This window comes from Bos indicus x Bos taurus, chromosome 11 (genome assembly GCF_003369695.1).
Source record: "Bos indicus x Bos taurus breed Angus x Brahman F1 hybrid chromosome 11, Bos_hybrid_MaternalHap_v2.0, whole genome shotgun sequence".
Classification (NCBI taxonomy): domain Eukaryota; kingdom Metazoa; phylum Chordata; class Mammalia; order Artiodactyla; family Bovidae; genus Bos; species Bos indicus x Bos taurus.
In genome coordinates this window covers 66,139,439-66,427,796 of record NC_040086.1, presented here as the reverse complement: position 1 = coordinate 66,427,796, position 288,358 = coordinate 66,139,439, and the positions used below count along the sequence as shown (strand labels likewise).

The 288,358-nt window shown below is 39.5% G+C and overlaps 5 protein-coding genes and 1 long non-coding RNA gene across 9 annotated transcripts; 4 read left to right on the top strand and 2 right to left on the bottom strand.

The window, feature by feature from the left end:
- The first annotated feature begins 33,372 nt into the window (after positions 1-33,372).
- Positions 33,373-61,499, top strand: CNRIP1 (cannabinoid receptor interacting protein 1). Its single transcript, XM_027555663.1, has 3 exons — positions 33,373-33,909; positions 35,998-36,148; positions 60,504-61,499. The coding sequence occupies exons 1-3, from the start codon at positions 33,731-33,733 to the stop codon at positions 60,666-60,668; spliced, it is 495 nt and encodes a 164-aa protein (XP_027411464.1). The 5' UTR covers positions 33,373-33,730; the 3' UTR covers positions 60,669-61,499.
- A 37,417-nt stretch (positions 61,500-98,916) lies between these two features.
- Positions 98,917-162,809, top strand: PPP3R1 (protein phosphatase 3 regulatory subunit B, alpha). The gene is made up of 6 exons (XM_027555662.1): positions 98,917-99,430; positions 136,908-136,947; positions 153,163-153,339; positions 154,394-154,453; positions 155,810-155,994; positions 160,673-162,809. Exons 1-6 carry the CDS (start codon positions 99,428-99,430, stop codon positions 160,718-160,720), a joined length of 513 nt encoding a protein of 170 aa, XP_027411463.1. The 5' UTR covers positions 98,917-99,427; the 3' UTR covers positions 160,721-162,809.
- Positions 162,810-167,872: 5,063 nt separating this feature from the next.
- Positions 167,873-177,359, bottom strand: PNO1 (partner of NOB1 homolog). Its single transcript, XM_027555661.1, has 7 exons — positions 177,004-177,359; positions 176,630-176,779; positions 174,397-174,480; positions 174,149-174,209; positions 173,792-173,909; positions 169,326-169,396; positions 167,873-168,431 (listed from the first exon to the last, which is right to left on the bottom strand). The coding sequence occupies exons 1-7, from the start codon at positions 177,208-177,210 to the stop codon at positions 168,364-168,366; spliced, it is 759 nt and encodes a 252-aa protein (XP_027411462.1). The 5' UTR covers positions 177,211-177,359; the 3' UTR covers positions 167,873-168,363.
- A 264-nt stretch (positions 177,360-177,623) lies between these two features.
- On the top strand, positions 177,624-206,770 carry WDR92 (WD repeat domain 92). Its single transcript, XM_027555660.1, has 8 exons — positions 177,624-177,913; positions 191,186-191,286; positions 193,637-193,767; positions 196,271-196,372; positions 198,512-198,627; positions 199,334-199,468; positions 202,627-202,724; positions 205,772-206,770. The coding sequence occupies exons 1-8, from the start codon at positions 177,731-177,733 to the stop codon at positions 205,977-205,979; spliced, it is 1,074 nt and encodes a 357-aa protein (XP_027411461.1). The 5' UTR covers positions 177,624-177,730; the 3' UTR covers positions 205,980-206,770.
- On the bottom strand, positions 184,216-213,801 carry LOC113901384. Its single transcript, XR_003513405.1, has 3 exons — positions 213,720-213,801; positions 185,685-185,763; positions 184,216-184,338 (listed from the first exon to the last, which is right to left on the bottom strand). It is a non-coding gene; the product is annotated as an uncharacterized LOC113901384 (long non-coding RNA).
- A 39,302-nt stretch (positions 213,802-253,103) lies between these two features.
- Positions 253,104-276,098, top strand: C1D (C1D nuclear receptor corepressor). Of its 4 annotated transcripts, none has more exons than XM_027555657.1 (5): positions 253,104-253,211; positions 267,441-267,587; positions 268,342-268,408; positions 268,717-268,772; positions 271,624-276,096. In XM_027555657.1, the coding sequence occupies exons 2-5, from the start codon at positions 267,450-267,452 to the stop codon at positions 271,786-271,788; spliced, it is 426 nt and encodes a 141-aa protein (XP_027411458.1). In that variant the 5' UTR covers positions 253,104-253,211; positions 267,441-267,449; the 3' UTR covers positions 271,789-276,096. The 4 variants fall into 4 exon arrangements, with proteins under 4 accessions (XP_027411458.1, XP_027411460.1, XP_027411459.1 ...); XM_027555659.1 differs by lacking the exon at positions 253,104-253,211 and adding an exon at positions 254,872-255,417 and having other exon boundaries at positions 271,624-272,011; XM_027555658.1 differs by lacking the exon at positions 253,104-253,211 and adding an exon at positions 259,167-259,775 and having other exon boundaries at positions 271,624-272,011.
- The last annotated feature ends 12,260 nt before the right edge of the window (positions 276,099-288,358 follow it).

The following is a 288,358-nucleotide window of genomic DNA, read 5'->3' as shown; positions in this document are numbered from 1 at the left end:
AATCAACTATGCTAAGTGCTAAGTCGCTTCAGTCGTGTCCGACTCTTTGCAACGCCATGGACTGTAGCCCGCTAGGCTCTGCTGTCCATGGGATTTTCTAGGCAAGAATACTGGAGTGGATTGCCATTTCCTCCTCCAGATCTTCCCCACCCAGGGATCGAATGTGTGTCTCCTGCATTAACAGGCGGGTTCTTTACCACTAGCACCATCTGGGAAGCCCCCAAATCAACTATACTTCAATTAAAATACAAAATGCAACTTAAAACAATTAGAATGTGCCATTTTTTGCCCACCAGACTTAAATTTTTTTTCATATTGGTGAAATCATGAGTGCACTTTTATATACTGTTAAGTGAAAATATAAATTAGTAGAAATTTCCTTGAAGAACAATGTGGTTGGTATCTCTCAAAATTTAAACACATGCTGTGAGGGTAACTAACTGTTTACCCCAACTTGTGTATCCCATAAAGGACCTCTGCTCCTTCTAAGAAAAGTGTCCTCTACTTGCCAAGATTTCATTTGTGGTCTGCACTGAAGATTCTCTGATTTCTTTCTAAAATCACTTGTATTTAATTTTTTTTAATATTTATACATTTTATTCTTTGAATCCTTCCTTTTTAAATTGAAATACTGTTTATCATTCATCTCTAAATTAATAAACAGCTTTGTTCTCTTCAGTTCAGTTCAGTTCAGTCACTCAGTCGTGTCTGACTCTTTGCAACCCCATGAATGGCAGCACGTCAGGCCTCCCTGTCCATCACCAACTCCCGGAGTCTACCCAAACCCATGTCTATTGAGTTGGTGATGCCATCCAACCATCTCATCTTCTGTCCTCCCTTTCTCCTCCCACCCTCAGTCTTTCCCAGCATCAGAGTCTTTTCCAATGAGTCCACTCTTCGCATCAGGTGGCCAAAGTATTGGAGTTTCAGCTTCAACATCAGTCCTTCCAATGAACACCCAGGACTGATCTCCTTTAGGATGGACTGGTTGGATCTCCTTGCAGTCAAGGGACTCGCAAGAGTCTTCTCCAACACCACAGTTCAAACGCATCAATTCTTTGGCGCTCAGCTTTCTTTATAGTTCAACTCTCACATCCATACATGACTACTAGAAAAACCATAGCCTTGACTAGACAGACCTTTGTTGGCAAAGTAATGTCTCTGCTTTTTAATATGCTCTCTAGGTTGCTCGTAACTTTCCTTCCAAGGAGTAAGCATCTTCTAATTTCATGGCTGCAATCACCATCTGCAGTGATTTTTGAGCCCAGAAAAATAAAGTCAGCCACACTTTCCACTGTTTCCCCATCTATTTGCCATGAAGTGAGGGAACCAGATGCCATGATCTTAGTTTTCTGAATGTTGAGCTTTAAGCCAACTCTTTCACTCTCCTCTTTCACTTTCATCAAGAGGCTCTTTAGTTCTTCTTCGCTTTCTGCCATAAGGGTTGTGTCATCTGCATATCTCTCCCGGCAATCTTGATTTCAGCTTGTGTTTCATTCAGCCCAGCGTTTGTCATGATGTACTCTGCACATAAGTTAAATAAGCAGGGTGACAATATACAGCCTTGACATTGTCTTAGTAGTGAAATATCATTGATTTTCACATTTGAAAATGTAAATCAGGGCTTGATACACTTTTTCTGTAGAAGGCCAGATAGTAAATATTGGATTCACCAAAAATTTCATTCAAATTTTTCCGTAAGATTTTAGTAAAAAAAAAAAAAAAAAACAGAATGAACTTTTTGGGCAGCCCAGTATTTCAGGTGATAAGAGCCATATGGTCTCTGTCACAACTACTCAACTCTCCTTCATAGTACAAAAGCCACCACTGACAATACATGAATGAATGTGTGTAGCTGTGTGCCAATAAAATTTTCTTTTAAAAACAAATTTTATTTGTTTATTTATTTTTGGCTGTTCTGGGTCTTCCTTGCTGTGAGGGCTTTCTCTAGTTGCAGTGACTGGGATCACTCTCTAGTCTCAGTGCAAGGGCTACAGCTACTGAGCACATGCCATAACTACTGAAGCCCATGTGCCCCAGAGCCTGTGCTCCACAAGAGAAGCCACCACAATGAGAAGCCCTCGCATCACACTGCAACTCCCTGGATCTAGGGCACAGGCTCATTAATGGTGGCTCAGGGGCTTAGTTGATCTGCAGCATGTAGGATCTTTCCAGATCAGGGATCAAACCCATGTTTCCTGCATTGGCAGGTGGATTCTTTACCACTGAGTCACCAGGAAAGTCCTGTGCCAATACAATTTTCTATGTGAACTCTGAAATTGTATTTCACATCTTGTTCTTGTCTCACTAAATATTACCAGCGTGCTAAGTTGCTTCCGTCATGTCCGACTTTTTGCAACCCCATGTACTGTAGCCTGCCAGGCTCCTCTGACCATAGGATTCTCCAAGCAAGAATACTGGAGTGGGTTGACATGCCCTCCTCCAGGGGATTGTCCTGACCCAGGGATCCAACCCGTGTCTCAGGTATCTCCTGCATTGACAGGCAGGTTGTTTTACCACCAGCGCCACCAGAGAAGCCATTAATCTTTTTTATTTTACTATAAAAAATGTAAAAGACATTATTAGCTCACAGTCCATTTAAAACCAGATGACAATTTAGACCATGTGCCATTTGTCCACCCCTAATCTTAGGGATGGAACTCTTTTTGCACATGAGAGAAACAAGCTACAATATGGTCTTTTGTCCTTAACTCTAGATAGTAACAGAAAAATTCTCAACTAAATTTCTAACAGTTTTCTCAGCACTCTGTAATATGCATACATTACAGAAATATAATAAATTTCTTTTTTATAGTTTTGGGTGGCATCCCTTAACAGTCATGCTGTTTCTAACATATGTGTGAATAAACTCAGGGATTGATTGGATTATCAAATAGTACAAACCAGGGACTTCACTGGTGGTCCAGTGGTTAAGAATCCACTTTGCAGTGCTTGGGACATGGGTTCAGTCCTTGGTGGGGGAACTAATATCCCACATGCCTTAGAGAAAACAAGCCCATGAGCCACAACTAGAGAACCTGAGCACTGCATGGAAGACACTGCATGCTGCTACTAAGACCTGATCTGCTGTATGCTTAGTTGCTCAATCGTGTCCAACTTTTTGCGAGCCATAGACTGTAGCCTGCCAGGCTCCTCTGTCCTTGGGAATCTCCAGGCAAAAACACTAGAGTGGGTTGCCATTTCCTTCTCCAGGGGATCTTCCTGACCATCGATTGAACCCAGGTCTCCTGCATTGCAGTCAGACTATCAACTGAGCTACAAGGGAAGCCCTAAATAAATAATTTTTTAAAAATTATACAAACCAGTAGACATTTCAGACAGTACATAAAGGAATGAGATAAATATAGAATGAAAGAGGGTGAATTAATGTTTTAAGTGTTTTCCATTAAAAGCAGGGATTTTATATTAATATTTCAACAGAGTTGTTTTCATCACATCAGAGAAGGTAGATGCTAAAATCTCAGAACTGTCTTCTTGCAGGTGCACTGGTCAGGAAAGCAGAAGGAAACACACAAAACTGTTAAAACATTGGGAATTGTTTGGTGGTCCAGTGGTTAGTACCTCTCACTTTCACAGCAAAGAGCCTGGTTAACATAATCCCAAGTGTTTCAGGAAATCAGAGAAATTGGAAACCTTTCACTTTACACTTTAATCACTGCTTTATCATTTGAACTTGTTATGAAGTGCATGTATTCCTGCTTATGCATTAATCCAATAAACATTTATTTTAATGATCTTTAAGGTGTTGTCAAGAGCATGGTAGGAGTGTAAATCAGTCCCACCATTGGAGAGGGAAACTAGATCACATGTTGCAGAAGCCTGAAAAAAACAAACTCCTTTGACTCAGGGCTTCCCAGGTGGCACTAGTGGTAAAGAATCTGCCTGCAAATGCATGAGATGTAAGAGATTCAGGTTTGATCCCTTGGTCAGGAAGATGCCCTGGAAGAAGGTATGGCAACCCATGCACAGAAGAGCCTGGCAGGCTACAATCCATAGGGTCACAAAGAATCAGACATGACTGAAGCAACTTAGCATGCATTAGCATGTGGGGGGAAATATAACCATGAGGATGTTCTTTGCAGCATGGTTTATAATATGGCCCTCTATATCCACAGGTTCCAAATTTAAGGATTCAATCAACTGCAGATAAAAAAAAATACTCAGAAAAAAAAATTCCAGGAAGTTCTAAAAAGTAAAACTTGAATTTGCTAAGCACTGGCAACTATTTACATAGCATTTACAATGTATTAGGCATTATAAGTAATCTTCAGTTCAGTTCAGTTCAGTTCAGTCGCTCAGTTGTGTCCGACTCTTTGAGACCCCATGAATCGCAGCACGCCAGGCCTCCCTGTGTCCATCACCAACTCCCGGAGTTCACTCAGACTCACGTCCATCGAGTCAGTGATGCCATCCAGCCATCTCATCCTCTGTCATCCCCTTCTCCTCCTGCCCCCAATCCCTCCCAGCATCAGAGTCTTTTCCAATGAGTCAACTCTTCACATGAGGTGGCCAAAGTACTGGAGTTTCAGCTTTAGCATCATTCCTTCCAAAGAAATCCCAGGGCTGATCTCCTTCAGAATGGACTGGTTGGATCTCTTTGCAGTCCAAGGGACTCTCAGGAGTCTTCTCCAACACCACAGTTCAGAGATGATTAAAGCAATGGCACCCCACTCCAGTACTCTTGCCTGGAAAATCCCATGGACGGAGGAGCCTGGTAGGCTTCAGTCCATGGGGTCGCGAAGAGTCGGACACAACTGAGCGACTTCACTTTTACTTTTCACTTTCCTGCATTGGAGAAGGAAATGGCAACCCACTCCAGTGTTCTTGCCTGGAAGATCCCAGGGACGGGGGAGCCTGGTGGGATGCCGTCCATTGGGTCGCACAGAGTCGGACACAACTGAAGCGACTTAGCAGCAGCAGCAGCAGAGATGATTAAAGTATTCAGGAAGATATGCATAGGCTGTATGCAAATACTGCTGCTGCTAAGTCGCTTCAGTCGTGTCCGACTCTGTGCGACCCCATAGACGGCAGCCCACCAGGCTCCCCCCTCCCTGAGCTCCTCCAGGCAAGAACATTGGACTGGGTTGCCATTTCCTTCTCCAATGCATGAAAGTGAAAAGTGAAAGTGGAGTCATTCAGTCGTGTCCGACCCTCAGCGACCCCATGGACTGCAGCCCTCCAGGCTCCTCCATCCACGGGATTTTCCAGGCAAGAGTACTGGAGTGGGGTGCCATTGCCTTCTCCGATGCAAATACTATGCCATTTTATATAAGGAACTTGAGCTTCTGCCAGTTTGAATATCTGAAGTGTGGTCCTGGAAGCAATCCCCATGGATACCAGGGGACGACTGGAATGAAAAATTAGGGCAAAATCTAAATTTGCAAGAATAAAAGGTTGGTTGAATGAATTATGAAGCCCAGACAGACTGAATAAAGGTATTCAACAGAAATAAGTGGAAAAAAACAGGATATAAACCAGTTCAAAACTTTATGTGATAATTTTTGCACAACAAACTTGGAACTTTAATTAGGCTGAAAAGTGTTGAGTTCTGTGATGATCTGGGTGCTATGGAATCAACTGTTTCATTTTTAATAAAAGCACATTTAATAACGGTCCATAAGAATTTCATTAGTAACAGGTACAGAGTGCTGGAGATCTGGGGGTATAGCTTTGGTGTCCAATTAACAGATGAATAGGATTAACAAATGTCAAAATGCCCTCTGCTTTGGGGTTGCTTCAGCTACACCAAAGGCTCCAGAAGACCAAGCACAGCTTTTAAGGGACTGGCAGCAGCAGCCTCTGCAAGTGGGGAACGTGCTCTCAGTGCAGATGTCAGCATCCTTGGCATTACACATCCCTGGCCTGGATGGATGCGGCAGACCTAGGCAGGCATCACCTGCTGCAGTGGCAGCATGAACTGCAGGAGACAATGGTAAGAAGGGCCAACAGGGGAAACCCATGGTAACTGATAGGGCTGTCCATGAGTCCATGTGAGTCAACTGCACAATTTCCAAAATACACAAGGGACCCACGGAAGGGAGCCAGAGCTCACATCACTGAAAGTATGTGCAGAGCTCGAGAAATACTATGTACAACTGTTGTTGGGTAGCTTCATTTTCCCCAGGCTTGCAGGGCTGGAGCTATACAAGTTCTGTATCTGCATCACAGCCACTGGACACCAAGGGTATCTTCCATCTTCAACTTGTTCAGGCAAGTTCTTTCCTAAAACGGGCTTCTGAAGACACAGCTGCTTGGAATTGCAGTTGTCGCCCATCCTTCTTACATTTCTTGCCTGTGTCCAGATGAGCTAAGAGGCGCTAAGTGTAGCTGAGGTCACTGAAAAGACTTTTAAATAAGCTATTTTAAAAGTTACTGACATCATCAGCTCAGAGCTGTTATTCCTGGGTCAGCAAAATGTCTTCACTGCAGCAATGCTGATCACTGCCTGACTGCACAGGACCACAGTAGGTACCTGATCTCAGTGGGTGCCAAGAACACAGGGGGATCACAGGCCTTCTAGAAGTTAACCTTCCATAAAAGACAGAGGAAACTATTTCCCAACAAAATTTAAACCAAGTGTTATATCAGATTATGGCTTGGTCCTGAAAATATTTGACACTTTAGAAATAGTAAGTATATATTTCATTCTGATTCAAACTGACTTCTCATTTCTTTAAAAGATGCCTTAGTCTCACAGGGAAAAAAGTTAAAATTGAGGTTTATTTAAATATTTAGTGAATAACTCTGGGAAGGAAAACTGGATCAGGTAACATCCAAATTATTTTTTGACACCTAGATTCTGTAATTCTATGAAATGGATAGGATTCACTCACATTTGCTTTGTTTAACTTTTTCAAGTCCCCATTTTCTGATGTTAAGGATGATAGCAAAAGAGAAATAATTCATCTCTTCCTGGGAAGGACAGAGGTCAACACATCTAAGACTTGTATTAACCTTCCAAATGCTATAAACCATTTTTTAAATGGCAAACTTCTAAACATTTGATCAACTTGAATCAATAACAATAATAATAAGCTAAGTTTTATAGAATGCTTACTATGTTTTGGCATTGTGCTAAAGCCTTCATTTATTTTAATCTCGTCTAATCCTCCCAATCTAACAAAGGCAAATGTGATTATTATACCCCGCTTACAGATGAGGCAGCCAGCACAGAGATGTTAAATGACTTGCCCAAGGACCTACAGATTGTCATATTAAGTGAAGTAAATCAGACAAAGACAAATATAATATGATATTACTTATATGTAGAATCTTATCTGGAGTAGGAAATGGCAATCTACTCCAGTATTCTTGCCATGGACAGAGGAGCCCTATCACTTCATGGCAAATAGACAGGGAAACAGTGGAAATAGTGTCAGACTTTATTTTGGGGGGCTCCAAAATCACTGCAGATGGTGATTACAGCCATGAAATTAAAAGACGCTTACTCCTTGGAAGAAAAGTTATGACCAACCTAGGTGGCATATTAAAAAGCAGAGACATTATTTTGCCAACAAAGGTCCGTTTAGTCAAGGCTATGGTTTCTCCAGTGGTCATGTATGGATGTGAGAGTTGGACTATAAAGAAAGCTGAGCGCCAAAGAATTGATGCTTTTGAACTGTGGTGTTGGAGGAGACTCTTGAGAGTCCCTTGGACTGCAAGGAGATCCAACCAGTCCATCCTAAAGGAGATCAGTCCTGGGTGTTCATTGGAAGGACTAATGTTGAAGCTAAAACTCCAATACTTTGGCCACCTGATGCGAAGAGCGGACTCATTGGAAAAGACCCTGATGCTGGGAAAGATTGAGGGTGGGAGAAGGGGATGACAGAGGATGAGATGGTTAGATGGCATCACCAACTCAATGGACATGGGTTTGGGTAGACTCCGGGAGTTGGTGATGGACAGGGAGGCCTGGCATGCTGCCATTCATGGGGTCGCAAAGAGTCAGACACGACTGAGCAACTGAACTGAAATGAACTGAATGGGCTACAGTCCATGGGGTCACAAAGAGTCAGACACAACTGAGTGACTAACACACACACTAACATATATATAGAATATAAAAAAAGATACAAATGACTATTTACAAAACAGGAATAGACATACAGACACAGAAAACAACGTACAGTTACCAAAGGGGAAAGAAGGGAGAGGGATAAATTAGAAATTCAGGATTAACAGATACATACAATTATATGTAAAATACGTAAGCAACAAGGTCTGACTGTAGACTATAGGGAACTATATTCAATATCTAGTATTAGCTTATAATGGAAAAAAATGCATATATAACTGAATCACTTTGCTGTACACCTGAAGCATTGTAAGTCAAATATACTTCAATAAAAATACTTAAAGGACAAACATTATTCATAAAAATAAATGAGAAAATACATACATACATACATACACAAATACATGGCTTGCCCAAGGCAGCTCAGCTCATGAGAATGATGGGCTGAGATTTGATCCAGGTCTACCTCTTTCTAGAGCCTAAAGCTCCATACAACACCTGGCATACAGTCACCTTAAGCTCTGGTGCTTGGCAGCCAAGAGAAATCAAGCATTAAATTCACATCAGCCTCCAAAAAGAGCCACCATTTCCACAGAAGGAAAAAAACTTCACTGATTCTTTATTTTTAAAAAATGCTTACTGTGTATTTTTCTATCAGTTCAGTTCAGTCACTCACATGAATCCAACTCTTCGTGACCCCGTGGACTGCAGCACGCCAGGCCTCCCTGTCCATCACCAACTCCCGGAGTCCACCCAAACCCATGTCCATAAAGTCGCTGACGCCATCCAACCATCTCATCCTCTGTCATCCCCTTCTCCTTCTGCCTTCCATCTTTCCCAGCATCAGGGTCTTTTCCAATGAGTCTGTTCTTCGCATCAGGTGGCCAAAGTATTGGAGTTTCAGCTTCAGCATCAGTCCTTCCGATGAATATTCAGGACTGTTTTCCTTTAGGATGGACTGGTTGGATCTCCTTGCTGTCCAAGGGACTCTCAAGAGAATTGGAGAACCAGTACCACAGTTCAAAAGCATCAATTCTTTGGCACTCACCTTTCTTTATATAGAAGTCCCTGAATAAAATATCCCTACAATAAATGCAATCTTATGTTCTGGATAGCAATTTCTTAAAATTTCTCAACAAATCTGAGGTACAGAAATACTCACCTTCAAAAAGGTGTTAAAACAGTAGGAGTTATATATAAAGCTCTCTGCCATAATCGAGAAATAACACTTGAAAACACACACATGCACACACACACATATATAATCTGAAAGGAATATCTTTTAAGCAATTGTGCATGTAAATCATCTTTCATTAAAGTGCTTAAGATAAAAATTTGAGATTTTAGTCTTTGGCAAAGGACTTAGTGTATATATTCTAGTTGGTCAATTAGGAGCAGATGTATAAGCAGAAATAAGTCATTATTCAATAAATCAAAGTGGTGATAGCCATATAGAAAAAAACAGATACATTTAGATTCTACATTTCACACCTTATATCCCAATGACTTCCAGATGGATCAAAAATATAAATATTAAAAATGATATCAATAAAGTCTGATCAGAAAACACAAGATAAATTTATTTTTATCATCCTAGAGTGGTGATGCCATAAGAGATTGATGGATTTAATTACATAAAAGTTTTTAAAAATTATGTGTGAGAAAAGCATCACATACAAAGCAAAAAGATGTGTCAAGTCAAAAAACATTGTGCTACACATCCCAGACAAAAGACATTTCCTTCACACAAAGAAATAAAATATAGAGACCACAGAAAATGGGCAGAGAACATAAAGAGGAAAGGGAGTTCAAATGATTTCCTAAACTTATGAAAAATATGTGAAGCCATAAAAGGAATCATAAAAAGAGATGAGATGCTATTCTTTACCTATCAGATGGCTCAGAGTCGAAACTTAGATAGCAGCTTGTGTTGATAGAGGTGTGGGGAAATAGGCACGTGGCTGGTAGGAGTGTAAAGGAGAGCGAGCTCCACAGAAGGAAATTCGGCTACATTTATGAAAATTCCCCAAAGCATATACTCTTTGACCCAGCAAATCTGTTTCTGAGCAAAAATCCTATGGATATATTTCAGTTCAGTTCAGTCACTCAGTCGTGTCCGACTCTTTGCGACCCCATGAACCGTAGCACACCAGGCCTCCCTGTCCATCACCAGCTCCCGGAGTACACCCAAATCCATGTACATTGAGTTGGTGATGCCATCCAGCCATCTCATCCTCTGTCGTCCCCTTCTCTTCCTGCCCCCAATCCCTCCCAGCATCAGGGTCTTTTCCAATGAGTCAACTCTTCACATGAGGTGGCCAAAGTATTGGAGTTTCAGCCTCAGCATCAGTCCTTCCAATGAACACCCAGGACTGGTCTCCTTTAGGATGGACTGGTTGGATCTCCTTGAAGTCCAAGGGACTCTCAAGAGTCTTCTCCAACACCACAGTTCAAAAGCATCAATTCTTCGGTGCTCAGCTTTCTTCACAGTCCAACTCTCACATCCATACATGACCACCAGAAAAAACATAGCCTTGACTAGACAGACCTTTGTTGGCAAAGTAATCTCTCTGCTTTTCAATATGCTATCTAGGTTGGTCATAACTTTCCTTCCAAGGAGTAAGTGTCTTTTAATTTCATGGTTGCAATTACCATCTGCAGTGATTCTGGAGTCCCAAAAAATAGAAGTCTGACACTGTTTCCACTCTTTCCCCATCTATTTGCCATGAAGTGATGGGACCAGATGCCATGATCTTCGTTTTCTGAATGTTGAGCTTTAAGCCAACTTTTTCACTCTCCTCTTTCACTTTCATCAAGAGGCTCTTTAGTTCTTTTTCGCTTTCTGCCATAAGGGTGGTGTCATCTGCATATCTGAGATTATTGATATTTCTCCCAGCAATCTTGATTCCAGCTTGTGTTTCTTCCAGCCCAGCATTTCTCATGATGTACTCTGCATATAAGTTAAATAAGCAGGGTGACAATATACAGCCTTGACGTACTCCTTTTCCTATTTGGAACCAGTCTGTTGTTCCATGTCCAGTTGTAATTGTTGCTTCCTGACCTGCGTACAGATTTCTCAAGAGGCAGGTCAGGTGGTCTGGTATTCCCATTTCTTTCAGAATTTTCCACAGTTTATTGTGATCCACACAGTCAAAGGCTTTGGCATAGTCAATAAAGCAGAAATAGATGTTTTTCCAGAACTATCTTGCCTGTATGCAAATAAGAAGTATGCAAGGCCTCTGCTCATTGAAGTATAAAGTAGCACCTTGCATCATTCTCTCTTTCTCCTTCTTGGTCATCATAACACTTAGTAACACTGTTCTTACAATACTCTAATCTGTTTTGTGTGTCTCCCCCTTAAGTGTGTGCATGTGAAGAAAATGTGACCAGCAGGCTTGCTTGCAGAACTGATTCTGGGTTTGCTTTCTCACAGGGCTACTTCCTTTCATAAACATGGACTATTACATACTATGTTTTTGTTTTCTGTCTTGTTTACTGAGAGAGAAGCAGGCACTCAAGCCTTGGACTGACATATCCAGAATCATATAGAGAGACAAGAAGGGAACTAGAGCAGAAAAGTTTCTGTTTCAGGATGAATCACACATCTCCTGACCTTGTTCATGGAAACTGTTTGCACTCCCTGCTGGATCACTGATCAACCCAAAGATGCTTTGCGTGTTGCTTTCCATGACCTGTCTCTATGGACAGAGTAAGCTTAACACTAGACTCAGTCCCATTGAGTCCAGCCAGTTGGATTGCCAGTCTGAACCTGGAACTTCTCCTGGTAGAAGGACAAAGCACCAAAAAGCAGGCTGTGTGCCCAGCATCTAGAACAGCACCTGGCACATATTAAAGTTTTATAAATAGTACGTAAAGAATAAATGAATAGATGAATGAATATACTGGTAAGTGAAAAAGTGCAGGGTACACAATGGGGACACTGCATGCTGTCCTTTGTGCAAAAAAAATTATATTGGTCCCATCTGCACAAGGTAGCTTCTGCATTTGGTGGTTGCAGAATGTTTTAATGTCAGGACAGAGATTCTTCTTGGAAAACAGTTGTTGGTCTATTATTCTTCCAAATATACAAATATGTAAATGACTAATCGAGGTTGTGTATCAGAAGCAATAATGATTTTGAACTAGAAAAGTCTCAAAGCGGATATTACTAGGATAGCTCTGTGATTTGCTTTCAGGAGTATAGTGTTCTAGTTCTCTGAGGGCATGAACATGCCACAGAAAGAAAGATTTTAAAAGGCTCTGAACAAAGCTGGGAGTGGGATGCAGTAGATAGGCAGATATGTAACAACATAAAGTCAAAGTGATCCCACCAAGACAGCAGGTTGGAAAGTAATATACCAAAAGTGACTAATCATATTGGTATTCTCTAAGAAATTGTTGAATGTCAGTCAATAAGTTTTGAGGGAAGGGACGCTGACAAAAAGTAATTGCTTTTAAGGAGCTTGTATTAAGCTTTCTGATCATAGAGAACAAAAATCACTGCTATTTCTAACAACTAAAAGTATATCTATTGAAGCAGAGAAAGATTTTTTTTCTATTTCCTACATAACAAATGGGACAGATGAGGAGAAACTTACAGATGATCCAAGAGTTGTGAGAAAATCATTCAGAAATAAACTTAAAAGATAGGGTTAGAGCATTGCCTATCTTTATATCACTCAGAAAGATCATGTGATTTGATAGGTTCCTACTAACTGGTTATCATAGGATGAGCTCTTTAATCAGGCTCTAGGAATCAGCGAGCTGAAATGGACTGGAATGGGTGAATTTAACTCAGATGACCATTATATCTACTACTGCGGGCAGGAATTCCTCAGAGGAAATGGAGTGGCCATCATGGTCAACAAAAGAGTCCAAAATGCAGTACTTGGATGCAATCTCAAAAACAACAGAATGATCTCTATTCATTTCCAAGGCAAACCATTCAATATCACAGTAATCCAAGTCTATGCCCCAACCAGTAATGCTGAAGAAGCTGAAGTTGAACAGTTCTATGAAGACCTACAAGACCTTTTAGAACTAACACCCAAAAAAGATGTCCTTTTCATTATAGGGGACTGGAATGCAAAAGTAGGAAGTCAAGAAACACCTGGAGTAACAGGCAAATTTGGCCTTGGAATACAGAATGAAGCAGGGCAAAGACTAATAGAGTTTTGCCAAGAAAATGCACTGGTCATAACAAACACCCTCTTCCAACAACACAAGAGAAAACTCTATACATGGACATCACCAGATGGTCAACACTGAAATCAGATTGATTATATTCTTTGCAGCCAAAGATGGAGAAGCTCTATACAGTCAGCAAAAACAAGACCAGGGGCTGACTGTGGCTCAGACCATGAACTCCTTATTGCCAAATTCAAACTCAAATTGAAGAAAGTAGGGAAAACCACTAGACCATTCAGGTATGACCTAAATCAAATCCCTTATGATTATACAGTGGAAGTGAGAAACAGATTTAAGGGCCTAGATCTGATAGATAGAGTGCCTGATGAACTATGGAATGAGGTTCGTGACACTGTACAGGAGACAGGGATCAAGACCATTTCCATAGAAAAGAAATGCAAAAAAGCAAAATGGCTGTTTGGGAAAGCCTTACAAATAGCTGTGAAAAGAAGAGAAGCAAAAAGCAAAGGAGAAAAGGAAAGATATAAACATCTGAATGCAGAGTTCCAAAGAATAGCAAGAAGAGATAAGAAAGCCTTCTTCAGTGATCAATGCAAAGAAATAGAGGAAAACAACAGAATGGGAAAGACTAGGGATCTCTTCAAGAAAATCAGCGATGCCAAAGGAACATTTCATGCAAAGATGAGCTCGATAAAGGACAGAAATGGTATGGACCTAACAGAAGCAGAAGATACTAAGAAGAGATGGCAAGAATACACCAAAGAACTGTACAAAAAAGATCTTCACGGCCCAGATAATCACGATGGTGTGATCACTGACCTAGAGCCAGACATCCTGGAATGTGAAGTCAAGTGGGCCTTAAAAAGCATCACTACAAACAAAGCTAGTGGAGGTGATGGAATTCCAGTTAAGCTATTCCAAATCCTGAAAGACGATGCTGTGAAAGTGCTGCACTCAATATGCCAGCAAATTTGGAAAACTCAGCAGTGGCCACAGGACTGGAAAAGGTCAGTTTTCATTCCAATCCCAAAGAAAGGCAATGCCAAAGAATGCTCAAACTACCGCACAATTGCACTCATCTCACATGCTAGTAAAGTAATGCTCAAAATTCTCCAAGCCAGGCTTCAGCAATATGTGAACCGTGAACTTCCTGATGTTCAAGCTGGTTTTAGAAAAGGCAGAGGAACCAGAGATCAAATTGCCAACATCTGCTGGATCATGGAAAAAGCAAGAGAGTTCCAGAAAAACATCTATTTCTGCTTTATTGACTATGCCAAAGCCTTTGACTGTGTGGATCACAATAAACTGTGGAAAATTCTGAAAGAGATGGGAATACCAGAACACCTGATCTGCCTCTTAAGAAATTTGTATGCAGGTCAGGAAGCAACAGTTAGAACTGGACATGGAACAACAGACTGGTTCCAAATAGGAAAAGGAGTATGTCAAGGCTGTATATTGTCACCCTGCTTATTTAACTTATATGCAGAGTACATCATGAGAAACGCTGGACTGGAAGAAACACAAGCTGGAATCAAGATTGCCGGGAGAAATATCAATAACCTCAGATATGCAGATGACATCACCCTTATGGCAGAAAGTGAAGAGGAACTCAAAAGCCTCTTGATGAAAGTGAAAGAGGAGAGTGAAAAAGTTGGCTTAAAGCTCAACATTCAGAAAACGAAGATCATGGCATCCGGTCCCATCACTTCATGGGAAATAGATGGGGAAAGAGTGGAAACAGTGTCAGACTTTATTTTTATGGGCTCCAAAATCACTACAGATGGTGACTGCAGCCATGAAATTAAAAGACGCTTACTCCTTGGAAGGAAAGTTATGACCAACCTAGACAGCATATTGAAAAGCAGAGACATTACTTTGCCAACAAAAGTTCATCTAGTCAAGGCTATGGTTTTTCCTGTGGTCATGTATGGATGTGAGAGTTAGACTGTGAAGAAAGCTGAGCACCAAAGAATTGATGCTTTTGAACTGTAGTGTTGGAGAAGACTCTTGCGAGTCCCTTGGACTGCAAGGGGATCCAACCAGTCCATTCTGAAGGAGATCAGCCCTGGGATTTCTTTGGAAGGAATGATGCTAAAGCTGAAACTCCAATACTTTGGCCACCTCATGTGAAGAGTTGACTCATTGGAAAAGACTCTGATGCTGGGAGGGATTGGGGGCAAGAGGAGAAGGGGACAACAGAGGATGAGATGGCTGGATGGCATCACTGACTCAATGGACGTGAGTCTGAGTGAACTCTGGGAGTTGGTGATGGACAGGGAGGCCTGGTGTGCTGTGATTCATGGGGTCGCAAAGAGTTGGACACGATTGAGTGACTGATCTGATCTGATCTGAAATCAGACAATGCTTGTCTATACAAGTTTTCTATAGACTTTGGCCCATTAACTGCTTGCTTCCACAAAGTCAAAGGTAAAGTCCAACCAAAAAAAAGCAGCAAATATTACAAGGTTCTTCCAATCTGGCTGGTAGCAGTGCAAACCACTCCTGCACCCCCGCACCCCCACCCCAACCACCGCCCTTGAGCTCCAGGAATTATTCAGCCTTCTGCTTTCTGGTGGTTCTGTCCTAGTCTCATGGGATTTCACTCCACACAGATTCAATCCATCAGCCAAAGATTCTTGAGGACTGCCCTGCAGATATCCAGAGTATTCTCTCTCACTCTCTCCCCAAACCTTTCCTCACTGATATTCTGTACTGTAAATTCTAGCCAGTTTCCACTAATTCTGATCTCTGCTCCTCAGTCCCACTGGAGGCCACTAAGCACTCTTTCCATTCTCCTTCCAGCTCCATGGCCTGGAAGTGGCTGTAGACAGCAAGCTGGGACAGCCGTTGAGCTTACCTTGTGTGTATTTCACAGTCCTATGCTCCCTGCCAATCCACTGTCTGGAAACAGTGTCATATATTTTGTTTAATTTTCTACCTTTTTTTCATTACAGGAGGAAAATTCTTGTTGCAGTTAAATCTCCTTGAGAGGAAGTACATGTCAATTTTATGCTTCATAATTTCTCCAAGAGTATCTACTAGATCAACTTAAATGATATAATGATATTGTGGTCATGTTTTATACACATAGACACACCAATTCTTATCTTTTAGGGCTTCTGACTAAGTGATATAATTTCTGGGATTCGTTTCAAAAATATGGGTGAACGTGAAGTTGCAATGGGGTGAACACTGACTATGAATGGATAATTATTGAAGTTGGGTGATAAGTATGTAGTGTCTACTTTTTAATGTTTAAAATTTTCCATAATAAAAAGTTTTCTGAGATCAATTATAAGAACCTCTATGTTTAAGGCCCACTACACAACTTCTACTATGTCAGCTGAGTAAGAACAAAGGAGCTGAGAGCAAGCCTTTATGGTCAAAATGGGCAGAACACAAAGGAACATGGGGTGAATAAAAAAGAAACTGAAGGAAAAAGAAACAAGCTAATGGCAATCTTCAACTGCTGTATCTTATCAGTTCAGAAGAAACCCCTCCTGAAAGGGTATAAATGAACTTATCTACAGAAAAGAAGTGGAGTTACAGATGTAGAGAAGAAATTTATGATAACCAGGGGATAACGGAGTAGGGAGGGATAAATTGAGAACTGGCATATACACCCTACTATACATAAAATGTGGGCTTCCCTTTTGGCTCAGACAATAAAGCGCCTGCCTACAATGTGGGAGACCCAGGTTCGATCCCTGGGTCGGGAAGTTCCCCTGGAGAAGGAAATGGCTACCCACTCCAGTATTCTTGCCTGGAAAATCCCATGGACAGAGGAGTCCGGTAGGCTACAGTCCATGAGGTCGTAAAGAGTCGGACACAACTGAGCGACTTCACTTCACTTCATATAAACAATGGGCTTCCCTGGGAGCTCAGCTGGTAAAGAATCCGCCTGCAATGTAGGAGATCTTGGTTCAATTCCTGGGTCAGGAAGATCTCCTGGAGAAGAGATAGGCTGCCCACTCCAGTATTCTAGGGCTTCCCTGGTGACTTAGCTGGCAAAGAATCTGCCTGTAATGCAGAAGATCTGGGCTCGACCCCTGGGTTGGGAAGATCCCCTGGAGGAGGGGACAGCTACCCACTCCAGTATTCTTGCCTGGAAAGGAGCTTGGCAGGCTACATATATCTACACATATCTATATATGTATATATCTATATATGCTGCTGCTGCTGCTAAGTCACTTCAGTCGTGTCTGACTCTGTGTGACCCCATAGGCAGCCCACCAGGCTCCTCTGTCCACGGGATTCTCTAAGCTAGGGAGTGGGTTGCCATTTCCTTCTCCATATATCTATACATATCTATATATAAATTATATATATATATATAAAAGATAATTAGTAAGAACCTACTAATACTCTGTAATGGCCTGTAAGGGAAAAAAATATCTAAAAAAAGAGTGGACATTTGCATAACTAAATCACTTTGCTTTGTAGCAGAAACTACCACAACATTGTAAATCAACTGTACTCCAATAAAAACTTAAAAAACAAACAGAAGACAGCCCCTCCTGATCAACCCACACGTCCAGGACCTGGCACTAAGCCAGGCTGACAATAGCTTCCCCACTTTATGTGTGACTGGGAGGTCGCAGAAGCTCTACCCAACACCTTGTTGTTACTGCTGCCACCACTGCCTGTTCCTTAATTTAGAGAGTGAGATTTCACAAATCACAAAACCAATCTGTCCTGTTACAAACTCTGGCTAAATAGAACCTGGATCACCATGGTAACAGCAAAAGCAGGCGAGGGGGTGGAGAAGGGATACTACTTCATTACAGAGACAAAAAGGCTGGTGAAAAGCAAAAGTCAGAGAAAGCATCCTGAGGATCCATCCCAGAATTCTGCCCCTCTTTCAACCCTCCATGGCCTCCCTTATATAACTAGGTTTATAAAGAGCCTAGTCCGTGCACCGGGAAGCTATCATTATCTCCATTTTGCAGAAGGGAAAACTGAGGCTCAGTAAGGCCAAGAAATTCTCTAAAGGCTATTAGGTGCCAAAGCTAGGACTGAAGCCCAGATCTATCTAGTGCCAGGACTTATGTTATCCCATCCTGACCCTGTAGCATTTAGCACTTGAGACTGTCCATTTTGAAATTATCCATATAAACCTATAAGTCATCCCTTATTAAAAAAATACACAATGGAAAACAAAAAAAGGCAAAAAGTAGACATAAAAATAATTCTTAAGCATTTAAAGGTCCAGAGTGTTTTCAGAACTCATATTTCATTTCCTTGCTCTCCCAAATTTCAACCATATAAGAATGAAATATTAGAGTATAATAATAAGAGGAAAGTCTCTTTCCATCATAGAAACCTGAAAAGAGACACAGAAACAAAGAGCTGAATTAAGGGTTGGCCAAACAAGCAATATTCTAAGACATTGAACTGTATTTAAAAATCATTGGGATAAATAAAAATTCAGGTTCAGGTCTTCTCATATAACTCCTCAAAGAGTACAATGTAAGTTAGTCTTATTCTTGTTCAGGGTCTATAATAAATCCTTTATTTAAACATTTGAAAAAGTGGTAGAGAAAAGAATATTTATCATCACAAACTGGTTTCTACAGAAGGTATTTGTATTTGTTGTTGATGTTATTTTGGGGAATTGTTTGCTTGTGGATTTTTTATGTTTTGTTGAGCACAAATACAATTTTTATCTTCAGTATAGTTGCCTTGTCATACATGAAGAGAGAAATCTAGGTGTTCCAGCAGGAATTCCATGGCCAAGAGGCTGCTAATATAGAACATCCAACACCAACCACTCGTACAGCTGATGAATTCTCATCATGTTTTAGTCTTTGCATCATCCATTCTAGATTTAAATCTAGAAAAGTTTTATTTTTTTAAGTTTATTTTACTGAAGTGTAGTTGCTTCACAATGTTGTGTTAATTTCTGTACAGCAAAATGATTCAGTTATACATATATATATATTCTTTTTCATATTCTTTTCCATTATGGCTTCTCACAGGATATTGAATATAGTTCCCTGTACTATACAGTACGGCCTTGTCCTTCCATCCTGTATGTAATAGTGTGCATCTGATAACCCCAAACTCCCACTCCATCCCTTCCGCATCCCTGCTCCCTTCGTAACCACAAGTCTGTGGTCTCTGTGTCTGTGACTCTGTTTGTTTCCTAGATAAGTTCATCTGTGTCATATTTTAGATTCCACATATAAGTGATACCATATGGTTAAATCTTGAAAAAAATTAAGACCTATCCCTCACACTTTTCATAAAAAGTAACTGAAAATAGATAACAGCTCTAAACGTGAAGCCTATGGACAGGGAAGCCTGGCATGCTGCAGTCCATGGAGTCACAGTCAGACACGACTGAGCGACTGAACTGAACTGAAAACTAAAAAACTTGCAGAAGAAAAATAGGAAAAAACATTTTGAGACCTTAGATTAGGCAAAGATTTCTTAAATATGGCAGCAAATCATGATCTGTAAGAAAAACAGATTGGAATTCTTCTAAATTAGCAACTCTCCTTCTCAAAAAACACCGTTAAGAAAATGAAAAGACAAAGCTCATAACAGAAGAAAATATTTGCAGAGCACATTTCTGTATTAAGTCTAAAACATACGAAGAACTCTCAAAACTTAATAACAAATGCAAAAATTGTCCCAAAAAATTTAATCACTTTGCAGTAGGCTAAACAATGGCTTCCCAAAGATGCCCACATTCTAATCCCTAGAGTTTGTGAATATGATACTGTTATCTTGCATGGCAAAAGACACCCTGCAAGAATATTTAAATTAAGGATCTTGAGATGGGAGATTATCCTGGATTATTCAGCTGGGCCCAGTGTAACTACAGGAGTCCTTGTAAAAGGGAGGCAAGAAAAAGCGATGTGACAACAAAAGCAGAGACATTGGAAGATGCTAGGCTGCTGGTTGGGAAGATAGATATTGTGTCCACAAGCCAAGAGTGCAGGCAGCCTCTAGAAGGTGGAAAAGGCAGGGAAATGGATCACTCAGAGCCATCAGAAGAAACACAATCCTGCCAACACCTTATTTCAGACTTTTGACCTCTAAAGTGAAAGGCCATAAATTTATATTGTTTAAAGCCACTAACTTTGCTGTAATTGGCTACAGCAGGAAAAGGCAGTAAACACATATGTATACATATATATACGTACACGCATATACATGTATACACACATTCATTTCATAATTTTTCTTTAAACTGTTTATATGTATTATTCACCATTCTTTGTGGTAATATACACATATATATGTATATATGTATACACACATTTTAAAGAAAAACATTAAAACGTTTGTATATGTATGAGTAAAATATATAAACAGTTTAGAGAAAAGTTACAAAGTGAATATGTATGTAATCATCACTCACGTCTAGAAATAGAAGATCACCAGCAGCCTAGAAATTGCATACACTCCTCCCTATGGTGCTCTTCTCCTCCTCCCAGAGATTATCATTATCTTGACTGCTTGATAATAATTGTGTTTTCCTTTGTATTTCCTTATATGTACATAGAAATTCACATAGAAGTGCATCTCTAACTAGTACAGTAATTTTGCTTGTCTTCTAAAATTTTTTAAAATATAGGTAAAATACACTGTTACATTGTAAAATACATGTAACATAAAATGTTCCATCTTAACCATTTCTAAGTGTACATCACTGTACAACAGAGCTCCTGAATGTTTCATCTTGCTAAATGGAAACTTTATACCTGTTAAACAAGGACTCTCATTCTCCCTTTCCCTTAGTCTTGGTAAACCACTGTACTTTGTTTCTGTGATTTTGACCACTTTAAATACTTCATATAAGTGAAATGACACAGTATTTGTTTTTTTGTGGCTAGCTTATTTCACAAATCGTAACACCCTCAAGTTTCATCCATGTTCAATATGTCAGAATTTTCTACCTTTATAAGGCTAAACAATATTCCATTGTATGTCTACACCACATTTTGTTTATCTGATCATCTGTCAACAGGGCATTTGAGTTGCTTTCACCTTATGGTTATCATGAATAATGTTACTATGAACATGGTTGTACAATTATCCCTTCAATACCCTGCTTTTAGTTCCTTTGGATACATACCCGTATTGTGGGGCTACCTGGTAATTCCAATTTTTTGAGAAACACCATGTAAGATATATGATTTACAAATATTTTCTCCCATTCTATGGGTTGCCCTTTCACTTTATTGTCCTTTGACACAGGGAAGTTTTTAATTTTGATGTAGTCAAATTAATCTATTTTTCTTTAACTGTCCATGCTTTTGGTATTATAGTCAAGAAATCATTGTCAAATCCAGTGTCATAGAAATTTTCCCTTATGCTTTGTTCTACCAGTTCTATAGTTTTAAGCCTTACACTTAAATCTTTGACCCATTTTTGGTTAATTTTTTATGGCTTTAGTTAAGAGCCCAGCTTCTTTCTTTTGGATGTAGAAAGCCAGTTTTCCCAACACCATTTGTTGAAAAGACTATTCTTTGCCCCACTGAAAATCATTTGAGCGTGTATGCAAAGGTTTATTTCTGGGCTCACTATTCTATTCCATCTGTCTGTATGTTTGTCTTTATGCCAGTACCACATGGTTTTGATTACTGTAGTTTAATTTTGCTTGTTTTGGAACTATATGGAATCTTATTATTTGTATTCTTGAGGAGCTTGTTTCTTTGATTTGGCATTGAGAGATGGATTTGTATTACTGCTACAGTTCTAGTTTTTATTGAAGTATGGTATTCTATTCTCTGAAATGTATCCATTCTATTGCTGGTGAATATTTGATTCTTTCCCCCCAATTTTTATTTATTTATTTATTTATTTAGGCAATGGATTGCTGCTGCTTGGTCTCAGTGAGTTTTAAATTCTTTTTCATTGCCACCTGAGTCTATTTTGTAGCAGTCTCTTTTGACCTACCACATCAATGTGATTTTATCTTTTTGTTTCTTTAAGCATTTCATCCATAGCTATTTTATAGTTCCTGTCTGGTATTCTAAAATCTGCAGTTCTTGGTGGTCTAAACTTGTTTATTGTTTATGTGGAATCTCGTTATTTTTTCATTTATCTATGTGGCTTTGGTGATGTTTGATTGTAAGCTGACATTTGGTTGATACTTATCTGCTTGAAATCTGTGGCTCAAATTGAGGATGCTTCCTCCAGATATGGTTTTTATTCATTCTTTCAGGAGGCTGGGACTGCTGCAAACCTGCAAGCATTTCTAACCCGTATTTGGAGCATCAGGAGTCGTAGACATCCCTGCCTTTCCATCCCTCCTCCATTGTGTCGCTGACCCAACAGCTTGGTTTCTGGATTGTAGGACAGATCCTGTCCTTTCATTTGCCTTCTCAGAGGCATGAGATTCATTGAGCTGTTGTTTTTTCCTTTGGAAAGTTCTCTATTTGCTGTGACACAAGCAATATAACAAAACTGTGTTTTCTGTACATTCTAGGTGTTTTGTAAGAGATTATCTGGTCCATTGCCACGTCAAAAGCAGAAGGCTTCCAGGTCTCATTTCTTGATAGGTTGGTAAGGCACTAGGGTTGTGCTTGAGAACAGTAAATGGAAATCATTAGACTAACCAAACAAGGCTAATTTTTTTTTTAATAAAATAGACAAGAGCTGGCTTGTTCTCAGCTGAGGAAAAAAGCTAAACCTGGAAAACAGAGAGGATTTATAGTAATTTGGGGAAGAGAAGAAGAAAAAGCGGTAACTGGAAAGAGAAACAAACTCTATGGGATGAGTCTGATTTAAGCTTTTGCTGTTTGGTGAGAGATGTGACTCATAAACCAACTGCAAATACGTCTATGTTTTACAATAATGTGAATTCGTATCAACTTTGGAAAAAGCAATGAAATTCTGAATTTGGCTCTGAGGTAGGTGAGAGTGAGAGTCACGGTCCACTACCTACCGTTGATCATATCTGGAGAATGAAACTTACCTTAATCTTCTTATTTTGGTCTCTTGCAGAAATGTCTTCACTATATTAAGATGTAATATAAGTCTCATAGTTTTTACAGAATACTAATATAAAAGTTCATTTGAAGAATATTCTGTCTTTTACAAAAACACATTTTAAGATATCTATTAAATTACTCAGTGTACCTTAAACAGGAACCCACACATACAAAATTTCCCCTCAAATTCAGTGCCAGGAAAAATTTTGCCTTGTTAGAAAAATATGTTTGCTTCTTTTTATCAGACTAAATAACCCATATGTTTCCTGTCTCAATTCATTTTCCTTAACTCCCAAAAAAGTCAGATCTAAGCTAAGCTCACTTGGGTGCCTGGCCCATCTCTGTCTCTGATCCTGCTTGTGTTAAAAGTAGCTTGATTCATATTAAATCATAAGAGTAACACATATTCATTATTCACTGTAGAGAATATAGACACAGAAAATGAAAAACAAAAAACAATTGCTACTTTTGAGACCTTACTGTAGATTCTCTGGTTATACCATCCCCGCCCCCACCATCCCTGCCCCCACTCCAACTTTATTATTATTATTTGATGTCCAGAAGGAAAAACTGACTTGCACTATGCGGGGGAAGGAATTTTTCTTTTTCTTCTACCCACTTAGGTTCACTGACTGGGACCCTGCAAATTAGACTGACAAAAGATAAGTTAACAAGGGAAAACAAACAACGGCATATTAACAAGTACATCACAGACTTGGGAGAACCCGGTGAGATTATAAAATATCTTAGCAAAGAACAATAATTTTGTAGAGAAGTGACAAGATAAAACGACTTTTAGTTTCTGGTGGAAACAGATTACAGGAAGGCAAACAGATGGGGAAATGAATGGTGGATAAGAGTTCATTTCAGCCAGGTTCAGTATAGAGGTAACTCTAGTGCCTTCTCTGGGCTGATAAGGGTCTACAATGGCCTCAGTGATTAACTTCTGACCTTTCTGATAGAGAGGAGTGGGGGTACATATTTATGAATTTACATCCTGCATTTAGGCAAATAGGGGAGGACAGAGAGCTTTTCTTGTATCTGCTCTTTTCAGATGCCTTCAGCTCAATGCCAAAGTGGCATATTTGAGGGTGGCAAATCCTGCTACCATTCAGTTATTTAAACAATAAAAGGTATTTATTAGAAAGATCTGGTAAGCACCCAGAGTTCAACTGGAACACTCAGGCCTCAGAATGTACAGGAACCATGGTAGTCTTCAGAAAATGGAAATCACAGACAATCTCCCTGGGACTCATCTCCAGACTGCCTGTCAGCCAGCACGGAGCACTGTGTTTGCAATCCCACCAAGACTGCAGGGAATCAGGCAGGGACTAAGAGCCGGTGCAAGTGAGTGTGGGATGCTTCTGTTACCACCAAAGTGAACTGGATAAAAAGGAGTGCTTTCGAACCACCTGTTTTTCCTCCTTTCTGTGGGGTCACAGCCAAGTGTTCATGAATTTATGTTGCCCCACACCTACCACCACTGCTTGTGAGAAAGAAACCCTGGGCTCTCTCTCACTCTGGTGGGTTTCTGAACAGATATCAGTGACTGAGGACTGTGGTTTTCTGCTCCCTCCAGGCTCCTCCTACCCTTTATCCTGCCAAAGACAACTGGGTGATGAGAGGAGTGAGAAGAGAAAGTCCACACTGGACTGGAGGGTGTAGTCCCCGTAAGTACATTACACATATGCATGCTAAGTCGCTTCAGTTGTGTCCAACTCTTTATGACCTCATGGACTGGTCCTCTGTCTGTGGGATTCTCCAGGCAAGAATTCTGGAGTGGGTTGCCATGCCCTCCTCCAGGGGATCTTTCCGACCCCGGGATCGAACCCACATCTGTTATGTCTCCTGCATTGGCAGGCAGGTTCTTTACCACTAGCACCACCTGGGAAGCCCATATTACACATAATTAAAGCAAAATAAAAGTTGATTCTATTTATTTTAAAAATTATTAGGTGATCGGAGTCTATTCTACACTCTCAACAAATGAGAAATGAAAGGCAATATCCTCAGATGTGCATCTAAAGCAGTACTTTGCAATACTTATGGGCACATTCATTTATAGAATGCTAGTGCACTTGGTGATATTAATATTAATTTTGAGGAAGGAGTTTTGGCAGTCAACTACATTTGGGAAACATTGTATACTATGTTATATTTTTGGATATGCAAAGTGCCCTGTATCAAACTAAAAGCTCTAGGAAATTCTAGAATTTCTTTGCTGTCTCTCTAATATATAAATATATACACTAAAATTATACAGTGATTATATTCCACAGGGTAAGTAAAACTGCAGACATTTTTCTTTGTTTTGCTTTTCCTTTTATTCTGATTTTGATATTATATTCCAATTTTGATATTACATTCTGATTTTTATGTAACACATACATTTTAAAAGTTAACAATTTATACAAAATATATGACAATTTAAAGATTATTTTAAAACTAAAGATTAAATAGCTGTTAAATACAACAAATAAGGAGAATTTATTCTCATCAAACACCAAAAGTGTTTGATAATGTCTCCCATTATCTATTAAAATATAGCACACTGTCCATTAAATATCTGAATTGGATATGTGCTGAATGAGCATAGCAATATCATAATGTCTATAAGATTAATGTAGTATCCCTATATCGTTACACAAATACTCATCCATAAGATATACTGCATTATCAATTTAAAAGGTCTTCATATTCTTTTACCATTATGAGTAACAAGGACATTATTTTAAATATCCTTTGAAACCAGCGATTGGCAAGTTTTTTATATAAAGAGTCATATGGTAAATCTTTTAGAATTTGCAGGCTAGAGAGTTGGACTGTAAAGAAGGCTGAGCGCCAAAGAATTGATACTTTTGAACTGTGGTGTTGGAGAAGACTCTTGAGAGTCCCTTGGACTGTAAGGAGATCCAACCAGTCCATTCTGAAGGAGATCAGCCCTGAGATTTCTTTGGAAGGAATGATGCTAAAGCTGAAACTCCAGTACTTTGGCCACCTCATGTGAAGAGTTGACTCATTGGAAAAGACTCTGATGCTGGGAGGGATTGGGGGCAGGAGAAGAAGGGGACAACAGAGGATGAGATGGCTGGATGGCATCGCTGACTCGATGGATGTGAGTCTCAGTGAACTCCAGGAGTTGGTGCTGGACAGGGAGGCCTTGCGTGCTGTGATTCATGGTGTCACAAAGAGTCAGACATGACTGAGCAACTGATCTGATCTGATCTGAACTGATAGTCTCAGTTGCAGAGCTTCCCAGGTGGTTCAGTGGTTAAGAATCTGTCTGCTAAAGTAGGAGACACAGGAGATGTGAGTTCCCATTCCTGGGTCAGGAAGATCCCCTGGAGCAGGAAATGGCAACCCACTCCAGTATTCTTGCCTGGGAAATCCCATGGACAGAGGAGCCTGGTGAGCTACAGTCCATGGGGTCACAGAGAGTCGGACACGACTGAGCATGCATGCACTACCACAATCTCAGTTGCAATTACCCAACTCTGCTGTCTCAGTTAAGTGCAGTCACAGACAATACCTAAACAAGTGTGTACAGGTGTGTTCCAGGAAAGCATATTGATGGACACTAAAATCTGAATCATTTTCTTCTTGTATGTTATTAAGTATAATGACATTTTAATTTTTTTCCAATCATTTGAAAATGTAAAACCATTCTTACTTCACGGGCCATGTGTAGTCCCCACCCATATCACAGTAGCACATGGGAGAAGTGATGCTACATAATGTCTAAGATGCAGTTTTAAGGACCATACGTTTCTGTCTTGGATGCATGCTCTCTCTCAGGTCTCTGCCATGTTGTGTGGTGAGGCCCACAAGGCAAGGAGCCAAAGCCACTACCCAATGTTCACAGATGAACCGAGGCCTCCTGAAAACACACATGAGGGTAAGTTTGGAGGCAGATCTTCCTCTTCCAGTCGAGCCTTTAGATGACTGCAGCCTTGGCTAACAGCTTGCACACAACCTCATGGGAGATTCTGCAATAAAGTCACCCCACTAACTCTCCTAGAATTCTAACATCACAGAAACTGTAAAACTGTGTATTGGGCTTCCCTGGTGGCTCAGTGGTAAAGAATCCACCTGCCAAAGCAGGAGACACGGGTTTGATCTCTGGTCTGGGAAGACCCCATCTGTCACAGAGCAACTAAGCCAGTGCACTACAACTACTAAGCCTGTGTTCCAGAGCCCGGAAGCCCTGACCACTAGAGCCCATGCACTCTAGAGCCTGTGGTCTGCAACAAGAGGAGCCACTGTAATGAGAAGCCCCTGTGCCACAACATAAGTAGCCCCCGCTTGCCGCAACTAGAGAAAAGCCCGCACAGCAATGAAGATCCCGCACAGCCGAAAAAACAAACAAACAAAAAGTGTGTATTCTTTGTAGCTGCTAAGCTTGGGGGTAATTTTTTATGATTCATAAATTAGTACAGTACGTATATTCGACCAAGGTCTGTTGGGCTCCTAACACTAACCCTTCACATATCGCTGCTCTCAAGAACACTCTGCTCTGACTCAAACCCAACAGCTTGTGCGGGTGCCCAGTCTACGAACCTTGCTGTACTAAGACACTCGCTGAAACCAAGCCTTAACTCCAGTCTTTGGAATGTCTGTGTGTTACATGTGGAAGTAGTAAAAGAAGAGGAGGGGAATGTTCCTACACATTATTTTCCATAAAACACTGGTCAGATTTTCTGAATCTTGTGGTTTAAAGTATCCTTCCCTCTCAAGAAAAAACAAGAAATTTAGTCACTGCTTCTTAACCTGCTATATAAATCTCCAGCTCTCCTCAATCACCCTTTTCAGTATCTTTCCACACAATACATTTTGTCTTTGAGAATTGTGCTTTATTTTTTGATCAGTCACCTGATTTTCCTTTAAAACGCACAATCGATTCCACTGTTTATTGCTTCTTACTTGTCAGTATTAAAGGTCCTGTGATTGTTCAAGATGACATTTTGTAAAACATAAGGCAGGAAAAGCAAGAAAATAATACTCTGCCAAGTCAATCACATGATCCTGACAGAAGCTTGGAGCCAGGCCTGTCGTCATTAGCAGGAAATCATCTTATTGTATTTTGTGGTTTCAGCGCAGTGGAATGTTCATAAACCCCTTCTATACATTCAGAACGTGACTGGGATTGTGCATTCTGTTTCATTGTGAAGGGGTTTGTTAGTCCTGAGCATGTGGGCACGTGTATGCAGGAGGCAACAAGAGACAAGGAGTGGGAAGTGGGAAATACCCAGTTGTTCTAACTTCCCTTGTTCAACGTGTTTCTTAATTAATCAGAGAACTCTAAATTCAGAACAAACATCAAGAGGTCTTTAAGAGGGCTTCCCTGGAGGTTCAATGGTTAAGAATCCACCTGCCAATGCAGGGGACATGGTTCGATCCCTGGTCTGGGAAGATCTCGCATCGCAGGGGGTGGGGGATGGCTGAGGCAACTAAGCCCATGCACGGCAACTACTGAGCCCTCACACCCTAGAGCCTGTGCTCCGCAACAGAAGGCACTACAGTGATAAGTCTGTGCAGTACCTTCACTGGTCCTTCTTTGGGAAACAGCACCCTTTATTGGGGGAAATGGTTCTCTCTCCAAGCATTCAATTTTAAAAATTCTAGTTCCAATGATTCCTGAGGTTCAGCTGAGCCTCTCCCTTTGCTACATATGGCTTCATTCACTCTTCATTTTGTTACATAATATATCCAGCTTTCCCTAAACTAGTTAGAACAGAGTTACTTTGCTAATGAATCCCAACTAATTCAGGTGTTGTGTTGTGATATAAATAAAAGAATAAGAAACACAAGGCATATTAAAAAGAAAAAAGTAGCGAATTGTGTAAGAGAGTGTATAAATATAATTACCTGCTGGTGCATCATGTGGTTTTCAGCTAAAGTGAATTTGAAAAAACAGTATTATATTTATGACAAAAATTATTAAAATTGCCATAACACCTGCATGCTAAAAGACATCTATTAGTAAGTAAAATATGCCCAGAATTAAACCTCTTACCAATCAGATACAACCTATAATACTGTGTTACAGCCAGACATTTTCCATTGTTCTGTGCATTCACAGAGTAAGAAAGTTTGAACTGGGGATGATGAAAACATTCTGGAGATGGATGTGGGTGATGGTTGCACGAACAATGAATGTGTTTAATGCCACAGAACTATATTTGTTATTGTTAGTTTAGTTATTGTTGTTGTTTAGTTGCTAAGTAGTGTTCGACTCTTTGCGACCCCATGGACCATAGCCCAACAGGCTCCTGTTTATCAGTTTCCAAAAAAAACGGTAATAATGGTTGCCTTGTTGATTAACAACATTTAAGGTCATCAGTTCGAGGTAATAATACCAGACAACTTAAAACTATAGTTTTGTTTCAGACAAAAAAAAAATAGCTACAATGTATTGAGTTTCTATACATGACGGATACTCTTGTGGGTTTTATATATTCTCACTTGATTCTATCATTGAACAAATGATTTTAAAAAATAAGGGGGTTCTGATAGGCTAAATACCTTAGTTTGTTCAAGGTCAGCCAGCTTGTAATCAGCAGAACTGAGATACAAACACATCCATTAAACTCCATTCCCACTTTCTTTGCAAATTTATATCAATGACAAGAAATTTTCCTATTACTTTGACATTTATTAATTCTATCTTAAGAAGTTGCATTTTATTGTTCCACAAATGTTATTCCTAATGCAAGCTGCCCAGCATTTGTAAAACTTCATATTTGGAAAGTAATTTATTTTTTCAAATGCTTTCCCTTTTCTCATTTAATTTTCATGACATTGGGAAGGAAGTGTTTTAATTCCCATCTTGCAAAAAATGAAAAATGAAATGCAAAGATTGAAGTGCTTGTGTAAAAGAAACCAATAGTGACTGAGCCAGGATTCAAACTGAAATACTCTTACTCCATGTTCAACACCATCTTCAATATCTAGGTGGAAACTGGCTAGAGACTGTGGAGCTATTGAACAAAAAGTTAAGAAAAAAAGTGAAATTTTAAAAAGACTTTCAAACAATTCCAAAAAGTTATCTTCTTCTTCCCAGCCCCATCCACCAAAGTAACTAACATTAAGTTTGCTGTACACCCTCTAATTCTTTAATATGCTAATAAAAGCATATATAAATTTATTTGTGGTTTTATTCGTGTTTTTAAATACTATCATACTATAGATGTTATTTGAAATTATATATTTTTTCTCTTTATTATTCTACATAAATCATATGGATATAACTACTTTTCAAGATATGGAAAAAACATATAAGGACATGTTTAAAATTAGACAGAAATTCAATTCAACAAATACTTACAGAGTACCTACAATGAGCCAGGCACTGTTCTGTGCATTCTGGGGATACAACAAAGAACTTAGCTTAGTCACTCAGTTGTGTCCAACTCTTTGCAAGCCCATGGACTGTAGCCCACCAGGCTCCTCTGTCCATGGAATTTTCCAGGCAAGAATACTGGAATGGGTTGCCATTTCCTTCTCCAGGGGATCTTCCTGACCCAGGGATCGAACCTACATCTCCTCTGTCTCCTGTGTCTTCTGCAGGAGGATTCTTTACCACTAGTGCCACCTGGGAAGCCCTAGATAAAAATGCATGCCGGCAGGCTTCCACAGTTTGCCACTGTGTAGCTGTCCCATCTTTATCATTAATAGTTTAAAACACATGTTTGCCAATACAACAAGCAATTTATTATTTTAACAGTGGTATAAATTCTATAGTATGGATATATGAGAAGCTTTTTCAGTCATTTACTCATTGGTTAACATTCAATTTATGCTTGGTTTTGATTTTCACAATCAGAACTGCAATAAACACCCATAACACAACAACAACAACAACTACATATATCCAATTATATACAATGATGCCTTTATTTCTTCTGAAGGATAGGTTTTTTAAAGTAGGATTTCTAACTCTATATATACATATATATGGTTTAATAAAGTTGGAATAAATTCATCAGATTACTACTAGGAGGCCTGATTTCCCCACATCTTTACCAACACTGAATTTAAAAGCCTTTTAAAATTTTTCCTACTGATAGGCCAAATAGTTTGATATTACTGATTCAATCTGCATTTTTCTGACTCTTCTACTAGAGATGGTGAGCATCCTTGTGTGTGTGTTAGTTCCTCAGTCGTGTCTGACTCTTTGCGACCCCAAGGACTGTAGCCCACCAGGCTCATCTGTCCATGGAATTCTCCAAGCAAGAATACTGGAGTGGTTTGCCATACCCTTCTTCAGGGGATCTTCCCGAACCAGGGATTGAACCAGGATGTCCAGCACTGCAGACAGATTCTTTACTGTTTGAGCTACCCAGGAAGCCCAAATAGTGCCTATTTGCATTTCCACCTAATAATAGTTGTTAATATTAGATTCAGCACTGGAATGTGCATTATCTCATTTGATCCTCACAACACCCATATCAAAGAGATAGCATCTACTTCCCCCTCCCTTATTTTACAGATGAGAAAACCATTTCCAAGAGGCAGTGAAACTTACACAAGGTTACACAACTAGCCAAGTGGTCGAGCATGGATTTTATGAAGTCTGATTGTAGTGATTCTGGGCTTAATCACTGCACCACCTGCTTCTGCTGCCAGGAACATTTTCAAGCCATTTCCTCCAGCATTACTCACTCCCTTCTAGTGAAGTCTGAACAAGTTGGTTAAATTAGCAAAAACTTGAAGAGTCCTTTTGCCGAAGACACTATGGTAGACGCTATTGGGAAATCTGAAGAGGCAAAGATCCTGTGCCAAAATCTTCTTAGGGAACCAAAATACACTACATATAAGAAGCATATGGGTTCCCCGGTTCCTCAGACGGTAAAGAATCTGCCTGCAATGCAGCAGATCCTGGTTCAATCGCTGGGAGGGGAAGATCCCCTAGAGAAGGGAATGGCTACTCACTCCAGTATTCTTGCCTTCCAGGCTCCTCTGGGCATGGGGTCACAGTCAGAGAGGGACTAACACTTTCATTTTCACTTTTTAAAACAAATTAATATATATATATGGATATATATCAGTATTTTTAGAAGGAAACTAACAGTAATGTTAGTAACTGTGGTGTGGTGGGCAAATCTATCCAATGTCAGGGAAACAAATGGCCATACCCAATTCTGCAGCTCTACAGAATTTAATACCCTTTAAAGAGTAGTGTGGGGAATATTGCAGACCATCCTGAAATGAGAATTAAAGCTGATTTATTTTTTTTTAGATGACCAGGTTTTGTTCCTTTTAAAAAACAAAACAAAACAAAAAAGCTGATTTATATTTGTAGAATGTAGGAAACAAATCACCTTCGAGATGGAGCTATTTCTAAAGAAAATATTACTACCGTGAGTGAGCAAAAACCACCGAACGGACTCATCCCGCCCCTTCGTCCTCACTAACCTGCTTCTCCATTACCCAGGTGTGCTCTGCGGCCCTGGTACTATCCACGAAGCGGTGCTGAAGCAGGTGATCATTCCTGGCTATCTGAAGCCATTCCCAGTGGACCATAACACCCTTGGTCTCCCCTTGCCTCCAAAATCTCGAGCTGTCAACCGACTTATGCATGCTTAATATGCAAATCTGAACTCTGCGGGTGTCGCACCAGATGCCCTGCCAACAATTTTTTTACTGATCCCTCCTCTTGGCCACTGTCACCATGCCTTAGACCCATGCCAATTCCTTTGACAGGGTTATAATAGCTCATCCTACAAGATCAGTGAAAATGTATGTGATTCATTATACGCTTTCATTCTTGAGACAAGGATATGCATAATGGAAATACACACCCAAGAGAAGATGTAGCTCCTTGAATATGTATTGGTTATTTTTTTTTCTTTTTCTTTTCTTTTTTTTTTTTTTTTTGCGCGCATTACTAATCCAGGATGGTTTGCAATCCACATTACATGGAATTGCGAGTATCCTCAGCCTTGTCCCCTAAGCTTTGGAAAAACATGTCTCCTGAGATTAAAATCACTAGCTAACGGTTTCCTGCCCCGCTTTGGCCCCTCAGCTTCCTCCTGCCTGGCTGGGGCCAGATCCGCGAGCAACGGTGTCCACAGCTCTTCGCTGTGCGAGGGGATATCCAGATCCCGGAGTCTTGCGGCTGCCTCTTAAACCCAGGATCTACCCTGTCCCTCCCCATCCTCCCCTCCGCCCGCCCCGCGCTGCCCTAGGAGGAGCCTAAATGTCCGCTTCCCCCGCTGAAGGGGATTGTAATGCGTAAACAGGATTAACTCTCTCTCCTCCAGTTGCGCAGATCTGCCCGCGGCCTGCGGGCCGGAGTGAGCCCCATGGGTCCGCGGAGCGCGCGGCTCGAGGAGTGGGGGATGTGGGAGCATCGGACCTCGGAGCTGTCCCTGGGGCCCGCTTCTTCGCCGAGAGGGGCTGGGGACTACAGCCTGCGGAGCTGCTCCTGGGAAGCCGGGGCTGACGGCCGCGACGGCTCGGGCTCCTAGCGGCAGCCTCCGCTCCGCCACCTCCCTCTCCCTCCCCGCGCTTCCTCTCCGCCCACCGCGCTCCAGCCTCCCGGTCGCCGCTGGCTCAGTCCTCCGCCCCCCTGGAGCCGCCGCGCCCGCCCGCCCCAGCCATGGGAGACCTGCCGGGCCTCGTGCGCCTCTCCATCGCCCTGCGCATCCAGCCGAACGACGGCCCGGTTTTCTACAAGGTGGACGGGCAGCGCTTCGGCCAGAACCGCACCATCAAGCTGCTCACGGGTTCCTCCTACAAGGTGGAGGTGAAGATTAAGCCCACCACGCTGCAGGTCGAGTGAGTGCGGGCGCGCGCCGCGGCTAACCGGCCCGTCTCGGGATACGCTGGGTGGAACGAGGTCCCCGGGACAGCCAGAGCCTCTCCCGGGCACCTCTTGCCTCTCACCTCGCCCGGAGGGCCCAGGAGGTTTTGTTGGGGGGAGGTATGAGGTCAGCTGTCTGCTCCCTAGGTCATCTCCTTCGCTATTCTCGCTTCCCTCCACGCCTTAAGGGTGAGGTGTTTAAAACTGCAACTGGAAGCCAGGGGATTGGGGGTTTTTTCTTGTAAATTTCTCATCCCTTCTGTCCAGCCATTGATGTGGACCCTCAGGCGGCCGGGGTGGGGCGGAGGGGAGAAGCTCGCCCTGGGCTTCACCTACCGCAATTCCGGTTCATCTCCGCCGAGTTCTGCGAGACTGAAGGAGGGAAAGAGGCTGAGTTATGAGGTATAAAATTGGGGGTGGCTGATTACTGGGGCTTCTTAAGGATGCTCGCCACTCATCCATCAGCCATTATGAGCCTGGAATCCCGGGGCTGGAAGAGCAAGCCTGAGGGCAGCCTTCCCCACTTAGGCCTAGTTTTCTTTGCCTGGTGTGTTTCTTTTTCTCCTGAATTGTCTGTTTCAGCCTGATGATGGGATTAGCAGCATCCTTACAACAAAAGGATGGTGGTGTGTGTGTGTGTGTGTGTGTGTGTGTGTGGCAGAAACTATCTCGTCTCTGCTATCAGAGGTTGATGTATCCAGTAAACCTCGGGCTAGAAAGTCAGTGTAGAAGAGTGCAGGAACGGGGAAGTATCCTTTACCATAAGAGGTGGAGTCCTTTACCTCTCAGCTTCTGCCTAAGCATGGTGGAAAGAGGAAAGAAACCACCCCGTATTGTATCTACTACCATTTGCTGAGCTCAAAAGGTGGGGTGCAGAGAAAGGGCTGATAGGTTAAGTCTCCCCCAGTACACCTTAATTCAACAAAGTTGTATCGGCCAATAGACTTTAATTCAACAAAGTTGTATCCACCTTCTAGGTGCCAGGCTCCAGTTGAAAGACCTAGAATCAAACCTGGGTTGATTCTGATGCTCTTGGTCTATTTACTTGTCAGCATCCCCAGCAGCTCCAAGCATCCATTATCCTCACATTTCCCAGTGTTCTATGCATCTAGATATGATCTAGACTTTTCCTTTCCCTTTTTTCCTGGCAAACTCTTCTACCAAGTTACCTGGTCTAGTTCCCTCAGGATAGTTCTCTATTTTTCAAGTTAATCTAAAAACAAATTTGTGTTAATGATAAAACTTTTTTTTTTTCCTGTTATACTTTAATTTTTTCAAAGCGCTTCAATGCCCTAACTAGAGGTTCTCAAACCTGAGTGTACATGAGAATCACCTAGAGGGCTCTTTAAAACACAGATGACTAAAAAAAAAAAAAAACACAGATGACTGAACCTCACCTTAAGTAGATGTAGTAAACTCTAGCACTAGAGTGGAGCTTAAGAATTTGCTTTCTGATAGGTTGGCAGGTGATACTGACATTGCTGGTCCAGGGATGAGACTTCAAGAACCATTACCCTAACATGAGGAATGATGCAGTGAGAATTTTTGGTATATGCCTGGCTTGAGGAAGTGTACCCCCCAAATCATGGACCCCTAATGTTCTATTGTTGCAACAGAAAAAAAAAATTATTAGAGAACTTGTTCAGTGGTTCTGAATTCTACCTGTGCATTAGAATCACCTCTGCAATGTTAAAATAAATTTACAAATGCCCAAACCACACCCCAAGCCAAGTGTTTGAAATAGGCTGGGTATAGCTAGATTTTTAAAAGTTCCATGGATGAGAAACTAAAGAGGAAGACCATTGACAGAATCTGACTTAGCCTTGTACAAGTATTCTGGATGAGAATACTCATGTCAATCCAGAGAGATTAAGCATTGATCTAGGTTCACATGACTGGTTAGTTGGGAAAGACAAGCTCCCTAAAGTTTCAGAACTTTCTATCACACCACAGTGTCTCTGTTAGCCAACCCTGTATGGTTTCTGCCCAGGGTTATGGTCCAGACCAGGACAGGGTGCCTAAGCTAATATCTACCATATATGATCAACTCAAGTCCGTTGCAGGAACATTTCCATTGGTGGTGTGGTTGTCCCACTGGAACTGAAGTCTAAAGAGCCCGATGGGGACAGAATCGTATATACAGGAACATATGACACAGAAGGTGTGGCCCCAACCAAGAGTGGAGAACGGCAGCCCATCCAGATCACCATGCCGGTAAGGTCTACTTGGGAGTGTTGGGGTATGATGCCAAAGCAAATGGAAACCATGTAAAGGAAAATAATCACTATTTTCCCTTAAGAAAGGATATAAAATCAAATATTATGAAATGTTATATCAGCTCATAGTTTCATATATTTGTTCATAATGTCCCAGTTGTTGTTCTAGTCTCTAAGTCATGTCCAATTTTTTGTGACCCCATGGACTCTAGCCTGCCAGGTTCCTCTGTCTATGGGATTTCCCAGACAAGAATACTTCCCAACCCAAGGATCGAACCCACATCTCCTGCATTGGCAGGCAGATTCTTTACCACTGAGCCACCTGGGAAGCCCAGTGTCTCAGTACAGTTAATTAAATAATCCATGCTTCTCCAGTGATCAGTTTTATAGTAATTTCTTTGTGGCAAAAAATGAATTCTCTCGCTACATTTTTGTTATCTGTTCCATTGATCTGCCTATACTTAATGCCACTGCTGCACTGTTTTTACAGTACATGTTTGTGTATTTTATAATTGGCCACCTTACTGAACTTGCTTACTAAAATTCTTCATTCATTTATCTTGGATTTTTCAGGTAGATAGTCACAATCTATTAATTCATATCATAGTGTCATTTTCTGGGTTTTTTTTCCTGCCCTTATTGCACTGGCTAATGTTTCTAGAATAATGTTTTCTACTAATAGTGGTAATCCTTATCTCCAACATTTCACTATTAGATATACTGTTGGTTTCAAATATTTGTCTTGTTAAAACATCCTTTTTCTGGTTCATTAAGAGATAATTGGGAGATGTGTTGAATTTCATTTCATTCCTTTACCCATCTATGGAAATAATATAGAATACTAAACTTCTCATTTCTTCAAAGAAACCCTACTTAATGTCACTTATCATTTTTAATATGTTGTTACATTGAAAATGCTAATATTTAAGGGTTTTAGTTTTTAATTTTATATTTTTTTTGTTTGGCTGATTTATCAGCAAATATGTAAAGACTTCCTCTATATATCAGGCATTGGGGGAAGAGTGGTGAACAGAATAGATTTCCCTGGCTTCATAGGGCTTCTAATCTAGAGGAGGAAAACATACTTTATACAAGATTATCAATAATAAAGTAAATAATTATTATTGTACAAAATGTACTAAAAAAGTAGTGGTACCCTTGGGACATATACCAGGGGTCTTAGTCTAGCCCAAGATTTAAGGGATGGCTTTCTTAAGAGCTGACAGAAGAGGGAACACTTGAGGAAAAAGGAGCTACAACGATCAACAGCTGGAGGACAGCAAAATGTGTTTCAAGGAATGAGTAGCCCAGCATAGCTTGAGCAGACAGTGAGGTACAGACTGACTTAAGATTAAGATGGATTTAACACAACATTGTCGGAGAAGGCGATGACAACCCACTCCAGTACTCCTGTCTGGCAAATCCCTTGGACGGAGGAGCCTGGTAGGCTGCAGTCCATGGGGTCGCTAGGAGTTGGATACGACTTAGCGACTTCACTTTCACTTTTCCCTTTCATGCACTGGAGAAGGAAATGGCAACCCACTCCAGTGTTCTTGCCTGGAGAATCCCAGGGATGGGGGAGCTTGGTGGGCTGCAGTCTCTGGGGTCGCACAGAGTCAGACATGACTGAAGCGACTTAGCAGCAGCAGCAGCAGCAGCAACCCAAGATTGTAAATCAACTATATTCCAATAAAAAATTTTTTTAAAAAAAGATTAAACTGGAGAGGTAAATAGAGCTTAGATGTTATAGGGCCTGCTTATTGAATTTACCTTCATGCCTCTGGGAATCCATTGAAAGTTTGTTAGTCAACTTTGGTATACAATTTACATAAAAATTTTATGTAAATATATTCACCAGGCTAGATTACTGGAGTGGGTAGCCTTTGCCTTGTCCAGGGGATCTTCCCAACCCAGGGATCAAACCCAGGTCTCCCACATTGCAGGCAGATTCTTTACCAGCTGAGCCACAAGGGAAGCGTAAATATATTAATACACCAATTTAAACTGTACAGTAACATAGATTTTGACTAGTGTATAATCACCACCCCAATAAAAATATAGAACATTTCTGGTCATCCTGAAAATTTCCTCCATGCCTATCTGTAGTCAGTGCCCCCAGTCTTAGCCACTCTGAGCTTTTTGTCTCAATAACAGTTCTAATGGTTCTAGAATTTCATGTAAATAGAATCATGGCATTGTGGCTGATTTCTTTCACTTAGCATTATGTTGTAGTATAATGTTTTTGTTTAAATAGTTGGTTCCTTTTGTTATGAGTAGTATTTCATGGTAAGGATATATAAGAGTTTATTTATCCCTTTACCAATAAATGAACAGCTGGGTTGTTTGCAGCCTTTGGAGTTATAAATAAAATTGCTATGAATATTTGAGTATGAGTCTTAAAGTGAACATGTTTTCATTTCTCTTGAGTAAACACCTAAGAGGAGATTTAACAAATCACATGGTAAGTATACATTTAACCATATAAGAAATATCCTGATTGTTGTACCATTTCATATTTTTACCAGCAATGTATAAGAATTCTAGTTACTTTACATAGTTAATTATATCAGTCTTTTAAGTTTCGAAATGCAAAAGACCTACAAGAGCTAAAACATTTTATTTCATGATCTATATTTTAGTCTTTAAATTGGATAGCCTAAATCTTTCAGCTTTGTTTATTCAAAGTCATTTTGACTATTCTAGGCCCTTGGCATTATTATATAGATTTTAGCATGAACTTGTCAGTTCATTCTCCAATTCTCCAAGAACTGGAATATTAATTGGGTTTGCAAATTGGGCAGTTTGGGAAGATTTGACACTTAAATATTGAGTCTTCGGATACATAAATACATCTGTTTATTTAGGTCTTAAAGCTTTAATTTCTCTATATAATGCATTACAGTGTTTCCTGTACAGATTTTATATATATGTTGTTAAATTTTTCATTAAGTATTTCATATTTAAATACTATTATATATGGTGATTTACTATTTATAGAAATAAAATTGATTTTTTTCTATATTCATCTTGAATTCTGAGGCCTTGCTAATCTCACTTGTTAATCCTAATAGTTGTTTGGGATTTTTTTTTTATAGAACACTTAAGCTTTTCCATGTTTGATATAATGTCTTCTGCAAAGAAAAAGTTTTTCTTCTTCTTTTTCAATTCATATTCCTTTTATTTCTGTCTTGATGGCAATGCCTAGGACCTCCAGTTTGATGCTAAGCAGAACTGATGAGAGTGGACATCTTTGTTCCTTAATCTCAGAAAGAAAGCATTCAGTTTTTCAACACTAAGTACAATGTTAGCTGTAGGGTTTTTTATTAAATGCCTGTTATCAGGTTAATGAAGTTCCCTTCTATCACTAATTTATTGAAATTTTACTGAGAGGTTTAAAAAATATGAATGTGTAATGTTTTCAAATATTCTTTCTTTACCTACTGGGATGATCATATAATGTCTTCTTTATTCTCTAGTAGATTTTATTGTTTATTCAATGTTGAAACAACTTTGAGTTATTGAATACTAGGATAAATACCAATTGGTCAATGGTATGTTCCGTGTATATTTGACTGGATTTGATTCATTAACATTTTATTGAGGATTTTACATCTGTGTTCCTGAGAAATATTGGTCTGTGGTTTTCTTTTTTGTATTGTCATTGTCTAGTTTTGGTATCAGAATAATAATAAAATTATTTGAAAGTTGTTCACTCTTCTGTTTTCTGGAAGAGTTTATATTATTATTATTAAAATATTATTTTTATTTAATGTTGGATAGAATTCACCAATGAAGGCACGCATTTCATTTTGTTTAAAGGCTTTTAGTTACAAATTCAACTTCCTTCTTTGATAACGGGCTATTCAGGTTTTATTTCTTGAGTTAATTTGTATAATTTGTCATTGATATCATTGATTTATTTCAACTAAATTGTCAAATTTGTTGGCACAAAGGTGTTGGTAATAATCCTCCACCATCCTTTGATGTGTTAGGATCTCTAATAATGTCCACTCATTCTTTATGTTTACGAATTGCCATTCCTCCCTTATCCCCAACCAGTCTAGCTAGAGATTTACCAATTTTATTGGCTTTTTCAAAAACCCAGTTTTGTTTTCATATGCTTCACTGACCCATTTTTCTGTTTCATTGATTTTCAATCCTATCTGAATTATCTCTTTCTTTTGCGTGCATTAAAATATTTTAATTTAGGTTATACACACAGAGATAGAATTTGAGTCTATAATGTTCTTACCAAATTTGAGTTATTTTTAATTTTTATTTTGCCTCAAATTCTTTCCAACTTTACTCTCTCCTTTTCTTGTAGTGCTTCAATTACACATTGGACAGTTTGGTATTATCCTATAGGTCTTTAAGATCTTGTCCAATTGCTTTTATGGATCTCCAAATTATATACTTTCTATGGAGAAGGTAATGGCACCCCACTTCAGTACTCTTGCGTGGAAGATCCCATGGACAGAGGAGCCTGGTGGACTGCCGTCTATGGGGTCCCGAAGAGTCGGACGACTAAGCGCCTTCACTTTCACTTTTCACTCTCATGCACTGGAGAAGGAAATGGCAACCCACTCCAGTGTTCTTGCCTGGAGAATCCCAGGGACGGGGGAGCCTGGTGGGCTGCCGTCTATGGGGTCGTACAGAGTTGGACACGACTGAAGCGACTTAGCAGTAGCAGTATTGATATATACGCAAGTTCACTGTTTTTTTCATCTGCCCCAATTTACTCATGCTTGTTTTCTGATTTTTTTTCTATCATTATATTTTTCAGCTCTAGAATTTTTATCTGTATTTTCTATAGTTTCCATTTCTCAAGGTTCCTGATCTGTTTGCCCATTTTGACCATATACCCCTTTACCTCTTTGAGCATATTTATAATTGCTGGTCTGAAATATTTATTTGGTAAATCTGGTATCTAATCCCATTTAGAGCAGGAATGACTTTTTTCCTGAATATGGGTCATGCTTTCCTCTTTTGTTACTTGTTTGATAATATTTGATTAGAAACTAAACATTATAGATGGTATATTATTGATTTTAGTTTATTTTATTCTTCTGAGGATTATTCTCTTTTTGAGTTACATTCCTGGACTGAAGCAGCAAATTCTGTCTTTCCAGTAGGATAGCAGCTGAAGTCTCTGCTTACTTTTTTTCAACTTCCAGTTGCTGCTCTAGCCTAGTCCCCTTTGTCCCAGTGGAGTTTAGCAGTCAGCTAAGGAATTGGACAGTTTATACTAAGATTTTGGTATCATCCACCCTCAGGTTCCTCTAAATTTCCAGTTTCTCTGCCAGTCCTGAGCCCTTTGCTTTGGTACTTTCAAGCCATTAAGGCTTCAACTTCTCAGGTTTGGGAATGCATTCAATTAAAAAAAAAAAAAAAGGCAGCAAACTTCCAAATCTTATTCAGCATAACTTTCTCTTTCAAAAAGAGACGCTTCACTTAGATGAAATCAACCATGCTAACACCCTGATCTGGGGACATCTGAGGAGCCTGACGTCCTATAGTCCATGGGGTCGCAGAAGAGTCAGAAACGACTTAGCGACTAAACCACCACCAATCTCTTGAACTATGAAACAATAAACTTATGTTGTTTGGTGGGGGGAAATAGACTCTTTACTGGTTTGTCTGCTTTTTCAAGCAGGAAAAACCCCCTCCCAGCAGCCTATACGTGCGATTAGCCTGTAGAATTATGGCGTAGTCATAGTCAAGATTTTGGGTCTCACCTCTTCTGTAGCTCTCTTGCTTCCAGGATTTTCTCCCTAAATTTCCAGCTGCTCTTCCAGCCCAGGACACTCTTCTCCCTTTTCCAGTAGATAAAACTGCTGTTTCCTTCTGCGAGAACTGCCTGGGATTGGGGAGCACCCTCAGGCAAAAAACCACAGGGACAGTTCTTAATTGTTAGAATTGAGATCCTTCAAGAGGAACTGATTTCTGTCTTGCTTTCAGTTGCTTTTTAAAGGCATCAAATAGCTTTTGTTTGCGTTTTGTCAGTTTCTTACAAACTTACATCTTTGTAAGTTTCATCTAACAGTTCCACTCCACTATTATCATCATTTTAAAAAAACATTTCAATGTAGGACTTCCATTTCCTGGTAACGGTGATAAGATTTGCCAGTTGTTAAAAATCAGTCTAGTAGCAATGTGTAGATTAGAAAGGGAAATGGGCAAAGGACAGAAGGTCTTCACAGTTTCAGATGGGTTGTTAGAGTTAATCGCTTTATAAAATGAATTGGGCACATTTTCATAGTTTGTGCTCTGAAACTGTTTACATGGTGTATGATTTAGCTGTTATTTGAAAGTCTGACAGAATTTCCCCATGAAAGTCAGGATCCAAAGTAAAGATATTTGGAAAGAATATCCATAACTTTCAACTTAGTCCATTAAGTTTGCCTTTGGAGAGGCTTTGAAGATTTTATTGAGTCCATTTTAGTTGGTTTTCTGAGAAAACTATCCATTTCTACAGAAACACATTTTAAAAGGTATTTTTAGACTTCTAAAAAAATATTTGAAGATCACATATCCAGTAAAGGGCTGGTGGATCAAAATAGATTTCTTTTGTATCAAACAAGTATGCTTCTATTCTAGTGTATCAAGAATAGCATATGTATCAATAATTAGAGTTAAAGGAATGATTAACTGGAAGCAGAATTGCAAATGCTTATCAGAATTTTATTTTTGTTAATTTTTTTTTAATTTTATTGAAGTTTAGTATATTTACAGTGTTGTGTTAATTTCTTCTGTATAGCTAAGTTACTCGGTCATATATGTTTATATTTTCCAGAAAATCCTGGAAGACTATATATATATATATATATATATATATAGTGTTTTTCATAGTCTTTTCCATTATGGTTTGTCATAAAATATTGAACATAGTTCCCTGTGCTATACAGTATGACCTTGTTGGTTTTCTATCTTATATATAATAGTTTGCCTCTGCTAATCCCAAACTTCCTTTCCTTCCCTCCCCTACCCTCTCTCCCCCTTGGCAACTACAAGTGTGTTGTCTATCTCTGTGACTCTGTTTTTCTTTCATAGATATGTTGATTTGTATAGTATTTTAGATTCCACATGTAAGTGCTATCATATGGTATTTGTCTTTTTCTTTCTGACTTACTTTGCTTAGTATGATAATCTCTAGGTCTATCCAAGTTGCTGCAAATGGCATTATTTCATTCTTTTTGATAGCTGAGTAATATTCATTGTATGTGTGCACCACATCTTATTTATCCATTCATCTGTCAAAGGACATTTAGGTTGTTTCCATGTCTTGGCTAAATGGTGCTGCTTGAACATAGTGATGCATGTATCTTTTAAAACTTTTATTTTTGTCTGGGCATATGCCCAGGAGTGGGATTGCTGAATCATATGGCAACTCTCTTTTCAGTTTTTTTGGGGAAACTCCATACTGTTTTCCATAGTGTCTGCACCAATTTACATTCCCACCAATGGTGTAGAGATCTCCGCCCCCTGTCCAGAATTTGTTATTTGTAGACCTTTTAATGATAGCCATTCTGACTGGTGTGAGGTGGTACCTCATTGCAGTTTTGATTTGCATTTCTCTAATAGTGATGTTGAACATCTTTTCATGTGCCTATTGGCCATCTATCAGAATTCTAATGAGAGCTCAAAAGGCCATAGAGCTGACTTTAAGTTGTTCATTCTTTCACTGAACTGGTACTGAGCCCTGGATTAGGTACAGAGGCAGTCACAGTAGATGAGACTGTATCCCGTTCCAGGTGGTCACCGGACAGGAGAGGAGACCTCCCCTCCCCACCTTCTCCCTGGAGCCAGTATGGGCAGAGCTATAACTTCCTGGGGTTTTAAAAGGGTGTGGAGTCACACTTCTTTTGCTGCAAGTGTAAAAACAACACTAGGGAGAACAATTAATAAACAATTTAGAACTTGGTTAAAAACTTAATTGGATTTGTAAACTAAGAACATCTACATTTTTTTTTTTTTTCCTTCCAATTTTATTTTATTTTTAAACTTTACATAATTGTATTAGTTTTGCCAAATATCAAAATGAATCCGCCACAGGTATACATGTGTTCCCCATCCCGAACCCTCCACCCTCCTCCCTCCCCATACCATCCCTCTGGGCCGTCCCAGTGCACCAGCCCCAAGCATCCAGCATCATGCATCGAACCTGGACTGGCAACTCGTTTCCTACATGATATTGTACATGTTTCACTGCCATTCTCTCACATCTTCCCACCCTCTCCCTCTCCCACAGAGTCCATAAGACTGTTCTATACATCAGTGTCTCTTTTGCTGTCTCGTACACCGGGTTATTGTTACCATCTTTCTAAATTCCATATATATGCGTTAGTATACTGTATTTATGTTTTTCCTTCTGGCTTACTTCACTCTGTATAATAGGCTCCAGTTTCATCCACCTCATTAGAACTGATTCAAATGTATTCTTTTTAATGGCTGAGTAATACTCCATTGTGTATATGTACCACAGCTTTCTTATCCATTCATCTGCTGATGGACATCTAGGTTGCTTCCACGTCTTGGCTATTATAAACAGTGCTGCGATGAACATTGGGGTACACGTGTCTCTTTCCCTTCTGGTTTCCTCAGTGTGTATGCCCAGCAGTGGGATTGCTGGATCATAAGGCAGTTCTATTTCCAGTTTTTTAAGGAATCTCCACACTGTTCTCCATAGTGGCTGTACTAGTTTGCATTCCCACCAACAGTGTAAGAGGGTTCCCTTTTCTCCACACCCTCTCCAGCATTTATTATTTGTAGACTTTTGGATCGCAGCCATTCTGACTGGTGTGAAATGGTACCTCATAGTGGTTTTGATTTGCATTTCTCTGATAATGAGTGATGTTGAGCATCTTTTCATGTGTTTGTTAGCCATCTGTATGTCTTTTTTGGAGAAATGTCTATTTAGTTCTTTGGCCCATTTTTTGATTGGGTCGTTTATTTTTCTGGAGTTGAGCTGTAGGAGTTGCTTGTATATTTTTGAGATTAGTTGTTTGTCGGTTGCTTCATTTGCTATTATTTTCTCCCATTCTGAAGACTGTCTTTTCACCTTGCTAATAGTTTCCTTTGATGTGCAGAAGCTTTTAAGGTTAATTAGGTCCCATTTGTTTATTTTTGCTTTTATTTCCAATATTCTGGGAGGTGGGTCATAGAGGATCCTGCTGTGATGTATGTCGGAGAGTGTTTTGCCTATGTTCTCCTCTAGGAGTTTTATAGTTTCTGGTCTTACGTTTAGATCTTTAATCCATTTTGAGTTTATTTTTGTGTATGGTGTTAGAAAGTGGTCCAGTTTCATTCTTTTACAAGTGGTTGACCAGATTTCCCAGCACCACTTGTTAAAGAGATTGTCTTTAATCCATTGTATATTCTTGCCTCCTTTGTCGAAGATAAGGTGTCCATATGTGCGTGGATTTATCTCTGGGCTTTCTATTTTATTCCATTGATCAATATTTCTGTCTTTGTGCCAGTACCATACTGTCTTGATAACTGTGGCTTTGTAGTAGAGCCTGAAGTCAGGTAAGTTGATTCCTCCAGTTCCATTCTTCTTTCTCAAGATCGCTTTGGCTATTCGAGGTTTTTTGTATTTCCATACAAATTGTGAAATTATTTGTTCTAGCTCTGTGAAGAATACTGTTGGTAGCTTGATAGGGATTGCGTTGAATCTATAAATTGCTTTGGGTAGTATACTCATTTTCACTATATTGATTCTTCCAATCCATGAACATGGTATATTTCTCCATCTATTAGTGTCCTCTTTGATTTCTTTCACCAGTGTTTTATAGTTTTCTATATATAGGTCTTTAGTTTCTTTAGGTAGATATATTCCTAAGTATTTTATTCTTTCCGTTGCAATGGTGAATGGAATTGTTTCCTTAATTTCTCTTTCTGTTTTCTCATTATTAGTGTATAGGAATGCAAGGGATTTCCGTGTGTTGATTTTATATCCTGCAACTTTACTGTAGTCATTGATTATTTCTAGTAATTTTCTGGTGGACTCTTTAGGGTTTTCTATGTAGAGGATCATGTCATCTGCAAATAGTGAGAGTTTTACTTCTTCTTTTCCAATTTGGATTCCTTTTATTTCTTTTTCTGCTCTGATTGCTGTGGCCAAAACTTCCAAAACTATGTTGAATAGTAATGGTGAAAGTGGGCACCCTTGTCTTGTTCCTGACTTTAGAGGAAATGCTTTCAATTTTTCACCATTGAGGATAATGTTTGCAGTGGGTTTGTCATATATAGCTTTTATTATGTTGAGGTATGTTCCTTCTATTCCTGCTTTCTGGAGAGTTTTTATCATAAATGGATGTTGAATTTTGTCAAAGGCTTTCTCTGCATCTATTGAGATAATCATATGGTTTTTATTTTTCAATTTGTTAATGTGGTGTATTACATTGATTGATTTGCGGATATTGAAGAATCCTTGCATCCCTGGGATAAAGCCCACTTGATCATGGTGTATGATCTTTTTAATGTGTTGTTGGATTCTGATTGCTAGAATTTTGTTAAGGATTTTTGCATCTATGTTCATCAGTGATATTGGCCTGTAGTTTTCTTTTTTTGTGGGATCTTTGTCAGGTTTTGGTATTAGGGTGATGGTGGCCTCATAGAATGAGTTTGGAAGTTTACCTTCCTCTGCAATTTTCTGGAAGAGTTTGAGCAGGATAGGTGTTAGCTCTTCTCTAAATTTTTGGTAGAATTCAGCTGTGAAGCCGTCTGGACCGGGGCTTTTGTTTGCTGGAAGATTTTTGATTACAGTTTCAATTTCCATGCTTGTGATGGGTCTGTTAAGATTTTCTATTTCTTCCTGGTCGAGTTTTGGAAAGTTGTACTTTTCTAAGAATTTGTCCATTTCTTCCACGTTGTCCATTTTATTGGCATATAATTGTTGATAGTAGTCTCTTATGATCCTTTGTATTTCTGTGTTGTCTGTTGTGATCTCTCCATTTTCGTTTCTAATTTTGTTGATTTGATTTTTCTCCCTTTGTTTCTTGATGAGTCTGGCTAATGGTTTGTCAATTTTATTTATCCGTTCAAAGAACCAGCTTTTGGTTTTGTTGATTTTTGCTATGGTCTCTTTTGTTTCTTTTGCATTTATTTCTGCTCTAATTTTTAAGATTTCTTTCCTTCTACTAACCCTGGGGTTCTTCATTTCTTCCTTTTCTAGTTGCTTTAGGTGTAGAGTTAGGTTATTTATTTGACTTTTTTCTTGTTTCTTGAGGTGTGCCTGTATTGCTATGAACTTTCCCCTTAGGACTGCTTTTACCGTGTCCCACAGGTTTTGGGTTGTTGTGTTTTCATTTTCATTCGTTTCTATGCAAATTTTGATTTCTTTTTTGATTTCTTCTGTGATTTGTTGGTTATTCAGCAGCGTGTTGTTCAGCCTCCATATGTTGGAATTTTTAATAGTTTTTCTCCTGTAATTGAGATCTAATCTTACTGCATTGTGGTCAGAAAAAATGCTTGGAATGATTTCTATTTTTTTGAATTTACCAAGGCTAGCTTTATGGCCCAGGATGTGATCTATCCTGGAGAAGGTTCCATGTGCGCTTGAGAAAAAGGTGAAATTCATTGTTTTGGGATGAAATGTCCTATAGATATCAATTAGGTCTAACTGGTCTATTGTATCGTTTAAAGTTTGTGTTTCCTTGTTAATTTTCTGTTTAGTTGATCTATCCATAGGTGTAAGTGGGGTATTAAAGTCTCCCACTATTATTGTGTTATTGTTAATTTCTCCTTTCATACTTGTTAGCATTTGTCTTACGTACTGTGGTGCTCCCATGTTGGGTGCATATATGTTTATAATTGTTATATCTTCTTCTTGGATTGATCCTTTGATCATTATCATCTACATTATTTTGAATGAGACTGAAACACAGTATTTTTTTTAATGTGAGTATAATTTAAACACATCCATAAAAAGAAAGATTTTATTATTCACAGTAAGTCTGGATTGCCTGTCCAGGTACCTGCTAAAAGGCTGGAGAGCTTTTAAGTTACTCAGTGCCTTTGGGGTGTGTTTTGGGGAAAAGAATCTCTACGCTCTAACTCAAGAATCCTGAGTTCCATCTGTAAAGCCTAGATTCTTCCATATAATTTCCACTCTAGAAGAAGCAGGTGATTGATAGTTGAATGTTCCAGCAGTGATCACATAGCGTTAGGTTTGAGCATTGGCCATGCATTTGTGTTTTATTTGTAGTAGGCTGATTCTCAGGAAAACAATGGAAATTAGAGGTTTTCTGTATGTTAGCAGCTCTGGTATTGAATTCAAATGTTCATTCTAGTGGTGAAGCTTTCAGCTAGTTTCATCATTATCCTGTGACATTTTTAAGTTACCATTATTATGACTCAAATTTTAAAAAGTGTAGACATACCATATTCTCACAGGCAACACCAAAACCGTGAACTATCCAGGTAAATACAGTCAGTTAAGCAGCAAGTTCCTGGATTATTAAAATTACATACTTTATCAAGGGAAACATCAGTGGTGTGGGTGCCTGAGGAAACCTCTAGAATGTGAGAATTAAAACTGGAAGTTATGAAGGTATTAGGAGGCCATCTTCTTCTATAATTAACTGTGTTAGTCCCTCAGTTGTGTCCGACTCTTTGAAACCCCATGGACTGTAGTCTGCCAGGTTCCTCTGTCCATGGGATTCTCCAGGCAAGAATACTGGAGTGGGTTGCCATTCCCTTCTCCAGGAGATATTCTTGACCCAGGTCTTCTGCTTTACAGATGATTCTCTGTCATCTGAGCCATGAGGGAAGCCCCATAATTAACTGTGATTCCAGGCATTGGGATCCCAGGCTTAACTCAGTGGGCCTGTTTCTTTAATACAAATAGGTGGATTCTACTCTTTGATCACTAAGACCACTGTCAGCCCTAACAGGGTATAAAAATTATAAACTTACCCATAGGGTATGATACTAGTTATTTGCTGAAGAAGTCAGATTCTCAAATACTGTCATTTAGGATGACACCAACTAGGACTGAAACCCAACAAACCCATATAGGATTCCTTCCTGGTTGGGTACAGGCATGCCGAGAAGTGTGGCAATGCATCCCAGCGTCTCAGGGGATTTGCATGTTTCTTTAACAAACTGTGAAATATCAAGACAAGATTCAGAAATGTGAGCAAACTTTTAAAGCACCAGGTAATCCCTACATTTTTATTTGGTTCATTTTCAGATTAACTTCCACATAAATACATTCTATAGTTGTAATCATTTTTAATATATATTGTCCAACTTTCTACATATTTTTAAAATTTTAATGGTAATATAAGACTCTATCACAATGTATCACGATTAGATTTACCCAGATATTAGATATATTGATTGTCCCATCATAAAAAGTGCTATAGTGTAAAATTTTATATATGTATATACATATATATCTACCTCAATCTGAGTAAAAATATTTGGTCAAAAGAACTGAATCTTTAAGGCTGTTCTCCAATATGGCATTTTGGTGTTTGTTTTTTTTTTAAGTTGTACGTACTATTTTACAATGTTGCTAGCAATGAAGAAGCCTACTGACTTTGTTATAATTATGACATCACCAAGAATCACTTCAAATGTAATAGATTTTCCAGTTTACTTTTCACTATCACAAGAATGAACATTTCTACATGTCAATTTAATTTTGTTTCTTCTGTAGATTGTTCTTTCATGTTTTGTCAATGCTTCTGTTGAAAATTATTTTTTTAAATCACAGACTCCTAATAAAGAAAAAAATCTGTCATACCTATCCTATTTCTCTTACTTTTGCTCTGTTTTATTTTCCATTGTATAGGAATACAATTACACTAAAATTTTTCATTTTTTATTATGATTTCTTCTTTTAAAATGAAGATGGTTATTTTTTCATAGTCAACAGTCTATTTTGGCTTTCCCATAATTTTAGATTTTATGTGATTTAACTTTCCTCTAATTCAAACTTGATTTATGTTTATATTGTACATCATTTCCAAAAGATTTAAAATGGTATTTCACATTTTATGGGTCCAAGCAGTAAAGCCTAGGTCCTTAAATATAATTTCTACTCTAGAAGAAGCAGGTGATTGATTGTTCCAACAATGATCATACAGCTTTTGGTTTGTGCATTAGCCATGCATCTGTATTTTATCAGTGATAGGCTGATTCAATTACAGTTGAAATTAGAATTATTAACTGAAATTAGAAGTTTTCTTGATTAAGTAAGCAGCTGAAATGTTAAGTGAAAATTTCATTTTAGTGATGAAAGCCTTGCATATGCTTTAACACTATCCTATGACAAAACTTTTGTCAAGCTTAAGTATTACACATTGCTGACACAACCAATTACACAAGTAATAATGAAGTCTTGAGATGTCCAGGTAAAGTCAATTAATCAAGTAGGTGAAGCTACCAAGGAAAGCTGAATTAAAGGGACACCAAAACAACTTCTTATAAGTCTAAGGTTACCTCAAAATAGTTTCTCAGATTTTTAAACGTTGGATAAATGATGCTAGGATAAATTGGCTATTTGGGAGGCTCTGTTCTTCTTTCCTGATGCCTTTCCTTCTTTCGTGATCAAAAAATATTTCAGATGGATTATGAGATTATCTCTAAAGCATCAACTTTGTAAAAAAAAATCAAAATGAAAAGAATCTATCTAAACCTAAAAGAAATGGAAGAAATTCAAAGGTAAAAATGGAAGAAATCCAAAGATTAAAAATGGAAAACTCTGATTACATAAATGTAGGTTTCCTATTAAACATTGTAAGCAAAGTTAAATTAAATTTTCCTTAAAAGGCAATTTAAACCAAAAGGCAAATGATACTTGGTGACACGTGAAAAGCTTATTTATAACATGGATGGTTAAGCAGTGTTGCCTCGATTTACCACTGCCTGTGCAGACAATGCTGCAGCCCTGAAGCTGAACTCAGGATGTTATCAAATGCCATCTGACTTAGATTAGTGGCAGTGATCTCTTTATTCACATAATTCCAGAGGCCCTGGTACAAGGAATTAATGAATGATACCCAACTCTAAGTCCTTCGCTGACAGCTCAGTGGTAAAGAACCTGCCTGCCAGTACAGGAGACAGAGGGGATGTGGGTTCCATCCCTGGGTGGGGAAGATCCCCTAGAGAAGGAAATGGCAACCCACTCCAGTATTATTGCCTGGGAAATCCCACAGACAGAGGAGCCTGGTGGAGGGCTACAGTCCATGGAGTCACAAAAGAGTTGGGCACGGCTTAGTGACTAAACAACAACACCCAACTCTAAAAGCTCTCCACCCCCATTTCAAAGAGTATTGCTGACTTGTACTTTAATGGGACTAATTCTCCACTTAGTCCCTTCAAGGAGAGAGCTCAAAGGGAGATTCTGTCTGCGTTATGATAGTCATCACATTATTCCCCTTTTGTCTGGCCCTCTTAGACAGGAGACTGGGGGGAGTTTGGAGGAATGAGGCAAGCAGTACATGAGCCTGTTGTGAACCTGTGTTGTGCCGCTTACACATACGTTCCCAAACGTAAAATGTGTTCCTCATGTCAACTCTTTCTAATATTTTGGCACAATCTGTTACTTCATATATAAAGAATTCTTAGAAACCAGTAAGAAAGAGAACCTTACTGGACATAGGAAATTGAAAGAGAAGGACATGGGAAATTGAAAAATAAGCAAAAAGTAAAGAGGCTAAAGGAATGCAAATCATCAATAAATATTAAAGAATGATAATTTCACTATTGATAAATATATATATATAAATAACACAAGGCCAATGTTCACCCACAAAATTTGCAAATAGTAAAAATAATACTACTAATTCAGTGCTAGTGTATTTCTTTATGAAATATGATTTACTCTAAATTGATTTTGGGTCCTGCAAACTTGCTGAATTTGCTTGTTAATTGCTTCATAGTTTTTGCACACATATTTTTATTGTGAATTGAAAGTTTTGTTTCCCTTTTTCCCCCTCTTGCCTTAAGATACTGACTTAGGGCCACTAATACAATGCTGAACAGGAATAGAAGCAACTGCTCTCCTTGCCTTATTTCCATCTTATAGGGAAAGGACTCAGTTCACTTAACGTTGAAGGTGATGTTAGCTATTTTTTTTTATTGATGGCCCTTAATCAGACTGAAGAACTTTTCTTCTATTCCTAGTTTGGTGAGAGTTTTTATTATATATATGATAATAAAGTATAAGGATGGTAAAAGGTATAAATAAGGATGGTATAAGTATAAATAAGGTATAAGGCAGTTGAATTACCACATGTTCTTTCTGCATTTATTGATATGATTACATAGTGTTTCTCCTTTATTTTGTTAATATGGCAAATTACATGGATTTTCAAATATTGAACCATCCTTAAGTTCTGAAGATAAACCTCCCAGTGTAATATCCTTTATTATGTATTGGTGGATTTGATTTACTAATATTTCAAGCAAATAAAATTATATGTAAATTTTATGCATAAATCCATGAGGAATTTTTGTCTGCAACTTTCCTTTACCCGTAATATCCTGGTCAGGTTTTGGTATCAGGGTAACAGTGGCTTCACAAAATGAATTGAGACGTATTCCTTCCTTTGTTACGTAGAATCAGTATTTTCCCTTTAAGTGTATGAATTTATCAATGAAGGCACTGAGCCTGAAATTGTCTTCCTGGGAAGAATTTTAATTACAAATTCAATTTCTTTAGTAGTTAGAGATTTAGTGATAGTTTGTGTCTTTCAAAGAATTTGTACATTTGTACACCAAATGTATTGGTATATGTTGTTGTTTAGTCTCTAGGTTGTGGCCAACACTTTTGCAACCCAATGGACTGCACCCTGCCAGATTCCTCGGTCCTGGAGATTTCCTAAACAAGGATACTGGAGTGGGTTACCATTGCTTCTCCCAGGGATCTTCCCAATGCAGGGATTGAACCCATGTCTCCTGCATCGGCAGGCAGATGTTTTTACCACTGAGCCACCAGGGAAGCCCATTATTGGTATACCATTGTTCCTAATCTAAGGATCCCATGTTGTTACCAATATAGGATCAATAGTGATAGCATCTTTCATTCCTAATATTGGTAATTTGCCTTCTTTTTCCTGCTCAGTTTTATCAATTTTAAAGAGTTTTTAAAGAAGATTTTAGTTTCATCAGTTTTTCTTTACTGTTTTCCTTTTTCTGTTTCATTCGTTTCTGCTCTTTATTGCTTTTCTTCTTCTTACTACTATACAGTTAAAATTAAAAGAACTGGCAATGTCAGCTTTTGGAGAGAATGTATCAATAGAACAACTGAAATTCATATTGCTGGTGGGAAAGTAAAATGGCACAATCACTTTGGGAAAGTTTAGCAATTTCTTATGAAGTTAGGTATACTTATAAGACTTAGAACTTTTAACCCTATCTATTCAGCTAAGAGAAATGGAAAATAAGGATTTACTAATAAAACTTCAAACGATACAGGAATAGAGATGTTCAGAATCCAGTAGGAATTGGTAGGTCATACCACAGTAAAAGTTATAGATGCTTATTTACACTGAATTAGTTTACTAATGAAGTAACATCTATCAATACAGTAAGTTCATTCTGTGCTCCTAAGTCAATGAATTTCTGAGTCGCTTTATTCTTGATGAATTTCACAAGTCACTGGTGAAATTGAGTAGAATGGTGAATAGAGAGAAGTACTCTGGGGATTCTAGGTCATATGGTTGTAAGACCACCACAGAAATTGTTTAAAACAAATTCTTCAGGACTTCCTTGGTGGTACAGTGATTAAATATCTGCCTTCCAATTTAGGAGACATGAGTTCAATCCACAAATCGGGAAGATTCCATATGCCATGGGGCAACTAAGCCCATGTGCTACAATTACTAAACCCACACTCTAGAGCCCATGAGCCACAACTACTGAACCCATACAACAACTACCGAGCCCAAGTGCTGCAACCCAGAGCCTTTGTGCCGAGAGCCTTTTCTCTTCAACAGGAAAAGCCACCACAGTGAGAAGCCCATGTACCGCAACTAGAGAGTAGCCCCTGCTCTCCTTAGGGAAAGCCTGCACAGAGTAACAAAGACCCAGCACAACAGAAAAAAAAAATTAATAAAATATTTACTGTTTATTAACAAGTCAAGATTCCTCACTTAGTACTGAGGACAACAAATGATTCTCCTCTCCTTAGAATCTGATGGGTTCCCCTTCACATTGGTTGTGAAATTAAAGTGTACCAAGGCTTGTAACTTGTAAGAACACTAAAGTAAACAAAATGTCCAGATGTATAGTAGAGTGTCAGTTTCAGAATACGATAAACTGGGTGGTTTAAACACCAGATATTTATTTCTCACAGTTCTGGAGGCCGGAAATCCAAGATCAAGGTGCCAGCAGACCTGGTGTCTAATGAGAACACTGTTCTGATTCATAGACAGCTTCTTTCTTAGCATGGGAGAAACAGATAAGGAACAGAGAAACAGATCATCCCTCTCATGTCTACTTTTATAAGGGCACTAATTCTATTCATGAGGGCTCCATCTTCCCGCTGTAATTACTTCTGGAGGATCCCACTTCCAATACCGTCACTGGGGATTTAGGCTTCACCATATGAGTTTTGGGGAGATACAGTCAGTCTGTAGTGGCGTCCTAAAACATTCTACACATGACGATTCATAGATGTTCTTCTCATTCAGGGAGGAAAAAGAAACACTGTTCAGTAGCTTATAGCTCATTTGCTTGTACACTGGTTATCAGTTTCTAGATGAAAATGAGGAAACCTAGCTTCTTGACTTGCTCCTACCACTAGCTGGCTGCACAGTACTAGAGCAACTCACGTAACCTCTCTGAATTAGTTCTTTCATCCACAAAATGGAGATGTTAAAACCAGTCACAAGACTGAATGAGATTAAATGATAGTAATTGTGTATTTTAAAAAAGAGAGCTATTAAATGCACAGAATTATACTGTGTCTAATTGCATCACTGGGGAGCTTGCCTGGGTAGATTTTCCTTGGAAGGCACAGATGGGTTGGGAGCGGGTAGAGAGCTGTGTAGTTGTTTCTGTTCTTCAAAAACAATGTCAGCTTTGAAGACCCCATCTGTTCTTAGCCAGAACAGAAGAAATCCTGAGTTAGGTAGAGATGGCCAGGAAATAGAGCTTCAGAAGGAAGACTACAAAGAGCGCTTATGAGAAGTTAAAACAATTAAGATGTGGGAGAGAGGAAAATAATGCCTAGTCACCAGCAGTTAAGTTTACTATAACATGACCTTGAATCCAACATTAATAAAAGAGAAACAGAGTAGAATTTTTTTTTCAGGGCAAAATTTTAAAAATCATTTATTCATGAATCTGGAATGGATTCCCTCTCCCCCAACCCGCACACACATGATGACAGGAAAAGAAGGCAAACAGTGGTGTCCAGTCTCATTACACAGTGATGATACGACTCTCAAATCAGTCTGCTGATCACAGCAAAGAGGACGCTAACACCAATGAACTCGACACGATCACGTTAAAGAAGTTCATCAAAATCAGGTCTTTCTTATGAAAGAGGATTTGGAGTACGACCTCAGACAGGAATAACAGCACAGTTCTCTCTTACAGTCTCTATTTCACCGCACTCTGCCTACAGAGAGGAGCTAGCTAGTGAAGTTCAGAGTTCACCTGGGGGGTTGCCTTACAAGTTTCAACCTCAGGCTCTTAGTCTCCTGCAGGTCAGATCAGCTAATGTCCAGAAGTTGTGTGTGTGTGTGTGTGTGTGCGTGCGTGCGTGTGTGTGCACGCGCACTCAGTCACTCAGTCCTGATTCTTTGTGACTCCATGGACTGCAGCCCACCAGGCTCCTTTGTCCATGGGATTTTCCAGGCAAGAATACTGGAGTGGGTTGCCATTTCCTTCTCCACAGAGTAGAATTTTTAGCTGTGACTTGCTGTCAACATATTTCTGTTTTGGTGTACTGTGTTACTGAGAATTCTTGGATGGAGACTTTCTTAGTTGTAAGGTTACTCAGATGTAAGTGTAGTGCCTTAAGGGCTTTCATTTTTGTTCATTGCCTGTGGTCATAATCATCTTTATTTGTTTTTGTGACTAACTTTTATTTATATCTAGTTCCAAAAAGGCTGCAGTATTGTTTCTCCCACTTACCTAACCTTGTTTCAAGCTGCTCCTGAGAAAGTTTAGTTGGTGTTTATAAAATATTTTTATAACTTAATTCAGTTGCACTTAAAATGTACAGTATCCTACGTTGGTCAAAAGTAATAGTAAGTTATCTCGGTGATTTGTAAAATGAGATACCAGTTTATTATTACCACTTAAGGGTGGTATTATAAACAAAGTTGTAATGTTTTCATTAGGATATATGTATCCTTAATAGGTTTTATTAAATCCCTAGGGTTTGAGGGATATTTATGTTAATTTTTCAGGGGTGATAGATCCATTTCACCATTTAAAATATTCTTTCTGCTTATAAGAGTAACATTTATTGCAGAAAATCTAAGTAGAAAGATAGAGAAAGTTTACTTTGGGAACTATTGTTAATATTTTTCCTTTTTCTTTTCTCTATACATCCTAGTGTATTTGAGCTCATTTTCAGCCATCTCTTTTCTGTTAACATTGTTTTAATCATCTTCTGTCATCATTAAAACTAAATTCCTGGGCTTCCCTGGGGGCTCAGTGGTAAAGAACCCATCTGCCAATGCAGAAGACACAGTTTCAATCCCTGATGAGGAAGGATTCGACATGCCCCTGGGCAACTAAGCCTGTGTGCCACAGCTACTGCGCCTGCTCTCTAGAGTCCACCGACCACAGCTACTGAGCCCATGTGCTGCAACTACTGAAGCGCACATGCCTCAGAGCACATGCGCCCAACAAGGAGCCACCGCAGTAAGAAGTTCGGGCACCACAACCAAAGCATAGCCCCCACTCGCCACAACTAGAGAAAAGCCTGCACAACAGCGAAGACCCAGCAGAGGCAAAACTAAATAAATAATACATTTAAAAAAAACACCTAAATTTCTGTGTGGAGGTTATACATATTCAGGGTACAGATATACCACCATTTCTCATAATAACTTTCCTAAGGTTTTAGGCTTAAATTGCTTCTGGTATTTGAAAATATTTGCTAAGTTGATAGGTGAGCAAGTTACAAAACTCTGAAAGTTTGTATCTCTTTAATTACTAATAATACTACATTTGAATATTTTTCAGAGTTAGCCAATTGTTTTAATGAACTGTTCAGTTTTATCCAAATGTTCTTAGTAGTTCTTCACATATTTTATGTTAAGGATATTAGCTATTTGGTAAAACTTGTAAATACAATTTGGCTTAACATTTTTTCTGATTATAAAAGTAAAATTTGATCATTAAATCTTTAAAGTACCAATAAGTACATAGAAGAAAATTAAACTTATTCCATCAGCAGTAACATGTATAATTTTTTAAATGTAATTTATTTATTGGCTGCACTGGGTCTGCGTTGCATGCAGGCTTTCTCTAGTTGCGGAGAGTGGGGGCTCCTCTCTAGTTGTGGTGCACGGGCTTCTCGTTGCTGTGACTTCTCTTGTTGCAGAGCCTAGGTTCTAGGGCATGGGGTTCAGTAGTTGTAGCCCCTGGCTCAGTAGTCGCTTCTCATAGTCTCTAGAGCACAGGCTCATTAGTTGTGGCATGTGGGCTTAGTTGCTGCACGGCATGTGGGATCTTCCTGGACCAGGGACTGATCTCATGTCCCTACACTGGCAGGCAGATTCTTAACCACTGGACCACCAGGAAAGTCTGTAACATGTATAATTTTAATGAAATTAATGCTAGACAGTCTTGTTGGTACTCTGCTTAGTTCAGGTGACAATACAGAATAATAGAAATTTTTTATTTAAATATTTACATTTAGAATTGTTACATAGTATCCCACTATATAGATATGCCATAATTAATTAAGGATGGAAATTTAGTATTTAGTTTTTCACTATTCTGAACCCTGTGATGTCAAGATAAATTATAAGTGAAATTGCTATACCCAAGTTATGTTCACAGCTTTACTTGATACAAATTACCCTTCCAAAAGGCTGTGTAATTCAGTTCCCACTGGCAGGGTTAAGAATACCTGTCTCCTTGTTGCTCATTAAAAATCAATATTTTTAATTTTTAATCAACTTTGTTGTATAGTTTACATTTAATAAATATACCCATTTTAAGTATACTGATCAATGAGTTTTAACAAACACATACATGTGCTCTTGTAACCACCACCCCAATCAAGATGTAAAATGTGTCCGTCACCTGCAAAAAGTTGCCTGTGGCACATTTTCATCAATCATCTATCCCCTCCTCCTACCTCAGGTAGCCTATGTAACCACAGATATTTCCTCTCAGCATAGATTATATTCTGGGGCTTCCCTGATGGCTCAGCAGGTAAAGAATCCACCTGCAGTGCAGGACACACAAGAGATGCAGTTTCAATCCCTGAGTCAGGGAGATCCCCTGGAGTAGGAACTGGCAACCCACTCCAGTATTCTGGCCTGGAAAACTCCATGACAGAGGAGCCTGGCATTCTATCACTATAAACTATATAGATACACATATATATGTACAAACATATATGGAATCATATAGTACATATATTCTTTGGGGTCTGGATTCTTTTGCTCAGCATGACTTTGAAATCCAACCTTATTGCTGCCTGAATCAGTATGTTCTATTTTATTGTTAAGTAAAAAGCCTTTTTATATTAATAGATATACCAAAATGTGTCTATCAGCAGGTAAATGATGGAACATTTGGGTTGATTCCAGTCTAGGGCTTTTGTGAATAAAGCTGCATATTTGTGCACAGGTCTTTAAGTCATTCCTTTCTAAAAAGAGAGACTTCATTTTCTTAGCTGAGAGAAGATTTGTGGACTCGAGGTACATCATCCACTGTTACAAGTCAAGCAAATTTTCCAAAGGCAAGCCAAACCTTGTTTTGGGATCAGATTAACAAGATGAGGCAATGGTGCAGGATATAATTTTGAAAGCATCTTGGAAAGCTATCTGGGAAGCACCTGATCACCCTCCCCCTGTGGCAGCCGCAAGCAGAAGGCTCCTATTGCTCCCTGCCCTCCCCCCTCCACGTCTTCTGGCTCCTGACAAGTCTAAGAACCCTACTAAGTCAGTGCCTGTCTCCTCCCATGACAAGGGAGGGTCAGAGGAGAAAATAACAACAGGCATCATGCTATTTAATGCCAGGTCCCCTAAATAGCTCCAGGAGATGGTGGCAGGGTCAGGCTACCCTGCAGGCCACTTGAGCCCCTGCCCAGTGGCCTCTAGGGTATTCTGTACCCTCTTCTCAGCTACATGAGAATTGTGTGCTCATGACTCTGGAGGATTCTGTGCAGTGTTTTCAGGGCCTGTCTTCTGGAAGAAGAAGGCAAATTTCTTGGGAACAAGGAGCATCCCTTATACAAATTTTTCTATGTGCAAGGCACACAGTAGGTACTCAACTGTGGCTTTGGATAATGTATAATCAAAACCTGAGGCATGGGCATGGCTTATAAACAATAGTACTTGAAAGTTAGCGTCTTTAACAAGGAAATGCTTTCAATAAAATAGGTTTTCCTGGAGTTGAAATTAATGATGGGAGGGCAGTTGTATGTTATGTTTAGTCATGTTATACACACGTTATTTTGTACAACTGTTTTTTGAAATAGAAACCAAAAACAATCAGTAAACACCATTCCCTCTCTTCTCTTCCCAATCTCCCTTCTGTGGCAAGCTCTGAAATTCTGAGATTCTAAGAGTCATTTCCAGAACTTAAATTTGGGAAACATATACATTTGGGGAGTTATTTTTATTAAAGGCAATATCATAGCAAATGCAATAAGTGCAATGGGAATATGATTTTATAGAGAAATAAATGACTTACAGATAGCTTTTCAGGAAAATCTCTCTTGTAACAGAGGAAGATCCTTCGTTAGAGTAAAAGGCCTAAGCTTTTATCACAGGAGCCTGGAGTAATTATACTGGTTACTAAAACGCAAGGGGGCAGAGTGTAGGGAGGAGAGTTAGTCGTTGCAAACCTCTTGGCGCAGGCTTCCTTTGTTCTTGCAGCAGTCCACATCGGTCAGGTCACAACGTTACCGGAAACCTCCAACAAGATGAATGTTACTCTCTGTTCTGCAACATTTTACCTCCATATGAGTAGAAAAGTGTACTCTTAAAAGTCAGAACCTTGAAAATTGGCTATCCTGTGTATTTCAGGTAACATTCTTACCTCGAAGCAAAAACAATAGAATGTGAAGGTTAAAGTAAAAGAAACAGCTCTAAAATGGAGTCAGATTTGTTCTTCCCTATTAACACCTCTCCCACGAACATCAGCTGTCTACTGCTAGTGGCAGAATGAGTTTTTGATGGGGTGTGCTTCTCTTCCCTCAGTTCACTGACATTGGGACCTTCGAGACGATGTGGCAGGTCAAGTTCTACAATTACCACAAGCGAGATCACTGCCAGTGGGGAAGTCCCTTCTCTGTCATTGAGTATGAGTGCAAGCCCAACGAGACCCGCAGTCTCATGTGGGTGAATAAGGAGTCCTTCCTCTGAAGACAGCACTTTCTGATGCTGCTGGACAGTCTCTTCAGAGATCCACTTTAGACAACCCAGCACAAGCCTTCACCGAGGCACACCACACCACTGCTGTGTCCTGTCGGGTGCCAAGGACCCATTAGCCCCGATTATTTTTGAAAGTGTAATTCCCTTTGATTCAGTATCCCTGACACAAAAGATTGTGATGTTCCCTCCCTAAGGGGCTCTCTTTCTGTATTCTGTATTGATATCCCTGCCTCCAGTTGTTCCTGGTCACCCTGGTGACCTCTTGGAGGAGCTTCCTGGAATCTTCAGGCCCTGTCCGGCACTTAACTTCTCCAATGATGACTGTGCTGTTTTGTTTCCAAGTTGAGTGCTTCCCTCTTTTTTGTTAAATGTTAAATAAAAAATAACAATGTGTGTGGGTTCCATCCCAAGTGTGCTGTGGTAACATGTAACTTGCAATGTTTTCCAACTCTCAAAGCAGGCTTTGTGAAAATGTGATGCAAACAGCAGTCAATGGGACTCAAGTGTTGTGCTTTCTACAAACAGCTTGGCTTTTTCAGGGAAGGATAATGACAGAAGAAAAGGACAAATGTTTAAGGATTTATAACTTAGTAAAACCCAAGTAATGTATTGTGCTGTGGCCTAGTGAAAGTGGGAGAGAGCTTGTGTGGACCACTGTTAAGATGACCAAAAGTGACAAGGTCACCTTTTTGGTAAGTGATTGTAGTGTCCAAACAGGCATACTGATGGCCTCCCTACATTCCCCTCCACTTGAACTTTGTAAAACTGTGTATGGAAATGTAATCAACTTTTGATATTTCTTAATAAAGATATTGAAAATCATCCTTGACTTACCTTCTTAGTTTGGGCAATGTTCAGCAGGTAGACCTCTGCTTCAGGTCAGCTCTACTAAGACTGTTCCCGAGTCCAAACTGGTACTGCTAACTGCATGACAGGTCAATAAATCAAGAGATGACGTGTCGGGTCAAAGAATAGAACTTCATTTGGAAAGCCAGCAACCCAAGAAGATGGTGGACTAGTGTCCCAAAGAACCATCTTACCTGAGTTGAATTCAGGCATCCTTCAGAATACTAAAAAGGGAGGAAACGTGGCTGATTGTTGCAAACTTCTTTATGTCGGAGTCATTTTACTTGCAGCTGTCTGCATAGGTCAGGTCATGGTGTTCTGCAAACCTCCAACAAAACAAATGTTATTCTCTATGTTCTGCAACCTTTTAATCTCTCTCTGATTAGAAAACTGGTACACTTTGATCTCTCTCTGATTAGAAAACTGGTACACTTTGAAAGGTCAGAGCCTTGAGAATGGGCTTTCCTGTGTATTTCAGACTGTAGGCCACATTCTTTTACAAAAGTACAGAGCCAGCATGACAAAGCACAGGCAACAGAACACAAAGATTGGAGCTAAAGGAACAGATCCCATATGAAGCCAAGTTTATTTTTCTCTGTTACAAGATCTCCACATATGTTGCAAGGCCAGGGGGATATACCTGGAGTAGAATTAGCACACTTACTCATTGATCAATTCTGACCCTTACACAGGGAATACTCCAGCTGGCTCCAACAAAGCAAACGCAGGCTTGAGTTCTTGGTGAACAGTCAAAAAATGTCCCTCTCCTTGTCTCCATTCCTTCTTCCAGGGTGACCAGTCCCCCATCAGCCAGCCATGTAGCTGAGCTGTTTGAGGATGTGGCTCTGTAACTGTGCGTGTCCAATAAGGTAGAGGCCTCCTTGCCTGCTCCCAGATACTGCAAGACACCTGGCACAAAGCCAATATCCATGCAGGTTGAGGATAAATCTCTAAAAGGCAAAGAACCATTCTCTTGAAAAGTGACTTAATGGAAATTCCCTGACTGTCCAGTGGTTAAGACTCTGTGCTTCTAATGCAGGAGGGCTTGGGTTTGATCCCTGGTCAGGGAACTAGGATCCCACATGCCATGCAGTGTGGCCAAAAAATTTTTTTTAATATATATAAATATATTTGCACATAGATGAGGGAGAAAAGAAAAGTAACTTACCACTTGGTAACAATATGTAATGTTCACTTGGGAAGCACAAATCCTACTGGGTTGGAAAAAGTTAGTTGGGGATTTGTTTCTTGCTGCCTGTGAACCTTCCATGTAAGAATGAAAAGTGAAAGTGAAATTCACTCAGTTGTGTCCGACTCTATGCAGTCCATGGAATCCTCCAGGCCAGAATACTGGAGTGGGGAGCCTTTCCCATCTCCAGGGGATCTTCCCAACCCAGTGACTGAACCCAGGTCTCTTACATTGCAGGCGGATTCTTTACCAGCTGAGCCACAAAGGAAGCCCAAGAATACTGGAATGGGTAGCCTATGCCTTCTCCAGGAGATCTTCCCAACCCAGGAATTGAACCGGGGTCTCCTGCATTGCAGGTAGATTCTTTACCAACTGAGCTTTCAGGGAAGCCTGGGACTGTTGTAGAAATGAATTTGGAAGACTGGCCGCGGAACTTCTGCACCTGTATGTTACTTACCTGCAATGAGGCTGGACTGCCAGCAGGGCCCAGCAATGCCTTGGATTTGGGCTAATCGTGAGTGGTATTAAAAGAGAAGAGTATGCTTCTCAATTCTCTTGTTTTTCAAAAATGGCAGTGTCTGTTACAACTGCTGCTACATGTTAGCATTAATCCATTCCTAATTACTGTGTTTTAAAAGTTAACACTTGACTTCAAACATTGAGATATTTAAAGTAATAGATTTACTACAGGCAGAGGCTTAAGTTTTCTTCCAGAATATTCAGGGGAAATGCAGAGTTATTAGAAGGTGGAGTAAATGTGAAAACCACATATCTTAGCCTGTTGAAACATTTGCTGAGTCAGTATTCTCATTTGGGAAACAAGCTAGTGACTCATTCATCAGAGCCTTAGTATTTGTTTTGAGAGGTAGAAGCAGTATCGTGACTTTGGTCATTTTCCATGTTTTTGTTTTTTTTCTAACTAGAGGCTTCCAGTTTTGAGTTTGGAATGACTTAAGGTAGGGCTGGGGGAAATATGGCCCATATCACTGGACACACCCTCCCACCAAAGAGAGAGAAGATGAACTCCGACCCAGAAGCTGGGGGGTCCGAGTCCTAGAGACATGCTGGGTGGGTTTCAGTGTTCCCCATTATTCTGCTTGTGACTAAAATGAGCTGGCTAGTGGAATTCTAACACACATTAAGATTCATGGTTTATACCACTACTTTGTACCCCTTATTTCGTTTAAGTGTGTGTGTGTGTGTGTGTTTCCCTTGAGGCTAGGAGGTAAGGTTGAATCAAGGGAGGTGAGGAGAGGATGAAGATGAAGTAAACAGGAAATCTTAACAGCTAATCTGCCACGTTAAGTGATCTCTCCTGGCATCTCCTGTTCTACTTATGATTGGACTCAAGCCCAGTCTCTCTGGCTACTTCTCGGCATAGCTCGCCTCCTACTCCTAAATTCAAGTGCTCAGCTATATCAAGCTGCTGAGTTGTAACTTTGCCCCTCGACCATCTGGAAGGGCTATTTTTATACAAGTTGTAGCCACGTCTCTCTACTTCCAAGCATCGGATGGCTACCCAGAAGCTTGAGGAACTAGGCCATCCTTCCAATTACCATGATGACTGAAACACTTTGGAACAGGTGGAAGAGTAGAAATGCCTTGAATTTCTATTTTGTGACACCTTGCTTATTGAGAAGTCACTTATCCAGCCATCTAAACCATCCAGAATCCCAGTTGAGGACAGAAAACATGCCCAAAAGTGAAGATCTCCATCACAGGTGTCACAAAGTCCAATCACTAAAGGCTTAGGTCTTCTCTCAAGACCTCATGACTCATATTTTAAAGACAGTTCTAGCTTAAAGGGTGACCTGGTCTCTGGCTCTTAGAAAATTGGGAGCAGAATAACTAGAGGAAAGATGGCAATTTGTAGGTTTATATACTGAAAATAATTTTTTCACAGAGAGAGGACAAAGAGAAAAAATATTGAAAGAAGGTAAGTCAAAAAGCATAATAGATAGGGACATAGTTCTGAATTAAACAATAGTTTCTGTGGACATCAATAAAAATTGATATACATAATCATGACTCTGATTTATTTAGGATGGTGATCCATTATCTTCAGAAATGTTACATCGTGACCCAGTGTTTTTTAAGAGTTCAGTCTGGAGCCAAGATCCCTCGATTCATAACCTGACTCAGCCTCTTATTAACTGTGTGATCTTAGGCAAGTCACTTACTATCTCTTTGCTTCCATTTTCTCAGTTGGAAAATGGAGATAATAACAGTATTTACCTTAAAGAAAGAGTTGTTGTGAAGATTAAGTAAGTTAATGCATATAAAATTAACTGTGACGGACACATAACATTATTACTTGGTGTGTTTGGGCCCAGTCATGTTCAACTCTTTGCGACCCATGGACTGTAGCCTGCGAGACTCCTCTGTCCATGAGATGTTATTTTAAAAGACAGGGGAAAAAATACATTTTCCACTAAAACCATTAAAATGCAAAGAGAAAAACTGAAGGTGTTTAAAAAGATGCTCCATAGATGGGTAATGGTCAAAGTTTGTGCTTTGATTTTATATAAAACATGAAGAAGGAGAAGGAGAGAAGAAGGAGAAGAAGAGGAAGAAAGAGAAGGGGAAGAGGAAGAAGAGGAGGAAGAAGAAGAAGGAGAAGGGGAAGAGGAGGGAAAGGAGGAGAGGAGGAAAAGGAGAAGTAGAAGAAGGAAAAGGAGAAGAATGCATGTAAAGACAATATTTTTAATTACTTAAAAACAAATAGTTTGAATCAGTATATTTTCAGATATATTAGGGAAAGACTTTCTCCACCAACAGGCTTCATAGAATCTCTTTTACAAAGAGCCAGTTCTTAATAATATGTAAACATCAGGACCGAATCAGAAAACTTAAAACCAGAGAAAGGTTGAGATTGATGTCAAAAGTTCTGTTTGTTATTTCTTTTAATCCTCCCAACAGCTCTATGAGGTAGGCAGCACATGTCAAATCTCTGTTTTATAGGGAAAAAACAATGTCTCAGATGTTGAAAAATAACGCTCAAGCTTAAACAGATGATTTTATAAGAAACTATTTGTTCCTCAGTTTTCTCATTTGCAAACTGGTGATATTACTATCCACTTTCCAAAGTGTGTTAGGATTAAATAATATGTCCCATGCAAAAACCTTCCTCCTGACACATTGTATTTAAAATGACTTCATCATGTGCCCACATTCCTGCAGTGTTTACTTTTTTTAACTGGTGGTTTTGCCTTCCTTTATTTGCAGTCTACTAGGTCAATGCTTTTCCCTCAAAAAATTACTGTGGATTGATGAAATCTAGATAGCATATTCAAAAGCAGAGACATTACTTTGCCAACAAAGGTTCATCTAGTCAAGGCTATGGTTTTTCCTGTGGTCATGTATGGATGTGAGAGTTGGACTGTGAAGAAAGCTGAGCGCCGAAGAATTGACGCTTTTGAACTGTGGTGTTGGAGCAGACTCTTGAGAGTCCCTTGGACTGCAAGGAGATCCAACCAGTCCATTCTGAAGGAGATCAGCCCTGGGATTTCTTTGGAAGGAATGATGCTAAAGCTGAAACTCTAGTACTTTGGCCACCTGATGTGAAGAGTTGACTCATTGGAAAAGACTCTGATGCTGGGAGGGATTGGGGGCAGGAGGAGAAGGGGACGACAGAGGATGAGATGGCTGGATGGCATCACTGACTCTATGGACGTGAGTCTCAGTGAACTCTGGGAGTTGGTGATGGACAGGGAGGCCTGGCGTGCTGGGATTCATGGGGTCACAAAGAGTCGGACATGACTGAGCGGCTGATCTGATCTGATCTGATCTGATATAGATGACTCTAAATTATTGTCAATAAATAGAAGTATTCCATTCCTAGAAACTCTGTATTTAGTTAGAAACCTACAGTTCTCTAGAAACAGATTACTTGGAGAGAAACTTTACTCTTAAAAGTCATAGGAACTACTGTTAGAGCATTCAGTTCAGTTCAGTTCAGTTCAGTCGCTCAGTCGTGTCCGACTCTTTGCGACCCCATGAATCGCAGCAAGCCAGGCCTCCCTGTCCATCACCAACTCCCAGAATTCACCCAGACTCACATCCATCGAGTCAGTGATGCCATCCAGCCATCTCACCCTCTGTCGTCCCCTTCTCCTCTTGCCCCCAATCCCTCCCAGCATCAGAGTCTTTTCCAATGAGTCAACTCTTCGCATCAGGTGGCCAAAGTACTGGAGTTTCAGCGTTAGCATCATTCCTTCCAAAGAAATCCCAGGGCTGATCTCCTTCAGAATGGACTGGTTGGATCTCCTTGCAGTCCAAGGGACTCTCAAGAGTCTGCTCCAACACCACAGTTCAAATATTTTCTTAGCAAGTATGGTATTTATTTGGTATTAATACCAAATAAAAGCATGGTATTTTATTTACTGACAAGTGAAAAATATGACAATATTTTTGGCCCCAGTCTCGTTCTAGAACAGTAATCCTGACAGGCACTCCAGCCTCTGGCCATGTGGATCTCTGATTCTCCTTCAGATAGTCAGAGCTGGTTCAGTTTCCTTGGCATCACACAGCCTGTACCCTCTGCTTGGAATGCCCTGCTCCATTTTCTACCTAGCAGATGCCTTCGAGTGCCAACTTAAATGTCATCTCAGCAATGAAGTCTTTCCTGACTCCTTTAAAATGTTGAGTCCAGAATTTTTCTGAAATCATCTTTATTCAAATGCTTTATTTGATGACCCCATTTCTGAAAACTGTCACCAGCTCCCATCTAACTCCTGATTTTCTGAAGTTCCCTGGATGACTTCCATGTATTCTGACTAACTTGGTGAAAATGAGCTGACTCAATAAAAAAGCAATGAGATTCTAGAAAGAGCTAGCTGGCTGGCTGACTAGCTGAAAAAAAAAAAAGCAGGAAGTTTGGGATTTACTAGCCTTTAACAGATTAGTTCTGCTCCCTTTAAAGGAGACTGAAAGTAGGCAAGTGGATGAGAAAGGAAAAGCATCTGAGTTTTCTGTCCGACATTTCTTAAAGTGAATATGTCTTTTCATGTTAGTATCATTAATGATGACAGGATTAAGGTGCGTGGTTCTTGGAAAGAGTCTATTTATGTCAGGGTCGTCATTTTGTGCTGCCCACAACGTGTTTATAGCTCTTTGCTCTCTAGGCACGTGACAGGATTGCACTCTCATGACGGGGGTAGGGGCATGTGAGAGGAGTTCAGGTCAATGAGCAGAAATGACATGAGTCACCTCCAGGCTGAAATAGCCAACTGTCTGCACAATATCCAGCAGAGCTCTCTTTCCTTCGCCATGGCAACTGGCCACTTTCAAGATGATACATCATCCTGCATCCTGATGTGAGAAGACACAGAGCAGAGCCCTAGCCAACCTTTATTGGACGTGGAGCATAAATGAGAAATAAACTGTTCTCCCTAAATTTTAATTGTGAAAAAGTTGAAACAGAAAATGGAAAGACCTGGACAACAAAGACAGCAAAAATCCACATACCCATCACCTGGACTTTGTAATTAACATTTTGCTATGATTACTTTATCACTCATCTATCTATCCATTCTATCTATCCACCATGCATCTTTCTATGCTGTATCAATCTCTCTTTTTGGAGGGGGAAGAATGAGAAACTATTGCAAAACACTACTGAGATTAACTGCTTGTTTATTATCACAACATAGTCCAGGCTTTCTTTGGCTACAACATCTGCAGAGCCCTGGCCAGCTACTCTCTCTTTCTGTTGAAGATGCTGTTAGTGGCAACCTCACTCCTTGCTTGAAGAAGAATTTAAAATGTTAAAATTACTTGACAAGAATATTGTTGAATGTTCAGAAAAATTGCAAAGAAGCATTGTGAATTTCTCAAAGCTGAAATAGCTGGGTTTTTTCCTTTGGCTTTATCAGTCACTTTCTCTTACCAAAAGATATATATATATATATATATATATATACACACACACACACACACACACACACAGATTCTATAATACCAAAATTTTTTTCTTAAGCTCAAAGCCTGGTTGGAATCTTGACTTTCTGACAGTTTGTTCTTTGTGCTTGTATTTTGTCATGGAGCAAGAGTGTATTGGTATATAACTGTGCTGGATATCCCCCCAAATCTAGAGGATTACACCTTGAAATTGAATAAATATGATCACACTGACAGCTCATTTTCAGAAGTCTCATGACTCTAGCCTAATGATTGCAGAGTCATGTGAGTTATACTCAGAAGAACAGGTATGATGGGTGTAACTTTAAATCATCAAGTTCGCATTACAAGAATGTTTTTCCTGAGCTAAGTAGCTCTTGCTCGTCTGAGTAGGAGGGAATAACTGAGCCAACTTGCCTGAGAAGACAGCCTAAGAACCCACTTAGAATTTGAGATCGTGAGAATTTGTCCTCATCCTATAGAAGTAATCTAACCTTGGATGAAGGGATGACAATTCCGTTCAAATATTGCACACAGATTATCTTCTTTAGCTTTTCTATGGAGCTTATTATCCACTTCCTGGTTTGTTTGTTTGTTTGTTTTTTAATGTGATTAAGGCCTTAAAATAAACCTTGGATATTCAAAGGGAGTTTCTTGGGTGATGGAATTGTTCTGTATCTTGTTAGTGGTGATACTTGCATGAGTCTATAAAGGTGTTAAAACTCATAGAACTGTATGCAAGACACATGCACACAAACATAAACAGATTAGTTTTACTAAAACACATTAGTTTTACTGTATGTTTACTTTTTAAAAACCTGAACACACTGATGCAAAAAGGCCCAGGAGATTAGAAATCAAGCTGTCACAGTCAAACCGTCTCTACAAAGCATCAGGGAATAAAATTCCAGAGGGCAGTCCACTGAACAGACTTCCAATGGGTGGCTATCAGGGCAGTCCTCTCCTCTTTCCTTCATTTATATAAATCCTTACGGAAAACTGACAAGTGAAATGTTTCTCATAAACCATCAGAGAAGAGTTCAATGTTTTTCACAGATGAGCTACTGATCCTCTATGTGTCTTCATCGAGGCTGGCATCCTGAGACTAAAGATCAGGCAAGCCAAGGAGGCAATCCCTGAGAAGGCAGAATCTAGCAAATATGGGTCAGAGAAGCACCTAAATCAGAAACTGGGTTAGTTCAACTGGGTTAGCTTCAGTGAATCTGAGGAAATCAGTCTGTAGAGCTGAGAAGAGTTTCACCAGAAGGAAAGTCACAGGAATGAGAAGTCAAGGTTAGTCTAGGCAAATCCCTATGGCCGAGGTTGCAGCAACGGACTCTGGGAGAACTGGAGCTCTGCCCCCACTGAACATCTGCTGCTGAAAGACCCGCCTCCACACAGGTGCCTAATTCGTGTCCACTTCTTGTCTCTGCAAGGAGTTTGCAGTCTTGGCTTTTTGCTTTGGCCAAGGTGGTCCTTGGCAGTTCCGCATTGTCTAGAACCTGGGAATCTTTTTGGAGCTCATTTATCTCAGGAGGGAAATTGCCTGAGCAGACTTGAAGGCAGGGGTGGGAGCCACCTGCTGAAGACACCAGGGAGCATTTGGCAGGGTGGGTGGGGAAAGGAGATAGAACAGAGGGAGGGGGCTGGGAGCTCTCCCACTCTCTCCCTCCCGTCTGCATCTGGTGCCCCAGGAGTTGCTCTTGAGCAATGCCTCTCCAATGAGTTGGCGTGAACTTGTACTTGTTCCTCCCTGAGGGAATAAGGGAAGACAGGCTGAAAGCCGCTAAAATGCTTGGAGAACATCCAAAGGGAAGCTTTTCACAATTGCAACATATTAATGAAAACAGCTTGGGTCTGGCTAAATAGTGACTCTTGGAACAAAACAAACAGATGGGAGTTGAGGACAATTGTTCTGAAAGAGAAACAGTCCAGCCCTTGTGCATAGAGCCTGATGCTTCTTGAGAGTCTTCAGGGAATTCACTGCACTGTGGCTTTCTCCAGCTTATACTAATATCCATTTATTCTCAGGAGTACCAACAACCACTGCATCAAGGGAACTCCTATGGGCATAAGCACATTCTCCAGTGTATGCTATCTCCAGGAACAAAGATTCTTTGCTGTTTCTTTTTTTCAGATTATTTGCTTTGCATTCTGGGGGTTGGCCTCTCATAGGTCGTCGGAATGATCTCAGATGCTTGTTAAAATGTAGATTCCTGAGCTCTACCTTTTCACACCTGCCAAATTAGGTGGACTCTCTGGGAGGAGATCCAGAGTATCTGCATGGTGTTTACCAAGAAGGAGGGGGTTGGGGCAGGATGGAGTGGGAGGTTGAGGTTAGCAGATGTAAGCTTTTGTATATAGATTGGATAAACAACAAGGTCCTACCACATAGTACAGAGGATTATATTCAGTATCCTATGATAAACCATAGTGGAAAAGAATATTTTAAAAAGAATGCATATATATATATATACTGTAAATGAATCACCTTGCTGTATAGCAAAGTGTACAGAAATTAAACAACATTTTAAGTCAACTATACTTCAGCTTTAAAAAAGCACCTTTGTGATCCTTATCTGAAAGTTTAGAAACCATTGCCCTAAGGTCTTTTGATGGTAGTCCTTCTCTTTAATGTACAATTCTTCTTTCAACAAACATTCATGTGCCAGCTACTCTGTAGGACAGAAAATGAAAAGAGTACTACAATAGATGTTCGAGTTGCTCATTGCCAGGTAATTACAATTAAAAATGCTATGCTAGAAAGTGATATAAAACACACAAGGAGAGAGGAAGAGCCTGCAAGAGTTGGAAGGCAGCTTCATAGATGGTATTTGAGCTGCATCTTGACCAATGAGAAGAAGCCCTTCAGGAGGATGAGAGAAAGCACATTTGAGGCATAGAGAAGGTATGACAGGGTATGGGCAGGTGAAGGCATATGATCCACTCTGTAAGAAGGGATTCTGGGCGGCTGGAACACAGGGGATAGTGGAGGAGGAGAGAGACCTAGACCTGACCACGAGGAGCTTTGCATAGACGCTGAGCAGCTTTGGCTTTCCTCTAAAGAAAATGGGAGCCGGGGGGATATTTGAAGCATAAAGTAACAGGATGGTATGTGTGGTATAGAGTGAGCTCCCTGTTTGGTGCAGGGAGAGGAGTAGAGAAGCATCCACATTGGGAGAGATGAGGAGGCCAAACTGAGACAATAGCACGTGGGGGCAGAGAGGTCTCTGAAGGAGGAGTTAAGGGTCGGTGAGAATACAGAGAGAGCTTAGACCACACGGTGGAGAGGCAGAGGGGCTGTAGCTCTACCTCTAAGGAAATGAGGGGATATAGATTCGGCAGAAGAGATGTGAAAATGGCCAGCTGGAGTCTAGAACCTCATCCAAGGGAAGGCAGTTTCAATGCCCACATAACTCTTTCAGCCAACCTAACACTGGAGCTTGTGAGCAAATTGTCATGTCTGGGTCGTTTGGTGACAGTCTGCTGTGCTATGGAATAAGTTTAAAGGTATCTGTTAAGTCAAACAACAAGGTTCTACCATATAGCACAGGAAACTACATTCAATATCCTGAGCTAAAGCCTAATGGAAAAGAATGTATGTATATGTATGACTGAATCACTTTGCTGTACAGCAGAAATTAACACAGCATGGTAAATCAACTTACTCAATAAAAAGATATCTGGTAAGTGGTAAAATCACTCCATAATATTTAGTTTGATTTCATTTCTGTCTTTAAAAACTAAGGGCAGGTAGGTAGATTGGGAGAGAGAGAGAGAGAAACAAGGAGAAAGAGAGAGGTCAGAATTGGAGGAAATACATAGTAAAGACAAGTTACTATTAATAAGGATGAGCAGTGGGGTTGGGAGAGGGAGCAGAAGAACCCTTGACAATTTATTCTGAATTCTTGCACATTTTCAATTTGTTCTTAACCATGAGGTCTGTGGACGTAGGTTTTTGTCGCCTTTTTACAGCAACTTTTAGAAAGATGCTTACACATCTTCTTGGCTGCCACTAGGTGGCACTAGTGGCAGGACAGATTGAATGGCCTTGACGCTTCTTGAGCTCATCCATGACACCCGTTTGTGGATCCAACTTCTAATTTCAAAGAGTGAAACAAATTAAGGCACCAACTACTAGAGCTCAGGGCTGCAAGCCCTTAGGCTTCCTTTTTATTCCTTCTTTAGGTGTGAGAAGAGGATTTCCTATTTAATTGGTATCAAAATATTTTCAAATAAAAGAATGTTCTTTCCATATCAATCTAAGTGTACACAGTTTTGTTCACATACATTCATTTCCAGATCACCACCTTGCAATGATACCCCCAAGTCAAATCTTAATCAGCTGCATAAAAATAGTCGAACTCTTCTCTGTGTTGCAACTGCATCACCTGAGGTTCCCTCATTCCAGACCCAGGCCTCTCTTTCCATCCACTTACCCTTAATTCTCGTGGACAGTCACATCTTCCATCACCTCAGTTGATGTGGGCAGGAGACAGAAACGTTACACTTATCTTCTTTCTCCATCCCTCGATAATGCAGCATGTGCCATTTCATTTCTGGGAGATTTCCCTCTTTTCAGCAGGACTTCTTTGCTATTCTGAGTGGTCTGAACTAGCTAATGTGTTGTCCTTTGTTCTAAAGCAACGAAAAGTGAAAGTGTTAGTCGCTCAATCATGTCTGATTCCTTGCGACCCCCATCAGGCTCCTCTGTCCATGGAATTCTCCAGGCAAGAATACTGGAGTGGGTAGCCATTTCCTTCTCCAAGGCTTTTTCCTGACCCAGGGATGGAACTTGGATCACCTGCATTGCAGGCAGATTCTCTACCATCTGAGCTACCAGGGAAATATTGCATTCCAAAACCACCAATCCTGCTAGATGGCATAGTCTAGCAGGACACAATGAAAATACTCATGTGCTCTCTTTGGGATACCAATGAGGCCAGCCTGGCACACAGAAACAACTCAGTCCCAAAGGGTGCAGTGACAAGAGGTGTCTGCAGTGGCTCTGGCATGGCTAAGGCATGCTCCCCGTTGTAATCCCCACAGAATCTGGCATGATTCCTCATTGCCTTACCCCTAACCTCACCCCATCCCTCGAGCAGAGGCACCATGCTGAGTTTATCTCTGGATAAAACCCAAAAAGAAGGTCACCAAGGTTACAGAGTTGTACTTGACACTCCCTGTGTGGCTGTTTGAGCCACAGATAAATACCAGAAGGGAGAGTCAGGAACATTCCATGCAAAGGACACTGGATATTAAATGAATATTAGCCACGATCCAAATAATGGGCTTCCCAGATGGCACAGTGGTAAAGAATCCACCTACAGTGCAGGTTCTATCCCTGGGATGGGAAGACCCCCTGGAGGAGGAAATGGCAACCCACTCCAGTATTCTTGCCTGGAAAATCCCATGGACAGAGGAGCCAAGAGGGCCACAGTCCATCAGGTTGTAAACAGTCGGTCACAGCTGAGTATACACACATGCATGGTTTTCTTCTACTTTTCTTTTGAACTCTTGCTGTTTGCCAAACCTCATGCAAAGAAACGCAATGCCAAAGAACATTCAAACTACCACACAACTGCATTCATCTCACACACTAGCAAAGTAAACTCAAAATACTCCAAGCCAAGTTTCAACAGTATGTGAACTGTGAACTTCCAGATGTTGAAGATGGATTTAGAAAAGGCAGAGGAACCAGAGATCAAATCGCCAACGTGCGTTGGATCATTGAAAAAGCAAGAGAGTTCCAGAATAACATCTACTTCTGCGTTATTGACTACATCACAGCCTTTGACTGGGTAGATCACAACAAACTGTGGAAAATTCTTAAAAAGATGGGAATACCAGACCACCTGACCCACCTTCTGAAAAATCTGTATGCAGGTCAGGAAGCAACAGTTAGAACTGGACATGAAACAACAGAGTGGTTCCAAATCAGGAAAGGAGTACATCAAGCCTGTATATTGTCATCCTGCGTATTTAACTTATATGCAGAGTACATCATGTGAAATGCTGGGCCAGATGAAGCACAAGCTGAAATCACAATTGCTGGCAGAAATATCGATAATCTCAGATACGCAGATGACACCACCCTTATGGCAGAAAGTGAAGAAGAACTAAAGAGCCTGTTGATCAAAGTGAAAGAGGAGAGTGAAAAATTTGGCTTAAAACTCAACATTCAGAAAACTAAGATCATGGCATCTGGTCCCATCACTTCATGGCAAATAGACAGGGAAACAATGGAAACAGAGATAGATTTTGTTTTCTCGGGCTCCAAAATCACTGCAGATGGTGACTACGGCGATGAAATTAAAAGATGCTTGCTCCTTGGAAGAAAAGTTATGACCAACCTAGACAGCATATTAAAAAGCAGAGACATTACTTTGTGAATAAAGGTCTATCTAGTCAGAGCTATGGTTTTTCCAGTAGTCATGTATGGATGTGAGAGTTGGACGTGAGTGCAGAAGAATTGATGCTTTTGAACTGTGGTGTTGGAGAAGACTCTTGAGAGTCTCTGGGACTGCAGGGAGATCCAACCAGTCAATCCTAAAGGAAATCAGTCCTGAATATCCATTGGAAGGACTGATGCTGAAGCTGAAACTCCAAAACTTTGGCCACCTGATGTGAAGAACTGACTCATTTGAAAAGACTCTGATCCTGGGAAAGATTGAAGACGGGAGAAAAAGGGGATGACAGAGGATGAGATGGTTGGCTGGCATCACCGACTCTATGGACATGAGTTTGAGTAGGCTCCGCGAGTTGGTGATGGATAGGGAATGGACAGGGTGATGTCCTGGTGGTGATGGACAGGGATGGACAGGGATGCAGCCTGGCGTGCTGCAATCCATGAGGTTGCAAAGAGTCGGACACGATTGAGCGACTGAACTGAACAGAACTGATGCTAGGTATTTCATATATCTCGTCTCATTTGATTTCCTCAACCATCCTGTAAGTTAGCATTATTGTTCCATTTTACAGATACAGAAAGTTTCAAGTGACAAGCTCGGGTTTATCTATTTTTGAAGCTTGTCTTCTTAATCTTTATCATGTTCTGAAGCTAGTGAAGGGCTCTTGTTGTTTAAAGATCTGTTTACACCACATTTGACAGACTACTGTTTACACCACATTTGACAGACTACTGAGAACCCTTAGTCTTCCTCCTCCCAACCCTGTCCTCTCCAAGAGGGGAGGAAAGGTCAAGGCAGAAAGTGAATGTAAACATCCACATGCTTTGTAATGATATACACTTTTTATACTTTGTATACACTTTTTCATTACACATTTTTTAAAGATAAAGACTATGCTCTTCAGTTACTTCTTGTCTTTCCTTGGACCCTCCCAATATGCTCCACCCGCAACAATCTTTTTTTAAATACTGTGGTGCTTCAGGGACTGACTGGCCTCTTGTTCACATCTGGAGTCAGGAAGGTTAGGGATGGGATACAACCCAAGGCTTGTGATTTTCTGTAGGTCAAGATTATTTTTACCCTCTTTTTCCTCTGACCATGAATCCTTGAAAATGAAGTGTCATTTGGTTTCCAAACTGAAATATTTCATCCAATTTTTTAAAGATGAGCCTAATTTTATTACTTTAACAGAAACTTATCGAATGTGACTGGTTGAAAGAAGTAAACAAGAATAAATCTACCATCACCACCACAGTCTCTTCCTAGGAACTTAGAGATGGAGCTTGTTTTCATGACATAATTAGTCAGGGACTTCTGTGGCTTAATTTAAAAGCCTGGAGTGTAATCACCTTTCTTTCTTTTTTTTTTTTTTGAAAACAGTTTTCTTTGCTACCCCTGGATGAACCTGGCTCTGCTTTTCCAAATTCAATGATGTCAGGTCATCAGGGAGCAAATTTGAGATGGTACAATTCCCATCAGCTATTAGCTGGAGAGCGCTTTCCATCCCCAAGGTCTAAGCTCAGTTCTAAAGGGCATGTTTTCTTTTCAGCAAATGTGGTTATCCCTATTAACAGTAATGGGTGTTACATGTGAATGTGCAGAAGACTCTGTACCCCTAAGTTTTTCCCAAACGTGAATTTCATGAGGCCAAATTAAACACAGTTTGGCTCTTTGGCTCCGTCCTCCTCTGAGTTCAGATAAATGTTGATACTCAAATAAGACTCTCAGTGATGAAATGCCAACACATGTGGCTTCTGCATCTGTCGTCTAGAGGATGTGCCTTTAAAAATGGATTCCTTTCTTTGTTTAATTCTTGGCCTGGTAAACCACTGTAACCCTGCGAGGGAGGCGAAGCGAGGAGATATTTCTAAACAGTCTTTTTCTGCCCCGACATCAAACAACTTGTGCCAGCACCTATTCTGAAATGTTTGCACCCTAGGCTACCTCCATTGATTCAATCAGTATCAGATACTCTGACATCATGAAGTGAAAAATTGGCATTCAAAACCAATACAATATTGTAAAGTTAAAAAATAAAATTAAATTAAAAAAAAAATCAACTGAAATACGAACAACAAACTGTTCAAGAGGAGACAGCCAGTTCTGGAGGGCTGACTCCACTCTCTTAGAAGTGTGCACCAATACCAAATAAGCCTAAATAAGAGGCAGCCTTGTTTGTGTAGTCGTTAATAAGCCCCAGAGGGGAAAGGGACAGCTCAATGAAACAACCTTGCCTACTTTTTTCTTAGGTTCTTTACTCTGTTTCACCTAACTCATGATTTAGAAAGGTCTCTAAAATGTGGTGGTTATAAGAACATCAATGGGCCAAGGCTCTTAAAATATATGTTAACAACTTTGATCTTGTGGCCTATAAATCTATGTATGAAAGCAATGGCATTTCACATGTATTTAAACTCAGTAATTTCTGCAAGAGAAGGCCTTTACTGACATTTGTAAGCTCTTCGCCAGAAAAAGAGTGGGAAATAATAGGATTAATAGTGAGCATAAGACTTCTATTTCTCCTGAAATTATTTTGAAGGATGTAAACAGCTCACCCCGTTCTTTGCTGGTGTTAACCTACAAAACACAAAAAGTCAACTTGTGGTTATTTTTTCATGACTCTTGGCCTCAATTCCTGGATCAGGAGATAATACAAAGCCGTTCAACTGGTTTTGCCTTGTTTGAGAAACTAAAATTAAAATCTCAGGAGTTATTTATTTTAACCCACAAATAGGAAAGAAAGTGGTCTGTCAGAAAAAGTCATACAGACAATTTTCCAAATGTGTGGACCTTTTTAACTTTGTACCAATCTAAAAAAAAAATGAGTTTTTTTTAGAAAATATTTTTACTGTGTGTGTGTTTTATTTTTTTTTTAAATGGGTCTCTCTAGTTGCAACTGGACCCTTTAGGTTTTAATTCTCATCTTTCAGCTACTGGCATGTCATAATCTAGTCTAGGGAATGACTGCCTTAATTACTACATCCATAAATATTCTAGTGGAAAACATTTGCAAGGCTTATTTTCAGAAGTACACTGAAGTACCTTGACATTGAATCCTAGCTCATAATACCAAATTCAATTCTATTTTTCTGTATAGTCAACAATTTCTAGGTGTTATTTTAAACATAGCAACTCTAAAAGTATGACCGAAAAGAGTTAAATGCGTGCTACATAAACCAATCTCGCAGTTAATTATGGAAAAAAAAAAGATACCTAGTGACGGTGACTTCCAGTTTTCAATACCAACCAATACTGATGACCAAGCCACCTCTGGTATTTACTCTTGGCTAAGATAAGTGATATTTTTGAAAACAAAATTTGGACAAATGTATGTTTTTCTGACTCGTGACACATTCCATCTCTTTCTGTTTTTTTAAAGTCATAAATCAGACTCTAGTTGTCAGAGTTTTAGCTTTTGAAGAAGAAATAGAATGAGGTGTTTATTGATCAAAGCTAACTGAGTCGAAGCCATAATGGCTAATTTTGGATCCTTCTTAGGACTCTTCTAATCACAAATTGCTTGGTTAAACCACTAAATGTGCTTTGTTAACTGAAAGTCTGAATAAGCAGTTGTGTATATATTGTGTTATCAATTATAAAACCTTCTATTCTAGTCGAGCTTCCCTGGTGGCTCAGAGGATAAAGAATTTGCCTGCAGTGCAGGAGACCCAGGTTCAATCCCTGGGTTGGGAAGATTTCCTGGAGTAACCCACTCCAGTATTCTTGCCTAGAGAATCCCATGGACAAAGGAGCCCAGCAGGTTACAGTCTATAGGGTCGCAGAAAAGTCAGACGTGACTGAGTGACTTGACTTCACTTCTATACTAGTCACTGGTTGATCACTGAGAGGGGTATCTGTATTTCAGTCAATAAACCTTTACTGAGTTCCCTATAAACACTCACAGAAGAAGAGATTATAAAATAATCTGCGAACTACCTTACAAATTACAATGTTGAGACAAAATAGAAGTAAAAACACAATAAACATGTAAATCCCTTATCTGCTTAAGGAGAAAATCTTTTTATCTTCCTTGTTCCTTTTGATCTTTATTTTTTTTAATTAAATTCCATTTTAAAACCATCTATAGGAATAATTTGAAATTTACTAAGTAAATTTAGATCTCAGACTTGGAAGTGTTAGTACGACCAAAACATGATTTGTGATTGTAGGTCCTGGAAATAGCTAACATCTTTGAGAGTCTCAGGAGGACACCCAAACCACTCTCCCTCAACTCTATCAACCTAAATAGAAGCAGAAATGTTTGCATATGTGACGAATGAGTCTCTTCTTAAGTTGTAGACACATAAGGCTCTGATTCCAACCTCCTGGGTTCCCTTTTCTGGCTGGGTAACCTTCCACATATCCCCAGGGTAAGTTGCTTGGTCTCATGGAATCTTCGTCTCCCTGCCTGTTAAAGGGGGAGGAAGGATGATAATGCTTTTACCACAGGGTGTTGGTAAAAATTAATTACTATTTATAATATACTCCATTAACGTCCTCAGGTAATTCATAACACAGAATTTATATGGCACTTGATCACTGCTTAAAGTTTTTAAAACTGTCCTTGGTTTTTCAACTCAAGCAAAAAATGTAACAAATCTTTATACTTCAAACAGTAGGATTAAGTGTAGGAACATTTGGCTTCCCTAGGAACAATTATTTTCCTGAGGTGAAAAATATTAGCATGCTACAAAAGCTTATTTCCTCTGCTTCAGACTATGAATAGAGTAGCTTTCATTTGTAGTTGATAAAAGCCGAAGGAAGAAGGTTTGTGTTTGTTTTTTTGTTTTTTTTTTAATAAAACCCACTTTAATAGCTGCCATCTTCGGGGATATTTTCAACTCCTCACTATTGAAAGGGAATTGGTTCATCTATTTCACAGTGATTTAATTTTAGCACTTAAAGGAAACCCAAGGGGTCATTTCCTGGTTGCTGTCTCCTGCCTGCAATAATGGTATTGAACACTTACCCTGCACCTGCCTGGGGCTTCCTATAGCTCAGATGGTGAAGAATCCACCTGCAATGCAGGAGACCCCAGTTCAATCCCTGGGTGGGGAAGATCCTCTGGAGAAAAAAATGGGAACCCACTTCAGTATTCTTCTCCGGAGAATTCTATGGACAGAGGAGACTGGCAGGGTACAGTCCATGGGGTTGCAAAGAGTTAGACACAACTGAGAGACTAACACTACCCCTGCAAATCCACATTCTCATATCACAGATGAGGAAACTGAGGCTTGGTAAACTTAAATAACAAAGCAGAGATTGAAATTCATACCTCTGGACAGTCCATGCTCTTTCCACAACCCCAAACAGCGGCCTCCATGAGGTTACACCTAAAGCTCCATCCCCCAACCCATTCTGCACTACGTGCCTTTCCTCTCTTTTTCTCACCTCTCTCCAAACTTAAAAATTGAACTAAGATATTCTAACAGAACTTCAATTCCATTCCTAGAGGGTTCAAGAGCATCCTCAAATCATTTGGTAAAAGTTATTTTGAAAGACAGGTAGTTTAAAATCACTTTTAAAAGACACCTTTATAAAGTTTTATGGAAGGGGGGAAAAGCTACCTTTATCTCTTCTTGAGAATTTACTTAGTTCACTCAGTAATTTTCTTATGCCAAATCAAAATGCATGTTATATTATCAAAGCTTTTAAACTTTCTACTGAAGCATAATATACATTTAGAAGTGAAGTACATTTAATTTCTGAAAGGTTTAAAATCCATCCCATCTTCACCTTGTGAAGACAAGATGCCATTTCACATCTCCGAGAAATGTACGTAAGTAACAATGAACTCTAATAATGTATAAATTAGCTCATATTCCTAAGAGTGCTTTGAAAGGTTAAGCTCATTATTTAAATTATGGCATTACTGGTAAAGGATTATAATTATGATGATCATTTAAATGATAATATATTTTCTGATGCTTTTAGACAGCAGGTAAGACAAGATAAAGATAACAAAAAAAATTACAGATACCCTACACACTATCACTATCTTTAATGACTAACAATAAATATAGTGTATGAATATGTATGAAATCTACCTCCACAAAAATTGCCGATTATTGGAATGATAGGGCCATAAAGTCCAGAAGTACCTAAGAATTTGAATAGCAATTGAACGAAGTCAATTTGAAGTAGATATTTATCTATATCCTTTCATTTTGATTCATATTCCTATTTAACATTCACTGATAATTAAATGGATGGAGATCCCTTATCAAACTCACATCAATCACTGTTCTAAGCTGGTAAATATCAGACTCCCGATTATGGAGGCTCAATGATGCTCCTGGGCTGGGAACATACACTCATTGAAATATTACCAATAAACAGAGGTCTTCTATAGGAGTTGATTGCACTCCTCTTATCTCTAGACAATGAATCAACTCAGCCCTACCTTTAACTTAAATAGGAGGACATAGACACCAGATATCCTGCCCTATGCCAAGCTCAAATTAAACAAAAACAAAATAGCCATTCCCTCTACACCTTGAAAGATTGGCTTGGACTTACTCCCATTCTCAGTGTCTGTTGTGGCAGGTACAACAGCTGAGCAGCCCTCTGGGTACCAGTCTCAGCTGTACAGGTCCCTTCTGGTCCTGGGGCTCTGGCACCATTAGTAGAAAACCCCCCAGGAGATCCCCTGAAGGCCTGAATTCAGCTTTTGTCTGCCTGGTGAAAAAACATAATTCTTCTCTAACAATTCCCCTAAGATTTTCCCCAGGGAGTAACATATGACACTGAATCGACTCAATTTGAAGGACAAGTTAGCTAGATGAGAAAGAAAACAATGTTCCATAAATTTAGTGGCTGAAACCTCAGAGTTTAACCTACTATCAGAAGTTGATTAATTATACTCATAGCACTAAATTCTGGCTACAGTATTTCAGGGGAAAAAATCATATTTTTTAAAAGTTTTAAATGTAAATGCAGGTATTTAAAAGAAAATAAATATTTTTATTTAAGAGCTTTGCTGAGAGTAGCTTATTTATAAAATGAATAGTCCACTATAATGACATTTAAATCATTTGATTTTCTAACTTCTCTTTAGAGTTGAAATTTTTACAGTTTCAGTTCTCCCCCAAATTTATTGAGATAGAAATAAATTTAAAGGTCTTCATTTTATAGACATTATATGGTCCCAGAACTTACAAAATAAAACAAATAACCAATTTAAAAAAGAAGTTGTAGGGTGAGGGGTAGAGAGAAATTAGAATTGATCCATTGGTCTCATAATACATTCTCCTGCTAAATCAGACAGGAATTCTAGGTCAGCAGATAAAAAGCTATTCCAATTTCCCTCATAAATGCTGGCTGTCACCTTAACAAATCCCATGGTGAGAAAGTGCTTTCAGGTATCCAAAATCAATGATAAAGAACAAGGAGTCATTATCTACATAGAAACACTGTACTTGTGGTACAATTAACTCAAAAAATAAAATTCACAAAGTAACTAAAAACAGGTAAATAGAAAGTCTGTATGAATCCATTTCAGACACGAAGTCTCTTGACTAATTCAAAAAGTACTGGTCTTCTCTGTCCTTCCAACATTTACTCGATCTCTTTGACTTACCTAGTTACATAACTGATTCTGTGACTTGTAAACAAACAGCCGCATTGCTTGACAATTCTGGATCTGTGGGTTTGTACTGCTGTTTCCCTGTGGAGGTTGAGAGCTGCATAATGATTTATTCTTCCCCACCCCTGCCTTCTTTTCCTATTTTGCTCCCCCTCCCTTTTTTTTTTTTTTTTGTCAAAGTAGGTTAAAAAAAAAATCTATGTGAACTGTGTGAGAACAAACCCTGGTGCTATAAGATTGAGGCCACCAATTTAAATACCCTAGGCACAAGAAATGCAAAATGTGAGGGTCTCATACTCAGATGAGCTTCCCAGAAGGAGACTACTAGTAGTCTTTTTCAGCATCTCCTGGACTCCAAACCATGTGCATTTGTATAAGGCAGCTTTGACTCCCCTAGTTTCCCACGCATGAAGCTCTCAGAGCTTCAAAGAGAGCTCTGCATGCAAGAGATACATGGGGGTGTAGTTCAGGAGGAGAATGTGGGTGAATTACCATTCGAATCTGTTCTTTAATTCCTGTGCTATGTTCCGGTGGTGTGCCCCAGTTATAACACTGCCTGCCAGCAAAGTAGAAGCTTTCTATTTTGGTAATTAGACTTAATCAATTACCTGGAATTAAAACACACCTAATTCCACCATAAAGAAGTGAAGTTTTAGATTGGTTCTTAGGATGTGGATTCAGTTTATTTATGATAGTGTAGATTAAATATAGTTTATACTACGGTATGCGTGCCAGGCACACACTGGTACTTTGTGTCACTGATGGAATCTTCAGGAAACATTTTCATTGCATAATAATCTAATGCAGATAAAATAAATGCAGAATAATTGAGAATTTTGTTTTTAAAAAATCTAGAAATTTATGCAGGTTGAAGTGAAGGAAGACAACAGAGCCTTTAACTACCTTAAGTGAGTACATGAAATTTTAACTAATTCTCCTTTTGTGTGTGCTATTTTCAGGAGACACAAAATATTTATTTCTAAATATTTTCAAACTGTTTTCTCTCCCATTTATCACTTGCTCTTCTAGTAATATGGGCATTGTAAATTATTTCTATGCCAAAGATTCTCTTGGGACATTAGAGTCTAATCCACTAGTAGACTTTCTTCCTTAAAAAAGCTTCAGGAAGTATTTTATTAGTTGAATCAGGGCAGAGATAAACATCTTTTGAAACTGCAAAAGCCTTCTTTGAATGCTGTCTTTGGAGGTTTAGTCTTTTTCTATGAATGTACTTAGTGACCAATGGATATTTGATGAGTTCTTCATTAATTTATTTTTAATTTTTAATTTTATACCATTTTCTAAAGGTTACCTTCCAACAGTGCTCTCTTTATAAGAAATGTACCTCTACCCTTTTTAAAAATCATTTTGTCATGGTAACTTTTTTTTTCTATCAGTATATTTTCAAGCTTTAGTTTTTAACTATATTTTCACGTGTGTATCCTGAGTAAGAATGCCTGGATTCTCTCTGACTTTAATTCATGTGATCCTGGTTGGAATGAAAGTGGCAGGTCTCAATTTTGCAGCCACTGAAATGAGATTCTGAGGAGAAATAGTTTCTGAGCCCAAGAAATGAAGAGGAGCCTCTTTGTTTCTCTCAGAGGCTGCAGTTGGAGCTTGCTGGGTTTTGTTCTGGCAGGTTCACAAGGTCTGTTGGGAACAATGGAAGCATAGACCTTTAGAACTGGAAGGAAAGATGAATAGTCCTCATCTAGTCTAAACTCTTCATGTTAGAGATGTGAAAATGCATCCTAGATAGGGATTGTGATGTTGAGAGACACGTTTTCTACTTTTCTTTTTCTGAAGCCATTTTAAAAATCCAATTCATTTGAACAATAATTATACCCTGCTAAGGTGTTCATTGGAAGGACTGATGCTGAGGCTGAAACTCCAATACTTTGGCCACCTCATGTGAAGAGTTGACTCACTGGAAAAGACCCTGATGCTGGGAGGGATTGGGGGCAGGAGGAGAAGGGGATGACGGAGGATGAGATGGCTGGATGGCATCACCGACTCAATGGACATGAGTTTGGGTGAACTCCGGGAGTTGGTGATGGACAGGGAGGCCTGGTGTGCTGTGATTCATGGGGTCGCAAAGAGTTGGACACGACTGAGCGACTGAACTGAACTGAACTGAACTGAAAGCACGTGGACCCCAAAATTTCTTGTGATTACTCCATCCACATGGTGGAGGAATTGGAGGGAAGGGGAATTTTGCTTTCGTGAAAAAATTAAGTAAATACCGAGCAAAATGTAGGTCAAAACTTAAGGACCTGGATCTTATGGACACCAACTTCCATATTAATCTGATCTAATAAATAGTGAATCACTGTCTTATTTACCTCACATAATCACAAACTCCAAGGATGAAATATAAAAAAATAAATCAGTACTATGGAGGACCGAAGCAAGTAAACCATGGCTGGGTCTAAAATGAAAACAAGATAGTTTAAAAATTCACTTTCTTTCTTCATATGTCTGCTTCCTGTGTATCTTAGAAACACATTTATTCACTTTACAAACAAGGTTGTAATTTTTTAAGCTTATATATGATTATCTAATAAGTAGAAACACTAATTGAGAAGACAAAGGAGGATTATATCTCTGCCATTTCTACACAATAGCCTGAAGCATTCCAAATAAGAAAAAAGTTATGAATGTTTCCAAATGTCTCCATGATTTGACTATTTTTACAAAGTCAGAGAAATTCAGTCATTGTCTTTTCCTTCATCTCAACTTCTGGGCTTGCTCTCTGACAGACTGGTGGCTCAAGTCATTGGTAGCTTTAGTATGGCCTCTGAGATCATTTTTTATGAATTGGGAATTGACTTTGTTTAAATATGGTTCTTAGGCCTATGGTTGGGGCCCTGGAACCAATGTTATCAGAGTTCTCCAAAGCCTAGTGTGTTACATTAATATAAAGAGTCGGTGAGGCAGACTTTATGGTTGCTGGAGTTGGGGGAAGAATGGGGGAAGAGACAGGGAGTTTGGGAGGGACATATACATATTGCTATATCTAAAATGGATAACCAACAAGGTCCTAATGCATAGCACAAGGAACTCTGCTCAATATTATATGGCAGCCTGGATGGGAGGGGAGTTTGGTGGAGGATGGAAACATGTTATATGTATGACCGGGTCCCTTTGCTGCCCACTTGAAACTACTACATTGTTAACAGCTACATGTGAAAGTTGCTCTATTGTGTCTGACTCTTTGCGACCCCATGGACCACAGCCCACTACAGCCCATTGTAGTCCACCATGCTCCTCTGTCTGTGGAATTCTCCAGGCTAGAATGCTGGAGTGGGTTGCCGTTCTCTTCTCCAGGAGATCTTCCCCACCCAAGGATCAAATCTGTCTCCCACTTTGCAAGCAGATTCTTTACTGCCTGAGCCATCAGGGAAGCCCATTAACAAGCTTTACCCCAAAATACAATAAAAAGTTAAAAGAAAAGAGTTGGTGAGGGAAGTAGTTACAAAACAGCATGATTCTATTTTATATTTAATTTTTACAGTAGTATAGTTGATTTACAATGTGATATTTTCTACTGTACAGCAAAGCACATTTTATATATATATAGATATAGATATATGTATCTCACCACTAATTTTAGATTCTTTTCCCATATAGGTCATTACAGAGTACTGAATAGAGTTCCCTGTGCTATATAGTAGGTCCTTATTAGTTACCTATATTATATAAAGTAGTGTGTATGTATATATATATGTCAATCCTAATCTCCCAATTTAGCATGCCCTTTCCCCCCTGGTAACCATAAGTTGGTGGCTCAAGTGGTAAAGAAGCTGCCTGCAATGCAGGAAACCCAGGTTCAATCCCTGTGTTGGGAAGATCCCTTGAAGAAGGGAAATTTGTTTTCTACATCTTTAACTCTATTTCTGTTTTGTAAATAAGTTCATTTGCACCATTTTTTTTAGATTCCACATACAAGCAATATCATATATGTTTTTCTCAAATTTCACTAGTATGACAGCTTCTAGGTCCATCAATGTTGCTGCAAACAGCATTATTTCATTCTTTTTCATGGCTGAGTAATATTCCATTCTTTTTCTTTCTCTCTCCCCACCCCTCCCCCCACTCCATGTATGTGTGTATATAGGCTTCCCTGTTAGCTCAGTGGTAAAGAATCCACTACCAATGCAGGAGACACAGGTTTAGTTCCCATGTTGGGAAGAGTCCCTGTAAAATAGAGTTTCAACCCACTCCAGTATTCTTGCTGGAAAATGCCATGGTCAGAGGAAGCTGGTGGGCTACAGACCATGGGGTCACAAAGAGCTGGACACAACTGAGTGACTAACATACATGCACATAAATATGTATACGTGTGTGTATATATATATATATATATATATATATATATATATGTCACATCTTCTTTATTCATTGGTTGATGGATATTTAGGTTATCTCCATGTCTTGACTATTGTAAACAGTCCTGCAATGAACACTGCAGTGCATGTATCCTTTTGGATTATGGTTTTCTCCAGACATATGTCCAGGAGTGGGCTTGCTGTATCATATGGTAGTTCTATTCTCGTTTTTTCAGGAACCTCCATACTGTTTTCCATAGTGATTGTACCAATTTACATTTCCACCAACATTGGAGGGTTTTCTTTTCTTGACGACACCCTTTCTAGCATTTAGATCCTATTTTAAAAAGAAAATCAAATATATAAAAATGATGCATGTGTGCATACACACACACATACACAGTCACACAGGAATACACCATGGTTATACACCAAACAGCAGTATAACACAGTGGTGAAAAGCTTGAGTTTGGACTCACACAGATCTGAGTTCTACTTCCAGGCCCAGCACTTAATCTTTACTCTTCTTAGATGCCTGAAACAATTTTCAGTCAACTAAAAAGATTTAAAAATATATGAGTTTCAAAGTGCTTAAATTTGAATCTTTATGAATTGTTCATACCCATCCCCATGCTCTTCCAGTAATAATTCAGATCCCTCCTTGCTTCTCCAACAGCCAATACTGGAGCACTCTGTTGGGGTTCAAAGTTCTTAAACTAGTGTTTATAGTGCCTAATCCTTCCACCCACCACTGTGTAAACATCCTGCAGCCCTTGCCTATTTACTCTAGCGCAAGAACACGTGCATTTCAACCACTGGTTGATTTGGTTCTGCTGAGCCCACTCTCTTGATCTCAACCCCCTAAGTTCTTTCTCTTAAACACACATATTTGGAGTACCAGGATCACTTTGTCTTCATTCTTTTTCTCAAAGCATCTTCTAAATGCAAACAATGAATGTCAACATCTCCAGTGTCCAGGATTAACGAGGTTTTCTTCCACACTGAAAATATCCATTACTAATCAGATCTTGAACATGCACATATTTAGCTAACTTAAAGTGACTACTACTATACAAAAAGTTTTCATTTCATCCTTTATCCTATATCATTAAGAAGAGTTTCTTGTATTGCTGCAGAACTTAAAAAAGGTACAAATGAGAGATATAGTCACAGTTTAAAAGGACCATAGGGTTCCAGACTGCTGTGTTAGAAGAAAGCCTTTCTTTCACAGTGTCAAGATTGGTAGTGAATAGCAGATTAAAATATATCCTGGTAGGTTGTGCTTTTACTTTGCAGTTTATTCAACTGCATGACAGACAGAAGGAGGTTCTGTTCAGTCATAGCCAAGTATTTACCCAGCATTTAGACATTGCAATCAATTACTTTCTGTAACCTGCTTTCTGCAAATACACCATCCTTTGGCTCTTGGGTGGATACATTCTAATTGCTAATTTTAGTGTTTTATAGAATCCTATAAAAGGAAACAAGGGGCCCTAGGGACTGAGTGTGCGTTAGGCCAGAGTGTAAAATGAGGATATCAAAGCTCAGAGCTTGAGATTAGTGTAGGAGCAAGAAAAGAGGGGTGGTGATAGGAAAGAGCACAGTTAGAATGTGGATTTCTGGGTGGACCTGAGTGCAATTGTTGCGCTGGACCAGAGGCTCTACTGTTTCCTCATTGTGTCACTCTTCACTGTTCCCCATTGCTCTTTGCAGAGTCCTTTTGTTTCTAGGCAAACTGTATGTCTAAGGCTACTGATGCTGACACTGGAAAAGGATACAAGTCCTATTAATTGTAAATGCTTTGATAGTGAATGAGAGTCTTCGCTTAGAAGTAATTAATAATTATAGTGGTGCCTCCGAACTAATATGAGCAGCTATTTAAGAAAAACAATGGAAAAAGCTAGTTGAGACTACTAAACACAATCATCATTGACAAAATTTGTGTCTAAGGTAGAATGGGCCCTGAAACTCTATTGCTTCTGGGCAATGGTGCCAGGGTCCAGCCCTGGCTGATCCAGGGAGTTCTAAGTGGGGACGCCGTCGGCAGGGATCAGGATACAATAGCTTCAATTAGATATTAATTAAAGATGTAAAGAGTAATAGAATGAGGATAGCTCAGTAGGAAAATTCACTGGAAAAAAGAGGCTGGGTAGCTTGGTTTACGCAGGAGACCAATAAAACTTCAAGACAAGAAGTTTGCACCACTTACGTGGGCCGCAGGCGTCCTTCCATTCTCCCGAAGGAGAGGAGACACTGAGGCCTCCCTGGTTGGATCTTAGAAGCCCAGGCATAATTAGTAAGGATGGCAGGTTCCGCACTCCAGATGGAGACTCAGCCAGAATTTGAGAGAGACACGGGGAGACCAGTCTTTCGAGGAAGTGATCCCAATTCTTTATTTTCCATGGTCTACTTTTATACACCGAGATATTATGCAAAAGTCACGCGGGGTCAGTAGTCCTGACTTTTATCAAAGTCAGGTGCTTCATACAAACATATACAGAGGTCTTAGGGGTGTTACATCATCTTCTGGCCAGGGGGCCTGCTGACAATTTATGACCCTCTCCTTGTGACGGTGGTCAGTCAACCAGGACACTTATTTTTCCAGGGGTGATTATTCTTAAAACAGACGCCACCCAAATAGTTACATTCCTATAGGGTCAGGGTGTAGTGGGTTTTAGTTAAGGAAAGAATTTACTTAGCCTAAGGTCTAACGTGATTAATATCAAGGGTTAATACTTATTTCTTCTATATATTCATTAATGTGTATAAGGGCAGGGGATATGGAGACTTAGCAACAAACATTGGCTCAACAAATGAAAAACCCTTCATCAATACAATTTCTAATCAGCCCATTATACTTATACTAATAGTTTTCTAACTTTTCTAAGAAACCTGTTTTTAGAAGGTTTAAAGCATCTCGTGCCTCTCACAGTTGGGAGGCTGTGAGCAATCACATGTGGCCGGACAAGCCTGTCAGGCAGGCTAGAGAACCTTCAGAGGAGTTTGTAGATTAAAACACTCGTCACGCCCAGGAGTTTTTATTAACTGGAGCTCTAAGTTAACTCCTTCTCCGAAAGAGGTGGTGGGGGACAGCCCCCCGTAAAGTCAGAGGTGTAGGTGAGAGCACAAAGTAGTAAAGTAGGCAGGCTCTGGTCATGGGGGTAGATGCTCGAGGATTTCCAGGGGGACTCCTGAGGCTCGATCCACCTTTGCGTATGTCAAGCCTCCTTCCTCGTGACCTTTGCCACGGGCGGAGTGCCTCACACTGGCCCCCAACACAAAGGTTGTCTGCTAACATTTCTCTTCCCTTTGATTCGTCACGCAGAGTGGTTAGTATTTTGTGATGACCTGAAGATGCTCTTTAGAATCACAGAAAACACAGAATTCACTGGATGAAACTTATTTACCAAACACTTCAGCCTTACTCAAAAAGTACAACTTTTAATGAAAACACTTTCTTAGAAATACAATTGACTGCCCCAATCTGACAAAATGCATAAAATGCATCTACACTGCAATTTCCTGCTGTGACCTTGAGAACTTTAGCACTGGTGCAATTTGCTAATTTTATAGAACAAGTTCTATTTACAGTATTATAAATATTATGTATCTCATACATGTTTATAAATTCTTTTCAAAGGAGGAAATTACTTTTTAAAAAGCATACTTTATTTTAGTGATACAATCCTGACTATGCAGGCATGGTTCATTTACTGAATAGTTTTTTAAATATTATTAATTTACAATATTATATTGTATGTTTTATTTGCACAAGTATATTTCTTTAAAATATGCCTTTTGGTTACTCTTACATGTTCTGGAAGAACAGCAGTATAGAGAATATGCTAGTGAAAAATTCAAATTTGGTTCCAACCAGTTTGCCCTGCAAAAACAAATTTCTATGATAATTTTAATCATTACAAGAAAAACTGGTATAACTAGTCAATTCTTTTTTTTTTTTAAAGATATTTCTAATTTAAAATATTGCACAAGGAACTCATTCCAACAGAAAAACAGAATGAGAATTAACTACCCAGAATGGATCTTGGGCTTATGACTGTATTTAGTTATGATGTTACTTATTTGTTGAAGCAAATTGTTTTCACGTATTCATAGAATTGTAAATGTAGAGGAACTGTGTTGCAGTTACCTGTATGTACAAATAAAAGGCTGGTTTAATCTTCTGCCATTTATCTTACTTAGGATACCATGGAAAGAAAGAAAAATGTGATATAAATTTTTGTAAAATGTTTTGAGTAGTGTGTGTACTTGATAGAGAAAAAACATAAAGTAATGTGTATCTCGCATATACATTTTATAACCATATACACATACATTTTATAACCATATACATTGTATAGGCTACGTGTGCAACTGATACATAAGACAAAATAATACAGTTGACCCTAGATCATTGACATTTTCAGAAGATATCTTCAGTTTTCAGCCTCTGAAGATTTCAGTTTTTGGTTGTTATATAGTTCATTATGTGTCTTTGATGCAACACTTTCATATGCTACTTTCCTCTTCATTGAAGAATATGATTGAGAGATAAGTTAAGGTCAAATAAAATTTTGAATGAATTGAATTTGCTATCCAATAGAAAACAGAGTAAGTAGCTACTGACAAATCAGCATTAATTAACCTATTCTCTGTAAGTAAAGAGTGGTTGGTAATTTACTAGATAGTCTACCTTCCAATCTAACCATTGAATATATACTTTATAATGTTTTGCATGAGCAAAATAGATTAACTATATGAAAAAAGTTCTTAATTAACTAGAAAATATTTATATATTAAAGGTGTTAACTTTTAAATTATCATTCATATATTATTTCCCTCCCATATTCAGAATGGGAAAATAATCTTTAAAAATGCCACAAACCTAGTCAAAACATGATAAGGGGATTATATCCTTCATATACAAAAAGTTTTTATAAATCACTAAAAATGACCAACTTCCCCAAGAAAAGTGAGCAATCAACAGGTAAGTCACAGGAATATATTCTCAGCAGTTGAGTTAAAAGATCAAAATTTAAGAAAAATGTTCAATATTACTAGTAAACCAAGAAATACAAATTATGATGAGGTGCCAGTTTTTTTTTTTAATCTACATTTAAAAGAAATACCAATACACAGCTTATACTGCTGTTGAGAAATGTGCATTGCTGGTGGGAAATCTACAAAATTTCTTGAGAGTAATCAGAGTCTCTGTCTCTCTCTCTCTCTATATATATATATAATATAAAGCCTTTGAAATGTTTATACCCTTTGGTTCTGAAACTCCACTACTATTAATGTATCCTAAAACAAAAATCAGAAATGTGCACAAAGATTTTACAAAAGTGTTTAATATATAATGTAATAGGAAAAACTGAAAACAACCAAAATAAAAATTAAGTTATAGGAGATTCTTAGTTAAATAAATCATGGCATACATTAACATTACTGAACACATATACATTGAAAATCATATTCTTGAAGAATATGTACAGATGGGAGAAACATTTCCAAAATATTAAGTAGAAAATTATAAGACAGTAGGTCCTAATTATATACATATATATATTTTTTAATATATAATTATATATTTTATATTATATATACATAGAAAAAAGATTGGATACACATCCGAATATAAACAATGATTATCTCTTGCTGACATAATTACAGATAATTTTCCTGTTCTGTAATTTTCTGTATGTAAAACATTTTCCATAACCTTGTTACTGATCCAGTGGTTTTCCTCCAAGGGCCCTTTAGAATTAAGCCCTTCCATTTATGTCATTAAACGATTGCCCAGCGTCCAGAGTCAGACAAAAGAGAGAACCAGGCTCCCTCAAAAGTGAGACATTCAGAGTAGTTCCCTCTAGTGGAAACAATGGCATGAAGGACCGGTTACAAATGTCTAATACTGAGCTTCAGTGTTCCCCACTCTGCACACACCCATCTAGAAAATGCCAGGCTAAGCTAAGCACCAGTTTATGGCTTACCATATCATGAGGGTATGGCTTTCTCTTAACGCCACTGTAATGGCATTGCATTGCCTCTTCACTCCCTAGAGAAGTCAGGGGGACCTCTGAGATCTGCCATCTTATAAACAATTAATTCCTAGTACCTGCAGTTATAATCTACAAAATAATGTTCCCTTTTCTTGGGGTTAGTCTGATCCTGGTGTGCATACCTTTTCATATATCAGATGGGTTAAGTCAATAAATGGATATTTTATGCCAAATCAATCTTTCTTTTTTTGCTACTTTACTCATTGCCTTTCCTTTGGAAGCCAAGGTCTATCTTGAAAATTCCCTGAGAAAACCCCTGATGATTGAAAGAAGTGGATTCAGTTTGCTGCACGCTCAAACTCCTGATTCAGCACTAAGGAATGTTATTTTTAGATGGAATATAAAACTGAAACCCTGATCCCTTATTTATTAAAGATCTCTTAGGAATCTTTGTGACATGACAGGCTTAATACTTTATCTCTTACACATTCTCTTTGCATTTTAAAACTTCTCTATAGTATCCTGAGTGCTACGTGAAATCTATATTAATGCTGTGGGTAAAATACAGAAACCAGATTATAGTAAAAAATAAAACTCTTTAGTGAAAACAAAGTATATTAACTATTAGTTCTATGCAGTTGCTAAAAATATTTTTATAAATTTAAATATTTTAGTATGTTTGTTGCAATATAGTTAGATATTGAAAAAGCTATATTAAACATTTTAATAAAGAATACATGCATTTTAGTAAAAGTACTGACAATAAACTGTTTTTTTCAGTCTCTCTAATATATTCACACACACAGGCTTTTTTTTCCCCTGAGATTCGTCCATTCTCGTTTGTTCCAATATACATTTTGTTTTTTTTAGTGTCTATTACTTGTTTGTTCAAATGCCAAGGGCATCTAAACTAGTTTCAATTAACTTGTTGTATTTGAAATTTGCTTACCCTCATAACAAATAAACATGTTAGTGGTTGGTGATGCATGTTCTCAGGTAAAGGACTTGTTCAATACAGAGCTGTTCAACAGTACTTTTGTGTTGGTCAATATGGTAGCCACAAGGTAGGTACAGCTATCAACCACTTGAAATGTAGCTAATGAGACAGAAGAACTGAATTTTAATTTTACTCAATTTTAATTAATTTAAATGTAAACAGCCACAAGTGGCTGAAGGCTACCAAACGACACAGCACAAACTTAGGTTTAAACAACTATCCAAAATTCATAAATGGAAAACTCATAATTCATAGAAGTGGACTGTAGTCAGAGGTAGGATTAGAACTAGGGTCTCACTCGAGTGTTACACACGGTCTCCTGTGAAGCACACGTGGATAATGTGAGTGTGTAAGTATATATGTGAGTCAACAAGTATGACAAACAAGTCTTCTCTAGTGTTATATCTGTTTTTCATTTAAATCATGTTTTCTGATACGCTTAGTATAAATACTGTTTAGATAAATGCTGTAAGGTAAATACTCTTGTAAACTAGTAAAATGCAAATACTATAACAGCTTTTCCTTGGTTCTCATTTTTATATGCAGGAGACCAAAGAAATGAGAATTCTAACTCAGAAAGACTATTTTAAGACACACTCTAGGACATCTCAGTGCATATATATGAATGTAAGCCAGCAGCCTGTGCTGCTCCATCTGACTTGGCCCTCCCTGACAACACTGCTGGGCCACTCCTTTCTCCTGAAACCCCAACCCTTGGCTTCCTGAGCATCTGCGCTGGATCTCCTGCCCTTCTGTCTAGCTTGTTTTTGTTCCCGTCATTACTTTCTCTTTTAGCCACTTATTCTGCCCTTGGTCTGGCCCAGTTGCTTCTATGCTGATTTCTGACCTTTCTCTCATGGTTTCAAGTGTTATACTTATGCAGATAATTACTCAATTACAATGTACTTAATTAATGATAATGTACTTACCATATAGAAAAATAATCAGTTTAGAAATATAATAAAGCTCATCATGTAAAAGGTGTTAATACATTGCCTTCAAAAACACTGTGAATTTTTCCTTCAACACATGGAATTAGATGTGGATTTTAGTGGTTCAGGAGTAAATCTCAGGAAGTTCCTTCACCCCCCTTTCCTTTTTGGTCCTGTATATAATACAAAAATAATTTATATAGCCAATTTACTGAATAAGTTTTAGAAACTTTCCTAATTAAAGAATATTTCTAACCTGCGTTTCATCTGAAAAGTAAATTACAGATTTTATTTTGAACAGACTCAATATTATTAATTCTCTTACATTAATTCGAAAAGTTGTATACAATCCCATAGTTTTAAAAATAGTTATGTGTAGAATTAAAAAAAAAAAATCCACCCAGTACTTGGTACACATTTCTCCCAAATTCATTAATTCATAAAGCTATATATTTTAAGAGCATTGATTTCTATCATTGTGTTTTTAATAGCAAATACAGAGTTTCAGCTACATTATAATACAAGCAGGCTTTTGTAGGAAGGCCATTGTTTACAGAATTCTTTGTAAAATTGTTTCTATGGAGAAATGAGTTTCCAAGATAGAACTTGGAATCCTTGGTTCCTACCTTTGCTGCTTAGCAAGAAGGGGACTAGCCACTTCCCTGCCAACTCAGGTGCTAAGGAAGAGGCTAGCTCCCTCAACCACAGCATGGAGCAGGGGGCTACCTGGCATCCCTGCTTTCTTCTTGGTATAAAAGGAGATTCTAGGAAGGAAAGTGATTTTTTTCCCCATGCAACCTCGATGCTCACAGCAAAGAGAATTTTATATGAAACTGGATGGCAGAAAGGTACAAAGTATTCTTAAATCTTGGCTTCTTGAGCTGGGACATATATGGTTTTATTTAGGAGGGGAGGTAGATGTTTCCTCTGTGTTAACAGATGTGTACTAAAAAGCAACAGACGTTATTTACAAGTTGTTTTGATTCTTTTTCAATTGGCATTTTCTTCCCATGTATGAGTATAAAGTTAAATGAGTATAAAAGTTAAACCATTTAACTTTATGTTGACCACATTGTCATTCAAAATAATCATGAATGACAGTGCCTATTTGGGGGTAATACTGCACAGGAATGTCTTAAACAACTATAGAAACGGTAATTCAGTTCTTCCACCACTCTTATATATGATATATAAGGAAATGACCACAATCAGACCTTTTTTATCAGGTAGATTTCTGTATATCACAATGACCTTGATAAAATTACCTGTGACATAGCTAACTTCAGAAAGATAATTACAGAGACACTGAAGTCTAAAGCTGTTGTGCAGTCAAATATGACTGCAAACATTACTTTTTTTCTTAAAACCTCAAAAAAATTTTCTTCTTAGCTTTATGATGATCTTGGGGTCCTTTCTTTTTCTTGTGACTAAATAAGGGGACACTTGAAGATTTCAATTTCTTTTTTTGAGATGATTCCTACATCTCTCTCCCTTTCTACCCTGCAGTTCCAGCTTCTGATATCTCACCAGCAACTCAGAACTAGCATTTTAAAATCCAAACTCATCTCTTTCCACGCAGCAATCAAACTTCTCCAGACATCTCTGTTTCTCTCAATGGTATCACTATTTTCTGTCATCAAACCTCAACTATAATGGTCATCTTTTATTTCCCTTCTTCTTATTCCCTACATTGGTTAAATTGCATAGTTAGTCCATTTTTACTCCCTGTTTTTCCTATTGATCCCTTCCTTTTCTCCACTATTGATACTTCTCATGACCTCATACTAGCTGTTACCATTCCTGTAACTGGTATCTCTGTCTTAAGTGTCTCTCCCTCCGGCTTACCTCCATAATACTCCCCAACAATCATCTTTTACATGCTAAATTTTCTAGTATATAATAATCCACTTATTAGATATATCCTTTGCCTTGTGTGTTTTTGGCAGGACCACTAGGTACCTGTTCCCTTAGTAAAAAATTAGAGAAGACAGAGAAGACTGATTACCATACTTTCTATTTTGACCTCAGGGGAAAAACCTGGATGATAAAGGTGCATTTTGGATTTACCTCTCTTAATGAATTCAGAATAATCTGTTTCAGAGTCAGAGATGCTACCAGTTTGTATATTATGCAGTATATACAAAACTGAGAGAATATAAGTGGTGAATTCCCGTAAATTTGCAGCATGCCAATAAACAAGTGAACTGGCCTTGTGTTTCTTGCTTTTGTTAGTCACAAAGGCTAGCCAATCTTTCACAGCTCTGAACTCTTAAATTCCTGATATAAGTTCACAATAGATATTTGTTGAATGATTATAGTCTGCATTGGTACAAATCAATGCAAAATTATGGGTCACTTTGAACCTACTTCATTCCATATAGCTTAAATTCCTTCTCAGTATTTAATCCTCACTCAAAATGATAATTTCATTTTCACTAAATGTATCCGAAGGACACACAAATGCAGTTACAGTGATAATCTCTAAGAGGTGGAGTTGAGGGGGAGGAATTTTTAAAATACTGTTCTTTTAAAAAGTGAGCTTGTCTTAATTTTATGATGAAAAACTAATTAAAAATAATATACCTAGCAAACATAAATGACAATATACCTTAGGAATTTCCTTCTGTTTTGGAAAACATATTAGAATCTAAATAGCAACATATCTAAGTCAAGACTTAACAGATTAAACGGTGGAAGAAACAGGGTCATTTCTTGGCCTTTCTTCCATACATTCGCTATGTGATACAGCTTGTCATCAAAGTTACTTTTCCTTATTTACCCTGAAACGGAAACAAAGTAGTTTTTAAAGAACAGGCGGGGACGAAGGGTGAGTTGCACATCTCTAGGGCACATCACTGAGTTTCTATTACAAATGATGAATGTTTATCACACAGAAAAATGATTAGCGCGTAAGAAGAAAACCCACGTAAGGAGCTTTAGCAGACTGCCTTTAAAAATACTATAACTTTTAATAAAATTACTGAAAAGAATTTGTTCATTAGGAGTTTCTGACCACTCAGTAAACATCTCTCTCTCTCTCTCTCTCTCTCACACACACACACATATGCACACACGAGATTATCAAGAGCTGAAAAGGAGTAACTGGTTAAAACTGTTGCAAAATGCTTCCATCATTATCCTTAATCACACCTCTCCTGGCAGCTCTTTTTCTTTATCCCTGAACATAATTTTCCTCCTTAGGCTAAGCCTAAGGCTTTTACCACGTCCCACTGTCTTCCCAATTTTCTGAGAACAGTAATTACCACCAAAGTGAATACAGCCCTACGAAAGGGACAAGTGCGCAATCGGTCTTTCAACGTTTCACCAAAACACTGCCGCGTCAAAAAGGTAGCCTGGCGGGTTTAAGGAAAAGCTGGGTGCGAAGGGCTTCGCGGCAGCCGCTCTATCGTCTGTTCTGTAGACTCTGCAAGCCTCCTCCTGTCTTCCCAACCCGGCTCCTGACTGCCAACCTATATAGGAATGTGGGCCTGCGGGCGCTGCACCTGGGTGACAAGTGTCTAGATGCGACATGCATTCTGTAGGGCATCCAAGCCATCACACTGATGCAAAGATACCTGTCTTCAGGCGCAAACTGATTCCCTCTAGCCCCAGGGCTGGGGTTGGCCTCTTTTTGGTGAAGAGTCTGGGTGTTCCGACTCAGATAAGGCCGCTCATCTGTTTCTCCTCTCCTACGAGTTTTCACTCCCGGGCCCAAGGCTCCCTCTGCCCAGGCTCACGCACCCCTCGCACTTCCTCCCTCACAGGGAACCCTCGTATTTCCTCGTTTCCCTCTCTCGGCTCAGCCTCCCCCTCTTCAACCCTCCACCCCGCCCGCCTCCAGCCACATGACAGGAAGGGCTCCACCACGCGACGTCACTAACGTCCGCGCCCCCGCCCCCGCGCTCCCCCCGCCTTGCACGCAGCGGCGGCCGGCGCGCTCCGCGCTCCCCAACCAGAGCTCGACAGAGCGCCGCGCGGCCGCCGCCGAGCGGGTGCGCGGGTTCCCGGATGTGCGGCGCTCGCGGAAGCCCCGCCCCCGCCGCCGGCTCCGCGCGCGCCCCCGCCCTCCGCCCCGCGCGCCGCTGCGCTCCGCTTTCCCCTCCCTCTCCTGCCCTCCCCCTTTTTCGTGCCTTGAGGTTGCGGGTCAGTGCGAGCCACTGCAGTGAGTCCGTCACGGCTCTGGTGCGGGCGCGAGCACGAGTGCGAGGCTGCAGCCCCCGAGCCGCTTGGCCCCCTTCTCCCCCGCCTCCCTCCCTGCTCTGTCTCCACTTCTCGCCGAGTCTCCTCCCGCGCTCTCCGTCTCTGAATCTCGACCTTAATTTCTCTTCTCCCCGCCAGCTCCCGCGTGTCCAGTCACCCCGGCCGGCGCGCTCCCCGCGGCGCCGCTTGCCCTCCCCCAGCCTGCACCCCCCCTTCCCCCGCGGGCGTCCCGAGGGCCGCAGCCGCCCCAGCCGAGCGTAGCTGGGCCGCCGCCGCCACTGCCGCCGCCGCTGCTTCCTGCGGGAGACCGTCAGAGCGCCGACACTCTTCTCTGTGCGAGCGAGCCGCCGACCGCCAAGCAAAATGGTGAGCTCTCGGCTTCCCCACGCACCATCGCTCCCCGCCCGCCGCTTCCAGGGGCAGGGGCGGGGGCGAGCCCCGACTCCCCCGGGCGGCTTCCCCCGGTGGAAAATTCGAGAGACCCGAGAAAGCCCCAGCGGCCCGGGGGCGACGGGCGGCAGATTGACAGCCCGGTGGGGCCCCCGCGCCCGCCCCCGGGCCTCCGCGGGGCGCCCCTCCGCCCCCTCCCCCCCTTGCCCCTGGGATTCCGCCGGGGCCTCGACCCCCAGCCACCCCGGCCGTCCGCCCGGGACTGTCCCCAGATCGGCCCGCTTTCCCTCTCTCCGGACCCTCCTCCACGTGGAGCCCCCCTCTCAGCTTCAGACTCACTCTCTCAAGTTCGGGGAGATTTCGGAATCCTACGGCAATCATAGGTGGCGAATGGCTCTTTATATAAGACCCACTTTCTCTCCAGGGCCGCGCTCTCTCCCACTCCCACTCTATTTTGAAGCAGCGAGTCTTGGCAGGAATCTTGCCACTTACTTCCCCCTTCTCCCATTAGTGTTTATTTCACTGCCGTTTGCAACCTTACGAGGCTTTTTTTTTTTTTTTTTTCCTTCTTCGCTGCTGGTTTTTTCTCTGCAGTGGCGAACCGGAAAGGTCCAAGGTGTAGATTCATGAGCCCAGTGTAGCTCGGACTGTGATAAACGGGGATACTTGTTTTTAGTGCTTACTGACTGCCAAGGGTTTCTCGTTTTCTTTGTTACCTTCGTAAGTCTCTCCGGTGGTTGTTTTTGAATCATGGCGATTTAAATTTGTCTTTCCTTACCCTCACATTAATCCCTAGGTAGAACTCACTGCTGTAGTGTTTCCGACCGACGCTAGGGGTGTGTCTCCCGCCTCTGTCACTGTAGCCAAGAAATCACCGACGCCCTTTTAGCCTGTTACCCTACCGGTTCTCTAGCTCCGGCTAGCCCGTGGAGTTTTCTCTTTGTAATCAAGAATTGCATGCAGAGTAGAAAAAGTTTGCAGTGCTTTTTCATCTAGATCAGATATCCGAACAGGTGATTTGGTCGTTAGGCTATTTCTAAAAGTTTTTGAACAGTTGTCCGAAGATTATTCCGACTGATTGCTAGGCGTTGAGTAATGTCTTGCAGCTTTTAATTGTATTGTATTTCACCTTGTATGTAGAATTTAAGTATTTCAAAATAGCGTGGTGGGTGAGTGAAGAGAGAAATTCTGTGGACTGCGTGCAACTCGAGATCAGTTTAGTGTGATTGTGGGGGTAGAAAGTGACCGTAGTCAAGTAAGTCAGCTTTTATTTAAAAAATAGAACAAATTATTAAATGCACCTACTGTGTATGTGCTCAGTCGTGTCGGACTCTGCGACCTCATGGATTGTAGCCCACCAGGCTCCTCTGTTCATGGGATTTTTCAGGGCAAGGATACTGGAGTGGGGTTGCCATTCCCTTTGCCAGGAGAATCTTCCCAACCTAGGGATCGAACCCTCGTCTTCTGCATTGGCAGGCGGATTTTTTTTTTTTTTTTTTTTAAACCACTGAGCCATCTGGGAAGCCCCAAGTGCACCTATTAGTGTCCTTAAAATTCAGATTAGGAGCAGACTTAAGAAATGATTAGTGATTTTGATATGTGGAGGAGGTTTTTCCTTGCCAACTTGGGAGGCAGCTTCGAGACGATTTTGGCCTTCAAAAGTCAAAACTTAGGTTTTTCCAGAGTGCTACAAAAACAAGTTATATCAGAGCCATTCATAGTACAGTCTTTTTTTTTTTTTGGCATAATCTTTTGGAGTTATGAGTTGTGTTTTAGTGCTTTAATACAGCTTCCTTATAGACGTATTTTACCCGAGGGTCCAGATCTTGAAGATCTTTGTCCAGTGTTTTTTTAACCTGGATTTATAAAGGATACGTTTTGAGGAACAAAGACCTAGTCTTGTTTATGTAGTGTATAGGAGAATGATCTGACTTCCAAATAGTTCTTTTCCCCTCTGTGGTGCATCCTCTCCCCTCTCCCCACCCCCCCCCCCTTTTTTTTTTCTTGAACTACAGTCAGAATTTTGGAAATCCTCTTTTAGCTTTTAAATGTATCTTCTTGAAAGTTAGTGTTTCTTTATCTTTGAAAAATATTTTCAACTTCCCATAGGATATTTTTTTCTTCCAGGTCATTATTTCCCTCTTCTTTCCAGTTTCCTTTTTAGTATTTATTTTCTGGTTCGCTCTTGGCTCTTTTTTCTGCCGTCCTCTCAATACCATTTCAGGGCATAATTTGTCATGACAGTGGCGCCTCGACTTTGAGGACTGTGTTGGTCCTCTGAGTATAGCGCTGGTTCGAACGTGTCAAGCCTGTACCTCAATTGTGCCTTATGGAGTATTGATTAACAAATAAATAGGAGTTGGGAATGATCTGGTTCATTTTCTTGTTAATTGATCATGTAATTCTGAAAACTTTAACTGTCTTTGCAAAATCTTTGTAATTCCTCCTGCGTATCATGGACATCCTTAGATTTTTGTTAATAGATTTTAATTTGTGAGTTAGTGATTAATTTAAGTAAGGGGAAAGCACAGAGGCTTAGAGATTGAAATGAACCGATCAAGGCTCTTTTGACAGGTATTAATTTTAGTTGCTACCTTAAAAGTAGCCAACTTCTTTTTTGCCTGTTGTATCTTTCCCTCTCTTCATTATCTTTGTTTGAGTCTTAAAATGTTGAGCAAGTGGGCTGAAAATTATGCATGTCTCCCATATAAAATAGTGAGTACTGAGCTCCTAAGAATTTTTCTTGAATCATTAATGATCAGTTTTCTGTGATTACATAAATGAATGTTTGTTTATTGAAATAACTGAATGTCATCACAATTTTTTCTTTAGGTAGGTATGTATAGTTTTAGATAGAGTACTTCAGTGTTACTGACATGCTGAGGTAGATAGAATAAGAATAAAATAATGAAGTAGAATGCTTGTTTGAGTGAGTGAAAGTTGCTCAGTCGCGTCCGACTCTGCTTGTTTAGATGGGTGTAATTGAAAACAGTCTCTGAATATGTTTTGAAGGAGTAAACTTTGTAAGGGCACTAGTTAACTTTTCATTTATCAGAGGTGGTTTTTACTATGTTCTTAGAGTAATTCAGAAATATGACTAGGTTTTTGGTTGAGATAGGTAATACAGATTTAGTTTTGGATACATATATGAACATACTGTATAAATAATTAGCTATTCTTTTCAATTTTGTTTCTTAGGGCAACCTTAAATTTCATAAGTGACCTTTTATATTTTTGTGTTTTCTAAACTTTTTATTAAAATTATCTCCACTATCTGTGATGAGAGCCCGAAGCATATTTATTGGTGTTTGCAATACCTGCAGTTGGGGTTGTACACAGGATATTTTAGTTTGGATTCTCTGACCAAGAAAGGCCACTTTAAAAAAAAAAAAAGGCAAGCAACCTGCCTTATGACCAGCAGAATTAAAATTGAAAACAATCATAAAGAGAAAATTTCTCCACTTACTGTGTCCCATAGTTGTTTAAAAAAATAAAAAGGTTCAGAGTACAAGGTAAAGAAGCTGACTAAGGGTCAGTAAGCAATAAGAGGGACAGATAAGTGTGGGAGGATCAGGCATCTGTCATAGGTAGTCAGGCAAGCAAAAAGTACAGAGCAGTGTAAGAAGTCAGCTTGGGCCAGGAGGATTAAGCGACTCAGACTGTGGGCTCAGAGTCTGGGCAGTCAGCAGGGATTCATCACATCAACAAATGCTTGTAGATTTCATTTGCTCTTCACTGGTTACTGTGCTAGGTTGTAGAGAACATTAAAATGATTAAGGCAGGTTTCCTTCTTTCGTTTAAATGGAGAATGGAAGACAACTGCCAATAGGTATGGGAAAAAAATTAGCATTCATTACCATATGAATAATGTACGCAAGGCTGGATACAAATAAAGGAAAGAGCAAGATCAGTTTCTGTGGGATTAGGGAACATTTTATGAAGGAGATGACAGTTGGGCTGGGTCTAAAAAGATTATTCGGGTTGCAGTAGGCAGAGATGGATGCAGCTGGGGAAAGACTTTAAATTCTGGAGTGAGGAAGAGACTGCATATATTTGGAGCACTGACACTCAAGATGTGATTCCTGTATTAGCTGTGTCAGCATCATCTGGAAAGTTGTTAGGTCCCACGCTGAACCAGCTGAATCGGGAACTCCGGGGTGGGGCCAAGCAGTCTAGATTTATATTGCCTTCTGGGTAATTCTGATCTATGCTAAATTTTGAGAGCCACCATTTAGAGAATGGTTCAGTGGTAAAGAATCTGCCTGCCAATGCAGGAGATAAGGGTTCAATCCCTGGGTTGAGAAGATCCCCTGGAGAAGGAATTGGCAACCCACTCCAGTATTCTTGCCTGGGAAATCTCATGGACAGAGGAGCCTGGTGGGCTATAGTCCATGGGGTCACAGAAGAGTTGAACATGACTTAACAACAATTTAGAGAGCAGTGTTGTTGTTCAGTCTCTCAGTTGTGTCTGACTCTTTGCCACCCCATGGACTTTAGCATGCCAGGCCTCTTTGTCCCTCACCGTCTCCAGGAGTTCACCCAAGTTCATGCCCATTGAATCCATGATGCCATACAATCATCTTATCCTTTGTCATGCCCTGCTCCTGCCTTCAACCTTTCCCAGCATCAGGGTCTTATCCAGTGAGTCGGCTCTTGGCATCAAGTAGCCAAAGTATTAGAGCTTCAGCTTCAGCATCAGTCCTTCCAATGAAGGACTGGAGCTTGAAGTCAAGTGGGCCTTATGAAGCACTACTACCAATAATGCTAGTGGAAGTGATGGAATTCTAGCTGAGCTATTTAAAATATTAAAGATGATGGTGTTAAAAGTGCTGCACTCTATATCTCAGCAAATTTGGAAAACCCGCCAGTGGCCACAGGACTGGAAAAAGTCAGTTTTCATCCCAGTTCTAAAGAAGAGCAGTGCTACAGAATGTTCAGACTACCAGACAATTGCGCTCACTTCCCATGCTGGTAAGGTTATGTTCAAAATCCTTCAAGTTAGGCCTCAGCAGTACTTGAATCAAGAACTTCCAGATGTGCAAGCTGGGTTTAGAAAAGGCAGAGGAATCAGAGAACAACTTGGAATGTATTTATTTGACTTTTAGCTGAGTATCTGTTAATATTCCTAAAATTGACTATATAAACAGAAGGCATAATTGTAGTTTCAGGAACTTGATCAACTGGGTGAACAAGCCAAGACTAAACATGGGAAGAGGTGTAATCCAAACTATTGGGGATTGAGTGGAGAGATAAATGTCACTCAAAGAAAGCTTCCTAAAAGAGATGGTGCCTGAGCTGAGTCTTAAGAATGAACATTTAGCCAGTGGAAAAGGCACTCTAGGTAGAAAACTTTACGGTTAAAGACACTGAAGTATGAATATCCAGGCCTGAAGTTCAGCATGGCTGGTAGGTAAGGGGTTGGTTAGGGTGGCATGGAGAGAGAGGGTGGTCAGGTAGCTGGAGGCAGGATTATAGAAGGGTTTGCTTAACACATGCAGGAGTTAAGTTTTTTTTTTTTTTTTCTTAAAGCCTGTGGAAGCTATTGTTTTTAAGTAGGAGAATAACATTGTCTCATTCGTGTTTTTAGAAAGATGAATCTGATGGTCTGGGGGTAAAATAGGAAAGATGAAAGTGGACATGGTGACCAGTTAAAAAGTTACTGCAGTCATGTGAGAAATAAGGACCTCAAAGAATGTAGTAACAGTGCAGATGGAGGGACGAGACCAGGTGTGAGACACGTTTAGAGGATAGAAGGTATGACTTGGTGTCTTAGTTTCTGGGGAAGGACAGGGGTGAATCCTGCTGGGGCTTCTGGCTTGGGTGATTGGATAGATAATAGTGCCAGCCACTGTGTGGTGTTTATCAAGCCTCTGTGTACTTGATTAAGATTTGTTTCTAAGGATATACTAGAATGCTATTGCATACTAAAGAAACTTCCGATTTGCTATAATGACCATTGTTTCATCTCTAGTCTTCTCTTATCGTTTGGTAAATAATGCTTAGAATGCTGTGTTGCAGGATTCTAAGTTCAGTAGAATAGAGTGCTGTGAAATATTAACAGTACCTGCTGCATAGATACCATGGCGTAGGAGATAGCAGAATGAACTTGACAGCCTGGAGGCAGAAAGAGGTAGCATATGTGTGAGCAGTGATTCTCAAAATAAGGATCCTGAACTAGCAGCCTGGACATCATTTGGGACCTTGTTAGAAATGTGCATTCTCTGTCTAGGAGAAACAGAAGGAGTTTGGGAGGAATGATGATGATTTCTACTTTGGACACAGTGAATTTAAAGTAGTCATGGGTCACCTGGGTGGATATGGCTAACAGATAATTGGTTATATTGGGATGTAGAAGAGAATTGGGCTTTTATTAAAGATTTGAGTGTTGTTTGTATTTGTTTTAGGTAGCAGTTGAAGTCATGAAACTGAATGATAGCCTATAGATCTTTTTGTTTGTTTAGTCGCTAAGTTGCGTCTGACTCTTTATGACCCCATGAACTGCAGCCCGCCAGACTCCTCTGTCCATGGGATTTCCCGTGCAAGAATACTGGAGTGGATTCCCATTTTCTTCTCCAGGGGCTCTTCCCGACCCAGGGATTGAACCTGGATCTCCCACATTGGCAGGCAGATTTTTCACCACTGAGCCACCAGGGCAGCCTAATCCTACAGAGAAAGAATATAATAAACGATGAGGGCAGACCCTAAAGAACCCTGCATTTAATAGCAGGTGAACCTGTGAATGTTGTCTGAGAATAAATAAGCCAGAGAGATAGCTGGAGAATGAGAGTATTGATGTCACATTTGAAGGAGTCAGCAGTGTGTAGATTTTGCAGAGATCAGGAAAGAGGAGAACTGAGAAGGGTCTTTTGGAGGGAGCCGGCAAGTTCTGGTGACTTTGGCAATAGTACTAGAGAAGAACAACATTTTGTACTGGTGGCAGGGAAAACTAGGATGCTGTGAGTTGAGGAATAAATGAGATTGAGAATAGACTTATTTAATGCTTGATTTATGGAGAAATGATGAAAGTTAGAAACTTTAGGTTTGAGGAAGAATTTATTTTTAGGGTTAAGGGAATGAACCAGGAAAGAAGGAGCAGTTAAAGATTCAAAGGGAAAAGTTGGAATTCTTAGTATTTTGAGGGCCCCAGGGAGGTAGGAGGGAATATAAGTCTCCTTAGGCAGTAAGAGAGATTTTTCTCATCCATTAACATGGGAGAGAGGGAGCTAAAAATGAAAACTATTATAGAAGTTATAATCTTTAAGACAGTAAGTTCTGTTAAGCCCAGGTAATGAAAATAAGATTGCAAAGGAATGTAAACTGAGAATGCAGAGGCCTTGTCTTTGTCTTTTCATTGTTAATAGTCCAAATGCTTGATATATGATAGAGATTAAGTAGTGTTTGAAGAAGGAATATGTGGATGAATAAGTGGAATAAAGGAGTAAATCCTGATGACAGAGTTGAGGCAGTGAGTGTCAGTTCACTTTTTGAGCCATTAATGGAAAATGGACAAAGAAAGGTTACCTTGAGTGGTTTAGAGTTGGGGTAATACTTGATAGTTCCTTCGAGTTAAAAGAAAGCCAGGAGAGGGAACTGTGAGAAGAAGGATGATTAATGGAATGAGAGCCAACCAGTCCACCCTAAAGGAGATCAGTCCTGGGTGTTCATTGGAAGGACTGATGTTGAAGCTGAAACTCCAGTACTTTGGCCACCTGATGTGAAGAGCTGACTCATTGGAAAAGACCCTGATGCTGGGAAAGATTGAGGGCAGGAGGAGAAGGGGACGACAGAGGATGAGATGGTTGGATGGCATCACTGACTCAATGGACATGAGTTTGGGTGAACTCCAGGAGTTGGTGATGGACAGGGAGGCCTGGCGTGCTGCGGTTCATGGGGTTGCAAAGAGCTGGACACGACTGAGTGACTGAACTGAACTGAATGGAATGAGCCCAAGAAGTGGTAGGAAAAAAAGATGGATAAAAGGAAAAGAGGGACATGGAAAGAGAGGGAAAGAAAAGAAGATGAGGCGAGTATGTCATGACGACAGGTATGTTTTAATAATGGAGTTCAAACCAGGTGACCCCCAAATCATCTCACCAACTGGAGATAGTATGAGGCAAGATCTTCTGCTGAAGTTGAGACTGATGCTGAGGTGAATTGGGTGGATTGAGGATGAGGAGTAGGGACACAATTATAATTTCGATTTTGAAAGATTTGATAGGTGGTTAACAGGGTATTAGGTAAATATTAAATAATAGATGGATCCAAGATCTAGAAAGTTCATGTAGGAAACAGGGGCTTTATTGTCAGTTTTTGTGTTAGTAACTTCTAATCAAATTACCTGGTTCTAAGAGGAACTATTTTCTGATTTTAGATTTTGTGATAAGGGGAACATCTAGTTGTAGATTATAGTCTTAAGACATTTTTAAAGTTCTAAACACACTATTAATACATTTACTTAAAACATAAAACCATACTGAAAGTTATGAAGTGGAAAATAAATCTTTCCTGGTCATTCCTTCTTCTTGTGTTGATCATTGTTAAGTTTCTTGTATATTCTTAGAAGGTGTTTGTGTGTGTATGTCCCTTTCTTAAAGCTATGCCAGTGTGTGGATTTATTAATTTTTTTTTGTAATTTAGCTCTTACTAAGGTGAGACTTAAAGAGATTTTTAATGATGCCATGCTCTAGTTTACTCATTATAATCAGTTTTATTCCAAGGTTTTTAGTGATATTTGAGATGTAAACATTGAGCCAAAACAATTCAGCATACTTTAAGTTAGGTAGCAATTTCGTAATGGTTGAGATTGGTACTTCAGCATGAACTATGACAGTATTCTTATAAAAATTACTCTTAGGGAAAATAATATTTCACTAGAACATTTTTTGTATTTATTTTTCCCACTTAGCATCTTATTAAGTGTTAACAACATTGATAGCCATTTTCTAAATTAAAAAGAGAAAATGATCTTCAAAGTGTAGTGGAGAAAGCTTTCATTTTATTTCAGGCTTGCCAAGTTAAATGTCTTCCTCTTTTACCCTTCCAAATAAACTGTTTATTTAGCAGTCCATCTTCACTCTCTCCCTTTCTGAGTTTTCTCCTTAGAGTCCCAAACCTCCTTTGTGGTCTTGGGTTGACAGTAATTATAGCTAATGTATGGGCTTCCCTGGTGACTCAGACGGTAAAGAATCCGCCTGCGGTGTGGGAGACCTGGGTTCAATCCCTTGGTTGGGAAGATCCCCTGGAGGAGGGCATGGTAACCCACCCCAGTATTCTTGCCTGGAGAATCCACACGAACTGAGGAGCCTGGTGGTCTGCAGTCCATGGGATGGCAAAGAGTTGGACATGACCCAGCGACGAAACACACAGCACAAAGTTAATGTATAGATCTGGTGCAGGAATAAAAATTTGAAATGCAATGTGACTAATGTTTCTGGATTTGTCTTTGGTTTTTATAGTCGTGTACTGTAAAAAATGTTTAAAACTTAAGACGATTTCTATAGGAAATCCTTTAAAATTTAGCACAGGTACAACAAGTCATAGGTTCTTACAGGTTACTTTCTCAGAGTTCTGTTCTGTTCTGTTAAAGCTCTTTCTTACCAGTATCGACAGCAGGGTCATGTGGTAGCCCCACTGCCATCCTAGAAGCATTTCTGTAAAGAAGATAGCACTTGGACTTGTATTCCAGGAGCGTTAGTAAGCTCATCTGTGCGCTAGCCAGGTCTCTTGACTTTTGTGAACAATTACAGAGAATTGTTTTTTTACTTGTGTGTTTTTACTTGTATTTTAGAATTAGGTATGCAGTTTTAAACCTAGGGATGAGAGTGTGAAGCACAGCTACCTACAAAAAGAGTCCAACCGTTACCATTGGCATTATCAGAGCTGTCTGTTAGCACTTTTATGAACTTTTCCTTACTGTCTATAGTTTTCAGGGTGAGTTTTCGTTCATATCCTCCTGCGTGCAGCACCACATGCATCCTGTGTTACAGGCAGGCAGTATGCTGCAGCCTGTACTGTTATTTGCTTGTAACACAATTTTTAATAAAAACTAGAATGTTAGGTAAAACCAATGCTAATAGGTAATAAGGGAAACCTGTGGTTTAATGTGTGCTTATGTTGCATCTATTTTCCTAACAAATAGAATTTCATGAATTAGAAACTAGCTCTTAATAATCTTTCTCAAATAGTGAATTTATGAATGTACAGGTATACTTCAGGTCTGCCTTCAGTATCTAGCTGTCACTCTTGACCATCATTCTTTTGACTTACTTTATTTGCTCATTTTCTTGTTTTTTCAGTCTACTGCAGTCTAGATCTGTGATGTCCAGTTCAGTAGCTGCTAGCTACATGTGGCTATTTAAAAAATTTTTAATGAAATAAAATTGTAAATTCAGTTCTTTTGTCATAATGTCTCTAAGTGCCCAGTGGCTGCTTGTAGCTTGTGGTTACAGTATTGGTGCAGATATAGAAGATTTTCATCATTGCATAAATGCCTATTCGATAGTGCTGGTCTAGAACGATTATGCATCTACATGTCACTGAAAATTACTATGTTGCCAGTAATCTTCTAATTATCTACATGAGATTGGGGGTTGAAAAGATTTGACTGTAGACTCTGGTTCTGCCATTTTCTAGCTAAGTTGTTAAGTTGCTCAGTCGTGTCCGACTCTTTGCGACCCCATGGACTGCAGCATGCCAGGCTTCTGTGTCCTTCACCATCTCCTGGAGCTTGCTCAAACTGATGTCTGTTGAGTTGGTGATGCCATCCAACCATCTTGTCCTCTGTTGCCCTCTTCTGCCTTCAGTCTTTCACAGCATCTGGGTCTTTTCTAGTGAGTTGGATCTTGATAGCAGATGGCCAAAGTATTGCATCAGGTGGCCACATTCTAGTTGAGAATTCTAGTTGTTTGACGTTGAACAAATGCCATAAACTCTGTAGGCCTTGTTTAGTATGTGTGTAAAGTGGGAATAAACACCTGAGAGACAGGTGACCCTAGAGAGTCTGGAAATCACTGCCAGCCTAGGCTCCTACATACTATAGGAATTCAGTAAATACTTGTTGAGTGAGTAAATTGAGTGAGTTCATGAATTCTTTATTTATTCTCAGAGTTTCACCATCTTCTATGTACTGATGATTCATATTTTTGGCCCACATTATTCTCTTCTTCTCTAGTCCATAATTGCTTACTGGATATATACTAAATGAGGATGTCTGTAAAACACCTTAAACTCAATGTAACTAAAACCCCATTCATTATATTATCTTCATATTTATGCTTCATTATTCCTTAATTTTTCTTAATGGAAACAGTATCTGTCCATTTGCTCCTTTCTGGAAACCTGGTATACCTTTTATCCAGCTGGTAAAGAATCTGCCTGCAATGCAGGAGACCCTGGTTCAATTCCTGGGTCTGGAAAATCCCCTGGAAAAGGGATAGGCTACCCATTCCCATGTTCTTGGGCTTCCCTGGTGGCTCATATGGTAAAGAATCCATCTTTGATACAGGAGGCCTGGGTTCGATCCCTAGGTTGAGAAGATCCCCACCCACTCCAGTATTGTGGCCTGGAGAATTCCATGTACAGAGGAGTCTTGCAGGTTGTACAGTCTGTGGGGTCGCAGAGAGTAGGACACGACTGAGCGACTTTCATTTTCACTTTTCATTGCTACCTAAGTCTTAAGCAGTCATCTGTTACGGTCTGTACTAAGAAAGCGTGACACAGGAACATCACCTGATGTGGTTTGGGGATGGGAAACTCAGTCACTCACTTGAGGGACTTCTGGGGCATTCCAGACTGGCTCACGTACTATCCATAAAGAGGAAAATGGACTGTTTTCCCAGCATGTTAATGCTTCCTGCCATCAGTAGTGGCCCCTGAATCTAAAATACAGTAACATAGCTGAAAGCAGCATTGTGCTAAGCAAAGAGTTCTGTATACTCTGTCCATATACTGCATTCTGCCTCTGGACTGATACTTGCAGTTTATCTGTGTTGGAAGATTTTATTGCACATTTCCTTTCCCTCAGTTTTTTTTTGTTTTTTTTTGTTTTTTTAGTTCTACCAATTTTTTGCTGTCAACCTAACTCCCTCCACCCTCATGCACACGCTGCTTAGTCATGTAACCCCCATGGACCACCAGCCTGGCCGACTCCTCTGTCTGTGGACTTTGCCAGGCAGGAATACTGGAGTGGGGTTGCTGTTTTCTTCTCCATGCCCCAGTTTTTTGTGCATTGTTTTTTCTTTGCTTCTGTAACTTAGCTTCAGATACCTTTTACACTTTTTTCTATTACAGTTGACCCTTGAACAACATGGATTTGAACTTGGTATGTCTATTTACACGCAAATTTTTTTCAATAAATACAGTACTGCAAGAGCGGGGGTTGGTTGAATAGCATCTGCAGAGGGCTGAACTCCGGAACTTGAGCATATGCAGGTTTTGGTGTCTGGCAGGTTCTGGAAGCACTCCTGTACTTTGAGCCTACTTTTAGTGCCATGCTTGTTAGTTATTTAGCACATCTTTAACTGTGTTAATTTTTTTATTAGGATTCTTGTTGGTTTTGTTAGTAGTCTGGTTAGAGTTGCCCCGATTTTGAGTGTCTTGCTTCCAGCTGTTTTCCTTAAGCCATGTTATTTTTAAACTGTGATTGATTGTATCTTTGTTTTAAGGTGTAGTTTTTAGACCATGAAGATTTTTCAGGAACATAAGTATCATGTTATAGTAAATGTATCCTGTCATTTAGATCCCAAAATATCTTCTGAATCAACCTTATCCCTATGCTTCTGGCATCATTGCAGTTCCATTTATTTCTTACCTGGACTATTTCTGTAGCCTGTTTGATGCTTTCTTTGCCCTTTTTGCGTCTAGGTTCTTCATTCTGTCTTCCATACTACCACTGGAGTTTGTCTTCTGAAAAAGAAATCTAGTGTTACTACCTTATTTAAAAGTCAGTGCCACGTCTTCCAGAATTTAAACTCTTTTGCATGGCACTTATGTTCTGATCCTTGTTTCTAGCCAGGCTTATGCTGTAACCAAGTCAAACTTCTTGGTTCTTAAATGCCTCATTTTTCACCTGTTGGTGCCTTTGTATATACATTTATTCCATCTGCGGTGTTCTTTCATTTGCTTTCTCTGGCAAACTTCAGGATCCTATTCCAGTTGCATTTCCCAACTCCTCAAGGTAATTAATGGCCGTTTGTAAGTAACTTTCATTATACTACATCCCCTATTTCATTGTGTTTCATTGCCTCACTCTTAAGTGCTGTGAAATCTCTGGGGCGGGGGGATGCATTTTTATTCATCTCTGTTTAGCCAGTTGCCTTTGTGGTATGCTCCTGGAATATAAATGCTAATGCTGGGTGGGCAGGTAGGTACTTGGGAAGCCAGCAGAGGTGCAACTGAATGAGTTACATCTATCTTGGGCCGTGGGGGGGTCTTGGAAAGTCCTGTGAATAAACAGTTAGAAAACACAAGGGGTTAGGCACAGTTGGAAAGCTACCAAAGTGGAAACTGCTGTTGATTCTAAAAGTTACAGGATTATTTTATTCTTTAAGGTTCTTTTTACATATCTGAGTAAAGTGTCAGTTACATGTCATTTGTTAAATAGTAAGAACATTTTTTCACAAATAAATAACATTCAAAATTTATAAATAATGTTTAGTTTTGTTGACTTAAACTGATTTACCTTAATATTTTCTTAGAACAACTGGTAAAGAGGAACTGCGACTCTTAGGTCTTTAATTTCTTAATTTAGCAAACATCTATCTTCACCTACTACATATGTTGAAATGTCAAGTATAGTGGTAGGTGCAGAGATGACAGGAAAAAAATATATAGCCCCAAAGACTTCACAGCATAAATTGACCCAGGCGTGTAGAGGGAAGATTTTAATACAGTGTAAGTACTTCAGTAGAGCCATTAGAAAGTGCTGGACTTCTCTAGTCGCTCTGCTTGCCCAGTTTAAACAACATATAGCAGCTCTTTGGACATTCTAAAAATTCATTTTAGTCACATTACTCATCTAATAGAGTTGTATAATGTCAAGTAATTATTTAAGTGCTGAAAGAATACTGTAATCATTTTGTTGTTGACTGTATTGCTTTTTTTTTGTACGTATAGTTGATTTACAGTGTTGTACCCCTCTGTGCTGTGTGGCACAGGGACTCAGTTATACTCACAGACATTCTTTACTTTGTCCATTATGGTTTATCAGTTATGTTGTTTTTAGTGTATTTTATTTGATACTATGAGACATACTGTGATGTGGTATGTCGGCTATAGAATTGGAAGACCTATACTGGAGAAATATATATCTGTAAAGTGGCCTCAGGATTGCTTAATTTAGAGTTCTGGTGGGTATTGGGTAAGGAAGTCACCTAGGATGCTTGATACAGTGCACAGTACTGTTCACAGCTTTAAAAATCAAACTTCTGAAAACTAGTATGTAACATTCTAGGGAGGTCTAGATTTCATAATTCAGTTCAGTTGCTCAGTCGTGTCCGACTCTTTGCGACCCCATGAACCGCAGCACGCCAGGCCTCCCTGTCCATCACCACCAGCGTCCAGAGTCCACTCAAACCCGTGTGCATTGAGTCGGTGATGCCATCCAACCATCTCATCCTCTGTCGGCCCCTTCTCCTCCTGCCCTCAATCTTTACCAGCATCAGGGTCTTTTCAAATGAGTCAGCTCTTCGCATCAGGTGGCCAAAGTATTGGAGTTTCAGCTTTAGCATCAGTCCTACCAATGAACACCCAGGACTGATCTCCTTTAAGATGGACTGGTTGGATCTCCTTACAGTCCAAGGGACTGTCAAGAGTCTTCTCCAACACCACAGTTCAAAAGCATCAATTCTTCTGCGCTCACGTCCAACTCTCACATCCATACATGACCACTGGAAAAACCATAGCCTTGACTAGATGGACCTTTGTTGACAAAGTAATGTCTCTGCTTTTTAATATGCTGTTTAGATTGCTCATAACTTTCCTTCCAAGGAGTAAGTGTCTTTTAATTTCATGGCTACAGTCACCATCTGCAGTGATTTTGGAGCCCAGAAAAATAAAGTCTGACACTGTTTCCACTGTTTGCCCATCTATTTGCCATGAAGTGATGAGACCAGATGCCATGATCTTAGTTTTCTGAATGTTGAGCTTTAAGCCGACTTTTTCACTCTCCTCTTTCACTTTCATCAAGAGGCTTTTTAGTTCCTCTTCACTTTCTGCCATAAGGGTGGTGTCATCTGCATATCTGAGGTTATTGATATTTCTCCTGGCAATCTTGATTCCAGCTTGTGCTTCCTCCAGCCCAGCATTTCTCATGATGTACTCTGCATAGAAGTTAAATAAGCAGGGTGACAATTTATAGCCTTGATGTACTCCTTTTCCTATTTGGAACCAATCTATTGTTCCATATCCAGTTCTAACTGTTGCTTCCTGACCTGCATATAGGTTTCTCAAGAGGCAGGTCAGGTGGTCTGGTATTCCCATCTCTTTCAGAATTTTCCACAGTTTATTGTGATCCACACAAAGGCTTTGGCATAATCAATAAAGCAGAAATAGATGTTTTTCTGGAACTCTCTTGCTTTTTCAATGATCCATGCAAAGAAATAGAGGAAAAAAACAGAATGGGAAATACTAGAGATCTCATCAAGAATATCAGAGATACCAAGGGAACATTTCATGCAAAGATGGGCTCAATAAAGGACAGAGATGGTAGGGACCCAACAGAAGCAGAAGATATTAAGAAGAGGTGGCAAGAATACACAGAAGAACTATGCAAAAAAGATCTTCACGACGCAGATAGTCACGATGGTGTGATCACTCACCTAGAGCCAGACATCCTGGAATGTGAAGTCAGGTGGGCCTTAGCATCACTACGAACAAAGCTAGTGGAGGTGATGGAATTCCAGTTGAGCTATCTCAAATCTTGGAAGATGATGCTGTGTAAGTATTGCACTCAATATGCCAGCAAACTAGGAAATTAGCAGTTGCCACAGGACTGGCAAAGGTCAGTTTTCATTCCAATCCCAAAGAAAGGCAATGCCAAAGAATGCTCAAACTACCACACAGTTGCATTCATCTCACACACTAGTTAAAGTAATGCTCAAAAGTCTCCAAGCCAGGCTTCAGCAGTATGTGAACTGTGAACTTCCAGATGTTCAAGCTGGTTTTAGAAAAGGCAGAGGAACCAGAGATTTCATAATTACTTCATCCTTATTTTTGTAATAGCTCTGTCCAGTAATTTGCTTATGGACAAAGTAGAAAATGTATCAGAATGTTTTGAAATACAAGTAACAAGACCCTCCCAACTAATAAGGAATGTTTTATTTCACAGAATAAGAAGCCCAGAGTCAGAGTTACAGAGTAGTTCAGCAGTCTTCATCAGTTTCACCAGAGACATAGGTCCAGTGTACTTTAAAGCTCTGCATGTCAGGAGAGGGCTGTCATAATTTTAGATACTGCTATCTGACTGAAGAAGAGCAGGTAACACTTCAAGTGTCTTTCTATTAGGGAGGAAAAACTTGCACGTTTCACAGCAGGGTTCTTTCTTAGGTCTCCTTGTGTTTTTCATGTTTCTTACATACCAGAAAAAGACCAGATTCCTTACTCAGGCAGCTGAGTTTTTACTAACTGGCTAGATTACTTTACATGACCAGGGGATAGGCCTTATAGTCTTAAAAACAACCTCGTCAATATTTTATTTGCTACTTTGAACAGAAGTCACAGATTTTTGATGGGAATTTTGGTAGTGAGAATTATACCTGGCTTTTGATAGTATACTGTATCTTTTCCCTCAACGATATATAACTGTCACCCAGTATTGTCAGCCTCTTAACATAAATATTTTCTGTACCTAGTTTTCCATAACCAAAACCATAGACCCCATATTTCTACCTAGAATTTATAACAAGTTCTTAAAACTAAACAATAAAAAAACAGCCTAACTAAAAAATGGGCAAAGGATCTGAATTGACATTTCTCCAGAGAATATAAACAGATGTCCCATAAGCACATGAAAAGATGTGCAACATCATTAGTCATTCAGTTCAGTTCAGTTGCTCGGTCATGTCCGACTCTTTGCAACCCCATGAATCGCAGCACGCCAGGCCTCCCTGTCCATCACCAACTCCCAGAGTTCACTCAGATTCACGTCCATCGAGTCAGTGATGCCATCCAGCCATCTCACCCTCTATCGTCCCCTTCTCCTCCTGCCCTCAATTGCTCCTAGCATCAGAGTCTTTTCCAGTGAGTCAGCTCTTCGCATGAGGTGGCCAAAGTACTGGAGTTTCAGCTTTAGCATCATTCCTTCCAAAGAAATCCCAGGGCTGATCTCCTTCAGAATGGACTGGTTGGATCTCCTTGCAGTCCAAGGGACTCTCAAGAGTCTTCTCCAACACCACAGTTCAAAAGCATCAATTCGTCAGCACTCAGCTTTCTTCACAGTCAAACTCTCACATCCATACATGACCCCTGGAAAAACCATAGCCTTGACTAGACGGACCTTTGTTGGCAAAGTAATGTCTCTGCTTTTCAATATGCTGTCTAGGTTGGTCATAACTTTTCTTCCACGGAGTAAGCGTCTTTTAATTAGGGCAATGCAAATCAAAACCACAGAGAGATACCACTTAACACCCCACTAGCATGGCTATAATAAAAAAGACCAGGTGTGTGTTGAGGATGTGGAGAAATTGGAACCCTCATAACATTGCTGGTGGGGATATAAATGTTGTACCTGCCCTAGAAAATAGTTCTTCAGAGTGTTTAACATAGGGTTACGTGTGTGTGTGTGTATGCGCGCGCGCACACACGCACATGAGTGTCAATGTGAGTAGCTCAGTTGTGTCTGACTCTTTGCGACTCCATGGACTGTAGCTTACCAGACTGTTCTGTGCATGGAAGTCTCCAAGCAAGAATACTGGAGTGGGTAGCCATTCCTTTCTCCGGAGAGCAACTGTAAGACTTGGTAATTCCATTCCTAAGTATATACTCATAAGACATTAAATGAAAAACATTTACTAAAGTTTGTAACAGCCTTATTTATAGTAACCCCCCAAATGGGAATAATCTGCATGTCCATTAACTGAAGAATGGATAAATAAATAAAATCTGGTATATACATACAACAAAGCATTATTTGTCAGTAAAAAGAAATTTTTTCTTAACCATGAATGAATCTAGAAAATATCTGCTAAGTGGGAAAAAAAAAAAAAAAAAACAATTACAACGGAATACTTATTCTATGATTCTACTGATACGTATTCTGGATACAGAATAGGCAAGTATGTAGAAACAGAAAGTTATACATTAGTGGTTGTTTATGGCTGGGGTGAAGCTGGGAGATGGGAGGACTACCAGTGGATATAGACTTTCTTTTTAGGGTGATGAAAATGCTCCAAAGTTAATTGTGGTAATGTCTACACTGCTGTCATTGTGCTAAAAACCACTGAATTAATTGTATGCTTTAGTTGAATTATGTGATTTGTTAATTTTATCTCAATAAAGCTATTGTTAAAAAGAAATCCTTGGGACTTCCTCAGTTGCCCAGTGGTTAAGACTTTGTGCTCCCAACACAGAGGTCACAGGTTCAGTTCCTGGTCAGGAAACTGAGATCCTACATGCCACAAGGTGCGACCAAAAAAACCCCAACCAGCCAAACAAAAAACCTTCACAAAACTTTAATAATCAAAACAATGTGATGATGGCATAAAGCCAGACACAGATCAGTGGAACATAATAATGAGCCCAGAAATAAACCTATGCATCTTTGGTGAGTTAATTTATGATAGAAAAGCCAAGAATATAAAACTGGGGAAAGGATAGACTCTTCAATGGTACTGGGAAAACTGAACCACTGTTTTACACCATACACAAAAATTGACTCAGTTGTTTAAAGACTTGAACATAAGGCCTGAAACCATAACACTTCTTGAAGAAAACACAGGCAATAAGCTCCTTGACATGCATCTTGGCTTTGATTTTTTTGGATATGACACTGGAAGCAAAGGCAACAAAAATAAACAAGTTGGGACTGCTAAAAAGCTTCTGCATAGCAAAGGAAACCATCAGCAAAATGAAAAAGAGACGTACCAAACAGAAGAAAATATTTTCAAATTATGTATCTTGAGTTAATATCCAAAATATATAAAGAACTCATATAGCTCAATTGAATAAAAACAGTCTGACTGAAAATTCGACAGAGAATCTAAACAAACATTTCTCCAAAGGAGACATACAGATGGCCAGCAGGTACATGGAAAGATGTTCATCACTGATCATCAGGGAAACACATATCAAAGTGACGAGATACGGTTCTCACACCTGTTAGAATGACTAATATATGTGTATATGTATGTATATATATACACACATATATATAAACATAAACGAGACAACAGATGTTGACAGAGATACAGAGAAAAAGGAATCCTTGTGCACTGTTTGGAGGAATGTAAATTGGTATAGCCACTTTGGAAAAAAGTATGGCGGTTCCTTAAAAAATTAAAAATAAAACTAACTATATGATCCAGCAATCCCACTTTGGGTTATTTATTCAAAAGAAATGAAAAAAACTTTCTCAGAAAGATATATACATCCCCATCCATTGCAGCATTTACAGTAGTTAAGTCATGCAGCAGCCTAAGTGTCCATGGATGGATGGATGGATGGTTAAGAGAAATTGTGGTATATATATTTGCATATATGATGTAATATTAGCCATAAAAAAGAAGAATGTCTTGCCATTTGCAGCAGTATGGGCAGACTTTGAGGGCATTTTGCTAATTGAAATAAGTCAGAGCAAAACAAATTCCCTATGATCTCACTTACATGTAGAAGCCTAGAAACAGAAACAAAACCCCAAAGCCAAGCTTACACATAACAGATTAACAGTGTTTGTCAGAGGCAAGGGATGGTAGGTGGGGGAAATGGGTAAAGGTGTCAAAAGCTATAAACTTCCAGTTATAAAAGAAATTAGTCATGGAAATGTACAGCGTGGTGACTGTAGTTAATACTGTGTTGTGTATTTGAAAGTTGTTAGAGTAGCTCTTAGAAATTCCCATTATGGCATTTTTCACAGACCTAGAACAAAAAATTTCACAGTTCTTATGGAAATTCAAAAGACCCTGAATAGTCAAAGCAGTCTTGAGAAAGAAGAATGGAACTGGAGTAATCAATTTTCCTGACTTCAGACTATACTAAAATGTCATCAAGACAGTATGGTAGTGGCACAAAAACAGAAATATAAACCAGTGGAACAAGATAGAAAGCCCAGAGCTAAACTCATACACCCATGGGTACCTTCTGTTTGACAGAAGTGGCAAGAATATACAATGGGGAAAAGATAGTCTCTTCAGTAAGTGGTTCTGGGAAAACTGGACAGCTACATGTAAAAGAATGAAATCAGAACACTCCTTAACACCATACACAAAGATAAAATGGATTAAAGACCTAAATATAAGACCAGAAACTATAAAATTCTTGGAGGAAAACATAGGCAGAACACCGCATGACATGAATCACAGCAAGATCCTCTTTGACCCGCCTCTTAGAGTAATGGAAATAACGACCAAAATAAACAAGTGGGACCTAATTAAGCTTTTGCACAGCAAAGGAAACTATAAACGAGGTGAAAAGACAATGCTCAGAATGGGAAAAAATAATAGCAAATAGAATGACTGTCGAAGGATTAATATCCAAAATTCACAAGCAGCTCATGCAACTCAATACCAGAAAAACAAACAACCCAATCAGAAAATGGGCAGAAGACCTATACAAACATCTCTCCAAAGATACGGATGACTAATGCACACATGGAAAGATGCTCAACATCACTCACTATTAGAGAAATGCAAATCACAACTACAGTGAGATATCCCCTCACACACATCAAAAAATCCACAAGCAATAGATGCTGGGGAGGGTGTGTGGAGAAAAGAGAGCCCTTGTGCACTGTTGGTGGAAATGTAAATTGGTAACAGTCGCTATGGAAGACAGTATGGAGAGAGATTCCTTAAAAAAGTAGGAGTAAATCTCATAGGACCCAGCAATCCCACTACTAGGCATATACCCTGAAAGAAAGAAAAGTGAAAGTGAGGTTGCTCAGTTATGTCCGACTTTTTGCAACCCCATGGACTGTAGCCTACGAGGTTCCTCTGTCCATGGGATTTTCCAGGCAAGAGTACAGGAATAGGTTGCCATTTTCTTCTCCAGGGTATCTTCCCAACCAAGGTCTCCTCATTGCAGGCAGATGCTTTACCATCTGAGCTACCAAGGAAACCCTATACCCTGAAGGAAACCATAATTGAAAAAGACACATGTACTCCAGTTTTCATTGCAGCACTATTTACAGTAGCTAGGACATGGAAGCAACTTAGATATCCATTGAAAGATGAATGGACAAAGAAGCCGTGGTACATATATACAATGGAATATTTCTCAGTCATAAAAAGGAACAATTTGAGTCAGTTTTAATGAGGTAGAGGAACCTAGAGCCTGTTTTACAGAGTGAAGTAAGTCAGAAAGCAAAATATATATTAACATATGTTTATGGCATCTAGAAAGATGGTACTGATGAGCCTATTTGCTGGGGAGCAGTGGAGATGCAAACATAGAAAACAGAGTGGGACTTGGAGAGGTGAGGAAGGAGTGGAATGAATGGAGATAGTAGCATGGCAACATGCACCATATATAAAATAGATAGCCAGTGGGAATTTGCTACATGACTTAGCTCAAACCAGTGCTCTATGAAAACTTACAGGGAGGTGGGAGGGAGGTTGAAGAGGTAGGGGACATATGTATTCCTGTGGTGATCCATGTGGATGTATGGCAGAAACCAACACAATATTGTAGAATAATTATCCTTCAATTAAAAATAAGTAAGTTCCCATTATAAGAAAAAGAATTGTTAACTATTTAAGGTGTTGAATGTTGACTTATTGTAATTATTTTGCAGTATATACGAATATTGAATCATTGTGTTATACATCTGAAACTAATCCAATGTTGTGTGTAAATTGTATCTGAATTTAAAAAAATACCTGAGGTAGTAGACTTGATCTGGCTGCTTTACAGATTATTACTTCTGATTTCTCCTGCAAAATCATTTCCTTCTATCTGACTGAACCTTCCTTTATTTCTTCTCATTGTTATCATCTAACATTTTCCTGGATAAAACACTTTTCATTCAGAATTTAAGTACCTGTGTCCTGTTGCCTCTCTAGGTTCCACTGTTGTGTTTTCTTCATTTTCACCCTTGCTTTAGCGTTCCTTGGCTTTCTCCATAATCACCATACATTCTCTCTACTAGAGCTGTATCTTGTAGCCACTATATCCTGTGGTCTCTTATCATAGTCCATAACTCTTCCACTACTGGGACTTTATTTCCTCTGTTTAGAGATTATTTTCTCAATTATAATTATTGAACATGCTGTGACTTTAGAATTTTCTGTTTTGTTTTGGGATTGTGTATGTTTTTAAAGTAAAATATAGTACCAATTAGTACTGTTCCCTGCAAGAATTTGTTGGACGATTTGCTTTATTTTATACTTTCCATTCCTTTACTCCTCCTCTCAGCTGTCTCCACCTATATCACACCCTCTCATTGTCCTGTTTCTGCGATTGTTGCCATTGTGTTAGATATAGGAGCAACATATTTTAAATTGCTTTGTTAGTATGAGTTGTTAGCGACAAGCCTCTTTGAACTTAAGTGTTCTAAGATGTGATGAAAATGGTTTCCTGACTTCTTTCTCTTGTATAATGCAGAAAGGGTGTGGCTTTATGATATATTGGTAAGAATACTATAGAAATTATATTAGATTGGGTTCAAATTTGATCTCCACTACCACCAGCTATGTGACCTTGTGCAAACTGGTTAACCTTGACACTTCATCTACCCAGAAATTTGTTTGGAAGATAAATGAGATAAGGTACGTGAAGTTGCTAATGGAGTACACAGCACATAGTATTTCTTCTTATTTTTTTGTATTCCACAAAGTTAACTATTCTTTTTCCATCCCTGTTTATATTCACAAAACTAACTTAAAGATTATGTTCTAGATCCATCAGTTTTTGCCTTAACAAAAGTCCATTAGAACTTAACAAAGTAACAACATTTATTGTACTGCAGTCTTTTCTTTTCCCCATGAAAAGGCATTTTATTTTAAATATAGCAGTGTGTACATGTCAATCCCTATTGCGTGTTTAGTTTGAAATAAAGTAATTACTGAAATTTAGATGGGTACATTTAAAGTATCTGAAGGATTTTAGAACTTTTATATATATTGTCTTAATTTGAAGAAAAATCTTAATTTTATTGTTAGAATAAAAGCAGATGAAAATGCCACCCATTAAGATAATTTTAGTGAGAGTTTTTTAGGGGTAGTGTTAGTAATTACTCTTTGTGTAGCAGTCTGCATAACTTAAAACTTATTGATCAAATTAAAGTTATATCTTATTTTTAATAGTACAAGTTTTGAAGTCTGAACTTACCCCTGCCATGGAAATAATTGTTATTTGTCCCCTTTGTGACTCTTAACTCCCTCTTACTTGAAATTTTTCCTTGTACAATTTTTAGAACCGTATTAGAATATGATCCATAATAGAGTGAAAGTACTATATATGTTCTGTTATGGTCTAAGAAAACATCATGGAATAATATAGATTATGATAAAGCCATGATGGAATATTAAATTATTTGAATAGGACCATATTCTACCGACTCTTTCCCTGTTTTTAATAATTTCTGTTCTTAGTGAATTTCTCATCTAATTATTTAAGTGTTAATATTTTGCTATTTTTTATTTTGTTTTCCTTTTTTAATGAACTCCCCTTTGAGTGGTGAAGGTTACTATCTGTATGCTGATAATGTCCAAGATCATATCTCTAGTTATGATCTTTCCTCTGAGTGCAGGTTCTGTACTTGGTGGATATGTCTACCTTCATGTCCATAGCCCCCCTGCAGTTTCACATTGTGTGTTTAGGGGACTTGAGAACCTGCAGTGTTTATGCTTTGATCATGCCTCGCATATTGTATTGCACACGGATGGGCATTTTTCCCTCTCCTCGCTCATGGGTCTGTTAAAGGGTATAAATAGGAGGCTCTTTATGTGCGGAAAAATACTTCAGAATGTTAATAAAGCAATATAAACAGTTACAAATTCATATAGCAAAGTTATACTTAGATTCAGACAGCTCAGTGAAAAAGTAATCGAGTGTGTTATGAATTAGTCATAGTGTAAAATGAGATGAATAAGCTAGGCTGCTTTAAAATTAAGAACTTTTCTTCATGAAGTGTTACCATTAACCATTCTCCACTAAAAGGATCTTGGGCTCCTTGGAGAGCTGATTTCAGGACTGGGGCAGGCAAAGTGCAGTGTATGCTTGCAGCGTCTTGTGCCCGAAGGTAAGGAAGGCTCATAAAATGATGGGAATGTATTAAAAGAACACAGGATCTAGCCTACAGGGGAAGGTTCCCACAGGTCACATGTGGGACAATTTAAACATCGCGTTAGATATGATGACAGAAGATTATAACCCATTGAAATAAACCCATTAAGTCCATGCTGAAATATGTAAGTACATGTGGACATTGAGGAAAAAGAAATCTTTCCTACAGGAGGAAGCCAAATAAGAAATGTTGAAGGATTGATGAAATTAGAAAAATACCATATGGCAATTGTGTCAGTTACCTATTACTTCAGAACAAATTACCCAACAGTATAGTAGCCTAAAATAACATATTATTTTACAGTTTCTCTGGATTTAGCTGTGTTTTCTACTTGATGGAAACTGCAAAGACTGACATGAAGGTGTTAGTCTGTGGGTTGTGGTCTCATCTGAATGCTTGATTGGGGAAGAATCTGACTTCCACAGTGTTGTTGGCAACATTTAGTTCTTTGTGGGCTGTTGACTAGAGGTCACCTTGCTATGTGAGCTTCATTAAAGCGTGCAAAATGAGGTTATAGAAGGAGACTTGTTGGCAAGGTGGAAGTCACAGTCTTTTGTAACCTAATCACAAAAGTGGTATCACCTTAATATTGTCATACTTGGTTGGTTAAAGGCAAGTCACGCAAGGCAAGGGGATTATATAAGTCACACAAGGCAAGGGAATATCAGGAGGTGGAAATCATCTTGGAGGCTGGCTAACTCAGCAGCCATCATGATATAATTGACTCAGACTAGAATCATCAGTTGATGTTAAAATGAGTGGATGAAAAATTGAGGAGTAACTTGGATATTTACATAGACCAAAAAATATCTTCCCACAAGATGCTTATTAAGTGCAAAGGGAAAAATGTAACTTTATGAAGGAGAAATCTGTCAAAGTGATCAATCAAAGTGAAAGTCGCTCAGTCATGTCCGACTCTTTGCTACCCCATGGACTATACAGTCCATGGAATTCTCCAGGCCAGAATACTGGAGTGGGTGGCCTATCCCTTCTCTGGAGGATCTTCCTGACCCAGGAATCAAACTGGGGTTTCTCGCATTGCAGGCATTACTTCATCAACTGAGCTATCAGGAAAGCCTCTAAGTGATCAGAGTTATCAGTAATGAGAAAAACCAACATTATCTTTTCCCCACTATCTGGCACGAACATGTTACCACCTCTTTGGTATTTTACTCAAATCAAATCATGAGGAAGCATTAAGTAAACTCTTTGAAGGAGAGTCTACAGAATAACTGGCGAGTATTCTTTATAAATATCAAAGTTACGAAATACATAAACAGACTGAAGAATTGTTCCAGTTAAAGTACTCTTAATTAAGAGCGACATGCTATTAACCACAATACATGATCCAAGATTTTTTTTTTTTCCCCATAAAGAATGCTATTGGGACACATTTATGTATTGTAGAATAATATAGACTATTATTGTGGAACCATAATAGAATATTAGAAAAAGTAGAACAGATGCATCGTCTACTGGCTTTGTTGCTATGTTAGATTTTCTTTTTCACTGGTGAATCTCTCTTCAAATGCTGCTTTTCTCAATTGGCAAAATTTAAATAAGAAGATCTTTGGATCATCAGTTTTTTAGAGTGGTTCATGATAACTGGGAAATCTCCAAGACCCTTTCAGGGGGTCCACGAGCAAAAGCTGTTTTCATTATAACACAGAAATAATATTTGTTTTATTCACTCTGTTTACATTTGCACTGATGGTGCAAAAGCAGTGACTGGTAAAACTGCTGATACCTTAGCATGAATGAAAACAATGACACTGTACTGTATCAGTAAGTCATTATATTCACTGCCATGCAGTTGCAGTTTAAAAAAACACCAGTTTCTCTCAATATCATTGGTAAAGCAGTAAAAAGTATTAATTTTATTAAATCTAACCAAGAAGAAGCAAATGGCAGTTTTAGAACTGAAATACAATTGATACAGTAATGTAGTGGGTAAAATCAACAGAAGAGAACAGAGGAGTCAATAAACTGGCAGAGGAAAAGAAATTACCTAGTCTGAACAACAGAAAGAAAACATAATGATGAAAATAATCCACAGAGTTTCAGGAAACTGTGGGACTATAAAAAAGATTTAACACTTGTGTCATTGAGGCTCCCTCCTCAAGAACCGAAGAAAGAGAAAAATCTATTTCCTTACTAAAGGAAGGAAATAAAAACAGAAATCAGGGTAATTGGAAACAGAGGGACAGTAAAGGAAATCAGTGAAAGAAAGAGCTGGTTCTTCAAAAAGATTACTAAACAAACTTCTAGCCACACTGAGAGAAATTAAGAAGCAAAGTGTCAGTATCAGGAATAAAACATAATAGTATTACCATAGACCCCGAATATGTGAACAAGATAATAAATATTATGAAAAGCTCTGCACACCTAAATTTGACAACTTTGACATATGGACCAGTTTCTTGAAAAATGCAAACCACCACATTTCACCCAGTATGAAATAGATAGTTTAAATAGTCCTATTGTCTTGATACCAAAAAAAGAAGGTACAAAGAAGAAAACTATAGGTCAGTATTCCCATATCAGTGTAGGTACAAAAATCCTTAGCAAAATGTAAGCAAATAGAATTAAACATTAGATAAAAAAAATTTTTTTAATGTCATAACTGTGTATGGCTCATTGCATGGATGCAGCAGGCCTGCTTCACTATTTGAAAATCAACTAACATTAAATAGTGTCAGTCACTCAGTCGTGTCTGACTCTTTGTGACCCCGTGGACTGTAGCCAACCAGGCTCCTCTGTCCATGGATTCTCCAGTCAAGAATACTGGAGTGGGTTGTCATTTCCTTCTCCAGAGGATCTTCCTGACCCAGGGATCAAACCAGGGTCTCCTGCATTGCAGGCAGATTCTTTACCATCTATAGGGAAATCCCCCAGTTAGGTAGTATAGTAATATCAAATCGTGTTTAATAATGTAAATGTCTGTTATATTTATCCCATTCTAAATAACCATCCAGAGATTTATTCATTTGAGGTTGCTGTTCTTCAGTTGCTCGGTTGTGTCTGACTCTTTGCGACCCTGTGGAGTGCAGCATGCCAGGCTTCCCTGTCCTTCACCATCTCCTGGGGTTTGTGCAAACTCATGTCCATGAGTCTGTGATGCCGTCCAATCATCTCATCCTGTCATCCCCTTCTCCTGCCTTCAGGCTTTCTCAGCATCCGGGTCTTTTCTAATGAATCGACTCTTTGCATCAGGTGGCCAAAGTATTGGAGCTTCAGCTTCAGCATCAGTCCTTCCAATGAATATTCAGGGTTGGTTTCCTTTAGGAGTGACTGGTTTGATCTCCTTGCAGTCCAAGGGACTCTCAAGAGTCTTCTCCAGTACCACAGTTCGAAGGCATCAGTTCGTCAGGACTCAGCCTTTTTCATTGTCTAGCTCTCACATCTGTTCATGACTACTGGAAAAACCTTAGCTTTAACTATACAGACATTTGTAGGCAAAGTAATGTCTCTGCTTTTTAATATACTGTCTAGGTGTGTCATTGCTTTTCTTCCAGTGAGCAAACGTTTTTAATATCCTGGCTGCAGTCACCATCTACAGAGATTTTGAAGCCCAAGAAAATAGTCTGTCACTATTTCCATTGTTTTCCCATCTATTTGCCATGAATTGGGACTGGGACTGGATGCCATGATCTTCATTTTTTTCAGCCAGCTTTTTCATTCTCTTCTTCACTCCCTTTGAAAAGAAAAAAAATTTTTTAATATTAATATAATCTACCATATTAACATTCTGAAGAACAAAAATCACATGATCATATCAGTTGATGAAGAAAATGCATTTGATAAAATTCGAGACCCATTCATAATTTTTTTAAAAGTATTTATTAATTTATTTGGCTGCCTCAGGTCTTAAACTTGAGACTCTTGGGATGTTTGTTGCGTCATGCAGAATCTTTTGTTGCTGGCCATGGACTCTCCAGTTGTGTTACGTGGGCTCTCTAGTTGTGTCACACGGGCTCAGTAGTTGCGTTGTGTGGGCTCAGTTGCCCTGTGGCATGTGGGATCTTAGTTCCCCGACCAGGGATCAAATCCATGTCACCTGCATTTGCAAGGTGGTTTGTTAACCCACTAGGGAAGTCCCACTCATTCATAATTTGAAGGAAAAAAAAAAAAAGCAAAACTTCAGAAAAATATACTTTGGAGAAACAACTCAGTTGGATAAGGAACATTTATGAAGACCTACTTTATCCTTTTCAAAAAAAGGGAACATTTCATGCAAAGATGGGCTTGATAAAGGACAGAGATGGTATGGACCTAACAGAAGCAGAAGACATTAAGAGGAGGTGGCAAGAATACACAGAAGAACTGTACAAAAAAGATCTTCACAACCCAGATAATCACGATGGTGTGATCACTCACCTAGAGCCAGACATCCTGGAATGTGAAGTCAGGTGGGCCTTAGAAAGCATCACTACGAACAAAGCTAATGGAGGTGATGGAATTCCAGTTCAGGTATTTCAAATCCTGAAAGCTGATGCTGTGAAAGTGCTGCACTCAATATGTCAGCAAATTTGGAAAACTCAGCAGTGGCCACAGGACTGGAAAAGGTCAGTTTTCATTCCAATCTCAAAGAAAGGCAATGCCAAAGAATGCTCAAACTACTGCACAATTGCACTCATCTCACATGCTAGTAAAGTAATGCTCAAAATTCTCCAAGCAGAGGAACCAGAGATCAAATTGCCAACATCCGCTGGATCATGGAAAAAGCAAAGAGAGTTCCAGAAAAACATCTATTTCTGCTTTATTGATTATGCCAAAGCCTTTGACTGTGTGGATCACAATAAACTGTGGAAAATTCTGAAAGAGATGGGAATACCAGACCACCTGACCTGCCTCTTGAGAAACCTATATGCAGGTCAGGAAGCAACAGTTAGAACTGGACATGGAACAACAGACTGGTTCCAGATAGGAAAAGGAGTACGTCAAGGCTGTATATTGTCACCCTGCTTATTTAACTTCTATACAGAGTACATCATGAGAAACACTGGGCTGGAAGAAGCACAGGCTGGAGTCAAGATTGCTGGGAGAAATATCAGTAACCTCAGATGTGCAGATGACACCACCTTTATGGCAGAAAGTGAAGAACTAAAGAGCCTCTTGATGAAAGTGAAAGAGGAGAGTGAAAAAGTTGGCTTAAAGCTCAACATTCAGAAAACGAAGATCATGACATCTGGTCCCATCATTTCATGGGAAATACATGGGGAAACAGTGGAAAGTGTCAGACTTTATTTTTTTGGGCTCCAAAATCACTGCAGATGGTGATTACAGCCGTGAAATTAAAAGATGCTTACTCCTTGGAAGGAAAGTTATAACCAACCTAGATAGCATATTCAAAAGCAGAGACATTACTTTGCCAACAAATGTTGTCTGGTCAAGGCTATGGTTTTTCCAGTAGTCATGTATGGATGTGAGAGATGGACTGTGAGGAAAGCTGAGCGCCGAAGAATTTATGCTTTTGAACTGTGGTGTTGGAGAAGACTCTTGCGAGTCCCTTGGACTGCAAGGAGATCCAACCAGTCCATCCTAAAGGAGACCAGTCCTGGGTGTTCATTGGAAGGACTGATGCTGAGGCTGGAACTCCAATACTTTGGCCACCTGATGTGAAGAATTGACTCATTGGAAAAGACCCTGATGCTGGGAGAGATTGGGAGCAGAAGGAGAAGGGGATGACAGAGGATGAGATGGCTGAATGGCATCACCAACTCGATGGATGTGAGTTTGGGTGAACTCCGGGAGTTGGTGATGGACAGGGAGGCCTGGTGTGCTGAGATTCAAGGGGTCGCAAAGAGTCGGACACGACTGAGTGACTGAACTGAACTGAATTTTGTCCTTAATTCAATATTGGGAGAATCAAATTCCTAAAAGTTTAGTTACTAAAAAAAGTTTAGAGTTCTACTTTCCTTGATGCATACATTTCATACTGGCTATCTTTTAAGCATTTATATGTTCTTCAGATAAACAAGCATGTACTCTTAATACTGAAATAATATTTATAGTTCACAAGGAGAACCTGTAACCAAATAAGACAATGTTGTCATGACCTAAAGTCTACTAGATAAAGATGAATGTCTAAATATTCTGACAGCATGCCCTTTGAAAATATTCTAAACTTTATAGTATGTATCTATAAAATTTATTTTTGTTCTCTCACATCTTGACACTTTAAGATCAAAGTAACTCTAAACAAAATGAGATAAAAGAGATCCAAAAATATTTGCATTTCTTTGCCAGAAAATTTCTTTAGAAAATATTCTAGTGTTCTTACTGATTTTTATGTATACCAAAATTGTAATCATAATAATTTTTTTTTTAATGCTGAGTAGCATAGATTTAAGGGGAAAGTTAGAATCAGTCCAAGTGTCTATATCTGTTGAAAAACAAATTTGTTAACTTCTCACAAATCAGTTTTTTTCTAGGATAAAGTCAGACCATTTTAATAACTTCTAAAATATGCTCCTCATTCTCAGAAGTATGACAGGTATTAAACCTTTTTTATAATCCCTCAGTTTATAATTCCCCAAGGCTCTGTGGACTATTTTTTTCAGTTTGTTTTCTTCCTGTTGTTCAGACTGGATAATTTCTTTTCCTCTGTCTACCAGTTTACTGATTCTTGTCTCTGTCTGCTCTATTCTGTTGAGTTTACTCACTGTATTACTGTATCAGTTATTGTTTTTCAGTTCTAAAGTTGCTATTTGGTGGTTCTTTGTATCTTTTATTTCTTTATTGCGGTTTTCTCTTTTATGTTTCATGTATCAATTGCTTTCCTTGAAGCGACAGGCTCACTGTTCAACACACTGATGCTTAAAAGTCCACCTAAACCAAATTCCTTAAGCTATGTAGATTTTTATATGTACCTATAAAACTCTTCCTTCAATAAAGTTAGGATAATGTTAAACCTGGCAAGGGATATAAAAACATAGTAATTGTTGTCTTCATGGACTTTAAAATCTGAAAGTGAATCTGAAAGTGAAGTGAAAGTGAAAGTTGCTCAGTCGTTCCCGACTCTTTGCGACCCCGTGGACTGCAGCATGCTGGGCTTCCCTGTTCTTCACCAACTCCTGGAGCTTGCTCAAACTCATGCCCATTGACTTGGTGATGCCATCCAACCATCTTGTCCTCTGCTGCCCTTTTCTCCTTTTGCCGTCAATCTTTCCCAGCATCAGGGTTTTTTCCAAAGTCAGTTCTTCGCATCAGGTGGCCAAAGTATTGAAGTTTCAGCTTTAGTATCGGTCCTTCCAATGAATATTCAGGACTGATTTCCTTGAGGATTGACTTGTTTGATCTTTTGGCAGTCCATGGGACTCTCAAGAGTCTTCTCCAGCACCACAGTTCAAATATTGTTAAGGAGTTTTGTATCCATGGACATGAAATACTGGAGAATAGTTTTTTGTTTTTTTTTTTTTTGTAATGTAGTTGTCTCCTTTTCCTGTCAAGGCAGTGCTGGCCCCATAAAATGAGTTAGGAACTATTTCTTCTGCTTTCTAAATGAATTTGTATGTTTTTGGACTTTGAACGTATGATAGAATTGACCGGTGAAGGCATCAGGTCTTTAGTTTTTTTGTTAAAGGTATTTTTTTTTCCCCTCAAATTCAATTTAATAGCATAGATTAGATCTGTTCAACTTACCTCTTTTTTTCTCTTGAGTCAGTTTTGGTAGATTCAGTTTTTCAAGAAACTTGTCCATTTCAGCTGAGTTAAACATTTTATTTTCATATCTTTTTAATATACACTTATTTTTCTTTTAACGTCTATAGGATCTGTAGTGATTTGCTTGGGGTGTTATTTATTGACCTTTTCCAAAAAATAAAGTTTTGATTTTACTGATTTTTGTTTCTGTTTGTCTACTTCCTAGTTCATTAATTTCTGTTTTTAGTTTTCTCTTTCTCCCCTTGCCTTGGGTTTAATTTATTCTTTTTCTGGCTTTTAAAGGTGGGAACAAATTTTGCATTTTAGACTTCTCTTCTAGTAGTACTTTCCTCAAAAGACTACTTAACCTGTAGCCTTTAAATTCTGATCAGTTCAGCTTTCACTCTGTTCAAAATATTTTTATTTCTCTCATCATTTCTTCTGTGACTTTTGGGTTATTTAGAATTTTGTTGTTTATTTTCAGATATTTGAATGTTTCCAGATACCTTTGTTTAATTCCATTGTAATGAGAAAATATATTCTGTATGATTTCAGTCCTCTATTAAGACTTTTTTTTTTTTTTTTTTTTTTTTGAGGCTCAGAATAATGTCTATCTTCATGAATGTTCATGTGCACTAGAATAGAGTATTTTGTTGTTTTAGGACATCTTGGTTGATACTGTGTTATTCTGATCTTCCATAATTGTGTTTACTTTATCCTTTGGTCTGCTTGTGTTCTGTCAGTTACAGTGAGAGAAATGTTAAAATCTGCAAATATGATTGTCTGTTTCCTTTCGGTTCTCTGTGTTTCACACATTTAATTTTGAAGCTGTTATTAAGCATACAGTTGGCTCTTAAACATGTGTTTGAACTGTGTGAGTCTACTAATACAGGGATTTTTTTTTTTTTTTTTTTTCCAACAAATATTGTAGTACTCCATGATCAAAGTGAATCCATGGATTAGGGTATCTATGCAGGTCCTGGAACCAATCCCCTGTGATTACTGTGGGATCAGTATATAGGAAAGGGTTCTGGGACCCAGTTACAATGAGTTTTTCCCTACACAACTACAAAATTCTTGGATACCAGGTGTCCTACAATTCAACTCAATTCATCTAGAGATAGCATGAGATTCCACAGGTTAAGGGCTCAGACCTACAAGATTGCGTCCACTCCTCCCCCACCCTCCCGTTAGATGGGAATTCCAAGTCCAGGTTGTTCCTTGAGGTTCTGACCAACCAGTTATAGATTGGAGGTTCCAACAACCCCTGCCTTGAGTTTGGTTAGTTTACTAGTGCATCTCAGAACTCAAAACATTTTACTTACTAGACCACTGGCTAATTATAGAAGGGTGTAACTCAGGAACAGCCAGATGGAAGAGGTACATGGGAAGGCGTGTGGAGCTTCCATGCTGTTCCAGGTGCTTCCAAACCCAGAAGGGGTCTCCGGCCCCTATTTTTGTTATTTTTTCTGGAAGCTTCATTATATAGAAGCCTTATATAGAAGCATTATTTGGCATGATTGTTAAACCACTCACCAGTGGTGGTTGAGTTCAGTCTCCAGCCCAGATTAAATCATCAGCCGTTGGTGAGTGGGTTTTTTTTTTAATCGGTAATTCTGGCTGTGCTGGGTCTTCACTGCTTTGTGCGAGTTTTCTCTAGTTAGGGCGAGCAGGGGCTACTCTTTGCTGTGGTGTGCCAGCTTCCCATCAGGGTGGTTTCTCTTATTTCAGAGCATGGGCTTTAGGATGTGCGGGCTTCAGTAGTTGTGGTGCATGGGCTCAGTTGCCCTGCGGCATATGGAATCTTCCCAGACCAGGGATCGAACCCATGTCCCCTGTGTTGGCAGGCAGATTCTTACCCACTGCACCACCAGGGAAGTCCCTGGTGAGTGGTTTAACCCCCAGCCCATTTCTGTTCCCCAGAGGCTGGAGGGTGGGGCTGAAAGGTCCAGTCTCTAATCACATGATTGGTTCCCCTGGCCACCAGCCCCTGTCCTTGGTCCTTTCCCATAGTCATGTCATTAATAGAGCAAAAGAAATCTCGATAGCTCTCCTCACTTAAAACATTCTAAGGAGTTCTTATGCTAGAAATGAATGAGGACCAAGGATATTTCTCATTACATATCACAGTATATTTAAGATTGTTACATCTTTCTAAATGAATTGACTTTTTTAAGGTTATGAAATAATTCTCTTTATCACTGGTTATATTTCTTGTTCTGAGCTCTACATTGTCCATTATTGCTAGCCACTGTATCTTTCTTTTGCTTATTGCTTTTATGGTATATCTCTTTCTTTCAACCTATCTGAAAAGTAGGCTTCTTGTATATAGTTGTATATTCTTTTAATTGGAGTTATTAGGCCATTTATATCAAACATAATATAATTCTCAGAATGCTTGAATTTAAATCTAAATTGCTAGTTACTGTTTTTTTCTCATTTGATTTTTGATCCTTGCTTCCTGTTTATCTACCTTTTTTTGGATTGTTTTTATGATTCCATTTTATTTTTTTTATTATAAAGTATTGCTCTAGGGTTTACAATATGCATCTTCATCATGCTCTACCTTCAAATAATGTAATGTTTCCCTTGTAGTATAAGATCTTGACAAATATATTAATTTTTTACATTTTTCTTGGTTACACGTCTTATTTCTACACGTTATATACTCTATAGTACATTGTTATGTTTGTGTTAAATAGTGAAAGTTACATTTGAAAGACATTTAAAAATGAGGAAAATGTATATTTTTCTTAATTTTTGGGTATCTTGGAAAGACATTTTACCTTAGTATTAAATATTTAGGGAGGGTGGGATGATTTGGGAGAATGGCATTGAAACATGTATAATATCATATATGAAACAAGTCGCCAGTCCAGGTTCGATGCACGATACCGGATGCTTGGAGCTGGTGCACTGGGACGACCTAGAGGGATGGTATGAGGAGGGAGGAGGGAGGAGGGTTCAGGATGGGGAACACATGTATACCTGTGGCGGATTCATTTTGATATATGGCAAAACCAATACAATATTGTAAAGTTAAAAAATAAAATCTTAAAAAAATATTTGGAAGATACCTTTCTGGGTATGAAATTAGACAGGTTAAGGTTGAAGTAAGTTTAGGAGAGAGGTGAAGCATTCATTGTTGATGGAAAAGCCCTGAGAAACCCAGCCAGATTGATCCTTGGGTCTTGTGATTGCTTAGAAGGAAGTGATACAGGCAGAGAGGATGGATGGTACCATTTATAAAGAAGTGATAACACTGTGAAGGTCAGTGGGCTGGAGAAACAAGGACCTGGTTTCTAAGTCCTCCCTGAGACTACTACATAACCCTTTTGCCTTCACTTATGAACCAATTACATTTTAACATTTAAACAACATTTAAAAAAGTTACATCATTTTAAAAACACCTCACAGTGACAGTGTAAGGATCACTATACTTTTTTGGCATCCCACTCCAGTACTCTTGCCTGGAAAATCCCATGGATGGAGGGCCTGGTGGGCTGTAGTCCATGGGGTCGCTAAGAGTCGGACACGATTGAGCGACTTCACTTTGACTTTTCACTTTCATGCATTGGAGAAGGAAATGGCAACCCACTCCAGTGTTCTTGCCTGGAGAATCCCAGGGACGGTGGAGCCTCGTGGGCTGCCGTCTATGGGGTCGCACAGAGTCAGACATGACTGAAGCGACTTAGCAGCAGCAGCATACTTTTTTGAGAGCCTCATAAGAAACATACTTAATTGTAAGGTAGAGTGGAATTTTTAAATATGTGAGACAGTAAGAGATAAGAATCATGGTAAGAATCTTAAGGTTAATTGAATAAAATGCAAAATAAATAGAACTCTTCTCTCTGCTCATTAATAATGTCATTTTTTTAATCAATGTTTGCTACTTCTGTCTCTGTTTTAATATATATTTGATGTTTAAATTGACCTAAAATTAGACTAACCAGTTAAATAAGCTTCTATAATTTTCAAGGAAAAGATTGTTGGCAAGATAAGAATTACAGATGCTAATTTACTGATAAACTTTGCTTAGACCTTATGTTTACTCAGAATACTTTCAGACCTTACGTTTACTCAGAATACTTTGAAGAGTTTAAAAGCTAGTTTGCAAGATTAAAATGATATTTCTCATTTCAGACTGTATTCAGTAACTTCTTGGAATACTTTGGTATATTCAAATATTTAAGTGTTAATCCTGTTGTACACTGCCTGCTAGACAGGGTCACAATTAGATAGCTGGAATATAGGATGCAAGGTATACTTAGTTTTATTGCTGAACTTTAAAAATTCAATTTGTGTTAAAGTTCTGTTGACTTTTTCAAAAATTTTCTTAATCATTTTTACTTCATGTGAGCCTGTTACACTTGGAATTTTTACCATTTTAGATTCAGAGCTACTCTGAATGTGGCGCTAGTGATAAAGAACCCTGCCAGTGCAGGGGGCATAAGAGATGTGGGTTCGATACCTGGGTCAGGAAGATCCCCTGGAGTAGCAAATGGCAACCCACTCCAGTGTTCTTGCCTGGGGAATCCCATGGACAAGAGGACCCAGGAGGGCTACAGTCCACAGGGTCACAAAGAGTTGGACATGACTGAAGCAACTTAGCACTCGTGCACACACGTACCTGGTTCTATTATTAATCAAATGGCCTGATTTTCACCAACTTACTTGACCTCTGTGTACCAAGTCATCAAGAATTGTTAAATGTAGGCCTTGGATCAGGTCTGTAGTTTTTCTTCAGCACTTTTTTCCTTAAATAAAATTTTAAGTTAGGAATCCAGGTAAATTGTATTAACTTAGAGTTTATCCATGAGATAAGACTTCTCCTGAAAAAAAAAAAACTGGAGCTCAAGTGGCTGGCTGTCTTACACTGGACCTACCTTCCTATTATTTTTCCTATTTTAGTTGCATAGCATATAGAAAATTCAGTTTCAATGCAGGTATAAAAGGTAACAGATTTTTCTTAGCAACTTTGAAGTCTCAGTAAACTCTTCAGTTAAAGAGAGATGGCAGAAGAAGCTTTATTCTGAACTCTACTCAAAAATGAGTTCATCCAGCAAGACAAGTTAGAGCATTGACAGTCTGTAAAAATTTGATATACAGTATGTTTAGGGTGTTAAAAATATGTAAAATAAATTTTAATCAAATGTTTTTATGTCTTAAGTGACAGAGCTACAGCTCAGGCCTGTTTGATGCAAGAGCCCTTTCATCATATTGTATAATTTTTTAAAATAAAAAAAATATTTATAGTCTAGCCACATTTGTTTATGGCTATTGCTCAATGTTTCATGACTCAAAATACTCAAGTTCAATCTTCTAAATACATTTGTGCCAATTTTGTGACTAACTATTATTATTTCTTTTCTCCAGGGAAATGAGGCAAGTTATCCTTTGGAAATGTGCTCACACTGTAAGTGAAATATTCTTATCAAGAATTTCTTTTATTTTCACATCTTTGTATATGTACGTATATAAATCGTAAACCTCTGTGTATTTGTATGGCAAAGTTGGTTCTTAGCCATTTTAAATGGTTAATGAATTTGACTTAGAGTCTTTCTGGGTTACCAGAATAGTGAAAGATATTTTTTTTATAGATCTCTTTACTATTAGTGTCTGCACTGTGTTGTAATTACAAATTGACCCTCAAATTTCAGTGGCTTAACCCAATAGAAGTTTTCAGATTAAAAAAGCTTCAAGTAAACAATTTAGCCTGTGGCTATGTAAAATCAATGCTTATTGGAGGCACAACTCTGGTAGACAAAGCAGCTATTGCATAAGACCTTTCTGGGGAGAATGAGGAGAAGTGTGAGTGGGCTGGTTATTTCTGACTATACTGGAGAATATAAAGAACATGGTGGTCTTACAAATTCTTGATTCAAGGATCAGAGGACCAGGGAGCTTAAATAAAAATCACAAGGTCTCTTGCGTGGAAGTACGATGATTAGGGAAGAAGGGAGATCATGGGAATTGGAATGGGGGACCCTTGGTAAATTTAGATACAATCCTGAGGTTCCAGAATTCCCAAACTCTTCTGAACCTTCCTTGCCTTTTCTGCCATCCCTGTGTGATGAAGTTGGTCATGCCTTGTTTGGAGACAACTTACTTTGCAATGAGGTTTGTCTTATTAAAACTATTTTTCCATTGTTCATCATTTCTTCAGTCTCCTTTCTTTTCTCAGAACAGTTGTCAGTCCATGGGGTTGCAAAGACTTGGACACGACTGAGCGACTGACACTTCTTTTCACTTTTCCTTATCATCAGCACCTTTGCTTTCTTTTGCTTTCTGGTTAAATGCTCTTACATCACCTCTTTTCTTGACTGACTTCATTGTCTTTCAGATCTCAGCATAAATGTCCCCTCTTTGGAGATATTTTCTCTTTTTCTACTCTCTTCAGTCTCTCTAACAAGGATAGTACCCTGTTTATTTTCTTTATAGCAGTTACCATAAGCTTAAATTACTTGTTTATTAATACATTGTACTCCATTTTATTTTCTATTTTGTAACTTCTACAATTAAAAAAAATTTTTTGTGGTGACACTCTGACCAATTACCCATAATTTGGCCATCTCTACTGCTATTTACATTTTATTTCACTGTTTGCTCCCCAGCTTTCCCTTATGAAGTTCTTACATAACTTTGATCATACATAGCTGTATATTTCTCTCTTAAACATGAAGGTAAAATGTTGTATCCAGTGTATTGTTAGAATAGACCAAAACCACAACTAATCATGACTGTCTAGACCGGAGGTTGGTAAACTACACTTACCAACAGTTCTGTTGATAAAGTTTTATTGGAACACTGCCATGCCCATTCGTTCACGTATTGTCTATGGCTATTTTTGTCTGACCTGTGAAATGTGGTCAAGGTAGAGTAACTTAACAGACTAGTGCTCCAAGTGTTACCTCGATCTATAATTCTTGTCCATGCCATAGTTAATATGTCAGTTATATAGTTTCTTTAGAAATCTGCTCAAAATTGTACCTTGCTACTTCCTGTTCAGCTTGAGCCTATGGTGTAGTCATTCCTCCTGTTGCTAGTGGGCTAAGAATGGGTTATAGAAGCCTGTAATTAATTAGGATTCAGGCTGCAAATAGAGTTGGGGGTGGCTGTGGGGAGTACGACTCTGAAAGGTATGAGGGAGGTTAGTTTTTGTTTCTTGATCAGGGAGCAGAGGTTGTCCTAAGGGGACAGGACATCCCGGGTTCTAACCTTCTGCTCTCTCTGTAAATCTGGGACTGAGGGTCATTTACCTGATTGCGGAGAAAAACGTACCAGGGCAAAACGCAAGATGGTGTTCCCTTCAGTGTATCCAAGATGTTGAAAGCCAAGTTTTTTTTAAAATAGTATTTGAAATAGATTTCATACACTGTTAAAGTTGTTCCTTTCAGTTTTATCCTCAGAACTAAGTCTTCTTTCTTCTGACTTCATCTGTGCTCTGAGGAGGCTTGAACCTTGTCACTAAAGATCTGTACTTGTCAGTGATTGTTCAACTAGATGAGTCTGTCTGAATTCTTCTGTCATCCAGTAAAAATGTAGTCTTCCTCGAACTTCCTAGTTGGTTCACTAGAATATAATATATTTTATACATGATTTGGATGAATTTGAATTTATCCACATTAAAACCACAACTTTTCCCCCACCCACACACTGTAGTAAGTCTTTTTTTGCTCATTTTCAAAACTTTATTAATGAGAGAGCTTAGTGTTATTTGTAAACAGCTCTTACCATGTATAGTGTTAACACCAATCCTTGAGACACTTGACTTTACACTCTTCCCTGTTCAGCTTGTGCCTTTTTTTTCCTTTTAAGACCTAGCTCAGGTCTGTGTTCTCTGGGAGACCTTCTGTAGTCCTCTCACGTCATCAGTAGTTACTGTCTCTTTTGCTCTTTTAGTATTTAAATTGTACTGCAAAAGGTAGTAAGATTCTAAATTATATACTGTAAAGTACTGTTTATAATCTTGTGTGTGACACAAGATAAGTACCCACAGAGTGCTTACAGTCTAGCAACTAGGAGAAAGAGAAATGCATTTTTTCCCCCAGTGGAAATAAACCATTATGAGCAATAAAAGCAAAGGCTCCAAGAGGGGAAATTACCATTGATTAAGAAAATTAAGAAAAGCTTCATGGAAAGGGTAATGTTTGAAATTGTTTTTTGAAATATGCATAAGATTTGAATGCTGATTAATTCTTATATCTGTCTGGTCATTTGCCTCTTTCAGTCTGTAAATTCCGTCCAGATCTTTGACATTTTATCTAACCCCATGCATTATTCTTTCTAGCACCCTACTTTTAATCAGTGACTTAATGCTAATGCGTTAAGAAATGCTTAAGAAAACTTGAGGCCATTTCGAAGTGTTAACCTCATTACCTCCTCACTCCATCACCCGCTGCCTGCCACACACAGAAACTTTGCCATTCTCTTAGTCAGACTTAGTAGCTCTTGGCTTTCAGTGTCAAAGTTTGGGTTATCTCCCTCATTCAAGGCCAGCCTCTGCACTTGTGCTTTTGGTCTCATTCCCCTCACCTCTCGGGCCTTATTTTTTTAGTTTTCTTTCCATTTTTACCTATGTCTGCAGCTTCATTTTTCATCAGTTTACATAGTTAGCTCCCCTTTGATCCTGTTCCTGCATGTATCTCCCAGTTTTTCTCCCTTCTCTGTCATATTTGAGCTTTGCAAGAGTATATACAGTGATATCCATTTCCTTATTTCTGTTAATTCCTTTGCCTGCTCAGATCTGGCTTTCATCTCCTACTTTTATTGAAACTGTTACTGTTAAGGTCAGCTTCATTTTATTGACACAGTGCCCCATTGCTAAATCCGATGGAGTTAAAAAAACCTGTAAAATCATTTGTGGTATTTGGGGGAAATTTGAACACTGATTATTTACTGTCAGGGAAGTAATTAGTAATAATTACTGTTTTAGTTAGAAGAATATTTCAGAGATAGATGGTAAATACTGAACAGACATGGACATGGTACTACTGTGTCTGGGATTTGCTCTAAAATACTTGAAGTGGATTATAAGTAAGATTTTTAATGTGTTAATGATTGAAACTGGGTGATGGGTATGTGGGATTCATTATGAGTCTCTCAATCTTTATATTTGTCTAAAGTTCCCTTTATATGTATTTTTTTAATAAGTGAAAAAAAGTGGAAAATAACTGAGTAATATCAAGGAGAAATTATTATTTAAGTATAGATGAGTATGGCCTGCAACACAACTAGCTTTAATAATAATAAGAGGTGGTTAAGCTCATTTTCACCACTGAAAGAATTGAGGTGTTAACAATAGAAACGGAAGTGTGATGCCTGGCAAAGAGCAGATGCTGAATAAGTATCTGTTGACTGAATAAGCTAGTAGGAGCTCAGTGCTGGGTTGTATAGACAGCTAGTTGGATAATTTTAAAGACTGTATCTTTCGAAAAACCCAGTAGTTACCAGTCACTCCATTTGTTTTCATAAATAATGACGAATATTTACATGGCATTTAACACATACCAGGCACTGATCTAAGCACATCACATAGATTTATTTTGTAACCTTCACAATAGTCTCATGAAAGAAGTGTTGTTACTTTTCTCATTGTATAGATGAAAAAACAGAGACATCAGTAATTGACCTAAGATCACGCAGCAGCAGGTAAAGTAACAAAGCTGTGATTTATATCAAGCAGTCATGTTCCAGAGTTGTATCTTTAATCAATACTGTACAGCCTCTCTTATAGTAACTCTTATCAGATTAATGTTGTTTGTCTACATGAATGATTTTATGGAAAAATCGGACTTATCTAAGATATATTTAGGTATTCTGATTTTGTGTGTCTCTTAATGTCTCTTAATTCAGTATTTGATTTTTGTTGAATTAAATTATTCTTGGCCATTGTGACTTTGTTCTTTCTGTTGGCTAACCTGTCTGGAGAAGGAAATGTATACTCTATTGGGGTGATTTGGTCAAAGACTGTGGTTGTAACTTGGCATGATAACTTGGAAAAATGGCTGAGTACAAGATACTAGATTAGATAGTTTAGCAGAGGGCTAGATTGGAGCACAGGTGGAAGTGAGTGGAAAGTCAGATTCAACTAATTTTTTTTACTGTTGATAAAACGAGTATAACTCTGAATAATTTTAATAAAATTGGTAAATGTAAGGCCTGTTTTGTAGATTGAATGCAGTTGAAAGACTAAAAAAGTCTTTTATCTGAAGAGATTTCTCAGTTTTCTTTTGTTAGACGGTGACCCAAGAGGAGCTTGGCAGGCTCTGAAGGAACATTTCCCTTTGCATAATGAACTATCTGTAGAAACCTTGAAGACACCTTTAGCCACTAGGACACTGCTCTCGTTTTAAGTCAACAGTCTCATATTTAAGTGGTTTTGTTTCTGGTTTGAATATTTCTGCTCACAGTCAGATTGTCTCAGGGAGGTTTACATGTTCATATTCTTTACTTAGACTTGGATGTTTTTTTGTTTTGAAAACAAAACTTTTTCACAGAAAAAGTTAATCTAAAGTTAATTTGATTTCCTCTTTCACTTCTGCATTCCTTTATGTTTCCTTTCTTATATGGACTAGTCTAACTCACTATAATTTTTCAGTGTTGTGTATTCTATATCTTCTTTTTTTTCTTTTTCTTTTTATTTTTTTTGTTTTTTTTTATTTTTATTTTATTTTTTTTTTCTTATTTTATTTAGTGTTGTGTATTCTAAAGAGTAATATCCGGTTTACTCCCAAATCATTCATCAAGACTCCATCAACCATGATTATCAGTTGCTTAGCGATCCTGAATTCTACTATATTTCACTTAGTCCACTGAGAATTGCTTACATTCTCTTTCTTTCAGTAAAGTTTTATTGCTGAGTAATAAAGTATAGTGCACGAATTTTGAACACCTAGGCTTGAATTTGCTACCTTGTTTTGTAGTTACAGTACCTTAAAAAAAAAGAAAATCCCTGGATGATCTGCTATATTCTAAATATTTCGGATTTTTATGTGAATAGTCTTAAGAAGAATGAAGTGCTACCTCTGTCTTCTTTATCTGTACTGTCAGATTTTGGCATCGTGGTAGCACTTGCACATTTTTAGTTTTTGCAGGGAAAGTCGATGGCATGTAGTAATTTGAGAGTCTACCACAAATTTGAATCATTTTGTAGCTGGTATGTAGAAGACAGTTGCATCAGCTGGTGAGAAAACCTATCTAGGCATTTAGCAAAACTGTAAATTCTTGGATCTTTCTCAGAATATTAGAGCAAAAGATATGGAAAAATATGCAAGGAACTTGGGGAACAATACAGAATGTAATAGCATCTGCCTAAAAGACATCTCAAAAGATGTAGTAGATAAAACAGAAGCAAAAATAACCAGTGCATTAGTAGGAGAAAATTTTCTTCATCTGGAAAATCATATCTTCTGATTGGAAAAGCATTCTCATAGTTGGGAAGTTTAGATTAAAAGAGGTCTATATTTGGTGTTAACCTCTTTTGTAATTTTAGAAGTCCAAAAGCAAAAAAGAAACCCTAGAAGCTGCTCGACAGGGAAAAGTTTGGCCTCAAAAAAATGAGAGTCTGCTGGCATTGGAATTCTTAGCAGCAGCAATAGGTATTAGAAAACAATAGGGCAGTTAATTCAAAGTTCTGAGTTCCTAAATCCAGAATTTGATATCAATCAAATGATTACTCAGGTGAGAGATCAAATTAAAGACATTTCCAGAAATTTAAGGACTTGGCAAAATTTACCTTTCATGAGTTCTTAAATATGCACCCAGAAAAGTGAAATAGAAGTTAGAGAAAAAAGGAAGAAACAAGATCCAAGAAACTAAATCTCTAAGACACCAGTGAAAATCCCAGGATAACAGCTCTGCCAGGGGGCCTGGAAAGCAGGTGGTTCAAATTAGAGCAAGAAGCCAGAACTGTCTGTGGAAGACATCATCAAGAAAAAAGTAGAAGCCATTACATAAATTGTATGCTGGAATTTCTTAGTGTTAACATAAAAAGCAAGTCAATAAGAAAAAAAAAAAGCAGAGACTGTGGTTGCAGTATGCAGTATTACATTTTTGGTAATAAACCAGATTGAGCTCTGGAGCAGCCACAAATAAGTCTTTTGACTGATTGGTCCTGAAAGTAAAAGAAGACTTTTGAATATGCTTGATTTTGTGAAAATACTGTATTTTGGCGGGAGTTGGTGGTGGGGAGTGATACAGTGCTAAAGAAAAGGACAGCTAGCATATTCAAGCACAACATATCATAGAAATAGATAAAAGGAAAGCTTGGAGAATGTGGTGTAATGAATTAGGGTTGGATTTGATTTACAAAACAATGGAAATCATTGAGAGCCACATCTTTTGAATAAGGTATGTTACTGACATACACAGTATACTTAGGTTAAAAGAAAAAAGAATATGACTTTTAAAAAATTAATTATTTTTAATTGGAGGATAATTACCTTATAGTGTTTGTGTTGGTTTCTGCCATACATCAACATGAAACAGCCATAGGTATATGTATGTCTTCTTCCCTCTTGAACCTCCCTCCTAAGAGTATGACTTATAAGCCAAGTTATTGATAACTTAGAAAACTTGAAGATGTGTTATCTGACCTTATAATATATGCTTTTTCATTAACTTATTGCATATTTTTATTTGAACCACAGTGTAAATAAACAAAAGGAGGAAAAACAATAGCAATACAAACACCTTCAGCAGGAAAACCAGTTGGAGAACATCTTAGAAATATGTTTTTTGGTTTTTATCTACCTGCAGTGTGGAAATACTGTCATTATTCCCTTTTCTCCACACTTGGCCCAAGAGTTTGACAGGTTGAGTTGAGGAACAGCAATATTTAGTATCTCTTAGCCCAATATTCCGTGTTAACTCTTCTGGTGGAACTAACAAGGAAAAGAAATTATAAAGTATTTCAAGAAATCCCTTTATCCAGCTTTTACCATCAAGCTTTTCAGATTAAGCAGTTTTGCTTAACTCTCTGGGTCTTTTTTTCTCATCTGGAGTTTTTCATTTCCAAGGTTTCTTCCAGCTTTTTGCATTACATGGCTTTTCTATGACAGATTTTCTTCTGAAACTCAGTAAGCTCTGAAAATTCTAAGAATGTTTTTTTGGATTAAGTGTGTAGCTTCTTTTGTGACATCTTTGGATAGTATTCATTTGCCTTGTGAATTTTGATGTGGTGGATCATTTTTGACTGTGTCGTTATGTAAAGTAGAAGTTAGTGTTACATAGTGTTCACATTTTGAAGGAGCGTTCTAGAAGAAAGAAAGGAAACAGTTTCCAGTATTAGTAATGAAAAGGCCGAAGTCACTTACAGTCCCTATACATGTTAAGAGAATAACAAGGCAACTTTATAAACAGTCTTATTCCAGTAAGTTCTACACCTTGGATGAAAAAGACAAATTCCTTGAAAAACAAATACAGGCAGACCTCTTTTTACTGTATTTCACTTTAGCATGCTTGCAATATTGTATACGTTTTCATTGTTATTGTTATATTTGTTATGGGGATTGTGATCAGTGATCTTTGATGTTTCTGTTATGACCTGCCAAAGGCTCAGATAATAGCACTTCTTAGCAATAAACTATTTGTAGGTTTTTTTTTTACATAATGCTATTGCATACTTAATAGAATACAGAATAGAGTAAACATATTGATAACTTTTATATATGCATTGCAAAACCAAAAAATCATGTGACTTGCTCTTTTTGCAATAGTCTAGAACCAAATCTGTGATATCTTGAAGATATACCTGTTCCTAAAACTGACCCAAAAGGGAATAGAAAATCTTAATAGCATTATATCTATTAATGAAATTGAATTTTTTCTCACAAGGAAATCTCCAGGGCCAAGATGGCTTTACTGGTAAATTCTAGCAAACATTTAATGGGCGGGGAAGGGGGGAGCGAAAGTCATAATCTAGAATCCTTCAGAAAATAGAAGCTAGCATTACACCAATAGCAATACCAAAGATGAAGCACAAGCTGGAATCAAGATTGCCAGGAGAAATATCAGTAACCTCAGATAGGCAGATGACACCACCCTTATGGCAGCAAGTGAAAAACTGAAGAGCCTCTTGATGAAAGTGAAAGTGGAGAGTGAAAAAGTTGGCTTAAAGTTCAACATTCAGAAAACTAAGATCATGGCATCCAGTCCCATCACTTCATGGCAGATAGATGGGAAAACAGTGGAAACAGTGACTGACTTTATTTTTGGGGGCTCCAGAATCACTTCAGATGGTGATTGTAGCCATGAAATTAAAAGATGCTTTACTCCTTGGAAGGAAAGTTATGACCAACCTAGATAGCATATTCAAAAGCCAGAGACATTACTTTGCCAACAAAGGTCTGTCTGTTCAAGGATATGGTTTTTCCATTGGTCATGTATGGATGTGAGAGTTGAACTATAAAGAAAGCTGAGCGCCAAAGAATTGATGGCTTTGAACTGTGGTGTTGGAGAAGACTCTTGAGAGTCCCTTGGGCTGCAAGGGGATCCAACCAGTCCATCCTAAAGGAGATCAGTCCTGGGTGTTCATTGGAAGGACTGATGCTAAAGCTGAAACTCCAGTACGTTGGCCACCTGATGCGAAGAGCTGCCTCATTTGAAAAAAGACCCTGATGTTGGGAAAGATTGAAGGCAAGAGAAGAAGAGGATGACAGAAGTTGAGATGCTTAGATGGCATCACCGACTCAATGGACATGAGTTTGGGTAAACTCTGGGAGTTGGTGATGGACAGGGAGGCCTGGCGTGCTGCGGTTCAAGGGGTCACAAAGAGTCGGACACCACTGAGCAACTGAACTGAACTGAACTGAATACCAAAGATGCTATAGAAAACTATAGACCTGTATTCACCATGAACATAGATGCAAAAATCCTTAAACATTTTTAAGTCACATAAATGTGTAAAAAGGACAGTAAAGCATGATCAAGTGGAGTTTATCCCAGGAGTATGATTTTAACTTAAAAAAAGAAAATCAATGTGATTCACTATATTGACATAATAAGAGGAAAAAAATCTCAGTAGGTGTAGCAGAGTATTTGTTTGAAGAGTTCAGTACCCATTAATGGTAAATACTTTTGGTAAATTAAGAACAGAAAGGAATTTTCTCAACCTGATAAAGGGCACCTACAAAAAAAAACCTACAGCTTGCTTTCCATGTAAGATTGGGGGAAAAAAGCAGATTTTCACTCTAATTGTAGACAAACTTGTACTAGAAGTTCTAGCCAGTACATTAAGTCCAGAAGAAGAAATAAAATATGTCAGTGAAAGTCGCTCAGTCATTTTGGACTCTTTATGACCCTATGGGCTATACAGTGCATAGAATTCTCCAGGCCAGAATGCTGTAGTGGCTAGCCTTTCCTTTCTCCAGGGGATCTTCCCAACCCAAGGATCAAGCCTCGGTCTTATGCATTGCAGGCAGATTCTTTACCAGCAGAGCCACAAGGGAAACCCGAAATAAAATGTATTCAGATTGAAAAGGCAGGAGTAAAATTGTCTTTATTCTAGGATGACATGGTTGTGTTTGTAGTAAATCCTGTTACCAGAAATAAGAAGTGAGTTTAGCAAGATTGTAGGCTACAAGGACAGTATACAAAAACCAGTGGAATTTCTATATAATAGCAGTGAGCAATTGAAAAAAACGAAATTGATAAGAATACTATTTATAGTAGAATAAAAACATTGGGATATGCAAGTGTAAATTTAATCAACTAGATGTTAAGATCTGTACATTGAACTATGAAACATCACTGAGAGGAAACTTACAAAGACCTAAATAAATGGAAGGAGGTACCATATTCCTAGATTGGAAGACTTTGATACTCTCAAGGTATTGGTTTGACTCAGATTGATCTGTAGAGTTAAGACAATCTCAATCAAATTTTCAGCAGGGTTTTAATAAAAACTACCAAATAATTATTAATTCTATATAGAAAAATCACAGGTCTTAGAAGAGCCAGCACAGTTTTGGAAAGGGACAAGAAAGTGTGAGGACAGTGTCCCCTGATTTAGAGACTTACTATGAAACATAAAACTATGGTGTTGACATAAGATAGATAAGCAAATCTAGAGGGTATAAACCCCTGTATGTTTTTATTCACTTGATTTTTTAAAACATTTTTTAATTGGATATTTTCCATGTAACATTTTGTGAATTTAAGGTACAATTTGTTGATTTGTATAGTTAATTGGTTTTTGACAAAAACATTGAAGATACCATTGTAAGGGGAGCCTTTTAAACAAATAGCTGGAATGAAAGTTTACCCTTAACTTATATACAGAAAACATTTGGTCATAAATTTAAACCATAAAAGCTACAACTATGGAACTTCTAGAAGAAAACATCAGCCAAAATCTTATTATAGGCAGAGATTTTTAGTTGATCTGCGAAATGTGAATCATTAAAGAAAAAAATGGGTCTCATCAAAATTGAAAGTTTTTACTCTTTAAAGGCAGTTTACAAGCGGCATATAAAGCTGCCTTTTTAAAAAGTAAAAGAAGATACTTGAAATACCTCTACCTGACAAAGGACTTATACCATCAGTCTAAAAAGAGAATCACACAACTTTTAAAAGACAACCAGACAGTGAAGAATCCTCCTGCGATGCAGGAGACCCGGGTTCAGTCCCTGGGTTGGGAAGATCCCCTGGAAAAGGGAATGGCTACCCACTCCAGTATTCTTGCCTGGAGAATTCCATGGATGGAGGCCTGGGAGGCTCATGGGGTTGCAGAGTCAGACATGACTGAGCAACTAACATTTTCCCTTTCACATTTAAAGAGATAAAGGATTTGAAGTCATGTAACAAATGAAGATATATGAGTTGCTAACAATCACATGAAAAAAGATCCTCAAGATGATTAATCCTCAGAGAAACGCAGGTTAAAACTATAATCACATACTGCTGCCATCCACCAGAATGGCTCAACTTAAAAAGACTCAAAATACTATGATCTGGCAAGGAGGTAGAGAGAGCCCTTGGAATTCTCAGGTAGTGCTGATGGGAGTGTCAAATGGCACACCCACTTTGGAAAAGTTCTTAACAGTTTCTAAAAGTCAGACATGTGCTTACCCTATGATGCAGCAATTCCAGGAAAACATTTGTTTACACAAAGATTAAGTATATTCTTAGAAGCTTTATTCCTAATAGTTTCAGATAGGAAATAATAGGAATGTCTATTAAAGATGAACACTTAAACTGATTGGGAAGTATTCATACAATGGAATATATATATCCTACTCTGCCGTAAAAAAGAAGAAACTACTGACATATGAACCAACCTGATTAATGTCAGAAACTTGATGAGAAAAAGAAGACGTCAAAAACTTAATGAGAAAAAGAAGAGTACATACGTCTGATTACATTTACATGAAATTCTAGACAGAATTTAGTTACAGAAAGCAAATCAGTGGTTGCCTGGAGTTGTGGTGGGGAGCTAAGTGGGGTGTGTTTGTGATTGATTGAAAGGGACCCAAGGAACATTTGGAATGATAGACATGTGCTTTTTGTCTCGATTGCAGCACTACTTCCATAGGTGTATCAGTTCAGTTCAGTTCAGTCGCTCATTCGTGTCCGAATCTTTGCGACCCCATGAATTGCAGCATGCCAGGCCTCCCTGTCCATCACCAACTCCCGGAGTTCACCCAGACTCACGTCCATTGAGTCGGTGATGCCATCCAGCCATCTCATCCTCTGTCGTCCCCTTCTCCTCCTGCCCTCAATCCCTCCCAGCATCAGGGTCTTTTCCGGTGAGTCAACTCTTCACATGAGGTGGCCAGAGTATTGGAGTTTCAGCCTCAGCATCATTCCTTCCAATGAGCACCCAGGACTGGTCTCCTTTAGGATGGACTGGTTGGATCTCCTTGCAGTCCAAGGGACTCTCAAGAGTCTTCTCCAACACTACAGTTCAAAAGCATCAATTCTTCGGTGCTCAGCATTCTTCACAGTGCAAATCTCACATCCTTACATGACCACTGGAAAAACCATAGCCTTGACTAGACGGACCTTTGTTGGCAAAGTAATGTCACTGCTTTTGAATATGCTATCTAGGTTGGTCATAACTTTGCTTCCAAGGAGTAAGTGTCTTAATTTCATGGTTGGAATCACCATCTGCAGTGATTCCCAGAGTTGGTTTAAAATTTCTTTTTAGCATTTTATTTACAACTTGATAATCCTTTTGTTGGTGCTGATGTCTTGTTTTTGTATATTTGATAATTAATATTTTAAAGTTGGCTTCCCTCATAGCTCAGTCGGTAAAGAATCTGCCTGCAATGCAGGAAACCCAGGTTTGAAAGTATGTAATAATTTAATCTAGAAACATCAAAAGCACATATTTCATGTTGCTTTAGAAAATTGTGATATACCCCCTAAAATCTAAATATTTTAAAAGTGGTTGAAAGTTTTTCACTTGTAAGAAAAAGACACAGTACAAATGTCCATATTTCATAATATACCTTTTTGATTCTCTTTCAGTATTAATAGGGAGTTTTCTTTGTTTTGTTTCATTGTCAAACTGTTCTGTGCAGGACATAAATATTAGACTGTTAGTCTATAGAGAAGGTCATTATAAAATTAGGTGTGTATTTTGAAGCTGCTTCAGTTCAGTTCATTACGGTCGCTCAGTTGTATCCGACTCTTTGTGACCCGGTGGACTGCAGCACACCAGGCTTCCCTGTCCATCACCAACTCCCAGAGCTTACTCAAACTCATGTCCATTGAGTCAGTGATGCCATCTAACCATCTCATCCTCTGTTGTCCCCTTCTCTTCCCACCTTCAATCTTTCTCAGCATCAGGGTCTTTTCAAATAAGTCAGTACCTTGCATCAGGTAGCCAAAATATCGGAGTTGCAGCTTCATCATCAGTCCTTCCAATGAATTTTCAGGACTGATTTCCTTTAGGATGGACTGGTTGAATCTCCTTGCAGTCCAAGGGACTCTGAAGAGTCTTTTCCAACACAACAGTTCGAAAACATCAATTCTTCAATGCTCAGCTTTCTTTATAGTCCATGGAGCTGCTTATGAGGGTTTTTATCTGTAATGTTCTCTTCTGCGCCCCCTGGTGGTTTTGATTTCTTATTTGGGATAACATTGGAAATAGAGTCATTACTCTTGTAGACTGAATTTTACAGAAGACTTTAAAACTTTTAAACTAGTCTTTATGTTGAAAACCTACCCAATAGCTTCTATTGACAATACTGTAAGGCTTTAATCATATGGTAGTCTTTTTTGACAGTTAACAACCTAGTTAATAACGAGGGAACAAATTATTAAGCAATACCACAGAAATAAAATTTTACAAACAAGACCTACCTAAGATGGTGCTAAATTTAGATCAGAGTTTGAGGAGAAAATAGGATATTTGAATAGTCTCGAGTACTCCTCCCACTATTTTTCGATGCAAAGGGAAAAATAGTAGATTTATAGTGGAGAAATCTGACAGAAACCCCTCTGGCCACCCTTGACAATGATGAAGTCAGAAGGGCACATTATTTCTACTGTATTCTTGCCCCAAATGCATTCTAATCATGAAAAAAAAAAACCCAGCAATTCATGCTGGAGGACATTTTACAAAATACTGCATCAAAAGTTTCAAAGTTATGAAAGACAAGATAAAAATTGAGTTGTCACAAATTGGAGGAGACTTAAGGAAAAATTACCAAGAAGTTGCAAAAATAATAGAAGTCTCAGTTATCACACACCCAGCTGCTTCTGATGTTAACATTTCACAGACTTGAAATGCAATTATTGTTATCAAAATCGAGAAATTAATCATTGTTACAACATTGTAAGCTCTATATTTTAGTGGGAAAAAAAGGGGACTTTGAAAAATTTTTTCTTTTCCAAGATTCTGTTCAGGATACCACATCACATTTGGTTGTTTCTTTGAAAATAACTATTATTGTTCGAAGGATTTGATAGACTTGCTTTGTTTTTAAGTCATTAACAAACCAATAGGTAATAAATTATTTATAAAGTGGCTGTTAGAATTTTTTGAAGGACTAGTTTTTTGTTCTTTATTACTATTATACAAATTTTGAGAATTGGCTAAAATTTGAGGAAAGTTTGTTTTTCTACCATTCTGCTTATTTCTTTTCCTTTACATTCTGAGAAACCTCAAAACCACCTAACAGTGAAGTAGCAGCTTAGTGTGTGCACGCGCGCGTGTGTGTGTGTGTGTGTGTGTGTGTGTTTAGTAATAACAGTGCTTGAAGGCCTACATCTCTTTGCTACTGTTGGGAATCTCTTATATTCTTCTTTCTAAATGAGAAAAAAATATATATATAATAAATTGTTGGTATTTCTTTATCTGAGACAATGATGAATAGATAAGCAACCTTCTATGTATTAATATTATATATTCTTTAGTGTTATTATGTCCAATTAGAAATACTCATTTAAACTTAGAGTAGCATCATGAGATCTCTGAAAGCAACTTCTTAATTATTTTATGTGTTAATACTAATAAGATTCTTGAAATAACTTCTTTAAATAAGTAACCATCTAGATTGCACATTTATTCCTGAGTATATTCAAGGGTGCATTGATCTGGGTAAGGTCTCAATAATTTAATTTGGTTCCTTTCTGTGTTAACATTCCATAGTAGTAGCTGTATTTTAGAAACTCAGACTAAAAGATCTGTTTTTAATATCTTAATTTTTAGAGGCATACATATTTATGATTATAAGATTATCTGTTATAATACTTTGTATAGTATAGTTTAAATTAAATATGTAGGAACTTTGAACTACTAGAAAAGATAGTTCCTCCCAGAGGTATCCTTACAAAAAGTGGAAAAATAGCATGAGTCTCAACTTGGCAAAACATGAAAAACAGTATCTCTGAGTCACAAGATGAGTCAAAAGGGTGAGGTTTGTTTGCTTTTCCTTGTTCATCTGTTTTAAAGGGAGTGTGATTCCAAGTAGCTGAAAAAAATCTTCGATGAAAGATGGTGCCAAAAGTTGGAATTCTTTATATTTAGAAGTACATAGCTGAAACATTCAGTGGTGTTGCCAGGATGGATTTGATCTGTGCCTAACTGTTAGGAGATTGGTAATAACTGTAAATGAAAAGTAACCTTTAAAAATATTTAACTTTTATTAATTTTTTTCTTAAAATTTAATTAAAAATTTAAAAGTGCTGGGTTTTATTTGTTCATACTTGCGAAGAATGATCTTTAGACGAATATTCAAGAAGCTGGCAGCATTGGAGGGAGACTTTGAATATTGAACTGTATTCAAACCTTGTTCAGATTTTGAACCATGAACTGTTAGAAATAAACTAAATTAAAATTTGAAAAGAGAAATGAAAATCAGAGTGCCTAGTGTACATAGCAGAGATTGATTTAGTCCACCTGATATGAACCACCTGACTTTCATGATCAGCTTAGCATTGTCAATCCTGTAATATCTTGGTACTCAGCATACAGTTGGTTGTGTGTTATGGCGGGTGCAGACAAGCAAAGAGGTAACGAGAAAAATTTCATGATATATTTTCTTTGTTATAAGAAGTTAGTCCATAGTATGTTCAACTCTAAATTAAATTGAAAATTAAACTATTGGATAACTGCTGAATTTTTTCTTGTAGTTATACAATCATTTGGTAAATCGTGCTGCTCCTTTTTGTTTGTTTTTAGTTGATGCAGATGAAATTAAAAGGCTAGGAAAGAGATTTAAGAAGCTCGATTTGGACAATTCTGGTTCTTTGAGTGTGGAAGAGTTCATGTCTCTACCTGAGTTACAACAGAATCCCTTAGTACAGCGAGTAATAGATATATTCGACACAGATGGGAATGGAGAAGTAGACTTTAAAGGTAAGAAAGTACTTTTAGTTAAACTGCAAGTTAGATAATCTATGAATAGTCTTACATTTCCATGTACAAAAATGTCTGAAAAGTTGATTTTTTCTTGAATGTCCTTGAGTACTGGTTTTCTTAAAATAGTAGATTGTTAAAACTTAAAAGTCTGTGATATATGAACTTTAATAAACTAATAAGACCTTGTACTTTTTGGGACATAAATGATTGAAGTGTCCTTTTAGGTAATCTAAAAAATGGGATTTAGTATTTCTTTTGTTGTTAGAAAATTTTAGAGAAACTTAAAATATTAGAAGCCACATTTTTTAAAAACTTTTTTAAAAGAATGAGACTTTAACAATAAGTCAGCAATAAAAAAAAAAGCTGAAGTCAGAAGGATAGGAGTATTATCATAGAAGGGATTAATTTAGTTAATCTAGATTTTACAAAGACAGTAGTGCTTTTGCTAATGTCAGCCATTTGATTCTACACTTTAAATAAACCTTTCATTTCATCAGGAAGTCAACAGTTTTTGTTATTTTCATTTGAAGAAGTGAATTGTCCAAGTGAAGGGGTCTAAACTGGTTGTGATTTAGTGTTCAGCAGCAGTGAAGAAAAATGACCATTTGTTAGGAAACTTCAAACAGTTTATGTAAATGATTATGAATTTTGGAACGAGAAACCTCCCAATTTTTTCTGCTAAACGATTTAAATATTTTTTAAGCCCTCTTGTATAGTCATATTCTAAGAATATAGAGTTAAATAGCTTAAAGAATATGTTTTTTGAGTGTTATTCTCTGTAGCAACTAATTAATAATAATAATAATAAATAAATCAACTTGTTGAAGTTGATTTGATTTTAGAGAGTTCCAGGTTCAAATTATATGTAGAAACTTGTTTGTTTCAAATTTGTCTCTTTCAGTTGTAAATGCCACTAGTAATATTTTCTTTTGGAACAGGAAGATATTCTGTTATGAGCATGTAGGGTTTGTGTCCATGAGCGTGTGTATATTGTTCTTCTTGGTAAAAAATTGAAACTTCTGATTTGTAAATGTTTTTTATTCTTATTCAGAGTTCATTGAGGGAGTCTCTCAGTTCAGTGTCAAAGGAGATAAGGAACAGAAGTTGAGGTGTAAGTATTTTTCTTCACTGAGTTCATTCTTCCTCTTAGACCATTACCCCATACTACATTATAACCTCCTTTTAAAATATTCTAAAAAGGAATCTTTTATTCTAGATCCTTAGTAGACATAACAGAAATTTTACATTCTGGAGAAAATCCTTTTTGGACATTTGCAATTTGTATTTTTTAATGATGTGTCATTGTTGCTTATAAGTTAGGTGTACAATACACAAAATTGATTCACAGTTTTTAAGGATTATATTCCATTTGTGGTTAAGTAATATAAAATATTGGCATGAAAGTGAGAAGAAATGCTTTAATATGATTAGCTTAACTTCGTTTACACTTGTATTCAGAATTATTTAGCCAGAAGTTTACTATTTTGGTTTATGTAGGCTTGCCTCTCTTTCAGGGAACATCTGGTATCTTTTTAAAATATTTGGCTCTTAACTGGAAAGACATTATGTTCAATAACAGTCCTCTGAGGCACAAGCTATATGCTAACTTCCTTTGCAAATGAATTCTTGATATAAATGAGAATAGTATTAATAGTAGTAACAGTTGCTGTCTTTGACTGTGTATTATCTCAGTACTGTAAAGCAGCAGTCCCCAACCTTTTCAGCACCAGGAACCAGTTTTGTCAAAGATAATTCTTCTATGGACTGGGGGTAGGGAGTGGTCTGGGATGATTCAGTTGCATTACATTTATTGGGCACTTTATTATTATTACATCAGCTCTACCTCAGATCATCAGGCATTAGATCCTGGAGGCTGGGGACCCCTGCTGTAAAGAACCTGGGAGGTTAGAACTGTTATTAGCCCCAATTTTATATGTGCAGAAACCGAAGCTTAGGAAAGAGTAAATGACTTAAACTCTAGGCTATATTAATTGTCCCAGGCAGTCTTAACTCCATAGACCATATACTTGCAACCACAACCACCTGCTGCTGCTGCTAAGTCGCTTCAGTCGTGTCCGACTCTGTGCGACCCCATAGACGGCAGCCCACCAGGCTCCCCTGCCCCTGGGATTCTCCAGGCAAGAACACTGGAGTGGGTTGCCATTTCCTTCTCCAATGCATGAAAGTGAAAAGTGAAAGTGAAGTCGCTCAGTCGTGTCCGACTCTTATCGACCCCATGGAGTGCAGCCTACCAGGCTCCTCCGTCCATGGGATTTTCCAGGCAAGAGTACTGGATTGGGGTGCCATTGCCTTCTCCCAGTTTCACCTAAAAGCAACATCTCTATGTAGGAAGGAGCTGTCCTCATAGTAGAATTCTAAATGCTGGGAAACTTACTATCTTCTCTTTCTTTGACAGTGTTCGTGATTACCATGCAATTGCCATTGATTTTTCCTTCCTTTTTTTTAGTTGCTTTCCGTATCTATGACATGGATAAAGACGGCTATATTTCCAATGGGGAACTCTTCCAGGTGCTAAAGATGATGGTGGGGAACAATCTGAAAGATACACAGTTACAGCAAATTGTAGACAAAACCATAATAAATGCAGATAAGGATGGGGATGGAAGAATATCCTTTGAAGAATTCTGTGCTGTAAGTACAAAAAAGCTAGTTCTTCATTAGTTACGTTTCATAAAAACATTTTTAATATCACTTAGTAGAGAATTCCTTATAGTTATATTTTGCCCTAGAAATTTGTTTGATTTTGCCCAATAGCCCCAGGTGTTCTTTGTTGTAACTGTTACTAATTACTAATTATTCTCAAGAACTAATACTCTCAGTGATTGTCTGATAAAATGCCACAACAATGGTATTAGTCACTTTTACTTATTATTGGTAGCCTCCCAAGTGAACAGCTAGGTTATTTGAAAATACTTCTGTAGGAAATAAGAGTTCATGAATTTCAGCTAGGAATTCAGAGGCTTGGTCACAAGTATGACAGAAATGGAGTCCCTATCTGTCAAACTCAACAGCGAGGCAGTGTAAAGACGTGATTTGTTTTCCCCTCTCCTGTTTTTCTAAGCTACTATGGGTAGCTTTTGTGATCTGGGGCAAGGGCTCCACAGAGGCATAGCCTGCAGTTGTGAGAAGTCCTGGAGGACTTGCTGTTGGTGGGAACTGGGGCACTGGCTCAGCTTCCTGTTTATTGCTTCTCTTCTGTGGCTGCTGCCCCTAAAACAGAGATAGTAACTTTCTGATGTGTCATAAGCAGTTTTAACGGTAAATTGAAGATGCTGGACAATCCAAAGGAAATGCAAAGAAAATAAAACGTTGTGAAAATTTTCAGTCATCACTGGATGCTTCTATAGAAGGTTTTCTTCCTCTTCATTTTTTACTTAAAGGACACCAGCGAAAACAGATTAGCTTGTCATATGTTACATAAGGACTTAAGTAGCTACTTTGGCTTTTAAGTAGAAGTTCACATTATACTTCAAGGATCTTTTTTCATCTCAAGGGAATGAGATCTTTGCATTGTGTTTCAAAAAAGTAGGGTGGTGCTCTAGTTAAAGAACAGGCTAGTTCTCCTTGGAAGAGAGTTAGAGAGGCTGAACTCCTGGGATGGGAACCAGTGCCGGGGGTGCTGCTGCAGGTGCATCCTCTCCCTCTGCCACGCCTCCTCCACTGTTGCCAGACGACTCCCGTGGGCAGGCATCGGAGTGTGCGTGACATGAGACTAGCCTGGTAATGGCATCATAGATAGCAGCCAGTTTTCAAAAGTAGGGAAAAAAGAAAAAAATTCCAAGACTTGAGGGAACAAAACAAAAATGAGGAACTTGGCTGGAGTGACGTGAAGGGATGTGTATAAGTGAAGACTATTTGCATTTAGTAAATATAAACTGTAACTTAAAATTACATGTAAATCACTTTACTAGTGGAAGGAAATACATCCCCTAGGTATAAAAATTATGCTTTGTACGCTGAAGGCTTAAGCTGAGCTTTGAGTTTATTTTTCAGCCTTTGTGATAAATTGCCCTTACTTGTATTTTTGGAGGGCATAGTTCAGGAATGAATGAAAATGTTTGTATATTAAGCCAACTTTTGGTAACATTTATCAGGCTCATATCTTGGGCTTTATTGAGTTCTCTTTATTCTGTTTTCTTAAGCTGTAACAGAGAGAAGAGAGTTATCTCAAAAGATCACACACTACGTATCTGTTCTAATATTTTCAGAACACTTAACTGTACGCAAATCTTATAAATGATCAGTGACAGGATTAACGTTGATGGATTGACCCATGTATTTACTTTTGTATCCTTTGAAAACTTCACTGAAATTAAATGGGTTAAAAAGAAAAGGTTATAAACCCACAAGGACCAGAGAATAGCGGAGAGGATGGTCACTCAGTTTGGTAATTTATAAAGTTGAGTGGCTAGCAGACAGGAGTGAAAATTCTAAGCTGTCAACTAGGAAAGCGGAGAAGCAGCTTGGTTTATAATGTGGAACTCCTGAAAGGCTCAGAAAGTGGGGACATGACTGAAAGTGGGTGTGAAGGGGGGCTAACAGGAGAATGGCTTAAGTCTGTCTAAGAAGCATGTGGAACACAAGATCTCCTTCCTGACTCTCTTCAGTCTCTCCTGCATTGTAGTGGAGATTGGCAAGAGTGAAATAGGGCTCGGGGTGTGTGTGTGTGTGTGTGTGTGTGTGTGTGTGTGTGTGTGGCGGGGGGCAGGGGATGGAATTAAGTGAAGAACAGCATATTTGCATTTTGACACCTCCAGCCTTCTTCTCTTACTTGATTCCCTGGCAGCTACACTTGTACCCTCTAGGCAAGAGGTGGGGAAAGCCCTGTTTGGGAAAGGTGACCTTTAGACATGGTGTTTACCCAGTTGTTCAAAGAGCAGCGCGCAGTCAACAGCCCTGCCCTGTGCACGGAGGCTCGGGGGCGGCACTTTCCACATGAGGAGAGAGCCTAGGATCACCAGACATTCAAGGAAAACCTCTGACCTCTGATACAGATTACAGAGATGAACTCAAACCTGAAAAAGAAGCATGCTGAAGCAGGCTATGCAAGGGCAATAAACACTTTAAAAGTAGAACAGAAATCTGTCATTATTACCCTCAGGGATATAATGTATTAGATCTTTGAAACAAAAATTAGACAATGTATAAAAGAGCTCTAGGAAATTTAAATGTTGGGATTCATCTTAGGAGGTCTAACATCCAAATGTTAGATCCCAGAAAGAAATTGGAGGGAAGGAAATCATCAAAAATGAATCAGAAAATTATCTCAGAATCAAAAGTAATGAGTTTCCTTGCCTGAAAGGAAACTGGGTACCAAGTACCCAGCATAGTATATAAAAATAATCTGGGCCTTGGTACATTGTCATGAAATTTTAAAACAAAGAGATGGTTTACAGGCTTCCAAAGAGCTAAGGTAGAGGCATAGGGGAAGGGCTTCATACAGAGAGTCAAGAATCGTAATGGTGACAGATTTCTCACTTAGCAACTTGGAAAATAGAAGACAAAACAAGAATTCTCAGTAAACTCAAACTGGATGATAGAATCAGACGTTTTCAGGTTTGCAAGTCCTCCTCCCTTTTTGGGAAAGTACTAGAAAATGTGCTCCCACTATGAAAAGGTTATAAATCAAAAAAAGAAGTCAGCGTGAGATATAGGAAGCTCAGAGGGTCAGGCGGGAGAGAAAGCCATCTCTAGGAGGATCCATGGATGCCAAACCTGGATGGGAGTAAGTCCAAAAACTCTGGGAGTGATTTGAAAATAATAAAATCGATAGCTTGATACAATACATCTGAGTGCCTTTAGAGCAAAGTTTAGTGTTGAATTAATGATAAATGCGTAGAACACCCAGTGAAGAAAAAGATCAGTTATTAACTGTAGCAAAGCAAATATGCAGGGAAGCAAAAGTAATCATAGTACACAGTTCTCTTCTGCTATAAGTAGTATTTTATGTAGTCATAAATAAAAGGCTGAATTTCTGTCTAATAAAAAAAAATGCAGCTCTTTGAAGCATGGGAGAGGTGGGAAGTGTGTGGGGTAGGAGATGATGTAGGATAGGAGATGAAGGAGAGAGGTGTGTGTGTGTGGAAGTGAAAGCTGCATCTCCTGTAATGGGAAGTTGATGGATAATATCTAAAACTTGAAATCTAAGAAGAAGCAATGTAGGAATGTTATTTGGAGTCTTCTAGGCAAATACTGAACATCAGCTGAAAATTCTGAATGATTGCTGCTAAGTAAAAAATGAAATTTGAGGACAGGATAGCAAATGGCTGTTTTCACTGACAGGAGTTGTAGAACTAGCTGGCTGTTTAAGCTTTATTTTTCAAATAAAAATTAAAAAGTTCAAAAATAGTAGCAGATGCAACTACGTACAACATGGATGAATCTCACAAACATAATGTTGAGTGAATGAAACAAGACAGACATGAAAGATTTCATTTGTAAAGTGTGTAAAAACAGATCACACTAATCCGTGGTGTTAAGTCGTAGTGACTAGTTCTGTGTAGGTGTGGCTTGGGAGGAGGGAGGTAGTGGTGGGAGGGGGGTCGCAGAAGAGCCGTGGTGATGCCCTGGGTGCTGGTTACTTGGGTCATCACTCTGAAAATTGACCAAGCTGTTAACCTTTATGGTTTGCTTATTTTATGTAGGTTTTGCGTAATAAAAGTTATCCCCAAATAATGCTACAGGTAATCTCACTTCGACATTGCCATGTTTCACAGAGGTGTCTGTAACAACTCTACATGTAGTTGACCCCATGGAAGAGCAATGTGCAGAAAATTTTATTCATTACTTTTTGATACATTCTAGAATAGAGTGACAGTGAAGCCCGTATTTGATTTTTGATAGTTTTTATAGTAACACCTAGTTAACATTTGATACTAAATTACTGAAGTCTATGTCAAAATGCAAAGGAAAGAGTGGGCCAAATCCTACCGGTAGCCTATTTTTTATATTTTTGAGCTAAAAAAGTTTTTTTACACTTGAAAGTGTTGTTTAAAAAAAAAAAAAGGAAGAAGGAAATTTAATAGAAACTATACATGGCCTACAAAGCTTAAAATACTTCCTGCCTAGTCCTTTACGGAAAAATATGCCATCTCTTGTGTTAGAGCGCAAGAAAATGCTTGTTATCCTGGGAGCAAGAAGCCCTGAAAATTCTAACAAAAGGCAGTGCAAGTTTTAAAAAAAGAAGAGCAGCTTCTGGAAATGGCTAAAGTAGTATGCTTTTTTAAACTGCAGTTTTGGTAGGGTGGTTAGACTGGTGCAACGGAGTCCCTCAAACCTGGTCAAGTGTGGTCTGTTCTGTCTGTTTCAGGTTGTAGGCGGCCTAGATATCCACAAAAAGATGGTGGTAGACGTGTGACTCTTGTGTAAAGAGTACCACCCAACACTTTTGCTTTCTTCTCCATCTCTGAAGATCTGCTCAAGACGTCCAGCAATGCTCTCTGTGTATTTAAATGGAAGTATTTTTCTCTGTGAAGCCACATTTTCCAACATGAGCCTCATGAAGCCCAACTAAGTGTTATTGAACTCTTATTCTCTCAATAACTCAGTGTAGCACTTTAAAGCTGAAGGACAGCAGCATGAAAAGAGCATATCAATGTGGCGAAGAAAGGGAAGGGGTTGGCTTTTTAATTTATTTTTCTTCATCTTTTATAACAAGAAAGTATCTATATATACATATGTAAATATTTATATATAGATATATGTAGCTTTCTATATGTGTAGTAGGTTGGCTTTAATTTAATATACTTGATTCAGAAACAAAAATGATAAAGAGTACAAAAGTGCCAAGCAGAACATTCAACATCCTTACTTTTATTTCACACAGTTTTATATATAGATCGAAGATTGTACAGTTTGAGCCGGGTGTTAGGCCAGCTGTTTTCCTTTGCCTGCTCTTTCTCCTTTGAGAGATTGACAAAGCATTTGTTAACATCTTATTATTTACCTTGATTACATTTTTGTAACAAAGGAGTTTGTAACTTAATTTATACCTATGATATATTTCCAGGGACTGTGTCTCATTGCTGAGCAGCTTTGATGACGTCTCTGCTTGAGGAGAAAGTAGAGTCGAGCACGCTGCCATGAGCTCATTCTTGTGTTCATGCAGTCACTGCACAGAGCTTACGCCTCCTGCTGTTACTTCATCACTAGGAGCCATTGCGTCCATTAGGTGTCCCTGAGTCAGTGTCAGTTCGTCGTGATTTTTATTCGTAAAGGACAGAAGCTATGTGAGGCAATCCTGATTTGATCTCAGACATGACTTAATGAAGAGTTCCGGAAATAATCATGTAATAGCTCAGGATATCCGTTTATGTTTCATTACATGGATGGTAAATTGTCATTAAACTTACCTTTAAACCATAAATTTTCCCTTCTCTGTTTCAGAAGACTTGCAGCTAATCTAAAAACCGATGATGGTTAATGTGCATGTGTGTATCTATACACCCACATATACTTACATATGACTTACCTGGGAGAAACCTTATTAAACTGTTTGCCACAGAAGAGCAAAATTATATCCAAATTTATACCTCTTAAATTTCTTTACCACAAGGCATAGAGAGTGCATGATGGTGTTCTTCCTTTGCCCGAAGATGTCTCGGGTAACTTGATACTTTGTGTGATTTAAAAGTAGTGTACCACGCTCCGCCAATTGATGTTATTATCCCTTCCCTTTTCTGCAAAGGTACTATTGGCTGGAAGAAAACATTCTGGTTAGCTTTGTAGGACTGTAGTCTTTCCCTATAATAGATTTTGTAGAAAATTGGTTTTATACTCTGAGTGGGGAAGGGCAGGTTGAATCAAGGTTGAAAGCATCTTAATTTTGGGCACGCCCGCCTGCCACCGCTGTTCCTTCAACTGAGTGCTGCACGCCATGGGCTCTGTCTGTGAGAGAAATCCCGGTGCTTGGTGTCCTTGCATGACATGGAGTTTTGCATGTAGATCAATTTAAAATGTACCTCTTGTTTACATAATTTGCATAATTTTAAAACATAATGTTGCCAAACTTTGGAAATGTTAACGTTCAAACTGAAAATCTCCACCTGTAACTTCTCCCTCTGGATGAGTGCGTGGCTCACAACCCCAGCCAGTGGCTTGATCTGTTCCAGTGTCAACCGCCATGTGCTCTGCTTCAAGAGGGGAGCTCGTCTTTTGTGAATTTTTTGTACATAAGTATTTGTTACAGATATTTTAGCAAATGCTTTCTATTTCTCTTGCTTGTGCATATCTTGGCTGGCGTTACAGAAAAAATAGTGCAAACATTATTTCCTTACTGGGGAATGAGGGTTTTTTCTTTTTTTTTTTTTTAGTGTGTGTGGGTGGGTGGGGCGGGGGGATGGTTTATGTTGAATGTTTAGTTTTTCTTCTGCATGAAACATCATGTTGTGGGATCTTTAGGAAACTTCATACTGTATGAATAAGGAAATAAAATATTTGAAACTTGATTGAGTGTATCTGCAGTGGTCTTTAGGCTTCCCAGCCATTGTGTGTGTGCACGTGTGCTGTTATATCTGACTCTTCTGCTACCCCGTGGACTATTTGGCCACCCAGCTTCTCTGTCCATGGAATTTTCCAGGCAGGAATACTGGAGTGGGTTGCCATTTCATCCTCCAGGGGGATCTTCCTGACCCAGGGATCAAACCAGCATCTCTTGCATCTCCCGCATTGGCAGGGGGATTCTTCACCGCTAGCACCACTGGATAGTCTTTCTTCATTCTTTTAGATTGTTTAAAAACTGTGGTAGGTTGATGTTTGATCTTTTGACTATAAACCATAAGTAAGTCTGCCTTGTCACTGGGTGAAAACACAGGTCATATGACCTGGAGAACCCAGTCTGTGACCCTGCCTCTCCTTCCAGCCTCCCTGCTTCCTCTGTAGGCCTTTGCACCCTCTTTCCTGACAAGGAATGCTTCTGAGGGGTTCGGCCATGTCGTGGTTCAACAGGAACTCTCCTGGCCACCATTTAAACACACTAATAACATCGGATTCTCCTTTTACCCCAGTCTTCTTCCATAACATTTAACCTCCTCTTATCTGATTCATTTTGTATTTATTTTCCCTGGTTATTCAAATAACATGAATGAAAGCTCCCTAAGGGCAGGCATTTCTGTCCCTTGTTCACTGATAGGCCTGGTTGTCTAGATTCTGCCTAGCTCTTAGTGTTTACTCAATAAATACTTAAAGTAGGAAACACCTTGTTTCTACAGGTTGTGATATTAAGTTTCTATTCAGTACTTTTGTTACTGTTCATAAGCATTAGTATTGGGACTTTTATTCATTCAACAATTTTGTAGGGTTCCTACGCCATGCCTGCACCATAATGAGGACTTGAGAGTCTTGCGACAGGTAAATGATGTACCTGGCCCAGATGAAATACAGGCTCTTGGTGTTTTATACCCAGAACACCTATATTGTCAGGCATGCACTAGTTATGAGATACTAAACACTGGGTTCTCTGACTCTTCATGGGTTAGTTAAGCTTAAATCAATAGGTAACATTTCAGCTCTAGGTCTCCCTTTCTTTCCTTAGTTCTGATGGTTTTAAGAGTAGAAAAGATGACTTAAAGTCAAACAGCAGTCCACAGAATGGGAGAAAATACTTGTAAATCACATATCAGCTAAGAGATTGTTAGCTGGACTGTGCAAAGAGTCCTCAGAAACAAAGAACCTGATTAGAAGATGGGCAAATTACTTGGATACTTCTCCAGAGGAGGTAACATAAATAGCCAGTGCCAGAAGAAAAGATGTTTAGTATCACTAGTCATTATGAAAATACAAGTAAAAACAAGATGCTACTTCATTAGAATTGCCATTAGCAAAATAAAGGTAAGGATATGGAGTAGCTGGAATGCTTGTGCATTGCTGGTGTGGATATCAAATGGTGAAGTCACTGAGGAAAACGGTATAATGGTTCAAAAAAATCAAACAATTAACCATGTATGTTTAGTCACTCAGCCATGCCTGACCTTGTGACCCCATGGACTGTAGCTTGCCAGGTTCCTCTGTCCAGGCAAGAATACTGGAATGGTTTGCCATTCTCTTCTCCAGGGGATCTTCTCAACCCAGGGATTGAACCTGGTATGACCCAGCAGTACACCTTCTAGATACTTAGCCAAGAAGTTCTAGGGACATGTAGAGGTATTTGTGCACCCACATTCATAGCAGCATTAGTCACAATAGCCAAAACTTGAAAGCAACCAAAACATCAATGACGGATTGATAAGAAAAATGTGGGATATTATTCACTTACAAAGGGAAGGAAATTTTGACACATACTATGTAACATGGATGAACTTTGAAGACATGCTAAGATAAAAGAGCCAGTTCCCAAAGAACAAATACTATATTCAATTTATGCAAGTTCCTGGAGTCATCAAATTCATGAAGACAGAAGGTACTAGGGTGGTTGCCAAGGGCTGGGAGGAGGTGAAAATAGCGAGTTGAGTGTTGAATGGGTACAGTGTTAGATGGGGAAGATAAAGTGTTCTGGAAATGAAAGGTGGTTGATGGTTGGAGGAGAATGAACTTAAATGTCACTGAGCTGTACAAATGGTTAAATGGTGAATCATGTATAATTTACCACGGTTTAAAATTTAGGGTAGACAAGATGGTAGAAAAAGAATCTCGGTTTTTGTCCAGGACTTAGGAGGAAATGGTGTTCAAGCTCATCATATATGTCTTGAAACAATTCTTAGTCTTCAGAGATTGCCATATGCCCAAAAATCTCTCATTACATTAGTTCACATTTTAAGCTAAGGTCCATTGCCACTTCAACCTCTCACTAACCCTGTTGGTTTAGTCATTTAAGCTGTGTCCGAGTCTTGTGACCCCATGGACTGTTTCCCTTTCCATGGGATTTCCCAGGCAGAATACTAGAGTGGTTGCTATTTCCTTCTCCGGGGGATCTTCCTGACCCAGGGATCGAACCCACATCTGCATTGCAAGCAGATTATTTCCTGTTGAGCTACCAGGGAAGCCCTTGGGCATCATAAATCTGACAGCTAAGCGGATCAAAATAGTGAATCCTTGCTCTCCCAAACCTCCTCAAGATTATTGGTGTCCCTGAATAATAAGTTTCTTTCACCAAATTAAGTCACTGACATTTGTAGAATATAAGCATTTTACAAGTTATAGGATGGTTATGTTCATCATCACTGTATACTCAATATTACCTAACATTAAGCATGCTGTCCCATGGCTCTGTAATCAGGAGTTATGTCTCTTCCCCAGGGCTCAGTGAACATAGCTTTCTTATGTAAATAGGATGAGAACTGGAGTCCAAATCTTCTGGAACAATAGGAGGAAACACCAAGGTCTCTTCCCTTATCAGCCACTAAGAAAATACTCCTAGCCAGTGCAGCAGTAAATATGTTAATAAACTGTTACATGATGTTATCAGAAGTTGTACTACATACTGAGCATTGAAAGATCAGAGGCTTTAGGGTGGGAGGCAGATACTAATAGCAGGATAGCATGATAGATGCCATAGAAATATGGATCAGCATGGCTAAGGTTTTCAGTATTAGTTTCCAGGCCTTAGAGAATTTCAAGAAATCAACTACCAGATCAACTGCCACTGTCGTGTAGTCAAATTGATTACATTTCTTTACTGTTCCATTCTAAGAATGGGTAAGGTGGTGGTGGTGGTGCAGAGGTAAAAAATCCGCCTGCCAGTGCATGAGACGTGGATTGGGAAAAGGCCTTGGCAGAAAGTGAAGAACTAAAGAGCCTCTTGACGAAAGTGAAAGAGGAGAGTGAAAAAGTTGGCTTAAAGCTCAACATTCAGAAAACTAAGATCATGGCATCCGGTCCCATCACTTAATGGCAAATAGATGAAGAAATAGTGGGAACAGTGTCAGACTTTATTTTTCTGGGCTCCAAAATCACTGCAGATGGTGATTGCAGCCATGAAATTAAGACGCTTACTCCTTGGAAGGAAAGTTATGACCAACCTAGACAGCATATTAAAAAGCAGAGACATTACTTTGCCAACAAAGGTCCGCCTAGTCAAGGCTATGGTTTGTCCAGTGGTCATGTATGGATGTGAGAGTTGGACTATAAAGAAAGCTGAGTGCCGAAGAATCGATGCTTTTGAACTGTGGTGTTGGAGAAGACTCTTGGAAGTCCCTTGGACTGCAAGGAGATCCAACCAGTCCATCCTAAAGATCAGTCCTCGGTGTTCATTGCAAGGACTGATGTTGAAGCTGAAACTCCAACACTTTGGCCACCTGATGCGAAGAGCTGACTCATTTGGGAAGACCCTGAGGCTGCAAAAGATTAAGGGCAGGAGGAGAAGGGGACAACAGAGGATGAGATGGTTGGCTGGCATCACTGACTCAATGGACATGGGTTTGGGTGGACTCTGGGAGTTGGTGATAGACAGGGAGGCCTGGCGTGCCTGTGGTTCATGGGGTCGCCAAGAGTTGGACACGACTGAGCGACTGAACTGAACTGAATTTGGAGTAGGAAATAGCAACCTGCACCAGCATTCTTGCCTGGAAGATTCCATGGACAGAGGAATCTGGTGGGCTATAGTCCACGGGGTCACAGAGTCCAACACAACTTTGAGCACACACGCCTGTAACATTTTGTTTCTCTTTAAAGTCCCAAGAAGTACAAATTCCCTATTGGGCGGGGATGCTTGATCAGGGAGAGGCTCAACAGTATCCCAGATTTTAGCAACTGCCAGAGAAATACATTGCTCTCTTACTGATAATTCTAACTATGTAAGAAACTTTCAAGAGGAAATACAAATAATACCAAAAGATAACTTCAGTTTAGCAGAGCACCTGTGTTTTCCCAGTCAAAAGTATGCTTTTTAAAAAAAATTAAACATAAAATGTTTATGGTTACCGAGCAATAGTTCATTTCAGTCCAAGCGCTCTGAAAACTGTGGACCCATACCTCAGAAAAGTACACCCTCAGTGGTCAGAGTTTTGTATCTGATTTCTTAGACAAGGCACAGGGAGTAGGCAAGTACCTGCTGAAGCCTGTGCAGACCAACAGAGTGCCAACAAATTCCAACTTTACGAAAAGATAGGAGTAAAACGGTATCATACACATACTCTCTCCATGCTGCTGTGCTGCCAAAGGATTAAAAAAAAATACTGCTGGGACATTTCCAGCCATTTCCCACTGGATTTCCACTGTAATACTAAGTATGTCTAATACCAATGCAGTGTACAGGCTAGTTCGGGACAGTGGCATATGTAACACACAGAACTCTTAATAGCAATACTTAATACTTGTTCTCGTTCTTACATGTACTTTCTAATTAAAGTTCAAAGTTTTGGTCAAGGGTTGTGGAGATAATATACAAAAGAATAGTATCATCACAGTCACAATTTAATGAAGTGAGTTCCTTTCATTAAAAAAATGCGTAATATGAATCAAAGAACATGTAGGCTTGTTAAAACAATCTATTACATTTGCAGAATATAATAGTTTTCTTAGGGGTAAAAATTCTTTTATTACATTTCACCTTACTACTTAGAAGAAATATACCCAATACTGGTAAGGTCTGACTGTTTTTATTGAACACTTATTTTTAAAAACTGCAAAAATAGGTGCAAAGATTAGTCTTTCTTATTTCACAGAGTATATTCGAACTGCTGTTTATGACCTGGGTCTAAAATATTCACACACCACTCACTATTAAGGGTCATAATTCAGACAGATTTTCTGAGATAATTCTTTTAATTACAATTGACAGAGAAGAAATGTTTATAAATTTAGAAAACAAATTTATAAATAAAAAACTCAGAAAATAAAGAACTGTTGCTTAAAATAAGAGGTTTCCCCCCAAATAAGAGGATTTGAACTATGCAAACCTGCTACATGTGATTTAAAATGGAAACAATGATAAATTATACTTAATGTGCTAGTAATAATAAATGGTTCCCATGACTGAAAAGTTCTTCATACAGTGTCCGGTGACCACATGTAGAAGTAAAGTCTTTTCTCTATAGAGGTCAAAGATTAAAAGTCCTTGATGTGAAATCAGAATCGGTCTGCTGCTCTGCTAGCCACAGCTCGAATATTGCCATAAACCTTTGATGGAGGATTTCCTGCAGGAGAAAATAAAAACACTTATCTTCACAAATATATGTATAGATGCTAGACAGACAATAGCCTGCAACACTGCCTAGGACTTTTTCCCACTGGATCCTCCTTAAATCAACAAAAGAGCCATAAAGAAAACCATATAAATACTCTCCCAATACTTTAAAATCCTAAGTGCCAAAGACACCAGGTTGTCAAAGTATTTCGAAAAGCAGCTGGTCCAGTCAGACCTGGGCATGCGTACTAAGTCACTTCAGTTGTATCTGCCTCTGTGACTCCATGGACTGTAGCCCACCAGGCTCCTCTGTCCATGAGATTCTCCAGGCCAGGATACTGGAGTGGGCTACCATGCCCTCCTCCAGAGGATCCTCCAAACACAGGGACTGAACCTGCATCTCTCATATCTCTTGCACTAGAAGGCGGGTTCTTTACCACTAGCTCCACCTGGGAAGCCCCAGCCTTGGACACCACAGCGGATTCCATGTTTTCCCAACAAGCGCTATAGCCTGCATCTCTGACCACAGGTGACAGTACTTTATGGTCTGAAGATGGGACCAAGTGGGTAATTAAAACGGCTGATGCTAATCAGCAGCTCCCTTTTGGCTGAACCTAAAACACTGCCCCCTGCCCCCCACTCTGGAAGGAGTCCCAGTGCGTCTCCTCAGGGGGATACAGCCATGATGTAAGCAACATGATCCAATAAGCCCTTTCTCTTGGGCTCACAGATGGAATCCAAGCGAAAATATTCCAGCTTCCTCTCTGGGCCAACACTTGCCAACCCCAAGAGTTTCTGCCTGCTACCTTTATCAACTGGGCCCTAAAGTGATATGCAATGTGATCTGAGTTCCTAAATTCTCTATTCCTTTAGAGAAAACAGCAGAGGAAGAGACTGCGGTTACCCAGAATGAGGTTGCAAATGGCGGTTCTTGCCATCTTGATATTTTGAAAAGAACCAAGGATGTGAACTTTCCTGCAAGAGATACAGTGAGACAAGTTAGCCACAAAAAGCATTTACTTAACTAAGTCCCATGATCCAGAAATTCTGGAAAGATGACAGACGGATTCCTACATAAAGGTGGTGGTGATGGCCCAACACTGTAAATATACTACCATCCACTCTGAAAGGAAGGATTTTATGGTAAGTGAATTAAAACCTAAGTTCTTCAAGATTCTTGGTGAATAATGGCTTCCCTCCATTCAGTACTCTGCATACGCTAGGGCTTTATATACATGTTCTTATCATTTAATCCTCACACAAGCTTTATTAGAAGTTATTCCCACATTACAGATGAGAAAGAAGTTTGGGAGAAATCAAAACACCGGGCCAAGATGACACACTGGCAGAACTGAGATTAGATGCAAATTAGATGCATTAACTATACTTAGTTAAAATAATTTGGATTTCAAATGCAAATATTTCTAAAAATGATCTAAATTTCTTCATCACTGAGGATTATCCAGACCCTTTTTAACGTGCATTCCTTGCTGAATGGCTCCAATTAGACTGATATTATAGCATTTTACTTTTTTGAGCTCACCTTCCAAAATATCAGTAAACTTAGGAAACCGAAGCCAAAATCTACAGGGGAAGAACCCTTTCCCAAAGCAGAACCCTCTTCACACCACAGGCTCAGACATTTCTGAAACGAGTAAAACTGAGGCTAAAAACAAGAGAATAAGTTAAAGTCAGTTCAAGATGATCCCCAGGTTTTCTTCCCCACTCTAGGCAACAGGCAACCATCCAACTACCCTTTCTTTTACTCCAGTAAAATTAAGGTGGTAAGCTGCTCACTGGAGAAGGTGAGAGACTTGGGGTCTCGACCAGGGGCACCAGGCACAGCACAAGTAGGAAGACCATGACCAGAACGGAGGCAATGTCATGTGAACGTCCGCACAGAGAAAGACAACTGGCTTCCAGACGTTTGTCAGCAGAAGGACTGGAGAATACGTCTAAGGGGAAGCTGGCCTCAATGGGAAAGACTAAAGATACTGACATCAGGGCTTCCCAAAGGAACAGCCTGGCAATCACCCAAGTGAAGCCCAACAGTCCACCAGTCTCCCCCACCCCCACCTGCAAGTGCCCCGAGCCCAGGGTTTCTAGTCTACTCTTTATGGTCCCACTTTTACACAGGACGCTCTCACTATAAGGAATCAGAACCCGAGGAAAGCATCTAATACAAAAGAGTAGGCGGCGTGACCAGCAGGCGAAGAAAGCGGTACAGAAATTTCTGCAGGGAGAAAAGCAAAACAAAACTAGTGAGATGAGAAAAGCAGTTTTCACTCACTCATGAATCAAGGACAGGGTATTAAGAAAACTGAAAAAAGATTAGAAGATGAAGTTACTAGAAGCAGCTCTGAATGAAAATCATTTACAAGAGTGGAAGACATCTTGAAAACCAGGTCTCACCAATGTCCTTCCTATGCTAAGCCAGCTCCAGGACCATCTGTGCCACCAAAACAAAGCGGGACAAAGAATCCAAGAACCGAGGGGCTCAAACACCGAAGGCCACAAAGGGCAATGGTGAAAAGCCAGGACGGCAGCTGGGGGCCAGGGAGAAGGGGACAGTGCTTTGGGAACAGAAACCTCCAGCAGAGACTTATAAAATGTCTCATATGTCTGAGCCCACCAAGAGGAGATACAGGTATAGCTTTCTAGTCACTGCAACACTGAGGAAGCAGAGAGACACATTCAGAATTATTTCTTCATGTGACAACAAAGGTGCAAAGGACAGATAAACACAGGATACTATCTGGTTCAGCTGTTAATACTCCAGCACCAATTTCACACTCGGACAATACTGAGCGTGAACTGAACAAAACCCACAGAGTACAGGGCAAGGCAAGCAAACTGGCCTGCTAAAAGGCTGGCAGGGTGGAGATGGAGGTGGGGATGAAAAAGCACAAGCCTTCCTCTTTCACAGGAGAAAATCAACAGTGAATCTGAGGGAAAAAAATGAAGCTGGTATATAGAGATATTTGGAAATAGAGATAAATAATGTTTAAAGTTTAGCTAGAAAATCTCAGTTTGAAGACTTGAAATTCCCTCCCTCAGAGGAGGTGGAAATGGAAGTAGACAGTGGCAGTTTAAGTATGTGTATATGTAACTTTGATAAAACTGTAAAAGTCAGGCACGAAAGATGAGGAAATAGAGAAGCAAAAGCACATACAGAGTGAGTAGTTTAGCTACTAAAACAACCAAAGCTTCAGGGCAGTAGTTGGAATGGGATGTATGTAGGTCTCCAGACATAGGCAGCATTCTTTCCCATTCGATATACTGAATGTATCTGGAACAAATGGATGTTAGTTTTATATCGTGTTCACATTCTACTCTGCCAGGTTTTCAGCAACTCATCAAAAAGAACATTTACGGGTGCATAGCAGTCCATCTTATGGCTATGTCATAATTAACATGAGTTGCTGCACACATGGATTTCCAACTAGCCTACCTACAGTAAAAAGTGCAGGACGGTGTATCTCTTTGCTGGTACTTGGCACTGGAAAAAACCTACTGCTAACCACCAACAAACTGGAGAAACTTGAAACCACATGCTATCTAAAAGAAGTCATGCACTCAAGACTACATACTGTGTATTTTTACCTATGTGAATTTTAAGAAAAGGCAAAACCCTAGTGACAGAAAGATGAGTGACTGCCTGGCAATCAGGAAGGGCCGCAAAGACGCACAGGGAACTTTTGGGGTGACACAGCTGAGTGTGGAGGGGTCACAGGACTAGAGAGACTATTTGCCAGGATCTCACTGAATTACATGCCTAAAACAGGTGACTTTAACTGAATGAAAATCATACTGTAATACAGCTATTTAAAAAATGAATTTGACAAGGAGATTTTAACCCAAGCCTTAGAAAATAATACTTGGTGGTGGTTTAGTCTCTAAGTTGTGTCTTACTCTTGCGACCCCATGGACTAGCCTGCCAGGCTCCTGTCCATGGGATACTCCGGGCAAGAATACTGGAGTGGGTTGCCATTTCCTTTTCCAGGGCATCTTCCCGGCCCAGGAAGCAAACCCAGGTCTCCTGCATTGCAGGCAAATTCTTTACCATCTAAGTTACAAGGGCAGCTTTTATAAATTATAAACTTAATATAATGTCCTAACAATAATTAGAATTACAGCAAATCAGTTACATTTTAAAACTTCTAAATTAAAAAACTATTAGGACTGTATATGATATTTCAAAGTATGGGAAATTTCTAGTTCAAGAGAGCTTTTCCCATGACTCTGGAGCCCCATCTCCAGGCTCAAGTCATGAAAGGTCAACGCTGTAACACACTTACCTTTAGGTAAACAGGGCCACCAATGCAGCGTTAACAGTTTTCCACTTAAGCATAAAAAACAGTCTAAAATTTAGATTTGAAAATAATAGCCCCTCAGCTCAGAGCAAAGATGAGATGACTTTAAATAAAATTATTTCTGGATTTAGTAGCAGGCAGATCCCTCCTCCTCAGTCAACTGCTTCGTTTCCCAACTTCTCGGCACTGTATAATCTCTGCGCCATCTGCCAGTAACCCCAAGCTGGTAACGGAGCGGCTTCACCCGCAGGCAGAGAAGGGTAATCCTAGCTTGACTTCCTGCACCCTTATTTTAAGCCCATATCATCTTATTGATGTTCATATATAACTGCTCTGTAGTTTTCCCAACAACGTGCAACACTCATCTTCCCTTTATGAAAGGCCTTTATATGTTCGTGCATGCACATGTGTATATATACGTTTGTTTTTATTTTTTTATTGAAGGATAATTGCTTTACAGAATTTTGTTGTTTTCTGTCAAACCTCAACATCAATCAGCCATAGGTATACATATATCCCCTCCTTTTTGAACCTCCCTCTCATGGCCCTCCCCATCCCACCCCTCTAGGTTGATACAGAGCCCCTGTTAGAGTGTCCTGAGCCATACAGCAAATTGGCTATCTATTTTACATATGGTAATGTAAGTTTCCATGTTACTCTTTCCATACATCTCACCTTGTCCTCCCCTCTCCCATGTCCATAAGACTATTCTCTTTTTGAAGCAAAGACTCATGATGGCATTGAACACGTGTACTTCTTGCTCTCCTCTACGGATTTAATACGCTCCCGTGATACTATTTAAATATTCCCCTGTCATGTAATTTAACAGTGATTCTCAACATTTCCTTCATTGCAAATTGAGAAAAAAGCTATAACATCTAAAGATTTTTCTCAACTAAATCTGCTCTCAGAGTAGGTAACTGTTCAGCCAAAAGCATATCCTCACAAGGATTTAGGGGTTAACGTCATGCATAAATACAATCTTAATCACTTCTTGAAACTAGCAAAAGACCAAATGTAAATTATGACAGTAGTTTTCTCAAGATCACATACTTACACGTCAGCTAAAACTATCCGCGTCCGGGTCACGTTCTCAATGGTGAATTTGGTTTTTCCTCCTTTGCCAGCAATTCTGCCTATTGCCCTGGACAGGTGGTCTCCCTTTAAAGGTTTAACTAAATGAGAAAAGCAAGACCTCAGGAAGGAAGCCATTGCAGCATTACCCACTTCCACAGATGTTTAATCATTAGCCAAATTTCCCTCCTAAAAGACCCAAAACATGCATTTTTTAAAAAGCTGCTAAGAATACAGCTCAACTGATGCTACCGGAAAGCTGAGAGTCATGCAGAATACAAAGTCAGCAGTACAAAAGTACCATCCAGGAGTTCATACAAAAAGACCACCATACACTCACCATCTGTAATTTCAAAAGACTCTAGAAAGAGGTCATCCAGTCTAATAAGGGCAAGTGCGTCCTACAATACAGAAATACACACTATGAGGTGCTTCCATTCAAGTACCTGTGTGAGTGCGTGAGTGTTACGCTAACTCATAAATTGTAAAACTAGAACACTCAAAAAACAAAAAAATGCCCAAATCTATCAAAACATTCATGTGGAGTGTTTTCTGAGCCCCCATTTCAGCTATCATGAAATCACTCACCTCCACCTGAAACCCAAGAATGAAGGCTTTCACAAAATCAGCTGCTTTTGTCAGGGCGCTAACATCTTTAGTTTCTTTACAAGTCTGTTTAAAAAAAAAAAAAGGTGGGGTAAGAGGCACAAATTATAGCTGGAAATGAAAACGGCAACATTCTAGCAAACTACTAGGACTGACCTTACCCATTATTGCAATTTCCTTCACCATCACCCTTCCCAATATATTCTCTGTGACCCAGTTTTTGGTGAGGTAAGTACTGTGTTTAGTTTTCAAAACAAAACTTGGCTAGCTCCAGGGCTGGGCAGTTCCCCCCAAACACTGTCAAAAGACCGACTGCACTCCATGGCTGATCTGACTCTGGAGCTACTGGCGAGATCCCTCCACTCACTCCCACTCGGAAGGACCTCCGTCCTCAGTTCATTCCCATCCAAGCTGGTCCTCTTCAGTGCCATCTCCCTGGGAGTCCAGGTCTCACTTCAACCACCATTCCTGTGCTGATGTTTCTTTCCCAAAGCAACAACTCTAGTACTAACTACCAAGAACGGCTTAAGCAATGATCCTGCCCTCAAAGATTTTATTTGATAATCACAGAAATAGGCGCTCTTCATGAAATGCCAACCCCTGTAAATGACATGACACTGCAAAGGTGCTTGACACACTATAGCTCTGATCTTCATGTCAACCTAAATTTAAGCAAGATAAGTACTTTTACATTAGAGGAAACTCAAGTACCAAAATGAAAACGTAAAATCTGAACACGGATCTGATTCCAAAACCATGAGTTCTGCTCTCCCACACAGACTCACAGTTGAGTTGAGGAGACTGTGTGCGTATTTGACAACTTTGAAACCTTGCAGGGTTGTGTAAAAGCACATTTAAAACTATAGATTCCAGGCCCAATTCCATATGTGACCTCAGGCAAGTCTCATGAATGCTCTAAGCCTTAAGTTTTCTTATCTGTAAAATAAATTGGAACAGAAGAGCCTGAGAGGTCCCTACTAGCACTGATGACTTTGCCCAAGATACTCCTTGGCCAGTTTCCTCACATCTATTAGATAGGGTATGTTATCTGCCTCACAGGGCTGTTCTCAAGACCAAAATGATGTAATGCCTGCCAAAGCACCACTATGTGGCACACAATGGCACAGAGCAGTATCAACAAATGTCAGAGGAGTCCAAACTGATGGTGCTGTAATACATAATCAAGAGATTCTGACAACTTCTTTATTAAGCCTTTTATCAATCAGCAAAACATAAGTTTAAGCCCTGAAGACTAGACTGAAAAAATAGACTGACAGTAAAGGAGAAAGAACTTGAGCTAGACTCTAAAAGATGATGAAACTGAAGTAGGAAGGAAAAGGAAGTAGGGAGAAGGCCTTCACAGAGCAAATCCATCCATTAAGGAGGGACAAGGAAAATGTTCAAAGCAATGGTAAGAGGACTTGAGAATGAGACTCCTAATTCAAAGGCAAATTCAAATACTTTTATCTTTCAGAGATACTGAAGATATCAATAAAAGCAGTGTGGTCTGGGAAAATTAATCTGGCTCTGGCAAAAAGGATGGAGAAGCGAAATGAGATTTAAAGAGAATAAAAAAAGCAAACTTATAAGCAGACAAGAAGTTCTGGCAGAAAACCAAAAAAACCTAAATTAAACTGAGAACAAAGAGAAATTCTGTCAAGTTCTGTATTTTAAACTCTGCCAACTATTTAAAACAGTGCCCCTCTGCTTTGCTCCATTATTCTAATCCCTCAACAGAAATAAGTCTTATAACAGCCCTGATAATGATAATTAATTTTGGTCACTGATTCTGATGCAAAATTGGAACCCACAGGAAAAAACCCCAAAGTCTATTAATTTTAATTGTCCACCTGCTAGACTGACATCATGCAATGAATAAACAAATATTTTTACATAATTTACACTTACTCTCAAAACTTGTTTTTTCCTAAAAAGTAACACTAAAATATAGTACCTGTACTGCAGCAAGTACTTCGGCTGCTCATTTACATACATCTGTTTACGATAACCTCTTTATTAACCCTTTAATCAATCAACACAGAACACTATTAAAAATGTGCTGAGACGCAGCTGGTATTTTAGTATAATTTCAGGTCAAACTGGAAGAAACTCATTCAACAAGGTAAGTCCCACTAAGAATTCCTAGAAAGTCTATTCTTTCTTCCTAGGACAGAAAAACCCCAGCATATTTTAAAGTGGTTAATAGTCTCCTTACTCTGATTTCAATATTTCTCGATTTCAAGTTAAAGCGTATCTGAAGTCCCAAATGCTCCACAATAGGAGTAAATATCTTCAGCCAGTTCTCTTTTAGTGGCGTGTATCTGTTAGCTGGGACTGGAATTTTCCTGGTTTCTTCTTTCCCACTCTATGACAAAAGAAAACACAACTCAGCAGTTGTCTAAAGGAATGAGGATGAAGTTGTAAAACAACTGATCCTCAAAAAGCGTCCTTTAATTGGACAGATTAAACACCAGGAGAGTCGCCGCTCTGAGCTTCACTCCAGAAAAAGCGTCAACATCACCCAGAGGCCACCGGCCCGACCCGTCTCTGGCCCCAGCCCCGTTCCTGTTCCTCGGTCCCAGCCAGTACCAGGAACCCGTCCCCGGAGAGGGGCGGGAAGACGGGCCTCTTAGCGGGTCGGGCTTCCTCGGTGTCCATGCAGGTCGCGTCGCCTCCCTCCTCCTGCGTGGACGGCTGCTCGGCCTGCCGTTTCTTCGCCCGCCGGCCACCTTTGCGGGTGACCTGACTGAAGCCGTCCTCGGCCAACGGGCTCTGTGCCTCCATCACGCTTTCCATTCTCCGGAACCTCCAGCCCAACCTCAACTTCCAGCTCCAACACGTGCGAGGCTATACCACACAGGCGCGCCTCGCAGGCCCCAACCTCCGCCAACCAGCCCCAGGGCTCCGCCCTCTTTCCTAAGACATCCCCAGCAGGGGACCTAAAGCGGGAGTCTGTGCGTGTTTGTTGTGAAGGGGAAGGGCTGTCCTAAAATATGCCTGATTCTTAGGTTCGCCTTCTGCCCCCACCTCTCGCAGTCAGCACATTTATAACACATAATCTGTATCTGTACGAAAGACAATAGGTAAATCCATAAAGAAGTTTGTGTTGTTGGGGAAGGAAACTCTTGTATGCCTGCACTAGAGCATCCGGCATTATCTGAGAAACCTAAAACTACTTGTTAGGGTTCTAGGGGCGCCTACGGCAAGCGGGAGGGACAAACTAGCCATAACGTTTGGACTCCGGTTTCCAGGTTAGTTTCGTCAGGGTTAGTCGGCTGTGTCCCGCTTGGCGGAGGCGAAATCTCTCGGCTGGACCATGTCGGCCTTCGAGAAGCCTCAGATCATCTCCCATATCCAGAAGAGCCTCAATTATACGGTGTTTGACTGTAAGTGGATGCCCTGCAGCGCCAAATTTGTGACCATGGGCAACTTCGCACGGGGCACCGGCGTCATTCAGCTGTACGAGATCCAGCAAGGGGACCTAAAGCTGCTGCGGGAGGTGGGTGCCGGCTCGAGACCTCCCAGTTCCAAGATCTGGGACTGCTGCTGGAGGGGAGTGCGGATCTTGGGGGCGGGAGTTGTGCGTTCCTTTTTGCCAGAGCCTTTGTCCAGCGTCCCCTCAAAGCGCTGCTGAAGCTGCGCGGGAATAGCGAAATTGACCGCAGATTGAGGAATAATTCGGACGTAAAACGCCTTGGTTCGAGACCTGAATTCTCATCGGGTCCCTTCCTCCAGCCATCTCCACCCCTCTCCCAGTCCAGTGCGAGGTCCCTGGAGGTGACGTTATGACTTCACATTTAAATTCGAGGCGTTTCTGTGCAGTGCGCGTGTGTTTGTGGAGAGTCTTTTATTTTTTTATTTTTGAATTTTATTTTTAATATAAATTTATTTATTTTAATTGGAGGCTAATTACTTTACAGTATTGTATTGGTTTTGCCATACATCAACATGAATTCGCCACGGGTGTATACGTGTTCCCCATCCTGAACCCCTCTCGCACCTCCCTCCCCGTACCATCCCTCTGGGTCATCCCAGTACACCAGCCCCAGCATCCTGTATCATGCATCGAACCTGGACTGGTGATTCGTTTCATATCTGATATTATACATGTTTCAGTGCCATTCTCCCAAATCATCCCACCCTCTCCCTCTCCCACAGAGTCCAAAAGACTGTTCTATACGTCTGTGTCTGTTTTACTGTCTCGCATACAGGGTTATCGTTACCATCTTTCTAAATTCCATATATATGCGTTAGTATACTGTATTGGTGTTTTTCTTTCTGGCTTACTTCACTCTGTATAATAGGCTCCAGTTTCATCCACCTCATCAGAACTGATTAAAATGTATTCTTTTTAATGGCTGAGTAATACTCCATTGTGTATATGTACCACAGCTTTCTTATCCATTCGTCTGCTGGTGGACATCTAGGTTACTTCCATGTCCTATCTATTATAAACAGTGCTGCCATGAACATTGGGGTACACGTGTCTCTTTCAATTCTGGTTTTCCTTGGTGCATATGCCCAGCAGTGGGATTGCTGGGTCACTTTCACTTTTCACTTTCATGCATTGGAGAAGGAAATGGCAACCCACTCCAGTGTTCTTGCCTGGAGAATCCCAGGGACGGGGGAGCCTGGTGGGCTGCCGTCTATGGGGTCGCACAGAGTCGGACATGACTGAAGCAACTTAGCAGCAGCAGCAAGGCAGTTCTATTTCCAGTTTTTTAAGGAATCTCCACACTGTTCTCCATAGTGGCTGTACTAGTTCGCATTCCCACCAACAGTGTAAGAGGGTTCCCTTTTCTCCACACCCTCTCCAGCATTTATTGCTGGTAGACTTTTGGATCGCAGCCATTCTGACTGGCATGAAATGGTACCTCATTGTGGTTTTGATTTGCATTTCTCTGATACTGAGTGATGCTGAGCATTTTTTCATGTGTTTGTTAGCCATCTGTATGTCTTCTTTGGAGAAATGTCTGTTGAGTTCTTTGGCCCATTTTTTGATTGGGTCGTTTATTTTTCTGGAATTGAGCTGCAAGAGTTGCTTGTATATTTTTGAGACTAGTTCTTTGTCTGTGGAGAGTCTTTTAATAGGTACAAGATAGTAAAGTACTTGGTCATACAAGCAGAGCCAAAGCAGGCACTAGGATGCCTGCTATGTAATTGGAGGAGACAATCCAAAACAATTACTCTTTCAACAAGTGTCAATTGATTGCCTGGTATTCTCCGGCTAGTAAATGACAGACAATGTCCCTGATTATTATGGAGTTTTTTTTCTAGTGGGAGAGAGAATCAATTAAATAATCAAACTAACAATACATAAAACACAAACTGAGATGAATTCTCTAATGTAAAGGCACATGGTTCTATGAGAGTAAAAACAAAACCAGAAAACCAGATTTGCATTGAGTAAAAGCTGCTGCTGCTGCTAAGTTGCTTCAGTCGTGTCCGACTCTGTGCGACCCCGTAGACAGCAGCCTATCAGGCTCCTCCGACCTTGGGATTCTCCAGGCAAGAATGCTGGAGTAGGTTGCCATTTCCTTCTCCAATTCGTGAAAGTGAAAAGTGAAAGTGAAGTCACTTAGTCGTGTCGGACTCTTAGCGACCCCATGTACTGCAGCCTACCAGGCTCCTCCGTCCATGGGAGTTTCCAGGCAAGAGTACTGGAGTGGGGTGCCATCGCCTTCTCCAGAGTAAAAGCTAACTAGGTCAAATTAGGAGTTGAGGTTTACAAGAGGAAACAGCTCAGCAATGAGGGAGAGAGATTATCTCCTTTTGGAACAAAACAGCAGAGAGGAGGCCTTGCAAATGCTGTAGATCATTTAAAAGATTTATGCCTGTTTTTGTAAGAAAAATGGGACATCAGTGAAGGGCTTTAAGCAGCTTGTGGCAAGGTTAGGTTTACAAGTTTTGTAAAGATTACACTAATGGAAGAATTGGAGAATAATGATATTAACATTTTTATATCTGTTTACCAGTTTTTAAATGCCTTTATTTGGGTTGCCTAGAAAAAAAAAATCAGTTATATTCAGATGTTAGCATTGTCATAGACTACAGGGAAGTTTGTAACTCCAGGGACCAAGAACTATGGAGAGAATCTGCTTGGAGGAGTTAGGGCCTCAACTGATAGGCAAAGGATGCATACACTTTCTCTAGAAAAGCTTAGATTAGAAAGTATGTAAGGCCTCATCCCGTTTTAAATTCTATGAATGCTACTTTTCTTGTTCAGATTGTCTTTGCTAGCCAGGCACTCTGCTCCTAAACACGGCATGTTCTTTCCTACCTTTCCTTACGTTTTTCATCACTTAGCCCCCAGTCACCTGTTGCTATTCTAAGATCCAGTTCAGATTATTTGACTGTTGACATCTCATTCCTGATCCCCACATAAAGTAACTTTTCTTTATTGCTTTCCTGTGGTACATAAGTACCATTATTATCTGTGCTAGAAATATATCCTTCTGTCCCATGTATCTCTAATTAGATTGTAAACTCCCAGAGAGTAAGGACAGTTCTTTCTTTAGTGTGGTATAAAAGGAGCAGCCACTCAATCAATGACTTGTTAAAAGAATGAGTGAATTTATGTCTGTAAAAGGATATAACTTGGAACATTTAAATATTGATTTATTAATCACTAATTGATTGAGGCCAGGAGTTTGAACACGTAGGAAACATTGAAAATGGAGAAAGAATATGGTGAACTATTGGGAATAAATACTAGTCAAAACTCAACCAGAGTTGAGTTTTGTGACATATTTTTAGTAGGGCTTTATGACTTGTGTACATTTCATGAATACACTTGTTCTATAAAGAGAAATCGTGTTCTTTGTCTCTTCTAGAGTTCTGGAAGATTCTAGCAGCATTTTTCTTGGAATAATTTTGCTTTTTAACTAAAGTAATGTATGTTCATGATAGAATATACCAAAAATATAGTTAGGGAAAAGAAGTAAATTGATGTCACCCACTTTTTATATTTTCACCTGTATCCTTTGAGTCTTCTCTTTTTCTACCATAAATTTTCCATTGAGAACCTGTCGTTTCAAGGTACTATGATAAAGAAGGACCAGAAATACTTGAAAGATGAGTCCTTCCTCCTAAACAGCCTACTGCCTAAAGTGAGGGTAAAACAAATGCACAGATTTGAGAGCTTACATTGTGTTTGGCTGTGATGATGCCGTGGAAAAGAATATAGGCTAAGAACAGTCCCAGTGATTCTCAGCTCTTACTGTGCACCAGGAGCATCTGAATGTGCATCGTTACTGTTGTGTTGTGTGTTCTTGGGTGTACGTGTTGTAAAATATTCATGCCTTGGTTCCACCCCTGGAAACTGATGCACTTGGACTCTTTCTTGCCTCTAGACTAGTTTGAGTCCCAGACATTAGTATTTTTTAAACTTCCAACAGATGATTCTAATGAGTAGTAGGGTTGACTGTCTTCATTGTTCAGTCACTAAGTTGTGTCTTATTCTTTTGCAAATCCATGAACTGCAGCCTGCCAGGCTCCTTCTGTCCATGGGGTTTCCCAGGCAAGAATACTGGAGTGGATTGCCATTTCCTCCTCCAGGGGGTCGTCCTCACCCAGGGATCAAACCCAAGCCTCCTGCATTGGCAGGCGGGTTCTTTACCATGGAGCCACATAGGTACCTTTGGAGCTTCCCAAATGCATTTTCCTTTCTTTTCCCTCTTTTTCCCTCTTCTAGAGCTAAGTTAGTTTCTAGCTATCATTGTGCTAGTTGAATTATTGGTTAAAAAATTAGGAAACATAAAATATTAGGAAACTTGGTTTTATCCTTGTAGAACTACCTCAAGCCTTGTGCTCGAGTCCTTGGGTGCAGGATAAAAAGGAAGGAAGAAAATGGGTCTTTGTTGGTGCCTCCTTATCACTAATCAGATAGATAGGGAATGAAGGCAGGGTCTTCGTATACAATTGAGTAGTTTGTTAAACTGCACACAGGTATCTGGCCAAGGGTTCAAGTGAAGGCTGAAATCCATCTCTCTCCAGCTTTTCCCCTCCTGTGCGAAACTTCCATCAGCCTGTAGAGGGCGCCTTCCACAGTCCCACCCCCACACCACCCCCACACCCCCACCCCCACACCCCCACCTCCCCACTCCCCCCACTGCCCCAACCACCACCACTTGGCCCAAAGGACTAGGGGTGGCCCTGAAAAGTGCCACATTTGGGGATGTTTACACTTTAAAAATTAGTAATAATCTAATAAAGTTCTGCTTTTTTAGCCCCTGTGCCACTGAATTTACTGCTTGTTAACATTTGGTTGACTAAACCTTTTAATGTTAATTAAGTAGTGCCAGGATGTGGAGGAGGAAATACTGACAAGCTGTACTAGACCCACCCACAGATAGAACAAAAATAGCTCTGCTGGAATTATCGATCATGGCTTCCTTAATCACCTTAACTTAGAGCAAAGAGAACCAACTGGGGGTCAAATATGTCTGTCATCCACAGTCATTTTCAGTATCATAGCAAAAGTTAATATATTCTAATTTACTTTGTGGAACACATTTTGCAAAATAGATCTCCATTTTTTTTTTAAACCAGTTTTCTAGCAGGAAAACTTAAGTGTCCTCTGAATTCTTTACATCTTTTCTTTTCCAAAGGTAAAACATTTAACAGGGACAAGGAGGGGTCCCTTTTATGAACTATTAAAAAGAAAAATTAACTTTACTCCAATGTCCTTTCTTAATTTAGCTAATGTTATCATTTCCATGAATGTCTAAGGAAAAAGCAAACACTTCTGCTTTTTTAAGTCCACTTGCCAACCTAGCTCAGCCTTTCTGAGCAAAGCGCAGCCCTCCCTGCTGTGCAGATAACAAGATGTTTACACATTTGAGTTTATTTTTCAATATGGTTCTGTATTTTGAGTTTAATTTGATTCTTTATCTTTAATTTGATTCTTTAAACATCATTTGCAACGGACCACTAGTTAAATCTTTTTGATAGAAGAATATATGGCTATCCTTTGATAAAAGGACACAAGAATAAAAAAATAACAGGAAGCATAAATATCATGTTTACATTTTATGAAGACATAAAATGAAGGTAAAAACCAAAGGACACAAATCTGAAAGTAGGTTTAAGTCAGGCCTTACTTACCTCACCAGTCTAGTTAAGGATTGGAGCATTTCTTTGGGACTTCTAAGGGCTCGGGTTTATAGAATGGGGGCTACATAGGAAATGTTTATTTAACTGATTTACATATAGTCCTGGAGACAGCCTAGTGTCGTAGAAAGAGCTTGGAATCTACCTGACTGTAGGATCCTTGGGCGAGTCTCCTCATCTTTTGAACCTGCTTGTCATCTGGAAAGGGGTGTCCCAAACACTTAATTTGCAGTGGCGTGTGTTAGAAAGAGAAGGGATGGACTAGCACAGAAGGACATGTAGAACAGTATCTGATACATTGGTGTTCCATATATGGATGCTGTTTTTATTATTGCATATAAAATGACACTGAAAACTATGGTCTGTCAGGTGAAAATAAGACAGGAGAAAACGGAACATGACCTCCAGCAGTGGTTTCCCTCTATCCAGCACTGGGACTGAGAAGTTAATCCATGTTCATTTATACTTTCATTTAACAAATGTTGAGGAGAAGGCAGTGGCACCCCACTCCAGTACTCTTGCCTGGAAAATCCCATGGACGGAGGAGCCTGGAAGGCTGCAGTCCATGAGGTTGCTAAGAGTCGGGCAGGACAGAGCAACTTCACTTTCACTTTTCACTTTCATGCATTGGAGAAGGAAATGGCAACCCACTCCAGTGTTCATGCCTGGAGAATCCCAGGGACAGGGGAGCCTGGTGGGCTGCCGTCTTTAGGGTCGCACAGAGTCGGACGCAACTAAAGCGACTTAGCAGCAGCAGAGCACCAATTAGGTGTTGAACAAGTTGTTGAGGGCCCCATTCCTGTGGTATTCATTCTAGGAAGGGAGGAAATAGATAATTGAGTGAATAAAAGAGTTTTGTTGATAAGTGAAATAAGATTAAACAGGGCAAGTGATTGGGATTTGGGTGTTTCACTTAAGATTAGAGGGGTGGGGAGGCTCTCTTAGAGGCATTGACATTTAAGCTGAAATCTAAGCTGAAATTGTTGGTAGAAATCATGATGACAGGAGGGAAGACCAGTCCAGGCAGTGGGAACAGCAAATGCAAATACCCTGAGGCAGCGTGACTGGTGAAGAACAAAAATGCAGCCGCGGGTGTGGCTGGAGTGTGAAAGGAGAGAAGCAGGAAATGAGGTCAGAGAGACCTGCAAGGTCAGCCTTCGAAGGGCTTTGTACATTTATATACCACAGGCCTTGGTGCTACTCCTGTGGGTCTGTGCCTCTAAATGTAGATACATTTTTATCTCATTCCATTCATTATTTGCAATAAACCCCTCTTTTAGAATTCATGTGATGATACACATTAAATTATCTAGTATAGGCCCCACCATGTACTAATATTAGAGTAGTTCTCAGGTTGTTTTCTCCTAAGGTAGGGATTCTCAGATGTGTTCAGGTGTCAGTACATCTGGCCATTGTGGTGTGGTTTTTAGAACAACATGAAATATTGTAATAATCAGTTCCACCTCTGCACAAGGATACATATTCTCAGTAGAAAAAAATACATATACTCTGAGTATATATATTATATATATTTTGATATTTGCATCACAAGAAGTAACCATACATAAAAATTTTAATCCTCATTTCCAGGTTTTCTTATTGGTGTTTATTAGCTGGTATTTCCTAACAGACAAACTAAAAAAATTATTGAAGAAAACTTAAACCTGAGAAAAAAATATCCATTAGCTCTGTGTGTGTGTGTGTGTGTATCTGTGTATCTGTGAATTTATGTTGGTACTGGAAGATCAGTGGTTGCAGTTTTCTGTCTTCTCTATTCCACAGGGTCTAAAGGCAAAAGTTAGGTAAAGCCATAACAGAGGAAAACTTTGGCTTCCCAATTTTTTATTAGTAGCAGTAAACACTTAGAACTGTGTGCTTCCTACAGGGACTGAAAAGTAGGGGTCAACTTTTTTCTCTTTCATGACCTAGGAGGAAGAGAGACTCCATCAGAGACTCCTGGGGAAAGCAGTAGAATTATGGGAAGCAGAATCTCTAGCTAGTGGAAGAGAAGACAATGGGTGACCAGTCTTCCCAAGGCTATTTGGGGAAGAATTTTCCCAGAGAGTTATATCAATATACGGTGCAAGCCCTCCTCTAGTTGTTAATACCCAAGTCCCTGGAAGCATATTCCTGTCCCTCAGGGCCCACCTGTTTCTTACCTGAGAGGCCTGTTCACATCCTCTGCCTTAGACTGAGGGAGTCATTAGCAGTGACCTGGAGCTGGGGGAGAGCCAGGCCCTGTGTGAGACAAGTGGGAGGAAGGAGAGGGGAGCTGTTTCTTCAGTTGGTCCAAGTTGGAAGTCTGAATTAGTTTAGCTATAGAAATTGTGTTCTAATAGTGTGACTAGGTGATTAGCTACAATGATTAATTAGTTAATTGAGTGATTAGCTATATCAGTATTAACATATTGTTTCAGGTATTTTATTTGGGGGAATGGAACGGTGGGGAAAGTTATGACTAACCTAGATAGCATATTCAAAAGCAGAGACATTACTTTGCCAACAACGGTCCGTCTATTCAAGGCTATGGTTTTTCCTGTGGTCATGTATGGATGTGAGAGTTGGACTGTGAAGAAAGCTGAGCGCCAAAGAATTGATGCTTTTGAACTGTAGTGTTGGAGAAGACTCTTGAGAGGTCCCTTGGACTTCAAGGAGATCCAACCAGTCCATTCTAAAGGAGATCAGTCCTGGGTGTTCTTCGGAAGGACTGATGCTAAAGCTGAAACTCCAGTACTTTGGCCACCTCATGCAAAAAGTTGACTCATTGGAAAAGACTCTGATGCTGCGAGGGATTGGGGGCAGGAGGAGAAGGGGACGACAGAGGATGAGATGATTGGATGGCATCACCGACCCCATGGACATGAGTTTGGGTGAACCCTGGGAGTTGGTGATGGACAGGGAGGCCTGGTGTGCTGCGATTCATGGGGTCGCAAAGAGTCAGACACGACTGAGCGACTGAACTGACTGACTGAACCTATGGTGGGGAGGATGTAAATGATTTGGAATTGGAAACTGCTTTATTAAATTGACGAAACTTTGATCCTCCATGGTGTCCCATTGTAAGATACGTTTTCCATAAAATTGGAAAAATAGCTGAAATAGATAAATATCAGTTTTCTGATGTCAAATGTAACTGATGCTATCTCAGATCACCAGTGTATTAAAAAGGAGAAAAAAAATTAACATTCTGTGTTCTATTCTCATCAATATAATCTTTTACCACCATGTTACTGTAGGTGTCTGATTAAACAAAATTTAATCAAAAGGTCCTGGACAGTTCCAAAGAGTCCCAGCTTTATTTTAGGCCAGGCTACCTAGTAACCGCTAGTTCATCCAGATCCCAAGCAGAAAGCTCAGCAGGCTGGGAGTTTCTAAAGCCCCGGAGCATGATGATTTCTTTTGAATCATGAAAGAGAAGTTCAGTTATAGTTTGTGTTAAGTGAATTTTTATTTCCTTCTTTGAAAATTGCTACATATATCCTATGTGGAAATACCCAACCAGACATTGAAAGTGGTAGGAAAATTGTTTTCACAAAATATATGGAACAGGCCAACCCTAGTGGTAGGGTTGAAGATTGGCCCAGCAACTCAAAGATTACAGGGAAAGTGCCCTAGAAACTGGGGAACTCTGTAGAGAGAAAAAAAATTCATCCAGATATATCTCTAAGTGAAAAAAATCAAGTCAATGGATAATATATTGATATTATGATGCTCTCTGTATTAAACCAAATCTATATGTAGCAAAGGGTCTAAGAGAATGGGGATTACTTCTGGGGAGTGTCAAAGGGAAACTTACTTTTCACCCTTCAGGTCTTTGGTTTTGTTTGCATCTTTATAGGGAACATGTACTATTTTTGTTAAGAATAAAAGAAAAAAAAAGGGAACTTCCCTGGCAGTCCCATGGTTAAGACTCCACCTTCCAGTGCAGCGGGTGTGTGTTTGATCCCTGGTCTGGGAACTGGGATGCCACATGCTGCAGGGAATGGCCAAAAATTAAAAATGAATAAGTAAACATAACATTGTAAATCAGCTGCAGTAAAAATTCAAAAAAGAAAAAAGTTAAAGATTGCAAGAGACTAAATAAGAGCAATAGTTTTGCCCTGTTGAGCTGACAGTAAATGGAAGGTGCTATTCTGCAGCTAGAGTGTGATGTGTGGATGTGTGTATATATGTGAGTGTACTCACTCAGTGGTGTTCAACTGTTTGTGACTCCATAGAACCTCACTTCCATGTCCTCTAGAGTTTCCAGGGGCCAAGGCAGCTAGACATGTAGACTCCACGATGGACTTCAGTGACATGCACAGGTGGAGTTTGCATGTGGCTGTTTTACTGATGTAACTGCAATTGACCTTTGTATAGCATGGATTTGAACTGCATGGGTCACTTATACCCAGGTATTTTTCAAGAGTTAATAGTACATTACTACATGGGCCATGGTTGGTTGAATCCACGGATGCAGAGGAATCTTGGATATAGAGAGCTGACCATAAGTTACATGTGGGTTAACTCCTGTGCTGTTCAAGGATCAACTGTTATATATAGACTTAGAACAATAGTCTTTTATTTTTATTTACATTTATTTATTTGGCCAAGTGGCTGTGGAATTTTAGTTCCCTAAGCAGGGATTGAACCCAGGCTTTTGGCAGTGAAAGCTCAAGAGTCCTAATCACTGGACTTCCATGGAATTCCCAACAGTCTTTTAAATTAAAGAAATATCAAAACATGGGCTAATCCATGCTAACAGCTGTGCCTTTGGTGCACACAGGTATCCACATCTGTTTGCACTAAAACGGTCTCAGAGAGAATCAGACATAACCATTCTCAGTTTATAGGATTCTGCAGGGAAAACTATACAAGACACATAAGTTTTTGTTTTCTTCCTGTTGTCACCTGGAAGAGTAATATCTTCATTATATCCTTTTATTTGAGGCTCTTAAAGAAGAATACCACATTAAAAGCTGAAATCTCATATTTGCAAACCAGTGGAGATATTAGCGGTATCAGCATTTTAATGTCTTATTAGCGAGATGAGAAGAAAGGCAAAACTCATTCATTTGACATACAAGCATACCTCCTTTTATTGTGCTTCTCTGTATTGAATTCTCAGAGACTGAATCTTTTACAAATTGAAGGATTTTGGTAACCCTGTGCTGACCAAGTCTATCAGCACTGTTTTTCCACCAGCACTTGCTCGCTTTGTGTCTCTGTATCATGTTTTGGTAATTCTTGTAATATGTTTGTTTTGGTGATTTCTGGTCAGTGACCTTTGATGATGATGTTGTAATTGTTTTGGGATGCCATCAACCACACCCTGACAAGACTGCAAACTTAATTGGTAAATGTTGTATGTGTTCTGACTGCTTCACTTGCTGACTTTTCTCCAGCCCTCTTCCTCTCCTCAGGGCTCCCTATTGAAATTAGCCCTACAGTGGCCTCTAAGGAAGAGTCACAGGTCTCTCACTTTAAATAAAAAAACCAAGAATGTTCACATTTAGTGAGGAAGGCATGTTGAAAGCCTAGATGGGCCAAAAGTTAGGCATCTTGCATCAAATAGTAGCCAAGGTGTGAATGTTCTAATCCAGAGCAAAGGCCCTAACTCTCTTCAGTTCTTTGAAGGCTGAGAGAGGCGAGGAAGCAGCAGAAGAAAAGTTGGAAACTAGCAGAAGTTGGTTGGTTCGTATGGTTTAAGGAAAGAAGCCGTCTCTTTAACATAAAACTAAAGAAGTAGCAGGTGCTGATAGAAGATGCTGTAGCAGGTGCTGCAGAAGCTGCAGCAAGTTATGCAGACCTACTAAGATAATTCAGGAAGGAGGCTACACTGCGCAACAGATTTTTGGTGTAGATGAAACAGCCTTCTATTGGAAGAAGATGCCATTTAGGACTTGCATAGCGAGAGAGGAGAAGCCAATGCCTCAAGTCAAAGGACAGGCTGACTTTCTTGTTAGGGGCTAATACAGCTGGTGACTTTAATTTTAAACCAGTGCTCATTGACCATTCTGAAAATCCTAGTTCCTTTAAGAGTTATTCTAAGTATTCTGGCTGTGTTCTATAAATGGGACAATAAAGCTTTGATAACAGCACATCTGTTTTACAACAAACTGTTGAATATTTTAGGCCCACTGTTGAGAGCTACTACTCAGGAAAAAAAAGGCCTTTCAAAATATTGCTGCTCACTGACAATATACCTGCTCACCCAAGAGCTCTGATGAAGATATACCATAAGATTCACATTGATTTCATGCTTGCTAGCACAGCATCCATTCTGCAGCCCATGGATCAAGGAGTAATGTCAACTTTCAAGTCTTGTTATTTAAGAAAGACATTTCTTAAGGCTACAGCTACCAAAGAAAGTGATTCCTCTGATGGATCTGGCCAAAGTAAATTGAAAACTTTTTGGAAAGGATTCACCATTCTAGATGCCATTAAAAATGTTGGTGATTCATGGAAGGAGATCAAAATATCAACACGAATAGGAGTTTGGAAGAAGTTGATCCAGACCTCATGGATGACCTGAGGGGTTCAGGACTTCAGTGGAGGAAGTAACTGAAGTTGTGGTGGACACAGCAAGAAAACTAGAATTAGAAGTTGAGCCTGAAGATGTGATTGAATTGCTGCAGTCTCATTAGAAAACAATAATGGATAAGGAGTTTCTTTTCATGGATGATCAAAGGAGTTAGCAATTTTTTGGCAATAATACATTTTTTAATTAAAGTGTGTACATTGTCTTTTAGACATAATGATTTGCATACTTAATAGGCTACAGGACAGTATAAACATAACTTTTACATTCATTGAGAAACAGAAATTCATCTGACTCAGTTTATTGCAAATATTTGCTTTATTTTGGTCGTCTAGAACCAAACTTCCAAAATCTCCCAAGATCTGCCTGTACTTTTCAGTTCAGTCTAGCTCTGTTACTCAGTCATGTCCGACTCTTTGCAACCCCATGGACTGCAGCTCACCAGGCTTCCCTGTCCATCAGCAACTTCTGGAGTTTGCTCAAACTCCTGTCCATCGAGTCAGTGATGCCATCCAACCATCTCATCCTCTGTTGTCTCCTTCTCCTCCTGACTTCAATCTTTCCCAGCATCAGGATCTTTTCCAGTGAGTCAGTTCTTCACATCAGGTAGCCAGAGTACTGGAGCTTCAGCTTCAGCATCAGTTCTTCCAATGAATATTCAAGACTAATTTCCTTTAGGATAGACTGGCTGGATCTCCTTACAGTCCAAGGGACTCTCAAGAGTCTTCTCCAACACCACAGTTCAATTTGGCATTCAGCTTTCTTTATAGTCCAGTTCTCACATCCATACATGACTACTGGAAAAACAGTATCTTTGACTAGACGGACCTTTGTTGGCAAAGTAAAGTCTCTGCTTTTTAATATGCTGTCTAGGTTGGTCATAGCTTTTCTTCCAAGGAGCAAGCGTCTTTTAATTTCATGGCTGCATTACAGGCGGATTCTTTATCAGCTAAGCCACCAGGGAAGCCCGCCTGTACTTTTAGACTATACAAAAATTACTGAAGGAAAAGCATGATAATTTTTTATCAGAAAACATTTTAATTGCTTTTTAAAATTGTGTGCCTTATTTAATTCCCATAATAGAGCCATAAATAGGTGCTTACCTAAATAACGTATCCTCTCTCCCTCCCTTCTATTAAGATTGAAAAGGCCAAACCCATTAAATGTGGAACATTTGGTGCAACATCTTTACAGCAGAGATATCTGGCCACTGGAGATTTTGCTGGAAACCTTCATATATGGTAAGATTATTTCATCAGTGTGAAGACAGAAGCAGTTTCTTTGATAGTTGTGTTAGGCTTCCACTGAAAGAATTCTAAGATGTTTTTTGTTAAATTTTAACTATTTATAAGAATATTGCAATTACCTTTTAATATATACTTTTAGATTTCACATTTCAAATCTATTTCAAAATACTAACATTTTTCTTTAGCTTTTTCAAATAATATTAATATTTGTTTCCACACATGCTGTTTAGTGCTAGCATTTAACACCTATATTTGTAATAAAGGGCTATTCCCTCATATAATGAAGGATACATTATATAACAATGCTCATGTATAACACTGAAAAATCAGATGTTGTTTACATTTTAAGAAGATATTTGGCATTACACAATAATATATTTTTGTATGTTTTAATTTGTTTAACATAGAACTCCCAGTTCATTAAACTTTTTTCTTTTTATGCTTTAACTTAGATCTGAGCACAACTTTTTAGGAACACATCTCTTGAGTAAATCAATACAAACCTGTTTTGAATAAGCAAAATCTCAGTAGTACCAAATGCTTTTAATTTTCATGTTTTACCTAGAGTTATTTCCTCATATTTAGAATTGAATGAATCAAAATTCCTCTGTAAAAACTTTTTAAGACTATCTCTTAATCATGTAAAGTATACAATAATGTTCTAGAGGACCTGTCTTCCCTACCTTGTGATCTTTTTTGATTCTAATTTAGAATCTGCTATTTTGTAACTGAGTTACTTTGGCATATTTATTTGTCTTAGAATCATAATATAGTATAGAATGAAGCTATTTTAATTCCATTTGCTTTAATTTCTTAATAATTAGCAGGCTTCCCAGGTGGAGCAGTGGTAAAGAATTTGCTTGCCAGTGCAGGAGATGCAAGAGATGCAGGTTCGATCCCTGGGTCGAGAAGATCCCCTAGAGTAGGAAATGGCAACCCCCTCCAGTTTTCTTGCCTAGAAAATTCCACGGACAGAGGAGCCTGGCCGGCTACAGTCCACAGGGTTGCAAAGAGTCAAACACGACTGAGCGATTGAGCACACATGCAATTAAGTTGGTGTTTACTAGAATGCAGAATGCATTAATTTTTACCTGCTGTGTCATGTACTTACAAAGAACTTAGAGAGAGACCAGTGTGAGTGTTATTTTTTTAAATAGATACATTTCAGCACAAAAGTGTGCAACAAATATAACAGTTGACTATCTTCCTAACGGAGCTTCCTAGTATAGGTATTACTGCTTTATTTTCATTGGTAAGTCATAATTTCATGTTAAAAGCACTGATGTTTCAAAGTCTATGTAAAGAGTAAACCAGTTCTTTTAAACAGAAGCTCAGTCCTCTTTAGTCTCTTGACGCTTTCACAATTAACGCCACAGATAAACATCACCTCTGAACCAGGTGAATGTCTCAAATTTTATTTGCAAGATTTTACTGATAAATCTAGGCCTAGTAGTAAGTTGAGGTTACATGTCATGAAGAACTAAGTTCATTAAAGAGAAAAAGTATAAGTATTGTTGAAAACTGACTTGCTGAAAAGAAATTTGGGTAGAGGCTCCAATACAAAAGCAGAAGGAGGGGTGTGGAATGGAGAGAGACAAGAGAAAGGTGTATTAGCATAACCTATTTGAGCCACTCAGCAGCCATAGATTCAGACACATAAAAGTAGGTGCTTTCCAGTACTCCCTTCACTTAACTAACCTAGAATTAGAGACTTCAGCTAGTTTGCCTGTAATATTTATTGTGATCAGCATGACGACAAACTGAACAGTGTAACTAGATGAAAATCAGTGTGGAACTCAGAAAATAATATTAAGGAAGAAATGTATACAAAGCAAACGCTACTCATGTTTTATCTCTCAAAAGATCTCAAGATCAAACTACCAAGGCCCACTTTGGAAACATTCTAAATCACTTTGAATTTACTCTGTATTTAAAGCAGTATTATCAGCCTTGGTGTACTAGAGAGTCAACAGTTTTGGGGCCCCACCCCAGAGATACTTGTGCATTATGTCTGGGGAAGAGCCTGTGAATCTGTATTTTTTTAAGAAACATCCCTGGTGGATTCATGTGCACAGGTCCTGGATCAGTCGTCTTTGAGGATCATTGAGTAAAATGGGCTCAGGGGTTAGAATTCCAAGTTGAATGATGACAGCTCTCACAGAGGCCTTGAAAGAAGCTAAAGTGTGGAGGAAAATTTGGAAGTAAATGTATAAATTACCTTAATTGAAAAACCCTTATTTTTTAATCAAAAATCTCAATATGGCCTGCATTCTTAGATTTGAGTAGTGAACTAAACATTTGGGGTGTGTATAAGTAAGAAGCTGTATTCTGTTCCAAATTCCAGGAATTTGGAAGCTCCAGAGGTCCCAGTGTATTCTGTAAAGGGCCATAAAGAAATTATAAATACTATAGATGGTGTTGGTGGACTTGGAATCGGGGAAGGGGCACCTGAAATTGTGACTGGTAGCCGAGATGGTAAGTCAGAATATTCTGTGTACATTATTATTATTATTTTTTTTTTAGTTAAGTCTCTGTGCAACAATATATGTGGAAGTCTTCCTCAATCTTTGACCCCCTAAATCTATTTTTTTTGATGGGCAAGTTTGATTGTATATCCCTCAATTGTTTCAGGCTTTGGGGAGATTTTGAGATAGAGGCATAGCACTTACTATTTTAGTCTTGAGCTAGTTCAGCTATTAACAACCATAGTTTCCTCTGAACCTTGAGGATTTAAAAGTCTCTAGAAATTTTTGAGGTAGCTGACGATATACTGTGGGTGGCAGCTTTTCATTTTCTTTTTTTAAAAAGCAGAATTAGTACTTGTGAAAATTGTCATATTGACAGCTGGTTGAACATTGCAGTCTGTGGTCTTTCCGCTGAGCTTTGCAGGAAGCTTCCGGAGCTCCAACTCTGCTTTTCCCCCGCAGTGACCAACAAGCAACAGGCCTTTTGGGGTCCTGAGCTGTTGTGACTATAACAGAGTCAGAATTTTTGTTGCTGCAGAAGGGGGACCTAAGTGATTGGTATCTTTATTGGTTTGGCTAGGTTTTTTTAATGCTCAAGACCATGAAGAAATTGTTTTCACAGAAAAGTGGAATTTAATTTTCTAACAGTTTCTTAAGAGCAGCTGTGTTTTAGAAATCAAATATTTTTTCCAATCATAGAAGCAGTATGGAATATAGAAGGAAAAATTACAGTCTACCACACTAGCATAAATATCAGGTTGGTTTTCCTTTCCAGTCTAAGATACAATTTATTAATTAACACTGTTTTATCAGGGTTAATATGGTTTAGTTTTGTTCTTTCTTAGTCTGTTTGTTCTTTTGGCTTCACTAGGGCATGCGGACTAGAAATTGAACCTGTGCCTTTAGTAGTGGAAGTAAGGGAGTGCTAACCACTGGACCGCCAGGGAATTCCCAGTTTTCTCAATTTTGTATCTTAATCTTTTTATATTTAATGTTTTGTCATATGATATTGCTGTTTTGGTGTGGTCTTCATAAGTATCATTTTGATGCTTTATAATATTCCATCCTATGAATGTATCACAGTTCCTTAGCGATGCCCCTGTTAATGAGCATTCGATTTGCATTAAGGTTTTATTTGTTGTTTTGGGAGACTGACAATGAAATGAGTATCATCATGAATGTAACTCTTGGAATAATCATATTTTATCATTTAAGAAACTTGTCAAACTTCCCAAAGTACCTATTTACCATTATCAGCTATGGTAGATGAGGTAGATTGCCAGTCTACCCACCAGCATTGATTCCTTTCTCCCCCTAATTTTAGAGATAAAAATGCTATCCTGTCCTGACTTGCATTAACGTCTCTCTGTATTTGTTTTTTTAGTTAATTTTGCTTTGCAGATTATCTATTTATGTTCTTTGTTCATTTAACTATTACAAGCTTAGTGTTACCAATTTTTATGAGTTCTCTCATGTATAACATGCATGCTCAGGCATGTCCAACTCTTTGTGACCCCCATGGATTGTGGCCCACCCAGACTCATCAGTCCATGAGATTTTTCAGGCAAGCATGCTGGAGTGGGTTACCATTTCCTATTCCAGGGGATCTTCCCAACCCAGGTGTCTCCTGCACTGGCAGGCAGATTCTTTACCACTGAGCCACCAGGGAAGTGCATAGAGAAATTACAATAACTTACACATTTATAGGAAATTTATTTTTCCTTGAAGTAACCTTTATAATGACCAACTTTATCCTTGGCCATAAATCTACTGAAATATCTCCCCTTTTCCTGCATTTATTATCCTTTTCAAGGATTTTTTTTAACCCTTTTCCTGTTCTCACTTGGGTACTTGCCTTTTAACCATTTTATTACATGTCTTTGTGTTTCTCAAAATCAGTGACACTAGTTAGTTTTCCCATAACTTGCATTAAAATGAGGGAGTTAAAATTAAATTGAGAAGAATTATTGGTTACTTTTATTAACTTCTTCCTTCTTTACTGTCATGGGGAAATTAAACTGAATTGTATATGAAATGGTATTCTAAAGCTTCATATAAGAAATCATAGGTGTAAAAATTAGTTTATTTATATGTATAAGAAAAATGCCAATGATATATGGGTACTAAGGAGAAAACATTAAAATGACACTTGCTTTATTCTAAATAAATAGTACATTTGTTTTAGGCTTAAATCAAGAAAGTAAGGCATGGTTTAAATTACATAACATTGTGTTTACCTTATCAGTCATACCTTGTTGATGACTTAAGAACAGTTGTTAGCTTTGTTGTGTATCTACTAGTTGGAAATCAAGGCAGATGGTATAACATGTGGGTTGTATCTCTTATATTAAGTACAACTTGCCCAATAACAAGTCAGAAATACGTGACTATTCTTCAGATATTGTAACATCTATAATATCTCCATGTACATAGGAAGCCATGTGAAGAGAATGCAGAAAGAAATGCCATCATTCACTATTGAATTTTGCCAACTCCTTTTTTTTTTCTGTCAGGAACCGTAAAGGTGTGGGACCCAAGGCAGAAAGATGATCCTGTTGCTAATATGGAACCTGTGCAGGGGGAAAACAAGAGAGACTGTTGGACTGTGGCATTTGGTAAATTACCGAAGGACTCTTACACCTGAAATACCAGATTATAAAAAGCACAGTGCTTTAGGAAAGTCCTGATAGTCGGTTTAGAATCTCTTGTGTACATTATTCTGGCAGTTTATCGAGGCAAATAGACATAGTGATTGGGCCTGGGTTTGAATTCTCACTGTGCTACTTACTGGCTTTGTGACCTGGGGCAAGTTATCAGGCTTCTCTGATTTTTGCTTGCTTCATTTATAAAAAGGAAGTCATAATAGAATTTACTTAATAGTATTGTTATGAGGATTCAGAGTTAATACAGGTAAAATGCTTGGAACTGTGCTTAGATATCAAGTGTTCAAAAATATGGACTATTATTATTTATTTCTGTTTAACTTGGTAATATTGACCTAGTTGAGAGCCAAATGCCGTTAGTGAAATTAAGTAGAGCCTTAGATGGTAACCTAACCAATCTTACATTATGCTCTACACAGTGTGTTTATTTTCTAAAAATAGTTACACTGTTACAAAATTATATCTTACAAATTTTATAACCATGTTCCTCTATCAATATACTTTTAAAACTAAATTACCACTGAAATTGGGAGATTTCTATGTGTATATATTATAATTAGTATTTGTGTGTGTATAAGTAACGATATAAACCAAAAACATGCACACTTGGGAAGAAATTTCAGAATTAATGTTTAGAATCATCATATAAAATTTATGTAATAATTAAAAAATAATTAACTTTGGGTCCATTAAAGGCTTTTTAATCATTGTTCTAAGGGATGTAAGTACAGTTTTAAATATAGGACATTAAATTTAAAGAAAGGACATTTATCCGAAGCAGACTCTTATTTTAACTTAAAGAACCTGGTAACTTTAATAAAAAGCGCTACAAGTATGAAAAGTGATACATTAATTGTATCACTCGTACAAGGTCAGAGGGATAAAAGGTCACAGAGGCATGGATCAATACAGAAGGAATCCCAAGGGAGGCAAAAGAACATATTGCCCTCAGTCCAAGGACATGTAGGATTTGAAACACTGAAATTGGGAGATTTCAAGCACTGGAAGAAGAGTATGTAGAAGGAATGGAGGTAGGAATAGCCTTAAAGATGGCACGTGGCCACAGCCAGAGGTGTGTAGATGGTCTGGAGGTAGCGGTAAACCTTTGAAGGCTTCTGCAAGGATGAGATAGGATCAGAGCTTTAGCTTTACACTGTGGTCGTGTAGGCAGGAGGAGTGGCAGAGGAAATGTGAGTTCTGAAGCTCTTTGCAGTATTCCAGGAAATATGTAGGTTTAAGAAGCAGTGAGAATGGAACAGAGGAGTAAATTCAGAAATAATGTGGCAAAATAAATATAGTTTGGCAATTTTTTGGGAGATGAGGAACAAGGGAAAGGATTATGTCCAAAGTGACTGAATTTTGAGGTTGACTATGAAGTGAATGATGTATATTGAAGAAGTTCCACAGAGTATATGATAGTTTTTAAAGGAAGACGATGCCATCAGTTTTAGACATCAGGAGTTTCAGCTGCTGTCATGTCATCTCGGTGAACCCTCCAGTGGAAATGCAGGGCTAGAGTTCATAAAAAAAGGGAATAATCCAAAAATTCCTGGATCTGAGCAAGGTGAATTCAACTGCAGGTTGTAGATTGACTTCAACTGTGAGCATCTGATAACACCAGAACAACATTTTGCAAAATAAATAAGTTTAGTTTCCATTTGCATTCCAAGAAAGCATTGGAAGTATAACTGTATGTATTCTACCAAACTCTGCTATGCTTAAATCGTTAGTCTTTGCAAACAGAGTATAGAAAGAATATTTGTTTTCAATTTAAAATCCAGTAAACACTTTCATATATCTCTTGAGCACAGAATCTCAATAAAGAGCTTTTTTGGTAAACAATATCAGATACTAAATTAATAATCTTGGTGTCCTGTAGGATTAGTAAAATGAGATTCTATCCAATGTGACTTCTTCACCTGATTTGGTACAAGTTACCTGTGTAGTTTTGTAAGATTATTGTTTTGTTTGTTTTTTATTGGAGTATAGTTGATTTACAATGTTATGTTAGTTTCAGATGTCCATAAGTTTTTTAAGCAGCCTTCAAATCAGCATTTAAAAAGATCTGAAATATCATGTCCTGATTTCCAGGCAATGCTTATAATCAAGAGGAACGTGTTGTGTGTGCTGGCTATGACAACGGAGACATCAAGCTGTTTGATCTCAGAAATATGTCCTTACGGTGGGAGACAAATATAAAAAATGGGGTAATGTGCATTTACATTCTTTGCAGTTTCTCTGAATATCTTTTCCAAGTACCTCTGAACTACAAAAGGAAAGCACCCCTAATAACTCGTCTCAGTAAAACCCCTTTATGGATGGATGGTTCTTAACCTCTAGTGTCTGTGAAGTCCTTTGAGGATCTGATTAAAAATCAGGGCCGCTGTCTTCAGAAGGAGAACACACACCCAGGTGTGGTGTGACAGTGCCTAGTGGGTCACCGCCCCTGTAGCCCATCTCTAGACGCCTGTGGGCTATGCAGTGTGATGTTAAAGTGAGCTTGTACCAGGCCCTTTTCTGGTAATATCAGGAAGCCCGAGACTGTACTTGACTCCCAGGTACTTGTAGGTTTTTGGTTCCCGGGTTGTACATCTTCAGTGAAGAATGTGGTTCCTTCCTGTTTCCTCTAGTCAGCCTTGACTTAACTTTATAAAATCATTATGTAATAATGGTAAAATGTTAAATTATGGCTTTCCAAATGTACCTCAGTGCCTTTGATGATTTTGGGACCTTACTAACCGAGAAGAAAATTTTCTAGTTACAAGTATTTGGTATACAGATTGAAAAGATAAAATGATTTTTTTTTAAGTGCTTTCACATGAGCCAGTAATGTTAAAGTTGTTTTACTTGGTTTGAAAGAAACTCTTGGATATAATCATTGGAGCATCACTCATAAATATTCTCTATTTTCAGGTGTGTAGCTTGGAGTTTGACAGAAAAGACATAAGTATGAATAAGTTAGTAGCTACATCTCTGGAAGGAAAGTTTCATGTTTTTGACATGAGAACACAGCATCCAACCAAAGGTTTTGCTTCTGTTTCAGAAAAGGTAAAGATGAGGGAAATAAATACCTTTCTATGAAGAGGAGTGTTCGTATTAATAGCTTGCTTTAGACTAATAAATAGAATGAGTCACCAAGTTCCTTCCAGGTTTTTTGCATGAAGGGAGCTATTTTTAATATATTCTTGTAGGATCTTGATAAGTTATTCTGTGCAAAGAATACTTTCCTAAAGTTTGTCAGTTTCGTATTTCTTGATTATATTAATAATTAAGGCCTTTGTTGGTAATGACTCTTATTTTGTAGTTTAAGAGCAATCACAAGAAAACTAGCTGGTTTAAGAAATTAGTCAACAATAAATGGGAAGGAAATCCAAGAAAGAGAGTATGTATGTATATGTGTGGCTGATTCACTTTGTACAGCAGAAACTAACACAACATTGTAAAGCAACTATCAGATTTTTTTTTTTAATTAAGAAGAAAAAGAATTTGGTTAACAAAACATAGTCTTGTGTTTCCTAATAAATATACTTGTGTTAATACCCAATTATATATTTTTAGGTATATGCGAGTATCCCAACCCAGGGATCAAACCCAGTCTCTTGCATTGCAGACAGATTGTTTACCATCTGAGCCACCATGGAAGCCCTATATATACCTTAACATAATACTAATTATATACTTTTCAAAAATGTACCCATATATATGCATGTGTGCTCAGTCATGTCCAACTCTTTGCGACCCTACAGACTGTAGCCCACCAGGCTCCTCCAGGGGATCTTCCCAACCCAGAGGTCAAACCCGCGTCTCCTGCATTACGGGTGGATTCTTTACCGCTGAGCCACCAGAGAAGCCTCATATGTATACTTTGCCTTGTTCCAAATAGTATTTGAGGGAACTTAGAGGGAAACATTTGGTATTACAACATTAGAAAAATTGTTGAAGAAAGCAGCACAAGTGGAAAGCACTGGTTTAAAAAAATGAAATTGCCATCTGGAGTAAGGGGTTGGCATAAAGTTCCTGCTGAAACATCCTGTCATTTGCCAGAGATGAGTTGGAAATGTGACTCTGAGCTTCCTCGAGTATAAAAGAAAAGAAAAATCAGTCTCAGATTTGTAGTTTCCATAATATTAAATTATGTAAGTTGCTCAGGAAATAAAAATTCACTCCCTTTCTCCTTTTCCCTCTATCATGGAGTCAGTAGTACTTCTTAGACCTTCATATTTTGTTTTAATATTATTAAACTAATTATTATTGCATACAAATTACTGTTACTGCTCAATGAACTGTAATCTTAAGGTAACTAGCTAGCCACTGTAATTTTGTTTTGCCTTTGTCATTCCAGGATATATTAAGTATCTATTGCAACATAAGTGAAGTAAAAGTCACTCAGTCCTGTCCGACTCTTTGCGACCCTGTGGACTATACAGTCCATGGAATTCTCTAGGCCAGAATACTGGAGTGGTAGCCTTTCCCTTCTCCAGGGGATCTTCCCCACACAGGGATCGAACCCAGGTCTCCCTCATTGCAGGTGGTTTCTTTACCAGCTGAGCCACAAGGGAAGTCCATATGCAACATAAGGCACTTACTAAATTGTCCCCAGTACAGTCCTTAACACATTTCTCCTTAACTGGAAAGTACAATGTGTCTCCAAAAAAAATTTTTTTTGTTACATTTAGTTAATCCAGTAATTGCTAAATCTGTCAAATAAAAGACTGGTGTATTTTAGTCATTTCCCCTCTTACTTTTTGCTTTTTATCAGCTTCCAGGAGAAAAATAGAAGTTTAAGCTACAAAACAAATTAAGGTTTAACAGCTTGAACCTAGTCACTTGAGGACTCTCACATACTTAAAGTGTGTATTTTGAGATATGTGTTTTTCTCTGCTGATGGTAATTCTCTTAAAAGGCTATTAAAATCATATGTCAAGACTGATCAACTGAAATGCACATGTCTTATGTGTGGCTTAAATCAAGTTAGCTGGTCTCACTACTGCTATGAAGCACAAGTCTTTTCTCCCTCCCCCATCCTCCTGTCTCCCCCTCCACCCTCCCTCTCTGAAGTTCCCCACAGTGAATATAGCACCATAAGGATTGATTTACAAGCTGTTAACATTCATCCAGTTGCTATTTCTATCTTTAATATCAGTGATAAAGGACCGGGCTTGTTATAACCATAAACACCGTCTGTAAGTCCTCCTGACCCTTGTTTTGAAGACTAGACAAGTCCAGTGGTGTAAATTACAGATAAGACTTGGAGCTTTACATTAAACTCTTGGTACTTTCCACTCAGTTTTGTTGTGAACATAAAACTGCTCTAAAAAAGTAAAGTTGTTAAAAAGAAGTTCAGTCCATCCTTTTTTCCCCTTAGAAAATATTTTTCTTTTTTTGTATTTTGAGGTTTTTTCCTCCATAGAGTGAGCTAAAGATATTTAAATGTATAAGATCTATTTGCATAATTTATATGATACTGTGAAGCTAAATGTTAAGACTTTTAATCTGATATATATTTTTTTTAAGTCCAGTAGAACTTTGCTTTATAAAACAAGAAAAATGATTCTTTTCCTAATTTCTGATGGGTCCTTATAAATCTCTGTAGCCATTATAAAGAGAAGTGCCAGGGGACTTGGTACTTTCACTGCCCAGGGCCCAAGTTCAATCCCTGGTTGGGGAACTAAGATCCCACAAGCCATGTAGTATAGCCAAAAAACTTTTTTAATTTACAAATAAGAAAGTTTAAAAAGAGAGACATGCCAGAAAGTAATTACTTTTATAACAGTAATTGGAATGATCGAAGTTACTGAAATTGTCATTGATAGAGGTAAAAATTGTGTTTTTACAGGTTTCTCTTCTAGGACAGTCTTTTTTTCTAATTTATTTTATTGAAGTAGAGTTGACTTACAATGTTGCATAAACTTCTGCTCTACAGCACAGTGCCTCAGTTATATGCATATATCCATTCCTTTTCATGTTCTTTTCCAATATGGTTTGTCACAGGATATTGAATTTAGTTGCCTGTGCTAGAGTAGGACATACATTGTTGTTTATCCATTCTGTATATAAGAGTTTGCATCTGCTAATCCCAAACTACTAGTCCTTTCCACCCCCACCCCTCCTCTCCCTTGGCAACCGGAAGTCTGTTCTCTATGTAAGGTAGTCTTTCTTTATCCTAAAAACTTATACACCGCTTGTGTGCCTCTTGTTCTGTTCAGGCTCATAAATCTACTGTGTGGCAGGTCCGACACCTGCCACAGAACCGAGAGGTCTTCCTGACAGCGGGAGGCGCCGGCAGCCTGCACCTCTGGAAGTAGTAAGTCTCTCCCAGTGCATGGTGCTCCATTTTAGGTTACTTGTGGGCGTAAAGTAGGATTCGATTAAACTCTCTGTTTTTCCTCCTTTGACTTAGTTAATTTTGATATGATTTTAAATGTCATGGTATTACATAAGAACTAATTTCTAAGCATTTTTTTTACTAATATACTTATTTATATTTTATAAATATCAATATAAACCTTTTAACACAACAAATATTTTTTTAGTGGTATGTTCCATACATTAGAGTAGCCCATGAACACTTCATTTCATAAATTTGAAATCGTGGTTTTTGCTAGTTTGTTTGTTTTTTTTAGTAGGAAGACTTTGACGGAAGGTTTTTGTGAAATATTCTTCGGTCATCAGAACAGTACCTCTGGAAGAAAGGAAAGGGGCTGAAATTCTTAGTTTTAGAGCCTGATAATTGACTTGCCCAAGTTCAGGTGACGTCACTATGATAGGACAGAAACAGAGCTTGAAGACGCTGACCAACCTCCAGGAAGAACCTTGTCGTTGTGTTTGCACGTCTGCTCTTACTATATATTTGCCTTTCCAAGTGGGCTTTCCCCTTTCCTGTAGATTCTTCTTTTCCACGTGGAGAAAACCCTTTAACATTTCTTTTAGGGTAGGTTTAGTATTGTTGAGTTCTTTTAGTTTCTGCTTGTCTAAGAAGTTGTTTTATGTCTCCTATTCTAAATGATAATCTTTCCAGGCAAAACATCCTGGGTTGCAGATTTTCCCCTTCAGCACTCTGAGTGTATTGTGCTACTCCCTTCCGGCCTGCTAAGTTTCTGCAGAAAAATGAGTTGATAGCCTTCTTGAGATTCCTTTGTATGTGACTTTCTGTTTTTCTCATACTCCCTTTAAAATATTTGTATACTTAATGTCATCCCAGAGATCTCTTAAACTGTTTTCATTTTTTAAAATTTATTTTTCTTTTTGTTTCTCTGGTTGGGTGATTTTCATCATCCTGTTTTCCAGGTCATTTATATATTCTTCTGTATCACTGTCTGTTATTTGTTCCTTTTAGTATTTTTTTTTCACCTATTGAGTTCTTAATGGTCTTTATGTATTTTCTAGTTCTTTGTTAAAATTTTCACTGTGTACATCTGGATTTTCCCCTAATTCAGTTAACATTTTTCTTACCAGTGCTTTAAATTCTTTATCTGGTAAATTGTTTATTTCTGTTTCATTATTCTTTTTCGGAGATTTTCTCTGGCTCTTTCAATTGAGTGCAGTTCTGTTTTGCTGAACTTTCTCTGCCTCTGTACCTATGTAAGTCTTAAAGGGGGTTCTTAGGTGGGAGACTGCGTGTGCCCACTACCTTTGGTGAGAGAGCGGGATCTGATGTGGACACAAGTTGCATCTCTCCTCCGGGTAGCTGGCAGCCATCACTCTGGTAGGGGGTGTGGCTGGAGATGGAGGGGCTCGAGCTGGAGCCAGGGATGTGGTGGGACCTCCCCTCTGTTCAGTGGCCATTATTGCCCTATTAGGGTAGGGGTCTGATCCCAAGTTGCTGAACAGAAGCCAGGGAGGTGGGCCCAGGCTACAGCCTTCTTGTGAGTCCCAGTGGCCCTCCAAGCAGCCAAGGGGACTTGTCTCCCCAACATAGGACCTGGAGGCACCCACTCTAGCTCTCATCACCTACTTCCCAGGGTGGGAGTCTGCCTGTGTATCTTCCCTTTTCCTCTGAGTCCCTTCCCAGGGGCCCAGGTCCTGACCTGATCACTTTTCTTTTCTTCCCTTCCCAATTCCGTGTGTTTCTCCTCATAGCCGTGGTTGTACAGAAATCCTTGTGCCAGTTTCCAGTTAGTTTTCAGTGAGAATTTTCCTATTCTTGATGTGTTTGTGGGGAGAGGTGAGTTCTACATCCTATTCTCAGCCATCTTGATCAGTTTCCACTCTAAAACTTGAATAGGTGTTATGGGGGATTTAGGGGAAAAAAAAAGATCTTTATTATCTTTTAAATACTAAACAACTGCAGCCTTTGCCAAGAGACATGGAAAATGTTCTGTAATCTGTCTATTCATCTGAATGTTGTATTCTTTTTAAAAATCAAAAGGAGGTGTAGGGTCTGAGAGAAAGAAAGGATAGGCAGTTATCTGCTTATCATTTCTTTGTTTCTGTTCTGCTTCTGAGTTGCTTCTTTTGAAATAAAGGTAATCATAGTTGATACCTAACAGGCTTTAAAAGACCTTTGGAGGAATACCCCTGTGTTTCACTAGGAACACATCTCTATGGGGGACAGGTGTTTCACTTTTCACTTTCTCAAATCTAGACCAAATCGTATTTATGAGTGTTAACCTTCAGTTCTTTTTATGTTATAATTTTATATTCTTAGCTGATAAAAGATCAAACATTCTAGAATTCACTGTTTCCTTTTTTGAGGCAATGATGTCTAGGTCTAAAATCTCCTCCCAATAGTACTTTCCCTTAGAAATGGTACATATAAGGTCCTTCAGCTTTGAGGAGCTCTGGGCTTAGAAACCAGCATCAGTTTCCCTTTCTGGAAGTGTTAAGATGAGATTCTGCAAATGTTACTTGTAAGGCAAAGGTTACTTGTAGCATCTAACAATCCACATCTAGAGGAGAATTATAGTAAAAAATGATGAAGAGCACCAGGTCAATTTATTAAAGATGCTAGATCAATCTAGAACTTTCATAGTAAAATAAAAAATACTCATGCTGAACAGAAATGATGTTTCAACGTTTTTAGTAGAAATAATGGCTTTTTATGAGATTTGTGGGGTTTGAGCTTGAGGTTGAAATACTGTCTCCTTATTGCAATACAACTCAACGTTAGAAAGATGCCTTGTGTTAGTCAGACCATCGTGTCTGACTATTTGCAACCCCATGGACAATAGACCGCCAGGCTCCCCCTGTCCATGGAATTCTCCAGACAAGAATGTATTCACTTCCTTCTCCAAGAAAGATGCCTTAGTATTTATCAGTTCCAGTAGTCAAGTGAGAAATAAAAATAGCTGTTGGAGCACATGTGTAAGAATAAAATGACAAATACTAAGGTTTATCTCCTCTTACTTTTAGCGAATACCCGATTCAGCGATCAAAGAAAGATTCCGAGGGTGTAGAGATGGGAGTTGCGGGCTCCGTCAGCCTTCTGCAGAATGTTACGTTGTCTACTCAGCCCGTTTCAAGTTTGGACTGGAGTCCGGATAAGAGGGGTCTGTGCATCTGTAGTTCATTTGACCAGATGGTGAGAGTACTGATCGTTACGAAACTCCACAAAATTTGATCTTTGGACTTGAAACCCTCCAAAGCAAATACTCAGAGAATATAGAATACGTTCTGGGATCCTCTGACCCTCACTGAACAAAGTGCGATTTGACTGATGAGAAAAGGCCTCAGACGCAAACCTCTGGGCCAGCCTCTATCTGGCTATGAAAGGTCACACGGCCTGACCAGCGTCCTGACTGGGTGGTGGTTTGCTCTTGCACATGGGGCACCAAGGTCTCCAGAGCCAATCCTGTTCCTCTCCCTCCATTTCTAATAAAAGTTGAAACTTTTCTATAATTAATTATTTTAAATTTGTTCTATGTCCTCAGAGTTTCATATTCTGTAATTACACTTGTATTGCATTTTAGTCTTTACAGGTTTGCAGTAGTGATTTAATTTGTTTTAAAATAGTTTACCTTGGTAAGACTATTGTGAATTAACCTTCATAAATAAATATACTTTGAGATATTTCAGTGTTAATAAATCTCCAAAAAGAACATTACTCTATAAAATACCAAAGTGACATGGTCATCAGTTTTCAGCGATTTAACTCAGAATGAAATGCTGTGATTGAGACTTTTGAAAAGACTTTTCTTTTTTTAAATTTTTTTAATCTTATAAAACAAGTTGAATACTGGAGACTTTTCAGCTGCTGACTGTGATGATGTTGAGATGTGTAAGACTGTGGGGCTTTTGTAGTCTTGTTTTTTGTCAAACTTTTTAATATATTTTGTGAATAAATTTTGTTTCTGAAGTCTGTAGAAGTTTTGATTCTTTTAACAGGAATAATAAAACCAACATCATCCTTTCTTTTGTTTTGTAAATGCTTATTAATAAGTATCTCTTAAGTCACTTTGTTTCTCCAATGCCCATGTCTGCAACTAAGCTCAGAGACATTAAATTCATCACCCTTTCAGTAACCACTCCCCCTCCTTCAAGAGACAGAACCACCTAAAACACTCATAAAATTCTTGTGATTTCAGGGGTTCTTAGAAAGTCACTTGTTTGAATAATATTAACTTCAGAAAATTAAACTTAAAAAAATTCCCTAAATGTTTATAGAACCAAGCTACGGACATAATTATTAAAGTAAAAATTAAATTGAACTTTAAAAAAGCCTATCTTTGATGTGTTTTGTTTTTGTTTTTAATTTTCAAAGAAAAATGAAAAATTTTGAAATTTCTTAGAACACTTATGTTTGGTGGTATAATTAGATTTAAGTTAAGAATGATAAAACATTTTTTAAAATGTTCTTTATTCACTTTTGACGATGCTGGGTCTTTATTGCTCACGGGCTTTTCTCTAGTGGCAAGCGAGGGCTACTCTGTAGTTGCAGTGTGCGGGCTTCTCATTGCGGTGGCTTCTCTTGTTGCAGAGTATGGGTCTAGGGCACGTGGGCTTCAGTAGTTCTGGTTCCTGGGCTCTAGAGCACAGGCTAAATAGTTGTGGCTCATGGGCTTGGTTGCTCCACGCCGTGTGGGATTTTCCTGGACCAGCGATCAAACCCATGTCTCCTGCATTGGCAGATGGAGTCCTTACTACTGAGCCACCAAGGATGCCCTAAAATGTCCTTGATTGTAAGATTATCTTATACCACTGAGAAAGAAAAATGTTGCCAATGAAACTGATACAATGCATTCTTATCACTTAGCATTTCATATTCATTGAATGCTTTTTCAAACTTATTTAGATATAGTTTTTTTCATTATATGTCACTCTTGTATGTCCTTTAAAAGGAAAATATATTCAAAATAAATTTGGTGTGATATTCCTCAGATTTCTTCCTATTCAGAGTCTGATCCTTTGAGGCACTTTTTGCATTGAGTCACTACTATTCTTTTTCTCCTTACAATATTGTCCTTTGTAAGGATACCATCATGAACATCGATGATGATGCAACGTTTCTTTAAAACATGCTCCCTATTGTCTTCAAGGTTTTCCTTCAATTAACTGACACTTATCCTACAAGTTTTGGTGTACACGTGCAGGCCGTGACAACTGTACCATTGCTGTCTGGCTTACTGCTGTGTAACAAACTACTGCTAACCTTAGTATCTTAAACAGCAACGTCATTTACTGTGTTTAAGGTCTGTTGTTTGGGCAGGGCTTAGCAGGGAGGTTCATCTGTGCTCCACACAGAGTCCGTCAGGCAGTCTTGCTCAAAGCTGGAGGACCTGCTTCCAAGGCAGCACTCAGATGGCTTGCAAGGTGGTGCTGCTGTCCCCTGGGACTTCAGCTAGGCCTGAGAACCAGGGGCCTCTCCCTATGGCATGGGCTTCTTCAGAGCATGGTGGCTGGTTTCCAAGAATGAGCATCCCCAAAGAGAAGGCCAGGTAGAAGCATTAACATTTTTAATGGCCTACCTTCATAATTCACTCAGCATCACTTTTACCTCACTATTATATCAGCTATGGCAGTCATACCCACTCCCTCCAACCATCCCACCAATGCATGGGGAGGGGACATACTTTCCACTTTCTGATGGGAGCTTGGCTAGGTTCTGGAAGAACATGTGAGAGACTGAAATATCATGTTCATTTTTGGAAATACAATCTGGCACAGTGATTAAAAGAGGCATCCCAATTTCAAAGATGGAAGAATGGAAGGTGGGGATGATGTGCTTGTTAAAAGTGATGAAACACATTACTTGTTATGTGGGTGCCCCATCCCACTCATCTGTCTACACCCCTCCTTGCCCCTGATCTATCACAGACATTGCTAATCAATCATGGTACTTGTTTTCCCTTGAGCTTCATGAGCTTTATCACACTCTATTAGTAGCCATTCCCTACTGTTGGCAGGTGAGCCCAAACTTACTTACTATCCTGTGTCTAGAGAGTGTTGCCCCATGCAGCCAGCCAGCCTCCTGGACCAGGGTCATTACCTTAGTGTGGACCCCACCTTGATCCTCAGCTTTGTCAGTATCCCCATCTGAAATGATGCTCTCCTGCACTAGACAGGAGAAACTGACCATGCAGAAACCAGGATGGCACTTCCCTTAGGATACAGTGAGGGTTGAGTCTCAGGTACCACAATGCTTAAGATTGCCAATTGGTGCACCTTCCTCTTTTTGTGTCAACTTCTCTGAGGTGCTGTGTTGTTCTGGAGGCTTCCTGTGAGTGTGGAGTTAGAGACAGACATTCTTGAAAGCATTTAGAAAGCTTTCATCCAGGCCTTGTTCAATCACTCAGTTGTGTCTGAATTTTTGTGACCCCCTGGATTGCAGCATACTAGGCTTCCCTGTCCACTATCTCCCGAAGTTAGCTCATTGAGTTGGTGATGCCATCCAACCATCTTGTCCTCTGTCATGCGCTTCTCCTCTTGCCTTCAGTCTTTCCCAATATCAGAGTCTTTTCCCAATGAATTGGCTCTTCACATCAGGCAGGTGGCCAAAGTATTGGAGCTTCAGCATCAATCCTTCGAAAGAATATTCAGAGTTGATTTCCTTTAGGATTGATTGATTTGACCTCCTTGCAGTCCAAGGGACTCTTGAGTCTTCTCCAGCACCACAGTTCAAAAGCATAAATTCTTGGCCTCAATGAAGCCTAAAATAATCAGAGCATCACAGAGCAGCGAGTCCCTTGAATACTGGGCACATTTTTACTGCCAGTTCCTCTCTGCTTTTGTGTTAACATATGGCTCTTTGCTAGGTGTGGTGGTAAATTGTGGACTGTTTTGATAAGGGATCCAGGAATAGTTCTCATCGTGGGGCCTAGGCCTTTCCAGCAAGGGCTGCTTCATAAGATGTTTTCCTTTTGGTCACCAGATGGTCCCCTGAAGTAGGTGACGCCCGTAGGCTTTGCATTGTACAAAACTGGCTTGTGCAACTTGAGTAGAATATCACCATCTGCATCAGATGCTATGTCTAATTTGGAAAATAAATTGGCCATTGGCTTTTAGTTATGTTTCTAAAAAGGATCGGCTTTGCCCAGAAAGCCCCCGTCACTGAAGGCCTTGCTACCGTCATCGTGTTGTGTAGCCACCCTCCTTACTCTGGATGAGATTAGGTTGCCAGGCTTCTCTTTCCACGGAACTCTTCCTTAGAGCTGGGCTCTACCCTGCAGGCCTTATAGGCTATATAATAAGTCCCTAGAAGGGCCTGATGCTGCTCCTGAGAGAACCTGGGGCATCGGGCACATGCTGCTCTCAGATCCGTTGGGACCTGCTGACAGCAGTCCTGTCCCTCATCCATCCAGGTGAGGACTCAGGGCTGCCAGAAAATGTCCCCTACCCCTCGGCCCCACACCCTGAATGCTGCCTGGAGTGTTGAGAAGTCCTTTGGCCTGTGGACTCCCCACTCTATCTTCCCTATGGGACTGGGCGGACAAGGGGTGGTGTGAAAACTCTTTTTTCTAGAATCTGTGACACTGTGTAGGGATCTAGAGAAGCCTGCCTCTGCTCAACCTTGAACCAGAAAAGTGGTGGGGTTTTTTTTTTCTGCACCACACAGGTTTCAGGATCTTCGTTCCCTGACCAGGGATTGAACCTGTGCAACGCCAGTGAAAGCGCCAAGTCCTAATTGCTGGACCACCTGGGAACTCCCACCAAAGAGTTCTTTATCAGAACAGCACAGAGGGAGCAGATGCAGGTTAGCCTCACAATCCCATGGCCATCAACACAGTGTCCACGGGTTTTGCATGTTTTGCATCAAACTTCAGGTTTGAAGGGAGGAATAGGATTTTGACTTTGTGTTCTTGCATCACAAAGGGAAATTCAAGATAAACATAACCTCTGCTCCCAGGAGGGAAAGCATACATGTCAGAAGCGGCTATGGCTCTGATCAAATACTGCTGCATTTATACAATAGTGCTGGAGCAATTTTCCTGAAGGATTTTTTTTAACAGTTGAACTTTGCTTATGGTGTCTTGATCCAACTCTATCCTTAAGGATAATACCAGATCACCCAGTGCTGTCCTTCATACAGCATTCAATTAAATGTTGATTGTTGATTAAAAAAAAAAAATGAAACTGACAAAATGAGTAAAAATTCCACCTTATTACTTCTCATCTGTTTTTTCAAGATACCTCTATTGATACACAGATTCAGCTGCAGGTAACTGAGAACACAAAATATTTGTATTTTTCTTTTTTATAGCAATCCAGGGAGGTAATCCAGGCTGCTATGATGGCTCATAATAATGAGAGACCTGGCTCTTTCTCTTTTGTTTCTCCACCTTCCGCATGATCCATCTTTCTCCACAACACCCAATGTGGCTGCTCCAGCTCCAACCATCACATCCATATTTTAGCCATCAGGAAAGTAATGCCCTGCCACTTTATAAAGAACACCACTTTTGCTTTCATTCCACTGAAAGGGGATCTTTATAGGCCATAGTTTGGTCATAACTAAAAGTAAGTCTGAGCAACATAGACTTTATTCTGTGCAGTGATATACTCAGCTGACAGCTGGCAGCTTTGGTACAAAGGACGACAGGGAAATGAGTATCAGAAGACATACGTGGATCTGCCACATAGTCAAGCGTAAACTCCCCCTGGCTAAGTTTTCCCATGAGGTGAGAACTATGGAGTGATCAATTCATGTGCTGCTGTCGGCCAGATCTGGGACCTGGAACCAATAGGACCATTGATTTGTCCTTCAGCTGGTATAGACAAGACATAGTAGAATCACTTGGTTTCCTGGCATGTTTAATCACTTTTATAATATTTCAATACATTCAGTGGAAATCTAGTCCATTACAAAAATTTCAAAGGAAAATTTTCCCTAAAACAAAACAAAAACACCTCTAATTTTCTATCCTAAATTTCTTGGGAACTTATTTTTACTCAGTAATTGCAGGCAGATTCTTTACTGTCTGAGCCAGCAGGGAAGCCCTTACTCAATGATAATTTACTATAAATCCTAAGCACTATTTCCATCCAGAGCCAGTCCAGAGACATGATCAGTAGAACATGAATGAATTATTTAACTTCGTGCATTTCTAGGGTTTCCCTGCTGGCTCAGCGATAAAGAAACCACCTGCAATGCAGGAGACACATGTTCAATCCCTGGGTTGGGAAGATCCCCTTGAGGAGGAAATGGCACCCCACTCCAGTATTCTTGCCTGAAAAGTCCCCTGAACGGAAGAGCCTGGCGGGCTACAGTCCAAAGGGTCACAAAGAATCAGACACGACTGAGTGACAGCCTGAGTAAGAGAGAATGCACTTCTATAAGCTCATGAAAGAAACTTGAAGGGAAAACAGTGTGTATTGGTACCTGCTTAAAATCACATTTGTTGATGATGTCGGTAGACAAATTTTGTATTTATATAGGAAACATTGTTTCTGTCAGTGTACACAAAATGATTTCAATCCTTTTTCTGCAGGAGAACAGCTAAGAGGTTTCTGGCAAACACTTAGGGCTTTCGGTTGTGCCAAGGCACCATCAGATCTGCCTCTTCACAACTGTAAATTAATTGTCCCCCGACCCTCACCCCCAGGCCCGGGAAGGAGGCAGTCTTGCCCAAAGCTGTGCATTCCCAATCGCGGGTTTTGCTGTTCACTACCCTGTGGTGCGCTGCCCCCTTGTGGTAAAATGTTAGTATTACAGACCTTTCATCACAGAAAATGGATTTCACCTTCAAAGGCAACTGACAAGCCTTCTCTACAATTCACAGTAGGCACACGCGTTACATTGGACCTTGAGAAAGACATTATCTTACAGAATTTTTTTTGACCTAACTTTATTTTCTTTTTAAAATTAATTTTTATTGGAGTATGATTGCTTTGTTGTTGTTGTTGTTTTTGTTTAGTTGCTAAGTCGTGTCCCACTCTTTGTGACCTCATGAACTGCAGCACGCTAGGCTTCCCTGTCTTTCACTATCTCCCAGAGTTTGCTCAAACTCATGTCCATTGAGTCATTAATGCCATCCAACCATCTCATCCTCTGTTACCCCTTCTCCTCCTGCTCTCAATCTTTCCCAGAATCAGGGTCTTTTCCAATGAGTCAGCTCTTTGCATCAGGTGGCCAAAGTATTGGAGCTTCAGCATCAGCATCAGTCCTTCCAGTGAATATTCAGACTTGGTTTCCTTTAGGACTGACTGGTTCATCTCTTTGCTGTCCAAGGGACTCTCAAGAGTCTTCTCCAGCACCACAATTCAAAAGCATCCATTCTTCGAAGCTCAGCCTTCTTTATGGTCCAGCTCTCACATCCGTACATGACTACTGGAAAAAAATAGCTTTGACTATACAGAACTTTGTCGGCAAATGTTAGTTTCTGCTGTATAACACTTAAGGAAATTTATCCCCAAAATGTGTGTTTATTAAAATACAAAACAAAACACTTTATCTATAACACTGCAGAGCACGGCTATGTTTATTATGCTTATTAAGCAGTAGATTTATTAGTCAAAAGTTGTCTAATTAGCTTTAGTACATGCGTCAACTTTACATTTAGCACACCATGAGTGCTGACTTCCGAGAAGAAATATATGACTTTTTATAAAGTGAGGGAATCATCTTGTAGAGTAAATAAATAATATGTGCTTCCCCTGCCCACCACTAGTTCATTCTGTAAGTGCTGATTGTAATGTGAAGCATTTCTTAAGTAAGGACTTCTTTATGTCATTACTTTACTTCCTGCAAATATTCTAGAATTTTCCCCCACCTTTCTTGCTCAGGATTTGCATGGGATAGTCATTGCTCTCACAGGCTATTTCTGCATGAACAAGCTGATGAGCATGAACAAGCCACTGTGGGCACCGTGGACCACACAGCCACACAAGCAACATCAAATCAGCAGTGCGGTCAAGAGAGACTCACGGTTCTCCTTCGCCAGAAGGCTGAAGACGTACTTCCTGCTCCTCATTTTAGATCTTCTTCAACTTCTCTGGTCGGTCTGTAGACTGAAAAAAAAAATACGCAGTTGAAATTATGTTTTATTTGGTGGATTGCTGTGGACTCTAGTCCCAGGGGGCAGCCTCTGAAATAGCTCTGAGGGACTGCTCTGAAGAAGTAGTAAGGGAGGAGCCAGGATAGGAATTTTGGAACAAAAACCAGGTTGTCGAACTTCCCTGGTGATCTAGTGGTTAAGAATTCTCCTGCCAATGCATGGGATGTGGGTTCGATCCTTGGTCTGGGAAGATCCCACTTGCTGTGTAGCCACTAGGCTGGGGCACCACGGCTGCTGAGCCTTTGCTCTTGCGCCCTCCAGCTGCAACTACTGAAGCCCATGTGCTCTAGCGCCTGAGTGCTGCATTTGAGTCCACTCACCACAACTAGTGTGCCCGAGCGCTGCAACTGCTGAAGCGCGCGTGCCTAAAGCCTGTGCTCTGCAACAAGAGAGGCCACCGCAATGAGAAGCCTGCGCACAACCAGAGAGCAGTCCCTGCTTGCCACAACTAGAGAGTCTGTGGGCAACCAAGATCTCAGCCAAACATTAAAAAACAAACAAAAAAAAACCGGTTATTGGAGCATCAAAAGATTGCTGTTAATTAAAGAAAACCAGACATCTTAAATTAATGAATTTAGCACTTTTTTTTTTTTTTTGTATGAGAGGATGCAGTAGTCACTAAAATCATCCCTTTAATATGCACCTTAACTATTGAGGGCCAGTATCCTGTTCTTCTCCACCCTGAATTCCCTCAGGGTGCACTCTAGGGGCAGCTGCAGTAGCTGATGGCCACAACACCTTGTGTTTCCTGATATGGCAGGCGACATTCTTCATCCACAGGCCCTAAGAATGCTCACTCAGGGGCTTTTCACAGCAAATCAGAATTGTCAGCTCTGGAAGAGGCGTCAGAAACGGCTGAGACCAATGCGTTCATTTGGAGACAGGCTGGGTTCTGCATCCCCTGACCCTGGCCCAGGGCTCTTTTCCGTGCACTGCCCAATGAAGCGGCTCTACACTCCAGTCCCCTGGAACCAGGACACCTCTCGGGCCTCAAGCCAGAAGCTGAGATCAGATGCGCAAACCACACCATGCTCAGAGGCGATAAGAGTGAGCAAAGTGACTGGAGGAAGAAAGGCAGAGGCTTGGTGCTTAGCACCTGCAGATAAGTGAGTGACCTGGGCTGAACACATTGCTTATCTGGTGAGAGATAACAGTCACACTCCTGTGCTGTGGTAAGAAGCTGGCCTGGTCCTCACGGCCACTGAACAGCTGGCTCTGAAGGATAGACAAGGGGAGACTGTTAGCACCCACCCAGGGGGGCCCTGAACTCCTGGGAGGGCTCAGGAGGGGAGTCCTGGCAGCTAGGCTCCTTACTCATTGTGAAGGGCCATCAGGCATGCGCTGGACTTCCCAAATCTGCTCAGTAAAGCTTTTTAAGAGAAACGTCCTAAGCCTCATCCTATTTCTCACTGTTCAGGCTCCCAAAACTGAAGAAAGCTGTGAAGAATGAACCCAGAGGGAAAAAAAACATCATGAGTTTGTCTCTGGAGAGACTTGACCAAGGTAACATGAAAATAATCACATTGACAATAATCACAGCTAATATTTACTGCTTAGGAACTATGTGGCAGGCACTATACTGTCTCCCCTTCCGCAGTAACTTGTTCACTCTTCACCACAAAACTCTGAGGTCAGCACTATTGCTGTGGACATTTGCCATTGAACAACAGGCTTCAAGAGGTTAGGAGGTTTACCCAAAGCCCCGCGGCCAGGAAGCAGAAGATCCAGAAGTACAGAAATGTGGTTCGGGGTCGGGGTGGGATGAATTGGGAGACTGGGATCAACACATATACACTGTTGATTCTATGTATAAAATAGATAACTAATGAGAATATACTGGAACTCGACTCAATGGTCTGTGGTGACCTAAATGGGAAGGAAATCCAAAAAGAGGGGAATTATGTATATGTATAGCTGATTCCCTGGTGGCTCAGATGGCAAAGAATCTGCTGGCAATGTGGGATACCTGGGTTCGATTCCTGGGTTGGGAAGATCCCCTGGAGAAGGGAACAGCTACCCACTCCAGTATTCCTGCCTGGAGAATTCCATGGACAGAGGAGCCTGTCAGTCCCCAGTCCATGGGATCGCAAAGAGTCGGATACGACTGAACAACTTTCACTTTCACAGCTGATTCACTTTGCTATACAACAGAAAGTAACAGGACATTGTAAAGTAATTATACATCAATAAAAATTAATTTAACAAATTGTGATGTAATTTACCTACTTTTAAAGAGGTTCCCTCTACACTACAATGGAAATGAATCAGAAAAAAAAAAGAATACAGACATATACAAATATATAATTGAATCACTTTTCTGTACAGTTGTAACTAACACTATATTGTAAATCAACTATCCTTCAATCTTAAAAAATGATTTAAAAAAGAAATAAATGTAGCTTGTCCGTCTCTGGAACCTAGATTCTGAACTTCATTTTTTGATGTATCGGTGGAAGCTGCTGATGCATTTGGGAGGAGTTCGGTGGGGAGAGGAGCAGGCAAGGAGCACGGTAAAGGGAGGAGGGGAGAAGGAAAAGCACCACTCACAGGTGGGCTGGGCAGCACTTTCCACCACACATAACAGTCCATACCCAGGGTTACCTCCTTCATCAGTGACAGAAGCCCAGTCTTTATCACAGCCCATAATGAAGATTACATTTGCCGGCCTCCCCTTCAGGTAGGTGTGGCCACCATAGGGTAGGGGTGGGGGACCCTGAGGAAGAGGGTAGAGCCTAGAGGATGAGGAACCTGGGTCCTGATGACCTTAGAGCCGTGTTTCTTGTTTAAGCCAGTGACAGCTTGAGAGTCTCTTGTATGCATGGATACTAGTGCTAACTCCTAACTTTCACCCACTTTTTACAAAGGGGAACTCAGGCTCAGAATGAGTAAGTATCTTAATCCGAAGTGGTGAGTATTACCTGGCAGAGTTCAGATTTGCTTCTGTCCATCTGACCCTAGAGTTTCTGTCTTTCTAGCACAGTCTATACTAACAAAAAGAACAGTAACATGCATGTATTTAGTGCTTTATAATTTAAAAACATTTTTTTTAAAAATATTTTGAAAACATTTAAAAAAACATTAGGCAATGTGTATGGTTTGGGATTTAGGATCTGCAAGCAACAGAAATAGATTCTCCATCAGGAGTCCCCAGCCTCTGGGGTCTGAGGTGCCTGGTGACCTGAGGTGGATCTGATGTAATAATAATAGAAATAAAGGGCACAATAAATGTATTGTGTTTGAATCACCCCAAAACCACCCACACCCACCCCCTGCCCTGCTGGCTGTGGTCTTCCATGAAACTGGTCCCTGGTGCCAAAACAGTTGGGGACTGCTGCTCTAGATAACTTATACTAAAGAGCACTCTATTGGGAGGGTTTGGGTGGGTATCAGTTAGTGTTCAACCAGAGAAGCAGAGTGACTGCGGGCTTATTACAGGGGTTTGACATGCAATTGTGGGAACTGGTTAAGCTGGTTAAGTAGAGTATGTAAGGCTGCTGTCCTCAGGTCTGATGCTGGAGCTTGGTGTCCACAGGGCAGACAGGGACCAAAAAACCTGTCTACATGCATCTGCAGTCTTGGTTGCCCAGCTGCTGCCCTGCTTCTCTGCCAATATAGCCTGACTTCAATGTGGGAACTACTGCAACCTTCATCTTGCTTGGATTTGTGGGCCCATGTTTGGGCCTTGTTGATGAAAATAATTAATAAATCAATAAATAAGAATTCTGTAATAGAAATGCGAGAGTTTTATTTGAGCTAACTGAGGACTATGTGCTTGCGCTCAGTCGTGTCCGACTCTTTGTGACCCTGTGGACTGTGGCTCACCAGGCTCCTCTGTCCATGGGACTTTTCAGGTAAGAATACTGCAGTGGGTTGCCGTTTCCTGCTCCAGAGGATCTTCCCAACCCAGGGATTGAACCTGCATCTCCCTTATCTCCTGGATTGCAGGCAGATTCTTTACCAGCTGAGCCATCAGGGAAGCCCAAGGATTATGGCCTGGAGACAGCTCTCAGGTGACTGAGGAACTCCTCCAGAGAAGCATGATTTCCAGCACAGTTCTATATCTTGTCTGAATGAAGAACATTAAATAAGTCAGGTACACATTCCATCAAGATGTCAAAAAAGCCAGAGCAGCACGTACACAGTGAGTCCCCACTATATTTTACACGGACATTCTTTACTTTGGGTCAGTGTGCCCTTTTCTCTAATAATTGAGGCAGATGTACAGTGCATGCTTCAGTTCAGTTCAGTCACTCAGTCGTGTCTGACTCTTGGCGACCCATGGACTGCAGCACACCAGGCTTCCCTCTTCATCACCAACTCCCAGAGCTTGCTCAAACTCATGTCCATTGCATCAGTGATGCCATCCCACCATCTCATTCTTTGTTGTCTCCTTCTCTTCCTGCCTTCAATCTTTCCCAGCATCATGGTCTTTTCCAATGAGTCAGTTCTTCGCATCAGGTGGCCAAAGTATTGGAGCTTCAGCTTCAACATCAGTCCTTCCAATGAATATTCAGGACTGATTTCCTTGAGGATTGGCTGGTTGGATCTCCTTGCAGTCCAAGGAACTCTCAAGAGTCTTCTCCAACACCACAATTCAAAAGCATCAATTCTTTGGCACTCAGCCTTCATCGTCCAACTCTCACATCCATACATGACTACTTGAAAAACCATAGCCTTGACTAGACAGACAGACCTTTGTTGGCAAAGAATGTCTCTGCTTTTTAATATGCTGTCTAGGTTTGTCATAGTTTTTCTTCCAAGGAGCAAGTGTCTTTTAATTTCATGGCTGCAATCAACATCTGCAGTGATTTTGGAGCTCCCCAAAAATAAAGTCTGTCACTGTTTCCACTGTTTCTCCGTCTATTTGCCATGAAGTGATGGGACCGAATGCCATGATCTTAGTTTTCTGAATGTTGAGTTTTAAGCCAGCTTTTTCACCCTCCTCTTTTGCTTTAATCAAGAGGCTCTTTAGTTCTTCTTTGCTTTCTGCCATAAGGGTGGTGTCATCTGCATATCTGAGGTTATTGATATTTCTCCTGGCAATCTTGATTCCAGCCCAGCATTTCGAATGATGTACTCTGCATATAAGTTAAATAAGCAGAGTGACAACATACAGCCTTGATGTACTCCTTTCCCTATTTGGAACTAGTCTGTTGTTCCATGTTCGATTCTAACTGTTGCTCCTTGACCTGCATACAGTTTTCTCAGGAAGCAGTTCAGGTGGTCTGGTATTCCCATCTCTTTAAGAATTTTCCACACTTTGTTGCTTGAAAGGCCACAAACAGGCTGTTTTAGTTGACATGAAATTCAAGTGAGCTCATCGATAAGCCAGAATAACTTTCTCAGGCCTCAGTATATGAGCTTTTCTTTTATCAGCCTGAGTCCTAAGATGGGAGCACTCCTGCTCCCTGATCATTCTCAGGTTAGCTCAGGAGGGGCTGGGCCCAGCCAGGCCAGTGAGCCTTGGTCCCCAGACATCTGGTTCCATATCCCATGTTTCTTCTCCTATAAGCAGGCTAAATGACTCAGGTGACAATGAATCATTACTTAGAGCAGAGAGATCCCCTGGGTTTAACTGAACTTTTGCCACACTTTATTCCCAATTGACAGGTTCTACAGGTCCCCATGAAGATTAAAAAGGAATTTTTTTTTGCTGTCTTCATTTACTAGGAAAAGTGGGATTTGGTTGGGGACTCAGCTTACTTGTCAGATGCTGTATGTAACATTTGTCACCAGAAAGGCTCAAGCCCCTGCCAAGATCCCTCCAGGAAATGTGAAGAGAGTCACTCCTAGTTTGATATTGAAACTCTAACTAAAAACCTTAATTTATCTACTTAGAAAATAATTGTAATATATAGTGGAACTATATGGAACCTTGTTCTGTATTTTCTGAGTCTCCTGTAAATGTGTTATCATATTTTCATAATTTAAAAAATTTTAAAAAAGGGAAAAAAAGAAAGTCACTCCTGCTTGATCCTCACCAGGGATGGGAGAGGCTCAGCTGCCGATAAAGGTCTGTCAATCTTCAGAGGGTTACAGGCACCACATTTATTCAAGAGCAAATATGGATCGTTAGGCAAAGCTGACCATAAGTTAGAACAATAGTCTCTTAATTGTGCTATTGATATTCATCACTGTAATAAAATTGTCTAATTGAAAAAGTCCATATTGACAAACCAAAAAGAAGTGCATTGATTTAATAGTAGTTTTGAATTATTAACTCTACAAATTTTTATTCCATGGAGCTGTCACATTTTTTATCAGGCAGGTCATCTCTTAAAGGGGGCCAAAGGTTTATCCTGGAAAATTCCTGAGACTGGAAGATAAGGAAGTTTTGTGGATCCCAAGAAAAGCTGTTCTGTTTTTTGTATGCACTGGAGTGTGTGTGTGTGTGTGTGTCCACAGACTGATTTCCTTAGATGATCTGAGCCAAAGAGATGGGAATGTCAAGTTTGCTCGGTCAGTCCTGTGGACTGAGATCACTTATGGGCAAGAAAGGATGGGGAGTCAGTGTATTAATACAAGCTCACATACCTGGTGGCCCTGACCTCTGTAAGGACAGCCCAGTTTAGGGATGGGCAAGGGCATTGTGGTGATTATCCATAGCACTTGACTGGGCTCCTCATAGTAAGTACTCAGTAAAGACTGGCTTAATGGTTAAGTGTTTGGAAGCAATGGTATAACTTCGAGATTGCATTCAGTTGCACGTAACAAAGACCCAGACAGTCCTGGGTTTGTTCTCAACACAATAGCGGTCAAGATGAAGGCAGCCTAGGATTGCAGGGTGGAGCTCCGTGATGCTGCCTCCTCTCTTCTCCTCAGTGCCTGTACATGGCTTCTCTTCTAATCACTTCTTGGTCCAAGACGGCTACTGGGATGCTAGCATCTAACCACTATGCGGGTTGGAGGGAGAAATAAAGGCAGAAGAACCAAAAGACGACGAATTTCCAGGAAGCAGGATTTCAGAACGCTCCACACAACACTTGCATTCACAATTCTGTGGCCAGAAGGTAGCCCCGTGATCATATTTGACTGAAAGTGGGGCTGTGAAATGCAGGTTTTCGTTAGGTATACCACCACTCTGAAACTAAAAAGGAATCCCTTACTAAGGAATTAGAGGGAAATGGATATTGTGTTGGTGTTAGTATCAATAGTTTCTATCACAAGCACTGTTACATTAGCATGGTTTTGGAGAGAGATGAATTGGTGACATCCATTAAAATGTGAAATATTCATACTCTTTAAACCCCCAAATTTACTTTGTAAATCCTTTCTATAGGTTCCTCTCACACATGTACACACATATACACATGATTATTATATCACTGTACTATTTATATAAGCAAATTGTAAATAACCTAAATGTCCATTGACTACTAAATTGTTAAAAAACACTGCGATAATATTATTGAGTAGTATGCAGCTATGACGGAGAAGGCAATGGCACCCCACTCCAGTACTCTTGCCTGGAAAATCCCATGGATGGAGGAGCCTGGTGGGCTGCAGTCCATGGGGTCGCTATAAGTTGGACACGACTAAGTGACTTCACTTTCACTTTTCACTTTCATGCATTGGAGAAGGAAATGGCAACCCACTCCAGTGTTCTTGCCTGGAGAATCCCAGGGACGGGGAAGCCTGGTGGGCTGCCGTCTATGGGGTCGCACAGAGTCGGACACGACTGAAGCGACTTAGCAGCAGCAGCAGCATGCAGCTATGAAAAAAGAATGAGGCAACTGTAAGTATTGAGATGGATTATGTGCGTGCTAAGTTGCTTAGCATGCTCTGCACTACCTATGGGCCATAGCCCGCCAGGCTCCTCTGTCAATGGGATGCTCCAGGCAAGAATACTGGAGTGGGTGGTCATGCCCTCCTCCAGGGGATCTTCCAGACCCAGGGATTAAACCCACATCTCTCCTGTCTCCTGCATTGGCAGGTGAGTTCTTTACCTCTAGTGCCACCTGGGAGGCTCCCTGGGATGGACTACGATATGTTCTTAAACCAAAATGCAAGCTGCAGGATATTATACATCTTGTAATAAGTATAATATTATTCCATTAGTAACACCGTATTATATATGTTCCTGGAAATGTATCAGAGTCTTTGTAGACAGAGAAATGAGCCTGTGTAATTTGAAAGAGCTGCCAGAAATGCTAAAAATCAGTTAAAGACTGTGAGCTGAACTCCTGATAAAAATAAAAGAATCAAGTCTGTGGTCAGAGAAAGTGGAACCAATCTGGTTTACAGAAGAATTCTGCTGGGACCAAGTCTGCACCAAAATGTTGGATGGGCCAATCAGATATGAAGTCTTTGCAGCACATTTTAAGGGTGAAACTGGAATGCTGCTGGCAGAACGGTGAACAGATGCCCTGATGTGATATTCTGATGGCATTAGTGTGGGATAACAATAGGCTTGTGAATATACTGAACTCTCACAAGAAACAGAGGAAGGGAATTCCCTGGCAGTCCAGTGGTTAGGACACTGTATTTCTACTGTAGGGGACATGGGTTTGATCCCTAGTTGGGGAACTAAGATCTCTAATGCCTCGAGGCAAAGTCAAAAAAATATAGAAACAGAAGGAAATTTCCAGCAATAACAAAACAATAGGACATACAGATACATGCATAGTGAGCTAAAACTAGAATCAAGGGAGAAAAGCAAACTGCAAGGCTTGGAGGATCAATGTCAGTGTCAGCCTCAAATGCAGGGATTGGAAGCTAAGCCCTGAGCCTGCTGCCAGGGCCCATACTTCATTATGAAATTTAAAAGCATCCCCTGTTGGTAGGATACACGACTCCAGGAAAAAGTAAATGCAAATCTCCCTTTTGGAGGGGAGCTCACTCGTTCAGTTGTGTCTGACAATTTTCGACCCATGGACTCTAGCCCACAAGGCTTCTCTGTCCACGGGATTCTCCAGGCAAGAATACTGGCGTGAGTTGCCATTTCCTTCTCCAGGGGATCTTCCTGATCCAAAGATAGAACCTGTGTCTCTTGCATCTCCCACGTCTGCAGGAAGGTTCTTTACCACTGTGCCAGGAAGGTGTCAATAATTCAGGATTTCAAGATTCCCACAGATTAAAGACAACTAAATAAAAGATAAAAAAAATTACCAAACAGTTTCAGATATGCCACTTCTACTTACTTGCTTGTATGACCTTGGGTAAATCACTTAGCCTCTTCAAGCCTCAGTATTCCCACCTTTCAAATAGGGGCAATAAATTCTTATCCCCTAGAGGTTTATAAAAGATATCAAACTTGTAGAGCACTTAGTAAATGCTCAGTAAATGCAAGAAGTAATTATTATTATTACTTTTATTCCTGGATATCCCTTCCTTCTGGTCACTGTGCAATCAAGTCCACTGATTAGCATGTGTCTGAGTATAATCCACTCACTTTCGTCTCTAGGTCCCCAGTGCATCTCAACTTTGATGCCAGCACCCCGACCCTCTCCCTTCCACGCCCCTCTCACAAATATAAGCATGAACCATATCCACATGTGGTGTGGTGTGACCAAATATTTTTTTAAAAATAAATAATAACACATATATGGAGGCTAAGAAGGGAATCCTAAATATAAAGGGCCAGAATCTTTGTGCTGGGGTCCAACAGATGTGGCTTATGCTTCAGAATGTTTTTGGATGGTTCTCTCTGACTTTTGGGGGCTTCCCAAGTGGCTCAGTGGTAAAGAATTCTCCTGCCAATACAGGAGATTTGGGTTCCATCACTGGGTCGGGAAGATCCTCTGGAGAAGCAAGTGGTAACCCACTGCAGTATTCTTGCCTGGGAAATCCCAAGGACAGAGGAGACTGGTGGGCTATAGTTCATGGGGTCACAAAGAGTCAGACACAACTTAGCAACACAACGACAAAGATGAAAAAGTGGACACTGAGAGTCTGGCTCGTCTTCAGCCATCAGTCAGGTATTTGCTTTCACATCCAGGGCACTTACTGTTCTGTGCCCCCAGCACTGTTCACCTAGGCAACCGACCCCCGGCCCCGCCGCCACACACATCTGGGCATCTCATGGCTCTTATAGAGGCTCACCCTCCTCAGTCACAATCTTGGGTGATTTAAAACTGCTTTACCATGGTCCCAGAACCCTTTTCATTTTATTAAAAACCTGGCCCATTGACCCTGTCTATGGGGCCTATGTTTGAGCCAGCAAGCATATATGAGTATCTTTCAGGGTAAGAACCTCTACGGCTTCCATATGTTAATGTTTAGTTGTTGGTTTACAATGAGTCTAGAGCTGAAAACAACATAGACGGTGTCTTGGGTAAAATTTCCTGGAAGCAGAGCTTGACACAGGGATCTGAGTGCGTATGAGTCACTAACGGAGTGCTCATCAGAAGATAAAAAAAAAAAAAAAAAAAGGAGACAAGAAAGTCAGATAGGGAAGCAAGACAGACCTTTGTGTGATCCCTAGGGGTAGACTCTGAAGCAGTGCTGTCCAGCAGGAGTTTTTGCAGAAGAGAATGTTCTATGTAACTGGCAAAATACAGCACAGTTACCACTATCTACCTAGGGCCATTGAGCATTTGAAATATGACTCGCGTAACTGGCATATAATTTTTAATTAAGTTACATGTGTACTTTAAATAAATAAATCATATAATTTTAAATAAATTACATAATTTAAAATAAATTATATAATTAAATGTGACTGATGGCTACTATCAGACAATTCAGTTCTGGGATATGAACCGCAAGTCAGAATTGAGAAGAGGGAGTGGTCTCATTGATGGCAGGCTGCCCTGGCTTTGGTGGGAGGGCAGGTGGGGCACGATTTTCCAGGCAAAACTGTTAGCAGTGCTTTTCTCTCTACCTTTCTCCTCTTAATCAACAGATGCTCTTCTGTGTCTGTGAATCTATTTATGTTTTTATAAATAAGTTACAGAAAACAAATTTATGGCTACCAGGAGGGATATATTTGTAGTCTGGGATTAAAATATGCACATTACTGTATATAAAATAGGTAACTGACAAGGACCTACGGTATAGCATAGGGAACTATACTCAATATCATGTAATAATCTACAATGGAAGAGAATGTTAAAATATATATTTTAACATTCTCTTCCATTGTAGATAAGGTACATTGTAGCCAAATACTTTGGCTACATCAGGCTACATGCGTGTAAATACTTTGGCTACCTGATGTGAAGCGCCAACTCATTGAAAAAGACCCTGATGCTAGGAAAGATTGAGGGCGGGAGGAGAGGGTGAGAGAGAATGAGATGATTGGATTGCATCACTGAATCAATGTACATGAGTTTGAGCAAACTCCAGGAATCAGTGAAGGACAGGGAAGCCTGACGTGCAGTCCATGGGGTGGCAAAGAGTCGGACTTAGCAACTGAACAACAACACCAATAATGGAATCACTTTGCTGTACATGTGAAACTAATACAACATTGTGAATCAACTATATTTGTATAAAAATTAAAAAAAAAAACTTTTAGCAGTGGACATTCAGACAGTTGGGGGCTTCCCTGGTGGCTCAGACGGTAAAGCTTCTGCCTGCAATGTGGGAGACCCAGGTTTGATCCCTGGGTAGGGAAGATCCCCTGGAGAAAGAAATGGCAACCCATTCCAGTATTCTTGTCTGGAAAATTCCATGGACAGAGAAGCCTGGTAGGCTACAGTCCATGGGGTTACAGACAGTCGGACATGACTGAGTGACTTCACTTTATTCAGACGGTTGAGAGGGTGTGTGAGTGTGCGTACTGGTCAAGTAGAGAGGATTAGACACTATCACGCCCCCTGCAGATCACAGAATGATCAGCTGGGTCACTGTGACACCCTATTTTCTTCCCATCTCACAGATTCTTTGATAACTGAATTATAGCCATAGAATAACCTGATGACAACACCTGGCCACTGGCTTCATGGAGCAGAACAAGTTTCCCGGTCCCCAAGCTGCTGGTTCCTCTCCCACCTCATTCTCAGATTGCCCCTGGCAATTCTACTGGTTTGCTGGTCCCGAGAGGAGCGTCATGATGTATTGCACAAGTACACAGAGGGAATTTTTCTGTGGGTTTCTGATTATTAGCTGTTTCAGCCATAGAGAGGAAATACATTTAATTTTACACTGTCTACTGCAACTTTGAGATGGCTAGCTCAACAGCTCTAAAAAAAGAAAAAAATAATAACTCTGCCCTTTCTACACTGAAGTATCATAGATATGAAGTTATAAATGAGGAAACCTAGGTTCATGTTTTATTTATAACTATTACCTTTGATTTATGGTGTTGAAAAACACATTCAACCTAATTTATGCAGGAATTAACTTTGGTAGAGATTAATTTTGGATCTATGGCCCCTTCCTAAAATATATCATCTCTATTCATAATCTTGGCTTGCAGACAGAGATGGGAGTGAGGAAAAGAAAAAAAAAAAACCTTCCAGAAGGGAAATACTTTTAAGTCCTTAAATGAGGATAACAGAATGTTTTTAAAATTAAGATCCCTTGAAGTTCAGAGCCAGAATTTAGAATGAACCAAACGGTGTTTTCCACTGAGTTTGGACATTTGGTAGAGCATTTTATATGAAAATACATAAAATAGAAGAAAATAAAAAACAGGACCATGTATACCATTAATGCTTAATAATGCATACATTAATGCTTAATAATGTCAATAATAACTCTGAAATATTTAACCAGTATTACTCTTATGTTATCTGTGTCATATCTTATAGACTACTGAGCACATGTGTGTCTGAGTGTGTGTCTTGGAAGAGGAAAAGGATAGGAAGGAGAGGGGAAAAAAATCAAAGGGAAAAATTAAAAAAAAATCAAAGAGAAGTACAAAATATAGCTCTGAGCCTCAGGACAGTCAGGGGAAAAAGGCTATAATGAGTGTCACGCCTAATACAAGAAAGCATGTTAGTTTGCCAAGAGGGCTTAATTTTCAGAAAGTCGCCTTTGTTTTAAAAAACAAACAACATAGTAGATAGTGTCTCTTTTGCTTTTCTTTTCTTAGACCCCAACTATCTTTGCCGTTTCACACCTCACTGGCTGAGACGAGTCACTCACTGACATTACCTGCCTGACCCCAGTCCGCACTTGTGCGTGTGACCCCTGGTCCTGAGGCTGCTGTTGAAAGCTCATCATGCCTCTTCCTGTGGAAGCCTCGGGCCAGTCAAAGAGCCACCAGGTGAGTAGAGGAGGAGACAGAGGGAGTCGTCCCCCACCCTTCCTGTGTCAGGTGACACCCTGTCTCCACAGCTGTTGGTGCTCCTCTCCTGAGTCCCCTGCGCTGTCGTCGTCCCCGCCTCCAGCCAGCACCCACATATCCAGGCCCTCGCTGGTCACGGGATGGTGTACCACAGGAGAGTGTCTGGGGAGAGGCCCCCAGAGAGCCTCCCTCGTCGGTGGGGTTGTGTCTATTAGTTTTCACTTGTATGGGAATGCAGGGGCATTCCCCTTGGCTATGTGTCTTATTGGACCCAAACAGAGAGTATATAATATTAAGTCACTGTCCTGGAGATTATCTGACCAAGGGAGTGATTCCGGTTGGCTTTAAGACTGTGTCCTTGGCAGTGGCATGCTTTAGTTCTGAAAGGGAAAACAAATCTCTCTCCTCTACCAGCCTGCCACAAAAAGCATTGTGCAAAGCTTAGTCAAGTGCGCAAATCTCTACTGTGAACTTTCCTGCCATATCTCGGGGAATTACCGGGCCTTGAAGCTCCCACCAACAGATAAGGAGCAAGGTTATAACATGATTTGACACACAGTTTTGAAGGCCCCACTCGGAAAAGTGGAGAGGGCGGCTTTCAAGGCACCATTTCAGGAGATTAAGATTCGAAATTGTGTTGCTTTATCTTACTGTTTTCTTTCACAGGCTTTTCCTTAGGTCTTGCTGGGGAGTCTTTTTTTTTTTTTTTCCTTCATTTTTTCTTTCCCTGGTGTACATATGAAGGTTTGTAACGCTTCATGCTTGAAGACTAAAGGAAAACTGAGTAAATTCGATATGACCGACTTCAGAGTCACTGGCTTCACATGCATTTACTTGCTGTGAAGAGAAAACCATGTGAGGAAAATATATTGCCACTGCAGGAATGGATCTGTCCCATGTGTAATAGCTCATTTTTATCCACCCCTCGTGTCTTACCAGAATAGATTACTAAAGAGGCTGGCCCTGCAGCACGGAGGCCTCTCAGCCTCAGTACTGTGGGATGGGCCTCATCCCCAGGCCTCCCTGCCTCCCCTGGGCAGACCCCACCTCCTTGACATTCTGGAGCTTCTTTCAGATCTATTTTTGTTTTTGGTTGTGCAGGGCCTTAGCTGCGGCACTCAGCATCTTTGTTGCGGTGCTCGTGATCTAGTTGTGACCAGGAATCCAATCCAGCCCCCCTGCATTGGGACTGCAGAGTCCTAGCCACTGGGGCATCAGGGAAGTCCCTTCTCACAGGTCTTGAGCCCCTGTGCTGTTGGCAGCTGAAACAAAAGCTGAAAGAAACCCACTCAGATCTGCCATCAGTGTACTGAAGCCCCATCCACAGCAAGGGGCCAAATCCTTCCATTTTTCATCCTGCAGAGGCTGGAGCTTCTGGGTTCAATCCCCGGGTTAATGGGCTTGGAGAAGTGGACCTGGACTCCAGGTCCAGAAGGAAAGAGAAGATTCAGCCCCAACACAAAGCTGCCTCTATTTCCTGAGAAGCAAGAGGAAGCAACCACTCACCTCAGAGTTTCTGGAGCAACCATTTCTTGAGCATCCTTATTTTGTGATTGATAAAAGTTCTTCTGTCAATGAGAGCACATGTTCTAACGGTGGCAGGGGTGAGGGGTGGAGAGGTTGGGAAAAATATACGTCTAGGAGCAAACAGAAATTGATGTTGGAAAACTTTGTTCATAGTGTAGGGACTCCCTGCAAATATTAACATACTGTGTTACTAAGAAGGGCCATGGGCCAGCGAGGCAGGAGGTTGGTTTATCTGTTTGGCTCATTCTCAGTTTCATCCTAAGTAGAAACTGGGGCTCTGATGAATGATGGGGACAGAAGAATGGCAGAGTATGGAGCTGGAAACACAAGCGAGGGCCTGAAGCCCCTAGCTGTATACCATTTGGTGTCCTGGACAGGTAGAGGCGTCCAGATGGCGCCGGAGACCCTGGTTGGGGGGATGGGGAGACTCAACAGAATGAAGGACTGGGAAAAGCTTTGCCTGTTCCCTTGTTTCACTTAAAGTGAAGTGAAGTGAAGTGAAATCGCTCAGTCGTGTCCGACTATTTGCGACCCCATGGACTGTAGCCTACCAGGCTCCTCCCTCCATGGAATTCTCCAAGCAAGAGTACTGGAGTGGGTTGCCATTTCCTTCTCCAGGGTTGTTTCCCTTAAGCCAACGTTAATTCCTGGGGGTTGTGGTCAAAAAATGCCACTTGCATATCAGTAAACAAAGGATGATGTAGCCCTCAAGCCATCAGCCACTGCAGCTGCCCCTGACTGTGAACCTTGAGGGGATTCAGGATGGAGAAGAAGGGATACTGGCCCCACATAGTTGAGGAGCATATCAAAGGAACGATTTTACTGAGCCCAGACTCTTGCATAGAAAACACTAAGTTCATTACCTTGAAACGGCTGCTTTTTCCTTTAACAGCTATCTGTTGATGTTTTGACTAGCTGGCTTTTTTAAACCCTCCTATATATGCTGGCTCCTCCCTCCTCTTTAGAACAGCCCCTCAGAGCTATCTACGAGTCTGTATCCCAAGTTTAAGTCCCTGACAAGTTTGCTGAATAAAATAAAATTCTCAACTTTTAGGTTGTGATTTTTTTTTTCAGTTGACTGATTGAACATCTGAATAATGAATTAAAATTTTTGCCATAGTGACCTACAATAGTAGTATCAGTGATGAGACACATTGCTGGGGCTATTGATCACTTCTAGCAGTCTTACTGGCATGTGTGTTAGCAGAGGAAGCGACACCAGTCTGGTGTGACCCCAGGATTTTGATCATCCGGCTCCAGTTTCTCTTTCCCAGTTCATCTTTTCCACCTTCCCACCAGTTTCTTGCTTTTGTCTTTCTGAACTCTTCCGCATTCCCAGGCACAACCTGCACTTAACGGCTGTGCTGAGAGGATTCTGTCTGGTAGAACTCCTTCCCTTTCTCTTCTCTGGAAAAGTCTTATCAACTGTTCTTCATGTTCCCAGTCAAGTTGCTTCTATAATGGGTTTTCTAGCTCCTCAGATGAAATTTATCCTATTCACTGAAATTTTTTTTGATGTGGACCATTTTAAAAAATCTTCATTGAATTTGTTACAATATTGCTTCTATCTTATGTTTTGTGTTTTTTTTTTTTTTTTTTTGTCGTTAAGTCATGTGGAATCAGCTCCCAACCAGGGATCGAACCCGCAGCCTGCATTGCAAGGTGAAGTCTCAACCACTGGCCTGCCAGAGAAATCCCTGAACTTTCACTTTATGGTACTATAGAATATGTGAATTATAATTATTCCTTCATTGGTGTTGCTCTGCTAGATCATGTATGCTTTTGGGGAGACCAAAGTTAAGCTGAATTGCCTTGTCCTATATTAAACTAAATGAAAAGTCTGAAATAAGCAAGTATGCGGTGAAGTGAAAGTCGCTCAGTCATGTCCAGATCTTTGCAAATCCATGAACTATACACTCCATGGAATTCTCCAGGCCAGAATACTGGAGGGAGTAACCTTTCCCTTCTCCAGGGGATCTTCTCAACCCAGGGATTGAACCCAGGTCTCCTGCATTGCAGGCAGATTCTTTACCAGCTGAGTCACAAGGGAAGCCCCAAGTATCTGGTAGGGGTTCATAAAAGGGGGAAGGGAATGGAAGTAGAGAAACTCAGTTTCTCTTATCACTGTTGGATGCTAGAATGCACACACACAATGTGTATATATTAACATACACACATATAGATGTATTGAGCTATTTGCTGCTGCTGCTAAGTTGCTTCAGTCATGGCTGACTCTGTGTAACCCCGTAGATGGCAGCCCACCAGGCTCCCCCGTCCCTGGGATTCTCCAGGCAAGAACACTGGAGTGGGGTGCCATTTCCTTCTCCAGTGCATGAAAGTGAAAAGTGAAAGTGAAGTTGCTCAGTCGTGTCTGACTCTGAGTGACCCCATGGACTGCAGCCCACCAGGCTCCTCTGTCCATGGGATTCTCCAGGCAAGAGTACTGGAGTGGGGTGCCAGTGCCTTCTCCATTGAGCTACTTACTATGTACCATATACTGTACTAGGCGATTTTACATGGACATTTTAATTCAATCCTCACAAGGACTTGTTTCGGGAGCAAGGAAAGAGACATGATTAAGGGTTTAAGTCATATGCCCAAGGTCCCATAGCTAGTAATAGAGCATAAATTCAAATTCAGTTTTAGTCTGACTCCAAAGCCCCCATTTATTATTAACGACCTCCTTTCGTCACAGCTCTAATGGACAGCTGTCATTCCCTTGGCTGCCTGCCTCCACTTTAGAAGCTGAAAAGCCCAGACATTGTCCCAGCCTCCCTTGCAGCTAAAACACAGGCAGATGGCCTGGCGTGGACTAAATGGATGCCTCTGCTACAGACTTTGAATTGAGAGCTGGTGACATAAAGAGGCAGGGACAGCAGAGAGTCCAGAGGCACTGGGGAGTGGCACAGGAGCAGCACTGTCTACAGTTCGGGTGTCTGTGGTTGCCGGGCAAACCGTGGCATCCATTTTTCAGAGACGGGTCGGTGTAGTGGCTCCCACTAGGTGGATTAGGTGATGTGTTTTATTTTATTTTGTTTATTTATTTTTTATTTTTTAACTTTACAATATTGTATTGGTTTTGCCATATATCAACATGAATCCGCCACAGGTATACACGTGTTCCCCATCCTGAACCCTCCTCCCTGCTCCCTCTCCACACCATCCCTCTGGGTCATCCCAGTGCACCAGCCCCAAGCATCCAGTATCGTGCATCGAACCTGGACTGGCGACTCATTTCATATATAGTATTATACATGTTTCAATGCCATTCTCCCAAATCATCCCACCTTCTCCCTCTCCCACAGAGTCCAAAAGACTGTTCAGGTGAAGTGTTTTGTCTGGAGTCTACCTGTGGCACAGCTTCTCTCATCTGGTCTCCTTTTCTAGTCTGGTTTCAATCATTTTGGAAAGTCCTGGAACTATTTCACAACTCAGCAACAAATGCTTTTTTTCTGCTTAGTCAACCAGAATGAGTTTCTGTTGCTTGCAGCCGACAACACTGACTGATATAACATATACACTCATAATCTTGAATGCAGGTTGACTTTGCCATACATCATTTCTACCTGGAATTAAAAACACACATGGACACAGAATTTTATGAAAGTTCGACAGAGTGGAGGGTGACTGTGGGAGGTCATTGGGAACAATTTCTAGCTCACTGATCTATTTATAATTCATGTTATAGTTGGCATGGATGATTATGGAACTTTTCAGTGTGGTATTACAAAACTGGGATGCAGAAGTGGATTTTTACCTTTCAAGTGTAATTTGACTTCCAAGTCTAACTCTGAGCTTTAAAAATTTTGTGATGAATTTGGCCTTTGAATAATAAGAAAGAAAATTACTTAAATACATATCTTTCCTGTTATTATAAGCAAAACGGCTTCCCAAAATTGTACTACTTGCAAAACTAAGATCACAGAGGAAGTTGAACTGCTGAATTATTTAAAGTAATCTGACTCACTGGAGGCTTAGCTTCTGAGATGGAAGAAGATACGATAGCTTACAAAAAAGTTACTGATAAATTCCAAGATGTAATTCACTTTGAAGAGAGTGAAATGTGATTGGTGGGTAATGAATCTCTCTGACCTTATGTAATGAAAGAGTTGCATTTGCAGTTTGACAAAGGGGTTACAATTACAAGGCATCGCTGAACTTCTGGAAGAAGCTACTGCTGCAGATGGCCAAGTGGTCTACTGAGATGTCAGATATAAGACAGGAATAAACCTTACAGAGGTCAGGGGTTTGACCTTGGTAAGTCTAGACACACTAATATGATTATCATCACTCTAATCAAGTTAGAATGTAAACACACATTCTACAAAGCAAAGACTCCCTTGCGGTGATTATTTAGAGGAAGATGAAAAGCTGCTTTCTGTCTCTGCTGAGAACACAATGTGAAGAAATGAGGTGACTTTCATTAGGTCAGTGGCTTTCAACCAGGGATGATTTGGCAACGCTGGTAAGGAGAGGGGAAAGGCAGGATGTTACTAGCATCTAGCTGGGGGAGGCCTGAGATGCTGCTAAATACCCTACAAGGCACAGGGCAAACTCCTACAAGAAGAATTATCTGGGCCAGAAATGTCAATAGTGCTGAGGTTGAGAAACCCTGGGCAAGATGGAAGAAAGAAATTTCTGAACCTGAGGTTGTATAAATCTCAGAATGGGTTTACAGCTCCAGGACTACTGTGGGGTGAATGAAACACTGGCCTCAGGGTACATAATTTGAGAATGTCAACAGCCCCAGTAATCAAGATAAATGATACTTTAAAAAAATCAGTGCAAAAAAATCCATGATGATCAGGGTATAAAAATTTTAAGTAAAGACAGGATCGAACAGAGATGGGATTTGAATAGAGGAAGTTAATATAATATTTATCTTGATTACTGAGGAAGGCAAGGACCTCAGTCTCATTCTAGTCCTGGCCTGTTGAGTGTGGGTGTGGAATTGTTTCAGCTTAAAGGTGACTTGATTTGGTTGTAATTAAGCTGGAGGTAGTTAAACCTGAGTGAAAGTGTTAGTCACTTGGACTCTTTGTGACCCTATGGATTGTAACCCACCAGCCTCGTCTGTCCAAGGAATTCTCCAGGCAAGAATACTGTGCTGCTGCTGCTAAGTCACTGTCCGACTCTGTGCGACCCCATAGACGGCAGTCCACCAGGCTCCCCCGTCCCTGGGATTCTCCAGGCAAGAACACAGGAGTGGGTTGCCATTTCCTCCTCCAATGCATGAAAAGTGAAAAGTGAAAGTGAAGTCACTCAGTCATGTCCGACTCTCAGTGACCCCATGGACTGCAGCCTATCAGGCTCCTCCATCCATGGGATTTTCCAGGCAAGAGTACTGGAGTGGGGTGCCATTGGCTTTTCCGAAGAATACTGTAGTGGGTAGCTACTCCCTTCTCCTGGGAATCTTCCCGGCCCAGGGATTGGACCCAGGTTTCCTGCATTACGGGCTTCCCAGGTGGCTCAGTGGGTAAATAATCTGCCTGCAATACAGGAGACACAGGAGATGCAGGTTTGATCCCTGGGTGGGGAAGATCCCCTGCAGGAGGGCATGGCAACCCACTCCAGTATTTTTGCCTGGAGAATACTATAGACAGAGGAGCCTGGAGGGCTATAGTCCATAGGGTCACAAAGAGTTAGATATGACTGAAGCAACTGAGCACCCATGCTCACATGTTCCTGCATTGCAGGCAGATTCTTTACTGTTTGAGCCACCAGTAAGCCTTGTAGGAGGTAAATGAGAAGGTCTTTTCTGGTTCTAGAATTTTAGATTTCGGTAATTAAGTTAAATGAGGAAGTAACCCTCATGTTAAGCTGCATAGAATTTGTAACATGGCTTTTTAGTTTCTCTGATTTATAGTATGGCCTTGGTTAGCCAAGTCATCTTTGTTATGAAATGTAATGTGTGGTGGCATCTCAAAGAAATCTGTGGCATTAACTGTAGTCTTTAGCAACACCTTTTTATTGCAAATTTCCCTGCCAGGAAAAACTGTTGTGTGACTTTCCCATTTTACTATTTCTCATCCTCTCCTCTTCCCAGTCCCCAAACCTACATACCATTATTTTCTGGGATACACAGATATTGCCATTCTTCTAAATTTCTTGCTCCTTTTGTTCCCCCAAATGCCATGGATGGAATCTTTGTGTTTTGTATTTGTGTGTGTTTGTGTATGGGCGGAGGGCAGATTTTAAATATTTTTCCTTCTAATAGCCTTGGGGGGATAGTCTGTCTATATATTTAATGACTAAGTTTATGTATGTGGGCTATAGTGTACTTACAACATAATGCTGATCTCCCAGAAACGCCAGATTAAAGCTTCAAAGATAATTTACTACTCTGGGCAGGGCAAGATAGGCAGTTATAAAAAATTTCAGTAATATTACTAATTAGGAGAAATGTGGTCTTGGAGCCGTATTAGAACAAACACTCTAACCTTTACAGATTGCCTTCCATTAATTTCCCTGGTTTCCGTCTATGAGCAGCTCCCGTTAAGAGTACCTGCATTCAGCAAATGTACTCTTGCATGAAGTAACTGGATATGGGACCTACCACTTCCCCACATCCTGTCACTTAATCTAACTGACATATGTACCATTCCTTTTGATCTATGCTAACCATCATTATCTCAATGCAGATCTCAACTTCCTATCTGTTATTTTAAAAAATGCTTTAATCAGAGGGTAGCAACAAGTTGGGTTGAATTATAGGGTTTGTTTTGGATTTAGAATTTTTTTCATTCTATTAGAAACAAAGTAACATCAAACTTGGGCTCCTTCTTCCCAACCCCTTAGTGGTTGCTATTTTGATGAGCTATTTTGTGTTTATTTCTTGAAAAATGAACAAAAGGAAAAGAAAAGAAAAAGGAACTAAGTGGTAAATGGGTAGATGAAGAATAATTCTAATTTAATTGGAATTACCAAAGCTGCTGCTGCTGCTAAGTCGCTTCAGTCGTGTCCGACTCTGTGCGACCCCACAGACGTCAGCCCACTAGGCTCCCCCGTCCTTGGGATTCTCCAGGCAAGAACACTGGCGTGGGTTGCCATTTCCTTCTCCAATGCGTGAAAGTGAAAAGTGAAAGTGAAGTCCCTCAGTCGTGTCCGACTCCAAGCTAGACATCTCCAAGTGCTTTCTTCTCTTTCTTCTTTATACTTTTCATTTTCATTTTTCATCCTGGTCCAGGGTGAACAAAAGTTCAAGTAGACTGACCACTACTTAAGCAAAGGATGCATTTAATTGTTTAGGATTTGGGACTATGAGCTGTCTGGGTGTGTACTTTGCTACAGAAAATCCACCAGGAGATCACAGGATCTAAATGATCCATGTGTGCCTAGGTTCTTCAGTTTTCAAGATGGTGATGAAAATGTTCAGTTTCCTTTATAATAAATAGGCTACCTGAACATTAGGTTTGTGGGCTTCCTATGGCAGAAAAGAAATGATGTCCCCTGGATAATTTTAGTTACATCCTCAGAAAGAAGATTAAGTGAGACAAATGGGGTGTTTCTTCTCTTTTCTATATTCCTGTTCTTTAAACAGTTGTTACTCCACCTATTTTATATAACCTTACAAACATATACTGAACAAATGGAGGAATAAGTAAATGAATCAGAGTTTATTGCAAATGATAAGGATTCTTTTAGAAAACTTTGATCTTGGTCATACATTAAGTATGAGTCACGAGGTAAAATGTATTTCTTTTTACAGTGGTTTGCACTAATGATTGCTTAAAAGAGAATATCATACAAACAACACTGCACCCCGCCCCCCAAAAAGAGAGAGAGAGTACCATACGACTTTTAAACAACTGCTAAATAAACTGTTACTTCTTTATTGGAGGCATCAACTTAGGGTTGGAACATTTTCCTTTAATCACTCTGCTCCCCATGTTAACAATATAATTTCATCTATGTTAAAAACAACTCCCTCCATTGTACTATTGTCCTTTTGTGCATGTTTAAAATTTTTCATAGAAAAAAAATTTAAAAGCTTTCCATCCACTGCACCAATTTATTGTTCATAGTAAATAAATCAGGGAGTGTCTCTCATGTCTAATACTTTGAGGCAAACCCTTTAAATGCCATCTGGGTCATCTCAGTGCCAGGTTCTGTGCCCCAGTTGCAGCTTCTGTTCAGATCTGTTTCAGATTATGTCAGTAGGCTGGAAAACAATCCGTTACCATAGTCAGTCAGTACCTTCTCAATATACAAGTTCAGTTATGATATTCTCACAGAAAGCTTCCATTGAAAGAAACTGACAAAAATAAATACTAGGCTCTCAGGGAATGATCATTTAGAGGTTGTCTCTTCTAAAAGAGTTGTTTTCTTCTCCTTTATAGATTTAATGGAAACTCAAAGGAGGGTGAACCTCACGTTTGTAGGACACTTGTACACCAGGCATGCTGCTAGGCGCTTTCATTCAGCACCTCCTTACTCTCCACTGCAAACGTGGGGTGACTGGTATCAGCCTCACCTTCCAAGTGAGAACTGAGGCAGCTGAAGTTCCGACCCCATTGCTTCTGGTGAGGAGGACCAATGGCGGACTAAAATACGGCTGAAAACTTTGTGAGGAAAGAGCTGTGTATCTACCAGGGGTGACAGGATGACAGGAGTCAGTCACCTCCTCCGGGAGGACACGAATGATGTTGGAGTCCTCAGGTTAGCCCCTCAGGAGGGAGAAGCCACCTTCCTTATTCGAGTGCTCTGGGTTTCACACAAAGGCCATCTCCTTTGGTGAGGTCTCAGAGTGCTGTAGAAGAGAATACTGACCTCCAGAAATGATGCCTCAGCACCCACATGTGCTAAATTTATTAGGATGATCGATTTGTTCCAGTTCACCTGTGACTGTCCCATTTTAAAAGTCAAAGTTGATGTATGGCAAAACCAATACAATATTGTAAAGCAATTAGCCTCCAATTAAAATAAATAAATTTAAATTAAAAAAAAAAAGTCAAAGTCCTGCATCCGGAGAACCCCATCAGTCTTTAGCAAACTGAGTTGGTTGGGTTCCGACGTGGCTTTGTAAAAGTTAGTCGTTTGATTTCCAACAATCACACTGATGTGAGTCTCATGAAACACACCAAGGCATTGTAAAGACACCAAATTCATAAAGGAAGGTTCAGTGGTAAAGAATCCACCTGCCAAAGCAGGAGATTTGGTTTTGATCCCTGGGTCAGGAAGATCCCCTGGAGAAGGAAATGGCAACCCACCCCAGTATTCTTGCCTGGGAAATCCCATGGACAGAGGAGACTGACAGACTGCAGTCCATGGGGTCCCAAAAGAGTTGGACACAATTTAGTGATTAAACAATAACATAAAGGAAATAAAGTATTGCATTTTCAATGACTCCTCTGCCACAGGAGAGACTAAGGTTCTGTGAGTTGGCTTTGATAGTGGTAAAATGTAGTCACCAGAGCTCATGCTGGCAAATCAACATAATTTTTGGGTTCCTCTAAAACTGAGGAATTGATATTTCTTTCACAGGTCAGTCCTGCCCCAATGACTTCACTATTCCTATTTGAATGAGTGGGTAGGCTGAACACATAAAACTTAACTTCATGTTATACCCACTATTAAATAAGGACAGAGGGTGTAATTTCATAAGATGGAGTGGGGTCCCGGGAGCCATTTCCATTTGACATCATAACAGCATTAGCTTGGAAAATTATCTGGAGCCACGCAGAGAATACACTGGGTTTAGTTCAAACCCACCAAGTCCAGCTGTTTATAATAGATTCCTTTATGCAGTCTCTAGACACTTGACATGAACTATGAAGTATATTTAGCAGATCTGCAAAAAGGGAAAAAGTATTTAGAGGTATTTAGTAAAGTGAACTCATTGAAAAAGAAAAACAGAAAGGGTAAAAAATAAGTCCATCAGGATGAGAAAGGAAAAAAATAGGAATGGAAAGTACAGGGAAATACAGCAAGTTTTAGTTTAGATCTGTTAATTTATCTTTTTAAAACCTATTTTGGGCCTGAATTATGTTGTAGCCTAGGAATATTTAATCCAGACAAGGCTAAATGGTAAAGACAGACTGATTTTTATAGTAATTCATTTAGCATTAGATGTCTGTGTCATTTTCTTCCTGACTGTTTTTTATAACTGTGCTCTGGGAGTCCCCCAAGAGCAGTTTGGTCGTCAAGTCTTTCAACTGGTTTCAAATAATTTTTCAGATAGGCAAAAAGATTTGTCTTTCAGAAAACCTCTATTATTTTTGAATAATAATCAATATCAGGGAGAGAAATCATCTACATCCTGAAGACAAAAAGAACTTAACATCTATTAAAATACAATCAGCATGGGACTTCCCTGGTAGTCTAGTGATTAAGACTTCAAGCTCCCAATTCAGGGGGCCTGGGTTCAATCTCTGGTCAGGGAATTAGATCCCATATACTGCAACTAGCATAGATGGATTGTCAGAGTTTACTTAAATACTGGGAGTTCTGTGAGTCTCAAAGTGTGGTCTGGAAACAGCAGTATGAGTGTCCCCTGGGAACCTTTCAGAAATGAAAATGCTTTGCTCCTCACCCCAGACATGCAGAATAATTAACTCTGGGGGAGTGGAGCAGAGAAGGGGCAGCAATCTGTATCACAGCCAGTCTTCTGGTTAATTTTGATGCACAGGCAACTTTGAAAATCACCAAATTCATATTCATATATCCATATATATATTTCCACAGTGGTGGTTTTATTTCCTAACTATTCTGTTTTATCACAAGGACAGGCTTTACCAACAAGGCAACGAAACCAGTTCACTCAATCTTCAAAGTTGGTCATGTCTTGCCTGATGCTGCCTCTGGTGGCAGCAGAGTCTGCAATCTACAGAATAGCTCTAGCATATGGGTCATATTGTCAATCATTATTAAAATGCTTACTAAGGATTCTTTTCTAATTTCAAAATTTGTTGGGAGATAAATGACATATAACATTGTCTATATCCTGCACACGTTTTCTTTCTTACACTTTAAATCATCTCTAAATTAGTTATAATACATTATACAATGTAAATGCTGTGTAAATAGTTGTAAATACAATGTAAATGCTATATAAATGGGCTTCCCAGGTGGTAAAGAACCTGCCTGCCAATGCAGGAGATGTAAGAGACACAAGTTCGATCCCTGGTTCTGGTTTGATCCCTGGGTTTGGAAGATCCCTTGGAGGAGGGCATGGCAACCCACTCCAGTATTCTTGCCTGGAGAATCCCATGGACAGAGGAGCCTGGTGGGCTACAGTCCATAGAGTCGCAAAGAGTAGGACATGGCTGAAGTGACCTAGCACTCAGCACGCTATGTAAACACGTGCCAGTAGGGCGCGAATTCAAGTTTTGGTTTTTGAAACTTTCTGGAATTAAAAAAACTTTTTTTCCCCTTTGATTTGCCATTGGTTGAATCCTCAGATGTGGAACCTGCAGATTCGAAGGGCTATACCTATGTTTGTATCATGCAGGGCTTCTGCTTTTCTGGTTGAACCTTGACTGATACAAATTGGCAATTGTATCAAGTCCAACTCAAGGCATGCTTTTGTATGATTCCTGAGCCAAGAATGTCTTTTACATTTTTAGGGAGTTGTAAAATGAATATGTAACAGAGACCATATACGTCCTACAAGGCTGAAAATATTTACTCTCTAGCCCATTACAAAAAGTTTGCTGACCCTTGTAGGAAAAGTAGGAGTGTAAAATGCTATGGCTACTTTTTAAACAGTTAGACAGTCTCTTAAAAACATAAGCACAAATTTATCATATGGCCCAGAAGTCCTGCTCCTATGTATTTACTGAAAAGAAATGAAAATTCGTGCCTGTACAAAGACTTGTACCTACCTGTTCATAGCTATTTAATTCATAATAACCAAAAAATTAAACAACATAAAGGCCCATTAACAACTGTATAGATGGACAAACTGTGATACATTCATAGAATAAAAAGGAATTAACCACTGATACCCAACACAGAAAAACATAAAAAAAAATTATCCTAAGTGAAAGAAGGCAGAGACAGAAGAACGCATGTTGTATGATTTCTACTCCTGTTATATGAAGTTCCAGAATTGATGATATCAATCTCTAGTGACAGAAAAAGTGCTGGTTGCCTGAGAGGCCAGTGGAGTGTTGACCTGAAAAGAGCTTGAGTGAACAGCTCAAGGAACAGCTTGATTGAAAAGGTCTCACATTTGCCAAAACCCATTAAACTGAACAATTAAAGTGCATAAATTACACATCCATGAAAGCGTTATTCACTCAGTTGTGTCCAATTCTTTGTGACCCCATGGACTATAGCCCTCCTGGCTCTTCTGTCCATGGAACTGTCCGAACAAGAATACTGGAGTGGGTAGCCATTCCCATCCATCTCCAAGGGATCTTTCCAACCCAAGGATCGAACTTGGGTCTCCTACATTGCAGGCAGATAGATTCTTTACCATCTGAGCCACCAGGAAAGCCCTATACCTCCAAGAAGCTGACTTAGAAAAAAAAGTCACAGATACACATTGGTTTAAAACCTAAACTTCCTATTTAGGCCACCTGTGTAACCTACATGGCAATTATTGCTGTATTAGTTTTCTAGAGTTGTTCTAACAAAGTACCACAAACGGTAGGCTTAAATGGCAGAAATCTGTCTCATATCTTTGGAGGCCAGAAATCCAAGATCAAGGCCTTGGCAGCATCGGTTCTTTCTGAGAGAACCTGTTCTGTGCCTCCCTCCTAACTTATTGGTTTGCCGTCAATCTCTGGTGTTTTTTGCCTTCAGATATATCACTCTGATTGCTGCTTTCTCCTTGTGTATGTTTCTGTCTCAATTTCCCAATTTCCCCCATTTCATAAGGACACCGGTCAAACTAGCCTAGGACTCACCCTAAGGATTTTGTCTTAGCTTGATGATCTGCAAAAATCCTATTATCAGATAAGGTCCCACTCACAGGTACTGGGGGTTAGGATTGTAAAATCTTTTGGGGGTGGGGGGAAAATAATTCAATCACAAATTGACAGTTGTTTACAAATTAATGTAGAGGTGTACGACTTGGCCTCATGAATTCGGTCATCTCCACAAATTCCTCTTTTCCTTAAGCCATAAGTCTTCAGAATCTTTGCCCGTCTTTCCTGTCTATCATGTTATCTTGATCTAGGCCAAGTTCTACAGGATAAACATAATTGAATTGATTTGGGAGGAGGCAAACATTTACACAGAAAAAGACAAACATATGTATTCAATATGCAGCTAACCCATTCACTGATTTACATCAAGGCTTTAAAGTAAATACTACCTATTTAGAAAGGTCGCTTTACCTAAAATAGTATGGTTGCAGCCGCCGCTGCCTTTACAAAGTCTATTTTTGAGACTTCTGAATCTGCCATAGCCACACGTGTGACCAATAAACCAATAGTAAAAATCATTTCTATTAATAATATTTTGCTTCCCTTTTCAGAGTGGAAAGTTTCTAAGGCTGACTTCTTCCTTGTCCATTTATTTTTAAACGAAATGCTCTAGAATACTTACTCTAAAATTCTCTAGTGAAAGAGTTAAGATGTTTTTAATGGACAAAGCTATATCTGCCTTGCTTTTTCTTTGCATCTCTTAATTTCAGCATCATATAAAATTTTCACAGAATAGAATAATTTCATTGGAAAATAGAAGAAAAAGTTCATCCAGATGTAACTGTATTTTTCCTGAAATTCTGTACACACTCCATTTAGATGTACTGTACTGATTGAACATATTTTTTTCCTTCATAATATAGATGTTCTTCTTCCTGCTAGCTACTTTGTTAGTATAACATTTCCACTGCAGTTTTGTTCAGAGAGGAAAACAATGTCAGATTCCTTTCTTTAGATGAACCTGGTTCACACATTTCCTAGCTTTTTCTTTATATAATAGCTGAAAAGATGAATCTAATCATCAACTGTCCAATCAACGACTAGATGGGGTTATAGTAATGTTCCAGGCACTGAAAAGAAATTAGAGAGGGAGAAAAGAGGTCACTGTCCTTAAGAACGGGAAATCTAGCTGAGGAGTTTACAAAAGAAGTGTCAGATCTGCATGCAGATCAGATTCCCTGCTGTGTTTATCTGCATGGCATACTTCTACGCCACCTCCTCTGAACTGCTATTAGATGACGGCAGCTAAAGGTCAAAGACACTGATGACAGTGAGCATGGAAAGGAAGCAACAGAGGTGTCAGCCTGGGGAAGGTCCCCCGGGGCCTCTGTGTGTAGCTGCCAAGGGAAAAGATTAAGTGCGACTTGATCTCCACAAGGTATTAGCTCGTGAAGCTAAACAGGTGCTTGAGAGAATGTCTGTGAAAATAATACTAATAAGCTAGTGAGATGTCACTTATAATTTAATATTAAAGGAAAAATATGTTATTGACATACTATATGAAAACAGAGATTCCTCTCCATTTGAAATGAAAGAAACTCACATTGACAGCTGCTAATGAAAAAGAAATTTCTACTACCTTCCCTGTGAGACAAAGCAAAATCAGCAAATAGAATCACATAACATCTACCCTTCTTTCACATTAAATACTTATTTCTGGATGTGGAAAATTAATTATGCTGTAGATGAGATGAAGTCAATTTTTTTTAATTTGGATTTTTAAGCTCATGATATCTTCTATCCAGATGCTATTATTTCATTGGAGGGACAGAGGTTTTATAGATTTACCAGAAAAATGGGGCCCTCTCCATGAAGAATTGTCTTTTTTTTTTTTTTCTGATTAGTGGAAGTTCAGGGCATAGAGCAAGTCCAAAATAGTGAAAATTACTAGAAATGCCTCTACTCAAACATTTCCAGTCTTGTTTGAGTCTGGGATAATTGTTTCCATGTCCTAGCTTAATTTGTTAGCATAAACAGTTTTTTGAGTTTATCTGAATTTTTTTTTTTTTAACTTTCCAAGTTCCTTTTGCTTACAGGGTCCCAGCCTTTCTTTCTTTCTTTTCAATATTATTCATCCATTTGGTTGCACAGGTCTTAGTTGCAACATGTGGGATCTGTGATCTTACTTGTGGCATGTGAGATCTTTAGGTGGGGCATGGGGATCTAGTTCCCCAACCAGTGATTGAACCTGGGCACTCTGCATTGGGAATGAGGAGTCTCTAGACCACCAGGGAAGTCCCCTAGACTTTCTTTGGGGAAGGGCAGGACTCACACCTTTTCAAATATTCACTGTGATTTATAATCCTATAAAACAATCTGCTTGATTAGGGCTGAGGTTCTATGGATTATGGACTGAGGTTCATGACATTGTACAGGAGACAGGGATCAACACCATCTCCAAGGAAAAGAAATGCAAAAAAGCAAAATGGCTGTCTGAGGAGGCCTTACAAATAGCTGTGAAAAGAAGAGAAGCAAAAAGCAAAGGAGAAAAGGAAAGATATAAGCATCTGAATGCAGAGTTCCAAAGAATAGCAAGGAGACATAAGAAAGCCTTCCTCAGCGATCAATGCAAAGAAATAGAGGGAAACAACAGAATGGGAAAGATTAGAGATCTCTTCAAGAAAATTAGAGCTACCAAGGGAACATTTCATGCAAAGATGGGCTCGATACAGGATAGAAATGGTATGGACCTAACAGAAGCAGAAGATATTAAGAAGAGGTAGCAAGAATACATAGAAGAACTGTACAAAAAAGATCTTCATGACCCAGATAATCACAATGGTGTGATCACTCACCTAAAGCCAGACATCCTGGAACGTGAAGTCAAGTGGGCCTTAGAAAATATCACTATGAACAAAGCTAGTGGAGGTGATGGAATTCCAGTTGAGCTATTTCAAATCCTGAAAGATGATGTTGTGAAAGTGCTGCACTCTATATGCCAGCAAATGTGGAAAACTCAGCAGTGGCCACAGGACTGGAAAAGGTCAGTTTTCATTCCAACCCCAAAGAAAGGCAATGCCAAAGAATGCTCAAACTACCGCACAATTGCACTCATCTCACACACTAGTAAAGTAATACTCAAAATTCTCCAAGCCAGGCTTCAGCAATACATGAACTGGGAACTTCCAGATGTTCAAGCTGGTTTTAGAAAAGGCAGAGGAACCAAAGATCAAATTGCCAACATCTGCTGGATCATGGAAAAAGCAAGGGAGTTCCAGAAAAACATCTATTTCTCCTTTATTGACTATGCCAAGGCCTTTGACTGTGTGGATCACAACAAACTGTGGAAAATTCTGAAAGAGATGGGAATACTGGACCCTGACCTGCCTCTTGAGAAACCTATATGCAGGTCAGGAAGCAACAGTTAGAACTGGACATGGAACAACAGACTGGTTCCAAATAGGAAAAGGAGTTCGTGAAGGCTGTATATTGTCACCCTGCTTATTTAACTTCTATGTAGAGTACATCATGAGAAACGCTGGGCTGGAAGAAGCACAAGCTAGAATCAAGATTGCCAGGAGAAATATCAATAACCTCAGATATGCAGATGACACCACCCTTATGGCAGAAAGTGAAGAGGAACTCAAAAGCCTCTTGATGAAAGTGAAAGAGGAGAGTGAAAAAGTTGGCTTAAAGCTCAACATTCAGAAAACGAAGATCATGGCATCTGGTCCCATCACTTCATGGGAAATAGATGGGGAAACACTGGAAACAGTGTCAGACTTTATTTTGGTGGGGGCTCCAGAATCACTGCAGATGGTGATTGCAGCCATGAAATTAAAAGACGCTTACTCCTTGGCAGGAAAGTTATGACCAACCTAGATAGCATATTGAAAAGCAGAGACATCATTACTTTGCCAAAAAAGGTCCATCTAGTCAAGGCTATGGTTTTTTCCAGTGGTCATGTATGGATGTGAGAATTGGACTGTGAAGAAGGCTAAGTGCCGAAGAATTGATGCTTTTGAACTGTGGTGTTGGAGAAGGCTCTTGAGAGTCCCTTGGACTGCAAGGAGATCCAATTAGTCCATTCTAAAGGAGATCAGCCCTGGGTGTTCTTTGGAAGGACTGATGCTAAAGCTGAAACTCCAGTACATTGGCCACCTCATGTGCAGAGTTGACTCATTGGAAAAGACTCTGATGCTGGGAGGGATTAGGGGCAGGAGGAAAAGTGGAAGACAGAGGATGAGATGGTTGGATGGTATCACTGACTCGATGGACGTGAGTTTGAGTGAAGTCTGGGAGATGGTGATGGACAGGGAGGCCTGGTGTGCTGCGATTCATGGGGTTGCAAAGAGTTGGACATGACTGAGCCACTGAACTGAAGTGACTGATTAGGGTGACTAGGGCAAAATTCCCCAATAAATGATTAAACACCTCAATGGGACACACTCCCCATCAAGGTGTTTAATGGAGCTATTAACTCTTAGTGAGAAGCAGCCGGAAACACTTGCATTTCACTCTCATGGCTGGCTCACTCACTGGGCATATGAGGTTGTCATAATGGCCTCATAAAACACAACTGATTGTCTCATTCCTCAATTAACATCTTATAAAGTTGGCAATATGATTATGATAGAATCAAATCATAAGTGAATTTGCATTTTTGTCTGCACACACCATAGCTTCCTCAAAACAGTTTATGGAATAGTGTGGGTAGGAAGGGGGTTGTCAAGCTCTTTTAAACCTTTAAGGAAAATAGCAAAGTTTAGTGAGTGCAAACGGGTGCTGTCAATGGGAAGGAATCTTAGCCCTCTGACTCTTTAGCTAGTTTCTTCTCTTTAGCATATACTGTGTACAATAGCCAAGACCTGGAAACAACCTAAAGCCCCATTGACAGATGAATGGCTAAAGAAGATGCATACAGTGGAATATTACCCAGCCATAAAAAAGAATGAAATGATGCCATTTGCAGAAGCTTGATGGACCTGCTACTTTCTTCAACTTACTTATCATATTTACTTCAAAAAAGTGAAGTGAGACAGAGAAAGATAAAAATCATATGATATTGCGTATATGTGGAATCCAAAAAAAAAAATGACAGAAATGAACTTATTTACAAAATGGAAACAGACTCACAGACATAAAAAACAAACTTAGGGTTACCAAAGAGGAAAGAGTGAGGGAGGAATAAATTGGGAGTTTGGAATTAACAGATACACACTACTATATACAAAAAATAGATAAATAACAAGCACCTACTGTATAGCTTCCCTGCTGGCTCAGATGGTAAAGAATCTGCCTGCAATGCAGGAGACCTGGGTTCAATCCCTGGGTTGGGAAGATCCCCTGGAGAAGGGAATGGCTACCCACAGTATAGTTGCCTGGAGAATTCCATGGACAGAGGATCCTGATGGGCTACAGTCCATGGGGGTTGCAAAGAAGTCAGATACGACTGAGTGACCAACACTTTCTTTAATTTTCTTTCACTGTATAGCACTTCAATATCTTGTAATAATCTATTATGGAAAAGAATATGAAAATGAATGTATATATCTGGGGGCTTGGTAGCTCAGTGGTAAGGAATCTGCCTGCCAGTGCAGGAGACACAGGTTTGATCCCTAATCCAGGAAGATTTCACATGCTGTGGAGCAACCAAGCTCATGTGCCTCAACTATTGAGCCTGTGCTCCAGAGCCTGGGAGTTATAACTACTGAGGCACGTGCTGAAACTACTGAAGCCCTCACCCTAGAGTCTGTGCTCTGCACCAAAAGGAGCCACTGGAATGAGAAGCATGGGCACCACAACTGGAGAAAAGCCCGAGCAGCAACAAAGACCCAGAACAGCCAAAAGTAAAAAATAAATAATAAAATTTAAAAAATTAAAGCCTTTTTAAAAAAGAATATATAAACATGAATCCTTGATCATAAATCAAGAAAACTCAGGTTATTCTTCACGTGCGAATGGCAGGAGATAGCTTTGAAATCAGAGAACAGAACTACATGCAATTCACAGGGATGCAGTTCACAGGAAGGGTTCATTCTGAGTAATGAATTTATATATATATATATTTTTTTTCAGTATGTCTATAAACATTGACTTTTTTTGAAGAATGCTATTAAACAGCTAGGTTTAAAGGAATATGACAAGAATAAATTTTTTAAAATAAGCATTGCCTTTAGCACAATTATTTTTTCAAGTGGCTAATTCTAGGAAAGTTTCCAAATCCTGTCTTATCCCATTTTTTGTGTGTAAATCTTTTAGGATAATAAAGCACAGAGAGATACAAATGAATGCTATGGTCTGGATGTTTACATATTCCCCAAATTCATACATTGAAAATCTAATGTTCAAGCTGAAGGTATTAGGAGCTGGGTGGGGCCTTTGGGAGATGATTAGGTCATAAGGGTGGAGCCCTCATGATGGAGTTGGCTCCCTCATACATAAGACCGGAGAGAGCTCCCTTCTTCCTTCTCCAAGTGATGATATTAATACAAGAAGTTGGAAATCCTCGACTGGAAGATAATCCTCATCTGACCATACTGACACCCTGATCTTGGACCTCCAGCCTCCATAACGGTAAGAAATAGATGTCTGTTATTTATAAGCCACTCAGTCTATAATATTTTGGTGCCAGCATAAAGGGACTAAGACAATAAAGGAACAACTACCATTCTTCTGTTTTGGAATGCCTTATGAGCTGACAACCTATTTAGATATTCCGATCTCACCAGAATGTTTCTGATCAATGAAATACTCTAACACAGGGCATTGGGGTGGGGAGAAGGAAGGAAAGAAGGACCAGGCAATAGAAAGAAAAAGAGGAAGTGGCTTATATACTGAGGTCATTTAGGCAAACAGTAGAGATGGTGAGGCAGCAATTCCTCACTCTTTAAAAACTCCTTTTGTAGGTTTCAAGAAAGAAAGTCTCACCATCTGGGCATTCTCTGGCAGCAATACTCAGGCATGACTCTGGAAGCTTTAAATGTTGAAATCAGGAATTATAGGAGAAAAAACTGTGGTGAAGGAAAAGAAGAGGGAAGAAAAAGTGGATGAAAAGGGAGGAAGAGAAGACGGGGAGGTATTCCCCGTCTGTAAATTTGAATCTGAGCTCCATACCGAGGAGGGTGTTTTCTTCACTGCTCTACTTATAAAATGAAGAACAGAGTCTGTCATTTAATAGAGATTCAGTAAATATTTGTTGAAGAAATCATGGGATTGTGGTGCTACCATGATGTGGATGGATGGGTGTACAGCAAGCAGTTCAGGAGGTGCACCCTCAGATCTCCCTTTAAGAAAGAATTTATCATTCAGTTGTACAAATTGACTGAGAATCACCAATTAGCTGAATCTTTAGGCTCTGCTTCAGTTTTTAAGTTGAAGGCACAGTCTTGCCAATGACAGACCAGAGAAGTGGGTGCCAGTTCCTGGCCATCTCTGCCCAATGTGGTCTCCTCTGTGGCGTTCTTTCCTCTGGAACTTATTTTAGTTGGAGTGGCTGAGACCCTATCAGATATACATCATGGTCTGACTCTGCTCAATCCTGCTTCCTCCCTCTTTATCTTTCAGAGACATCCCTACTTACCCCAATCCCAAACCTCTTGTACTAACTGCATTTCAGTGTTTGCTTCCACGACTTAGACCTAAAGGTGTGACATTTTGCCTTGAAGTCTCATTACCACTTTGGTGCAGGATGAACTGTCAGGTTCTGAGTTATTCTGGGTGATGTTTCAGTTTTTCCAAATCTCAACAGTCTTCCTGGTAAGGTTATGTACCTAACTTTCAAGGATAGTGCTACTGAAAATGTGATTTCTGGACTGGTGCCAATCCCCAAACTATTTGTTATTACCTGTCCACAATAAGATGAGGGCAAAACTGAGAATAATAGTTTAAAATTTTTTTTACAATTTGGCACCCCTCCAGCAACCAAGATCAGAGAACTGGTTTTCTTGACTACAGTCTGGATGTTGTTGAACTCACACTGTGACTTTCATGTTGTGTGAATTGTGTACTAGTCATGTGTTGTAGGATCACACCATGATTTGTGAAATTTTAAGGTTAGTTTGTAATTATGACTCTCAGTTCAGTTCAGTCACTCAGTCGTGTCCGATTCTTTGCAATCCCGTGAATCGCAGCACGCCAGGCCTCCCTGTCCATCACCAACTCCCGGAGTTCATTCAGACTCACGTCCATCGAGTCGGTGATGCCATCCAGCCATCTCATCCTCTGTCATCCCCTTCTCCTCCTGCCTCCAATCCCTCCCAGCATCAGGGTCTTTTCCAATGCATCAACTCTTCACATGAGGTGGCCAATGTACTGGAGTTTCAGCTTTAGCATCAGTCCTTCCAATGAACACCCAGGACTGATCTCCTTTAGGATGGACTGGTTGGATCTCCTTGCAGTCCAAGGGACTCTCAAGAGTCTTCTCCAACACCACAGTTCAAAAGCATCAATTCTTCGGTGCTCAGCTTTCTTCACAGTCCAACTCTCACATCCATACATGACCACTGGAAAAACCATAGCCTTGACTAGATGGACCTTTTTTGGCAAAGTAATGTCTCTGCTTTTGATTATGCTATCCAGATTGGTCATAACTTTCCTTTCAAGGAGTAAGCGTCTTTTAATTTCATGGCTGCAATCACCATCTGCAGTGATTCTGGAGCCCCCACCAAAATAAAGTCTGACACTGTTTCCAGTGTTTCCCCATCTATTTCCCATGAAGTGATGGGACCAGATGCCATGATCTTCGTTTTCTGAATGTTGAGCTTTAAGCCAACTTTTTCACTCTCCTCTTTCACTTTCATCAAGAGGCTTTTGAGTTCCTCTTCACTTTCTGCCATAAGGGTGGTGTCATCTGCATATCTGAGGTTATTGATATTTCTCCTGGCAATCTTGATTCCAGCTTGTGCTTCTTCCAGCCCAGCGTTTCTCATGATGTACTCTGCATAGAAGTTAAATAAGCAAGGCGACAATATACAACCCTGACGTACTCCATTTCCTATTTGGAACCAGTCTGTTGTTCCATGTCCAGTTCTAACTGTTGCTTCCTGACCTGCATATAGGTTTCTCAAGAGGCAGGTCAGGTGGTCTGGTATTCCCATCTCTTTCAGAATTTTCCACAGTTTATTGTGATCCACACAGTCAAAGAATTTGGCATAGTCAATAAAGCAGAAAGAGATGCTTTTCTGGAAATCTCTTGCTTTTTCCATGATCCAGCGGATGTTGGCAATTTGATCTTTGGTTCCTCTGCCTTTTCTAAAACCAGCTTGAACATCTGGAAGTTCCCAGTTCATGTATTGCTGAAGCCTGGCTTGGAGAATTTTGAGCATTACTTTACTAGTGTGTGAGATGAGTGCAATTGTGCGGTAGTTTGAGCATTCTTTGGCATTGCCTTTCTTTGGGGTTGGAATGAAAACTGACCTTTTCCAGTCCTGTGGCCACTGCTGAGTTTTCCACATTTGCTGGCATATAGAGTGCAGCACTTTCACAACATCATCTTTCAGGATTTGAAATAGCTCAACTGGAATTCCATCACCTCCACTAGCTTTGTAGTGATGCTTCCTAAGGCCCACTTGACTTCACGTTTCAGGATATCTGGCTCTAGGTGAGTGATCACACCATCGTGATTATCTGGGTCATGAAGATCTTTTTTGTACAGTTCTTCTATGTATTCTTGCCACCTCTTTTTAATATCTTCTGCTTCTGTTAGGTCCATACCATTTCTATCCTGTATCGAGCCCATCTTTGCATGAAATATTCCCTTGGTATCTCTAATTTCCTTGAAGAGATCTCTAATCTTTCCCATTCTGTTGTTTCCCTCTATTTCTTTGCATTGATCGCTGAGGAAGGCTTTCTTATGTCTCCTTGCTATTCTTTGGAACTCTGCATTCAGATGCTTATATCTTTCCTTTTCTCCTTTGCTTTTTGCTTCTCTTCTTTTCACAGCTATTTGTAAGGCCTCCTCAGACAGCCATTTTGCTTTTTTGCATTTCTTTTCCTTGGAGATGGTGTTGATCCCTGTCTCCTGTACAATGTCACGAACCTCTGTTCATAGTTCATCAGGCACTCTATCAGATCTAGTCCCTTAAATCTATTTCTCACTTCCACTGTATAATCATAAGGGATTTGATTTAAGTCGTACCTGAATGGTTTATTAGTTTCCCCTACTTTCTTCAATTTAAGTCTGAATTTGGCAATAAGGAGTTCATGATCTAAGCCACAATATCATGTTATGTTATGAGTCATGTTATAACTCTAACAATATATAAAATGTGTAATCTTTCGAGATAATTCAAAAGATAAATTGTTTAAAGAATGAATTGTTAGAACTGGCAATAAATGAAGAATTGAAGGATTTTGGAAATGTCATAATTTGTGTTAGCTAAAAATTAAAAATGAATATTCTTAGCTTGCATAAATTGATGTGAAAACTCTTTCTATCCCTATCAACTTATTTTTGTGAAACTAGTTTCCCTGCTGCTGTTGCTGCTTTTAAGTCGCCTCAGTCGTGTCCGACCCTGTGCGACCCCATAGACGGCAGCCCACCAGGCTCCCCAGTCCCTGGGATTCTCCAGGCAAGAACACTGGAGTGGGTTGCCATTTCCTTCTCCAATGCATGAAAGTGAAAAGTGAAAGTGAAGTCGCTCAGTTGTGTCTGACTCTTAGCGAACCCATGGATTGCAGCCTACCAGGCTCCTCAGTCCGTGGGATTTTCCAGGCAAGAGTACTGGAGTGGGGTGCCATTGCCTTTTCCAAGTTTCCCTACTGAGTGTAAAAACAAAACAGAGGAACAGTTTGGATACTCACCACCTTCAACCAGAAGCCTTTTTTTTTTTTTTTAAATTACTCCCACTAGATTGGAATAACAATTCAGATGAAAGCTCATTTGCGACTTAAAAAACTTCAGATATTGATAAAAATCGTTTGTTCAAAGTGCTTTTATAGGCGTCTAAAATATGGAATCGCTATTTCATACATAAATTTGTTAATCATGATTGTGGAATAATGAAATCAGGAATGTAAGAATGAACAATACGAACCGTCTTCGCAATTCCCCCTAGGCCCGTTTGATTGTATTGGTTGAAATGTAGTTCTCTGTTTATTGAAATAATTTGAAGTCTGGGCTTGTATTTTGCCTATCTTTCCCCCACCCTCCGCAATTTTTCAAATAACTTATTTTTACTGTATTTTACAAAAGTATCTCTAGGCGATGGATGGATCGGAAATCCGTCCTCTCACCATGGATAACTTGGGAAGCTGCTGTTGAAGCTAATAGAGGTGGAAAATAGGAATGTAATATGCCCTGAAATGAGTTTCAGCAGACGTAAAATAAAAACCAGGAGAAAGCTTTAGTGACTAAAATTTTTTTTTTGGTTAAATTGGCTCAGCTTGTAATGTGGTATGCGTTGAAAGTGTTAGTCGCTCATAGCTGTCCGACTCTGTGACCCCATGGGCTATAGAGCCCACTAAGCTCCTCTGTCCATGGAATTCTCAAAGCAAGAATACTGGAGTGGGTTGTCATTTCCTTTTCCAGGGGATCTTCCCCATCTAGGGATCCAACCAGGGTATCCTACGTTGCAGGCAGATTCTGTACGGTCTGAGCCACCAGGGATACAAATCTAGAAAAACGGACCGGCGCCCCGCAACCCCCAGCATACCCATTCCCTCCCACAGCTTCAGTCAGTGGGGCAGAGAAGATCGCCTTTGAGTGCAGAAGGGAAAGGGTTAAAGGGGTGTGGTGAGAAGCGTGAGGTCATCGGAGAGCGCCGCTCTCCACGGTTGCAGAGCTGGCGTGCCACTGACGTCACCATCGCCGACTGCTTTCCGGAAGGCAGACGTGGAAGGCCCGCGAGGTATTATTCTGAAGTGGGGTTGGAATTTTTCTCGTGCTTCTGTCTAAGTCCGCTTCTCCTGGGAGCCCCCAGTCACGCTCCCGCTGACTGTGAGGAGCGGGGCCGTGCTGCGTAGCCTTCCGCGAGTGCGAGTGTTGGGGTAACCTGCAATGGCGGTCCATTCCAGGACCCCCATTTCCGCTTTCTTAAGGCCGCTTGCTGACTTCGGCTTCTCTCGGCCCCTCTCGTTTCTTTGGGTCCGGCCTTACGCTTTTCTTCGTCTGTTAGCTCCGCCTCTTAAGTATTGGTGGGCGGAGAAATTTAAAGCTCGTGACTTCTCCGTTAATTTTCTGGTGCTTTGAAACCTGATTGAGAGAGGAAGGCAGAAGTGGAAGATGTAGGAGAGTAGCTTTCCCTTGTCATCCGCCTTTATCATTTAGGTACATGATTATGCCCTGCCTGCTGCTGCGATATTAACCCACCTGAGATGGGAAGCTAATTTTGATCCTAAGTTGAAATCTAATGGAATCTTTTAACAGTGGTTTTTCTTTGTGGTCCAGGAATAGTGTGATTCAGATTTCTGTTTGAATGTATCTTTCGTGTCTTGCTGTTTGTTGACTGCAGTTCATTTTTGGCTTGATAAAGATGTCTCTGTCCCAATGAGATGTTTGCTGCCCATCTTGGACTATCTGATAGTAGAGTGACCGGAGACTTAGCCCAATGTTCACTTAGGATCCGAAAATAACCAGATAATCCCTATTGAAACTCCGGGAACCGTTTGTGATTGATGGAAATGATATTTTTGAAAGAGAAAATAATGATAAGTGTGAACAGTGGTTTTTCAAAATAGTCAAGACAGTTTATATGTCATATCTCAGTGAGTGTTTCCAAACTGTTGACCTTGCAAATACGGCTCTAAGCAGACCCCAGTGGTTTGGGTGTTTGAATATTTTCACATTAGTAAAATAATAACTAATATTGCTAATTAATATATTGAGTCCTGAGACAGGCATTGTTCTAAAAACTTTACCTGTATTGTTCATTTAACCTGCACAGTATACCTGAGATGAGAATCTTGTCATAAGCAAATTCCATAGTTTTGGAAGGTAATTTTGCTGCTTCACATGACTAATTTTGAAAACACTTCGAATGAAACTTTGGAATTAACAATAGAATTAATTTCATTGTAATCTGATTTAACTATTTGTCTCAATCTTAAGCAACATCTTTGTAATTTATATATTTTTTTCTGAGACCTCGGGATAATTTTGTTTTTAGAGGTTAGCATCTCTACCTTTTCTCTGGGATTTTACTCTAAATATGAAGGAAAGTTACAAGTGACACTAGCATGGACTGTCTGCTAAAGACAGTATTGTTGGAGAGGTCGTTGTATGGTCGTTTCACCGTTATTTTCTAAGGGAATGCTGTGCATCGGAGAAGGCGATGGCACCCCACTCCAGTACTCTTGCCTGGAAAATCCCATGGATGGAGGAGCCTGGTAGGCTGCAGTCCATGGGGTCGCTAAGAGTCGGACACGACTGAGCGACTTCACTTTCACTTTTCATTTTCATGCATTGGAGAAGGAGATGGCAACCCACTCCAGTGTTCTTGCCTGGAGACTCCCAAGGACGGGGGAGCCTGGTGGGCTGCCGTCTATGGGGTCGCGCAGAGTCGGACATGACTGAAGCGACTTAGCAGCAGCAATGCTATGCAAAAAAGTCATTATGTTAATAGAGTTCTGATGCAACATCTGCAGAGATCTCTCTAGTTTTCCCCCAAATAGTATATTGATTTGTTTCTGATTTAGTTCCTAATTGTATGTAACTCTGTTTGGCAGAAGGATGGAAAGAGCCCTGGGATGTACATTATTGTATATCTTCTTTTGAATCCACATGGTGACTATCCTAATCTGGTATTGAGATTCTCCAAAATTTGGTTTCAGTTTACTTTCATTGTTTTTAGTTAGTGAACAGGTAGTTACCATATACTTAATACGTGGCAAGACTTTATGTTAATCATGTGGAGATACATTGGGAAATAACCAGTGGAGAGTTTTGAGCAGAGGAGTGATATGATCTGATTTAGGTATTTAACAGGCTCATTCTGCCTGCTGTGGTAGAGCAGCTTGTTGGAGAGAGGGGTAGGGCAAAGCCCGGAGACTAATCAGGAAGGTGTTGTAATAATTCACATAAGAAGATAGTGTCTTCACAGCTGAAAGAAGTCATTGGTGAGTAGCAGTTCAATTTTGGATGTACTTCATAGGTAAAGCTAACAGATTTGCTTATGGATTGAATGTGGATTGTAAAAGAGCTGTCCAGGTTTGGGACTTTGAGCAACCAGAAGGGTTAATTCCCGTTAACCGAGAAGTGGAGAACTATGAGAGCAGCAGGTTTGTGAGGTGGAATTGGGCGTTTATTGTGATATGTTAAGTTTGAGATGTCTGTTAGTTATCCAAGTGGAGATGCTATAGGCAGTTGAGGTCTGGAATTCAGTGGGGAAGTCATTAGTGGAAAAGGTAAGTTGGGAGTAGTGATATGGTATTTAAAATTGGGAGACTAGAGGCAGTTGCGGAAGGACTGTAAACAGAAAAGCAGTAGACTTGAGTCCTGAGGCATTTTGGCCTTTATAGGTTTGGGGCGATAAGGACCCAACAAAATAGACAGAAAGAACAGCCATCTGAGGACAAGGACAGTTTTGAGAGTCTATTGTTGTGGATTGGCACTCCACTCCAGTACTCTTGCCTGGAAAATCCCATGGATGGAGGAGCCTGGTAGGCTGCAGTCCATGGGGTCGCTGAGTCGGATACGACTGAGCGACGTCCCTTTCACTTTTCACTTTCATGCATTGGAGAAGGAAATGGCAACCCACTCCAGTGTTCTTTCCTGGAAAATCCCAGGGACGGGGGAGCCTGGTGGGCTGCCGTCTGTGGGGTCGCACAGAGTCGGACACGACTGAAGTGACTTAGTAGTAGTAGTAGTAGTGTTGTGGAATTCAGGGTGAAGTAATGTGTTTACTGTTGTCAGATGCAGGTTATGGATCAGATAAGTGAGGATTGACATTTTCAGGTTTATCTTGATAAACATGAGAAGGAGTGTTATTGATGGATAAAGGACAACAGTATGGTAAATGTTAGGACAAAAAGGAAGAAGAGACTACTTTGGCTTGGGAGATATGGAAGCCTTTATAGAGAAGAGGGCATTTGACATGGGTTTTAAACGATTAATAGGTTTTATTAGGCCCAGAAGACAGGGGAGGAATCGGGAGGAGGTATTCCAAGCAGAGGAAGAAGCCTTACTTCTCTCCCTTCAAGGCCACACCTCCCAGTCAGCTGTTAAAGATACTTTTGCAAGTCCTTTCTCTCGGGCCCATTAGCCAGTGCCTCATTTTGGATTACCATTCTTGCTCCAGGCCCACTGAACCCTGCTAAATAAATTCACAAAAGACCCAAATTAATGCTACCCTACTTCAACTGGGTCCTTTGTCGGTTGCCTGACAGTTGCTTTATTTATCCCTATTTTTTTCCCGGGTGGCTCAGTAGTAAAGAATCTGCCTGCCAATACAGGGGACTCAGGTTCGATCCCTGGGTCAGGAAGCTCCCCTGGAGGAGGAAATGGCATAATCCCATGCCATTCTTGCTGGGATAATCCCATGGACAGAGGAGCCTAACTGGCTGTAGTCCATGGGCTTGTAAAGAATTGGGCATGACTGAACACATATGCACAAACATTTGTGCATGAATACACGAACTCTCTTCCCACCACATACTCCTCAATGCTATGTAACTGTATAACATTTACTTAGCATTGACTACGGGCTTCTCTGGTAGTTCAGGTGATAAAGAATCCGCCTGCAATGCAGGAGACCCTTGTTTGATTCCTGGGGAGCAGGCTAGACGGGGTGGTGGCCGGGAGTCCCCCAACAACTCAGGGAGGAGTTTCTACAGAGAATGAGGCTAGAAAGGCTCTTGTACCTTGAAAACAGGGAGAAAGTGGTCTTATGGTAGCTAGAAAATTTAGGTGTAGGGAAGGCAATCCATTCATATGGTTCTTTGAATATAACAGAGCTAAACAACATAGGTTTGATTGTAATTGCTAAGCTGGGTGGAAATGACATTTTATCTGGCATATTTGCGACTAAAGTAAAATCAGAATTTCAGATAGTTGAAATTTTTGTTTATATACGTATGTACTATTGCATTACAGATATTATTTAGGAATCTTAATTCTGAGAGTATAACATAAAATGTGCTCCTTCACCGTACTCCTTTGTTTTCCCAGAAATAACCCTAGTTAAGGGTCTCTTATGTATTTTTTAAGAAATTTACATAAAGAACTATACCTCCACACTCATTTCTTTTTAAAAACAAGTGGGTTGTACTATAAATGCTGTTCTTCAATTTTTGCTCACTTAATATATTTCAGGAATTGAAGCTCTGCTTATTTTTTTCTGCTACACAGTATTTCATTGAAGGAATATTTCATAAGTTATGTAGCCAGTTCTCCTAATGAGCATGGAAGTTGTTTCTTGCTTTAAAGTGTATTTTAAGAAGTGTTGCAGTGGACATCCTTAAACGTTACCTTGTGTGAAAATGTACATTTTCAGAAGTAAAATTGCTGGGTCAAAGACTTTGTGCATATACAATTTTAAAGCATAGTGCCAAATTTGCCCCCCAAAATGGTTGGTTTACACTCCAATTAATAGTGAATGAGAGGCTGTTTCTCCTCACCTTTGCCCATATTAAGTACTATCAATCTTCTTGATTTTTGCTTGTTTGACAGGTGAAAAATGGCATCTTGTTCTGGTGATTTATGTTTCTTTAATTATGAGTAAGATTGAGTAGCTTTGTGTATGCCTCTTGGTCATCTGGATTCCTTTATATGTGAACTGCTGATTTTCTTTGTTCATTTTTCTTTTGGGTTGAAGGTTTTTTTTCCCCCTATTTTATTTATTTTTGTTGGAGTATAGTTGCTTTAAAATTGCAAGTATTCTTGTGTGTTGTTGATTTGCAGAGGCTTCTTTTATCTGTCTTTATGTTGCATATATTTTCCCCTAGTTTTTCATTTGACTGTAGGCTTGGTTTGTTTATTTTTGCATGCATACATTTTTGTAAGGGCCAGGTAAAATGTAAGCTGAGTCGCTTCAGTCGTGTCTGACTCCGTGCCACCCCATAGACCAGCAGGCTCCCCCGTCCCTGGGATTCTCCAGGCAAGAACACTGGAGTGGGTTGCCATTTCCTTCTCCAATACATGAAAGTGAAAAGTGAAATTGAAGTTGCTCAGTCGTGTCGTACTCTGTGCGACCGCATAGACGGCAGCCCACCAGGCTCCTCCGTCCGTGGGATTTTCCAGGCAAGAGTACTGGAGTAGGGTGCCATTGCCTTCTCCGAAAATGTAAGGCATCAGGGTTTTTTTAAGAAGGAAATTTGTGACATTATGGAAGTAATAGATACTAGAACAAAGCCTTTGTTGGAAATGTTAGTAATATAAACCTTATTTGAGGCCACTGGCTCTGCCTTATTTTTGTAAGTTGTTCGGCAACTATCACAGCTGGTGAACACCCAGTAACCTATGTTCCCCTGACCCCAGATTATATTTGGAGTTGGAATGAGATTGTAGTCGAGTATTCTAGACTATACTTTCTATGTAGGTGTTCCCCAATTTATGGACTAGGTTATATTCAAAAAGTTAATTGATGGGTTGACTATCTAATATTTCTAATAGGAATATTGTACATGGGTTATCTTTGTTCTCAAAGCATGATTAATCCGTGAAGACCAGCTCTTTTTTTTTTATTAAGGTAAATTCAACATGTTCTATAATTTTACCCTATATACATTAGTGTGTTTGTGTGTGTGTGTGTGACTCTTTGCGACCCCTTGGACTGTAGCCTGCCAGACTCTCCTGTCCATGGGATTTTCCAGGCAGGAATACTGGCATGAGTTGCTGTTTCCTCCTCCAGGGAATCTTCCTGACCCAGGGATCAAACCTGCATCTTGCATTGCAGTCGGATTCTTTACCACTGCACTCATGTGTATCAGTGTTCATTCTTAAGTGATAGGAGTATTTTCTTATGTAACTGTGAAGCCATTTTTATAGCTGAATTCTAATTTCATAGCAACATTCTCAATTTCTTAGTGTCATCCAATACCTGATCCAGATTCAGGATTCTTTCTTTCAAAGATATCTTTTTACACTCAGTTTATTTGAATCAAGATCCAAACAAGGTCTGCGCATTCCATTTGATTGTTAGATCTAAAGGTAGATCTCTTCTTTCTCTCCCTGCTCTCCCTTTTCTTAGTTTTTCTTCATGCCATTTACCTGTTATGGAAATCAGGTCAGTTTTCCTGTACAATATTTCTCATTCCAGATTTGTGTATTTGCTTTCTTGTGACCTTATCTATCTTCCATATTTCCTATAAATTGGAAGTTAGCTCCACAGGCTCAATTATATTCAGATTCAGCTTTTCTGAGGGGAATCGGAAATGCTACACAGATGGAGCTGTGTTTGTCACATTGCTTCACATCAGGAGGTTCATGATATGTTTATGTCCTACTTGGAGTGGTGCAGACTCATCCGTGGGTTCAGGTAAGCAGTAAGCAGAAGCTTACTCTTCTGCTGTAAGCTTCCCCTTTTATCTGTGATCATTACCTGAATCAGTAATTTCAGTAGGGGTTACAAAATGATGATTTTTTTTTTTAAGTTACCATTTCTTCCACATTTGTTAACTGGAATTTGAACTCTAGTTTTGTTACTTGGGTACCTAATGGTCATCAATAACGTGGCTATTGTGGAAAAATGGTGTCAGAGCAGCAGTTTGTGATGCCAGGAATATACCTTTCCTGGCTGTAGGTCTGGAGGCTTACAGCAGTGGATGGTCTTTTGATGCATCAGCTTGGCTAGGCTGCAGCCCCCAGACATTCAGTCCAGCACCACACTAGGTATTGCTCTGAAGGTATTCGTAGATATAAGTGAAATACACAAACAGTTGACTTTAGGGAGATTATTCTAGATAATCTGAGTGGGCTTGATCCAGTTAATTGGAAGGCTTTAGAAGCAGAGCTGAGGCTTCCTTGACGAAAAAGTTCCACCTGTGGACAGCAGTTTTGGCTTGCAGCCAAGGGTTCCAGCATGTTCTTTCTTGCTTGCCTGCCCTGCAGATTTCAGTGTTACTTAGCCAGCATCCACAATTGCATGAGCCAGTTTCTTGCAGTACATCTCTTCAAACTACCTCCGAATGGTTCTGCTGCTGTGGTTGAACCCCAGCTGGTACTGGGAACCACTTCCTCAGCTCTCCTGTTCTCTGACAGTTGGGTGAGGAGTAGTGGCAGAGGTCAGAGAAGCCCCTTTTGTTTAGGGTGACCCTATGATTTGTTGCTCAAACTGGGACTTCTGAGAGAGAAATAGAGAGCAGAGCAGATGGTGAGCTGAAACAGCAGGCATAAACGAGGACTGTCTTGGGCGAGGTGGGACATAAAGCCATTCTGGTGACACATCAGTATGACAGCGCCTCCTCAGGGAGCCTGTAGTCAAAGGGGAGTTAAGTAAATCAACACGTGTCACCAGATCGCGTTTTAGGTGACATGACAACTTGTAGTTGTGCTCACCTAGACAGAATGGAAGGATGTCACTCAGAGAAGTCTTATCCACTAAAGGAAACCTGATCTTACCTGCAAAGGTTAGTACAGAGTGAAGTGGGAAGGGTGGTTCCTGTGTCAAGAACCAGATGGGCAAAGAATATTTGGAAAGCTGCCATGGTGGCTATAGCCGTAGGATTGTAAGAGGGGAGAAATGAAAGATGAGGCTAGTGAGACAAATAGGGGCCACTGGAAATGAGCTTGACATCCATATAAGAGGTTTGGAGTTTATCTTCAGGGTAGCCGGGAGCTAAGGCAGCATTTGAAGTAGGGGTGTACCATGACCAGACTGTCGTTACAGAAAAGTCATGTTTTGTAGTATCTTAAAATTGAGAGTGGAGAAAAACTGACAGGAGGGAGACTACTTTAAATGACTTAGTGAAATTTAGTGAGAATGGAGGAGAGCTTGTGGCTCAAGGAGATTAAGAGGCCGAACTGATAGGACTGGTGGGACTGGGACCTGAGGACGGGGTGCGGGACGACTCCCAGGTTCCTGGCTGCACTGAGCTCCCTGAAGCAGAGGGTGGAGGGGGGAGAGCAGGGATGGTGTCCTGTCCCCCTCCTCTTCTCTGGTGGTGTTGCGGCTCTCATCACTGGCAGGGAGGGGAGGGAAGGAATGGCAGTTCCATCCTGTAGGGGTTGCTGGTAGGGATTCTCCCCTCTGTCCTTGCGTCTCTGCCAGGCATTCCTGAGAGATGGAGAGAGGCAGCTTCTCTCTGGCTCTCTTCCACTTTCTCTACTTCTGCGATCGACACTTTAGAAGGAAGGTGGAGGGGTGAGGAATGCCTTTGGCACCAGGCAGGGAGTGAGGAGCAGTGGGTGAGTTCTCTTTTTCTTCTCTTCTTTGGAGTTTTACCATGCACAATCTTGGGCAAGTTGCATGTGGTTCCATTTGTAGTCTGTGAGGAGTAAATGAAGAAATGTGTGTGGATGCTTAGAGTAATGCCTGGTTCACAGGCAGTGGAGTTCAGATGTTGGCTATTGCTCCTGATAGTGTCCATTCACAGCTTCATCGTGGCATCCGAGTAACAAAGGGGACAGAGGGCAGTGACTGCAGCTCCTTCCTTGCAGTGCTTCCTGTGGAAGGAGCAGATACTCGGGAACTGTCTGTGTAAAATGTTTGAAGAAATCTTTTGAATTGGAGGTAATTTCTGGTACTAGAACAGTCTTTATTTTCCAGTCTACATTGCCTTTGTTTTTTAGTTAGGAAAAAGGCAAGTGGTTTGGTTCAGATTTAATGAGAGTCATTATTCTTACTTACTGCCTTGCTTTTAGTGTTCACCCTAACCCATTTCAACAATAAATAACTACTTGCTTATTGGGGCTTAGGGACAGGGAATAATTGCAGGAAAAAGTCTCCGTCATGATTCTTGAGGGGAAATCTTTTCTAACAGAAAAATCGGATGAAAAATTTCACATTTAAATAAAGGTCTTGTGTTTTTTATTCTTACAGTATTTGTTAAAAACCAAAATACATTATTAAAGTTTGTCTTTTAAAATTTAATGATTGTTTATTTTTATTATGATTTTAATACATGCTTTTTGAAATAAAATTTAAACAATGACGAATGAAGAGTGAATAACATGAGTCTGCGCTGATCCCATTCCCTAATTCCTGCCCCTTCGGAGAGAGAATGTCTGATTTTATGTGTCTCCTTCCAGAGGTTTTTCAACATTTGTTGTTGTTGTTCAGTCACTAAGTCATGTTCGACTCTTTGCCTCTCCGTGGACTGCAGCACACCAGTCCTTCACCGTCTCCGGAGGTTTGCTCAAATTGACATCCATTGAATCAGTAATGCTTTCTAACCATCTTATCCTCTGCCACCCCCTTCTTTTGCCTTCCATCTTTCCCAGCATCAGGGTCTTTTCCAGTGAGTCAGCTCCTCACATCAGGTGGCCAAAGTATTGGAGCTTCAACTTCAGCATCAGTCCTTCCAGTGAATATTTAGGGTTGATTTCCTATAGGCTTGACTGACTTGATCTCCTTGCTGTCCAAAGGACTCTCAAGAGTCTTCTTGAGCACCACACATCTACATATATATAATGGCATCTGTGTTATGTGTTATATAGTATGTTCTATGACTTTTTTCACCACTAACTGTGTATTACTATATAAAGATTGGGAGAAGGAAATGGCAACCCACTCCAGTGTTCTTGCCTGGAGAATCCCAGGGACAGAGGAGCCTGGTGGGCTGCCATCAATGGGGTCGCACAGCGTTGGACATGACTGAAGTGACTTAGCAGCAGCAGCAGCATATAAAGATTAACTTCTTTATTTTTACTATTATCTTGGATAGATGTGGTGTAATTCACTTAACTGTTCGCCTGTTAATGACTATTTAGATTATTTCTTAGTTTTTGTTCTATATAGTTTCTTCATTCAACAAATGTGTATTGACTGCCTGGCAGTGAACAAGACACAAAAATTCCTGCTCTCATGTGTCAATGTTTACTGTCTTTTGGAGGTAGACAGACAATAAATGAAATATGTCAGATGCTGTTGAGGACTGTAGGAGAAGGAGATAGGAAGCTCTGGAATGAGAGGAGGGGTGTGCATTTTAAATAGGGTGGTCAGGAAAGCTTTACGAGTACACAGCATTTGAGTAGAGATGTAACAAAGGTGAAGTCGTGAGCTCTGAAGCCACTGGTTCCGGAGAAATGTTTCTAGGAAGGAGAGGAGTCCAAAGGCTCTGAAGTAGGGGTGAGCCTGATAAGAAGAGCAGTGAGGCCTTCATGGCTGAAGTGGAGTGAGCTGGGGCAGAGTGAGAGGAGATAAGGTCACAGAAGAAGTAGCAGAGAGTCAGGACTTTTTCAGTCTCTTCCTGAGTGAAGCAGCAAGCCTTTAAAGGTTTCCAAGCAGAGGCTTGTGGGAGTCTGACTTAGATTTGGGATGATCATTTGCTTTCATTTGCTTTCTTGATAGTAAACTGTTGGAATAGAAACAAGGAGGCCATTTAGGAGGCTGTTGAAACAATCCCAGCAAGACACAATGATGGCTCAGACTAGTTTGGACCAGGGTGGAAGCAGTCAAGGTGGTAGGACGTGGTTAGATTCTGAATATGTTTTAAAGATAGGGCAGGAGAGGAGTCAAGGATCGTTCTGTAACTTTAGGCCTGAGCAGTTGAAAAGCTGGAGTTGCCATGAAATGGGGAAGACCGCAGTAAGCAAGATTAGTCTATTTTTTTTTTTAATTGAAGTATATGTGTGCTCAATTGCTTCAGTCGTGTCCACCTCTTTTGTGAGCCTTTCCAACTCTTTTGTGAGCTTATGGACTGTAGCCTGCCAGGCTGCTCTGTCCTTGGGATTCTCCAGCAAGAATACTGGAGTGGGTTGCCATGCCCTCTTCCAAGGGATCTTCCTGACCCCGGGATTGAACCCTCGTCTCCTGTGTCTCCTGCATTGCAGGTGGATTCTTTACCCACTGAGCCACCTGGTAGAGTTGATTTATATTGTAGTAGTTTCAGGTATATAGCAAAGTGATTTGATATGAGTTTGTTCTGAAAGGGAGATGGAATATGGACTTTAGCTAGAGGTGGGGATATGAAATCAAGGTGTTTGTTTCTTGTTTAAGATGGAGGATGAAAGGTTTTAAGTTGATGAGTAAGGACCCCACCAGGGAGGAAAACGGGTGAGAGGCAGAGTTCCCACTTGAAAAGTTTGAGGAGTCCATTTTAATAATTTTTTAATGCATGTATACAAGGATTTCTGTAGCGTGCTTTCTAAGGAGAATTTCCTGAGTCAAAGAGTGTGTGCATTTAAGAAATCTGTACCAATTTATATTCTGCCTCTAGGGTAAACCCTTGCTAATGCTGAACTTTGCCAGTCTTTAAAATTATTGCCGGTCTTCTGGGTGAGATTTTCATTATTTTAATCTTTTATGCTTTGTAGGAAGTTTTTATATCATCTAACTAATCTTTTGTTGTGTTTTGGCAAATATTATCTCTCAGACTATTTCTTGCCTTTTAACTTTGCTTAAGGTATGCTTTTACAATACAGATTTTTTTTTTTTCAGTTTTTATGTAGTTAAGTCTATCAGCCATCTCCTTTTATAGCATTTGGATTTCATTTGGATCATGTAAATATTTTATATAGTCTTTAATACATTTATACAGAATTTGCCTTTAAATTCATCTGGAGTTTATTTTTGTGTATATCATGAAATAGGTATCTGAGTTTTCCATCTCTTTCTGTGTTCTTAAACAGTTAAATACCATAAGAATTAACTGTTTTTTGAAGATTTGGAAGAAATTACCTGTAATATCTTCTAGACTTGGAACTTTTTAGGAGCATAGATTTTTGACTTCTTAAAAATTTTTTTGGTCTGTTAATGATCTGTTTGGTTTATGTACTTCCTTTTAGGTTAGATTTGATAACTGGGTTCCCCCCCCCCCCGCCCCGCCCCCCGGTACCTCATCCTTATTAGTCAGATTTTTCAAATTTATTGGTTTAAAATTCTGCGTAAAGAAAAATACCATCTTTGTATTTATATCTTACACCTTTATCTGGACAGTAGATGCTGGAGCTGTCCTTTCGCAGGTCTGGAGGTTGGCTCAGCTCCTTTCAGCCCTCGGGGCTCAGCTCTTACTGTCCTGCATTCTGTGTTTGTTCCTGGGCTCTCCTGTTTTGTTTGGAAGGGGTTGCATTCTCCTTGTTTCTGTTTCCTATCAGTCTAATCTCATTTGCTGTTAAGTTTATAAAAATGTCTGCTGTTGAGGTCTGCTGATGGATAGGTGCCCTTCTTTGTTCCAGCATTACTATGGATTTATTTTTGTATTTCTTCTGTCATCTTGGAGAGTTTTTGGGGGGCGGGATGAGAGGCAAATCCATGGTTTTAGTTATTAGCCTTTTGAAATAGGAAGTCACAACTCTCTCCTGTGTGGTTTTCTTTTCTCATAGTCCTTTGTTTAATGGCTGTTTGCACAGTAGTTGATAGTAATTTTACAGCATGTGTAGTGATAGTCCCCTGGACTTCATCTTTTTTTTTTTTTTTAATTTTAAATGAAACCAGATGTCTCTGTGGACTTTATTTGTTGAATCGAAATGTTGATGTATTATGACTAAATAATCAAATAGTACCTTTAAAGCTTAAATGACATAGTCATAACATTTAGAACTATTAGGGACTTTACAGATCATTAGACCAACTGCCTTTTTTTATGAATGAGGTGTTTGGGGCCCAGAGAGATACTGTGATTTATCTAAGGTGACAAAAGCCAGTGACTGGGCAAGATGGAAAGCCTGAGTCTGTTTACTTCAAATTGGTTATGTTGTTTGCTATTTTACACATTCTTGATGTTCTCCTTAGTGATGTAATGAAGGAGGAATTTTCAGCTAATAAAATTTTTTTAACCTAAGGATGGTACATATGGCTTTGAATTGCTTCTGAAATTTGATCTTAGATAATGTTATTAACAACGATATTAACGATTGGAGAAGGAAATGGCAACCCACTCCAGGGTTCTTGCCTGGAGAATCCCAGGGACGGGGGAGCCTGGTGGGCTGCTGTCTATGGGGTTGCACAGAGTCGGACACGACTGAAGCGACTTAGCAGCAGCAACGATATTAAATACAGTGATGTGGACTTTTCTTTTTCTCATATAGATATTAAATATTGTTATAATTTAAATATGAATTTTACAGAATGAGTTGTGAAGGTATGTTCTGGCCTAAATAAAAACTGTATAGTTTATTTCTCCTAAGTTTCTTCTTTTCTGCTTATAGGCTTTATGTGATTTATGGCCTCTTGAATTTCATATTAATATTTTAAGCTTAAGGAATATGTATATATAAATATAGGCTTGAAAAGTGATTTTAGTGATAAATGATTGTAAGGTACTTCAGACCCAAGATTTCTAATTTTTTGGTTTAATATGCTGTTAGATCAATGCCTGAATTTAGAAGTGCTAAAATATATGTTTCCAAATAAAAAAGAGCTTTGCTTATCATTGTTTTCAATAAGCATTAGGGGGTAGGATATATTGACTTATCACACTTCCATTGCTTTGCTTAGTCTTTAACATCAGCCAGCCCTTGGCTTCCCTGGTGGCTCAGATGGTAAAGTGTCTGCCTGCAATGCAGGAGACCTGGGTTCTATCCCTGGGTCAGAAACATCTCCTGGAGAAGGAAATGGCAACCCACTCCAGTACTCTTGCCTGGAAAATTCCATGAACAGAGGAGCCTAGTAGGCTACAGCCCATGGGGTCGCAGAGTTGGACACAACTGAGCGACTTCAGTTTCTTTCTTTACTTTCTTTAACATCAACAAATTTTTTTAAAAATGTTTATCATTGATATAACATATTTGGTAGTCATGTCTCAGTTATTGAGAAGCATTGAGGGATTGATATGTGTAGCATTAATGAACTTGGGTGGGTCCCTTCCTGGGACTCCTCTCTTTCTCCCCCCCGCCGCCCCCGACCCAACCAAGCAACTTAAGACGAGGGTAAGTTTGAACATGGTTGCTCCAGAATTATATTCTAAGAAGATTAGTTAAATTATCTTCAGATTTTAACTTTTAGAAGTTTTGAGACACATGATATGACCTATTGATTTTTTTAATAACCTAGCGAGCAATCTCTGTCTCCAATATGAATTTTAAGAATTTAATTTTTTTCCAGTTGATCATAATGGCAGGTGAAGGAATTAATGAAGACTATCCAGTAGAAATTCATGAATATTTATCAACATTTGAGAATTCCATTGGTGCTGTGGATGAAATGCTGAAGACCATGATGTCTGTTTCTAGAAATGAGTTGTTGCAGAAGGTATTTTAAGTAATTTCTAAAAATGTAATTCCTAATACTGAGTGCTGTATTGTGAAACATACAGAAGAAGAAACAGATATGTGATTTATGCCCCTTTCTCTCTTTTTCCCCCCTCTATGTTTTTAAGTATTTAGATATCTTTAGGGGAAAATACAACAAATCTCCAACCTTAGGAAATGCCTCCTAACTATATTTTTATTTTGACTTGGTTTTGAATTAAAAAAAGCACTCCCCACATTCTTTCTGACAGACTCTTATCTTTGACCTTTTAAGTATTACTATGATGTTATCAGGGTTTCTGGAAACTCTATAGGACAGAAAGAGTAAATTGACTTTGACAGTCTAAAACAAATCTCATTATGTTTCTTCTGTCTTTGGTATTGCCTAAGCATTTTAGCCTGCTTCTTATACATAAATGCATCATGTACAATGTTTATATTGACAAATTACTTTTGACATACAAAGCCCAGATTGTAACTCCTGAAATTAAAGTAATTCAAAAGAACTTTTTTTTTTGGTTTTGAATTTTACACATTCCTTGTTTAACTAAAGATGATACCCTGAAGTGAAAATTTGTGGGCAAAAATCACCAGTTAACAAAACTTTGCTTTCTCAAATTATTTCCAGATTATTTGGTTATTGGATTATAGGAAGTGAAAAAAACATTTCTTTGATACATTGTGCTTGGTGAAAGTTTAAAATATTTGATGGTACTCAAAGTTTATATTTATTTTTTCTTTCTTTTTTTTAATAGTTGGACCCACTTGAACAGGCAAAAGTGGATTTAGTTTCTGCTTACACATTGAATTCAATGTTTTGGGGTACGTATATTACTTTGGAATTAATTACAAAGCAGATTATTTATTGTGTTAAAGGTGACATTTTAAAAATGCTAACAATTTATATACAATTATACTTTATGGCAGTTTTAACTGTCAAGTATTTATTTCTTTTAAATCAGAATACCAGATGCCTATGAGCCACACATACATTTAGAATTACAAAGAGTTTGAATAATTTAAGATTTAATTAATCATTTGTGTGACGTTTCTTTTTTGTAACAAGTTTCTTTAATTAATGCCTTTATTAATATATACCCATTTCATTCCATGAAATCTTTCTCTTGTAGTTTATTTGGCAACTCAGGGAGTCAACCCCAAGGAACATCCAGTAAAGCAGGAACTGGTAAGATTGCTGTGGATTGATTTCTTTTATTTCACGTGTATTTCTGTTGTAGTGTTCTTGCAGTTAAAATTAGAGTACCTTTATCACCCTAATTGTGGAGAACAAAATTATTTAGGGTTGAAATTATGAAAGTGACCCAGATTTCATTGTGTCTTTAGTTTCTCTTTCTCTTCACCTTTGTCAGAGAATGGTGTTCCATATATTATATAAATCTCTGGATGGGAAAATGTTACGATTCTAGTAATTATTTATAACTTCTATATTATTTTTCCTATAAATTCTTGAAATCCTGTTCATCTCTACAACTGCCTTTTTTTAAAAAAAAAAAAAAAACCCTTACACAATTCTTAAAAGTATATTCTAGTTGATTTACTAGCAAAGACGGGAAAGTTTCTCCTCCACCTTTTCAATTCTTCCATTAATTCATTTTCTCAGCAGTAAAGAATCCAGCTCAGCAACAAAGCTAAAAGCTTTTTTGGCACCAGTTGTGTGTGTACTGTCCAGTAATTCTGCGTTAGTGACATATTTACAACCTGTAATAAATCTTCAGGTTTGTCTTTGTATTCCATTTAGATGTATAAGTACAGTATATAAGGTCTGGTATCTTGGAGTTTTTGCTGACTTCAAAAATTAAATCAAATCATTCAGTTTGAAAGAAAAAATTTAGAAATCAAACTTAAGGTTACCGTCTTGACTTGGCTTTATGAATAAGAATGTTAATAAATTTATTCTTTGTGTTTATAAAATATAAGGTAAATATATATGTGAAATACACTTGACACTGTATTATTGTTCTAAAGTCTTAAGGTGGTTGATATGTATGTATTTTATAACTGAGTAAAGCACTTGGTTATTTATTTAAAAAAAAAAAAAAAAGAGTAAAGCCAGATATGTTGTCTTCAATTTTTAAATGTATAGACTGAGACCTTTTTTTCTTTTAAATTTCTTGGAGGAAAAGTAAAAAAGTAAATATTTTTTAAAATACAGAAATTGTGAAAAATACTTAAAGCAAAATATATAAAGCAATATGGTCCATAGATCTTGATTTGACAAATGAGATTGGCCTTAAATCATAGGAAGAATGCATTGTATCATCTGTGTTCAACTTTCTAATGTAGCCTTTACGTTTATAAAATTCCTCTTTTTTCTCTTAAAAACAAAGTTATTTGGAGTAGTTTAGTGCTTGATTCTGTCATCTGTCTTCTTTTTTCCTCAGAATCCACTTTATGGAGAAGTGCATTCATATTTTAGACAAGGGTTAACAAATGAACAGCATCCATAAACCTGTTCCCCTTTTCTGACTCTGTGACAGATGTCACTGATTGACACAGAGTTAGGGTGTGAGAGGAAGCCTGTTTGCTGTCTATATCATGAATGGGGAAAGGCATTGAAAATAGTCAATTCATTTATTCAAGAAATATCTGAGCGCCCACTAGAAGCCAAGCTTTATTTCCAAGCGAGATAGTTCCTCAGTGTATAAAGCCACCAAAATATCCCTGCCTTTGTGGCAGGTGCCACACTATCTAGTGGTGGGAAACAAACAAGCAACAAATAATACATATGTAAAGGCTTCCCTTGTGGTTCAGAGGTTAAAGCGTCTGCCTCCAAGGCGGGAGACCCGGGTTCGATCCCTGGGTCGGGAAGACCCCCTGGAGAAGGAAATGGCAACCCACTCCAGTATTCTTGCCTGGAGAATCCCATGGACGGAGGAGCCTGGTAGGCTACGGTCCATGGGGTCGCAAAGAGTCAGACACGACTGAGCGACTTCACTTCACTCACTATGGATATATAGTATGTTAGAAAGTTATATTGTGGGAATAAGGAAAAAATAGCACAGGGTAAGGGGCATTGGAGTACTTGAGTAGGATTGCCATTTTCAGTCATTACTATTGAACTATTAGCAAGGTGAACATTTGATGGGATTGGAAGGAAGAGAGGGTGTGGGTTTTTGAGGGATGATCAGTTTGGGGAGGGCTAGGCTGGGTGTGTATTGTGAGGACTTTAACTCATGAGAGGGTTTTGAGTACAGTTGTTAGATTTTTAAACTTAAAAAATCCTAAGGTTCTGCATTTTTATGTGTATGTTTGTAAAACTATTTTGATAATTTAATGAAACTTGCTTTTAAGTGGTGATCAATCATTTACTATTTTGTGGCTCTCACACCTTTATTTCTCTAATTGAAGTAGGGAAGTAAGCCTTTATTCTGATTAATGGCCTCAGAAGATTCAAAGTGGTACAGAAACCTAGTATGTTTCTCACTGTGTAAAGTTTGATAACAGCTGTAGATTTCATTAGAAAATACCACGTTCTTATCAGTCAGAACTATGACATTGGCTAAAAAGATCTTATTATTTTCACTCTACTTAGTTTAATTGCGACACTAGAAGGTAACAAAAAAACAAATAGTTAAAATGCTGCCAAAGCCATTTCCTGTTTCACATAATTTCTGGAGAATTTAGTTTGTATATTGTAAGACTGTGAAAGTTCTATTTTAGATTATAGACTTCAGATACAAGGCAGTTAGTATATGGATTTAGGTAAATTAAAAAATTTAGTGTAACCACATATAAACAGTTCAGTGTATATCTCTGTGGTGTCTAGGTTTTCCTCTTTTGAAACACTCAGAACACTTCTGAAATGACTTTCTAATGTCTGTGTTTCCCCTAGACTGAGACTTCAGGAGAACGTGGAGTGTGTTTATCCTGTTCACTTGGCACTTAACTAGCACCACTCAATACGCAATAAATACACAGCTGTTGAATTTAACTGAGGTGTAGTATAATACAGCTTAGTGGTGGTGAACAGCTTGGTAAATCTATTGCCTTTCTTTTTTTTTCCTCTTATCTTTAAGGAGAGAATCAGAGTATACATGAACAGAGTCAAGGAAATAACAGACAAGAAAAAGGCTGGCAAGCTGGACAGGGGTGCGGCTTCAAGATTTGTAAAAAATGCCCTCTGGGAACCAAAACCTAAGAATGCATCCAAAGTTGCCAATAAAGGAAAGAGTAAAAATTAACCTTTCAGTTTCAATGTACACATATTTAAAAAGTACATAATTTTTATTGTTTTCCACAAAATGAATGATGATTATGTGGCACTGTAAGGTTTAAAAGTATTCCTTACTGGAATCATGTACAAAACTTGCATTTGAATTTGTAATGCTAAGAACTGTTTCCTCCAGAAAGATTGTTATCTTTATTGGTTTTCCTATAGAACACTATGAGGTTTTTAACATTGTAGTATGTGTGTGTGTGTATATATATATATATAAATATTTTATTTTGTATGGGAGTATAGCTGATTAATAGTGTGACAGTTTCAGGTGAACAGCGAAAGAACTCAGCCCTACATGTACATGTATCGATTCTCCCCAAACTCCTCTCCCATCCAGGCTGCCACATAACACTGAACGGAGTTCCATTTGCTACACAGTTGGTTATGCATTTTACATTTATGCATACATTTACAGCAGTGTGTACATGTAATCCCAAGCAAAATTGTAGTGTATTTTATATTTATACTTTACTGTCTCTTGACCAGACTCTGATTTGCTTAGGTCAGTCTTTCATGTGCCATTTTATAAGCAACTATGAAGTTTAAGTTAAATGTTCCTCGTAAACATTTGTCTATTTCGATGAATAATGATTTTATGAAGTATGCCGAAGTTATAAATACATCTGTTCTCACTATATAATATTAAGAAAGAGTGAAATGACTTAAATGTCCATTTTTTTCTGTGTAGTTATTTCATTATGCTGTCATGATTTTGGGAATTACTGCTTTTTGTGATATTTGAAGTATGAAATTAAGACTTTAAGGTTATTCTTTAATTCTTGGCACTTTGCCACGATGTCCCATTTAAAGTAAAATACATTCTCATTAACTTTAGATAGGAAATGAGGTTGTATATTGATGGCTGAATTTTGGCATAATAGCTATACCCTATCAAAGCTGTTAATGCATGGCTGACCTGTTTTTTATTTTTCTCTTTTGCGTAAATTTTTCCTTGAAATCAGGAAGGTAGGTTTTAGAAGTCCTTAGAAATGGAGGAATTCATGAGCTTTTGTTCCTTGTGCATAGTGCCCTTAGTTCTCTTGGCCTCAATTTTTTCAGATGTTTTTAATATTTATGAGACTGTAACAAGTATGTACAAGTATTTTGGAACAACTTTGTATGTTACATAATGTCACTTAATCAGAGGAGGAATCTGAAGGAGAGTACATTTTATTTATATTCTGTTTTATTTTTCTGTAATATTTATTACTGAGAATTCTAAATATTAAAATTTTTTAAATATCTAAGCCCATGAATTTTAATTATATACCCTTAATGCTTTCAGTCTTTGAATTCACATCATTATGTATAGGAGTGCCAAACACAGCAAAGTACTTGTACTTTAATTTTTGAAAAAGAAGTTGTTAAAATTTTCTGTGTGATTAATTCTCCATAAGTAACCTTGAATAAATGGATTTCTTGATTTATGATAGCAGATATTGGAAATGGTCTTAAAGTATAATGGATTTTGTAAAGCATGTTGAACTCTTTCTGTGACACATGAAGGAATCACTGATAGATGCAGAAAGTCTGGCTCAGATGTCAGGCAATTTTTGAAGTAGAAGCGCATTTATAGTTATTTCATTCCTTGTTTTACCTTTATCTCTTCTAAATTCCAGTTTTTTTTTTTTTTTAAGTAAGTTCATGAGAGAAATAAACGTTATTAAGATCAAGTGTAGTGGCTTTGTTATTTATTGCAAAGAAGGTTATAACTTGCATTTCTTTATGTTTTCTCATTTCATCAAGAAAAAAAGATTAAATGAAAAATGTCATAGAGTTGCAGAAAATCATTGGCCAAATTATTGGGTTGTGAAAGTCCAGCTCTTCATTCTCTTATATTTTTTTAACTATTTTATATTGAAGTATAGTTGACTAACAGTATTGTGATAGTTTCAGGTCTGCTTTTTATTCTCTTAAACTCGAGATTCTTTAGTGAATAATTCTTTTAAGTGTTTATCAGAAGTAAAAAAAAGCAGTTTAATTGTATTCCATTTTATTAGGTATGATTTTAAATACTATTTCTTAGCACATAGTAAAGAGCTGAATGATAGTAAGTGCATTGGGTTGCTTATTTTCTATTTATTCATTTCACAGATATTATACCTAATGACATTTGCATTGCTAAATACAGTGTTAGGTTCCAGATAAGACAACTCCAGCCTTTATTCTATTTTAAGAAAGTATTACAAAAAAACTAAATCTTTCATTAAATTCAGTTTTTCAGAGTTACTGGAAAATTTATGAGAAGTTGTGCTCATTAAACTAGTCAGAATCATAAAGGGTGATGGGTTGATCTATTTGACCATGAAACAGTTATTGTTAAAATAGTTTGTTCCAAATGACCGTCTGCTCTAAGTTTAGATGTTAATTACATCTTGTATTAATCTCTTTGGGAATTAACAAGTTGGAGAGGTTATAGCTATAGATATTTTTTAGATTAGAATTATGGACTGTTAATCTAATACTAAATAATGAGATTTGGTCTTTTAATATTTTAAGTACAATTTTCTTCTTGTTCATGATTGCAAGATGGGAAGTCATTTTTGTAAAGTTGAATATGTTAAGAGGAATATTGAAGCTTGAATTATGGTTTACATTCCTGGAATTTAAGGTTATGTCAACTTGATTGGTTTTTAAGATACCCTGCAGATTAAAAAATTGTTCTACTTGGCAGTTAGAAATGGATTAGTGTTATTTCTAAATAAAACTTAAAAAATTGACTAGAAGTGTAGGAAGTACTTAAAAATGGACAGTATATTGAATACAGATACTTTTTCTCAGATATAGGTTATTGGATAAAAAGCTGTTTTAGGAAGCAGTTTATGATATAGTTAGACCATAGTTTTATGCATTTAAATTATCAGAAATTCTGGCTTTAGTGAGTGACATTAACTGAGAAAGGTTTGAATAGTGATTCTGAACTAAGTTTGGTAGATAAAGTGGAGAAAAAGAGGCACTGGCATCTCATTTTCTCACTTCATAGCATAGTTAGTAAACTTGCTCTGATAAAGATTCTTTAAACTGAATAGTAACCTATTTTATGTAAATGTGATCTGAATGTACTTAACTAACATTTCCTTTTCCCTATATCCTGGTCTAAAATGTATCAGTTTTGGAAATACAAACCATATTTTGTTGATTTTTGTATATTAGCATTTTATAGTTGTCATTAACAATTATGTTAGGGGTAAAGTATACAGGGTTTTATTCTGTTTGTTTTATTTGATTAATTTGCTATTATGTTGCTTGTGAGTAGGATTTCAAGAAAATGCTTTGAATGATTTTGGTTTGCAGATTCATTTTCCCTTCAGAGAGCAGCCACCCTCTGACTTGACTTTTCAAGTGTTTATTTTATGGTATAATTTCAGTATAACTAGAAAGATTAGTTAAAGCTGTCCGGGAAAGGGAGTAGTTATAGTGATATCTATTGGCAATTGAGGCTTAATCTTAACTCTGTTACCTCCTACTGCCCCCCGCCTTAGGCCAGAAAGCAAAACCAGCCTAGCTCTTTATTACTCATCTGTTATAAAAGGTTGAGAAAAGATGCCAGTCCTCTCCCCGACTCCCCACCCCTGATAAACCTTGAAGTCTGGCAAATGTGTCATGGCAGAATAATTGCAGGTAAGATGTCAGTTTTGTAAAGTGATATATTTCAGATAGTACACAAAATTTGATGGCAGGAAAAATAAGCTTTCATAAATGAAACATTTAAGAGACTCTTTTTATTATTTACTTTCAGTTTAGTGTTGCCTTTAAGGTGTGCCATTTCAGTTTGGCAGCTACAATAAATGACTGAAGGAAATTGAAGATGATAATTCAGCATTTCAAGATGCTCCTGCTGAAGTGAATGTAGACCTATCCAGGGCTTGAATTGAAAGTTTATAGTAATACAATATTTTAAAGCCAAGTACCCAGGAAATTCATGGTGATAGGATTTGAATGAGATGATTAGGAGAAATAGAAAAGAATTCCTTCACTTCCTTATTAGGTGGGTATTAGCTATTGAGAGGCTGTGTTGAAAAATGTTATTGTAAAAAGGATAGAGGCTTTTTATATGCAGTTTTCTATGGAATATAATTCATCGTGGACCTTGTCCAAAAATGTTTGGTTATTAAAATAACATGATTATAATAAGGAATCACTTCTGATTTAGTGTTATAGCATTTTGTTGCCTGTAGACCATGTTGTGCTGTATTTGGGTGGTACTGTTTCATTTAGTGACTTGATTTCTCTATTAACACATTCCTTATTAAATTGAAATTATTTACCACACCTTTTCTGATCCTTCTTTGTTATTCTTCCCTTGAGAAGGTAATCATTATTAAAAGTATATAGAAACATTTGGGGTGCGTGTTTTTTTTCAGATTACTGATTTAATTTTTTTCAAGTATAAAACCAGGAGTGGAATTGCTGGGTCGTATGGTTAGTTCCATTTTTAAGTTTTTCAATGTCTACAGCAGCATTGTTTACAATTGCCAAGGTATGGGAGGAACCTAAGTGTCTGTCAACAGATAAATGGATAAAGATGTGGTGTATGTATATACAGCGAAATACTACTCAGCCATAAAAAGAATGAAATTTTGCCATTTGCAGCAAATGACGATTTAGAGGGTATTGAAGTGACTTAGCAGCAGCAGCAGGAGCAGCATGCTAAGTGAGATGGGGAAAGACAAATACTGTATGATGTTACTTAAATGTGGAATCTAAAAAATACAATAAACTAGTGAATTAAAAAAGCAGACTCACAGATACAGAGAACAAATCAGTGGTTGACAGTGGGTAGAGGGAAGGGGGAAGGGCATTATAGCATGGGGAAAGGATGTATAGTTGTTGCTGGGTTTTATGGGTTTTGACACATGTGAGTTTCAGCATTTATGATTTTGACTATTGGTGAGTGACTTTAGATGTCCATGGAGTGTATAGTATTTTGCAATTTTGCCAAGGCATAATCTTAATTCTTCCTAATTAAGGCCTTGTTCAGTTAATGATTTAGCTTAGCTAACCTCATCATCCAAAGTTGTCTTTCCTCACTTGCAGTCACGTTCATTTATCCACTCATTCGGTCAGCAAGTATATTGAGCTCCTCATATGCGCCAAGTTCCGTTACAGGCATGGGAAGTTCAGCAATTATCCCAGCAATATTTTGTGACCCCATGGACTATGGCCTGTAGTCCACCAAGCTCCTTGGTCCATGGAATTCTCCAGGCAAGAATACTGAAGTGGGTTGCCATCCCCTCCTCCAGGGGATCTTCCCAACCCAGGGATCAAACCCAGGTCTCCTGCATTACTGGCAAATTCTTTGCCGTCTGTGCCACCAGGGAAGCCCAAGAATACTGGAGTGGGTAGTCTCTCCCTTCTCCAGGGGATCTTCCCAACCCAGGGATTGAACTGGGGTCTCCTACATTGCAGGTGGAATCTGTATCAGCTGAGGTACCAGGGAAGGTAGGAGATATCAAACTTTATATGAAAAATGGCCACTCTGGATTGAATTGTGTTCCCACAAAATGAGTATATGGAAGTCCTAACTCTTAATACCTCATAATATAACCCAGAAATAGGGTTGTTGTGGATGAAGTTCGTGAAGAGCAGGTAATAGAGTGAGCCCTAATCCAATATGGTGAATGTAGACTCACACCTGGCAAAAACACCATGTGAAGAAGGCAGAGATAAGGGTGTTGCTTCCATAAGCCAAGGAACACCAAAGGTTGCCTTCACGGCACCAGAAGCAAAGCGAGAGGCTTGGAAAAGATGCACAGCTCTCAGAGGGAACCCATCTTGCCAACAGTGATGGACTTTTATTAGCTTCCAGAATTGTGAGGCAAATATATTTCTGTTTTGTAAGCTACCCAGTTTGTGGCACTTTGTTATGGCAGCTCTAGCAAACAAATGGCCACTTCAGTTCCGTTCAGTTCAGCCGCTCAGATGTGTCCTGACGCTTCGTGAACCCATGAACCACAGCATGTCACTAGCTGAAATGAATTTAAAAGGTTAAAGGGGTGGGATGGGGTGGGAGGTGGGAGGAAGGTTCAGGAGGGAGGGGACATGTGTACCTATGGCTGATTCATGTTGATGTATGGCTGAAACCAACATAATATTGGAAAGCAATTATCCTCCAATTAAAAAAATAACTTGGATGTGAAAGTATGTGTAAGAACTTCATGATGCAGGATGAAAATGTAATTCTTAACAACAGGAAACTGTAAACTTATCTAGGACTATTTTTGAATATGAACAAAGTTCTCAAAATTTAGAACTTGAAATTTCAAGGATCTGTTATACTCTTTCTAAAGCCAAAAAATTCAGATCTGTAGCAGACACTGTTTTGATGGAGTATACCATCTTTTTCTTTTTAGCCACACTGCAGGGCGTGTGCGATCTTAGTTCCCAGACCAGGGATCAAGCCCACACCCCCTGCATTGGAGTCTTGACCACTGGGAACTCTAGGGAAGCCCCTTGAGTGTACCATTTTTAAGCTTTTTCTTGGTTTGAAGAAACTCATTTCCCTGCAGGAAAGAAAACCCTGTCAGGTTTCCATGGAGGAGAGATTTTCACCAAGACTATTATCATGTGCCATGTGGTCTTTTCCTAATATAACACAGCAGTCCGGTTCAAATAATGAAAATAAATACGTAAAACATCTTACACAAGTTGTATGTAATTTGTGCTCATCCAAGAGTACAAACCACTTAAAAAATCGCTTATTGAATTCATCTGGATACAGACTGTTTTAAAGCCCTAAAACATTTTTTTTTCCGCCTGCAAATTCTTAACTCTATAGTGTACTGTCCATTTTTTTGTTGTTGTTTTCTTTAAAGTTAGGTATTAGCTAACTCAGAAGTGGGTTTTTACTCTTAAAGATTTGGGACCAATTAAAAAAAATAAATGTTGCTTACTGGTTTTCAGCTTTTACAATCAACCAGTAGATTAAACAGAAGACAAGAATGTAAAGGAAGACAACCTTGATGATGTAGAAGTGAAGGTGTGGTAGACTAAAGCAAGTTATAAATGGCCAGAAACGCAGATGCTACACAGACTGATGGGTGAATGTGCTTTTAAATAAGTTGTAAAGGTAATAACTATATTTTTTCTTTCTTTCTTAAAAGTTGAAGTACCATTGATTTACAATATTGTGTTAGTTTCTGGTGTACATGCAAAGTGATACACATGCACATATATATATATATGTATGTCTTCATTCTCTTTAATTCTGTCAAAATTTGGAGGAGTAAAGTCAGGGGAGTAGTATAAACTAAATTCTCATCTTTAGGATGGGAGTCAATAGATGAGGGCCAGCAAATTGGTGATGTAGGTGTGTGTTGTGAAGGTAATCAGCAGAATTAAAGACCAGTTATTTAAAAGATACAGTCCCTCGCATGAACAGAAGTAAAGTGAGAGTGAAGATTTTTCTTTTCTGTTTTGTTGTGTACATGATTTATTTGGTAAAAAGAAATGAGAAAAAAAAAGTTATGCCGATCAACATTTGCTCAAATAGCACGAAAATCAGATAATCTAGGAAGCGCTAGTTATTTACTTATAGCTTGCATAAGTAAATATACTATAAGCCAATAAGTAAAATCCTTCTGTGACAAGGAAGTAACATAAGAAACTGGAGTGTAATAGCAGATATTTCATTGTCTTTAAAAAAAACACATTGCATATATAAAAATATCTACCAGCATTTAATATATTAATTTTCTTACATGTGGGCCCATTTATTTTTAATTGTAATGTTAGACAAATTACATTCAGATACAGTCAGAAAAATGAGAATTCTTATTTGAAAGGGGCTCATTTTCTAGCCTGTTTCTATACTCTTTTGAAACTTCAGCATTTATTTATGATAAGGTTATATGCCACAAAAATAGGGCTATATGTAAGTGATAGTGTGCGATCTTTGCTTGACTGTTTTAATGCTGACTCGGAAAAGGGAGCTTATTGCACCTGTTTTTGTAAAGGGAGGTCAGCTTATAGGAAACATGCTTATAAGTTTTTAAAGATCTGTTTTCTCACTGCAGTCTAACTGGATTGTCATTGAAATTAATTGTTCAGTATCAGAAGTTATACATGTCAGAAGTGTAGCAAGATATAAGACCTGTGTTAGAATTTGTTCTAAACACAATTTAAAGGAAACCTTAAGGGAATTGAATTGCTAGATTTTTATCTATCACTTTTTAGATTTGTAAAGACAGTAATAAAGACCAGCATAACAGTGTTTCCTTAATTACTGACTACATAAATTTTTATTTTAGTATGAGTTATTTGAGCTACATGACTGTAGCCTCCAGGCTGCTTTGTCCATGGGATTTTACAGGCAAGAATTCTGGAGCAGGTTGCCATTTCCTTCTCCAGGGGATCTTCCCAGTCAGGGCATCAAACCCACATCTCCTGCATCTGGTGCATCAGCAGGTGGATTCTTTACCACTGAGCCAACTGGGAAGTCCCACGTTATATATAGTTAGCTACGTTATACTGGAATACATAATATTGGAAGTATTCGTGATTAAATTTCATTCACCTACTTAGCTAGGCACTTAAAGTAACTTAAAGTAATTTAAATATACAACATTGAAAAGAAATGTTAAAATCAGCTTTTGGGAATAGTGTTAATGTGTGTTTTAATCCTTTAAGGGAAGTACTATGTACAGCTTAATAGATACCTTCTTAGACTGTGACTTGTTTGTTAGGCTTAGTTCTTATGTGCTGCCTTGAAATTTACAGTAACATTTGGAATAATCATCTTGAGGGAAATAGATGGGGAAACAATGAAAACAGTGAGAGACTAATTTTGGGGGCTCCAAAATCACTGCAGATGGTGACTGAAGCCATGAAATTAAGAAACGCTTGCTCCTTGGAAGAAAAGTTATGACCAACCTAGACAGCATATTAAAAAAGCAGAGACATTACTTTGCCAACAAAGGTCCATCTAGTCAAACCCTTTTCCAGTAGTCGTATATGGATGTGAGAGTTGGACTATAAAGAAAGCTGAGCATGGAAGAATAGATGCTTTTTTTTTTTTTTTAATGTAAAAACCAATACAATATTGTAAGTAATTAGCCTCCAATTAAATACATTTAAATAAAAAAAAAAGACAAAAAAGAATAGATTCTTTTGAACTGTGGTGTTGGAGAGGACTCTTGAGAGTCCCTTGGACTGCAAGGAGGTCCAGCCATTCTGTCCTAAAGGAGATCAGTCCTGGGTGTTCATTGGAAGGACTGATGCTGAAGCTGAAACTCCAAAACTTTGGCCACCTGAAGGAAGAACCGACTCATTTGAAAAGACCCTGATGCTGGAAATGATTGAAGGTAGGAGGAGAAGGGGACGACAGAGGATGAGGTGGTTGGATGGCATCACTGACTCAATGGACATAAGATTGAGTAGGCTCCAGGAGTTGGTGATGGATAGGGAAGCCTGGCGTGCTGCAGTCCATAGGGTTGCAAATAGTTGGACACGACTGAGCGACTGAACTGACTGACGGACTGAAGCTATAATTATGTGAGATGTGCTTGTTGCTTTGTACTCTCCTCTTATTTGTAATTTTAATAGATTAATTCATGCACTTGAATGTTTAGGGTAGTTTTAAGTTCAAGAAGTTTCCATATACCTCATTTTCCCTCTCCTCCCCCGGCCTCCTGCACTAAGGACATCTCCCACTAGAGCGGTGCATTTGTTACACTGGATGAACCTACGTCATTACCACCCAGGGTTCATAGTTAACAGAGTTCACTCTGAGTGCTCTACATTCTTTGGGTTTGGGTAAATATGTGATGACATGTATCCATCATGATAGTATTGTATAAAATAGTTTTAGCTGCCCTGAAAATCCTCTGTGTTCCACCTGTCCATCTGTTCCTTCCCCCAACCTCTGGCCACCACTGATCTTTTTACTGTCTTAAGAGTTTTGCTTTTTCTGGAATGTCTGATTATTAGAATCGTGAAGCATGTAGCCTTTTCAGCTTGGCTTCCTTCACTTTAGTAATATGCATTTTAATTCCTCCATGTCTTTTCAAGGCTTGATGCTCACTTCTTTTTTGTGTGCCAAATAATATTCCGTTGCCTGAATGTCCCGGTTATTTATCCAGTCATCTACTGAAGGACATCTTGGTTGCTTTCAGGTTTTGGCAGTCATGAATCAAGCTGGCGTAGCCATCCATGTGCTGATTTTTGTGTAAACACACATTTTCAATTCCTGTCCAGAGTGTATGATTGCAGTAAGTAAGTATCTTACTTACTTACTGCAGTAAGATAGTAAAAGTATCTTCAGTTTTGTAAGAAACTGCCAAACTTTTCCAAAGTGGCTGTACTGTTGTATTCTCACCAGCAATGAATAAGAAGAGTTCCTGTTTTTTTTCACATCTTTGGCAGCATCTGGTGATGGTGTAATTTATTTTTGAAGCTTTTATTTGTAGATTTTGCTGTAGATTTTTGTAGAGGTCCGATGCAACAGTATTTAAATGATCAAAGGAAATGAAAAAATCTTGAATTTTTTAAATGATAAAATTGAAATGTACCTAGGGTCTGCTTCCTGAGAAGCTGGCAACTAGAACATTTCATTCTGAGTAAGACTTGGGCTTTCATTTCAAATGCATCTTAAAATTCCTTGAATTTCCTAACTCATTGGAAGATACCTTCAATATATTCAAATTTCTCTGAGGCAAAGCATTAGAATTCTCTTCCCCAAACATGTATTTTTGTCAAAGAGAAATAAGATATGTACATGTTGATACGTGGGTTGGAAAGCACAATTGAATTTATTAGGGCTTTGTATTTAATGCTGTGCTTTCTAATTGTTTTAAATATTTTTGCCTTTTATCAAGACAAAGTAGAATAACTGATATCCTGAAATTCCCACTGGATCGACATTTTCACTGCTGGAATCTGGGTCTATGTTTACTCTTTTTATACTCCTGTCCGTAGTTAAAGCAGAGTATTCCACTTAAAAAATGATTTACAAATGAAAGATTCTCCAATCATCCCTTCCTCTCTGAATACTGATTGTTCTACGAGTGTGTATATTAAGGTCATGCCTGGTCCTTGTCTGATGGTCCGGGCATTTATGGCAGCTAACCTCAGGTCTTGGCTACCAATGGGCCAGACCTGTGTTATCTCATCTGTGATCTATACAAGCCAACTTGAAGTGGGTATTTATGTCTAAAAGCACACAATTAGGCTGGGATCTGAGTTCACTCTGGAGACTACACCTCTCACTCTCTCTGCCCTAAGCTGTATAGAAGTGCCTGTCGGCCCCGGAACTACACAGACGGAGGGGCTTGCAGGAGGAGAAGCTGGGTCAGACATGGATGCTGTTCGGTGGTTGGCTAACTCTGCACTGAAGTTTCAAACGTTGGAAAGCGGGCTTCAGTTTTGGTTTATGTAGTGTGGATATTTAATTTGCGCACCAACTTTGGAGCTGTGGAACGCCTCTGATCCTGTGTTTTATCGCTTGTGTTGGTGACAGGAAAATCATCCTGAATTTCTGAACAAGTTGTGTCAGACTCTTGTGACCCTATGAACTGTAGCCTGCCAGGCTCCTCTATCCGTTGGATTTCCCAGGCAGTAGTGGAGCAGCAGCTGCTGCTGCTAAGTCGCTTCAGTCATGTCTGACTCTGTGCGACCCCATAGACGGCAGCCCACCAGGCTCCCCCGTCCCTGTGATTCTCCAGGCAAGAACACTGGAGTGGGTTGCCATTTCCTTCTCCAATGCATGAAAGTGAAAAAGTGAAAGTGAAGTCGCTCAGTCGTGTCTGACTCTTAGCGACCCAATGGACTGCAGCCTACCAGGCTCCTCCGTCCATGGGATTTTCCAGGCAAGAGTACTGGAGTGGGGTGCCATTGCCTTCTCCATAGTTAAAGGTAGAGACCATCTTAAAACGATTCAAGAAACATGCTATCGATACCCTTGGCATAGTCTTCAGAAACAATTCTTTCCTTTAATTGGTTGAATTTACTGATTCCCCAGGCCTCTTGGCCATAAAACATGTTGTTTACAGAAAACAAGCAGAAAGTCCTCCACCCCCCACTGAAATAATTGACTTATATTCAGAATATTTTTTAAGCCTATTTTCCATTTACATTCAAATGCAAGCATAGCTTTTTCATTGTGTTTTTATTTTCCCACTTGATTATGATAAGCATTGTTTTTCTTTTTTTTGGCCTCTTAGAATCTTAGTTCCCCCACAGCGGGGTGGAACTGTGTCCTCTGCAGTGGAAGTGCTGAGTCTTAACCTCTGGACAGCCAGGGAAATCCCTACAGTAAGCATTTTAATGAAACAGATTAAACATGTAGTTGGTTAGGCTAAACAGGTGTTGAATAAGTTCCTACTGTGCACTCACTCCCAGTCAGCCTTGGTCTAGGAAGAGTGAAGCACCGAGTTCCCACTCTTGCTTGATTTATAATCTAGGGGGAGGTTTTTTAATGCAAAATAAAGGGACCCTTGTTCATGTAACTACCTGCTTCAGCATTTATCCCTTTTCAGAATTTGCATTTTCCTGCTTTGGATTTTCTTGAAGATGTGTTTGTCTCTTTAAATTTGTCATCCTTGCACGTGCTGATCAGAGCCACTGGGTGGCAGCAAAAGAACACAGAAGAGCTGTTTTGCTTTTGCGGTCACGAAAGTGAACAGAAAGGTAGTCTTTGGATTTCATGGGTGATGAGAAAATAAAATGATTAAAACTTGACACGTAACTAAAGCAGATGAGACCCCAACACGTCTCGTTACTGAATGTATGTTACGTAGTAACACAAAAGATTAAATTTATGCTTTATTATTACAAAGACCAGATTGTAAAGTTCTTTTCCAGTTTCTTTTAGTCACAAAAATATCTTTCAGACTTCCTATGCCATTGTATTTATAAAAGTGAAGAATAAGAGCCAAACTAGATATTAATAAAAACTTGTTTAGCAAGAAACTTGTGAACAGAGAATGTCAAGGAACAATGGAAAGGGGTCATTTTCTTGATAGCCTGTTTTAAAGATCATTCTTAGAGAAGAATTCATGGAGTTTGGGGATCTCATTCATGGACAAGAATTTGTTTTCCTTTTTCTTTTAAAAAATTGCTTACCAAGTATATTTAAAGTAATGAGTCTCTTTGAAGATTGCATTCCATATCTATAAAATTATAGAGGCTTTAGTTCTGAGCTGAATATACCTTATAAATGATAGATAGCTCCAACTGAAAATGTGAAATGAGGTTGAGGCAATGACAAGGTAACAAACACTTTTTTGTTTTATTTTATTATATGATTTTGTAAACATGCATGAAATTTGCTTAGGTAGAAATATAGCTGTCCCTTTTTTCCAAATGTTTTTCAACATAATACTTTAAAATAATTTTTAAATTTTTAGACAAAAATATATTTTTCCGCCTGAGAGCTTCAGTAAGTTGCATTAAAATACTAAGTGCAGAATGGAAAGATTACTTTTGTCCAGAAAGCTGAATATCCAGTGAAGCCAGGGTATCCTGGGGCTTGTTCTCAGAAGATCATGGAAGATAAGATTATGTGTTTCTTCTCCCGTTGAACTTGGGACCTTCCAGTTATGCTTGGAACCTGAACCCTTCTTGATTTTATTTCTTATTGGCACATTATCATTGCCTTTTGATGTATGTATGATATGGATCAAGTTGAACCTTATGTTACTTAGCTCTTAGTGGAAATGAAGTTTTGGAAAAATGGGAAAGTTTTCCCTCCATAATGAGTTTTATTGCCACCAGATTCTCGATGCCACCTTCCCTTCACAGTATTCAAATAAGAGGTTCCAGCGGTATTTACAGATACTGAGATCTGAAACCCCAACCTGAAACTATAGCTGATAATCTAACCAGGTCTAGACTCTGGCTGTCAGTGTCTGCTGTAAACTGAGACCAAGGAGAGAGAAATAATTCTTACTTTCCTTTTGGAGCTATTTGTGTGTGTGTGTGCCAGGGGAAGGGGCAGCATTGAAGCATGTGTATTATCTTGATGCAAGGCAGGTTTGTGCAAGATGTATTTAGTTTCTTTAGAAATTATGTAGACTCACTACACTGAAGGAGTCTTGGTTGCTCTATTTGGGGGCTGAGGGTTTTGTAAATTCTCTTGGAAAATTTCTAGGAAAAAATGTTCTACTTACTTCTTCAGTAACAGTCACCGATACATCTCCCCTGTGTCTATCTTTGGCCGTGTGATTTTCATTTATTTGTATTGGCTATCAAGATATTAAAAGAAATTATAAATATAATGACTAGTGGTAAAGAATCCTCTTCCCAGTGCAGGAGACACAAGAGACGCAAGTTCAGTTCCTGGGTTGGGAAGAGCCCCTGGAGTAGGAAATGGCAACCCATTCCAGTATTCTTGCCTGGAGAATTCCATGGACAGAGCAGCCTGGCAGGCTACAGTCCATGGAACTGCAAAGTCAGACATGACCTAGTGACTGAACAGCAACAAATAAATATAATGAAACAAAGTTTGTAAACAAAGGTAAAACTAAAGATCAAACTAAATATAATCTGTAGCTGTCATGAAAACCATAGGAACCTAATTTTCAAATTTGAGCATTTATTCAACTCGACTTTTATGGCTATTTTAAATTTCATGGAATTGATGTTGGGAGCCGCGTTAGGCATTACTAACAGCTTACCTGGCCTTAAACCACTGGTTCTTAAAATGTATCTTGGGGTAAATATCTCAATAGAGTATTTGGGGGTATAAATTATAGAACTTCATAAAAACATTACAACAGCTTTGATTTTCTTAATTTTGTCCGTGACTGCTAGCTTTGAGATAAGTCACCAAAATTTTGCCTACATTTCTCCATCTATAAGGTGGGCACAACCATGCCTACTTTTCCCCATCAAGGATAAAAATTCAAATAAAAAGGAGTAGGGGTTTTGGAGTAAAAGGCTATTTAAAATGCTATGTTGATGGTATTAAAATGAATATGACTTACATTAACACTGGACAGATTTAATGGAAAGTTTGTTTGTCTTTTATTTTCTTTGTCCCAAATTAAGTTTCTAAGGTAACAGTTGAAGAGTTCCTGTTGGGATGTTAGTGTTCTCAGACCTCCATACGTATGAGTGTTTGCCTGAAAATGTGGCCTTGGAGTCTTTGGCAGTCTGTATAGCTAAGGTTTCCTAAATTGTTTAAAATCATAAGTTAATCCTTGAAGGAGTCAAGCAGTGAGCAGTTTCTAACAAAGGAAAAGATACTGTATTATATGAGAAAGTGTCAGCACTTCTCTCATTTACTTGGAGAAAGAAGGCCACACCAAAAAGAACAGATTCTCTTGCATTTGTCATAAGTGGGAATTGTTCTCTTGACTTCAGAGCAGTCTAGACCAGTGTTTCTGAGTTTGGCTCCACATCACTCAGAGCTTAAAAACAATCCTCAGGCCCAGGAAGAACAAATCAGACTTCCCAGGCATGGGGGCCCAGGCACTGATATTGTCTGAAGGTCCATAGGATATGTAATGACTATCCAAAGTTGAGAAGCATTGATCTAGAGACTGCAGCGGAGAATAACAATTTTGTAAAAGGCTTAAAAAAGAGAACACGGACTCCCCTGGTAGTTCAGAGGCTAAGAATCTGCCCGCCAATGCAGGGGACACGGGTTTGATCCCTGGTCTGGGACTATTCCCCATGCTGCGGAGCAGCTAAGTCTGTGCATCACAACTACTGAAGCCTGTGCCCCTAGAGCCCGTGTTCCACAACTAGACAAGCTACCGCAATGAGAAGCCCACGCACCATGAGGAACGTAGCTCCCCACTGGCCGCACCGAGAGAAAGGCCCGCGCAGCAACGAAATCTCCCCGCAGCCATAAATAAACAAACAGCCTTCAACATCCATTACTTGTTGTTGCTTTTGTGGTCTTACTTTTCCAAAGAGAACCTGTAACTTGAAGACAAACAAACAACATATAACAAAGATGTGCTCAAAGTCAGATAGCAAATCTTGTTAGCTAACCATGGGCCTTCCTGGGACAATTCTAACTCAGCTGCACTACTGTGAGGGAAGGGCTCATTCCTTGCAGCTTATCTACTCATGCTTCTATGAAAACCGACTGGAAAATGAACATGAAATTCATCTAAGCCATCTCACATACTGCTGAAATTTAGATATTGACACAAAATGAAAGATTTTCCCCAACTTGAACATGAGCCATTTATAAAGGAAGAAGAAAATAAATGTTACTACTCGAAACATTCAAATAATGATGTAAAATAATTTGTATATACTCATAAATAAAAACATGCAGGAGATATCCAGTGTGGGAACACAGCTCTTGATTTCATCTTGTGGTATGAAGAAGATCCACCTGGAGGATAGACAGAGATTCTGGACCTGGGTTGGTCCTGGCTAGGACATTAAACGTTTCTTTTATTCTCACTCAACTTTAATTTCCTCACTTATTAAAGAGGGTTGCATTTGTGATTCTGGCAAGCCAGAGACTTTATCTGCTACTTCTATGATCCTTATCGACTTCTCAAATTAACCCAGCTTATAGAGATATGAAGTCCCAATTAGCTGGAGACATGCTTTAGAGAAATTCCAACCACAGG

Coding starts and splice junctions, on each gene's coding strand:
- PNO1 (XM_027555661.1), bottom strand. CDS start 177,210: ATGGAAAGCGTGATGGAGGCACAGAGCCCGTTGGCCGAGGACGGCTTC. Junction 176,780..177,003: donor TCTCCGGGGACGGGTTCCTG/GTACTGGCTGGG, acceptor CTTTTGTCATAG/AGTGGGAAAGAAGAAACCAG. Junction 173,910..174,148: donor GTCTTTTGAAATTACAGATG/GTGAGTGTATGG, acceptor TTTCTCATTTAG/TTAAACCTTTAAAGGGAGAC.
- WDR92 (XM_027555660.1), top strand. CDS start 177,731: ATGTCGGCCTTCGAGAAGCCTCAGATCATCTCCCATATCCAGAAGAGC. Junction 198,628..199,333: donor AGACAAATATAAAAAATGGG/GTAATGTGCATT, acceptor CTCTATTTTCAG/GTGTGTAGCTTGGAGTTTGA. Junction 199,469..202,626: donor TTGCTTCTGTTTCAGAAAAG/GTAAAGATGAGG, acceptor TGTTCTGTTCAG/GCTCATAAATCTACTGTGTG.
- C1D (XM_027555656.1), top strand. CDS start 267,450: ATGGCAGGTGAAGGAATTAATGAAGACTATCCAGTAGAAATTCATGAA. Junction 267,588..268,341: donor GAAATGAGTTGTTGCAGAAG/GTATTTTAAGTA, acceptor TTTTTTTAATAG/TTGGACCCACTTGAACAGGC. Junction 268,773..271,623: donor ATCCAGTAAAGCAGGAACTG/GTAAGATTGCTG, acceptor CTTATCTTTAAG/GAGAGAATCAGAGTATACAT.
- CNRIP1 (XM_027555663.1), top strand. CDS start 33,731: ATGGGAGACCTGCCGGGCCTCGTGCGCCTCTCCATCGCCCTGCGCATC. Junction 33,910..35,997: donor CCCACCACGCTGCAGGTCGA/GTGAGTGCGGGC, acceptor AGTCCGTTGCAG/GAACATTTCCATTGGTGGTG. Junction 36,149..60,503: donor CCATCCAGATCACCATGCCG/GTAAGGTCTACT, acceptor CTCTTCCCTCAG/TTCACTGACATTGGGACCTT.
- PPP3R1 (XM_027555662.1), top strand. Junction 136,948..153,162: donor TTTGGAAATGTGCTCACACT/GTAAGTGAAATA, acceptor GTTTGTTTTTAG/TTGATGCAGATGAAATTAAA. Junction 154,454..155,809: donor TAAGGAACAGAAGTTGAGGT/GTAAGTATTTTT, acceptor CCTTTTTTTTAG/TTGCTTTCCGTATCTATGAC.